Here is a 288,358-nt window from a genome sequence, read left to right on the forward strand (position 1 = left end):
GTCTGTGTGTGTGTGTGTGTATCATATATATGTGTGTGTATGTATAATTTAATATGTAGACATATATACAGACATAAATTTATTTATTTTTCTACCCTGGCATATTGTGGTTATTTAATTTATATTATCCTTGGTGTACCTGTTTGGCTGCAGCAAGTAAGAATTTTGGTGCATCTGCACATTTTCGAATGACAATGCACTGTCATTTTCTTTCAATCATGAAAAACCACAAGAAAGTTTTAAACCAGTCGTTATTAAACAATTGGCAGGAGGTACCATAGACCAGAGTGGGAAACAGCTTCCCCCCCACCGAGGCATCAGGCTCCTGAACTCCCAGGACAGAGGAGGATGGCGGGTCATACACTTTCAGCGTAGAGGGCTTAACATTTTAATGTGCTAACTGCATATCTGTGTAAATATGCTCCGTGGTCCTGGAGAAACGCCATCTCGTCTTTACCGTGTGAGCCTGGTATGAACTGTCAAAAAAAAGTTGACTTGAGCGAAATATTAAAGTCTGCAGATGGAGTGAGAACACCCACAAGTGGCGGAAGAAGTCAGCCGGCCTCGCAGCGTCCACAGGAGTATTCCCGACGCTTGAGATTTTCTTTCTCCAAAATTGTGCATCTTTACCCGCGGTGAAACCAGCCGAGTTCCGCATTTCTGTGCGTGGTCGAGGTGTGGACGACAATCACTGCGTCCGCACACTTAGGTGATTCATTGATTGGTCAAGTGATCTGTCAATCAGAACCCGGCGACCAGCAGCAACCAATAAGGGAGCCGGTTAAGGTGGATTCCTCAGCAACAGCAGAATGTTTTTCGAAAATGTTTGGTTTTCTCCACAACGGGATATTTTCATTATACTGCTTCGAAAATATTGACTTCTTTCTGAAAAGACGGCGCACCGTTGTGGCAGGTCCCCGGTTGTGGTTGGGCACGTGACGGACGCCAACCAATGAGGAGTGAGAGGCTGCGGGCTCGCGCCGGTTCCCGCCAAATGCAAGCGGGCAGACGGGGGAGGGCCAGTGAGCGGCTGCAGGCGAGCGCGGGGCAGGGCGAAGCGAAGCAGTGTGGCACGGCCGCTCCACTCGCCACCCGCAGCCGGCGCTCGGCCGGCGGGAAGCAGCAGAAGCGGCGCCCGGGGAATGCTGCAAGCCCCGAGGCCAGGACACCAGCAACAGGCGACCGCTCGCCCGGCGGCGGGACAGCTCTGAGGTGGGGGGAGTGAGCAGGTGAATGGCCCCCGTGTCAGGCTCGCAGGCGGTGACAAGGCCCCAGCAAGGCGGCTGGGACATTTTTTAGGGGGGGGAGGTGACCAGGCAGCCAGCCGTATAGACCGTGACAGGCTCGGGGTTTCCAGTGACTCCATCCCTGCTCTGGTCAAGGGGGAGGTTAAAGAATAGGGATAAATGCAAGGTGATCAATGGCAATATTAAAAACAAATTAAATGTAATTATAAGGCGCTGGCAGGAAGTTCACATTGGCCCCCATCACTTTCCCTCAGCTGCTGAGCCGAAGAAAGGCGGGAGACCCAGAGAATCGGATTAAGTGGCGCCTCATCCGGAATCCATCAGAATAATTTGCTCAAATGTATCGGTAAAAAGAAAAGTGTTTGAGTGGCTACTTTGTTTCTAGCTGAGGTTGTGAGAATTGCGTCCACTTTTAAACCGGTATCGCAGACGTCCGTGGGATTTTGTAAACAAACTTTTATTCCTTGTCTGCTGGGGTTTTCGTGATTTCCCCAGTTGGACGGAATTCTTTGTTTCTTTGATTATGTGCTTCAGTAGATCCAGTGTCGAAAGAGTTTTCTCTAAAATGATGTGGAAATCTTGATCCATTGAAATGAAGCTTCAAGTTTTGCAAGTAATCGAGGTGATTCATGAAATTTGATTGTCAAAATCAAAATAGAACTTGATCTCAAATGGGCAGCATTTCATTGCAGCCAACTTAACCCTTAGTGAATATTTGTTAAGTATGATCACATGTTGCTAATTGTTTTACTTTGAATTATAAGAGATGTCACACTTTAATGTGGGTTATCAGTGAATTTATATTAAATTTCTCTTGTGCATTATTTGAAGTTGATACATGATAGCTGCTGCAAATGGCATGGAAATGGTGTGTGTAATTACTTAATTACAGAATAGCATTGAATTTTTTGGTTGTCAATTTTGTGGGGTTGCTTGTATTTGGCTGCATGGAGATTGAGAGCTTTTTTTTCCCCCTCACCCCTATCTTTCAAATTTGCTCAGTGTTTTTTAAGCATTTGAGATTTTGGATATGTTTTTTTTTTAAAGGGGCTAAATTTATGACTTGGATCTTCTGGATTCCAACACTGAAAACCATGCAAGTAAACTCAGCAAGTTGAACAATGTACTCTATGTAGCAAAGATAAAAGATACATAACCAATTTTGTGACCTTGAGCCTTTCAAGGTAGAGAAAAAATTCTGCAGGCATCTGAACAAAATGGGGGAGGGGAGGAAAGGAGCACAGTCCCACAAGCAGGAGGGATAAAGGAGGGAGGGCACACCAGCAGGCAGGGGTGATGGAGGAAAGAAGACAAAGGGGGTGGGGGAGAAATGGCGAGCAGAAACCAAAGTCTATGTTAATGCCTTCTGGTTGGTGAGTGCCCAGATCGAAAATCCAGTGTTGTTCCTCTAATTTACAGGTAGTTTGGGATAGTACATGAGGAGAGTGGGGCACAGAATTGAAAGGATTGGCCACTGGAACATCCCTGTCACTATGGAGAAAGTGAAGGTGCTCAGCGAAGTGATCGCCCAGTTTTCGATGTAGAGAAGGCCACAAAGGGAGCACCGGATGCAGTAGATCAAGGATACACAAATGAAGTATTGCTTCACTTGATCATACTGTTTGGGGCCCCAAATGGTGGTGAGAGGAGGTGTGGACACAAGGCTGCCACTTCTTGTGGCCATGGAGGAAGATACTGTAGGGGGAGCACTTGGGGAGGCACGAGTGGACAAAGGAGTCACAGAAGAAGCTTTCCCTACAGAAGGCTGAGAGGGGAAGATGTAGTGGGATCATGTTGTAGCTTGGGAAAATTATGGAGAATAATGTGTTAGATAAGGAGGTTAGTGGTGTGGCAAGTAAGGACAAGGGCAATCCTGTGTTTGTCTGGGGGCAGAGATGGTGAGAGCAGATGAGTGAGAAATGGAGGAAGTGTGGGTAAGGCCTGAGTTTATGATGGTGGAGGGGAAGCCACATTTGTGGAAGAAGGCAAACATTTCTGATTATCTGGACTAGAAGACTTCATCTTGGGAACAGATGTAGCTGAAATGGAGGAATTGCAAGAAGGGAATAATCCTTCACTGAAGATGACAGTGTGTAGTCGTGAGAGTTGGTAGATTTGTAAAAATGTCTATGGAAAGCTTGTCTCCTGAGATGGGGACAGAAATCAAGGAAGGGGAAAGTGTTGGAGATGGACCAGGTGAATTTGAGATCAGGGTGAAAATTGGCACTCTCCAACTGGATGGTATTCATATCAAATTCTCAGGTTTCTGCTAGCCTGTTCTCTGTCCCTTCCATTTCTGCTGGTCTTCTTTCCCTTGGTCTCCACTCTCTTCCATCTCTATTCATAAGGATATGGCCTCCTTTCTTTATCCACCTATTGCCTCCTACCTTCCCCCATCCCACTGCCCTGCCATTTTGTTTGGGCACCTGCTGATAGTTTCCCATACCTGATGAAGGTCTCAAGCTTGAAATGTTATGAATTTTTATTTTTGCTCTGTAAACTTTTATTTTTGACCTGCTGAGTTTCTCCAGCGTTGTTTTTACTTCAATCATGATGTCTACAGACTATCATGCTTTACTTGAAATAGAGTATTATTTTCCAAACAAAATCATAAAATAATATACCAGGTGAATGTTAACATGATGGCTTGTGTTCACTGTTTTGTTCTCATTTCCCATCCTTTCATATCATTGAAAAATTACTGTTTCATATACCTGAAACTAGGGGGTAAGGTGAGACCAGGGTAGTCTAAAAGGTAATAACAGGGCTGGGACTTGAAGGAGAGTAACCTGATTAATCTAAAGTTGTGTCAGTGGCAGGAAGCAAAAATTAACAGTTGACTTTTTTGGAGCAGGATGGAGTTTTTTAAAATTTTAGACCTAAAAGTAGGAGGCATATTAAGTTTGCAGATAATACAAAATGTGTGTTACCAGTGAGAAAGAAAGCTCTCATTTCAAAGAAATACAAATGTTCTAGGTGGGTAGAAAGGTGGCAAATGGAACTTGGTCAAAATGTGAAGAAATGGTTTTGAATATTCGGTGCAAGGAAAATGTACATCAAGTCAAGAATAAAGAACAGTTGAGAAAGAGGTGGGGGACTTTAAGTAATGCCCACAATTATATTTTTAAAGAGCAACACACGCCAGGTATGTGTGTGATGTTTTATTAGCAAAGCCATAAAATTTGAGGGTTTTGTTATAAATGTATCTTGAATTTCTCATGTCATGGGGCCATTCAGCCCTTTGGGTCTAGATCAACACCCAGGGAAACAATGCCATTTGTATTTTTCTCATTGTGCTTAATTTTCCTAAAAGACCTGCAAGTTCTGCTGTCAAACATGTTCAGCAGCATCCTTTGTGACATTAAACTAGATGCCTAGTTTTACACTAGCAGGTTAACCTGACAACCTTTGTGAAGTCAGGGGGAGCTGGAGAAAAGTAGAAAAGTCACAGAAATGTAGAAACTGCACAAATTATATCGGCAGCCAGAATCAAACCCAGGTCCCTGAAGATGTCAGGCAAACGCAATGTGTCAAAAGACTATTGGGCTGCAGCTTAAGTACAATATACAAAAAGTGATTGTCATGAAAAAAGCAATTGCTAGGATTAAAGAATTGTAGCTATGAAGAAAATCTTGATTTAGAATTTTTTCCAGAATGTAGATGATTAAATAGGTAAATAAAATTGAAAGGCGAAGTAAATAAGAAGGCAGTGCTTCCCTTGACAAGGGATCAAAAATCAGTAGATATTAAACAGAATCATTGAAAATAGGTTTGAGTAAAAAATTCTTTCACAGAGGGTTGGAGGGGTTTGAAAGTCGCAGCCAGAAAATATTTTTAAATGGTACAGGGACATGTACTTGCAAGTTGTACTTGAAAGGATTAGATTTGTTGGCCCTTTTTCAGCTATTGCCTATTTGATTTTGTGATATTTTGTATTTTAATATTTGTAAAGGAAAAAGATTCTTGTTACTTTTTAAAAAGTTTTGTGAAGAATAGTGTCACTCTGACCTTGGAGGATTTTGATACTTGCTATGAAGTAATTTTGCTTCTGTTGAAAGTAAGTTTGCAGACAGTGGTTGAAGTAAAAACACAAAGCTGGAGAAATTCTGTACTTTATATCATGAAGATACATAACAGTCATTCTGGGCTTGAGCCCTTCATCAAGGTATGGAAAAATGTTGGCAGGGGTCCAAGTAAAAATGTAAGGGGAGGAGCATGGTCCCAAAGGCAGGAGGTAATGGGTGGAGAAGGGAAGGAGGGCGTAGCAGCAAGTGGGGAGGAGGTATGGCAAGGTGAATGGAGAGGGAAGGGGGTGGAGAGAGCTCTCCTCCTCCCCTTCCCTCTATAGTCAGAGCGATCCTTCCTCCCCACTTGCTGCTGGGCCCTCCCTCCTTATTTCCTCCTGCCTTTGAGACCATGCTCCTCTCCCACCTCAGCTCTGCTGGCATTTTTCCATTCCTTGATGAAGGGCTCAAGCCCAAAACATTGGTTCTGGGTTCTTCAACTTTGCTATATAAAATACACTTTTTGACTGCTGAGTTTCTCCAGCTTTGGGCTTTTTCCACTGCTTACTGTTGAAATTGGTTTCTTATCTTTGCATTTCATATGCAGCCGCTCTTAGTACTTTTTCTTCAGTGGTCAGTGGAGAAAGACTTAAACTCATTAGGGTGCAATGCTGTCTTTTGTGTATTGGAGCAGGACATCTGGGCCATTGTTTAAGGAAAAGTAATTCACAGATCAGAAAATGTTTTTTATTTTGATTCCCTTTAAAATGCCTATGGGTAGGTATGAGTTTGAAATAGAATTCTAAGTACAGAGGTAATGTAGGATATTTAAATAATTTAAAAAAAATCAAAATATCTGGTCATGGTCCTTTCAAAGGTTTTATTTTCAGTAACTTTTTTCTTTCTTTGGCAGTAATGGAGGAGTGCAAGTTGAAAGCAGCTACTCCAGCAAAGAAATTAGTCCAAGGTAATTTGATTATATGTTGCACCATTGTATTTTTAAAGTTGATTTAATAATTTATGAAGTGGTCTTTTTGTGCTTCGAAGCAAAGTTGCAGCCCATTCAGGGACTGTGATGTCACCTTTGAACAATATTCTTTCATCCAATAGTACACTTGGATAGTTTTCTGAAATCTCTTTTTACTGGCGATGCATTGTTTGAAAGTCTGTTTTGTAACTATTTTGCTCTAGCACTGCTTCCCCTCATGTTATTGCTGTTTTCAACCATGTGCTGAGTGAAAACTTTGGACACCTTCAGTTATCTTTTTTGAATATTTTTTAATTTTGTGAACAAACAAATATCAAGAATTAACCATCACAAATACATAAAATGAATGAAAAGAAATCATTGATAACAGGTTGTCTCTGTAGAATGCATGAATTAAATGCCTTGGGGGTAAAATTAATGTTTATGAATCAGAGCTTGAAATGTTTAGGAAAGAAATTGCAGCTGCTGTAATCTTGAGCAAAGGGTGAGGAGCTGGAGGGATTCAATGGGTCAGACAGCAGCCATGGAGTGAAATGGACAGATGTTGTTTTAGGACATAGAATAGTAGAGGAAACATGATGCCCAAATTAAACTAAAACTCTGTAGCTTGCATATAATCTCACTCTGTTCTCTGTATATTTGTCTAGAAGTCTCTTAGATCACTGGTTCTCAGCCTTTTTCTTTCCACTCACATAACATTTTAAGCAACCCTATGCCATCACTGCTCTTTGATTACTAAGGGATTGCTTAAGGTGGTATATGAGTGGGAAGGGACAGTGAGACTCACTGCTCTAGACCCAATTACTGAAATATTTTGCTTGAGAAAAATTGTCATGGACCCATTTCCTTTGGAGTTATGAAACCATGCACATAACGAGTCAATTGGGTACAATTAAAAGTGCTTTTCAAACTTTTTCTTTCCACCCATATACTGATAATGTTTGTAAATTTATTAATTTAATGCATGCAGCACAAGTAAATAAAATGCCAAAACGGTAGCTGTTGCGTTAGTCGCAGAGAAAGCCTTCGATAGGGTAGAGAGGAACTATTTGTTTAAGAAGATCACTTTAAATTAAGCAGGTCAACAAGACAGGGATGCTCATTATCCCCTTCACCGTTCGCTTTGGTTATTGACCCACTAGCGGAGTTGATAAGGAAGGAAACTATGATAAAAGGAATAAAAATAAAAGAGAATATAAAATCAGCCTATTTGCAGATTATGTCATAGTCTATTTAACAGAACCAGATAAGTCAATTTTAAAAAAAACTACATATGAAACTGAAAGAATATGGAGAGATATCAGGGTACAAGATCAACACCAATAAAAGTGAAGTGATGACAATGAACAAAATTGATTATTCAGAATTTTAAAAAGATACCCTTTTCAAATGGCAATCACAGGCGATACGTTACCTTGGTATCAAAATAGATCACAACCTAAAACATTTATACAAATTAAACTATGAACCATTAATTAAAAAAAATACAAGAAGGTTTAGAGAATTGGAAAGAACTACCGTTAACTTTAATAGGAAGAGTAAACTGTATTAAGATGAATGTGTTCCCACGAGTGCAATATCTATTCCAAATGTTACCAATCCCCCTGACAGAGAAATATTTTGTAAAACTGAAGAAAATAGTAAGGAAATTTTTGTGGAAAGGTAAGAAATCAAGAATAGTGCTAGAAAAATTAACATGGAGTTACAAACTAAGAGGGTGACAGCTACCAAAATTCAAAAATTACTACAAGGGTGCACAATTAAGGTACTTATCAGAGAGGAGAAAAACCAGACTGGACTAAGAAAGAATTAGACAAATTGGGAGAAAATGTCCCAGAACACATACTTTATAAATGGGATGAAAAATTGGTACAATATGATAATTCACCAGTACTACATCACATACTTAAATTATGGAAAGGAATGCACCTGGAAGAGAAAAAGATAAATTATCAAATACCAAAAATGATATTAACACAAAACCCATTAATCCCTTTTACAATAGACAATTTATTTTTCAAGGAATGGGATAGAAAAGGAATCAAGAAAATAGAAGATTGCTTTTTGGGAAATAATTTATTAACATTTGAGCAATTAAAAGATAAATATGGAATAACACAAAGTATAATGTTTACATATTACCAATTGAAAACTTATCTAGGAACATAGGAAGTAGGAACAGGAGTAGGCCAAAAATGGCCCATCGAGCCTGCTCCGCCATTCAATACGATCATGGCTGATCTAATTTATGACCTAACTCCCTATATCCTCTAATTCCTCTATCATGTAAAAATTTATCTAACCGAATTTTAAATATGTTTAATGAGGTAGCCTCAAACTCATTAGAGAATTCCAAACATTCATTACTCTCTGGGAAAAACTATTTTTCCTCATCTCTGTCCTAAATCTACTCCCCCGAATCTTGAGACTGTGTCCTCTCATTTTTAATTTCCCCGGCCAGCTCAAAAACCCTTCCTACATCTATCCTATCCATACCCTTCATAATCCTATATGTTTCTATAAGATCTCTCATTCTTCTGAACTCGAGCGAATACAATCCTAGATGATTTAATCTTTCTTCATAAGTCAACCCCTTCATCCCAGGGATCAACCTAGTAAACCTCCTCTGGACCGTCTCCAAAGCCAGTATATCCTTCCTCAAATATGGAGACCAGAACTGGACACAGAACTCCAGGTGCGGTCTCACCAGTACCTTATACAGTTGCAACATTACCTCCCTACTCCTGAATTCAATTCCTCCAGCGATCAAGGCCAACATTCTATTTGCCTTCTTCATAACCTGCTGCACCTGCAACCTAACTTTTTGCGATTCATGCACAAGCACTCCCAAGTCCCTCTGCACAACAGCATGCTATAGTTTTTCACCCTTTCAAATAATATATCTAAAAGATATATTGGGAAATAGCTTGAGATTACCAGAAAGTAGAAACTATGAATATTTAATCACAGACACAATGATAATTAAAACATTTATTAAAACAAATGCATCAAATTGCAATATAAAGAAGATGAAATAAATTATAAACCAAAACAAAGTTGGGAAAAAAGATTTAAACACAGATAAAGAACAAAATGTGGGAGAAGTTATGTAGAGGAACAATGAGGAACATGATAAATAGTAGATGATGATGTATGATTCACTATAACTGGCTACACAGATTATACATTACTCCTCAGAACCCAACAGCTTCAGATAGATGTTTTCGTTGCAAACAAGATTGGATCAACGTTACATGCAATTTGGACATGCTCAAAAGTGAAAACTTTCTGGCAAGATCTAAACCTAATATTAAACAAAATCACAAAAAATAATATACCAGAAGATCAAAAAAAATTTCTGTTAAATAATATAAAAGACAAAAAATTAGGACTAAAATTAGACAAACCTCAAATAAGATTTATTACGATAGTGCTAGCAGTAGCCAAAAAATGTACTGTGACAACCTGGAAATTGGAAACAAACCTTAAAATACAACAGTGGTTTACAGAAATGAACAAGTGTATTCCATTAGAAAAAAATACATACAATCTGAAAGACAAGTGTACATTATTTGAACAAATTTGGGAACCATACATAAAATATGTTGGAGAATGTTGACCACAAACCTCCATCTCGTAAAATAACATAATTACGAGCACCATAAGATTTAAATATGTGAAAGTAGACGATATAACTTTTTTCTTTTTTTGGTTATTTCTTTGTTTTAAGTGTTTTATCATTGATTTTTGATGAGGGGTGGGGAAGGGGAGAGGAAATGGGGGAAAAGAAAAAAAATGTCACTATGTATATATTGTTGATCATTTGTGGATGTTGTTACTGATATGACTCAGTGCAAAAATAAAAAAAATTAATTGGCTTCTGGTGGACATTTTTCCAGTTAAACTAATGAATCAATTTCAATTGAGTTTGAAAACTGACTGGGATGCTTAATATTCTGGTAAGAATTGGAAGCTAGAACTGTTATTTATAGCATTCAGAATTGTTTCTTTTTTCTTTAAATTGTAATGTTAATAATTTTGTTACAGCACGATTACCTTTCAAGCGTCTTAATCCAGTACCAAAGCCAGAAAATGAAGAGACTGATGATGTAAAGCGGATAAAAATATCTGTCAATTCACCTGCGCAACTAACTTCAAACAAGCTAATTGCCTCTGTTGAAGATGTTGAGAATGACTGCAAAATAAATTTGGATGAACAAACTGAAATTTCGGCTTCTTTGGATGAGGCTCTGGTTCCCACCCAACTTGTTAATGGGAAAGGACCTCTTGATGGTTTCTTGAATTTAATTCCGAAGAGCAAGGCCATTCCTAAGACCTGCAGCAGTGAACCCCATTCCATAATTGACTTAACGTGTGATTCCAGCAATGAAGTCTCGGACAATGCAGATATCTCGAGTATAAAACTAATGGCTTCTAAATATCGGAGTAAGAAAACAAAAGTTGATTGTGAAAAAGCATGCAACTGTTTGATACCTAGTTTAACAAAAAGAGTAAATTCTTCTGAATCTATGAATACTGAAAATTCAGCATCTGGTAGTAAGCCGAAGGCCAAGGAAGAGCAAAGAATTGAACGTGATGGCCCTATTTCTATCGGTTTACTTGGAAGCAGAGTTCCAGTGGTGGTATTAAAAGATATAATGGCTGATAAGTCATGCTGGACTGGAGACCTGGCAAAAGGAATAGTCAAAGTTGCAGGAACATTGTCATTTACTAACAACAACAACAACTCATCCATCGACTCCTTATCAAGTTCATTTTCATCTGTTGAAAGCTCACCAGACGCACAAACTCCAAAGGACAAGAGGAGTCCAGTACCTCTAGCAATAACTTCAGACAGCAAGGTTGATTTAAAAAAAAAAAAAAAAAATTCTGCGCATTTTGAAATTTTATGTAGGGAAGCAGAAAGAAAGCCTTTTTTTGACGCTGCATTCCCATTCATTGAGAATAATTTTAAGTGAATGTTGCCTAGAATTGTGTAACCTCTATTAAAATGGTCATCGTATCTAGAAAAATAATTCTGGGGAGAAAGGAGATCTTCCATTGACCAGTGAGTTGACCAAGATTTCCAGATGTCTTCTTTTTTGAGCACCTTTTATTTTTGCAGCATGTTTGCGGATGGCGTAATCTCCTGGGCATGGCACCTGATTTGAGAGACTCTGCATCTCTCCAAGCCCAAGTATCAGATTCTGCCATGACAGCTGGTATGACTGCCCCATTTTGAAATTAATATAAAAAAATTTTGGGGGAAAATTTTCCTCTTTTTAAAAGAAATGCTACTAAAATCATGAATTTCATAAACCAGTTGCATACGCTTAACAATTCAATGCATTCAAGTTACAGGACGTGCGTTAAATAAAATGAAAAGTGGACCATGGTTTCAGAATAATTTCAATGGGCCTGCTGAATTTAGCAGGCAGGTTTCCTACTTCAAGAACTGGGAAATCTGAAGAGGTCTATTCTGCTCATTAGGAGTCTACTGATAGAATATAAGTAACTCAGGATCAATACTTGGCAGAGTTGAGTATTGGCTTTGAGCCCAAATTCGTCCAGCATGCTCGATTTACATCCTAAACAATCTTGCTGTTTATTTAAACTCTGTATTGTGAAAGCTCTAAATTGCCTAGTTGAAAGACATGATGTTCCTCAAGCTTGGGTTCCTTGTAACATTGTATAAAGCTAAAGGTATATATCTGTGTAGTGAGGAATTGATGAAAGGCAACTGGAAGCTCAGAATCACTCTTGTGAACCAAATGGTGTTCTTCAAAGCAGTGATCCAGTTATTCATTTCTTCAATATAGCCAAGAAGACATCATGTGCAATAGTTAATACGTTGTTTTATATCCTTGTTCAATGGAAGGGATGTTAAAGAATATGCTGCATCTCTGTGTCTTGAGAAAATGTGTTGGAACAATTCCTGTGCATTGCTGATAGAAGAAAAGGTGTTGGTGGCGTAACATTGAAGTGGAATAAAATGCAGAGCATGATTTGTTCAGCATGAGGAGATGCTGCACTTCTCCCACTCACCCAGAGCAGGGAGAAGGTGACAGTTGAAGTGCATGAAAACTGAGTTCTAACTAAGAGTTCTTTGGAGTGAGAAATAATACCTAAGAAAAAATAAATCTTGAAAAGAGTAGTGTGAATGTTGCATTCTAAATGGCTATGAAGGGGCCATCAATTGTGAGAAAACTCTGGCGAGATAGCTTTTGTTGAAATATAGCAACGAGTTTGCAATACAAATGACGTTCTGAAATCTTGGATTGACAAGAACAATATTCCTGCTGTGCAGTGTTTAGTTTTGCTGTTCAGTTTATTAATGAATTCTCATTTTTGACTTTGGCATTGTTTTTAACTAAGCACAGTTTATTCCTGCTGCTAAATTATTCCAATCTGTTGCCTGCTTTTTATCTTCTGGTTTCTAAATTAAGTAGCCTTTCAGTAGAATGCAGTTGGTAGTGTTAAGACAAACCGTGGTATCCTTTTCTCAAAGCCAATGTTCTGTGGCATTTAAAAAAAAAAAGAAATTGAAAACCTGGCACAATTTCAGACACCTTTGGAAATATTTTTTAAAACTCAAACCATTTAAGTTGTTGGCTTCATCAATGTTTGAAATTTATAACAAAATTTAAAAAAAATCAACCATATTTGTACAAAAACATTTAACATCTCCAGTAAAGTATGCTTGAGTCAGCTTTAAATGTGACATTCATGCAACCAGTCTTCATAGGAGCTCAGTGAGAGCGTTGTCTCAGCGTTGTCTCAGCGTTGTCTCAGCTTTGTCTCAGCTTTGTCTCAGCTTCAGAAGAAAAGATGTTATTTTGATCTTTTCTCCCAACACCTCCAACCCCATTGCAAGCATTTGCACTGAAAATAGGATGTTCAATTATAAAATTACTTAGTTTTTTATAAATGAAATCCTGGTGTCCCTCAATTTTCTACCTTTTTAAGTATATCCTGTACTTAACTATTCTGTTGGACTAATTGAGTGAACAAATAAATGAGTGATTCTATAGTTGATGGCACTGTGAATTGGACAAAGGAAATTGTTTCATTTATCCTGTTTACCTGGTTGTGCCACTTCAGTGGGGATGGCATTGAAAAATTTTTTAAAGAGTGGGTTCTTAGCTGAACTGAAACAAAAGCCACTAATTATAGTATTTCCTATTTGGTGTCTCCAAATCTCCCACAGAAAGCATGAGTTTCTGTATCAAAAGAACCTTGAGAATTAGGCTGCAGTCAGAGACAATGAACTTTAATATTTTCCAGTGCCATATTGATAGTTTGTTTTTGGTCTGACAGGCAGATCTAAGCTATACCTTTTATATAAAAAAAAAATCACAATTCAAACCATAAGAATATAAGGGTTTGAAAGATATTGTCTGATGGCATAGTCTTACAGTGTGTAAACAGGCCTTTCAGCCCAACCTACTCATACCAACCACAAATGACCTACCTGCCTGTGTTTGGCCCATATCCCTCTAAACCTATCCTTGTATCCATCTAAATGTTTTTTAATGATTGCAATGAGCCCTGCCTCAACCTCCTCATCTTTTAGCTTGTTCCATACACCCACTCCATCAAAGACAATATCAACAAGGTTCAGAATATTAAAGTATTTATCAGTCAATTGAAAAATGCTCTTTAGCTTCAATAAGACACTTGCAAAAGTTAAAATCTGAAAAGTAAAACATGTCCTCCACATACCATTTTATTTAGAACTCTTAATATTTATGTTGTCAAATATTTTAAAATGTCTTGTTTTGGAAGGAGCAGTCAGTGTGATCTCGATTCTTGGGATCTTGACTAACATTAAAATTACTGCACGTAATTTGCACATACTGAATTTTTTAATTTAAAGAAAAAATAAAATTATGTTGCATCTGACAAACTATAACAGGGTGGCAGGGCATGTAAGAGCCAAAATGTGCGTACTTCCCTTGATAATTGGTGTTCCAGGGTCCATAGGCTGGCCGCGGCCATCTTGATTCCTGTGTGTATGTGAGATTTTGGCAAGTGTGTGGTGGGTTTGTGTCTTGGGGTTTGGTTTGGCACATGTGCTAGAGTTAGGGGCACAAATTCAATATCATTTGGCACTTATCTCGCACATGCGCCCACCAAACCCCAGTCTGTGAACTCCCCCTGCGTGCGCACAGGAGCCAAGGGGGCCACACCCAGCCTTTGGACCTCGAGACACTGACTAACCAGGCAAGAATGGAATGATTTGCCATGGTTGATCAACAAATTCAGAAAGCTTTAGGTTGTTATCATCAAAGCTATGATGAAAAAAGATTTGATTTTTAAAAGTGTGATTTAAGACTTTGGTACTCTGTGTGCGCAAGCAATATTTTGACTTGTGTCCATTTCCAGATACGACTGATCCTTTGGTCCCAATTACCGTCGAAAGTTGGGGAGTACCTGTGCTTCATTATACTCTTCAAAGCCATGAGGATGTGGTTGGCAAAATAAGGATGATCAATCTTGCTTATCAATTTGAATGTAACATCTAACAATTTAATAATTAGGTTGCATTCTGACCTGGGCACCCAGTCATCATCTAGTTTAAAAATACCAATCTAAAACCAAGGCAATCGTTTAGGAAATGCAACATTTAGCACAAGTATAATAAATACATTCTGCAAATACAGTGTAAAAGTTTTTTTTAAAAATCCCTGGATATGTATCTTTAGCAGCTTTTCATGTCACTAAACATACAGGTGCAGCCTAATGAATCGGGTGAATCAAATTCTTAATCCATTTAATTGTATACTTGCTATCAAAGGTTCTAATAAGATGGCATGGAGATTTCTTGGTTTGAAGACTTGTTTCTGGGTCCTGTTATTATGTGGTTTCTATAATCAGCATTTCAACTAAAAGCTGAAGTTTCATGACATTGCTTTGGTCACTGGTTCTGCATAGAGCACCAGAGTGAAATCACACATTCTACCGTGATCTGATGCTGTTGGTGCACAGATAACTGGGTACCTGTTTATGGCCATGAACTGCACAGCTCAGTTCTTATTTAAATTGTTTAAAGGTCCTCTTCAACTTGAACGTCATGTAATGAATTTAACTAGGGTGGCCAAATCCATCACGTGAACCTTTGTCTAAAATCAAGATACTGCAAATCTCTGGAAATCTGTAAGAAACTTTCTTTAAATTCTCTGGAGGGAGAGTTTACAGCTATTTATATTTCTCTGGAGGGAGAGTTTACAGATGTTTACATTTCTCTGGAGGGAGAGTTTACAGATGTTTACTTTTCTCTGGAGGGAGAGTTTACAGATGTTTACTTTTCTCTGGAGGGAGAGTTTACAGATGTTTACTTTTCTCTGGAGGGACAGTTTACAGATGTTTACTTTTCTCTGGAGGGAGTTTACAGATGTTTACATTTCTCTGGAGGGAGAGTTTACAGATGTTTACTTTTCTCTGGAGGGACAGTTTACAGATGTTTACTTTTCTCTGGAGGGAGTTTACAGATGTTTACTTTTCTCTGGAGGGACAGTTTACAGATGTTTACTTTTCTCTGGAGGGAGAGTTTACAGATGTTTACTTTTCTCTGGAGGGAGTTTACAGATGTTTACTTTTCTCTGGAGGGAGAGTTTACAGATGTTTACTTTTCTCTGGAGGGACAGTTTACAGATGTTTACTTTTCTCTGGAGGGACAGTTTACAGATGTTTACTTTTCTCTGGAGGGAGTTTACAGATGTTTACTTTTCTCTGGAGGGAGAGTTTACAGATGTTACTTTTCTCTGGAGGGAGAGTTTACAGATGTTTACTTTTCTCTGGAGGGACAGTTTACAGATGTTTACTTTTCTCTGGAGGGAGAGTTTGCAGATGTTTGCATTTGTCTGGAGGGAGAGTTTGCAGATGTTTGCATTTGTCTGGAGGGAGAGTTTGCAGATGTTTGCATTTGTCTGGAGGGAGAGTTTGCAGATGTTTGCATTTGTCTGGAGGGAGAGTTTGCAGATGTTTACAAGTTTAATAATGAAGACCTGAACGCCTTCTGAGTTGGATTGATTTCATAATCTGTTTTAATCCCATAATTTTGCTATTGAGCATGTTATTTAAAATGATGAAATGCATGCTGCAAGAAGCTGACCAGTTGTATCAGGGCTCCCATTTAATAACATACGCTGCCATTTTACTTCTGCTTGAACAAGGACTATTGTGATTTGCAGATCCCTTGGACTCCTAAGGTGGAAAGCAAGACTTCCCGACTGCAACAGGTATTTGTTCATTAAGTTAATGGTCTTGCTGCTTATTTTCCGCTATCTTCTTTTCCCAGCACTCAGAATTGTATCCGTGGTCCCAGTTTCTACATTGTATCTGGTCTTGGGGTAGTTAGCACTGACACATTCAGATAATAGTTTCTACAGATGGTGGGCAGATTTGCTGGGGCCTTTGTCTAACTATAGAAGAACTCTGTCGTTTCCATTTTGAAAGTTTGCAGAATTTAAAAAAAATTTACTTGAAGGCTAAATGCAGTCCTTTGGGAAATGCTTGTTTTCATTGTCATAATACACGGGACTTTTTTGCCTGGATGTGTGTTAACCTTCAACGAAAGAAAAGCTGAGTTAAAATTTTTACTTTTGTCACTTTGGACTTGTCTATATGGGGTGGGGGGGAATTGCCAAAGTTTTGGCTGATTCCTTCATCTTTTTCTCCAATCAGCCAAGTTCCATCATCAGGTTTTTTTGTTTTTTTTTAATTCTCCAGATTTCAGCATCTGCATCCTCTTGTGTCCAGCGTCGAGGTGCAACTTTGTTGAGTTTTGGCCATGTAATGGGTTTCTTGCACTCTTCGTTCAGCCATTTTTTTAAACAGTGTTTGTCTCTCAATGACTGTACTAAATTTCAATTGCAGAGGAGAAATGGAAGTGTGGGGATTTAATATAATTAGCAAGATGTTTCTCTGTTATTTGTGCCACTTCTCTTAAATTGAGTTCGGCTCCCTTGTCTCATGATTCTGCTTTACCTTGTTGTTAGGACTTCCTATCTTGTGCACAATCTTTCTTTGCATGACTTCAGATCTTCAGTCTCTCAGAACAGCTCGAGTATTTCTGTGGTGCCCCGTGTACATCGAGGAGTGCAAGTGTTTGGGGGATATCATCATGTGTTCAGGATCACAAAAACTAGTTCAAATTGATGTTTCTGGCATTCCAGTACCACCTTTAAAACAGTTCTTCGTCATATGCTGATACTTTCTGGGTTTTTATCATAGCAGCGCGAAGAGAAACAACGAAAGCTCCAACTATTAAAGGAAGAGAGGGAACGTGTAAGAGAAGAGGCTAAACTTGCCAAAGAGCGTGCAAAAGAAGAAGCCAAGAAAAAGAAGGATGAGGAAAAAGAACAAAAGGACAAGGAAAGGAAAGAGAAAAAAGAAAAAGAAGAAAAGGAGAAAGCAGAGAGGTTAAGATTGAAGGAGGAAAAACGGAAAGAAAAACAAGATGCTTTAGAGTGTGTAGCTTTCTTCCCATCCTTGTGTAGTTATATTCTGGGGGTTTCTTTGTTTTGATACATGGGGGAGATTTCTGGCTCGGGAGTGAAAGATTAACTCCAAAAGCCTTACTATTGTGATCTCTAATGAGAACTTGAGTTGTCTTAAATGTTTTTCAGCTGTTGATGCACGAGTAAAGCTCATTTTTTGGGAACGTACAATTATCTGAAATGTGACTCTTCAATTGGGAAGCTCTATGCAATTTAGTTCAATTAATTTTGATATGATGAAAAATGTTTAAATTCTTAATTGAACAGTATAGTTGCTGGGACAAACTCAAGGACTGCAATGATATTGGATCGTGTATGCAAGTCCAAATATGAGAGAAATGTTTTATTAATTTTGCAACAATATTGTTGGGATATCCATTGAATATTTTTAAAAATGTTGATTATTTTGGGTGCAAAGAAATGCAATGAATATTTAAATGGATTATGTAATTTTACATCAGATGTAGATGCAGAAAGGAATGAAAGTTGGGGAGCAAAACACGGTGATACTGACTTCATTTTTCTGGAACTTCCGCTCTCTGCTAAAGTTAAGAGGTGGTGGCTTTTGATTCATGGTGAAACATGAACCACAATCTACTAACTTCAGAATGTATACAGTCTGATACCAGCCCTGTTGTTTTGCATACCATTCCCTTTTCTGAAGTATATCGAACATTATTTACCATTTTAAATTTGTCAATGTTTTTTTTTTAAAAAAGTAATATTTTACAGGGCCAAATTGGAAGAGAAGAAAAAGAAGGGAGAGGAAAAACGGTTGAAAGAGGAAGAAAAGGTACAGGCAAATTTGTTTTGAATTTTTTAACCTTTCTGACAATCCTACATTTTATCTTCAGGTAAACTTTGGCATTCTCCCACTTTATTTATATTTTCAAACAACTATCCACTCCATTCAACCTCCTCCCTCACGCAGCACGTGATTACAGTTACAGTCAACATGTTACAGGAAGAGTGATGAAGGGAATTCAATAAACAAAAGTGCTACTATTGCAGCTTCTGCAGTCGTTCCTATTTAATCAAATGCTGCTTTTGAGAATTTGCAAAGACTTAGAAAATGACTAGGTTAAAAGTTATTTTTGTGTGTGATATGCCATAAACAAGGACCAGACTTGTATCATTCTATAGGCTCTTATTAACAGAAGAAGCCACCTCTACTGACCAGTGGGATGTGTTGCACCATCTGTTATGCCAAATGTACAATCCTAACCAATAGCAAGCAGTCAGTATAATACATTACATCACTACAGTGTGGGAGGTAATGCACAAAATGTGAAGCCAAGTAGGGTTAATAGGAAGAACCTATTTTCCTTGGAAGTAGATTTGAGGTACATGGTAGAAAGATGGGAAGAGGGGGTGTGTTGGGTTTACTCCACTCAGGGTTGGAACTTGGTGAAGGAGGTGCAAAAGGCAGGCTTCAGAATTAAGCAGGATTTTAATTCTAATGCCTCAAATCAGAGGCACTTGATATGTTAATCTCCTCCCTCAAAGATGGGTCTGGGCAATTAACATTGCAGTGCCCTACCCAGAGGCACTTTTAAGCAGGGAAAATACCCATCTGTAAAGGAGGAGGTTCTTCGTCCTTGCACCTAAAGATGTACCTTTCTGAATGCTCCATGGCTGGCTCCGAGGCACTAATTCCAACCCTTTTCAGGGAAGGATAATTGGCAGAGTGCTGTGCTCCACCACCTAATCTGAATGCACAGCCATTGCAAGTGGCTGGATAGGGGGTATCTGATGATGCCTTCAGCCCATGAGCGATCTTCCCTACTTGCCCCTCTCCCTCCAAGACTCCCTAAAGGCAGGAGAGGTGGGCGGGAGCTGTCAGGACAGTGGGAGGTGTCAGGGGGCAGCCGGTGTGACAGCCTCGCTAGGCTGCTCTTTCATTCTGGGCTACTCACTGTGGCTCAAAATGTAGCAAAGCAATGGCCGTCTTCCCTACCCATAATCCACCACGCAGCTGGAACTGTTCTGGGAACCAAAGTGGTTCGAGTTGCATGAGGCATTAAGGGTAGGGAAGACAGCCATTGCTCTATTGTGTATTTATGACAGTGGCTCTACGTTCCACCTCCATTTGCCCCGGAGTGCACTACGAGGCGCCTTTTGATAGGCTGGAGCAACCTTTTAGGGCTGCTGTCTGAAAGGTAAGTTTTATGTTTTCAATCAACTTTAGTAGCAGGCCTCTGGGCAGATGCCTGACATGAAATGGCCTAAAATGTCCTGTTTCTAGGAATACCGTGGCATTCAATGCAAAGAGATATTCTCAAAATTTCCCAAGCCTGCTATAAATTGTACCCTTTCATGGCTACTATTTGATTCTCATTTTCATAATAAATTGTGTCCATTCTTTCAATGCTCACTATAATTGACGCTTGCTCTAAATTGCCAGTGTTCCTTTCAACATGTAAAAACATTCTCATTTAGCACTCAAGTGCATATACTGTGGGGAGGGGGTTGGGGGGGGAGGAAATTACCTGGTATGTTAAAATATGCATATAATGTGTGGTTATGTTTATTTTAAAAAATGATATTAGTTTAATGTAATGTTTTTAGGCTAGTGTGGATATAAAGGTAACCGTACCTGAAGTATGATAATTCTGCTTGGAAGCTGCTCGATATGATCTGCCTTCTATTTCTCTATACATGCTTGTGTGCTGTAAAAATGTATTGACCTATGAATATGCACTAAAGTGTTTTAATTATTTGAAATTGGTGCCATTTATTAACTGTAAAAATCAATAATTTGAAAGCTTTTACTATTTAATGGTAATTTGAGGTTATATATGTTAAATATGATTCCAGCGCTTAAAGGCAGAAAAAGTAAAGGAAATTTCGGAAATAACTAGATTCTTTAAAAAACCAAAGGTTCCTCAAGCCCCTAAGGTAAGGATAATGTTTCAAACTTGAACTTTTTTGTCTGAAACATTCTTGCATAAAGGCACTTCTACTGGCTTATTAATATTGTATATTGATGTTGCAGTTGCATGTTTAAAAAGAGAATTTTCTATACCTGTAAATAAACTTTTATTTTCACTTGTTCCATTTTACCATAATTGTATAAGCATGTACTTGTTAATTAATGTTATCCTAGTAAATAAACAAGGACTGCCTAAAGAAATCTCTTGGTGCCTGCCACATTGACCACTGCCAGTGGGCTGATATCGCCTCAAACCGTCCATTTTGGCGCTTCACAGTTCGGCGGGCAGCAACCTCCTTTGAAGAAGACCGCAGAGCCCACCTCACTGACAAAAGACAAAGGAGGAAAAACCCAACACCCAACCCCAACCAACCAATTTTCAGCTGCAACCGTGTCTGCCTGTCCTTGTGACGTGTCTGCCTGTCCTTGTGACGTGTCTGCCTGTCCTTGTGACGTGTCTGCCTGTCCTTGTGACGTGTCTGCCTGTCCTTGTGACGTGTCTGCCTGTCCTTGTGACGTGTCTGCCTGTCCTTGTGACGTGTCTGCCTGTCCTTGTGACGTGTCTGCCTGTCCTTGTGACGTGTCTGCCTGTCCTTGTGACGTGTCTGCCTGTCCTTGTGACGTGGCTGCCTGTCCTTGTGACGTGGCTGCCCGTCCTTGTGACGTGGCTGCCCGTCCTTGTGACGTGGCTGCCTGTCCTTGTGACGTGGCTGCCTGTCCTTGTGACGTGGCTGCCTGTCCTTGTGACGTGGCTGCCTGTCCTTGTGACGTGGCTGCCTGTCCTTGTGACGTGGCTGCCTGTCCTTGTGACGTGGCTGCCTGTCCTTGTGACGTGGCTGCCTGTCCTTGTGACGTGGCTGCCTGTCCTTGTGACGTGGCTGCCTGTCCTTGTGACGTGGCTGCCTGTCCTTGTGACGTGGCTGCCTGTCCTTGTGACGTGGCTGCCTGTCCTTGTGACGTGGCTGCCTGTCCTTGTGACGTGGCTGCCTGTCCTTGTGACGTGGCTGCCTGTCCTTGTGACGTGGCTGCCTGTCCTTGTGACGTGGCTGCCTGTCCTTGTGACGTGGCTGCCTGTCCTTGTGACGTGGCTGCCTGTCCTTGTGACGTGGCTGCCTGTCCTTGTGACGTGGCTGCCTGTCCTTGTGACGTGGCTGCCTGTCCTTGTGACGTGGCTGCCTGTCCTTGTGACGTGGCTGCCTGTCCTTGTGACGTGGCTGCCTGTCCTTGTGACGTGGCTGCCTGTCCTTGTGACGTGGCTGCCTGTCCTTGTGACGTGGCTGCCTGTCCTTGTGACGTGGCTGCCTGTCCTTGTGACGTGGCTGCCTGTCCTTGTGACGTGGCTGCCTGTCCTTGTGACGTGGCTGCCTGTCCTTGTGACGTGGCTGCCTGTCCTTGTGACGTGGCTGCCTGTCCTTGTGACGTGGCTGCCTGTCCTTGTGACGTGGCTGCCTGTCCTTGTGACGTGGCTGCCTGTCCTTGTGACGTGGCTGCCTGTCCTTGTGACGTGGCTGCCTGTCCTTGTGACGTGGCTGCCTGTCCTTGTGACGTGGCTGCCTGTCCTTGTGACGTGGCTGCCTGTCCTTGTGACGTGGCTGCCTGTCCTTGTGACGTGGCTGCCTGTCCTTGTGACGTGGCTGCCTGTCCTTGTGACGTGGCTGCCTGTCCTTGTGACGTGGCTGCCTGTCCTTGTGACGTGGCTGCCTGTCCTTGTGACGTGGCTGCCTGTCCTTGTGACGTGGCTGCCTGTCCTTGTGACGTGGCTGCCTGTCCTTGTGACGTGGCTGCCTGTCCTTGTGACGTGGACATTTACCCCTCCATAAATCTTTGTCTGCGTAGCCAAGCCAAAGAGAGAGAGAGTAAATAATCTGTACCACTTTAAATTTGTCAGAGGACATGCATGACAACACACAACTGAAATTCTTTTTCAATGGGCCAGGCAGAATTTCTAATAGTAACTCCGCCAAGAAAGAACTGTAAACAAACTGCAAATACAAATGAATGTTGTTCAGAAATCTGAGGCAAGTCCTGTGGCACTGGCACTTCCTTCCTTATTGGCAGCAATGAGAACAAGGCTGGTGTAGATCCTTGATAATTGTTGCTGCTCTCTGACAAGAATAATTCAGAGATATTTGGTGCTTTGTGTGTTCAAGGGGGTTATGTGTTTTATCATGCACAAGTTCATTGGTTTATCTTTGCAAACAGGTTTACTGCCTTTATCTTCCTGAGGGAGAATCTTGCTTTCTATAAACTCTTGAATCACGGAACAAAAGGATAGCAGATTTTAAATAAACAAAACCTTGAAGCAAAATTTTCCTCTTGAGCATCCTTTTCATTATCTGGCTTTATTTTTCCAGATTGTGTTTTTAAATTTTTACCTCTAATCCAGAAATGAATGGAAAGGTTTGTTACAAGTTCAGTGAACTCCATATACCAGCAGCAATAGAAATACACAAAAATGGTTTCTTAAACAAAATTAGTTTAATTCTGAATATAGAACAATATCAAGACTTAACTTATTAACCCTGTTATTTACCCAGTCTCTTCCCCCAACCTAATCTAAGAACAAGTGTGTGTTAATGTGTTTTCAAGAAAGTCCATTTTCTGGCCAATCTTCCACATTTCCCTCCAGTTTCCAGCAATCTTCAATCCTGTGCACAGAATTAAACAGTCTTTACATTCAAGCATTACTTAGAATTACCAGGCAGGAAAGTTGTGGAGGGTTACAGAGAGATGGTTGTTGCGTGTTGGACAACCCAAGCAGAAGTGTCTTCTAGAAGAAACTTGCTTTATTTCCAGGTTCTTCTCCGAGTCCTTCTCTGCCACACTGGGAAAACTAGCCGTCCCTCCTGATTTCCACAGAGAGTATACTCAGGCTACCATATTAAAACTCCACTCAATCTTGAAAAAGGAGCCTTTTCTCAGACTGCCTTCTACTAACTCCTCTCCTGATGTTTCAGGTGCTGTTATTTTTTGGTTTCAGTTTGCAAATGTTGCAGTTTCCAAGCTTTACAAAAAAACACACGGCCCCCAACTCTGCAAATGTTTCAGTTTCTGTGATGTTCTGTCTAAAATGCATGCAACCTAACAGCTAACCCAATTCTAATCCCTTTTCTAAGCATATATTTAATTAACACATTGTATCACAGGTTAAATTGCCAGAATGCAGCACAAAGGGAAAAAAGTTATTTTGGTAAAGACCTTTCATCAATAATAAAGAACCTGTGCCATTGTTGGAGGAAAAAAAATGCCTTGGATTATGAGTGCATAGGAAAGTTGGTAGAAAATGAACATCTGAAATAATAGTACATCTTGAAGAGAAAAAGGACAATGATACTGTCAAAAGATAAATGTTTGTCTGCCAAGAGATAATGATGAAAACATGAATGGACTTTCTAAAAAGAGTTGAAACAATGAAGTTAAAAGATTAACTTAGAAGATTGCAGCATAGGCCCTTCAGCTATACCCTCCCTACCCTCTATTTTTCAATCCACATGCCTTTCTAGGAGTCTCTTAAATGCCCCTAATGTTTCAGTTTACACCACCATCCCTGGCAAGGCATTCTAGGCATCAACAACTTGGTGTTCATACTTCATTCTTAATTAGCACTTGCTTGACTCCTCACATTCCAGTATCCCTTCACCTTAAGTTAACCCATAATACTTCATTTTTAATTAGCACTTGCTTGACTTCTCACATTCCAGTATCCCTTACAGTGTGAATTTGGGCCCCAAGGAACCCCTGTTCATTTACACTCTTAAATAACTGATCATTAACCCTGTACTCAGCCTTTTGGTTTGTCCTTCCAAAATGCATCACCTCACACTTAACCAGATTGAACTCCATCTGCCACTTCTCTGCCCAACTCTGCATCCTGTATATCCTTTTGTAACCTTTGACAACCTTCAGCTCCATCCACAAACTCCAACCTTGGTATCATCTGCACACTTGCTGATAATGTTTTCACCAGATGAGTTGAATGGCCGTGCTGTATTAATTGCATGCATATTGGCTAAAACTGTCCTTAAATATTTGAAACTGGATAGTTTTGGAACCTATATCTATCGTCGCTTTCATTTGCTTGCACTTTGAGGCAATTTCACTGCCTTTCCCAGATATGATTACTTCAGCCTTGTTGAATATTACTACTGAGAAATTTTTTGATGGGGTTCTGTTCATCTACAAGAAAAATTGTCATTAATTTGTGCTTCAGGGGATTGATCACATTTTGTTCTCTTTTGGGTGTTGCTGAATGAATGATCTCAAGACTATTGCCTTCTGTGGCAGTAGATCTTCTCTTTGATCTCCGAATTTCACTTTTTGTTTTTTTTTGGGATATTCCCATTATTCTCTTGTCAATGTTCTTGGGTGACTGCTGTTCTTTGTTTTCTCTCTGCAGTGATTGGTTTGGTTACCACCACCTCCAATCTCGGGAGATTACCACTTCTGTTGAGTTTTAACCTTGATGCATTTGGCTGCTTTGATCTTGATTTCACTAAATTTTCTCTACCTATATGTTAGCAGCTGCAGGTACATGATCCTTTATCCGAACATCTAAAATCTGGAAAGCTCCAAAATCCGGTGGTTGGGGGTGGCAGCTGAGGGACTGGCGATTGCGGGCGGCGGCTGGGCGACTGTCCACCAAGGGTTCCAGATAAGGGATTGTGTACCTACAACAAATTTGAGAATTTCTCACCTTCAGAGTTAGAAATTTGTTGGTAACTGCACTTGACTCTTTCCTTTGTATTTTTTGTGAACTTGTACCCTCATGCTTGCAGCATTTAATCCTTTGGGTGGACTTTAATGGAGCATTCTTCCTAATCTGTGCCAGGCTCTGGGTCAGAATACAATTTCTTGGAACATCATTCCTAACCCAAGTTTTTCTTTTGTACTTTTTCTTTTCACTGAGAGTTTGTGTGTTTTGAAAACGGGCATATTTAACAGTAGAATGAATGGTGCAGAAAACTTGAATACACCGAGGATATTCCCAGTGTGTATAAATCCATTCTACACCTGTAATCAAATATCCATCTGTTCCACAGACTCTAGCTGGTTCCTGTGGGAAATTTGCTCCTTTTGAAATCAAAGAACACATGGTGCTTGCTCCAACAAGTAGAATATATTTGGATCAAGAAGTTCTTGAACAATTGGATGAGTTACTAGAACATCAGAATTTCAGTTCTAATTACTTCAAAGAATTGCACAATCAAAAGCCCAGAACATCTGGCCCTACAAGTCCAAGAATAAGTCTGACTGAAAGCAGTTCGTGCAGGTAAAAGTAAATTGCCTTGTTTTTAAGAATGGGCTTTTCTCAAGTTTATTGTCATCTGATTGTACAAGTACAACCTGATGAGGCGGCATTCTCCAGTCCTTGGTACCAATCAACACATACAGAAAAATATATAGGCAGGACTAATATTTCATCTATATAAATATTGTTTTGTACATGTGAGAGTCTTGGGTGGTTAGGAATGAATTGATAAGAATATGGTGAAGACAATTGGGATGATATTAACTTGTCTGTGTCCTTCCCAGAGCTAACTCCTGCTTGGTTGCTAAAATCATTGTTTCTAGAATTCATCCCCTAAATATAAAATTTTCTGAATTAAGCACATCTTTTTGTCTAATTATTTTTAGCATTTGGAACCTAGATGACCTTACCACATTTGTTAAATTTAAATGCAACTCTTCCTTCCCTCCATCTTAACATCTTTTTCCACTCCTTTACCTTGTAAACAAAGATGTAATAAATACATTTAATGAATATAAACATGGCGTTATTTTTAATAATTTAATCATTTTATGGTGAAGATGATGCACTTTTGAATCCAATTTGTTACTTTGACTAATTCCTAACCCATCTTTTTTTTTAACGTCTTCACCAAATTTGTCCCTGACCATGGAGAGAAGATTGATGACTGGAAGCTAAAAGCCAGTTGCTGTAAAGGAGGCAAATGACTTTCCAGATGTCTTGGTTCTTTTTTTTTTTACGTGCGTCATTTTGAAGTAAAAAGTTCAAGGATTCTTTATATTGTTCTCGTGAACTAAACGTGATTTCAGCACATTTTGTGAAATGAGTTTGTGCTTCAGAAAATTTGCATATTGGTAATGTTTCAAGTTACAAATAGGTGGGGTATTGGTTGAAGTTAATGTTGAAGTTGCAGAATTTATGGACAAGGTTCGGGTTACAATAAATAATTGTATCTTAGCAAGTTTGTATGCAAATAATGTATGTTCACTTCCAAATTGGTGATAATTTTACATTTTCTTTTGAAGCAGTGATGTGATTATGATTGACACTAACTTGAGTAGTGATGGGAGGAAATTTTGCAGGATGAAGCTGCTACAGTTTCGTGAAAATCATCGCCCTGCTTATTGGGGGACCTGGCAGAAGAAAAGTGCAAGGATAAGTCCCCGGAATCCCTTTGTAAAGGATGAGGTAAGGAAGGTTGTGCAGGAAAAAGTAATGCTGAATTGTAAATGTTTTCTCCTGAAATGCCACCCACTGTTGAAAGTAGACTTTATTTACATTTTTAATTCTACTGAGCATACAGTAAGTTATAATAAGCAAGGACAATCTGTTTTGACCTCCTGGCCAATGAGTGATTACCTGACAGTGGCTCATTATTGATGGCAAGCTGTTGTAGATGGTGAGCAAAGTGGGGGGGAGGGAGCTTTTTTTATAAAAGTTATTGAAGTAAAACATTAGACTATATTGAATTAACTAGACTATTCCTATATATCCAATTATATGGCTGTCTCTGAATTCAATTCTGGAAATGCACCCTTAATTTGCATATCATTAATCAAAATATTTGTGGTTTGGAATAAGAGTTGCTCTGAGAATTTATGTGGCTAAAAAATGAATGCAAAAGAAATGTTTTGTCAATTTTCATTGTTGAGTCACTTGGTAATGGAGGCAATAAAAATCTTTCATGTGATTTTTTTTTTTGCCCAACCCCCATTAAATAATGGAGGGACTTTTATTGCTGGTAAATGGCTTATTAACGAGCAACATCTGATAGGATAGATCTCCCCGATAATGGGGGATGTAAGGAGACGTGGGTTCGTATTGCAGAAACTCTCTATAAGGACTATTTTCTTGCAGTGCAGGTCCTCCATAAACCAGGGTCCTCCATATTTTTAAGCTTGCAGTGTAACATCTGATGCTCCTGTTAATCATGGTACCTGGAATCCAAAAATTGCAATTGCTCAATGGTAAATGCATCATTGGACTGCTGATTCCCTGTTGCATAGGATCAAGCAATTAGGCTGGCTTCTTGAGATACTTATTGGGCACAGCCAAAAGTAATTTGGAGATCTGAGTTGTTTGTGACATGCAGTTCTTAACATTTTTTTCTTTTGGAAAGACAAATTGTTTTCTGAAGTTAGGATCCTTTGGAGACCCATCACTTCTGTTTTATAGAATACCCTGACAGGCTCTCACCTTAGCAAAATAATGACATTTCTAGAATTTGCATTAAGTAAAATAAAAATTGTATTGTTTAATGCTTTGCATCAAAAGTGGTTACAAACTGTCGTCTTGGATATTATGTGCAGAATTACTGTGACTGATTATTTGCCAGTATTTCTAAAATTGAAGTATTTGAAGCTTTCTTTTTTTTTTAAAAAAAAAGTGTAAATTTGAATTTATTCCTACAGCCGTTATTGGATTACGACGTGGACAGCGATGATGAATGGGAGGAAGAAGAACCTGGAGAGTCTCTTTCTCACAGTGAAGGAGTCAGTACATTTGATGATAGCTTGGTTAATTCATATTTAATAATCTGGGTGATATTATGATGTCAAGGAACTTATTTTTAATAACAGAAAATGGGTAAAAATTGAAATGGAACATTTTGTTTTATCACAAAAATCTGGCACACTTTTATTTTAAACTAGCAGGATACCAGGCGTTGCCCAGGAAATAAAACACTCAGTTGTTGACTACATGCCTGCCCCTTGCCTGAGCACTGAGACAGGCACATCACTGCTGTTCTCTTTACTGCTGCCTGCTCCTTGGATGTATGGAACCAGTGAGGCGAGACTGATGTTCTTTTGCTGTCTCTTGCTTTGTCCTTTCTCTAACTCTATGGGCTTATGAAAGTTTCTGCCAATGTTGCTTTGCTTTTTTGGGCTTGTGTGGAACTGGGTTTGTGCACTTGTTTTGATTCTGAATGTACGTTGATGCATAGGACTGTAACTAATTGAGGTGTCCCTAGTGCAAATTCAATTTTATTCTTTTTGAACTTCATGCAACCTTAAAAGATCAACGTGGTCATGATATTCAGCATTAAATGTTACTTCGACTGAACCTTGGACATTTCTAGAGTGCTCCATATTGATTTGCATGGAGAACACAAAAACAGACATGCACAAAATATATTGGATGCTGCATTTTCAATTTTGGGTAGATGAAAATAGAAGCATTTGAGGCCATAGGACCCATGGTTGAAATAGGCTATTCAGCCCATTGAATCTGCCCCGCCATTCAATTATGAGCTGATGCATTTTCCCATTCCCCAGCCTTCTCCCTTTCATGCCATGGCTAATCAAGAGCCTAACATTTTCTGCCTTTAAATGGGGTGGGGGCTTCAGCATGGTTCAGGATCATAATTTGTCTTGAACAAATCATAAAATTTGGTGTTTTTCCAGACGAATCATAGTTTAAAATTCATGTAACATCTTACAACACTTCTATAATTAAAAATAGTAATGCAATGTCTTTGGTTCACTGATTATCCAGCCATCTTTCTGCCACTGAGTGCTCATTTCTAGTCGGTAGCACAGTGAAGAGGGCCTGGGCTGGGTGGTGGAGGCTTTTTGAGGCTAGAGGCTCAAGATAAAGACACCATCTCATGTAGATGTCCTCGATGGAGTGAAGTTTGGTACCTGTGATGTCACAGGCAGAGTTAACAACCCTCTGGAGTTCTTGTCCTGAGAGTTGCCCCCTCCATACCAGGCAGTGATGCAACCAGCCAGAATGCTCTCCGTGGTACACCTGTGGAAGTTTTTAAGTGACATACTGCTGAATAGCTGCTGGCAAGCGGTTTTTGTGAATGCATCAACATGGACAGCTCCTCTGAGATGTTGACACCCAGGAATTTGAAGTTCTTAATCCTCTCCACTACTGAGCCCTTGATGAGGACTGGTCCACAATCATCTTGATTTTGCTAATGTTGAGCGCAAGATGGTGGTTGTTACACCATTTAAAAAGCTGATTTTTCTCCCTCCTGTGCAATTCCTCATTGCCGTTTGTGATTCTGCCAACAACTGTGATGTCATTGGCAAACTTGTAGATAGCATTGGAATTGTGCCCGGCCACAGTCTTGGCTGTATAATGAGTAGAGCAGTGGACAAAGCATGGTAATGTAATGTGTTGTGTTACACCAGGGGTTTCCTTTTCATGTTGCTCCATTGATGTCTCTTGTGATTGTGGGGTTCTGGAATAAGCATCCTCCAATGCAAATTTTGCACATGACTGTTTTCCATCGTCTAGGACGACGACGATGAGGGAGATGACGAAGATGACGACGATGGATTTTTTGTCCCCCATGGCTACCTGTCTGAAGGAGAAGGTGTGACTGATGAGGTATGGCTTCATGTCAGCAACATCTGAGCCTCTGGTAATGATGTGTTTCTTCACTACCTAAAAGCTCATGAATAAAAGACCTGTAATGTAGCAGTTGATAAAGTAGGTTTAATTTCTGCTTTGGGCTAAGCTTGATCTAATTTGGAACAGAATCTAGATTGGCAGACAAAGGAAGTTGGAACTTGAATAGTCTATGTAAAACAAAATTATAGAAAATTGGCTTAGCTTGGATGTGATGCAGATGTGGTCAACAATTTGTACGCTGCTTGTTTGAACTAGAAGTGGGTTGTTGATGCAAACCAACCTTTGTTTCCCTTCTCTCAAAAAATTTGATACACTGTAATCTTCTTCTCTGGCATGCCTTACCCTTGGATTGGGGCAAATAAAATGTGCAGATATAGTTAGATAAGGTGATGAATTACTACCTTCAACGAACAATGTTATTTTGAGTTTAATACTTTGCTTTTTCCAGGAAGGTGAAAATCCTGAAAAACAGAAAATCCGTCAGCGGATGAGGGCAAAAGAATGGGATGAATTGATGAAAGGGAAGAAATTTCAAGTGCTACAGCCCACTTTGCTCGGATGCTTTTGGGAAGGCAGCTGTGATGTGTTGCATGACCCTACCATGAAGATACTTCAACAGTTTTCAATTCACATGTTTGAAAACCAGGTAGAAGATGAGCAACTGCAGGAAATACAAAATGGGAAACTAAAGGAAGAACAAAGTAAGGAAATCCTTAATCTATGCAGAATGCTGAAAATTGTTGTCCTTCCTTCAATTGAATTCTTAGCGATTGTTAAACTTAATTTCTAAGCACTAAAGAATTGAACTTTAATGGCCTGCTACTCTGGCACTTAGAGGTTAACCATATTCTTTGTAGATTGTTTGCAAAAAAAATAAATAAATGGAAAGAATGTTTAAATTCCAGGAACATTTTAGCATGTCCAAATATAAAACAAATGTAGATGATGAGGCTTTCCAATAAAATCACTTGCACTATTTCTCCAAAAATGCGGTATCAAAAACTATAATGATACCATTGTACTGTTAGTTCAGTTGAAAGGAGGAACAAGAGAATCTGGTTTTGCAACTAAGAGGCATTTGAAGTGATAGTTAGGGACTTCTCTGCAAGGTAGCATTTCAAAATGTAGTCCCTTTTTTTGCATTAAAGTATTAGCTTCTCTTTTTACATTTAGCTGAGGTGGAGCCTCAATCCAAAACCTTTCAATATGGGAGAGATTGCTGCTTCCTTTGAGCAATGGTGATATTGTGATTTGCCTTCCAACTGAGCAGTGTTTGCTTTACCCAAGGTTTAATCTTGCGGAGAAAATGTCAAATGTTCATTCGAGCCACTGTGAGGCATTTGGCAATTTTGTTGGAAGTTGTGCATGTAATTAAAGAATGGAACCAAGCTGCAACCGTTTCACTAGTTTCCTCTGATATGCTGCTTTGTTTCATAACGATGTATTTTCTTCCATTTAGTATTAATGAGCCTGGTTCCACTGCTACATGGGAATGTGAATGGACAAAAAGCCATTATCAAGGAATTTCAGGAGTGGTACAAGCGTAAACCTTCAGCAGATGTGCTAGCACTTCCTCCTTCTGATTCAAGTCCACCAGGCTCTGATGCCTCCAGGTTTGAGACTTGGACAGTGGATGAGGACGTATCGATCCCATCCAAAGCAAAATTACAGCGACTCATTAGAGAAAATGGGGTGTATGAAAAAAGAATGGCCTTCAGACTGAAGTGCTGGTATGTACATGAAGAAGTGCTGAGAAAGTTCAGGATGGAGAACCTTCCTGTTCCAGGACAATGGAATCACCTGACACAAGTTCAGTCTGCAGTCAAGGAGGAGAGTACTATTACAACAGGAAGCGGACAGACTACTCCCAATTTAGTGAGGACCACGGCACAGTGCGTACCTGGTTCAGGAAAGCGGAAGCCAGCTGGAAGTATGTCTATAAAAAAGTTCATGCAGAAGTTTACAGACACTGAAGTAGATCAGGTGAGATACTGGCCTTCAAGTAAACTACATTTAAATTGCCATTGACTTTCTTCCTATTCTAAGTAACTTACTTCACTATTAGGAATAATGTACAAGTTTTATTCCCTGGGGTAAGCATACTGATGGTTAAAACAATGGATGTGGCTGTCAGTGACACACAAATAGCGATGGGGTATTGAATTCTGCCAACACAATCCAAGAGGTATTTGCAGAAGATTGTATCCGACTCTAAATCGGCAGCAGTGGCTGAAGGTAGAATTGACATACAAGTGTAAACCAGTCTTTTGTTTCCAAAATAATTCATTGACAGTATGGATAGTGATCACTCAGTGGAGCAGAATGAATGGTTATGTGGGTCAAGTGGAAGGAATTATAGTGCATGGAAAATGAGAAATCAACATGACCAGGAAAGAGCATGCCTTAATTGAGTTGTGGACAAAATATTAACATTTGGATTTGCAATTAAAGGTCTTGAGGAGTACAAGATAGTGTAACAGTATATAGATATGCTTTTGGGAGTTAAATTGGGAAAGGTTTGTTAGAGTATGTCACATGCAAACACTTGAAAACAGATCTTATTTAAAGTACTGGAGCTCTTCCCCATGTGAAACATATTTGCTCCACAGCTTTTGCAAGAGCTTTGAAGAGTGCTCAAGAGTGCTCAAGAGACTTCACTAATGGATTGTTGCTTACAAAAAGGCAACAGATGAAATATCTTGTTGAAGCCGCAGATTGTCTGGAAGAGAACTTGCTGTTCTAAAAGGGTCATATGGTTTTGCAAGTAAGAGTGCCAAACAGGCTTTCTGCCAGAGAGAGAGACACACACACATGCACACACATCGTTTCCACAGTGTTACAACCAGCAGAAGCAGCTGGGACTGGAACAGGACATGCTGGCAAGCTTGCGGAAAGTCCCATTTGGAAGAAGGCCTGGTCAAAGCCCTTGTGGTTTATGGCTGTCTATGTTTCACTTGGAATAAGAGAAACAAAAAGGGACTCTGTGACGACCTAAAAGAAAGAGATTATCATCTGGAGAATCCTGAAGGGAGAAATTTTGTCAACAAGACACTGAGGTGGCTGATGGAAGTATCAGTTGTGGATGTCCTGGAACAACAAATCTCCCTGAAAACTGACAAGAACCTTCCTGAGTGGTAACCATTTACCTTTCAAGCACCAAAGCCTGGTGAACTTTATAAATGTTAAATTCTGTGCACAGTATAAGAATTGCCTGCAGTCAGTGAACTTGGAGGAATGAGAAGTCAGATTGGACTGTGGACCAAAGAACTTCTCTGAACTTACAAACACATTACACACTTAGAATTAGAAGGGGGTTAAGGTAGTCAATAGTGGCAAGTTGAAGTTTGATTCTATTTTCATGTTTAAAGAAAATTAAAAACAGCTTGTGTTTAAGTAACCGTTTGTCTTGGTGAATATCTATTGCTACTGGGTTTTGGGGTCCTCTGGGCTCGTAACATTTTATGGGGGGCTTGTCCCTTCGGATTGAAAATTGGAGTTTTTGTGATTTATTAGTTAATTTTTTCAAGCTAATAAGCTTGTGTAGGGAAAACAGCAGCAATAGATGTTGATACATTTTTGTCACAACCATCACCTGCAGAGCAAGAGAAAAGAGGAACTGATAGTTATTTCTAAGGCATTAAAACTGACTGGTCAAGCATTGGATGTGACAAATACAGAGGATTATAGTGAAATATATTGGTGAGGGAAAATTTGTTGAGAAAGACTTAAATAATTTTCCGGAGGATAGATCTGTTGAGTTGCAATAGGAGTAGGAGAAACTGAGGGTGGAAGAGGAAAGAGAGAAACTGAGGGTGTGGGAGGCTGAGAAACACAGACAATGAGGCAGACCAATGGAGGGAGGACGATGAAAGACAAAGAAAATATGATGGAAAAGATTGAAAGGGACAGACAGTTTCAATTAGAGAAGTTAAAGATTGAGATGGAGGGAAGTAAGAGAATTGAGGGTGTAACTCCTGGGAAGAGGTAAATCTAGTTCCTCTTTTTGAAAAGGTTGCTTAGAGCTCAAGATGGCCAAAAGAAAAATGGTCTCTTATGCTCCAAAGTGTATTGAAAGGAACAAGTTCTCTTCCAGACAATCTGCAGCTCCAACAAGATCTTTTATCTGTTGCCTTTTGTAAGCAATAATCCATTAGTGAAGTCTCTTGAGCACTCTTCAAAGCTCTTGCAAAAGGACTGGGGCCCCGATATGCCTCACATGGGGCACAGCTCCAGTATTTTAAATAAGATCTGTTTTAAAGTGTTTGTATGTAACCTACTCTAAGAAACTTTTCCCAATTTATCTCCCAAAAATGTATCTATGTACTCTGTCACAATACCCTAATGAATGTGCCATATTTCCTCCTCAAATTGTAACTGATTTTCTCCAGGGGAATACAACTCTGCATTTCCATATTCCATCGTGTAGTATTTAGTTGGGAGTCGGACTTCCACTTGACCACTGTACATTTCCTGGCAACTACCAAGGCGACCTTCGCAAACTGAATTTGGTACTTGGACAGTTTAAAACAAACGTCCACAATGTTTCCCAAAAGGTACAATTCTGGATCCTGTGTAAAATCCACTTTTGTTATTTTTTCAGAATGTTCCCCAGGTCCTCCCAGAAGGATCTCAACATTGTACACAGCCAGATTGAATGGATAAGGTTACAATCTCCACACCATACCTAAAGCACATCTCTGAAATTTCTGATTTTAGATTTGTGCAATTTTTGTGGTGAAGTACAGTTGGTGCAAGAAATTGTATTGCACCAATCTACCTGGCATTAACAATTGCTGTTATGCTATCTTGACACAGGTCTGTTCGGCACTGCTCGTGGGTTATTGTGGCCAAGTTCGATTTCCAATTTTCCTTTGCCTTGTGTAAACCTGGGTTCGAGCCCTCACTTGGGAGTAAGAAATACATTATAGAGATAAACTTGTGTTCAAATTAGTCTTCATGTCGCTACACACTGGCAAGCCCATAGATGACCCATGTTATCGTTTAGATGGAAGAAAGTTTTGTTTGGCAAATCATACTAATTCCTCAGCTGTTTGAGTGACATGAGCTGTCTCCGTTTATAACAATCCTCTATAAACCTGATCCCCTTCCAGCACCAGATGTCCAGGATCTTATTATCCAGTCTCATGGGTATTAATTTGTTCAGGGGCGAGGGTGTTTTAGGAGATAACCCCCACCCCCCCCCCCCTTAAGCCTGATCTATTGATTTATATTTTGCCATGTCTGAATTGTATGTTTTAACATGGGATTATTTATTTCCCTTTATCAATTTATTAATATACCCATGTATATTAATCTCCTATCTTTTCTCCTACCATGTGCAGTCCAATTTGTCCCGGGGGGGTGGGGGGGGGAGAGAAATACCACCTCCCTCACAGAGAGAAGCAACAAACTTCAATTGGGCTGCCCAATAGTTTTTTCAAAAGTCTGGCAATTTCAGACCTCCCAGTTCATACCCTGTCTATTTTTCTATGGTGACCCTCGCCGCCTTACTGTTCCACAAAGAGTTCCTGACAAATCCGTTGAGCATCTTAAAGAAGCTTTGGGCAAGGACTGAAATGGATATTGTCGTTACTTTCATTTTAATACAGTTGACCCTGCCAAAGTTATGGGCAGGTTTCTCCATCTACCAAGGTCCTCCTCCATCTTCCAGAGCAAAGGGAGATGATTGTTTATATATCCTTATGCACTTTTATCTCCAAATAGTTGATGCCCTCTTGTGACCATTTTAAATTGGCTCCCTTGTTGATACTGTCTGTTGTCCCCATTTGTCAAGGGCATGATTTTGCTATTGCACAGATTTCGGTTGTATCCTAAGATCTTGCCATAATCCTCCAGTTTGGTCCTCAGACTGGCCAATGACACTCCCTGGTCTGACAAATATACTAGTACATCTTCAGCAAATAAATTGCACCTCCTGGCCCCACTCAGAAGCCCTTTTATTATCTGGATCCCACTGATTGGCCTCTGCCACCAGTTCAATGGCTAACATAAACAACGCTGGGTCAGCAGACAACCCTGCCCAACAGAAACATTTGCCCATTTTGTTGTAATTTTAGCTTGAGGCTTATAATATAGCATCTTGACCCAATTTATGAATGGTTGTCCCAATCCAAATCTCTCCAATACTTTAAATAAAGTGTCCCATTCCAGTCTGTCAAAGACCTCCGTGTCCAATGCTACAGCCACGCCCAGGTCCACCCTGACTACTAGATGCATGATAAGTAATCTGCATATGTTGTATGCTGTTTTTTAAAAATTTTTATTTAATTTTTTTTTTCTCAAATCTAGCTTGGCCTGGATTAATTAATCTCGGTAAATATTGAGCCAACATATTGGCCAATGCCTTTGCTATAATTTATAATCTGCATTCAATAATAAAATTGGCTTATAGGAGGGGGGATTCAATGGTTCCCTCTTTTTTGGGATCACTGCAAGGATTGCCGTTGAGAAAGATTCCAGGAGGGTATGCGTCTCTGCTGTTTGGTCCACAATTTCCATAATAAGGGGCTTTGAAAGATCTTTAAACTCTTTATAAAATTCAGTGGGGAGCTTGTTGATTTGTTGCTTCAATGAGCCCAGGGCTTCCTCGGTCTCCTCTTTAGAGAAGGGACTATTCAGCCCCTCTTGTTAGTCTTGATCCAAATTTGGTAGTTCTAATGTTGACAAGAATTAATCTATTTTGAATGGGTTGCCCTCTGATTCTGATTTATAAAACTCTTCAGAACTTTATAAACGATTCATTTATCTCCTTTAGTTTATATGGAATCTTGTCTTCACCCATTTGAATCGCATTAATTGTTCTCGACTTCTTCTGCCCTCACCTGCCAGGACAACTTCCCCCAGCTCATAATACTATTGTTTTAATCTTAGGATCATTTCTATTCTATATGTTTGCATTATATTGGAGGTCTTTATTCATTAAATTCTTATATTTATTCTTGGAGCCCAATCTTTGATAATCTTTTTCCAATAAGGTAATTTCCTGTTCCAAATTTGTTTCTTTCATATGCTCCTTTTTATATTTTATGATTTTCTAAACTCAGAGTTAATGTTGACATATCAATATTGATTACATTTATCAATTTTATACCAGATTTTCTGTAGAGTTCAAGATTTTTCTGTCCCCTTCTCTTCCCCACCACCCTTTCTTACACTCTCCACATTTAACACTTAATCAACCACAGTGACTCACAACATTCATGACGTTCACAAAAATGTGTATCATGGGTTGATAGATTTGTCATGTCATGGCAGCCAGTGCTCAGGCTGTTTTATATGCTTTTTAATACCCTTGGTGTATCCAGTTATCTGACCCCTTAAGCCTTCAATGTATCCCATAATAGAAAACTATTGGCAGTAGAGGGGCAGTTCGTCTTACAGAGCAACTCTATCTAAGTTCTAACAAAACTATAAAATTTTCCCAACAGCAACAAATTAAAGCATCATCTACATATTGTGGCCTGTTTTTCTGGCATTACAATAGACAGTAACTGAGCCAAGTACTTTGGCCCAAATGGAAGGTAGGATGGTGGAGACAATGCCAAAGATGAGTCAATTCTAGTGTAGGAATCTTGATATCACAAGTAAAATGAATAATTCCTCTCTTGGATGTTGCCTTCTCCAGACATCTATTAAATTCAATTCTTTAATTAAAGGACCAGGGTAGTTTTCGCTGCCCTGGTTCTCATTACTTCTCTTGCCAACTTGTTCAAGACTGGATCCACACAAAAGTTGAAATCCCCTCCGATCAAAACATATATTGCTTTAAAAAATATTTTTTGTATTAATGGTTTGTCATCAAAATTCAGGCCATATATATTCATGAATGTTCATAATTCTGAGTATATCTGACAATGAATCATTACAAATCTCCCAGCCGGGTCAATAACCATGTTCTGGACCACCACCGGAACATTCTTTCCTATGACGATGGCCACTCCCTCCCCCCCCCCCCCCCCCCTTTTTTAAACTTTGTGTTCTTTCGTTAGGATGGGTTTCCTGTTTAAAATACTATATCTGCTTGTATATCCACAAACTCTTTTCCTCTTTACTGTTCCATTTACATTGAAACTCGCAAATTTGATTCTTATCCATTAACCCAGAGCCCCTCCACCATTTTCTTCCCCTTCTTTCTTTCACCATAGTACTCATCCTCAGTCCATCTTATCCTTCATGGATCCCTGGTACAGATGACTGTACTTCAAATAAAAGCTAAACAAACTTTTTAAAAAAAAACTAAAACCAACAAATTTTTTTATATAAAAAAAAAGCCAAAAATACCTCCAAATAATTCCCTCCATTCTTCCTATTCCTTCTTGTCTCCCCTTCCCCTCCTGGTACCAGTATCCAAGATACTGGTGCCAACTTCCCCCATTATTTTGGAGTGTGCCTATTGCACCTATCTAACTCCTTTATTATTTCTTCCCTCCCTTCTTAGAGCTCCCCACATTAATTTTTTAAAATATGCATGTCAAAGTTAAATAAATAATAGAACATTTCCATCTATTTTCTTACCTTTTACTATATGCACACACACGCACACACACACACACACACACACACACACACACACACACACACACACACACACCCCCAATCATTCCATTAATTTCCCTTTTTTCCCCATTTATATTACTTGAGAGGATGGCAAGGCTTTTACATAACACATTGCCTCTCTAACGTCAATGAAAAAAAATTTTCTCCCCTCCTGTCCTTATTTTTAAAGTTGCTGAGTTAAGGAAGGTAAACTCTTAGCCATTTTTTTTACTTGATCAAATTATTTTCATTCTCCATATTCTGCCGCTGGACCCCCTCTTTCCTTCACTCCCATTGCTGTCGTCTGTAAAATTTGTTCTGTTCTAGTAGCGAAGGCATCTGATCAGGAATGAATGGGGTCACTGATCTGGACCCGGTTAAGGGGTATGAGACTGGTGGACCCTTTCAATATCCACTCAACCTACTATTTTATCTCTCCCTTGCACTCCTTTTCCGGCCGTTCCTCCCTTTCCGGCCGTTCCTCCCTTTCCGGCCGTTCCTCCCTTTCCGGCCGTTCCTCCCTTTCCGGCCGTTCCTCCCTTTCCGGCCGTTCCTCCCTTTCCGGCCGTTCCTCCCTTTCCGGCCGTTCCTCCCTTTCCGGCCGTTCCTCCCTTTCCGGCCGTTCCTCCCTTTCCGGCCGTTCCTCCCTTTCCGGCCGTTCCTCCCTTTCCGGCCGTTCCTCCCTTTCCGGCCGTTCCTCCCTTTCCGGCCGTTCCTCCTTTTCCGTGCCCTTTCAGTTAAATTGTCCAATCTTTTCTTAGTCACACCCTGAGTGACCCATCAATTTTTAAAAATCTGGCCAATGGCCTCCATAATATCCCTGGAAGAGGGCATTGAGCCTGCTGCCTCCTTTCTTTTTTCCTTTCCTCACATTCTTCCTCCTCCCCATCTTTATCTTCTCATCCTCCGATTATAGTACTTCCTCACCGTGTGCCCTCTCAGGCTCCAATGCCTCCCTGGCCGCACAGCTCCTGCTGCCCACTAGGCCTGTCGTCTCATGCTCCCGACGTCGCTCCAATTGCAGCCTCCTCCCAATCCCCAGAATAAACAGTCCTTCATCTTCCTGGTGGTCTATGGCACCTCTTCCACCATTGCTGTCACTCCCTCTGATCACGGCTCTCCCTGGGTCTCCTTGTGGTATAGCCCTGCTAAGGCAACCTTTGCTGATCCTTTCAGGTGAGCTCTCCTCCAGCTGAGCGACCCGAAGTCGGCCTCTCCGTCCTGGCCTTTTCCATTTCTTGGTTTTTCTGTTCTTTCTTAGTTTTTTGGCTTCTTGCCCAATCTAACTTTTTCTTGTTTCTTTTGACATCGTCTTCCTTTCTGGGTGATTTTTTTTTGTTGGAGGGGGGGATTTTTTTTGTCTTTTTTTATTATTTGGGGAGATTAATGTCCTTCTGCCGCCATCTTAAAACCTTCAGGCATTTTCCACACCTTGATGAAGGGCTCAAGCCCAAAATGTCAGTTATGTATTTTTACTTCAGCTATATAAAGGACACTAACCTGCTGAGTTTCTCCAGCATTGTGTTTTTACTTAGGAAATAAGTTCATTCATTTCTATCTAGCTAGTTCTGAAAGGGCAAAGACAACTGAGCTGAAGAAGTGGAATTCAGTTTTGAGTCTTGAGGGTTGCAATGTGCAAAGTTACATGGTTAAATGCTGTTCTTGGAGCATTTGTTGGGCTTCAGCCTTTTACACAGTTGCTTCAGATGTCAGAATGGGATGGCGAATTAAAGTAACGAGTGACTGGAATCACAAGGGAGTGGGAGGAGAGATGTGGCAAGAAGTGAAAAATAAAGAGGATGAAACCAGAGCATAAAGAAAATGCTCTGAAGGTGGAAAGTTGTCAATAGAACAGGTATGCAAAAGACGCTGAGAGAGTGGGAAAAGTCTGCAGAAACCCGAGTGAGAGAGTGTAATTGTGAGACTCTGGAGATTGGTTTCTACTCCATCTCCTGAAATAGTAATAGCAAACTAGGAGGGGAAAAGACAAATAGTGTGTGAAAATGACAGCAGTAAAATATATAATTAAAGGTATTTGTTCAGGAATACAGCAGCAGTATTAATGTGTTTAACTATAGAAGGAAAAAAAGGTAGAGGGTGAGTAGACTTGAATGAAGGGCTATTCCAGACACTTTCATAGTTTGGGCAAATTTCCAGAGTTATTCCTATTGAGTTGCAGAAAGTTGATGAAGTTAAAAAGAGCCATATGGAAATTAGTCACTCAAATGGGTGCTGGCAACATCAGAGTAGCTTGTGTCTATTGGTTCTATTTTCAGATGTACTGTTGGTTGTTGAAGCAAAGAAAAGCTTGGTTTTCAGAAGAAGAGTTTTTTTTTGTCCAGCATTTTCAATATTCTGAAAATTCCCATCTTAAGTGCCAAATTAAAAGTAACTCAAGGTGGAAAACCGTGTCTCTTAACAAGTGAGTCAGTCATGAGATGTATGATTAAATTACTTGGGTAACAGAATATTCCAGCTTTGCAAACAAATGGTCCCTGTGTGGATGGCTGATTCCTCCGCTTCTGTGACTTGAGTTTACCTCCTGATCTGTGGATTTTGCCTATTTAATCTGCAATTGTATCTTTCCCAAGTGCTCCAAATTCTTCCCACACCCTGAAGACGTGCAGGTTGATGGGTTAATTGGCTACTGTAAGTTATCCATCCCTCTTGCTTCCCCACCCAAAAAATATCTAGGTAAGATTTGGGAAATTCACACGATTATGTGGAAGAGGGTAGATTACAGAGAAACTGGAGAATGGGATGGATGGGAATGTGGATGTACTTGTTGGGTCAGATGGTCTTGTCATAAGAATAAATTACCAGAATATTTGAAGGCAGATTTCAATTCAATTCCTCAACACAGAATCTTACAGGTGCAACTGATGATCTGAAATTGGAATCTTCAAAATTTTTTCAGAGCAGAACAGACCTTACAGGTTGAAAAAAAAACTCGACGTGAAATTAGAACGATGATTGTCCAAACTCCCTCCCCTCTCTCTTTCCCCTATTGACTTTCCTCTCCAAATTTCCCTCTCAAACTGTAAGCCACTGTCTCCCAGCTACAAGCAATCAGAAGAATCCCTTGTCCCAGGCAGGAGCAGGGGACCTTGAGCTCAGTGGCATTCCCTCCCTTCCTCAGTACACCAAATGCCGACTCTGAACCCTTCCCAAGGCCTACTACTGCACACTAGGGACTCGTGTTGGGGTCGGGATCTCCGATGACTGGGGAGACAGGAGCCAGCCGACCCGCCAGTGAGTGTTCCTTTGGCCCGGGAAGCATCTCAGGGATCGGCCACGGCCTGCTTTTTTTTTGTTTGGTGAGAATGAAACATTATTTTAATGCTTAAAAGGCCTTTTCTTGTTTAAACATTAATACAAGTGATTTGCTGTTGCTACTGGGCTGCTTTTTTTTTAATGACCAGTTCCCCCGGGGTGGGGGGAGGATTTCTGCCATAAGCCCAGTCCCAACCATTACGGATAATCAGAGTTGCACTGTACTGTTACGGAGTCCAGAGGACCCCAAAACCAGTGGCTATAGAAATGCACCACAGCGCAGGGTTACTTAAACAAAAGTAGTTTTTAATTCTCATTCAACAAGAAAACAGGATTAAACTTTAACATTACTTAACCTACCTAACCTATTTAATCTCCCACCCCCGCCCCATACTAAGCGCAGGTGTGCATAATTATATTTAAGATTAGAAAAGTTATTTGGATCACAGTCCAATCTCCCTGGTTGCAAGCAATTCTTGTACTGTGTACAGAAGTTAGCATTAACAAAGTTCACCAGTCTTTGATGCTTAACACTCAGGAGGGTTCTTGCTGGTTTTCAGAGAGAGATTCCTTTTCCAGGACATCTGCAACTGATTCCTTTCCAATCAGCCTTGCTGACAAAACTTGCCCCCTTCAGGGTTATCCAGATGATCCTTTTTCTTTTGGGTCAGCGCGGACAGCTAGTCTTCTCCTTTGACCAGACGGCCTTCCAAATGTTTGCCAGCTTTGTCCTTCTGGAACTGATTTCTGTGTCTCTCCTCTCTGTTCCACTTCCTCCTTCTTTGAGAGCCAAACTGCTCAGAATTTGCATGCAAAAATCACCTGCTCTCCCAGGCCAGCTGGATTCTGCAACCTTGTTGCTCTTTCTGCAAAAGGCACTCTGTAAAAGTCCTGCAAAGATTCTGTGTTTTGAAATGTGTGTGCGCGTGCGCAAACTGCTCTAGCAATTCCTCCCAAACCACCTCTAAATATTCTCACACCTTCCCTCTTTAAAAGGAATTTTAACTCTTGAGTTAAAATTCAGTTATAACTAAGCTGTCTCAAAATTAGTAAAGAGATAACAATACACAATATGTAACATGTTATAATACAGTAATTCAAATTTGAAAGTTTTTATACACAATCAATTTTAACATCTTGACAATCGGCAATAACATTATGTACACCTCTGATCGGGTTAATTTGCAGATCATATTCTTGTAATATCAAACTCCAGTTTAACTATCTTCTGTTTTTATTCTTCATTTTATTCAAAAATACCAGAGGATTGTGGTCAGTGAATATAACAATTGGTTCATGAGAGGTACCGAGATATACGTCAAAATTCTGCAGAGCAAATAATGATAGCCAATAGTTCTTTTTCAATAGTGGAATAGTTCTTTTGATGAACATTGATTTTTTTTTGAAAAGTAGGCAATTGGATGGTCAATTTCATTGTTTTTGCAATAAAACTGCACCTGCTGCTCCCTCACTGGTATCCACTGCTACAGAAAATGGTCTGTCAAAATCAGGAGGTTTTAACACAGGGCAATGGCATAGCATCTTTAAATTTTCTAAAGCTGCCTGACAATCTTTAGTCCACACAAATCTTTCTTCAAAAGATTGGTTAAAGGAAGAGCAACCTGAGCAAAATGTCTGCCAAATTTCCATTAACATCCTGCCATTCCTCAAATCCTTCTCACTGCTTTCTTGCCATTGGGTATAGGAAACTCAGAAATTGCATTCACCTTAGCTTGAATAGGTGCAACTTTGCCATGGCCAACTACATAACCCAAATATTGTTACCGTGGCATTTTCAAATTGACTCATTGCTAAATTAACAGTTAAGTTTGCTTTAGATAATCTTGCAAACAATTTGTCAAATTCTCTTAGATGTTCTTCCCATGTGTCACTTTTTGTGACCAAGTCATCAATTTAAGCATCTGTATGAGTTAACCCTTGGGTTACTGAATTAATTATCCTCTGGAATGTTGCTGGGGCATTTTTCATGCCAAAAGGTAACACATTATACTCGTATAAACCGGATGGAGTTACAAAAGCTGAAATATCCTTTCTCTTGAAGGCACACACCAGTAACCCTTCAGCAAATCCAACTTTGTAAGAAATTTAGCTTTGCCAATTTTATCAATACAGTCCTCTATTCTTGGAATAGAATAAGCATCTGTTTTGTTACTGAATTAACCTTCCTATAATCCATACAGAATCTAACAGTTCCATATGGTTTTGGTATCAGAATACAAGGAGAACTCTGATCTGAGTTCGAAGGGCTAACTTTTCTTCCAAATGTTCCCAAATTGTTGAGTTAGACAGGTGCACAGGAACCATGGTTTCTTTAAGGTTACCCTCACAAGATTCTGTTTCCATAATCTTTATCCACCACTTCCTCCATTCTGTCAACAGCCAACACCTCTGATACAGATTGTTCTCCACTAATCTTATTCTCATAATAAGGTTTTAACATATTTATGTGACAAACCTGAGTTTTATTCCTTCTGTCTGGAGTGTTAACAACATAGTTAACATCATTCAGTTTTGATTTAATTGTGTACAGTCCAGAAAATTTAGCTTTCAAAGAATTGTCATGTGTTGGAAACAAAATCAAAACTTCCTGTCTTAAAATTTCTCACCTGAGCTTTTGTGTCAAATAAATGCTTCATTTTACCCTGAGCCATTTCCAAATTCTCTTCCAAATTTTTGCCAGTTTGTCCCTCTGGAACTGATTTCTGTGACTCCTCTCTCTCTGTTTCACACCTTCCCTCTCTAAGAACAAAGTTGTTCTGCCTCTGCCTGCAGAAATCACATGCTCTCCCAGGGAAGCTGTATTCTGCAACTTTATTGCTCTTTCTTCAAAAAGCATTCTGCAGAAGTCCTGTGTTTTGAAATGTGTGTGTGTGTGTGTGTGTGTGTGCAAGCTGCTCTAGCAGTTCCTCCCTAGCCACCTCAAAATACTCTGTCACACAGTACTATGTCAGAAGTAAGAACAAATTGAATAGATACATGGATGGGAGTGGTCTGGAGGGTTATGGACTGGGTGCAAGTCATTGGGACTAGAAGAATAATGCTTTGGCACAGACTAGAAGGGCCATATGGCATGTTTTCTGTGTCACAGCATTCTATGGTTCTAAGTATGCTCCAGGAAAGAAAGACGTTACAATATGAAAATTCTAAGTAGAGAACAAAATTAAAATTAGACTTATCAATTCATATTTGCTGATTTCTTGGAATAAAAAGTTAATGGCTTAAGTTAGTTTCCTCTTTCATCTGGTTAGAAGAGATTTTAAAGTTTGACTTTGACCTTCTAATAGCCTATCTCTAAAACTTGCTCTTGAATACTGAACGCCATGTTCAGGAATAATAGACTCATTTTGTGATGTACTTTGGATTTCCAGATTGAAGCTATGGATACTGGTTTCCAAGCAGATACAGAAGAGGACAATGATGCAGATTGTGTAATTGTTGATGTGCATGTGAACAAGCCTATTCCAGACAATAAAGGTGCACGTTCTGATTACTTAAGATTCATGAATCGTGGTACGGATCACATGACACATTGAGCTGCTTTGAGCAGATGTGCATTGTTTTCATTTGTGTATTTCATGCCATATGCCCAACTCTATGAACATCCCTCACTGAGAATTCACAGTATTTTCTCAATGTACTTGCTTTTGCAGCTCTTCTCAATATATTCTGTTTGGTTTCTTTTATTTTCTCATCTTTTTAAATTAATTGTCCAACCTTTTTTAATAAGACGGTGAGGTTTCAAATAATTGTTAAATATCTTTTAGAGCTATCTGTTTATGGATAGTTAGTGGGATGCATCTCCATTTGAAATGGTATATTAAGGCCATTTCTAAAAAATGGTAGGTGTAAAGATTTGCATTGGTGATGGGTGTGATTATTTCTTCCACATATCACAATACAATATTACAAAGTGTTCATAGAATAGTACAGCACAGGAAAAGATTCTTCATCCCATGACTGTCCTGAACATGATGCCAAATTAAATTAAATACTGTGCATATCTATTCCCTAGATATTTGTTTAGCTTGAACCATCTTAAACATTTATTTCCTATTTGCTTCTACCACCCTCTGACAGTTCTTTGTAGGAACCTGCCATTTCTCCAAGAATTTGGCATTTTCACACTAAGGAAAATTTTATTAACTCTTATAGGATCTCCCCTCAGCCTCCAGCACTCCAAAGAAAGGAAGCAAGTTTGCCCAACCTTTCACCATCGCTCATGCCCCCCCTTCCTGGTGGCATTATGATTAATTGCTTCGGTTCACTTTGTACAGCCTCCATGTGCTCCTGTAAAGGAGTGAGCAGAATCAGACAGACTACTCCATGTGAAGCCTAACTAAAGTTTTGTATAGCTGCAACATGAAACATTTGCTCCCCTATTGAAAACACATGAAAATCTACATCGCTGTTTGTTCCTAATGGCATCTTTCTCGTTTGTCACCAAATCTATAGAGTGTAACAAAGGGTCTGAGGATCTATGGTCTACCGTGGTCAAACATGAAGTGAAGTCTGTGGAATTAAGCTCTGAATTAGTAACTGGTGTCCTGCCTCTGAAGCTGAGCACAGAACTGGCTGTTGATGAAACAATGGACGTTGAACAAGAGAATGCTGCTATCGGTTCTCCCAACCATACCTGAATGGAAATATATATATAAATATATATATATATATACTAATAGCTTTATGTATTTAGGGTGCTTTTCTGTTTAGAAACTTTTTTAAAAATTTCTGTATCATTTCATAAACTTAAAATACTTGAAGTTCTGTAAAAAAAAATAAATAAAATGGCACTTTTGCAACAAAAATTTGTAATTTGGCAATTTAAGATATTGACTTAAGTATAGTTAAAATTATTGGCATTAATAAACCCAGTTGTGTACAATACCAAATCTTAATATTTCTGACACTTGAAGCCTTGCTTTTGATTCTGTTTTGAAGATTCAATGTAAATTTTTTAGTTTGACATTTATTGCAAAACAGCTCCCTTTATCACAGTTCCCTTGCAAATGATGGTTCAGTTCATGAGGAATCTTGTTTGTAATGCTGTTCATTTTTGGAACACCTTTGTATTTAACTTAATATTGTCATTCATGAATGTTTAATTCCTCTCTGTCCTCTTTGCAATATTTGAGCACGAGCTCTGTAAAATTACTTAATAAATTTACACATGGTTTAGTTGTAAGATAGTTACAGTGCAGCTTTCCTTCAGATCCATGACAGGGTTGTAATTGATTTATTTAAACCCTCTCCCTCTTTCTCCCCCCCCCCCCCCCCCCCAACACTTTACAGCAGGATCGAGTATGATGATTGTTGGGTGGGGGGGGAAAGCGTGGCTTATAGCTCAAGTGTTTCCTTGAATCAGTGATGTCAAATTTTAGGTATGGATTAGTGCAAGTCAAATTGGAACGGTAGATTCCGAAGGCATATACAGAATTTTTTTTTGTTAAGTTTATGGAGGTGACTAACAAATAAATCTGGGGTATCAAGATGTGGGTAATAAGTAATCTTTGAAAAGGATCCTTGGGAATTTAATGATAAATTTGTACAGTTCAATTAAAGTTGTAGATGAGTCTTAATAGATTGGCTAAGAAAGTGAAAAATCAGTTTTTAAAACTAATCAATAATGGGCAGGATGCTCATCCATGACCAACTGCAGTTAATTAGATTGGAGCTTAGTGACTTAGTGTGAGAAAAGAATATAAGATGGGATTTCACAAGATAAGGATAACTAAGGTTTCATAGATGAAAAATTAGTCTGGAAAATAAAGATTAAAGAATGAAATAGATTTTGTTGCAGAAAATAGTCTAAGTTGTATAGCACATCTTTAAAACTTGTTAGGGGAAATTACCCCATGACCAGATAATTGTCTGCATTTATAAGGTATCTGCACAGTATATGCTTTCTGATATTCCAGAATTCCCTCTTTTCTGGAAGAAATCCAGTCAATAGTTTTTCCTCACTAGTGATAATCTGGATTCACCTTTTGAACTGTGTGAGATAAACAGACCAGCTGTGCATCAACACAAGGGATCAAGACTATTATGGATCTTAAGTCAACCTTGCGAATTAAGGAAAATGACACCTCCCTGCTGGACAGACTTTTATACACAGTTTGATGAGAACAGGATATTGCTAAAGAAAGCTACGTATCCCCCGATGAATGGGCTCCCACATAGTCACAGCGAAGGTGAGGAGAACCTATGTTATGAGCCCAGAGGACCCCAAAACCCAGCAGCAATAGAAATTCACCAAGACAAATGGTTACTTAAACAAAAGTTGCTTTTAATTATCTTTAAACATGAAAACGGGATCAAACTTTACTATTCAACCTAACAACCCCCCCCCCCCCCCTTCTAATTCAAAGTACATTTGCAAGTTCAGAAGTTTTTTGATTCACAGTCCAAGTTCACTGGTATCAGGCAATTCTTATACTGTGCACAGAATTCAACATGTATGAATTTCCCCAGGCTTTGGTGTTTGAAAGATAAATAGTTATCACTCAGGAAGGTCCTTGTCGGTCTTCAGAGAGATTTGTTGCTCATTGACCACCCACAACTGATTCCTTCAGATCAGCCACTTTGTTGCTGAAGAAACTTGCCCCATCAGGGTTTTCCAGATGGTGGTCTCTTATTTAGGTCACCACAGAGATCCTTTTTGTTTCCCTTATTTCAAGTGAAACATGCAGCCAGCTATCTCCTCTTGTATGGACCACAAGGACTTTAACCAGGCTTAACTAAACTCACAACCCATCTTCAAAATGGAATTTTTCCACAAACTTGTGTTCCAGTCCCAGCTGCTGCTGTAGAACTGAATTTTCTCTCTCTCACTCACTCAGAGAAAACCACATGATCCTCTTAGAACAGCCAACTGCCCTCAGACAGTCTGGCACTGGACCTGATCGGAGTCTTTTCATGTGTTGCTTTCCAAAACTAATCCATTGCTCCACAGCATGTACAATTAACACCTACTTGTGAAGTCCTTATAGGCATTCTTCAAAGTTTTTGCAGACACCCAAAACCTGGACTGTCTGGCTTGATCAAGGCTCTGGCATTTTAAATGAGATTTATTTTGAAGTGTCTGTATGCGACCTACACTTAAAAAAACCTGCCTCAATTTATCTCCTTTAAAACGTATCTATACAATATAACAATCTGTCACACCTATAAAAGGTGAACCCCACACAAGGCAGCAGGACCAGACAATGTACCTGGTTGGGTACTGAAGGACTGCAGACCAATTGACAGAGATCATCACGGACAATAGTAAATGACTACCACCCTGTGGCACTGACCACCATCATGAAATGCTTCAACCGTCTGGTGACGGAACACATCAAAATACCTCCCATGGATTCTGGATCCATTTCAATTTGCCTACGGAAGAAACCATTCCATAGATAATGCTCGAGCCTTGTCACTTCATCTTTGCCCACCCGGAGAATGATGCCTCATTTCTTAGGCTGCTGTTCATCTTCATCTCAGTTTTTAATATAATAATTCCCCATAAGCTCGTGGAGAAGCTGTCCTTGCTGGGATTCTACACCCCTCTTTAACTGGATCCTGGATTTACTAACGGAAATACCACAGTATGTCTGGATTGGTAGCAGAAAATCGAGTAGTATCACACTGAGCACTGATGGCCCTCAGGGCTGTGTACTCAGCCCACTCCTGTTCACACTACTGACCCATGACTGCATCACCAGATCCAGTTCCAACAGAGCCATTAGGTTTGCAGATGACATAAAAGTCATCGTCCTCATCAGCAACAATGAGTTGCACAACAAAAGTGTAAAATCTCCTGAAAAGGTGCAAGAGTAACAACCTGAGTCTTAATGTGAACAAAACAAAGGAGAGGATCATGGACTTGAGGAGGACCTGGAACGACCATCCTCCATTACACATCAACAACACTAGAGAGAGTGAAAAGCACCAAGTTCCTTGTGTTCATTTAACGAGTGACCTATTGTGCACACCTCATCATCTAACTTGTCAGGAAGGTGCAACAGCACCTGCACTTTTTGAGAAGTCTGATGCGGGCAAGGCTACCGGCCACCATTATGTCAACCTTCTATAAGAGCTCTCTCAAGATCGTGTGTTATGGTTGCTGCAGAGAAATCCATAAGAGTGGCAGAGAGGATTACTGGAGTCTTCCTCTCTCTCCCTCCACCACCCTCCAAATTGATGTGATCTATCAAGATTGTTGTCTGAAGAGGGTGCACAAAATCATTGAGGACCCCTTCCACCCTGCACACAGCATCTTTCAGCTGCTCCCCTAGGGAAAGAGATAGAGTATCAGAACCAGCCCCACCACACTGAGGAACAGCTTCTTCCCATGGGCAGTAAGAATCCGGAACGACCAAAGGAACTGCTCACATTATTCTTCCGAGATTTTCATATGTACAAAACAATATTTATTTGTATTGATGAAATATTTATCCTGCTTATGTATTATTTGTCTGCATATGTTACAGCTGTATGTTTTCCATTGAGGACTGGAGAATGCTGTTTTGTCGAGTTGTACCTGTATAATCAGATGACAATAAATTTGACTCGACTTAAAGAAGGTCTGCAAAATTGAGAGGCATAGATCGGTGCAACATCATGGGCCTAAGGGCTGCAACGCTCTACGTTCAGATACAGCCCCAGTTGCTGTGATGCAGTTCTTCAATCTGTTGCTCTGTATGCTTCTGCTGGAATTTTATTCAGATTCAAAAAGGTAGAAGATACAACACCACTATATAAAAAGGGTAAAGAAAAGTAACTGGATCCGTTAGCCCAACATCTGTTGTTGAGAGTCATATGACAAAAGAAGCATTCTTTTCACTTACACCAAGTCATGATCACAGATACAAAAATGATAAAATGATGGATATAATAGTTTGAAAATCAGAAAAATGTGGAAAAGCAAGCAACAAGGGAATAGTTTGCAAAGTTGTAAAGTTGAAATGTAGCAGTTTTGCAAAATCCTTTTGATAAAGGAATATGAGGGAGAGAGGCAGCTATATAACATCAGCTTCTCCTTTACTTCTGCAGACTTTTTGAATATTTAAAATTTTTTCTCCATGCATGCAGTAATCTAAATTAATATTGTAATGCAAATTGCAAAAGAAAAATATCAAAAGTTACATCCATAATGGCATTCACCCTCCCCCCCCCCCAAATAATCATATAGCTATATAAATGTAGAAAAAGGATTTTCAAGATTGCAGAGATGTCCTCTAACATATAAATAAAATTTTGAGTTACAATGCAGAGGATAATCTTGCAGGTCTCAAGGGATAGAAAGGATATTTATTACAAATTTAAGCCTAAAATTTGGGTATACGGGTGCCAAATTTGCAAGAACAGTATTTATTTTTCCCCCAAAGGAATACAACTTGGAATTTCTGCATGCCCTCTTGGCAATACCCTGGTGTTAACGCTACTTTAACAAGTTTCAATTGATAAGTTTTAATTTAGGCCTTGTTCTTTCAATATTTCCGAATAAAAGTCCAGATTTTGTGGGAAAACAACTCCTGTAACTTCCAAAAAATTTTGTAAATCTATCCAAAATGATCAGTGAGATTGGACCATGAATCAAAGAACTTTTCTCAACTTACATACACAGAATTAGAAGGGGGTGAAGTTAATAGTAATAAGTTAAAGTTTGATCCGGTTTTCACATTTAAAGATAATTAAAAGCACTTTTGTTTAAGTAACCATTTGTCTTGGTGTTGGGTTTTGGGGTCCTCTGGGCTCGTAACACTATTAAATTCTGTTAATAAATTATGATAAAATATCTCAAAAGGGTAAGATTTTGAGGTTATCAGGTCATATTTCACAAACAAACATCTTATTTGACATACCAGAGCTAAGTCAGGGTAGACTTTTTGTCTACAGTTAGCTTTGCAGAGACAATGGAAGTGCTTGTGAGAGTTTCACAAGTAGACGTTAATGGACCGGCATGTTTGAATAGTCTCCAGACTCGAGAACTGAGAACTCTCGCTTTTAAACTGGGCCTAGATTTTTAAATGTCTGATTGAAGTTTGTTGTCCTAAGAAGGGCCACATGGTTTTGCAGAGAGAAAACATTGACTGTTTGTCAGAGTATTCTGCAACAATTTGTGGTGAAGGCTGCAAGTTGGCAGACCTGCTGCAAGATCCCCATTTCAGGATGGGTTTTGAGATCTGCCTATTCCAAATCCCTGTCGTCAACTGCAGAGCTTGTGACCGGAAATAGGGGAAAGAGACAAACTCCTTGTGGTCACCTTTGAAGAAGAGGTTATCCTTTGGAAAAACCCAAGCAGAGGAAAGCTTCTTCGGTAAGACACTTCAGTTGCTGATTCAAGTTGATCAGTTTGTGTCCAACCAACATCTAAAACTAACCACATCTTCCTAAGTGGTGACAACTTAATTTAAAGCACCAGAGCCTGGTGAATATATCGGTTCAATTCTGTGCACAGAATAAAAATTGCCTGATACCAGTGAACTTGGAGGAATGAAAATTGAATGATTGGACAGTGAAAACTAACTTTCCCGAACACATACACATTACAAAGAAATACACTTAGAATTAGAAGGGGGTTAATAATGAAAAGTATTGATCTTATTATGCATTAAGAAAATAAAAGCAGTTTTGTTTAAGTCGTCGTTGTCTTGGTGAATTTCTGTTACTGATGGTTTTTGTGTCTTTTGGGTTCGTAACAATCCAAATCCTTCAGCAAAACCAATGTAGCTTTAGCTACTTTTGTTCTCGTCGTTACTCGAGTAGTTCTATCTAACAATGGACCCCAACGAAAACTGAAGTCTCCTCTTATTAAAAATATTCTCATGTGCCTCTGCTCGATTAAGAAATATTTCTTGCATAAACTTCCAATCATCTGTATTTGGAGCATTCAAAATTTTAAAAAGTCCATCATTCAGGAAATATTTGGCAGTGTATCCCTCTCTGCTGAATCTATCATAATTACTTCTAAAGATTGAGGAACAATAAATAGTTAACCAAATTGCTGAGTGTTTTACTAAGAATGTGTTAAAACCAAAACAAAATGCACAGACTCAATATATGCCAGTTTTAATAGCTTCATTCTTAGCTGTACATTCATAAATGTACAATATTCTGATAAATTAAAACATCAAGCAACTGACTAGTTACAAAAAATGATTTTCTTAAAATACCCTTTGATTCTGCAAGTATAAATGTGACAGCAATTCAAGCGCAGAATATGTTAAAAGACGTGTAGTGATGTCGGAAACTCCAATGTTATCACAGCTGAATGCTGGTATTTGCGACAGAAGGTGTTCCATTTGTGTGTAGAGTAAAATATTGAGCAAATAACTAGTGCACATTGAAGTCCATTACATTCAGCTTTGCAACATTCCAGCAAATAAGAAAACGAGTCCATAGTGTTGGCTGCAATACAACTTTTGCACTTCCCTATCCAGGCCAAGGGAAGAAATGAAGTCAGTTCCATGAGGAAAGCTGTATTAAGAGAAACAGGAGGCTAATCTGCAGTATTTCATTATTGGTCAAATCCTGCCCACAACTAAGCTCTCACAATCAGTCCCCCAGTTCTCAGAAAAAAAGACAATCAAGCAGCTGTTGATTGCATCTCAGGAAGAATTAGCGCCAGTGAGGGAAGAGAGTAACAAGTACCAAGCTCAATGAACGATGCTGCATTTGAAAGCAAAAGTCAATTTCTTTTAAACTCATTCTTACCTCTTGATCATCTTGAATTTTTCTGGTCAGTTTTACCTTCCTGCCACAGCTTTGAAGTTTTAGAATTTCCTACCCAAAATCCTCTCTCTCTCTCCCCCTCCTTTAAAAAGTTCCATAGAGTCAATCACTTGATCCAAACTTTGAGTAACAGTCCCGGGATCTAGACATGCAGCATGGTAACGGGCCATTTCGGCCCACACGCCTGTGCCACCCAATTAACTTACACCCCTGGCACGTTTCAGACGGAAGGAAGCTGGAGCTCTCAGGGAAAACCCACGCAGACATGGGTAGAATGTACAAACTCCTTGTAGACAGCACAGGTTTCAAACCCCACTGTAACAGCGTTGCACAAATGGCGACACCAACCGTGCCATCTGATTGATCTGTGTCAATCATTCATAAATAATCTTGTGAAATGTTAATATGCTATGATACGACAATAAAAAAACATGAAAATGTTATAATTATTTAAGAATACAGATAAAAAAGATTTATTAGTGATCAAATCTAAATTAAGCCTAGTGTGAAATTACAATTATTTAAAATAGATATGCAGCATTAATGGGAGTCCTAGCTCAGTCCAAAAAGGTGCGGTTACCACACAGGTTCTGCCCTCTGTGCACGATATAAACACTAATGTGATCCAAACGCCATAAAATTACAAATATTTGCTTCACCTTACAGCATTAAAATCTAACAGCCTATTCTGCATTCAATGCACGTATGCAAGTTCCTCACACAGTAACAATTTCAAGAACAATTTGGTGCACAGCCAAAACAATTAAGATACTCCAGGCATAGCCAATGGACCAAAGCTGCCCAAGATAGACGGGTCATCAAGAGAACCAAACCCATTGCAAGTTGTTCACTATTTGGACAAAAAATGTTCAGCTTTGCAGATGGCATTCTGGGAATCTCACTTTCAGAATGTTATTCTCAAACTGGCTATGGTGGAGTATTTATCAAGAACTAACATTTGTAATTTGTATTTTAAACTTCAGATAAACAGAACCATTTTCAAATGTTTTACTTCACTTTCTGGTACAGGTACAGGATCCTTTATATGGACATCTAAAATCCAGAAAGCTCTAAAATCCGGCAAGTGGGGACCAGCGGTTGGGGGAAGGGGGAGACTGCCGGGCGGCTGAGGGACTGCGGTTGGGGGAGACTGCCAGGCAGCGGCGGCCGAGGGACCGGCGGCCGAGGGACCGCGGTTGGGGGAGGCGACTGGAAGGGGGTGGGGGTGGGTATCGCAGCACAATTCAGGTGGACTTTCCGAAATTCAGAACGATCCAAAATTCGGAACACACTGTCCCCCAAGGGTTCCGCATAAAGGATCATGTACCTGTACAACACAAACTATTATAAATAAAATTCTTAAATTTACATAGCATCTTCACATCCTCTTGTACTTCTATCATTTTATTGGCTTACTTTTGTAGTGTTACTGTTTTGAGGGAAAGACAGAAGCCAACTTCTCCATAACTGATTCAAATCTCTTCTTGGTAAAAATCACTCATGCCCAAATTGGGCTGGTGGGATTTTTGTGCCTTGGTTTTTGCATCAGTTGAAAACAGCCCTCCAAAATTACTACACTGATAAAATAACCAGCCAAAAAGTAGTTTGATATCTACAACTCAGCTTGGAGCCAGCCACCCTGTGAAAACACAACAGGCTAGTTAGCTGGTGAGCAAATTGGACCCAACCCAATGTCAAAGAAAAATATTTTTGATCAGTTCTAAGGAGGATCTTCCTTTGGCTCCACTCAATACATCTTGCGTTCCCTTCAGAATGCACACAATATACTGTTATTAAACTGCTCCAATTTTGACTGAAAGCTGAAGATCAAAACTCACGGCTGCTGACAGTACACCTCTTTCAATAATACTCCCGTCCTGATGTCCTCATTGTGAATGCCAATTTGATGAAGGCATAATAATTCCACAGAGTTTCTTAAAAGGTATGGTTTGTTAAGGGGACCGCCAGACAAGGAACAAGGCAGACTTTGATCTTCCTGAAAATATCAGAACACACAGACCTCGCCAAGAACCAACTACAGTGTTTTCAAAGGGCTTAGGCAATATTACAATCACTTAATTTCCAAGGAGGAGATCAATGTGTTGAGGCAATTTAAAAAAAGTTAACCTGGTATAAAAAAGCCAAACTTGGAGCACAATTTACTGAAATTCTGTTCAGTTAAAATGAATAATATTGATTTAATCAAAAATTGCACATCATTTCCTCCTTTGTCAACATGCAAGACCCTTGATATTTTTTGGATACACCTTCACTCACTTAGTGAAATTGTGCAGAATTTATCAAGTACAGCTTACCACTTCAATGTGTTGCTTTGAAAACTCAACGTTAGGTTCAGGATATTTTAGTACCTGCTCCAGGGGATGGTGCATTAATAGCAGTGTATCGAGTCACAACTGTCGCATCATATTTAAATTACTTTGAAAGAATTCTTGACTTCTTCCTTTCCCCCAAAGATGCAGTACTAATATGGTTTCATTAACAAAATAAATGTTCATACAATACTTAACCAACTTTAACAGGTCAAGGATTTTTTTTTTTTTTTTTTTAAAAACTTATACAAGTGCTTGGACATCAGACAGTAGTTCTTGTTTTATTATGCCAGTAAGTCTTTGACCTGCAGCCTGTAGATCTAACAGAACCTCTGCATCCCATGTCAAAGTCAGCAAGGCAGCAGGAACCTGAAAATAATGGAGCAAAGGATCAGTGCTTAGTTTAAAAAAAGTCACTGCATAATAAGAATTACAAGCGTCCTCTTCCCTCCTACAATAATATTCTCTTGCCTCTTCCGAGAACATTGATCCAGTGGTCTGCACTGACTTAACTATACAGGAGCTAGTGTTCATTCTTCACAATGCTCAGATGCATATTTAAGTCACTCTCTGGATCATATCTTTGGACTGTGACCAAGACCAACTCCTGCTAACATCATCCAAATGACTGTAACGGGAACATCCATGATCTTGGATCAATCTGGGAATATCTGCAAGATAATCCAGTGCTGCCTTAAGTCATCAGTAAAGCAACTGAATTCATTTCAAAATAGTTGGACAATCCTCTGGAGCTGGAGGTTAATTAATACTTAAATTGAAAGGCAAAGTACAAGAATTTTCATTCCATTTCTACCTCTCTTCAAATTTGGGTGAATCCCAATAAACTATTATAAATGATAAAAGAATATGTCACTGACAGAGATAGAAAATATTTTGGTAATTGAAAACATTTCACCCGGCATGTACATTGTACACTGAAAAACGACAACTCAATGCTTTGACTCATTGCCTCCGTGGTCAGAGTGGAACCATTTTTTTCCTTTTCATTCTACAGTATTGGGTGGCTGCTTTGTTTTTAAATTCAGAATTTGTGATCCAACACACAGCGATGAAAGCAGCACTGAGCAAAGACTGCAGAGTGAAGCACTCCATATGAAAAGCAAGCAAGGAAAAAGTAACAAGATATTAAAATCCCTATTTAGTGCAAAGATACATTTCGTGGTGAAAACTGCCAAGCAATTCCAATACAAGTAATGTTGAGATATTAATTGTTTTCTTTTACTTCACCAGTGAATTCTTTGCCACATTTATCCAGTGGAACCTGAGCCCACACAGCAACCATGTTGTGTGCTATTTTGTCCTCTAAAATTGGAAAATGCTAACAAGGTGAATTTTAGTCCTATTATTGGAAGCAGTCACATTCAAAACTATGCCCAAAAGCAGATGATCCTTCCCTGGCAAAGTCAGGGTAGAACCAATGGCTCAGAGTAGTGCCTGACCTATAGCTTTCCAGCAGATGTCACCAAACGTTAAGGAACAGGAAGACCCTTTCACCACTTCTAAAAAGAAGCAAAATAAAGAAATACAAATCAATGGGAAAATTCTAGAACTGCATACCAATCCAACTTCAATAAGCATTGCAGAGTCATCCTTCAGCTTTTGTCCCCCAGGAGCCAACAAGTCAAATGGGACACAGTCATTTTCAAGAACACTGTGAACAAATTCCCGAAGAGCTAAAACTTTCTCTCGTGCATAGAATGTCGCTGAAAGAAAGGAATGCACATAATAAATTTAAACTAATAGAGGAAAAGATTTAGATAGAGATGATAGAGATTTTAATTATTAGAAATTAAAGATTTTAGTCCTAGAACTATCCAAAACTGTTGCAAACAATTCCTTTTCCAAACTAAAATAGTGTCCACATCAACAGATTCTGAAACAAAATTAAATTCCACAACCAAAGGAAATTTGAAATCTCAACATGGAAATGGTTGCAATCTGTTTCAGGAAAGCTCTATAGACGTTTTACAATGGAAAGAATGTAGAAACAAAAAGGAAGCTCGTCAGGTGACAATTAAAATAATTGGAAATTTTCATTTGTAGTGTATCAATTGAAGGCTTCATTAAAAAATTATACAACACCAAATTTTGTAGTAAGAAAAATTACCAGAAGAGAAAAGATTGTGCAGAATGCCACCTAACATCTTTGGCCCTCCCTCACCCCCTTGGAGGAGTTATATATTAAAACTTTTAGAAAATATCTAACTGTATTTACCTAATATTTAATTTATAAATGTATGTTTTATAAATTAATTAACTGATTTAAGATAGAACATCACAAGGGTCTTGTGAATTGGAAAATTTAAGTAACTAGTGATAAGAACTATCCTGGGAATTATTACTGATTTAAAAAGAGATTACCTTGTACAATATATCCATCTGGGAACTTGACACGCAACAGCGTGTAGTTATATTTCCTTAACTCTCTTTGTTCATCTCTCTCCCTCATGGCTTTGGTTCTCAGCATGGCCGCCCTTTCTACAGCTTCCGATCTACATTACAATGAGGAATGAGGAATTGCAAATTTAATTCACTGTTTTGTTGATGCAGCAAGAGTAAAAATTAATCCCCACTATTTGGCAGGAATCAATTTATGTATTGTGCTTTATTATGACAATTTATGGTTATAAAAAATGATCAAGCTGAGGCAACATTTAACCATCTCCTCACCCTTCTTCTAGGCACTGATTTTCAATTTACAAAAGTGATACACAGCCTGCTTCCCTTTTGAATAATAATTGATAAATAATTGTCCCAAATATTACAGCGATACATTGAGAAATGTGAATTACAAATGACACATGAAGCATTATGTAAGTTATTGGCAAAAAGAATATAGCAATGACAAAGACGGAATGTTTGCCTATCACACATTCTCAAGTCTCCGTCCAGAAAAGCTAACTGACGTTGAAGGAAGTCACAATCCATAGTACAAATGGATGATTTTCCACTGCTCCTTGCGAAAGGAACATACACAAAAAAAATTTTTTTTTTTTAAAATTGACATTTCAAATTTTTTTAAAAAATCAAAATGATCAGAATTTCAGCTTATTCATTGCAGTCTGGTATCAGAATCAAAACATGATGGAACCTGACAACTCATTGGAGAATAGAGCTAAACTGTTCAGGCACGTATAAAAATTGCGAAGCTAACGCTGATTTGTTTTGGTACTCTGGAAAAAGATAGCCAAGTTTTAAAAAGATAACAGATCTTCATAATTAAAGCAGAGACTTAAAGCCAGTAACATCCATACATGAATCAAGTTCTACCTCATCAGCTGTTCCCGTTTAATTTCCTCAGCAGTCAGGTTATAGAAGTCGCTGGGTAATTCAAAGTTTGCTGCATGGGGTGAAGGTTGGAAAACTTTGATCCGTCGATCCAGCTGTGCTCTAACTGGTTCAGCATTTACAAGTTCATCCTTGTATTGTCGAAGGTCTTCATGTGCAGTAAGAAAGTCCTCATTTAACACATAAAAATCTTCTTCATTCTCTATTGGGTTAGAAAGAAGTTGATTATATGAGAACTTTAAAGGTGAATTATATACCACACTGACATTCTACGTTGTTACTTTCTTCTTCCTCGCTTAGTTGACCTCCAACATGAAGGAGAGTCAACTCAAATGAGACATTTTGGATCAACTCCAGTGCAAAATTGAGATACGCATACGAAGGTTTAGTCATATACAGATTTCTAACTTGTTGCATCCATAGAGGTAAAGCAACAACATGCAGAGGCAGATAAAGAGATTATAAAATATTTAGTTGCAACTGCAGTAGTCAACCACATTAAAATGTGCTATTCACTGGGCTCCTAATGATAAAAGGAAGTGTGGCAATGAAGGGTCTTTGATAAGTTTCATGCCACTTGATGATAGTCTTTTTTTTCTAAAAATGAAAAATTCTGGATAATTGCAAAAAATAATTTGAAAGAAATTTCAGCCCAATGATTTAAGTCCAGTTCAGACTTTACAAATTAGAACTCGCATGCACAGAATCACAGCATGCACAAGCAGGCAGTGGACTTGACGTCAAACTCACTCTTTCGGAGCGGTTGATTAACAGAAGTTATGCAACTCAAAACTACTGGTATCTGGGAAAATTAAGCGAGTGGGATCAATCAAAACCACATAATTAAAAAGTAAAAACAACGCTGGAGAAACTCAGCAGGACAAACAGTGTTCTTTATATCTTTCTTTCTTTCTTTGGCTTGGCTTCGCGGACGAAGATTTATGGAGGGGGTAAAAAGTCCACGTCAGCTGCAGGCTCGTTTGTGGCTGACAAGTCCGATGCGGGACAGGCAGACACGATTACAGCGGTTGCAAGGGAAAATTGGTTGGTTGGGGTTGGGTGTTGGGTTTTTCCTCCTTTGCCTTTTGTCAGTGAGGTGGGCTCTGCGGTCTTCTTCAAAGGAGGTTGCTGCCCGCCAAACTGTGAGGCGCCAAGATGCACGGTTTGAGGCGTTATCAGCCCACTGGCGGTGGTCAATGTGGCAGGCACCAAGAGATTTCTTTAGGCAGTCCTTGTACCTTTTCTTTGGTGCACCTCTGTCACGGTGGCCAGTGGAGAGCTCGCCATATAACACGATCTTGGGAAGGCGATGGTCCTCCATTCTGGAGACGTGACCCATCCAGCGCAGCTGGATCTTCAGCAGCGTGGACTCGATGCTGTCGACCTCTGCCATCTCGAGTACTTCGACGTTAGGGGTGTAAGCGCTCCAATGGATGTTGAGGATGGAGCGGAGACAACGCTGGTGGAAGCGTTCTAGGAGCCGTAGGTGGTGCCGGTAGAGGACCCATGATTCGGAGCCGAACAGGAGTGTGGGTATGACAACGGCTCTGTATACGCTTATCTTTGTGAGGTTTTTCAGTTGGTTGTTTTTCCAGACTCTTTTGTGTAGTCTTCCAAAGGCGCTATTTGCCTTGGCGAGTCTGTTGTCTATCTCATTGTCGATCCTTGCATCTGATGAAATGGTGCAGCCGAGATAGGTAAACTGGTTGACCGTTTTGAGTTTTGTGTGCCCGATGGAGATGTGGGGGGCTGGTAGTCATGGTGGGGAGCTGGTAGTCATGGTGAGGAGCTGGCTGATGGAGGACCTCAGTTTTCTTCAGGCTGACTTCCAGGCCAAACATTTTGGCAGTTTCCGCAAAGCAGGACGTCAAGCGCTGAAGAGCTGGCTCTGAATGGGCAACTAAAGCGGCATCATCTGCAAAGAGTAGTTCACGGACAAGTTTCTCTTGTGTCTTGGTGTGAGCTTGCAGGCGCCTCAGATTGAAGAGACTGCCATCCGTGCGGTACCGGATGTAAACAGCGTCTTCATTGTTGGGGTCTTTCATGGCTTGGTTCAGCATCATGCTGAAGAAGATTGGTGACCTCACCAAAGCCTTCGACACCGTGAGCAGGAAAGGGCTTTGGCAAATACTAGAGCGCATCGGATGTCCCCCAAAGTTCCTCAACATGATTATCCAACTGCACGAAAACCAACAAGGTCGGGTCAGATACAGCAATGAGCTCTCTGAACCCTTCTCCATTAACAATGGCGTGAAGCAAGGCTGTGTTCTCGCACCAACCCTCTTCTTTATATAGCAAAGATAAAAATGCATAACCGATGTTTCGGGCTTGAGTCCTTCAAGGTAAAAACACAGTAAGACCTGCTGAATTTCTCCAGCATTGTGTTTTTACTTCAACCACGGTGTCTGCAGACTTGAGTGTTTTACTTAACAGCACAAGGTTTTGAACGCATGTCACACAATGAGTCGGGGAACTTGGCAAGTCTAGGATGACGATGATGGCAGGCTTACAAAATGGTGGAAGAATACTATATTTAAAGACAGGCATAAAGAGAAGATGACACAAAGCTTGGCTCAAAGAATTTTGATGGGGGTGGGGGGTGGTAGAAACAAGCTTTAATTGTTGCTGCATTGGCACCAGGACTGCAGAAAGAACCACTATATTGAAAAGCACGTCACCAGAGCTTCAATGGGGATTGGACATGTTAAGTGATTGTCAAATTGTATTCCATTTGCCTTGGCCCAAAGAAAGTGTGAGGTTTTTTTAAATGACAAAAACAAAATGGTATTTACGATCAGAGGGACATAGATGCCTTTGTACGTGAAAGTTAACAACAGGTCAGGCAAACAAATCACAAATAGCCTTTATTCTAAGATAATGGGACACTGGCAAGACCACATCTGGAGTGTTGTAAAGGTCTCGTCTTCTTACCCAAGGAAGAATACACAACACGTAGGGAATTAGAATAATTCCTTGGATGACATGTGGGTAAGAGAGATTAAGCAACTGAGGCTATATTCTTGTGTTTCAAAGAATGAGAGGTAACTTCATTGAAAAGTACAAAATTCTTATAGGGCTTGAAAAGATAGATACAAGGTTGATGCTTCTGATAAAGGATCACTAAATTAGGGTTCAGGCGTTCAGAGTTAAGACTTTCTCACCCAGAGGGTAGTGAATCATTGGGATTCTTTACCAAGAGTGCTGTGGAGGTTCAGCTTCTGAATATATTCAAGGTTTAAGGCATTAGATTTTTTTTTTAAGATAGTTCAGGAATCAGTTGACATTGTGCCATAAACTGGTGCCGTGGGCGAGGGGGGGGGGTAAAAATCACTAAAAGTTTTCTCAGTGGGAGAGCAGGAGGTATTTCTTCTGTTGCTCCGAACACTCAGAGTCACTAAAAATCATGGTTACCTTGTCCAGATACATGCAATTTTTTTCTTTCAAATCCTATTGACTGTAAAAATTCATGCGTCCCTTCCAGTTCAGATATCTTTTCCTTGTTGGAGAAGGGAAAGAAAATTCAGAACAGATTACTTTAAATATTTGACAGTTCAAATGTTTAATTGAGGGAGAAAGCACATGTAACTAACTGATAAAAATCAACACACCCAAATCATTAATAATCCCAAAGATCCCCTTCAGGACACATATACCCAAGAGAGAGGCGTGACACACAATTCAAGCCGAAAAGATCAAAAAGGAGCGTTTGTGGGGCTTGGCATTTTAACAGACTAATCAAATCACAATTCATTAGCAGGAACAAATAAAAGCGGACCAGCCAATGTTGGAGTGGCCAGTGTGTGAGTGGCCCAATGTAAGAGTAATGAGTTAGACGCTTCGGTGAGCAGAGGCTGAGGACATGCTATGGCTGCAGGCAAGATTCTTTTGTAGTAATCCAGAGTAGGTAGTAGAGCTGGCAGTGGCATGCTCCGGTTGCGGCATGTGGGAAATCTAGGACAGCACAATGGTGACAACACCTGCAAGAGGTGAATCTAGCTCTCTAACACTGGAGACAGTGTTAGAGAGCTGGAGCTGGATGAAGCAGAGTCGGTGACAGACAGAAGCTAATGAGGAGACAGTCACAACCAAGAGGCAAGAGATAGATAACTGGGTGACTGTTAGGAGAGGGAAGGGGAATAGGTAGTTAGCGCAGGGCACCCCTTAGCTGTTATCCTCAACCTTAAGCTGCAGAGGGGATGGGGTGGTTCTGCTGGTTAAAACCGGAATTCAATCTATGGAGAAAGGAGACATTGGATCAGAAGATATAGAATCCCTGAGGTTAGAATCAAGAGACCCTTAGGAGCAGTGACCATTCAGCAGTTTGAGAGGGAGAAACTAAAATTAGAAGTGTCCATATACCAGTGGAATAAAGGGGACTACAGAGGTATGAGAAAGGAACTGGCAACAGTTAATTAGAAAGGCACAATTGCAGGGAGGTCAACAGGGAGGACAATGACTGGAGTTTTTGTGAGAAATATAGAAGGTGCAGGACAGATGTATTTCAAAGAGAAAGAATATTTTGCATGGAAATATGACACAATTATGGCTGACAAGAGAAGTCAAAACCAAAGTAAAAAGGGCATACAAGAAAGCAAAAACAGGGGGAAATAGAGGACTGGGAAGCTCTCAAAAGCATACAGAAGGCAACTAGGATCATTAGGAAGGAAAAGGTGAACTTTGAAAGAAGGTTAGCAAATAATATCAAAAATTATACAAGTTCCAAGAAAGATTAGAGTGACTGTGGACATGGCTCTCAATATATAAAGTCAGTATGGCACAGGAATTAACAAAGCCATTAAAATGCAGAGAAGACCAGAACACAAAGGAGCAGAAATAGCCTATCAGCCCATCCAGTTTGTCCTGCCATTTAATCATGACCTGGTCCATTTTCTTTCTCAGTCCTACTGCCTGGCCTTCTACCCCATGACCTTTGATGTCCTGGCTAATCAAGAACATCAATCTCTGCCTTAAATTCACCCAATGACCAGTCCTGCACCACAAATTCCATAGATTTACCACACTTTGGCTAAAGAAATTCCTTTGCATCTTTGATCTAAGCAGATACCCTCTTGGCCTAGACACTTCCACCAAGAGAGACAACTTTCCACCTCTACTTTGTCCACATTTTTCAATATTCAAAATGTGTCAATGAGATCCCCCCCCACCCCCCACCCATTCAACTAAATTCCTAACAAATACATCTTTGTGGAAAAAAAAGTCACTATGCCATAGGATCGATACTCCTGAAACGAAGATGCTACTAATCTTTGGAAAAGGGTATTGATTCAGATTTGATGGTAATTTAAATGTAAGCTTTATTTCTATGTGATTTTGTTAATCTATGTTGATTCCATTTGTTCTTTCACAAAAGCTAACAACCATTGATTTTTATATAACTTTACATTATTGTTGGTTGAGATGGTGCTTTAAATCATCTGACAGGATGAAAAAAAATAAAATGAATCAGAGCATTTACCTGAAAGACTTTGTTCTGCAACTTGATTTTTTTGTATTTTTCTTCACTGGGGTTATTGCATATATTATCTATGTATCTGCAATTTTTAAAAAAGGATGAAAATTGGTTAAAGTCTATACTTACTTCAAAGTAAAAATAAAATTGAAAAAGAGGTGAATTCTTGAGCAATACATAAGGGCCAGAAGTCCCGTTAATATTGAATGGTAAAGAGGAAACTGGAGCAGGCATGACCAAATGATAGGTCACTGCTAGATGAGGATTATATTGATCAGAAACTAACAAATTAGGAAAATTGAAAGGCTAAAGATCATCTAACAGAGATCATTAAAACATTAAATGGTTTGATAGGATAGAGCATGGAAAATTCTTCCACTTGCCAGCAATGCCATAAATGACACCCATGTATTGGATGGTTGAACTGGTGGGAATGTAGAGAGAATAGATTACAGAGGAAGTCCGGTAGCTCTGTGAGCAAAGACTCAATGGGTCAAAAGACCACCTTCTCAATCTGCCGTTGTATAGAATGATTCATATATAGGATGACCCTGGAATTTCCACCTAAAATGTTGATTTTGAGCGATACCCTTTGTAGAAGACGACCCAAATCCAACCAGATTTTGCTTTTGAAAACAAATCACAATATTTTAGTAATAAATTACCACTTAAAGGTTTTAATTTTATTTGGATATTTTAAAATTAACCACCGTCAGCTCCTGTTGGATGGACCCTGTGGAGGAGCGCTTAGACCACAAATAATTAATGTGCGAGATTGCATCCGAGCCTGCAGGTGGTGTGGCAACTTCATCGACAGGTAAGAATTTTAGACACTCTGTGTCGGACAACCCTGATTTTTTTTTTAAAAAGATGAAAATGTTAAGTTTTGGATCATCCTATACAAAGGCATATATGGTGAATGTATAGAGCCGTAGAGTGACACAACATGGAAATAGTACCTTTGGCCCAAGTCCATGTCAACTTTCAACCATCCATTTAGACTCATCCTATACAAATCCCTTTTTTTAAATTCCCCTGACTTTCCTATCAAGATCTATCTTTCATCTACACATTGCTTTAATTTAGTGACTGATTAAATTGGCCAACCCACGCCTTTGAGATCTGCGACAAAATTCTGGTTCCTACTTGTGCCATGAGAAAGCAGTCCTCCGCATTTAATGGTTTATTATACTCAAGATTCAGTCTTGTGCCACCTAAACAATTTGGTTAAATAATCTGGATAAGCTTCTGATAATAGTGTGAATACATATTTTTCAATCATCTCTTTATTTTACATTTTTCTCTTCTCTTATGTGTTGTGCATTTTATGCTCCTAGGAAGCTGCAGCAAGCAAGACATTTATTACATGGTACTTGTGTATGCAATATTGATTCAACATTTTCACTTCAAGTTTTACTCTCATCAATAATCTAGGATCCATAAAAGTAAATGTACATGATAAAGTTGCAATAATGGAGGTGTGCTCTTAGTCAGACCACGTGTGTACCATCTGCCTCTTATCTTCCCCTGGGATGAACTCTAGCTCCATTCCAGGTTGAGAACTGTGGGAGACACTGGAGAATCATTGGTAAGGTGTGCACTGACTAAGGATGGGGAGCTCCAGTGGTACATGTAGAGATCACTGCAGTTCAGTAAAGAGCCATGTCTGCGTTGTATCAAGAGGAGGTGAGTATTATCTTGCATTCCTTGACCATTAAGCTATTTCTCCACAGGTGGTTGCGAGTATTGGATTGTTACTGCATCTGATGAGGTTGTACAGTGCGATCCTGTGTCTGTGAGTGTCTGTGATCCCTGTTACAACTTCCTTACATGTGAAAAAAGATCACTGTTATCATCAGCCTGTGTTCAGACTCACTGCTCTTTGGGCCTGTCAAACTTGTTTTCCCCTCACACAAAAGGTTTTTAGATAAATTAGCTAAATGGTGAGAAACATTTTTCCTTTACTTACCTGCCGAGAGTTTCACAAGCTATCTTTATTTTTTCTTTATCCTTATTAAATGTATGGATCATCATTATGGAGGCTCGTATTGGATCCTCAGCAAATTTCTAGATTGAATAGATGTGTGATCCAATTAGAAAGAATGTAATACCACAATAAATTTCATTTCACATCCATAAATGCGCAGACACAAGCTCAACAAGTGTCATAACAATATCCAAAGGCTAGGATATTATAGTCAGTCCTAATTTTGCTGATATCAAGAATTTATATGAACATTCATGGATAACTAAACCACTTGCAGCAAAGATGCTATGCAGGAGTTAAATGTGGAAACCCCAACCTTTTTGTCATTCAGGAGTGCTGAGGCCAGTGGACGTGACCGTCCTGCTACCCCTGTGGCTGTTCTGACCTCGTCGATTTCCAGTGCTCCCAATAATTCAAAATTCTCCTCTTACTTTTAGTATTATTTATTTAAAATCTATATTTTTTCAATCATCTCTAGAAAACATGGATCCTGAATGCGACCGGGAGAAATCATGTTGTTACCACATATAACTAAAATTAGAAATCAAAGATAACAGTCTGGTGCACAGAATTAGAGAAAAGTGTAGGGAAAGATAAAAGTGGGCAAATGCCTAGCAAAGATTTTGAATTCAAAAGCTTGCAGGACAGAGCCAACAACTAACTTAAGAGCAACAAACAATCAGAATTTAACATGTTCCAAATATTGCTGGTGTAATCCCAGTTCATAGGCATGCGAATCAAGATCAATAAAGAGTGATTTGTTTAAAAAAAAAGCCAATGCAAACAGGTACGATGGGCTGAATGATTCCCTTCTGTGCTCTATCACTTTACAATTCTAGGAAAGCTTGGTTTTTTCATAAAAGTCTTTTCAGTATTCCTGCACATCTTCAACAGAAATAATTGGTTTTTTTTTAAGGGCAGCATGGTGGGTGTAAAAGTTAGTGCAACACCTTTACAGCTCCAGCAATCAGGACTAGGGTTCGAACCCTGTGCATCTGTACGTTCTCCCCGTGTCTGCCTGAAATTTCCCTGGGGGCTTCGGGTTCCTCCCACCGTTCGAACCGTACCAGAGGTTGTCGGTTAAAAGTGAGTGTAATTGGGCGGCAAAGGCTCATGGGCTGAAATGGCCTGTTTCCGTGGTGTATGTTTAAATTTTTTTAAATGTTCAGGATATGTCACAATAAGATTGCATGTATTGTACAAACAATGTGCACAATTTCTGAGGCATCCAGATGGATATTTATCTGATAGTTACGATTCAATCTTTTTACTGTGTCTGAACATCTTCCTCAGTAATAATTGAGGAATAGTAACTATATAGATGGACTGAATTCCATTTAAGACAGATTTTTAAATAAAGCAATAAACTAAATGAACATTTGTCTGTCCATCATTGACATATTTGTGATTTATTAAAACCAGCTTGAACTCTCCAACCTGGGTTCCTGGTGCAGTATTTGCACCACATCTTTTTTTTTTCTGTATATAATTTTTTTTATTTTTCACACCATAAATCACAATAGCCATGATATACACTTTTTCTTTTCCACACATTTACAGTGATTTTTTTCTCCCCCCCCCCCTCCCTCCTCCCAAGCCACCCCCCCACCCCCCCCCTCATCCATTTTAGGTATACAATCTAGGTTGCATTAATTCAGTCAGACAATGTTGTCATTCAACAAAAATACACCAGAAATTCTACTGAGTCCATTCTTTTCTTTTCTTCTCCTTCCATCAACTTAGGTAATTTTTGTTCCCAGTAGGTTTTCACTATTGTATTTAATGTAAGGCTCCCATACTTGTTCGAATATTTCAATATTATTTCTTAAACTATATGTTATTTTTTCTAATGGAATACATTTATTCATTTCTATATACCATTGTTGTATTTTCAAATTATCTTCCAATTTCCAGGTTGACATAATACATTTTTTTGCTACGGCTAGGGCTATCTTGACAAATCTTTTTTGTGCATCTTCCAAGTCAATTCCAAATTCTTTATTTTTTATGTTACTTAGGAGAAAGATCTCTGGATTCTTTGGTATATTGTTTTCTGTTATTTTATTTAATATCTGATTGAGATCATCCCAAAATTTTTCTACTCTCTCACATGTCCAGATTGCATGAATTGTTGTTCCCCTTTCTTTTTTACATCGAAAACATCTATCAGATACTGTTGGGTCCCATTTATTTAACTTTTGCGGTGTAATGTGTAGTCTGTGTAACCAATTATATTGTATCATACGCAGCCTCGTATTTATTGTATTTCTCATCGTTCCAGAACATAATTTCTCCCATGTTTCCTTTTTTATCTTTATATTTAAATCTTGTTCCCATTTTTGTTTAGTTTTACCATTTGTTTCCTCATTCTCCTTTTCTTGCAGTTTGATATACATATTTGTTATAAATCTTTTGATTAACATTGTATCTGTAATCACATATTCAAGGTTACTTCCCTCTGGTAAACTCAAATTGCTTCCTAATTTATCTTTTAGTAGGATCTCAGTTGGTAATATGCCAGCGCTGTATCTCCAGTTATATTGTACTTATCTCTCATTTGTTCAAAGGATAAGAATCTACTTCCTGAAAAACAATTTTCTATTCTTTTAATCCCTTTTTTTCCCCATTTTCTAAAGGAAAGGTTGTCTATTGTAAAAGGGAGTAGCTTATTTTGCGTCAATATTAGTTTTGGTATTTGATAATTTATTTTATTTCTTTCTACATGAATCTTCTTCCATATATTGAGGAGATGGTGTAATACTGCAGAAGTTCTATGTTGTACCAATTTTTCGTCCCATTTATATAATATGTGTTCAGGTATCTTTTCCCCTATTTTATCGAATTCTAGTCTCGTCCAGTCTGGTTTTTCCCTTGTTTGATAAAAATCTGATAGGTACCTTAATTGTGCGGCTCTACAATAAATTTTTTTTTTTTTTTTTTAAATTTTTTATTTTTCACACCATAAATCACAATAGCCATGATATACACTTTTTCTTTTCCACACATTTACAGTGACTTTTTCTCCCTCCCCCCTCCCTCCTCCCAGGCCACCCCCCCATCCCCCCCCCCTCTCATCCATTTTAGTTATACAATCTAGGTTGCATTAATTCAGTTAGACAATGTTGTCATTCAACAAAAATACACCAGAAATTCTACTGAGTCCATTCTTTTCTTCTCTTCTCCTTCCATCAACTTAGGTAATGTTTGTTCCCGGTAGGTTTTCGCTATTGTATTTAATGTAAGGCTCCCATACTTGTTCGAATATTTCAATATTATTTCTTAAACTATATGTTATTTTTTCTAATGGAATACATTTATTCATTTCTATATACCATTGTTGTATTTTCAAATTATCTTCCAATTTCCAGGTTGACATAATACATTTTTTTGCTACAGCTAGGGCTATCTTAACAAATCTTTTTTGTGCATCCTCCAAGTCAATTCCAAATTCTTTATTTTTTATGTTACTTAGGAGAAAGATCTCTGGATTCTTTGGTATATTGTTTTCTGTTATTTTATTTAATATCTGATTGAGATCATCCCAAAATTTTTCTACTCTCTCACATGTCCAGATTGCATGAATTGTTGTTCCCCTTTCTTTTTTACATCGAAAACATCTATCAGATACTGTTGGGTCCCATTTATTTAACTTTTGCGGTGTAATGTATAGTCTGTGTAACCAATTATATTGTATCATACGCAGCCTCGTATTTATTGTATTTCTCATCGTTCCAGAGCATAACTTCTCCCATGTTTCCTTTTTTATCTTTATATTTAAATCTTGTTCCCATTTTTGTTTAGTTTTACCATTTGTTTCCTCATTTTCATTTTCTTGCAGTTTAATATACATATTTTTTATAAATCTTTTGATTAACATTGTATCTGTAATCACATATTCAAGGTTACTTCCCTCTGGTAAACTCAAGTTGCTTCCTAATTTATCTTTCAAGTAGGATCTCAGTTGGTAATATGCCAGCGCTGTATCTCCCGTTATATTGTACTTATCTCTCATTTGTTCAAAGGATAAGAATCTACTTCCTGAAAAACAATTTTCTATTCTTTTAATCCCTTTTTTTTCCCATTTTCTAAAGGCAAGGTTGTCTATTGTAAAAGGGAGTAGCTTATTTTGCGTCAATATTAGTTTTGGTATTTGGTAATTTATTTTATTTCTTTCTACATGAATCTTCTTCCATATATTGAGGAGATGGTGTAATACTGGAGAAGTTCTATGTTGTACCAATTTTTCGTCCCATTTATATAATATGTGTTCAGGTATCTTTTCCCCTATTTTATCTAATTCTAGTCTCGTCCAGTCTGGTTTTTCCCTTGTTTGATAAAAATCTGATAGGTACCTTAATTGTGCGGCTCTATAATAATTTTTGAAGTTTGGCAATTGTAAGCCTCCTTGTTTATACCATTCTGTTAATTTGTCTAGTGCTATCCTCGGTTTCCCCCCTCTCCATAAAAATCTCCTTATTATTTTCTTTAACTCTTTGAAGAATTTTTCTGTCAGTTGTATTGGCAATGCCTGAAATAAGTATAGTATCCTTGGAAAAATGTTCATTTTAATACAGTTTATCCTTCCTATCAGTGTTAGTGGTAGCTCTTTCCAATGCTCTAAATCGTCCTGTAATTTTTTCATTAGTGGATTGTAATTGAGTTTATATAATTGGCCTAGATTTTTGTTTATTTGCACACCTAGGTATCTTATTGCCTGCGTTTGCCATCTGAATGGGGATTCCTCCTTAAATTTTGAGAAATCCGCGTTATTCATAGGCATTGCTTCACTTTTATTTACGTTTATCTTGTATCCCGACACTTCTCCATATTCCTTCAATTTCTTATATAGTTCTTTTATTGATAGTTCTGGTTCTGTTAAGTACACTATCACATCATCCGCAAACAGACTGATTTTATATTCCCTGTCTTTTATTTTTATTCCTTTTATATTATTATCTCTTCTTATCGATTCTGCTAGTGGTTCTATAGCTAGCGCAAACAATAATGGTGATAGTGGGCATCCCTGCCGCGTTGACCTGCTTAAGTTAAATTGCTTTGATACATGTCCATTTACTGTCACTTTCGCTAACGGTCCCTTATATAATGCTTTAATCCAATTAATATACTTCTCCGGTAAACTGAATTTTTGCAATACTTTGAACAAGTAATTCCATTCTACTCTGTCGAAGGCCTTCTCTGCGTCTAAAGCAACTGCTACTGCCGGTGCTTTATTTCCTTCTACTGCATGAATTAAGTTAATAAATTTACAAATATTGTCTGTTGTGCGTCTTTTTTTGATAAATCCAGTTTGGTCTAAATTTACCATTTTCGGTACCTGTTCTGCTAATCTGTTCGCTAATAGTTTAGCTATTATCTTATAATCTGTGTTTAGCAAAGATATTGGTCTATATGACGCTGGTGAGAGTGGATCTTTCCCTTGTTTTAGTATCACTGTAATTATTGCTGTTTTACATGAATCTGGTAAGTTTTGTGTCTCATCAATCTGGTTGATTACATCCAGGAGGGGCGGTATTATTAGGTCTTTAAATGTTTTGTAGAATTCTATTGGGAGTCCATCCTCTCCTGGTGTCTTATTATTTGGTAAATTTTTTATTATCTCTTGTATTTCTACTGTTCCAAATGGTTCTGTTAATTTATTTTGTTCCTCTATTTGTAGTTTTGGTAGTTCAATTTTAGTCAAAAATTCATCTATTTTCCCTTCTTTCCCTTCGTTTTCGGTTCGGTATAATTGTTCATAGAATTCTCTGAAGTTTTCCTTAATTTCTTTTGGATTATATGTAATTTGTTTGTCTTTTTTCCTTGTTGCCAATACCATTTTCTTAGTTTGCTCTGTCTTAAGCTGCCATGCTAGGATTTTGTGTGTTTTTTCCCCTAGTTCATAATATTTCTGTTTTGTCTTCATTATATTCTTCTCCACCTTATATGTTTGTAATGTTTCATATTTTATTTTTTTATCCGCCAATTCTCTTCTTTTGGTTGCATCTTCCTTTATTGCTAATTTTTTTTCTATGTTTATTATTTCCCTTTCCAACTGCTCTGTTTCCTGATTATAGTCCTTCTTCATCTTGGTTGCATAACTTATTATTTGCCCTCTAATGAATGCTTTCATTGCGTCCCATAGTATAAACTTATCTTCCACTGATTCCGTATTTACTTCAAAGTACATTTTTAATTGTTTTTCAATAAATTCTCTAAAATCCTGTCTTTTAAGTAGCATGGGGTTTAATCTCCATCTATACATTCTTGGAGGGATGTCTTCTAGCTCTATTGCCAATAACAGGGGTGAGTGGTCCGATAATAGTCTAGCTTTATATTCCGTTTTCCTAACTCTCCCTTGTATGTGGGCTGATAACAGGAATAGGTCTATCCTTGAGTATGTTTTATGTCTAGTCGAGTAGTATGAGTATTCCTTTTCTTTTGGGTTTTGTTTCCTCCATATGTCCACAAGTTTCATTTCTTGCATTGATTTAATTATAAATTTGGTTACTTTGTTCTTCCTGTTAATTTTTTTCCCCGTTTTATCCATATTTGGATCCAAATTCAGATTGAAATCCCCTCCTATTAGTATGTTCCCTTGCGTATTAGCTACCTTCAAAAAGATATCTTGCATAAACTTTTGATCTTCTTCGTTAGGTGAATATATATTAAGTAGATTCCAAAGCTCTGAATATATCTGACATTTTATCATAACATATCTCCCTGCTGGATCTATTATTTCCTCTTCTATTTTAAATGGCACATTTTTGTTAATTAATATAGCCACTCCTCTTGCTTTTGAATTATACGATGCTGCTGTTACATGTCCTACCCAATCTCTCTTTAATTTCTTGTGCTCCAATTCAGTTAAATGTGTTTCTTGGACAAATGCTATATCTATTTTTTCCTTTTTCAGTAAATTTAGTAGTTTCTTCCTTTTAATTTGGTTATGTATTCCATTAATATTTAGAGTCATATAGTTCAGCGTAGCCATTTTATATTTTGTTTATCTTCTCTTTCCGTTTTTCCATCATTACCTTTCCTCCTTTTCCATTTCTGTTTTCTTATTTTCAACTCTTTACCAGACAACATTCCTACAACATCCAACATTTTCCTTATTCTCCTATTTCTATCTTCTTTATCCCCAATCTCCCCTTCCCCTCCTGAGTTGCCCTTTATCCCTTGTCGGACAACCACATCTCCCCTCTCCATTTGGATTTGCGAATCCACTCGCAAGCGTCAACTGATTTTGCAGTGACCGCTCTTTTCCCCCCACCCAGCCCCCCCCAGAAAAGATTTCGTTTTTTATATGTCACAAAGGTCACTCTTTTAGTTCCCTCCTTATTCTCTCTATTCCATTACCTTCCCTTATTAATTCTTGTCTATACTTTCTATGTTTTCCTCTAATTACAGATACTTTCACATATGCCCATTGTCTCTATTCACTCTTATACCTCTTTACCCGCATACATATCAATCGTGGTCATTTTTACCCTCCTTACCCGTCTTTATCCCTCAGTCTATTTTTGTCTTTACCCACATACATATCAATCGTGATAATTTTTGCTCTCATTACCCGTCTTCATCCCTCAGTCTATTTTTGTAATTGTTCTGCAAATTTTCGTGCTTCTTCTGGATCCGAGAATAGTCTGTTTTGTTGTCCTGGAATAAATATTTTCAATACCGCAGGATGCTTCAGTGTAAATTTATATCCTTTCTTCCATAAAATCGCTTTTGCTGCATTGAACTCTTTTCTCTTCTTTAGGAGTTCAAAGCTTATATCTGGATAAATGAAGATTTTTTGCCCTTTATACTCCAGTGGTTTGTTGCCCTCTCTTACTTTTTCCATTGTCTTCTCCAGTACCTTTTCTCTTGTAGTATATCTTAGGAATTTTACTACAATAGATCTTGGTTTTTGTTGTGGTTGTGGTTTAGGGGCCAATGCTCTATGTGCCCTTTCTATTTCCATTTCTTGCTGTAGTTCTGGACATCCTAGGGCCTTAGGGATCCATTCTTTTATAAACTCCCTCATATTCTTGCCTTCTACATCTTCCTTAAGGCCCACTATCTTTATGTTATTTCTTCTGTTATAATTTTCCATTATATCTATTTTTTGGGCTAGTAATTCTTGTGTCTCTTTAGTTTTTTTATTAGATTCCTCCAATTTCTTTTTTAAGTCTTCTACCTCCATTTCTGCTGCTATTGCCCGTTCTTCCATCTTGTCCATTTTTTTCCCCATTTCTGTTAAGGTCATATCCATTTTATTTATTTTCTTTTCTGTGTTGTTTATTCTTCTTCTTAAATCATTGAATTCCTGTGTTTGCCATTCTTTAAATGACTCCATGTATCCTCTAACAAGAGCAAGTACCTCCTTTACCTTGCCTATCTTTTCTTCTTCTATTTCCCTGTACTCTTCCTCTTCCTCTTCTTCTTCCTCTAGGTTGACCATCTGTTGTTTCTTTGCTGCCCTTTCCTCCTCTTCTTTCTTGTTTCTATTGTCTTCTGTGGTCTCTTCTTGCTGCAGGTGTTCTGCAGCTGTCGTTGCCGGCTGTGGAGATCGACTCCCCAGCTGGTCCCCCCTCCCGTCGGTGTGTTTTTTTGTATGCGCATCGCGCATGCGCGAGGAGTCGCGCATGCGCGGTTGCGCACTTTTACTCGGCTCTGTGAGCCATTGTTGTAGTTCTCTTTCTACCGACCTGAGGTAGTGGGGTCTTCTCTCCACAGCGGGCCTCTTAGGACAGGTAAGGCCTTCACCTTTTTCCTCCGTTGTCTTCTCTTCCTCTCTTCTTTCCGTTGATTTTGATTTTTCTCCTTTTGTCTCCATCTTCTTTCCACCTTTATACTCACTTTTCTGTAACTTTTATTTCTGTGCCTTTGTATTTTCTCTTGTTTTTCCCGACTTTTCTGGAGAGGGCTGGAGTTCACCGTCCGGCCACTACTCCATCACGTGACTCCTCTACCGACTTTTCTGGAGAGGGCTGGAGTTCACCGTCCGGCCACTACTCCATCACGTGACTCCTCTACAATAATTTTTGAAGTTTGGCAATTGTAAGCCTCCTTGTTTATACCATTCTGTTAATTTATCTAGTGCTATCCTCGGTTTCCCCCCTCTCCATAAAAATCTCCTTATTATTTTCTTTAACTCTTTGAAGAATTTTTCTGTCAGTTGTATTGGCAATGCCTGAAATAAGTATAGTATCCTTGGAAAAATGTTCATTTTAATACAGTTTATCCTTCCTATCAGTGTTAGTGGTAGCTCTTTCCAATGCTCTAAATCGTCCTGTAATTTTTTCATCAGTGGATTGTAATTGAGTTTATATAATTGGCCTAGATTTTTGTTTATTTGCACACCTAGGTATCTTATTGCCTGCATTTGCCATCTGAATGGGGATTCCTCCTTAAATTTTGAGAAATTCGCGTTATTCATAGGCATTGCTTCACTTTTATTTACGTTTATCTTGTATCCCGACACTTCTCCATATTCCTTCAATTTCTTATATGGTTCTTTTATTGATAGTTCTGGTTCTGTTAAGTACACTATCACATCATCCGCAAATAGACTGATTTTATATTCCTTGTCTTTTATTTTTATTCCTTTTATATTATTATCTATTCTTATCGATTGTGCTAGTGGTTCTATAGCTAGCGCAAACAATAATGGTGATAGTGGGCATCCCTGCCGCGTTGACCTGCTTAAATTAAATTGCTTTGATACATGTCCATTTACTGTCATTTTCGCTAACGGTCCCTTATATAATGCTTTAATCCAATTAATATACTTCTCCGGTAAACTGAATTTTTGCAATACTTTGAACAAGTAATTCCATTCTACTCTGTCGAAGGCCTTCTCTGCGTCTAAAGCAACTGCTACTGCCGGTGCTTTATTTCCTTCTACTGCATGAATTAAGTTAATAAATTTACAAATATTGTCTGTTGTGCGTCTTTTTTTGATAAATCCAGTTTGGTCTAAATTTACCATTTTCGGTACCTGTTCTGCTAATCTGTTTGCTAATAGTTTAGCTATTATCTTATAATCTGTGTTTAGCAGCGATATTGGTCTATATGATGCTGGTGAGAGTGGATCTTTCCCTTGTTTTAGTATCACTGTAATTATTGCTGTTTTACATGAATCTGGTAAGTTTTGTGTCTCATCAATCTGGTTGATTACATCCAGGAGGGGCGGTATTATTAGATCTTTAAATGTTTTGTAGAATTCTATTGGGAGTCCATCCTCTCCTGGTGTCTTATTATTTGGTAAATTTTTTATTATGTCTTGTATTTCTACTGTTCCAAATGGTTCTGTTAATTTATTTTGTTCCTCTATTTGTAGTTTTGGTAGTTCAATTTTAGTCAAAAATTCATCTATTTTCCCTTCTTTCCCTTCGTTTTCAGTTCGGTATAATTGTTCATAGAATTCTCTGAAGTTTTCCTTAATTTCTTTTGGATTATATGTAATTTGTTTGTCTTTTTTCCTTGTTGCCAATACCATTTTCTTAGTTTGCTCTGTCTTAAGCTGCCATGCTAAGATTTTGTGTGTTTTTTCACCTAGTTCATAATATTTCTGTTTTGTCTTCATTATATTCTTCTCCACCTTATATGTTTGTAATGTTTCATATTTTATTTTTTTATCCGCCAATTCTCTTCTTTTGGTTGTATCTTCCTTTATTGCTAATTTTTTTTCTATGTTTATTATTTCCCTTTCCAACTGCTCTGTTTCCTGATTATAGTCCTTCTTCATCTTGGTTGCATAACTTATTATTTGTCCTCTAATGAATGCTTTCATTGCGTCCCATAGTATAAACTTATCTTCCACTGATTCCGTATTTACTTCAAAGTACATTTTTAATTGTTTTTCAATAAATTCTCTAAAATCCTGTCTTTTAAGTAGCATGGGGTTTAATCTCCATCTATACATTCTTGGAGGGATGTCCTCTAGCTCTATTGCCAATAACAGGGGTGAGTGGTCCGATAATAGTCTAGCTTTATATTCCGTTTTCCTAACTCTCCCTTGAATGTGGGCTGATAACAGGAATAGGTCTATCCTTGAGTATGTTTTATGTCTAGTCGAGTAGTATGAAAGACCCCAACAATGAAGACGCTGTTTACATCCGGTACCGCACGGATGGCAGTCTCTTCAATCTGAGGCGCCTGCAAGCTCACACCAAGACACAAGAGAAACTTGTCCGTGAACTACTCTTTGCAGACGATGCCGCTTTAGTTGCCCATTCAGAGCCAGCTCTTCAGCGCTTGACGTCCTGCTTTGCGGAAACTGCCAAAATGTTTGGCCTGGAAGTCAGCCTGAAGAAAACTGAGGTCCTCCATCAGCCAGCTCCCCACCATGATTACCAGCCCCCCCACATCTCCATCGGGCACACAAAACTCAAAACGGTCAACCAGTTTACCTATCTCGGCTGCACCATTTCATCAGATGCAAGGATCGACAATGAGATAGACAACAGACTCGCCAAGGCAAATAGCGCCTTTGGAAGACTACACAAAAGAGTCTGGAAAAACAACCAACTGAAAAACCTCACAAAGATAAGCGTATACAGAGCCGTTGTCATACCCACACTCCTGTTCGGCTCCGAATCATGGGTCCTCTACCGGCACCACCTAAGGCTCCTAGAACGCTTCCACCAGCGTTGTCTCCGCTCCATCCTCAACATCCATTGGAGCGCTTACACCCCTAACGTCAAAGTACTCGAGATGGCAGAGGTCGACAGCATCGAGTCCACGCTGCTGAAGATCCAGCTGCACTGGATGGGTCACGTCTCCAGAATGGAGGACCATCGCCTTCCCAAGATCGTGTTATATGGCGAGCTCTCCACTGGCCACCGTGACAGAGGTGCACCAAAGAAAAGGTACAAGGACTGCCTAAAGAAATCTCTTGGTGCCTGCTACATTGACCACCGCCAGTGGGCTGATATCGCCTCAAACCGTGCATCTTGGCGCCTCACAGTTTGGCGGGCAGCAACCTCCTTTGAAGAAGACCGCAGAGCCTACCTCACTGACAAAAGGCAAAGGAGGAAAAACCCAACACCCAACCCCAACCAACCAATTTTCCCCTGCAACCGCTGCAATCGTGTCTGCCTGTCCCGCATCGGACTTGTCAGCCACAAACGAGCCTGCAGCTGACGTGGACTTTTTACCCCCTCCATAAATCTTCGTCCGCGAAGCCAAGCCAAAGAGTATGAGTATTCCTTTTCCTTTGGGTTTTGTTTCCTCCATATGTCCACAAGTTTCATTTCTTGCATTGATTTAATTATAAATTTGGTTACTTTGTTCTTCCTGTTAATTTTTTTCCCCGTTTTATCCATATTTGGATCCAAATTCAGATTGAAATCCCCTCCTATTAGTATGTTCCCTTGCGTATTAGCTACCTTCAAAAAGATATCTTGCATAAACTTTTGATCTTCTTCGTTAGGTGAATATATATTAAGTAGATTCCAAAGCTCCGAATATATCTGACATTTTATCATAACATATCTCCCTGCTGGATCTATTATTTCCTCTTCTATTTTAAATGGCACATTTTTGCTAATTAATATAGCCACTCCTCTTGCTTTTGAATTATACGATGCTGCTGTTACATGTCCTACCCAATCTCTCTTTAATTTCTTGTGCTCCAATTCAGTTAAGTGTGTTTCTTGGACAAATGCTATATCTATTTTTTCCTTTTTCAGTAAATTTAGTAGTTTCTTCCTTTTAATTTGGTTATGTATTCCATTAATATTTAGAGTCATATAGTTCAGCGTAGCCACTTTATATTTTGTTTATCTTCTCTTTCCGTTTTTCCATCATTACCTTTCCTCCTTTTCCATTTCTGTTTTCTCATTTTTAACTCTTTACCAGACAACATTCCTACAACATCCAACATTTTCCTTATTCTCCTATTTCTATCTTCTTTATCCCCAATCTCCCCTTCCCCTCCTGAGTTGTCCTTTATCCCTTGTCGGACAACCACATCTCCCCTCTCCATTTGGATTTGCGAATCCACTCGCAAGCGTCAACTGATTTTGCAGTGACCGCTCTTTTCCCCCACCCAGCCCCCCCCAGAAAAGATTTCACTTTTTATATGTCACAAAGGTCACTCTTTTAATTCCCTCCTTATTCTCTCTATTCCATTACCTTCCCTTATTAATTCTTGTCTATACTATCTATGTTTTCCTCTAATTACAGATACTTTCACGTATGCCCATTGTCTCTATTCACTCTTATACCTCTTTACCCGCATACATATCAATCGTGGTCATTTTTACCCTCATTACCCGTCTTCATCCCTCAGTCTATTTTTGTCTTTACCCACATACATATCAATCGTGATCTTTTTTGCTGTCATTACCCGTCTTCATCCCTCAGTCTATTTTTGTAATTGTTCTGCAAATTTTCGTGCTTCTTCTGGATCCGAGAACAGTCTGTTTTGTTGTCCTGGAATAAATATTTTCAATACCGCAGGATGCTTCAGTGTAAATTTATATCCTTTCTTCCATAAAATCGCTTTTGCTGTATTGAACTCTTTTCTCTTCTTTAGGAGTTCAAAGCTTATATCTGGATAAATGAAGATTTTTTGCCCTTTATACTCCAGTGGTTTGTTGCCCTCTCTTACTTTTTCCATTGTCTTCTCCAGTACCTTTTCTCTTGTAGTATATCTTAGGAATTTTACTACAATAGATCTTGGTTTTTGTTGTGGTTGTGGTTTAGGGGCCAATGCTCTATGTGCCCTTTCTATTTCCATTTCTTGCTGTAGTTCTGGACATCCTAGGGCCTTAGGGATCCATTCTTTTATAAACTCCCTCATATTCTTGCCTTCTTCATCTTCCTTAAGGCCCACTATCTTTATGTTATTTCTTCTGTTATAATTTTCCATTATATCTATTTTTTGGGCTAGTAATTCTTGTGTCTCTTTAGTTTTTTTATTAGATTCCTCCAATTTCTTTTTTAAGTCTTCTACCTCCATTTCTGCTGCTATTGCCCGTTCTTCCATCTTGTCCATTTTTTTCCCCATTTCTGTTAAGGTCATATCCATTTTATTTATTTTCTTTTCTGTGTTGTTTATTCTTCTTATTAAATCATTGAATTCCTGTGTTTGCCATTCTTTAAATGACTCCATGTATCCTCTAACAAGAGCAAGTATATCCTTTACCTTGCCTTTCCCTTTATCTATTTCACTGTATTCTTCCTTTTCTTCTTTCTCTGGGTTGGCCATCTGTTGTTTCTTTGATGCCCTTTCCTCCTCTTCTTTCTTGTTTCCATTGTCTTCTGTGGTCTCTTCTTGCTGCAGGTGTTCTGCAGCTGTCGTTGCCGGCTGTGGAGATCGACTCCCCAGCTGGTCCCCCCTCCCGTCGGTGTGTTTTTTTTCATGCGCGGTTGCGCACTTTTACTCGGCTCTGTGAGCCATTGTTGTAGTTCTTTTTCTACCGACCTGAGGTAGTGGGGTCCTCTCTCCACAGCGGGCCTCTTCGGACAGGTAAGGCCTTCACCTTTTTCCTCCGTTGTCTTCTCTTCCTCTCTTCTTCCCGTTGATTTTGATTTTTCTCCTTTTGTCTCCATCTTCTTTCCACCTTTATACTCACTTTTCTTTAACTTGTATTTCTGTGCCTTTGTATTTTCTCTTGTTTTTCCCGACTTTTCTGGAGAGGGCTGGAGTTCTCCGTCCGGCCACTACTCCATCACGTGACTCCTGCACCACATCTTCATATTGAATCTGGGTGGTGTTATTTCACTATACCCCGAGGTGCATCATTCAATCACACGCAAGCATTTATGTAGAATCCCAGCAAGCTATTTTTCTACTTGGTCACCACAGTTGCCTCCAAGCTTATTCGTATACAGTGCAAGTATATTTTCTATTGTTGGGTGGGAGGGTGAATAGGGACAGGGAGTACTCTAGACAATAATCCAATAGGATGAAGAGAAACTCCAGATAATTTCACTCTTCAGAAACAAACAAGGTTATCCATAACAGGACATTAATGGGAATGCTCAATGAACACGGACCATGGATCAAACAAGGAAAGACTGGATCGTTACATGGATAGGAGGGGACTAGAGGGGTATGGACCGGGTGCTGGACAGTGGGACTAGGAGGGTGGGGATTTGCTACGGCATGGACTAGTAGGGCTGAACTGGCCTGTTCTGTGCTGTAAGTGGTTATATGGTTAAGGACCTAACCTATCTACACGTAATGCAACTACACAGGAGTTAGGAAGAGACATTAAACTAATTGCATGCCAACACAAGGGAGTTAGACATCTCACTGTCTTAAACATATAATTCAATGTAGACTACACTTGGAAATCTTGTAAACCAAAATTTAAAATGCAAGTCATTTCACCAGAGAACTGTGTAGAGCTCGTCAAAAGAACCAAAGACTTGTTGATCCAAACCAAGGCTTTTTATTAGCTCTTCACAGGTGGCCGACCAGTCCCTGGCTAGGAACACAACCCTTTAAGGCCCAGACAGTAGGCATGGCTAAGCTCTCAGCCAATCGCTGTAAGCACAGTCATTACATACTCTAGATACTGTAACTATATACACTGGTGATAGGTCTGTACTATCACAAACTGATACTGCTGTTGGGTCTCAAAAAGCCAAACACAACTCAAAAGATGGTTTAATTAATAATGCTACAAAATACAAATCCACATAGCTATATTTGAAACTTACCATTAGGATGGCCTCCTTAATGTGCACCTCTCTCATACTTTTGGATATTGAGGTATTTGTTAAAGGGCAGATAAAGTATACAGCATCAACAGAGAAACTGGTGCGATCTTCCTTCAGAGCCCTGATGGGACCCTAGGATCACAACGAAAAACATTATAAATGTACGATAGCATGTACAAAGTACGTACAATTTATTAAATGTATTTTAAAACCAACGGAGAGGATGGACGAGGATAAGCACTTCAAATTTGTTGACAGCATGGAGTCACCTTGCTATACATTACATAGAAGCACGCAATCATGAACTTACTACTAAAATTAATCAAATAAGGATTTTTAAAACAAGAGCAGGGAAAGTTCTGGAAAAACATGTTATTAGATTGAAGGGAAAGGATGCAAGATGAGAGAACCCTGATTGACCTGAGAAATTGAGGATGTGGTCAAGAAAAAGGAGGCATGTCTGTTAAAGACAATTGTAATCAAGCAAATTCCTTGAGCTGTTCAAAGGGTGTAGGAGCTCGCTAAAGAGGGAACTAAGATGGTCAAAGGGGGAGTATGAGATGGCTCTAGCAGATGAGGTTAAGCAGAATCTCAGGAGATTTCTGCATATAACAAAGTCAAAGAAGTAACTAGGAAAAGAAAAGGAACCCTTACAGTTCAACAAGGTCATCTATGCATGAGTATTTTTCATCAATATTTATCATGAATAGCAATGTCATGAAGAGGGTATATATTACAGATGAGGTGGCGCTGAATGTCTCAACACAAAATTAGATAAATCTCCAGGGACTCATCAAGTGTAACCTTGAATGCTATGGGAAGTTGAGGAAGAAAGTACAAGATCCCCGAAGACTCGAGGGTGGCTTATGTTGTATGTTCATTTAAAATGGCTGAATGAACAAGCCAGGAAACCACAGGTAGGTGAGTTTAACATCAGTGAGATGTAGGATATACCAGGAATTGGAAAGGTGGAGAAATGATTAGAGATAGTCAGTCAGCATGGCTTTGTATGTGGAAGAACAAGTCTCGTGAATTTGATTAGTGTTTTTAAATGATATCCAGGAAGATTGACGAGAAGACAGTAGACATTGTCTGCAATGACCTACCAGGACTTTCACAATGACCTGCATAGTAGACTGATCTGGAATGACAGATCACGTAGGATCCAGGATGAGCCGGCAATTGGCTTGATGGTAGGAGACAAGAGGAATTGGAGAGTTGCTACTCAGATTCTAGGGCTGTGAATAGTGGCTTGCTGTAGGGATCAGTGCTGGGTCCACTGTTGTTGGCCATCTAAATTAATGACTTGAATGACAATGTAATGAGCATTGATAGCAAATTTGCAGATGACACTGAATTTGGTGTTATTGTGAATAGCTGATTCACAACAGAGCTGGAAGAATTGGGAGACTGGGCCAAAGAACCACAGATGTAATGCAACTTCAGTCAAGTTCAAAGTGATGCACTTTGGTTAGTTATACCAGGACAGGATTTCCACAGTGAATGACAGGGCCCCAGAGCAGCCATTGTCAACCTTTTTTTGGCTATGGCCCCCTAAGGACTCCGTTTAAAGTTTATGGGCCCCCTTCTCTGTCAAGCAGTCAAGTTCAGTTGGTTTCTTCCATGCTTCTCTTCCACTGACCACATTAAATTTTTTTAAAGATTTTATGATTTCAGTCCGTGCTCTCTCTCCTCTCCCCACCCCCCCCCCCCCCCAACCCCACCTTTAAATGTGCTGTGACCTGTGTTGGGAATGGCTGCCCTAAAGGATGTTGTGGAACAGAGACTTGAGGGGGGGGGGGGGGGCGCGGTGCTGTTAAGGTACATAGTTCATGAAAGTCATGAGAAAGATAGACAGGATTGTGAAGAAGGTGGCACACTTGTCTTCATGGTCAGGGCATCGAGTACAGGAGCAGGAATATCATGTTATGACTGGACAATTTGTTAGTGAAATTACACTGCAGTATTATGCTGTTTTAGTCACCTGGCTATAGCAAAGATAGTATTAACCTGCAAAGGATGCAGAAAAGATTCACAAGGATGTTAGTGGAACCGGTAGATTTTAATTATGAGGAGAGGCAGGATCTACTGGGACTTTTCTCCATAGACTGTAGGAAACTAAGGAGGAAAGGTTATGGAGGTTTACAAGATCATGAGGGGCACAGATTGGACAAATAGTCATAGTCTTTTCCCCAGGAGAATTTAAATCAGAGAGCCTAGATTTAAGGAGAGAGGAGAACAAATTAAAAGTAACCTGAGGGGAATCAAATCATCACAGAGGGTAGTGGATGTATGGAATGAGCTGACACAGGAAGTGTTAGAAAAAGGGAAAACTGTAACATTCAAAAGGATATTTAAGCAGGCATTGGGTTAGGAAAGGATCAGAGGGACGTGGGCTGTTTGCATCAAACGGGGCCAGCTTAGTCAGCATGGATAATTTGGGCCAAAAGGCCTGTTTCCATGCTGTACATCTCTATGACCCTATTATGAATCAAGTAACAGAAGTAGCGATATAAAATAGGCATTTATTGCAGCTTGGTTTATAAGTCTTCAGAGATTCTGAACTGTATGACAACATTTTTTTTTATAGATTGAACTCTTTTTAGAGGCCAATGACTAGGTATGATGGCACAATGTCTAGGTTGAGACATTACAGATGCCAGTACATTCACGGTTAATAGGACTGTCTGACCCTGGCAAAAAATGACATCTTTTCTTGTTCAAATTATATTGCCAAGTAAGTCATCGAGGGAGTTTGAAATTTAAAGTTTAAAAAATGAAACAATAAAGCTAAATAAAGACATATTCTGTTAAGGTACAATCAAAGCTTACAAAGACACTCTGGAATATTTACCTGATTGTTTAAAGTTTGGACTTCAGGGATTACAACTTTGCTCATCAGTTCACCCTTCACTATATTTAAAATAATTGAAAAAGAAAATCCAGGTAACTTTCATAAATACAATAAAACAAACAAATTTAAATATGAATACATTAATAGCAGTAGAATTGTACAGTTCTGATGAAGCAACAGGCTGATCACATACTTCTCAGTTCAATGATCAGGGTGAAGTTCTCTCATATATAACATATAACAATTTACAGTACAGAAACAGGCCATATCGGCCTTTCTAGTCTGCACTGATCTATGTGAAAAATCCACTAGTTCCACCTACCCACACTCCCTGCCCATAACCCTCCAAACTTGTACTCATCTAACCTCTTAAATGACAGAATTGACCCTGCCACAACTACCTCTTCTGGAAAATCATTCCACTCAGCCACCACTCTGAGTGAAAAAGCATCCTAAAGTTTTTCCCCCTATCCCACAACTTATGACCCCTTGTTCCAATCTCCCCTACCCTCAGAGGAAAGAGCCTATTCACATCTACTCTATCTATTCCCTTCACAATTTTAAATACCTCTATCAAATCCCCTCTCAACCTACGCTCCAATGAATAAAGACCCAGTCAACTCAATCTTTCTCCGTATTAAAGATACTGCAATCCAGGCAACATTTTCATAAACCTTTGCACCCTCTCTACCTTATTTATATCCTTCCTATAATTTGGAGACCAGAACTGCACACAATACTCCAAACCTGGCCTCACTATTGCCTTAAACAGTCTCAACATCACCCCCCACCCCCCCAGCTCCTATATTCTATGCTATGATTTATAAAGGCCAACATACCAAAAACCTTCTTCACCACCCTATCTACATAGGAATCCACCTTGAAGGAATGCTGAACTGTTATTCCAAGATCCCCCTGTTCTCCTGCATTCTTTTCCCCTTGACTTGAATGCCAGCATTGTATTTGCCTTCTTCACCACTGACTCAACCTGCAGGATCTCACAGTACATTGTTTGGCAGCACAGTTAGCATAGCAACATTTCAATGCTGTTGACCTAGGTCTGAATCTGCTGCTGCCTGTAAAGAGTTTGCAAGTTCTCCTTGTGAACCAATGCCCAAACAAAATGGTGGTGCGGGGGGGGGGGGGGTGAGGGAGTGGAAGAGCAGAGGCAGGAGATAATAGGTAGATAAGGGACACAGAACAAATAGGAAGGAGAGGAGGGATGCTCTGTGAAAGGAGAAGGGGATGGAGAGCTAGAGGAAAGAAGTCAGAAGTCAGGAAAGAGGGAGAATGGGGAGTAGGGTAGCAGAAACTGGATGAGTCAATGTTAATTCCATCCGAATGGAGAGTGCCCGGATGGAATATGAGGTGTTGCTCCTCCAATTTACTGGTGGCCTTAAGTTTGACAGTACATGAAAGTTATCCAAGACCTGTTTAATTAAACACTGTCTAACTTTTTTATATAAAGGATCTGAATTACAGGTAAGATGTACGGAAGGTATATGGAACCTTGGTTTTCAAGAGATATTGAGACCTTGGTTAAGAAGAAGAAGAACGGGACCATTAGAGAGCGCACAAACTCAGTGAACCGGTGCGGACTCGAAAGGCCAACATGGCCTGTTTCCGCTCCGTAAATGGTTATGGTTATATGAGGCCATGGACAGACATGTCAGTGTGGGAGTAGGGTGCAGAATTGAAATGGTTGGTTGGCCTCTGGGAGATCCCTGTCATTAATGCAGAGAGAGAGAGAGAGAGAGATGAGCTCAGTGAAGTGATCTCCAAGTCTGCGTTCAGTCTCTTTGATGTAGAGGCCACAACGGGAGCACTAGATGCAGTAGCCGACTCCCGTAGATTCACAAATAAAATGTTGCTTCACTTGGAAGGACAGTTTGGGGTGTTGAGGGAGGTGGTGTGGGCACTTCTTGGTGTTTGGGGGGGGGGGGGTGCACAATAAAGGGAAGGGATGAGTGGACAAGTGTGTTACGGAGGGAGCAGACCCTACAGAAGGCAAAGAGGGGAGGAGAAGGGATGATGTGTCCAGTGGTGAATTATGTTGTAGGTGATGGAAATTATGGAGGATAAGGTATTGGATACAGAAGCTGGTGGGGGTGGTAGGAGAGGACAAGGGGAATCCAATTTTTGTTGCGTCTTGGTGGTGGGGGGGGGGGGAGGGTAGAGTGGACCATTTCTGAAATCTATACCATGGAATCTGACCCTGTAGTGGCACAGTTGACTTGTGGTGCAGTTACTGAGTCAAACAGTTGCTAGCAAGTTCAAATTTGGTGGCATTCAACTTCACTCTGGGCAAAGCAGCAATAACAGACTAAATTAGTTCCAATGTCATGTACTCATATTTTGCAAAACACAAGCAGTGATGAGGGATTTCATTTAGTCTGTAATTAACTAGAGTATCAGGAAAAAAAAAGAAACATTCTACAATACTTCCAGTGTTGGAGTGACCAACACCCAATGTTCTACTCTAATTATTCATGACCTAACCCATCATGGTTTCACATATGATTGCTAGGGGTCTTGCATGGAACTTATTTGGTAACATAGATATTTATTGCTGCTTCACTGTTTGTCTATCAAGCTGCTTTCACCTGTGACCACATTTATCAATTCCTTGCTTTGAAGTTCTTACCAATTTCACGATAAGAACCAGAATGTTAAACATTGGTCTCTTCAGGACTTATCGTCTCAGTTCAATTCCCTGTGCTCCAACACACTTCTCTTCCACCCCCGCAATTTAGACTTCAACACTATCTCTTTCCTGCATCCACGAACTGCAACAGGTGTACAGCCTCAAAGATTGGAACCAAGACCAAAAGAAAAACAATCATGGTTATTTTGGTTTTGAGTGTTATCATAGTTAAATTCCCCCTTGCTATCAGAAATCTCAAACTAAACCACTCTTCCAAAGGGTCACAGAGAAAATAAAACCCGGTATCATCCCAATTTAGTTTGGTATGAAGATAGAAATCATCTAGTGAAAAACAGGACAAAACAAAAACCAATATTTCAATGTTTACATCACCCTCGACTCATTACCTCATATTTCTCTCATTGCAGCAACCAATGAAGTTGTATCAGTTATCATTCTTCCCCAGTTAAGTTGTGAAAACGTTCACTAAAGCGCTACAAGTTTAAAACTCAATAACCTTACTCTGTGATGCTTCTGTTCAGTACTCACAACTCAAGGAAGAATGTGCTTCCCCAAATCCTTCTGGCAACCTGTTACTAACTTTGGTCAAGAGCCAATACATTTTTATCTGTCTTCTGTAAACACTTACCCTCATTCCTTAAGCTGCTCAGTCCAGTGGTGGATCGTCCCTTATGCTGTTTAACTTCCAGTCTAGACAAAGCTGCAGCTGCCGCCATCTGCGATTCTTCAGCTGGGGGTCTCCGAGGCTTCTCTGGAGCCTTTGGTTTGATTTCAGAGGATTTCCTAGATAACCACAGAAATAGATGCTCTCAGAATTTTGATTGCTGCTTTCGGACTGCAAATCTGATCTCATTAAAAAAATGCAATGTAATGAGGATTCTATCAGAATATAACAAGATACAGCAAAACAAAATGTACATTTGCCAAATGATACATGAGCTTGCTTTGAAAGGAACTGAATCAGCCATCATACCCTTTCAAGGTTCGTATCTCCTGTCTATGTTCTTCACTTGTTTCAAGAAAATCTTTCTATTATCTACCCAAATAATCCAGCAGCCCATGACCATTGATGAGGGATGCTGAAGCATCGATGTTCCTCAGTCGGTCATTCCACTGCTTTTTCTGGACTGCCAGTTTCCAAGATCACTGCATACTTTTTATGGATTTTATACATGCAAAGTTTCTTAGAGCTAATTTACCATTATAAAAAACCTCAAACCTTCACCATAACAAATAATTTTCCTTGACTCAGTTTGACAATCTTGTTTCTTCCAAACAGAGTATTAATTTCATCATACTATAAATCAGCTTTGTTGCAGACTTCTACACCAGCAAAGATTGTCCCATCCTTCACAAGAAAACACTGCATGCTGAACATCAAAATTGACTGGAGCTCTTAATTTGTAAGTTGCCTGCTAATTCAATTTAGTACCTTTAAAATTACAACAAAATTCTGTTTACAGCTCAATTTCTTTGCCTGTAAAAGTTCCCTGATCTCTCTTGATCAACAACTCTATAGCATTGTTCTATTCCTTGCTCCTTAACTATTCAACTTCATGGAGTTCATTAAACAATTCAGAAAAAAAAATTTGCAAAACAACTTAAAGCTGGATTCTTTCAAGAGGGAATGACAAGGATAACTGAATTTCACTGTGGATAACGTACTGGACTTTTGTGACATGGGTTCAAATCTAACATGTACTGCAGTACAAAAGTGCCCTCTATCCATCTGTTTTTGCAGCAGTCAAAAGTTATTTCATAAAAGTTGCAGACTTTCTAAAATGCCAAGTGGGAAATGATTCAACACTACTATGAGAGGTGCCTTTGGAGATTGAGATACAAAAAGCAACAATACGGGGAGACTTCAATCTGCTACAGACTGTTCTATAATTGACCTGGAATGCATACTTAAAAAACTAGATGTCTGATGGGGAAAGTACTCCATTTGACATACTGACATCCTTTACTCTAAAGAGCATAAAGTTTGAAAATAAAGCACACATAAATACCTCTCCATGATTACACTTTTTTTTTAAAAGTTACATACTCAATCCTGTCACATTTATGACATCTGAGCCCTGCTTTGGTGAAATCACTGCCTTGTTGACAGTTAGGCATTATTTTTCAGTGAACAAGATATTTCACCCTGAGACCCCATTCCCATTTGCTGAGACAATCAGACAGATCTCTCCATCACATTTCTATGAAGTATGCAATCAACTAGTGGCTTCTGCTTTTAGTATTGACACAGGATAAAAATTTAGTCAGCTAGTGAGGCAGGCCAATGGCCCAGTCAATATCAAGATGTATTATCACACCAAAATTTAGGAATTTAGAATAAAGGCTTAAACTGTTATTTGCCAAATGAGAATTCTTCAAATTTAGACAGGAGGAAAGAAAGAAATGCAGGAAAAATCATGATTGTTCTTGCTATCCTACTACAACTACTGGAAGTCAGCTAACTCAGGAGAGGTTGGAATTGAATTTGAAACATTTCTGAGGTTTTTCACTTAACATACAACAGACTTCTCAGTAGGTATCCAAAAGAACCTTGAAGAAAAGAGTTATTTATAAGAAACAGAAGCAAGGTAAATTTAGTGCAAAAAAAAGTGGATGCACCATGAATACACCATGGAATCCAATGACATATTTTTGTTCGGATGCCTGCCAGCATTTTCTTATACCTTGATAAAGGGCTCAAGCCCGAAATGTTAGTTATGTATTTTTACCTTTGCTGCATAAAGGACACTGTTTGACCTGCTGAGCTTCTCCAGCATTTTGTGTTTTTACCAAAATGTTTTATAATATTTACATAATCACCCTAAATAAAAACAAACAAAAATCTGACCAAAATAGGAGAGGAACCTGCATGGATAATTGATCTAATTGGCTACTCATCTTAAACCTTAATTTCTATTTTTTGTATGGGGTGTCTCGGGAGGGTTGGCACCTCTGGTTAGGGGGTGGGGGAAGGGTGGCTGCCGTGCTCTTTTCGGGCAGCTCGTCCACCTTTGGTCCCAACCTGATGCTCAGCTCTCACCTGTGGCTCCAAGTAGTTGTGGCACGCGCAGCGGCCACACTCTGATACACTCTCGGCAGACGGGCTAAACCAGTGAGGGTAGCCGACAGGTCTTCGACCTGAGGTGAGGTAGGGGCTCTGTCTATCCCAGCGTGTATGATGTCTGGCCCTGGCGGATTGAGACCGATTAATGGCCCAACGATCAAGGAGGCAGGCCCAGCAGGAATTGTGGAGCGCTAAGAGTATGACAAGACATTTAGATTAGTAAGGGATTACTTAAGGTGGTATGTGAGGGTGGCTGACTTCCAGGCCAAACATTTTGGCAGTTTCCGTCCTGTTTTGCGGAAACTGCCAAAATGTTTGGCCTGGAAGTCAGCCTGAAGAAAACTGAGGTTCTCCATCAGCCAGCTCCCCACCATGACTACCAGCCCCCCCACATCTCCATCGGGCACACAAAACTCAAAACGGTCAACCAGTTTACCTATCTCAGCTGCACCATTTCATCAGATGCAAGGATCGACAACGAGATAGACAACAGACTCTCCAAGGCAAATAGCGCCTTTGGAAGACTACACAAAAGAGTCTGGAAAAACAACCAACTGAAAAACCTCACAAAGATTAGCGTATACAGAGCTGTTGTCATACCCACACTCCTGTTCGGCTCCGAATCATGGGTCCTCTACCGGCATCACCTTTGGCTCCTAGAACGCTTCCACCAGCGTTGTCTCCGCTCCATCCTCAACATTCATTAGAGCGACTTCATCCCTAACATCGAAGTAATCGAGATGGCAGAGGCTGACAGCATCGAGTCCACGCTGCTGAAGATCCAGCTGCGCTGGGTGGGTCACATCTCCAGAATGGAGGACCATCGCCTTCCCAAGACCGTTCTATGGCAAGCTCTCCACTGGCCACCGTGACAGAGGTGCATCAAAGAAGAGGTACAAGGACTGCCTAAAGAAATCTCTTGGTGCCTGCCACATTGACCACCGCCAGTGGGCTGATATTGCCTCAAACCGTGCATCTTGGCGCCTCACAGTTCGGCGGGCAGCAACCTCCTTTGAAGAAGACCGCAGAGCCCACCTCACTGACAAAAGACAAAGGAGGAAAAACCCAACACCCAACCCCAACCAACCAATTTTCCCCTGCAACCGTGTCTGCCTGTCCCGCATCGGACTCGTCAGCCACAATCGAGCCTGCAGCTGACGTGGACTTTTACCCCCTCCATAAATCTTCGTCCGCGAAGCCAAGCCAAAGAAGAGGAGAAAATGTGAGGGTGGGGGAAAAAGACCCAATTGTTACTGAAATATTTTGCTTCAGAAAAATTCCCATTGGTCCATTTCCTTTCCACTAATAAAACTGAATTAGGTACAATTAAAACAATGGTTTTCAAACTTTTATTTTCCACTCACATACCACCTTAAGCAATCCCTTCCTAATGACAGAGCACCGATGGCATAGGGATTGCTTAAGGTGGTATCGAAGTGGAAAGAAAATGTTTGAAAACCACTGCTCTACAACATTGCTCGTGTATATCGCAACACGGAGGAAAACCAACACGATTCACTCTAACAAAGCATAACAAACCTTTGGTATTGACATAAAACATCCACCTTCCTCAGAACGTCAGGATTTAGGGTCCCGCAATTTGTTGATGTGCGCATGCTCATTATATTTTTTTAAACCAGGAACAAAATGTGAAGAGCTTTAATAACGAGAATGAAAATGGCAGCCTTCTGTTAGACACCAAGGGCCCAAAGAAAGGAAGAGGAGAAACTTTTCTTATCTCGGATTAAAGGAGGGAGGTAAATAAGCTCAAGGAGGTGGGGGGGGGGGGGGAGGCACAGTGATGGGAGATGGGCAGAATGACCAAAACCAAGCAATTTTAAACGTGAAAATCTATATTCCTCGGGAAGGCAACGTTCACTTCTTCCCACAACTGTCATGAGGGCAAGTGGAGCCGTCGGAACGAGCCAAACAGTGAGGCTCAGTTGACCACGGGAGAATGGGACGGTGCACCATCACCCCAGGCCTGCCCCCCCGCCCCCCTTAACTTCCTCCTCACCTCCCTTAACTTCCTCCTCACCTCGTCTCCTCAGTCAAGACGTGCCCCGGCCCCAGCGTTTTAAACTTGAAATCCCGCTTCATGTCCCCGAAGAACTTCTTCATCGCTGCGCCTGAGCCCGAAGGCGCGGTGGTTCCACCGTCAGAACGACGCCGGGTCAAAGGGCGCGCTCGGCCCGGAAGCGAGCGACACGCGAGGCGGTTGCCGCGGCAACAGGTGGCTCCCGCCTCCCAGCGGAGCGATGGGGCCCTGCGCCAAAGGCAAGAAAAATCACCGGTAAATTGTGCCCATGGACCGAAAAGCAACTGCTAGACTTTGCCTCAAAATGGCCAAACATTCAATTTAGACAGAACATATTGGGCCGAAATGTATCAATTGGATTAAATTGATACATTGCTCCTGTGGCCTCAATTTTTTTTTAACCCACTCTTTAAAATCCAAACCCTCTTAATCTTTGATTAAGAACTTGACAAGGTTGTCCTCTTGGGCCGTGATTATTTAATTTGGCATTTTAACAGGGAGGAGCTTCTGTTGTCTATCTCAGCCCCCGACTCCATCCATTCTGCCACTGCTCCACCAAATCTTCAGGAAAGCAATTGAACTCTTTTGGCTCTCTAGATACTGCCCTTCCTTTGCTCTCTAGATACTGCCCTTCCTTTGCTCTCTAGATACTGCCCTTCCTTTGCTCTCTAGATACTGCCCTTCCTTTTAAAATAGCTATAAATCAGTTTAATTACTCAGGTGTCACTATTCCTAAAAATTATAACAATTTATTTATGTAGCACATTTAAAACCACTCACGTTGACCAAAGTGCTGTACAAATCAAAAAGATCCCACATCTATTTAAAAGTACAGCATAAATCTGATACGAGAGGTTAGTAATTGGGTACATGAAGGGAACTCAAAACACTAGTGAATTTAAGTATATCTTCAATCTGGATATAAAAGAGACGATTTAAGGGGCTGATTTGATAGCAGGAGGAATGTTTTGGGGGCCCGATTGGAAAGAAGGAGGAATATCGTTTCACGGTTTTGGGGGCTGCGATAGCAAAGGCGCGATCTCCTCTGAGTTGACCCTTTGAGGGTGAAACAGCCAAGTGAGCTGACCCGAGGGGTCTTGAAGTGGAATAAAGAGTTAGGAGATCCATGGTATAAGAGGGGGCTAGCCCATTAAGGGCTTCATAGACAAAAAGGAGAACTTTAAAATCAATCCTGAGCCGTACTGGCAGCCAATGGAGGGAAGCCAGAATAGGAGTGATATGGTCCCTCTTCTTGGCCCCTATCTGGAGCCTGGCGCAGCATTCTGAACCAGGTGGAGATGGGATAATAAAGACTGACCAATCCAAGTATTTAGAGAGTTAGAATAGTCTAAATGGGAGAATATAAGGGAATGTATAACTTTCTCAAGATCTTTAAAAAAAATGGAATAATTTGATTTTGGCAATAGTGCGAAGCTGGAAATAGCTAGATTTTACTAGAGTGTAAATAACTTGTTTGTTGAACTTGAAGGTGGAATCAAATATTGCACCAAGGGATTTGATTTGGGGTTTAATTATCTCCAAGACTGTTGGAAATAATTTTGGTACAATTAGGGAGACCAAATAGGATAACCTAAAATTTGCCCTCATTTAGCTGTAAGAGGTTTTGAGCCATTCAACACTTTATGCCCTCACAGTTAGTGAGGCTGGCTATCTTTGATTGGTCGTTAGGTTTCAAGGGGAGATATAGCTGAGTATCATCGGCATAGCAGTGGAAAGAGGTGTTGTGTTTTTGAAAGATATGACCAAGGGGAAGCAAGCATAAAGAAAAGAGAATGGGGCCCAGAATAGACACTTGTGGAGACTATGGACCCCATAGTCTATTAAAATAGTGTGATCCACAGTACTGAATGCTGTGCTAAGGTCCAAGAGAATAAGAATGGCAGGTGACTCTGCCATTCAGTAGAAAGGAGCAGATCATTGTACACTTTTTGTAAGGCTGACTCTGTGCTATGGTGGGCCTTATAACCTGACTGAAATCTTTCAGATATGTTGTTTTGATGTAGGTAGAACAATTTTTTTGAGGACCTTTGATAGGGATGAAAGTTTTGAAACATCGTATAGGAAAAAAAGATTTGTTAGGGGAGCAAGGCAGGGATAGGTCAAAAGTAACAGCTCTATGGTCTTACACAGATATCAATTAATTAATAAATCAGACAAAAGAATTAGGTCGAGAGTATGGCCTAGCTTATGAGTGGATCCAGTTGAAAGCAGTTCTAAGTTAAAAAACTTATCAATTTAATGTGTTTAAAGAGAATGTTCTTACTTTAATGAACAATGTAAATAAGTCTTTAGTTCAGTGGTCTCATCTCTCGATGTCCCTAATTGGATGAATTAACGTTATTAAGATGAATATCTTACCCCAGTTTTTATATATTTTCCAAGCTGTTCCCATTTTTGTTCCCAAAACTTTTTTGATTCACTTGACTCAATTATTTCCTCATATATTTGGAAAAATAAGCGTCCTTGTCTTAGTAAAGTTTTCCTTCAAAACTTTAAAAAGAAACGTGGTTTGGCATTACTTAATTTTAGGTTTTACCATTGAGCAGCTAGTATTAGAGGTGTCATTTTTTTGATTCATTATAAGGATAGAATGGATGCTTAATTTAGAAATTAACTCTACAAAAAATATTCTTTTATTTCGATACTTAGTGCTATTACCTTTTTCTGTTTCCAAGTTAACTGATAATTTTGTTGTTAGGCATACTTTGAGAATTTGGTTTCAATTTAGAACATTTTTTGGATATCATAGATTTTTACTTGCTAGCCCTATATTACTTAATTCTTTTTTTGCATCTTCTGTGCAAGATTCTGCTTTTCGTGAATGGTTTAAGATGGGTATCCAATCTTTTCAAGATGTATTTATTGATAATAATTTAATTTAATTTGAACAACTATCCCTTAAATTTAATGATCCAAACATCATTTCTTTAGATACCTACAAATCAGGAGTTTTTTGAACTCTGTAGTGTTGAGACTTCCTTAAGACCTTGTTATAAATATGACAGGGGTGATCTATAATTTTAAACTGGCTCCAAAAAAGCTGATATCAGCTATATTTGATTTAAGTCTAGGGATAATTCCCTAGATAAGATTTAAAAAATTATGGGAGCAAGATCTTCAACTTTCATTTTTGGATACTACATGGGATTGTATCTTAAAATTTGTAAATTCATCTCCTTTGTGTCCCCGATATTCGCTTTTACAATTTAAGGTATTACATCAAGCTTATTTTTCTAAAGTTTATTTGGCTAAATTTTACTCCAGCATATCCTGGAAATGTGACAGAGTGAAGAAGGTACTTTGTTATATCTGTTTTGGTCTTGTTCTTCTCTTTCCATTTTTTTGGGAAGATATTTTTCGTACCTTTAGTTCTCAATGTGAATCTGATATCTAATCCTATAATTGCCCTTTTTTGATCAAATAAAACAACTGATTTGAATATGTCCCATCTAGTCTCTTTTCCCTTCCTTTTTGCTAGATGTTCAATACTGATGAGATGGAAAGATGCTGTCTCTCCTATTCATACTCAAAGGCTATCTAACTTTGGGGAAAAAAAATCAGATGTTCTTCCAATGCAGCGGGATTAAAATTTTCTGTTTATGGTCTCCTTTTGTTAATTATGTTCATAATTTATAAGATCACTTGGATCTTGTTTTGTGAGTTAGTGGTTCTTTTAATGATAGTGAAATTATATGTACTTACCTGTTAACTTCAGAAGGGAAGGGGGTAGAATTTGTAGTGTTGAATAATTTTTACTTTTTAAAATCTTTTACAGTTATCAATATGTTATAATTGTTTAAGTGTTTACTACCTTTTTTCTGTTTTAATGTTATGATACAATAGTTTTATTTTTCTTTTATAAGATTTTTTCTGTATTTTTTTTACATATTACCTTTAATTAATGGTTTCTATTTATGTACTATTTCTGTAAAAATCCTATAGCATATTGAAAAAGCCAGAGAAAATATCTAGGTTCTAGTCATTAGACCATCTCTTAGGAATGGGTGCTCTTGAATCTAAGTGTTAACCTTCCTTCACGGTGTATTTTTAAAAGACACTGGAATAGGGGTATTCTAACAATTCAAGTTAAGTTTTGGGATGGAATCCCTCAAAGTTTGAGCTCCAAACATCCTATCAGCTAAGCTTCTGATTGTGTAACAAGCATGTAACCAGATCATTCTATGAAACTACTGTAAATCCCAACAATCGCAATAATCTAGTGTGGCAAGAGAGATTGCCCACAGATCGGCATGATAGTCATCATACTTGAGTAGACCCTCAAGTCTCAGGTGACAAACGACATTGTTAAATTGAAAGACAGTTACACTGGCTAATGTATTTAAGATTCAAGATTCAATTTATTGTCATATAGTAAAGGCAGTGCAATATTAGACAAAATATGTTCTCGTCCTTAAGGCAGACCGATTCGCCATTGGCAGAAATTGCCTAAAGCAGTCAGAGAAAGAGAAGTGAGAGAGTCCCCCCCCCCCACCCACCCACCCACCCCAAGTATCACCAAATGTTGGTGGATTTGCCTCCAGTGAATTAATTCTTAAGGGAGCTTTTACAATCCGATTAGTGAAATTGGAGTTGGCATTGCTCAAAAATAAAGATTAGGTAAGTGTGTGTAAAAAATTTTTTTTAAAAATTGAATGTAATTGGCCAGCATGGGATTAAATGGCTGGAATTGGCTTCCACTGTGTTGTAAATAAAATAAAAAGTAAAAATATACTGGGGAATATTCCAATATTTTCTGTTTTACTTCTGATTTCTGGCATCTACAGTGTTTAACTTTTAGGTTAAGACTGGGATTCAGGATTTGTATAGTGGATTAACGAGAATGGGGTAAATTGAAGGCTTGGTTAATCATTGCGGAATCACCCAGAGAGGGCAGGAGATTCAGGTGAGATGAACCAGGAAAGCAATTGATATGGATACTGATTGACCTTGTTTTCCCAGAATTATAATTAAAAGTTGCAGATTTGAGTTCAGGAAAGTTAACGCAGTGATTGTGTGTGTGTAAAATTTTATTTGGATAACATTGGGTTATAGTATTAGTTGTTCTAAGTTTGTTGCATATTAATAATCAATACAAGCTCTGGGCTCAGAGGAAATCCCATAACTTTGAACATTGTATGAAATGATCGTATTGTAGCGGCCCGCACACAGAGACACAGACTGGCCCACAAAATGGCCGATGAACGTAATGACCACGCGGACCTGGTGGTGATAACGGCTATCATCCCAGCAGGAAGATGGGGAACTCTGGCGGGAACGCCAGCCAATCGCAGGCTGGTGCTCCGATGATGTGAGGTCCAGACATCAGTGTCTGGGGCCCATATAAGCGTGACAGCCAGAGCCATAACCAATCTCATTTTCCAAGGCTTTGTTGTGCGCGTCGTTCTTCTCCAAGCCTGTGTACCGCAAATGAAGAAGGGAAAAATATATAATGCAATACCATAAATTTCCTATTCCTGTAATCTGAATTTTTAAAAGTAACAATTTTCAATTGAAGTAAATTTGAGGTACAATGTTCCAGATAATTCAGAAAATATACCCAAAATATGAAGTGTGAAGCCTCAATCAACTGCTGAAGTATTTGTGTTAACTTTGCCCAAATGGTAACATATAAACTAAAAATCTTACCAATTTCATTATTACTAAGAGTACTTCAAATGGGCTGCATTGGCCAGCTGGCTTTAAAGGGTGAATTCTTAGACCTCTTCTGTTCATCATATGTATCAATGAAATTATTCATGGGAGAGGTTTGTCAATGCTTCTCAATTATGCCAAATAGTATGACAAAGGACACAGAGAAAATCAAAAACTACATGTGAATATCAATTGGCAATTAAAATGTATAATATTTTCTAACAGTATTTAAAATTAAAACAAGTTAAAAATGAACAGCCAAAAGTAAAAATAGTTCATGGATCATTACTTGAGGAAGGATGTACTGACTTTGGAGGCAATGCACAGGAGGTTCACCAAGTTGATTCCAGAAATGAAGGGGTTGGCCTATGAGGACAGATTGAGTTGTCTGGGATTGTACTCACTGGAATTTAGAAGAATGAGAGGGGATCGTATAGAAACATACAAAATGATGAAAGGCATAGATAAGATTGAGGTAGTTAAGTTATTTCCATTGGCAGGGGAGACCAGAATTAGGGGAAATATCCTCAAGGTTCAGGGTAGTGAATTTAGGATAAAGATGAGGAGGAATTGCTTTTCCCAGAGGGTGGTGAATCTGTGGAATTCACTTCCCATTGAAGCAGTGGAGGCGACCTCAGTAAATATATCTAAGGCAAGGTTGGATCGATTTCTACATAGTAGGGGATTAAGGGATATGGGTAAAAGACAAGTAGTTGGGGATGAACCTATCATCAGATCAGTCGTGATCTCACTGAATGGCGGAGCAGGCTCGATGTGCTGGATGGCCTACTCCTGCTCCTATTTCTTATGTCATGATGCAGGTTCTTGACCCAAAATGTCACCAATTCCTTTCTTCTCTCAGATGCTCCATAATATATTGTGTTCATTGCAGATTTTTGCTCCAGATTTTAACCAAATGTGTGTGCATATCAAAATTAATGCTTGCATTGTGAAACAGGATGATTTCCCATTTCAGCTTCTCCCCCCAAGTCCAAGGTAAAAAACCAACATTGCTAAATCTAAATATATTTACACTGGCTGATGTATCTAATTCTTGAGGGAGATCTGATTGGTGAAGTTGGAGTTGCCATTGCTTAAAAATAAAGTTTAGATTCGTGTGTAAAACATTATTGTACTTGTAGCTTATTTGGATATAATCGGGCATCATGGGTTTAAATAGCTGAAATCGGCTTCCACTGTGTGTAAATAAAATAAAATGTAAAAAAAATACTGGGGGAGAGATGCATTCTGCAAACCGTTCAAGTGACATATGATAGCAGCTGAGACCAAGTCACTAGAGGATCAAAGAAACCCTGGAAAATTTCTACAGAGGTGTGGTAGAAAGTGTGCTGACTGGCTGCATCACAGTCTGGTATGGGGACACCAATACCCCTGAGCGTAAAGCCCTGCAAAAGGAAGTAGACGCAGCCCAGGACATCACAGGCAAAACCCTCCCTGCCATTGAGAACATCTACTGTCAGAAAGCAGTAGCAATCATCAATGATCCACACCACCCAGCACATGCTCTGTTCTCGCTGCTGCCATCAGGAAAGAGGTAGAGGTGCCACAAGACTCACACCACCAGGTTCAGGAACAGCTGCTACCCCTCCACCCTCAGACTCCTCAATGACAAACTCAATCAGATACTCATTTAAGGAATCTTGTGCACTCTATTATATATAGATTTTATTTTTTGTTCTCTCTTTATTGCACAGTTCAGTTGGTTTATATTCATTATCTGGTTACAGTTCTTTGTTTACATGTTTATGCTGTGTATTTTTTTTCACTACCCATTAGTGCCAATTCTTGTGCGCCCACAGGAAAAAGAATTTCAGGGTTGTATGTTCTCTGATGAAACTATGAAATCTGATCTGAAGTTGGAAAACAAAGGAATATAAAATTAAAATTCAAATTGTGGAAAAGACAGAGGCAGGTTTGGTGTATGTTACTAAATAAAAGAAACAAATTTCAAGATGAATAAACCAGACATGGTAAATTAATCAGTATGACTCGGTATTTGGAATATTGGGCCTCAAAAGAGAATAATTGAAAGTGAAAATTATTAGATAGAGTATTTTCATCGATAATTGCTGAGAGACGCCAGCATTGACAATAGGGTTGCTGATGTCCAGCTTCAGAAAGGATGACAAGGCAGCAATAAAAAAGGATGATGATGCGGAGTTACTAAAAATACAGCTTGCAGTTAATGCTAAATTTGTAATCACCAGATTGAATGAGGATCCAGCTCTTATTATGAAAAAAAAATCTCAAAACGCTGATTCAGTGAGATATGGGATTATTTTCATTAAGCGGTGAAAGTTCTAGACGAGAGTTTCAGTTACAATGTGCAAAACTTATTAGAAAATATATTTTTTCACTGTTGTATATTAATTGGTGCAATTGAACTCACCTGTGATTACCTTCTCTCCACCAGGTAAGATCAGAAGTTGTCCCTGAACCTGTATAACAAATCTATCCCACAAAATAGAAATACTACCAGAATATCGCAAAAGATCACAAGATATAGGAGCAGAAGTCGGCCCATTGACCCATCATCTGATCCGCTATTCTAATCATGAGCTGATCCATTCTCCCACTCACCGGCTCTCTCTCTGTAACCTTTGATGTCCTGACAAATCAAATGCCTGTCAATTTCTGGCCTAAGTATACCCAACCACTTTGCTTCCACAGCCGCTTGTTTCAACAAGTTCCACAGACTCACAACCCTCTAAATGTTTCTGCATCTCTGTTTTAAATTGATGCCCTTTTAGCCTGAAGTTGTATCCCTTCTCCTTGACTCTCCCACCATGGGAAACATTCTTGCCATATCTACTCTGTCCAGGCCTTTCAGGTTTCAAAATGCCTCCAGGAGGTCCCCCCTCATCCTTATGAACTCCAAGAGCTGTCAAATGTTCCTCATATGCTAACATTTTAATTCCTGGTATTATTCTTGTAAATCTTCTCTGAACTCTCTCCAATGCCAGTACATCTTTTCTCAAATAAGGTGCCCAAAACTGTACACAGTACTCCAAGTGAGGTCTCACCAGTGCTTTACAGAGTCTCAACATTACATCCCTACTCTTACATGTTATTCCTCTAGAAATGAATGCCAACAATACATTTGCCTTCTTCACCACTGACTCAACCTGGAGTTTAACCTTTAGGGTATCCTGTGGTCAGTGCCACCCTGTTACAGCATCAGTGATCTGGGTTAGAATTGGGTTCTGTCTGTAAGGAGTTTGTACATTTTCCCCATGTCTTCATGGATTTCTTCCATCCTTCAAAATATAGAGGTTGATCAATTGGGTGTAATTGGGAGGCACGGGTTCGTATAAAATCACCCTCCCTCCACAAACTCTGTCCAAAATTCCCACTGTTTCCAGAAAGCAGCCAACATACTAAAAGATCCATCCCACCCCAGTTACACTTTCTTTTCCCTCCTTCCATTGGGTAAAAAATACGTGAGTTTGAAAACACGCACCACCAATCCAGGACTGCTGCCATCAGACAATTGGATTGACCTCTCATTAATAAAATTACGTTGCCTTTAACCAAACCTTTTCTCTGTAATATTTATACTCTGTATTTCTGTTTTATTTTACACTACATGTTAAACAAGATGGGCTGACTTGTCCGTATAGTTCGCAAGACCTTATCTCGGTACTCCGCCCTTAGGCCAATTCAATTCAATCTACATGGTCTTGCTGTTCAAGAATATTAGCTGTCATTGAATTCAAGGAAAATTGGCAAGTTTGAACCAAAATTAGTTTGAAAATAGATGACAAACAGGGTTGCTTAAAGCCAGAAATTGAAAGGGATCAGTGTTGATACCCATAGTGTTTATCCTGTACTTTAACAATTAGGATATGAATGTAAGAGATAATAATGAGTATATTAGAGACACATGTGTATTAGTACATTTGAAGATGTCATGAAATTGACTGTCTCTGATAGGGATGAAGTTCTTATTAAGTTACCAAAGATCATTGGTCAGCTACTGACTGGAATAACTTAACCCCATCGAGTCTGATATGATTTTTTGGAGATTAATAAAGGTAGAAAATAAACCATGACTGGAAGGGGCCCAGGGTGTGTTGAATAGAGGTATCCTTGGTAGCATAGTGGAATGCTGGCATCATGAGGCAGGGGTTGAAATATTAGACGGTAAAAAAGGCAATGTTTTCATGGATATCTTTAACACTTCTGACAGGGCTTGGTACCCACCTGATTCAAAAAGGCCTCAGTCTTAGGGAGGGTGGGATGGGAGGAGGGAGGGGGGGGGGGGGGGCGGGAGAAAATGGCACTGTATATATTTGAAAAGGAAAAAGTATGTATCATGGTTAATGTGGTTTATGGTGTGAAAAAATAAATAAATAAATAAATAGATAGATAAATAGATAAATAAAAGGCCTCAGTCTTACCGGTGTCCAAGAAGAGTGTGGTAACCTGCCTAAATCACTCACATCCACAATGATGAATGGCGACATGGATCCTGGATTTCCTCATCTCCATTCCTCAAACAGTCCAAATTGGCAAGAACATCTCCTCCACTATCTCCATCAGCACCGGAGCCCCACAGGACTGTTTACTTAGTTCCCTGCTCTACCTGCTTTACACCTATAACTGTGTGACTTGGAAGGACAACAGTGCCATCTACAAATTTGCTGATGATACCACAGCAGTGGGCTGTATAAAAATCAGCAATGAGTCAGTACACAGGAGGGACTGTGAAAACTTGACTGAATGTACTAATAATAACCTCACTCAATGTCACCAAAACCAAGGAGCTGATTGTAGACTTTAAGAAGTAAAATTCAGAGGTATACAATCCAGTGATCATTGGGAGAATCATAGGTGGAGAGAGGAGCAAAATTAAATTCCTGGAAGTCACTCTCTCAGAGCACCTTTTGTGCACCCACCTTACTAATGTCACCATGAACAAAGCACGTCAGCTCCTCAACATCATGAAGGAATTTGGGATGACATAAGAAACCTTGACAAACTTTGAAAGATGTGTAGTGCAAAGTGTGCTGACTGGCTGCGTGGTGGCCTGGTATTATGGGGGCACCAGAAAGCCCTGCAAAATATAGTGGACACAGCCCAGGACATTACAGGCAAAACTCTCCCCAACATTAAGAAAATCTATCTGGAACACTGGCGTCAGAGAGCAGCGGTAATTATCAAGGAACCATATCACCCAGCACACACTCTATTCTTGCTGCTGCCAGGAAAGAGGGAGAGGTGCCACAAGACTTGAACCACCAAGTTAAGGAACAATTGCTACCCCTCAGATTCAGAATTTATTGTCATGAACAAGTCACGAAATTCGGTGCTTTACGGCACCATCAGAGTGCAAACATTCATATAAACTATACAACAATAAATTTAAAAAAAATCAAAATTGTGCATGAAAAGTAAAACAGTGTCTTTGATTCATTGATTATTCAGGAATCTGACAAGAGCAAGGAAGAAGCTGTCCCGTGCTGCTGAGTGCTCAGCTTTAGGCTCCTGTATCTTTTTCTTGATGATAGCAGAGTGAAGAGGGCATGGCCTGGGTGGTGATGGTCTTTGAGAATAGAGGTGGCTTTATTAAGACACTGTGATGTCCTTGATGGAGTAAAGGCTGGTGCCTGTAATGTCATAGTCTGAGTTAACAACCCTCTGGAGATTTTTTCTTGACATGAGAGTTGGCACCTCCCTACCAGGCAGTAATGCAGCCAGCCAGAATGCTCTCCACGGTATACCTGTAGAGGTTTTCGAGAACCTTCAGTGACATACCGAATTTCCTCAAAAAAGAAGCACCTCCCAGAATATAGCCAGTGGTGAGCCTCCTTCGTGATTGCATCGACATGAAGGCTCCTGGACAGATCCTCAGAGATGTTAATGCCCAGGGATTTGAAATTCTTGACCCTCTCCACTACAGAACCCTCAATGAAGACTGGGTCGTGTTCCCCTGACTTCCCCCTGAAGTCCACGATCATCTCCTTGGTTTTGCTAATGTTGACCGCAAGATTGTTGGCAAGACTCAATGAGCTGATCTATCTCCCTTCTGTATGCTTCCTCTTTTTTTAAAAATTTTTTTTATTTTTCACACCATAAACCACATTGACCATGATACATACTTTTTCCTTTTCAAATATATACAGTGCCATTTTCTCCTCCCCCCCTCCCTCCTCCCATCCCACCCTCCCTACCCCCCCCCCGTCCATTTAAAGTACAAAATCTAGGATACATTAAACCAGTCAAACAATGTTGTCATTCAATAAAAATAAACAAGAAATTCCACTGAGTCAATTCTTTTCATTTCCTTCTCCTTTCGTTAATTTAGGTAGTGAATGTCCCCGGTAGGTTTTCTCTACTGTGTTTCATGTAAGGCTCCCATATTTGTTCAAATATTTCAATATTATTTCTTAAACTATATGTTATTTTTTCTAATGGGATACATTTATTCATTTCTATATACCATTGTTGTATTTTCAAATTATCTTCCAATTTCCAGGTTGACATAATACATTTTTTTGCTACGGCTAGAGCTATCTTAACAAATCTTTTTTGTGTACCATCCAAATCAATTCCAAATTCTTTGTTTTTTATGTTACTTAGGAGGAAGATCTCTGGATTTTTTGGTATATTGTTTTCTGTAATTTTATTTAATATTTGATTTAGATCTTCCCAAAATTTTTTTACTTTCTCACATGTCCAGATTGCATGAATTGTTGTTCCCATTTCTTTTTTACATGGAAAACATCTATCAGATAGTATTGGGTCCCATTTATTTAACTTTTGAGGTGTAATGTATAGCCTGTGTATCCAGTTATATTGTATCATACGTAACCTCGTATTTATTGTATTTCTCATCGTTCCAGAACATAACTTCTCCCATGTTTCCTTTTTTATCTTTATATTTAAATCTTGTTCCCATTTTTGTTTAGTTTTACCATTTGTTTCCTCATTCTCCTTTTCTTGCAGTTTAATATACATATTTGTTATAAATCTTTTGATTATCATTGTATCTGTAATCACATATTCAAAGTTACTTCCCTCTGGTAAACTCAGACTGCTTCCTAATTTGTCCTTCAAGTAGTATCTTGAGTTATATTGTATTTATCTTTCATTTGTTCAAAGGATAATAATCTATTTCCTGAAAAACAATTTTCTATTCTTTTGATCCCTTTTTTCTCCCATTCTCTAAAGGAAAGGTTATCTATTGTAAAAGGGAGTAACTTATTTTGCGTCAATATTAGTTTTGGTAATTGATCATTTGTTTTATTCCTTTCTACATGAATCTTTTTCCAAATATTGAATAGATGATGTAATACTGGAGAACTTCTATGTTGTACCAATTTTTCATCCCATTTATATAATATGTGTTCAGGTATCTTTTCCCCTATTTTATCTAATTCTAATCTAGTCCAATCTGGCTTTTCCTTTGTTTGATAAAAATCTGATAGGTATCTTAATTGTGCGGCTCTATAATAATTTTTAAAGTTTGGCAGTTGTAAGCCTCCTTGTTTATACCATTCTGTTAATTTATCTAGTGCTATCCTCGGTTTCCCCCCTTTCCATAAAAATTTCCTTATTATTTTCTTTAACTCCTTGAAGAATTTCTCTGTCAAGTGTATTGGCAATGCCTGAAATAGGTATAATATCCTTGGGAAAATGTTCATTTTAATACAGTTTATCCTTCCTATTAGTGTTAATGATAAATCTTTCCAATGCTCTAAATCGTCCTGTAATTTTTTCATTATTGGATAATAATTGAGTTTATATAGTTGGCCGAGATTTTTATTTATTTGTATACCTAGGTATCTTATTGCTTGCATTTGCCATCTGAATGGTGATTCCTTCTTAAATTTTGAGAAATCCGCATTATTCATTGGCATTGCTTCACTTTTATTTATGTTAATCTTATAACCTGACACTTCTCCATATTCCTTCAATTTCTTATATAATTCTTTTATTGATAGTTCTGGTTCTGTTAAGTATACTATAACATCATCTGCAAATAAACTGATTTTATATTCCTTGTCTTTTATTTTTATCCTTTTTATATTATTTTCTGTTCTTATCAATTCTGCTAGTGGTTCTATAGCTAACGCGAACAATAAGGGTGATAGTGGGCATCCCTGCCGTGTTGACCTGCTTAAGTTAAATTGCTGTCATTTTACTGTCATTTTTGCCAATGGCCCCTTATATAATGCTTTAATCCAATTAATATACTTCTCTGGTAAACTGAATTTTTGCAATACTTTGAATAAATAATTCCATTCTACTCTGTCAAAGGCTTTCTCTGCGTCTAAAGCAACTGCTACTGTTGGCGCTTTACTCCCTTCTACTGCATGAATTAAGTTAATAAATTTACAAATATTGTCTGTTGTGCGTCTTTTTTTAATAAATCCAGTTTGGTCTAGATTTACCATTTTCGGTACATACTCTGCTAATCTGTTTGCTAATAGTTTAGCTATTATCTTATAAACTGTGTTAAGTAAAGATATTGGTCTATACGACGCTGGTGCGAGTGGATCTTTCCCTTGCTTTAGTATTACTGTAATTATTGCTGTTTTACATGAATCTGATAAGCTTTGTGTTTTATCAATCTGGTTGATTACTTCCAGGAGGGGAGGAATTAATAAATCTTTAAATGTTTTATAGAATTATATTGGGAATCCATCCTCTCCTGGTGTTTTATTATTTGGTAATTTTTTTTATTATCTCTTGTATTTCTACTGTTTCAAATGGTTCTGTTAATTTATTTTGTTCCTCTATTTGTAATTTTGGTAGTTCAATTTTAGTTAAAAATTCATCTATTTTCCCTTCTTTCCCTTCGTTTTCAGTTCAGTATAATTGTTCATAGAATTCTCTAAAGTTTTCCTTAATTTCTTTTGGATTATATGTAATTTGTTTGTCTTTTTTCCTTGATGCCAATATCATTTTCTTAGCTTTTTCTGTCTTAAGCTGCCATGCTAGGATTTTGTGCGTTTTTTCACCCAGTTCATAATATCTCTGTTTTGTCTTCATTATATTCTTCTCCACCTTGTATATTTGTAGTGTTTCATATTTTATTTTTTTATCTGCCAATTCTCTTCTTTTAATTGTATCTTCCTTCATTGCTAATTCTTTTTCTATATTTACTATTTCCCTTTCCAACTGCTCTGTTTCCTGATTATAGTCCTTCTTCATCTTGGTTACATAACTTATTATTTGCCCTCTAATGAACGCTTTCATTGCATCCCATAGTATAAACTTATCTTTCACTGATTCCGTATTTATTTCAAAATACATTTTAATTTGTCTTTCAATGAATTCTCTAAAATCCTGCCTTTTGAGTAGCATGGAGTTTCATCTCCATCTATACATTCTTGGAGGGATGTCCTCTAACTTTATTGTCAATATTAAGGGTGAATGGTCTGATAGTATTCTAGCTTTATATTCTGTTTTTCTTACTCTATCTTGCATACGAGCTGATAACAAAAATAGGTCTATTCTTGAGTATGTTTTATGTCTAGCTGAGTAATATGAATATTCCTTTTAATTTGGATGTTGTTTCCTCCATATATCCAAAAGTTGCATTTCTTGCATCGATTTAATTATAAATTTGGTTACTTTGTTCTTTCTGTTAATTTTTTTCCCAGTTTTATCCATATTTGAATCCAAATTCAGGTTGAAATCCCCTCCTATTAATATGTTCCCTTGCGTATCTGCTATCTTCAAAAAAATATCTTGCATAAACTTTTGATCTTCTTCGTTAGGTGAATATACATTGAGTAGATTCCAAAACTCTGAATATATCTGACATTTTATCATTACATATCTCCCTGCTGGATCTATTATTTCCTCTTCTATTTTAATTGGCACATTTTTACTAATTAATATAGCTACTCCTCTTGCTTTTGAATTATACGACGCTGCTGTTACATGTCCTACCCAATCTCTCTTTAATTTCTTGTGCTCCAATTCAGTTAAATGTGTTTCTTGCACAAATGCTATATTAATTTTTCCTTTTTTCAGTAAATTTAGCAGTTTCTTCCTTTTAATTTGGTTAAGTATTCCATTGATATTTAAAGACATATAGTTCAGCGTTGGCATTTCATACTTTGTTTATCTTCCCTTTCTGTTTCTCCATCATCACCTTTCCTTCTTATCCATTTCTGCTTTCTTGTTTCTTGTTAAGACAACATTTCTAAAACATCAAACATTTTCCTTATTCTCCTATTTAAAACTTCTTTAACCCCATTCTCCCCTCCCCCTCCTGAGTTGCCCTTTATCCCTTGTCGGACAACCACATTTCCCCTCTCCATTTGGATTTGCGAATTTACTCGTAAACGTCAGCTGATTTAGTAGTGACCGTAACTCCTCCCCTCCCAGCCCCCCCCAGAAAAGATTTAAATTTTCATATGTAACAAATGTCACTCTTTTAATTCCCTCCTTATTCCCTCTATTCCCTTTCCCTCCCTTATTAATTCTTGTCTATACTCTATATATTTTCCTCTAAATACGGATACATTCATGTATACACACTATATATATATACACACACATACACCCCTTTACCCACATACATATAGTTCGTGGTCATTTTTACTCTTATTACATGTCTTCATCTCTCTGCTTGTTTTGTAGTTGTTCTGCAAATTTCCTTGCTTCCTCTGGATCCGAGAATAGTCTGTTTTGTGGCCCTGGAATAACTATTTTAAGTACCGCTGGGTACCTTAACATAAATTTATATCCTTTTTTCCATGAGATTGTTTTCGGTGTATTGAACTCCTTCCTCTTCTTCAGGAGTTCAAAACTTATGTCTGGATAGAAAAAATTTTTTTGACCTTTATATTCCAGTGGCTTTTTGTCCTCTCTTACTTTCTTCATTGCTTTCTCCAATATATTTTCTCTTGTTGTATATCTTCAGAATTTTACTAAAATGGATCTTGGTTTTTGCTGCGGTTGTGGTTTCAGGGCTAAAGTTCTATGTGCCCTCTCTATTTCCATTTCTTCCTGTAATTCTGGTCTTCCCAAGACCCTGGGGATCCAATCTTTTATAAATTCTCTCATATTCTTGCCTTCTTCATCTTCCTTAAGGCCCACTATCTTTATATTATTTCTTCTATTATAGTTTTCTATTATATCTATCTTCTGAGCTAACAGCTCCTGTGTCTCTTTAACTTTTTTATTAGATTCTTCTAATTTCTCTTTTAAGTCTTCTACTTCCATTTCTACAACTGTTTCTCGTTCTTCCATATTTTCCACTCTTTTTCCTAACTCTGATATGGCCATTTCCATTTTATTCATTTTTTCTTCTGCATTCTTAATTCTTCTTTTTATCTCATCAAATTCTTGTAATTGCCATTCTTTCACTGATTCCATATATTCTTTAAAAAAAGATACATCCATTGTCTTGCTTTTCTCTTCTTCTTCCACTTCTTTCTGTTCTTCTTCTTCTTCTTCCTCTGGGTTGACCATCTGTTGTTTCCTTGTTTTCTTTTTACCCTCTTCTTTCTTGTTGTCGTTATTGTCTGTGTTCTGCACCTGCTGCTGTGCTGCAGGTGTCTCTCTCAGCTGTGGAGATCGACTCCGCAGCTGTTCCCCTCTCCCGTCAGTGTGTTTTTTTTCATGCGCGGTTGTGCACTTTTACTCGGCTCTACGAGCCATTTTTGTAGTCCCGAGCCCGGGACTTCCACTGACCTGCGGGAGTGGGTTTCTCTCTCCGCGGCGGGCCTCTTCGGACATCCAAACCATCAGCAGCCAAGCTCATGCAGGGGATCAACAATAGGCTTGAGGGGCTGTATGGCCTACTTCTTCTTCCGACATTCTTTCTTCTTCTTTTCTTCCCGTTGTTTTTGACTTTTCTCTCTTCGCTGCCATTTTCTTCTCACCTTTATTTTTACTTTATTATAAATTTTAATCTTGTACCTTGGTGCTTTGTGTGTTTTTTTTAAACTTTTCGGGAGAGGGCTGGAATTCCCTGACCGGCCACTACTCCATCACGTGACTCCTCCCTGTATGCTTCCTCAATGCTGTTTGTGATTCTGCCGACAACTTATGGTGTGATCGTCATTTCGTTGGAATTGTGCCTGGCCATACGGTTATGGGTCAATGAGTCCACCATCAGACTCCTAAGCAGCAGATTCAATCAGACTCGCTTTGCACTTTATTTATTACTGAATAAAGAATCTTAGGTTGTATGTGATGTCATGTATGTATCCTGAGAATAAATTTTAACTTTGATTAGTCTACAAATGGAGTATAGTGAGTAGTTCCAGACATTGCATTATAGGAAGAATATGATTGTGATGGAAAAGGTGTGTGATGATAGATTCATCACCAATGTGTATAGGTTTATATGTACAGATGGTAGTGTAGGATGACTGTGATTGGCTGAGAATGTAGCCATGCCTACTGGTAGGTATTAAAGGATTGCTCCTAGCCAGACCAGGTCATTCTGGACTGGTTGACCTACTTGTGATATGCTCCAGTTTTTTAGTTAATAAAAGCCTTGGTTTGGATCAACAAGTCTTGGTTCTTTCGACGCGCACTACAAGGTGTGATTAAATGTCACCTAGGATGGAATTTTATTTGTAAAGAGAGTTGGCAGTGAGTGTGAGGAAAAAGTGAGGGGGAAAAAATAAGGTCACCTAGTGCTGGAGACATCAAATAAAACTAGAAAATACTTGAGGTAGGAAGCAGTTTAGTCGACCTCCACCTATATATTTGGCGGTCAAGAATGTAGTCTGGGTCTTGAATATCAAATAGCGAGAGCACAGCATTTGTAAAGAAAAAAAATGTCCTCCAAATGTTGTGCACATAATCCTAATTTGAACATTTCAATCGAAAAGGAAACAAAGGAATGATGAGATTGGTGTAAATGAGTTGGTAAATCAGGATGGAGTTTGATATTGTGTATGACCAAATGGAGATCACAGTAACAAAGGGTTTCATGAATTCAATTCTTGCACAGAAAAACTGGGAAGATCATAGACAAGAGAAAGTGCTAATGAAGAATTCGAGGTGCAGGAAGAATTATTAAAAACCTGCTTCTCTGGCATGTGCCAGACATGACAAGTTTATCAGATATGCTGGTTAATCAAGATTTGTTTCCATTGGTGATGTCCCATCTTTGTCCCTCGATGTTGCCCTGATAACCACCCATTTATTAGTTATTGGTCTGGCTGCTATCTTGGTGCTGGCCTGGGAACTGTTTTAACGCTGTCCTGGTCTAGCCACTCCATTTGAAATGCTGATATATAAAATGTTGGATAACTAAGCCTTTACCATCATTATCAAAACACTAATATTTAATATTTCTGCAATTCTCTTGTGAATATTTAGTTAACAATTGTCTTTGCTGAGAACAACACAACCTGGTGTTTTATTCTAGCCAATCAATTATTGGTCAAGAATGAGGACAGATGTTCTTCAATGGTCTTGGAAAAATGAAATAGTTCCAAATGTAGGAGGTAATAGTGGAGATGGGAGGATACAGCAGCAAGCAGGGGGAGGAGGGTTGGCTATGTGAAGGAAGTGGAGAGCTAAGGGAAAGAAGACAAGAAGGGGAGGGAATAAGGGGATTAGGCGAGAAAGTAGATCTCAAAGATTTAATTTATTATCATTTAATAAAAAAATCACATAAAATTTGCTTTGGTCTGCCATAAGGCAGGCAAATTTGCCATTGGCAGAAATTGCTTGAAGAAAAGCAAAGAGAGTCCCCTCAGAGTCACCAAGTGTCTGTGGATTTGCTTCCAGCATTCCCGCAGTCGTACACAGCCCCATCCAAACCATCAGCAGCCAAGCTCATTCAGGGGATCAACAATAGGCTTGAGGGGCTGTATGGCCTACTTCTGCTTGCATTTCTACCGTTTAGGTGTTTAAAGGGTCTTGATTAAAGCCCGCACGTAAAGTGAGCATAGGTTGAGTGGTCATAAAATAAAAAAAAACCCACAATGCTGGAGAAACTCACTCAGCATCCTTTATAATCAAAGCTAAAGATACATAAGTGATGTTTCGGCCTTGAGCCCTTCATCGAGGTGTGAGCGAAATGTTGGCAGGCGCCTGAAAATAAAGGTGGTCAGGTTTGCTGAGGCGAGACTCAGATGGCATTTTTTCCCTGCCCCAGTGTTTGCATGCGGGTGTTGGTCATAATTGTACATTTGCAGATGCAGAACTGGGCACCCCCTCCTGCAGCAGGCAAATAAAACTTATTTCAATTATTGGATTCCTGGACACCCACAAGATGACCAGACGACCTTCTTACTCCACCCCTTTTTGCAGAATGATCCCAGTGCTCACTTAAAGTGCGAAAAATGACGAGAAATTATCTTGGGTGATGCCAATATGGTTCATCACCCAAAGCCGCCCTCCCTTTCCACGCACCACACGAACCTGGCATGACACCACACAACTGGCACCCGCCTCGCCCAATCGCAGCGTGCGATTGAAGCACGTTGAACACCAGGATCCAATCGGAGTCGTTAAAAGGCGGGACTTCTGGCAGCAGGTTCGGGTTTACCCCTCCCCCAGGCGCTGGACAGCATTGGAAGGGCTGAGAATTGCTCTCCGGCGCGGATTGGGTCCAATATATATTTTGGTCGGTTCAGTTGCTCAAAGGAGGCGAGATTGATCAGAAGATGCCTCACAGTTTCAAAGCGGGGGACCTGGTCTTCGCTAAAATGAAGGGTTACCCTCACTGGCCGGCCCGGGTGAGTACCGCGCTGTCTGAGGCGCTTGGCGGGAGGACCGTCTGACAGCGGGAGGAAAATAAAGGCAAAATCAAAACTTTTAACCTCCAATCCCTGGGTGAGGTCAATGCAAGCGCTTCTTTTCCGCCTTGAATTCCTTGCTCGTGGTCAGTTCTTTTGTTGTGAAAGAAGGGGGAGGCCTGGAGCATTTTTATTTTCTTTGCAGGAACTTTCTTTCTCAAGCTGACATTGATGTTTACTCTTCAGATAAGATTCCTGGCTGAAAGTTTTTTCTTTGTGCTTTGGAGGAGCGTTCGGGGGGCGGGGGGGGGGAATAGTAATGTGTTGTGCACGGTGTGGATTTTTCTGGATGCACTGGTCTCCGTTGGGCGAGCTGTGCAGTGTGCTCTGGGAGTTGTAGTTCTTCGGGGCGGCCAGCATCCAGGCGATGGCTCAGCCGCAGGCCCGGTTGGACTCCATTTCCCGTCATGCTGTGCGACGAGGGGGGTTTGATGTACCTGAGCTTCCTTCAACCTCGACTGGGGTCTAATGATTTCCTGGGGGGTGGGGGTGGGAAGTGTTTTGGTTGCATTTCTTAAGGTATTTGTCTCTGGATTCTACAAAGATCATTTGTAAACGTCATGGGAGATCATTTAGTAACTTTAATGAACAACAGTCTCCAAGCACCCTTCTCAAGCTCTACTTCAGATGTTTTGGAATGACACTTCCTTGCAGTACTGGGGAAATTCACTTTGTTGTCCTTCGGATAAGATGTGAATGCATTGTTGCGTGGCATTCTTTAAAGAACATTTCTACAAACGATGCTTTGAAATCTGAAAGTGATATTTAACCTCTTGAATGATGCCTGCTATCACTGTAGAACCATTTCAGTATAGTAGGAATCTTAAATTAGGACATTGGGTAGAACTTGAAGCTTGAACCTCCAGCCCTTGCAGCCTCATTGCTCTTAAAAAGTTCACCTTTGTCAGAAAATGGCTTTAAAAATCCTGCTTTTCTCTTCTTTTGTCTCAGATGCACTTGTATTAAAGTTCAATTTCGTGCTGTCAAATAGAGGGAAATGGCATAACCCACTTGATCATTTAAGGCATTGACCACTTTACAAATAATCCCCGATTAACGTGTAATTATCTGTATTACATGCAATGCATATTATGCGTACTTACTTTGTAAGATCCTGACTAGAAGGCAGGATAGTAAAATATATTTCGGAGTGCATCTAGATTTACAGTCTTACGGCTGAGGATAAATCTACATTCTGTGACAATGAGATAATTCTGAAGTTTTTTTTTGTGATGTTTGTTTTAATCAATGATAGCCTGAAAGCCTGTTTAAATTTAAGCAAACAAATTCTGTACAGTAATAAATGTCAACTATGAAATTTTTGTTTTCAAAATTATACATGACTTCTAAATGATTCATGGAGCGACTGCCCAATTCCATTTGTTGAGGCATGGTGACATGATAGGAGTGAAAGAATTTGAAGATTAATGAATAAACTGCAAACTAAAACAGAAATCCATTCCAGCAAACTATAATATACAATCCAAAAGATTATTTTGGTGTCTTTCAAATACAGAAATTAAAATGGAATTGTTTGAGTTTGGAGTTCATTGGTCATTAACATTTATTCTGAAGGTACCACTCACTGTACCACCGGTGAGCAGAAATCCTGGGAAACTTGTATCAATGGGTTGTGCCCTCTCGAACGCTTTCCCACAATTTCTTGAAGTGTCTGTGCTATTCCATCATTGAAACAAAATATCTTAGACTGGACTTCCTTAAAATAAGTGGAAATGTTAAGTTTTTAACGGCTACGGAAAAACAGCAACTGAATTGCACAAGTTTTTCAGCATATAATTTTAGAATTCTCTTATTGTACTGTGAATTTAAAAAAAAAAATAGTGCTGAAGAGTTTTACATTTGTAAGAATCGGGTTTCCAATTTCTAGCTTCCAACTAAAATCCAAAAGTAAAGTTTTAATCATGGGTGTCCTCAATATATCCACTTGCGTTTCCATTTCAATCAAAATAGTTGGCACCTTGCAAACTTTTATTATTCCATCACCTGTGCTAATTCATTCTTGCTGCCTTAACCCTAAGCTCAAAAAATGCTTCCCTAAAAATGTCACCATTTCTGTTGAATGGCTCTGCCTTGAATGTTACATTTTAGCAAGATTACATCTTTGTGTTGATCACTGTCAAATTTTGTATGATGACCCTTCCATTAATTACTTTGATACGTTAAAAGCACCAAGTCAATGAATGTCATTGTTGATTAATATCTTGATCCAATTTGTTTTTACTTTGTTATTAGCCTATCTTTCTAGCTGTATCTACTCCAAAACTTGAGATGGTATATTTTAATCATCTCTCTTTAAACAGAAGGATTGGGTTCACACTGGTATTTATTACCATTGCAATAGGTTCTGGGCATTCCATGTGAAATAAATGCTTCGTGAGCAGGTTGGACTCCTGCTCTGTTCTGTCCTGTGTGTTCCATATATTGGAATAAAAGAGTGCTCAAAAATGTTTTGGACATAGACATTTTTTTTCCTTTATTTGTGCCTGTGCTCCACAGTTTTAAATTTGTATTCAAACAAATCATGTGATTAAAGTTTGCATTCTAGATTTTTTAAGATTATTTGTATCCATTTTGGTTTGACCATTTAGAAATTATAGCACTTTGTTCTTGTGCATAGCCCCCTCATTTCAGGGCACCATAATGTTTGGGACATTTGGCTTCTCAGGTGTTTGTGAGTACTCGGGTATGTGTAATTGCCTCATTGGTGCAGGTAGAAGAGAGCTTGGCTTGCTTTGAAGATTTTGATCACCTTTTGAGTCTTTTTGTTGCCATTTTTCAATATGAGGACCAGAGTTGATCCAAATAAGTCATTGTGAGGCTGAAAAACAAAAAAAAACAATAGGGGACATCACCCAAACCTTGGGATTACTAAAATCAACTGTTTGCAACATCATTAAGAAGATGGGTCATACTGGTGAGCTGAATAATCACAAAGGGACTGGTAAGATGAGGAAGATCTCCACTGCTGATGACGGAAGAATTCTTTATAATGAAGAAAAATACCCAAATGCCTGTTTGACAGACCGGCAGGTGTGGATGTGTCAGTCACTGCTGTCTGCAGAAGACTTCATGAACAGAAACACAGGGGCTTCACTGCAAGATGCAAACCACTAGTTAGCCACTGAAACAGTGTGGCCAGATTACAATTTGCCAAGGAGTATTTAAAAGAAAAAAACAAGGTCTTGTGGATAGATGAGACCAAGATTAACCTGTATCAGAGTGATGGCTGCAACAAAGAGTGGAGGCATAAAGGAACTGCCCAAGATTCAAAGCGTACCAATTCGTCTGTGAAACATGGTGATGGAGGTGTTATAGCCTGGACACACATGGCTGCCACAGATACTGGCGCAATTACTTTTATTGATGACATAACTGCTGATGGCAATAGCAAAATCAATTCTGAGGTGTTTCGTAATATCTTGTCTACTCAAGTTCGAGGAAATGCCTACAAACCTTTTGGACGGAACTTCATCCTACAGCAGGAGAATGATCCCAAACACACTGCTAGTAACAAGAGTTTTTCCAAAGCTTAAAAACTGTAAAATTCTTGAATGGCCAAGTCAGTCACCTGATCAAAATCCAATTGAGCATGCCTTCCATATGCTGAAGAGAAAATTTAAGGGGACAAGCCCCTGAAACAAGCAGGAGCTGACAAAGACTGCAGTAGAGGCCTGACTGGGCATCACCAGAGAAGATACTCAGCACTTGGTGATGTCTATGAATCATGGACTTCAAGCAGTCATTGCATGCAAGGAATATGCCACAAAGTTCTCGACACGATTAATACACATACCAATGCTATATCCCAAATATCATGGAGCCCTGAAATGAGGGGACTCTGTACAAAAAGCGTTGTAATTTCTACATGGTCAAACCAAAATGTATACAAATATCTTTGAATAAAATCTGGAATGCGCACTTTAATCACGTGAATTGTTTGTTTACAAATTTAGAACTGTGGAGCACAGGAGCAAATAAAGAAAAAGTGTCTTCGTTCCATACATTATGGACTGCACTCTAGACCTGGAAATAATATCTGAATATGTTTAAAGGTGGTTTCTCATTTAGTATTTTTATTTTTAGTGTATTACTCCAGACCGGCTATTGATATAGGTATACAAAAAGTTGTATTGTATGTCGCTAAACATTCCCTCAGAATTTTTGATTATTTGCTTCTAGTCACAGCACTTTAGGTTCAGTACTAGCTGCTAAAGACCGTATGGGACCCTCAGATTTTGTCACAGGTGAGGCAGAAGATATTTAATGGGACATGCTGCATTCCCTTTTCCATTTAAGATGGGCTTTCAATACATCAGTGAGATTCTCAATGCTAATCTGAATGTTGCTTGCTCATTTTGAGCTAGAGATTTACCAGAGCTGGTGGGCATGATGGCTTTGGGAACATGTTGATTTATTTTTTTGTAATGAATCTCATAAGAAAGTGCCTGTTTTGGGAGTCTAGTGACCACTCTATAAGTGAAGTAGATTGTTGATTGGCATTGATAGGGTGTAATTAAAGCTTTGATGGTTGGGGTAAAGACCCGAGAAGGAGCACTGACATTGGTTTGTATATCGTGTCAATGGATTGGAGGATTTTGTTCCAATAGTGTTAGTGTTTTTTTTTTTCGCAGCATTGTAAAAACCCATTGCTGGAGAAACTCAGCAGGTCAAACAGAGTAGCAAAGATAAAGATACATAGCCAAAGTTTAGGGCTTGAACCCTTCGTCAAGGTATGAAAAATGACAGGTGTCTAAACAAAATGCATCTTTGCTGCAAAACGTCCACTGTTTGACCTGCTGAGTTTCTCCAGCATTGTGTTTTTACTTTTACTACAGTGTCTGCAGACTTTTGTTTTCCTACTTTGTAGCATTATGCTTGTTGCATGAGCCTTTATCTCAAAACCATAGTAGAAAGGCTATGTGGTGGACCAAGAACTTAGAGCTGAGTTTGAAGACTTGATCATCAAACATTCTTCCTCTGATGGCTGTGTTCATGCCCCTGAAGATGATTATGAATTTCATCAATGGTATTTGCCTTTGACAGCCCTCCTTAAAAGCAGGGATATCCATGTGTTCTAGGGTTTTAAATGGATATTCGTTGCGGGAGAGGTTTGCATTGATTTTCAAAGAAAGATTGGCCGAGCAAAAAAATATTAACTGCTGGAGGAGCATCAGTGGGTTGAGCAACATTGGTCAGTGGGGAGGGGGGGGGGGGGGGGAAACGGGCAGGAGGTGATAATTAATGGAAAGTAATTTCCATACTTTCTTTAGTTGAAGAAGTTGCTGAGGCAAAGGTTTAGCTGGTTGTGTTCTTTTGATGGCTGAAAACCATCAAAAGTGAATATCCTAGAAGTTACAGTCATGATTGGTAGATTGTGGAGAGGATTATCAATTCTTTGATTTTAAAAAAAAAAGAAATATTGACCATCTCCACTCATTGCAATATTTGTGTGATTAATTTAGTTATATTGAGTGGTCTCAGCTTGATTAAAGCGTATATTAAGTGCCTAAAAATTTTCTGTTAAGAGATAGAACACTACAGCACATTACAGGCCTTTCAGCCCTAGATGTTGTGCTAACCTATATATTCCTTTTTTAAAAAACACCCTCCCTACATCATAACCCTCTCTTTTTCTTCCATGTAACTAAGAGTCTCTTAAATGCCCTTAATGTTTCAGCCTCCACCACGATCCCTGACAAGGCATTCCAGGCACCCACAACTCTGTGTATTTATTTAAAAAAAAAAAGTTCTGGCTATCCACCCTATCCATGCCTCTCAGAATCTTGTAGACCTCTTAAGTCTCCTCTCATCCTTCTATGCTCTAAAGAAAAAAAGTCCCAGCTCTGATAATCTTGCTTCATAAGAACTTGTTTTCCAATCCAGACAGCATCCTGGCAAATAACCTCTGGCCCCCCCCCCCATAGCCTTCACATCCTTTTTCATAAAATGAAAATTAATTTTCTAGTTTTAAAATCTAGGTCTCATCTATCCTGGCTTTCAAATCTTTTAGGTAGAACATTATGTAAGGCACAGCTAGTTATAAAAATAATTTTTTCCATTATTCATTTATTGTTTTGTCTCACAATCATTAATTCCAGTTTATCTGGGGCATGCCTGGCCTGTTTTGCCATCTTATTCAAATCTACCCTTTTTTTTCCCCCCTTGTCTTCTTTGGCTTGGCTTCGTGGACAAAGATTTATGGATGGGTATGTCCACGTCTGCTGCAGGCTCGTTGGTGACTGACAAGTCTGATATGGGACAGGCAGGCGCGGTTGCAAGGGAAAATTGGTTGGTTGGGGTTGTTTTTCCTCCTTTGTCTTTTGTCAGTGAGGTGGGCTCTGCGGTCTTCTTCAAAGGAGGTTGCTGCCCGCCGAACTGTGAGGCGCCAAGATGCATGGTTGGAGGCGATATCAGCCCACTGGCAGTGATCAATGTGGCAGGCACCAAGAGCTTTCTTTAAGCAGTCCTTGTACCTCTTCTTTGGTGCACCTCTGTCTCGGTGGTCAGTGGAGAGCTCACCATAGAACACAATCTTGGGAAGGCAATGGTCCTCCATTCTGGAGACGTGACTCACCCAGCGCAGTTGGGTCTTCAGCAGCATGGATTAGATGCTTGCGGACTCTGCCAGCTCGAGTAATTCGATGTTGGTGATGAAGTCATTCTAATGAATGTTGAGGATGGAGCGGAGACAGCGCTGATGGAAGTGTTCTAGGAGCCGTAGGTGATGCCGGTAGAGGACCCATGATTCGGAGCTGAATGGGAGCGTGGGTATGACAACGGCTCTGTACACGCTGATCTTTGTGTGTTTCTTCAGGTGGTTGTTTTTCCAGACTCTTTTGTGTAGTTTCCAAAGGCGCTATTTGGCTTGGCGAGTCTGTTGTCTATCTCTTTGTCGATCCTTGCATCTGATGAAATGGTGCAGCTGAGGTAGGTAAACTGGTTGACCGTTTTGAGTTCAGTGTGCCCAATGGAGATGTGGAGGGGCTGGTGGTCATGGTGGGGAGCTGTCTGATGGAGGACCTCAGTTTTCTTCAGGCTGACTTCCAGGCCAAACATTTTGGCAGTTTCCGCAAAACAGGATGTCATGCGCTGGAGAGTTGGCTCTGAATGGGCAACTTAAGTGGCATCGTCTGCAAAGAGTAGTTCACGGACAAGTTGCTCTTGTGTCTTGGTGTGAGCTTGTAGGTGCCTCAGATTGAAGAGACTGCCATCCGGGCAGTACCGGACACCGTCTTCATTGTTGAGGTCTTTATTGGCTATTCCCTTTTGGAATAGTCGATATACTTTTCCATAAATATTTTAAATATTATGGTTGCTGTCTTCTCCATGTTCCTAGTTGATATTTGCTCCACTCGGCCTTGGTCATTTCCCAGAACAAACTATAGCAGTGGGCCAAGGACTTGCCAATCAAGAAATTTTGTCTGGACACACTTCTTCAATCTCTATTATTGATATCTCAGTTTATATTTAAATATGGAGCTGATGATAATGCATTCTCTTTATTTTAGTAACAATATTTGATATTGGAGATGATTTGTTTTTGTAAAAGCACAACTTGTTGTTTGTGTTCTATTAATACTTTAGTGGCTATGCCACTAAATAAAATTTAGTTCCTAATTTAATTTGAAAGGCTAAGAAAATAAAGACAGTGGTGTGAGGATGTCTATAACACATTGATTAAAAGTTAAAATATTACAGCTTTTTGTGATCATATAACAGGAGTAGGAGTCTAAATTTTTTAGAAGAGTAGAGCAGAAAATGAGCTGTTACATTACATCCTAACAAATAGGAAAAAAATAAAGGGTAAATCTGTAGTTGATGAATTTCATAAATATAACAGCATTATTAGTGGAAGACGAAATTGTATTTTAAAAAAAAAAGTGAAAACTAAGTAAAAAGCAAGAAGAATAACAAATTCCTAAAATATGATTGAGAATGTTTTAAATCAAGAAATAAACAGCACCAAAGCATTTTATTGAGAGATACTGATAATCTAATTCAAATGGAATCTTTGGCTTGGCTTCGCAGAAGAAGATTTATGGAGGGGTAAATGTCCACGTCAGCTGCAAGCTCGTTTGTGGCTGACAAGTCTGATGCAGGACAGGCAGGTGCGGTTGCAAGGGAAAATTGGTTGGTTGGGGTTGGGTGTTGGGTTTTTCCTCCTTTGTCTTTTGTCAGTGAGGTGGGCTCTGCAGTCTTCTTCAAAGGAGGTTGCTGCCCGCCGAACTGTGAGGCGCCAAGATGCACGGTTGGAGGCGAGATCAGCCCACTGGTGGTGGTCACTGTGGCAGGCACCAAGAGATTTCTTTAGGCAGTCCTTGTACCTCCTCTTTGGTGCACCTCTGTCTCGGTGGCCAGTGGAGAGCTCACCATAGAACACGATCTTGGGAAGGTGATGGTCCTCCATTCTTGAGACGTGACCTACCCAGCGCACAGCCTAATGAAACATCAGAAACTTTGCCCACAGTTTTTCATTACTTCTTAATTGATGCCATTGATATGGAGGAAATTTTTCTACACCTATTCAGAAAAGAACAGAAGTAAGTAGTTTAACTGCATGCCAAATGTCACAGGTGAGGAAAACTAGAGTTCCTCATCCAAGACCAAAATTAATTCTCTTACAGAGGCTTGGACAGTCTACATGTGTTTATTAAGGGCAAATTTAACCGAGTATTTGTAATAACAAGGCAGATGTTGCAGGAGAAGTATAATCAAATTACTTCAAAAGCTCGCTTAATTACCACATTATCGACTCATTGGAAAGAAGCATGATATAATGGAAATATTTGTAACTTGGATTTATAATCGGCTAGAGGACAAGATATTTTTCTGACCGAAGAAAAATATCCGTAAGCTATGAACCGGAGAGTAGCAGACTTCAAGTACAGAGAACAAATGTAAAATTCCCACTGATTCTGCTCAGCTACTGAATTCCTTCAGCAGATTGTTTGTTGCTCCAGATTCCAGAATCTGTAGTTACCATTCAAAAGTACAGTCACGCACTCTTAATGTCCATTCAGGCAACGTTCATGCTCCCATAATTATTCAGTTACTGCAAGCAGGTCCGCAGCAATTTAGAAAAAGTGATCGCGAGCTATAGGAAATTGTTACTGTATACCCAAACTGATTTGACTGCCCCGCTCTCTCTCCACAGCCCTGTGTCAGTCCCAACCTGATCCCTGCTTGCAAATACAAAGTTTACAGATACACTACAGTGTCATATAGCTTTGCTAAGTATATAACACGTTGTATGCACAATGTCCACATTGCATATCATCCAATTTCATAGAACGTGTTTATAAGATTTGGATCACATTATCTGAAGGGATAGTGGAAGCAGATTTGCGTGAGATTTTTAAAAATTGGCACGTTGCTTAATTGGATTATTTGAAAGCTTGGCAGGATTCTACATTGGAAAAGTTTTTGACAATTGGCACAGACGTGATTGGCTGAACATCAAGAAATGTAATCTCCGTGCTTCTACGTTGGCCCAGACGTAAAGTTTTTCTGGTTATTATGAATAGCTTTCGTTTGACATGGTTTGCCCTCCCAATCTGGCTAAAACTATGGAGAAATTAGACAAAAGACTGTATAAGGAGTTTATAAACCTGTCTCACAGATTGGCACAAGTTATCAACATTTGGGTTGCTAATAAATATTGGGCTTTAGTTTTTCTAAACTATATCAAGTGATTGCAAGATGCTTATGTGCTTGCATGGCAGGAATTATTTTCGGTGTCTATAATTTGGCAAACCAAAACACTATTTGAGTGTTAAAAATACTGTATAATTTTTATCATTTATTGATTTTTGATGAGGATGGGGAAGGGGAGAGTGGAAATGAGGGAAAAGAAAAAATGTCACTATGTATATATTGTTTTTTTTTTAAATTTTTATTTTTCACACCATAAATCACATTAGCCATGATATACACTATTTCTTTTTCACACATATACAGTGACTTTTTCTCCCCCCCCCCACCCCCTCCTCCCAAGCCACCCCCCCACAACCCCCCCCCCCCATCCATTTTAGGTATACAATCTAGGTTGCATTAAGCCAGTCAGACAATGTTGTCATTCAACAAAAATACACCAGAAATTCTACTGAGTCCATTCTTTTCTTTCCTTCTCCTTCCATCAACTTAGGTAATGTTTGTCCCCGGTAGGTTTTCGCTATTGTATTTAATGTAAGGCTCCTATACTTGTTCGAATATTTCAATATTATTTCTTAACCTACATGTTATTTTTTCTAATGCAATACATTTATTCATTTAAATTTAGTAGTTTCTTCCTTTTAATTTGGTTATGTATTCCATTAATATTTAAAGTCATATAGTTCAGCGTAGCCCTTTTATATTTTGTTTATCTTCTCTTTCCGTTTTTCCATCATTACCTTTCCTCCTTTTCCATTTCTGTTTTCTTATTTTCAACTCTTTATAAGACAACATTCCTACAACATCCAACATTTTCCTTATTCTCCTATTTCTATCTTATTTATCCCCCATCTCCCCTTCCCCTCCTGAGATGTCCTTTATCCCTTGTCGGACAACCACATCTCCCCTCTCCATTTGGATTTGCGAATCCACTCGCAAGCGTCGACTGATTTTGCAGTGACCGCTATTTCCCCTCACCCCGCCCCCCCCAGAAAAGATTTCACTTTTCATATGTCACAAAGGTCACTCTTTTAATTCCCTCCTTATTCTCTCTATTCCATTACCTTCCCTTATTAATTCTTGTCTTCTTCTTTGGCTTGGCTTCGCGGACGAAGATTTATGGAGGGGGTAAAAAGTCCACGTCAGCTGCAGGCTCGTTTGTGGCTGACAAGTCCGATGCGGGACAGGCAGACACGATTGCAGCGGTTGCAAGGGAAAATTGGTTGGTTGGGGTTGGGTGTTGGGTTTTTCCTCCTTTGCCTTTTGTCAGTGAGGTGGGCTCTGCGGTCTTCTTCAAAGGAGGTTGCTGCCCGCCAAACTGTGAGGCGCCAAGATGCACGGTTTGAGGCGTTATCAGCCCACTGGCGGTGGTCAATGTGGCAGGCACCAAGAGATTTCTTTAGGCAGTCCTTGTACCTTTTCTTTGGTGCACCTCTGTCACGGTGGCCAGTGGAGAGCTCGCCATATAACACGATCTTGGGAAGGCGATGGTCCTCCATTCTGGAGACGTGACCCATCCAGCGCAGCTGGATCTTCAGCAGCGTGGACTCGATGCTGTCGACCTCTGCCATCTCGAGTACTTCGACGTTAGGGGTGTAAGCGCTCCAATGGATGTTGAGGATGGAGCGGAGACAACGCTGGTGGAAGCGTTCTAGGAGCCGTAGGTGGTGCCGGTAGAGGACCCATGATTCGGAGCCGAACAGGAGTGTGGGTATGACAACGGCTCTGTATACGCTTATCTTTGTGAGGTTTTTCAGTTGGTTGTTTTTCCAGACTCTTTTGTGTAGTCTTCCAAAGGCGCTATTTGCCTTGGCGAGTCTGTTGTCTATCTCATTGTCGATCCTTGCATCTGATGAAATGGTGCAGCCGAGATAGGTAAACTGGTTGACCGTTTTGAGTTTTGTGTGCCCGATGGAGATGTGGGGGGGCTGGTAGTCATGGTGGGGAGCTGGCTGATGGAGGACCTCAGTTTTCTTCAGGCTGACTTCCAGGCCAAACATTTTGGCAGTTTCCGCAAAGCAGGACGTCAAGCGCTGAAGAGCTGGCTCTGAATGGGCTATACTATCTATATTTTCCTCTAAGTACAGATACATTCACGTATGCACATTGTCTCTATTCACTCTTATACCTCTTTACCCGCATACATATCAATCGTGATCATTTTTACTCTCATTACCCGTCTTCATCCCTCAGTCTATTTTTGTCTTTACCCACATACATATCAATCGTGATCATTTTAACTCTCATTACCCGTCTTCCTCCCTCAGTCTATTTTTGTAATTGTTCTGCAAATTTTCGTGCTTCTTCTGGATCCGAGAATAATCTGTTTTGTTGTCCTGGAATAAATATTTTCAATACCGCTGGATGCTTTAGTATAAATTTATACCCTTTCTTCCATAAAATCGCCTTTGCTGTATTGAACTCTTTTCTCTTCTTTAGGAGTTCAAAACTTATATCTGGATAAATGAAGATTTTTTGCCCTTTATACTCCAGTGGTTTGTTGCCCTCTCTTACTTTTTCCATTGTCTTCTCCAGTACCTTTTCTCTTGTAGTATATCTTAGGAATTTTACTACAATAGATCTTGGTTTTTGTTGTGGTTGTGGTTTAGAGGCCAATACTCTATGTGCCCTTTCTATTTCCATTTCTTGCTGTAGTTCTGGACATCCTAGGGTCTTAGGGATCCACTCTTTTATGAACTCCCTCATATTCTTGCCTTCTTCATCTTCCTTAAGGCCCACTATCTTTATGTTATTTCTTCTGTTATAATTTCCCATTGTATCTATTTTTTGAGCTAGTAGTTCTTGTGTCTCTTTAGTTTTTTTATTAGATTCCTCCAATTTCTTTTTTAAGTCTTCTACCTCCATTTCTGCTGCTACTGCTCGCTCTTCCATCTTGTCCATTTTCTTTCCCATTTCTGTTAAAGTCATCTCTATTTTATTCATTTTCTCTTCTGTGTTGTTTATTCTTTTTCTTAAATCCTTAAATTCCTGTGTTTGCCATTCTTTAAATGACTCCATGTATCCTTTAATAAGAGAAAGTATATCCTTTATCTTGCCTTTCTTTTCTTCTATTTCACTGTATTCTTCCTCTTCTTCTTCCTCTGGGTTGGCCATCTGTTGTTTCTTTGGTGCCCTTTCCTTATCTTCTTTCTTGTTTCTATTGTCTTCTGTGGTCTCTTCTTGCTGCAGGTGTTCTGCAGCTGTCGTTGCCGGCTGTGGAGATCGACTCCCCAGCTGGTCCCCCCTCCCGTCAGTGTTTTTTTTAAATTCGCATCGCGCATGCGCGAGGAATCGCGCATGCGCGGTTGCGCACTTTTACTCGGCTCAGTGTGCCATTTTTGTAGTCCATTATTTACCGACCTGAGGGAGCGGGTTTCTCTCTCCGCAGCGGGCCTCTTCGGACAGGTAAGGCCTTCACCTTTTTCCTCCTTTGTCTTCTCTTCCTCTCTTCTTACCGTTGCTTTCGATTTTTCTTTTTTTGTCGCCATCTTCTTTCCACCTTTATACTCACTTTTCTGTAACTTTTATTTCTGTGCCTTTGTGTTTTCCTTTGTTTTTCCCGACTTTTCTGGAGAGGGCTGGAGTTCACCGTCCGGCCACTACTCCATCACGTGACTCCTCACTATGTATATATTGTTGATGATCATTTGTGGATGTTGTTATTGTTAGTGCAAAAAAATTAAAAAAAGAACTGTAAAAAAAAAAATAGGATATTGAACTAATCTGTTCTCTGTTGCACTTTGCTAAAGTATAGCATCCAGAGATGGCTGTGGAGGTCAGTATATAAAGTTAACGTTATCTATCGATTTTTCTTGGATTCAGCAAATGCCATTCAGTGTTTTGATGGACAGGATTAAAATTAATAATTTTGTTCAAATATAATACATTGAACAAGATTTAGGACGGGTCCACCCTTGCTCGATGTATCATGATGTCACCAGTAGAAGGTAGAACAGTTCTAACCCCAGGGATGGCTCCTTGCAAGTGTGATTGCTTGTCGTGTTCCAGTTAAGAGTGGTCAAGTGTGAATGGCAAAAATTCCTATCCCAGGGCACTGATTGGCCAATTTAGTGGGATGCAAGTGTAAAAGGGGCTTATGTCTTCTGATTTTGAGCCACTTTGTTTTTCCTGACAATGGGCAAACTTCAAAGGTGAATGCCAGCTTGCCTGCCTCTGCTCAACAACTTTTTTTTTTCTCTCCTGATGTCTCCATTTTGTTCACTGACTTAATTTGTGATCTCAAATCGTGTTGCTAAATTATTGCGGAAAGACTGGCATTGACGACCAGCTAGTTCCTTGGCACCTACCACCTTGCTTGCCTGCCTTGGATAATGATGCCACTTAATTACTAAGACTGTTTAACTTTTGAAATGGTAGTCTCTGTACAGGTAATGATCAGCTTTCTGTGATTTTTTTTTAGATAACCCAAACCATTCTGTAACAGTTCATGTGCTGAAGTAGTCCACAATGGTGGATTCAAAATGCTGCACCTGGTTACCAAAAATGATAATGCCTTGAGTACACACAACACCTGTTCTGTGGGGGAATGGGGGTTGCAATCCTAAAATAGCAGTCCATAAATAGCAGTCCTTAATGTAAAAGCCCCTATTCTGTGCATTCATGGACTAATCCAAGTTAAACACTTAAATTTCAAAAGTTCTGGAAGAGCAAATTTTATCCCATATCTCAAATCTTTCGGAAGTTATTTGTGAATTCTGTAAGAGTGAATTTCTGTTACTCAAATGAACATAACACAAGAGTCGCCAGCATATGCAAATGTTAAATTTAGCAATTTAGTTTTTCTAAAATGCTGAGTGAACTCAACAAGCAAATAGCATTTGTGAAGGCAAAATTTTTTTCTTCATAGATGCTACTTAACCTGCTGAATTCTAGCATTCTTATTTGGTGCTTCAGTCTCTTTAGCCTATAAATTATTTATTTGTTTGCTTTTAAGTTCTATCTTTCAATCTTTGCTTCTCTTTAACAAGTGGCATGCATGCAGATTTGCTTGCAGCTTAAAGTATCTTTTAAATTGTGCTGTTATTTTAATTATGTACTGCTTTGCAGAGTATTTAGTGGTTCCTGCAGCAGAATAGATGCTAGTTGCAGTTTGCTGTGAATAAACCTGAAACTAGTAATGAACTTTGACAAACTTTTGATTTGTTCGATTTCCTCTTGGTTTTGTTGTAGCTTCTAATCAACTGCTGAGGTAAAGTAATCCAGGTTAAATCATTTCCCAGTCAAAGGTACAAAATTTGAATAATTATGGAAGTTGGTTCTTCAATTTATAATTTTGAAGTTCTTGCATTCTTCTCTATTAATTGCTTTTTTTAAAATAAATATTGAAACATTTCTACTTTAAAGTTGTATAGCAATTGGGATCTTTACTGAAATGTATACACAAAATAAATGCATGTTGTTCACACTATGTTCCCAAAAGTATCTGTGCTAAACTGGGTCCTTTAAACTGGTGCATTTATCTACATACAAAGGAGTCAGTCATAAAATCCATCAAAATGTAGAGAATGTGAAGACTTCCGAGCACTGCCGGTCCTAATGTGAAGACTTCCGAGCACTGCCGGTCCTAATGTGAAGACTTCCGAGCACTGCCGGTCCTAATGTGAAGACTTCCGAGCACTGCCGGTCCTAATGTGAAGACTTCCGAGCACTGCCGGTCCTAATGTGAAGACTTCCGAGCACTGCCGGTCCTAATGTGAAGACTTCCGAGCACTGCCGGTCCTAATGTGAAGACTTCCGAGCACTGCCGGTCCTAATGTGAAGACTTCCGAGCACTGCCGGTCCTAATGTGAAGACTTCCGAGCACTGCCGGTCCTAATGTGAAGACTTCCGAGCACTGCCGGTCCTAATGTGAAGACTTCCGAGCACTGCCGGTCCTAATGTGAAGACTTCCGAGCACTGCCGGTCCTAATGTGAAGACTTCCGAGCACTGCCGGTCCTAATGTGAAGACTTCCGAGCACTGCCGGTCCTAATGTGAAGACTTCCGAGCACTGCCGGTCCTAATGTGAAGACTTCCGAGCACTGCCGGTCCTAATGTGAAGACTTCCGAGCACTGCCGGTCCTAATGTGAAGACTTCCGAGCACTGCCGGTCCTAATGTGAAGACTTCCGAGCACTGCCGGTCCTAATGTGAAGACTTCCGAGCACTGCCGGTCCTAATGTGAAGACTTCCGAGCACTGCCGGTCCTAATGTGAAGACTTCCGAGCACTGCCGGTCCTAATGTGAAGACTTCCGAGCACTGCCGGTCCTAATGTGAAGACTTCCGAGCACTGCCGGTCCTAATGTGAAGACTTCCGAGCACTGCCGGTCCTAATGTGAAGACTTCCGAGCACTGCCGGTCCTAATGTGAAGACTTCCGAGCACTGCCGGTCCTAATGTGAAGACTTCCGAGCACTGCCGGTCCTAATGTGAAGACTTCCGAGCACTGCCGGTCCTAATGTGAAGACTTCCGAGCACTGCCGGTCCTAATGTGAAGACTTCCGAGCACTGCCGGTCCTAATGTGAAGACTTCCGAGCACTGCCGGTCCTAATGTGAAGACTTCCGAGCACTGCCGGTCCTAATGTGAAGACTTCCGAGCACTGCCGGTCCTAATGTGAAGACTTCCGAGCACTGCCGGTCCTAATGTGAAGACTTCCGAGCACTGCCGGTCCTAATGTGAAGACTTCCGAGCACTGCCGGTCCTAATGTGAAGACTTCCGAGCACTGCCGGTCCTAATGTGAAGACTTCCGAGCACTGCCGGTCCTAATGTGAAGACTTCCGAGCACTGCCGGTCCTAATGTGAAGACTTCCGAGCACTGCCGGTCCTAATGTGAAGACTTCCGAGCACTGCCGGTCCTAATGTGAAGACTTCCGAGCACTGCCGGTCCTAATGTGAAGACTTCCGAGCACTGCCGGTCCTAATGTGAAGACTTCCGAGCACTGCCGGTCCTAATGTGAAGACTTCCGAGCACTGCCGGTCCTAATGTGAAGACTTCCGAGCACTGCCGGTCCTAATGTGAAGACTTCCGAGCACTGCCGGTCCTAATGTGAAGACTTCCGAGCACTGCCGGTCCTAATGTGAAGACTTCCGAGCACTGCCGGTCCTAATGTGAAGACTTCCGAGCACTGCCGGTCCTAATGTGAAGACTGGTGATCTTTTCAAAGTATCTGGTATTAAATAATGATGAGATGGAACACAGGAAGGAGATTGAAAATCAAATTGCATGGTGTCAAGATAACAATCTCTCCCTGAATGTCAATAAGATGAAGATGATGATTATTCATTTAAGTAGAAGGGGCAGTGACCACATCTCTGTCCATATCATTAGTGCTAAAGTGGAAAGAGTAGGTAGCTTCAAGTTTTTGGGAATAACTGCCTCTGATGACTTGACCTGGGTCAAGTGAAACCATGATTAAGAAAGCATATGAATGCCTCTACTTTCTTGTAAGATTCTGTAAATTCAGCATGTCCCCTTGTCGCTCAACCAGTGCAGCGTCTACACCATTGCAAGCATTATTTCTGAATTAATCACAAGCTGCTCTGCTCAGGATCCAAAGAAGCTTCAGAAGATGGTGAATTCTGCTCAAAACACCACACAAACCCCCCTTTCCTCCTTGTACTCCATTTACATCTCCTGGTGCCTTGGAAATGTGGCCAACCTACTGTAGGACCTATCACACCAATGCTTGCTGATCCCTCTTTCCATCGAGAAGAAGGCACTAATGTGTGAAAGGGCTATCATGTTGCCTTTTTTTGGTACTAATTGATTTTTTTCATCCAACTCTACTCTGTAAATTGTGCTCTTCTCCTTTTATACATGTGTTTGAATGTTGGCTCACCTGTTAAGTGTGTTTGTAGAAGTACCCTCTTGCCATGCAAGATATAATGTAACAAACCTAAACTACAAAAACTAGAATAGATTGCATTTTAAATACCTTACTATAAACATTACATTCAACTTGAACCCTCTCAACGTCGAATCGACGTAGAAGACAACCCTTGAAGCATCTTCCCTCTGCTGCTCCCCGACACCTTCCCACCACTGCCATAGCCCACCCAGATGTTTACATTTGCTCCTGCCTGGGAACTGGTGCCCCCTCCCCCACACAAGCTTGCACGTAGCTATGGTTCCTGCAACGTATAATTTCCAGTTTGGAAATCATTGCATTAGCTTTGAGGAAAGCAACAGAGAAACCTGGGAATTATAGATCATTTACCACATTTGTCAGGAAGTTACTTGAATCTAATTACGAAATGAGTAACTGAACACATTTCAAAAATTCCTTTGATCAGAGAGCAAGTGTGGATTTGTAAAACAGTGAAAGATTAAAAAAAATGAAAGTAGTGGTCAGGATGTTATATAGTCAGGATAAAATGAAGAATTTTGTAAGAATACAGTCTTCTCACTGTAGTATCTCTCTCTCTCTCTCTCTCTCTAATGTGTGTGTAGTTTCTTGAGATGGTGGAAGTATCAGTAAGTAAAGTTTCTTCTGTTATTTGAATCTTGCATCCAAGTTATTTGAGAAGCCTCCCAAGTAACACAGAGACATAACATGTTGGTATTGGTAGTGGTTTAAGAGAACAGGAATAAAGCCATACAACTGATTGCAAGTCACTGAAATACGAAGGGAAAGGAGAGGGAAAAAAAACATTTCTGAAAAGAATGGCTGGACCAACAGCAGTACACCTAGTGATGCACTGGGAGGCTGAAGACATTGTTGAATCATTTTAAAAAGTTTCAAATAGCATTGAAAAGCTATTTTAAAAATACAGCAGCAGAGGAGAATGTCAGTGATATACTTCTCTGGACAGGGGAGCAAGGTCTTGACTTATTTAATAGCTGGGAGCTTGCAGAGGTGGAGAAAAATGATCCAGAGCAGATATTTGCAAGGTTTACTTCTCACCTTGAACCCAGGTCTAATAAAATTAAACACTATGAATTTCAAGGCTTAATGCAAGAGACTGGTAAAAACTATTGATAACTTCCTCACTAGACTAAAAATTGTTGATGCAAAATGCAGATTTAAGGATATAGAGGAAAGATTAGTTGATTAGGGGAGTGCCCATCCTGAAGTGCAAAAGTCTCTTATAGGAAAGGATAGCCTGAAGCTGGCCAAAGCTATAGACACAGCCAGAGCTTTTGAAGCCATGAGGACACAAATGGAATCCCTATCTATGCAGACCCACCCACAACAAAGAGAAGGAACACCATCAGAAAGGTGGAAATCTCAAGACCTGCAGGAAGTGCAGTAGACAACGATGACCAAAACAAATGCCCCGCATACAGTTCTGAATGTAGAGCCTGTGTTAAGGCAAACCATTGGGTGAAGATGTGCAAGTCTGGTATGAAGAAAACAGTAAATCCAGTGAAGTACCACCTAAAAGGAAACAACAATGAGGGCTCCAACACCTAGATACTGGACATAGAATCCATACTCCTTCACAAGATGTCGGGTGAGAGGAAGGAAGGAAGTGAGTTGCATACAAGGATCCAAATACAGAGGATAATCCAGAAGAAACTTGCGATATTTAACCTAAAGGTGAAACTGGATACTGGATCACAAAGCAATGTCCTTCCACTCAGACTCTACTGCCAGATCTTCCTAGAGAACATAATAAGTGTCCAAAAGACGGTGCATTTGAAACAGCAAATATCACATTAACGACCTATGGTGGACCCATGATCAAGCAGCTCGGGAGAGCTAAGATCAATGGCTGCCATAAAGGAAAAAACATCCTCTGTATGTTCTACATGGTGGATGCAGATGGACCAGCAATTCTAGGTCTGGATAGCTGCCAAAAGTTGCAATTGATCTCTGTCAATTATGAGATCCAGATGAAGAAGATCTCCAAAAGGATCAACAGAGACACTCCATTGGAGAACTGACCTATTGTCACAAAGTGGGGCTGAGCTCATGAGCATGCTTTGATGATTCAGTTAGATGCTTTGGAGACTGAATATCACATTGCCATAGATCCAAACTGCAAATCAGTCTTCCATGCTCCAAGGAAAGTACCACTAGAGCTTGAGAAGAAGTTGGAGTAAGAACTAAAGGACCTGGAAAGAAGAAAGTCAGAGTCAAAATGGCTGAGCCGACTGGCTGAGTAAATTCCATAGTGGTCAAAGAAAACCAAATGGCTGTTTGAGGATATGTCTGGACCCTAAAGACTTGAATCAAGCAATAAAAAGGGGTCTCTACCCAACACTGATACTAGAAGACATCACAACAGAAGTAACAGGATCCAAAATCTTTAGCAAGCCAGATGCTAAGAATGAATACTGGAATGCTAAACCAAATGAGGAAACAACACTACCAACAATGTTCAATATTCCATTTGGTCATTGCAAGTTCCTGTGATTACTTTTCAGCCTCCAGGTGAGCCAGGACACCTTCCAACAGAAGATCGATGAGACCTACAGAGGGTGTAAAGGTGCTGTTGGCATTCCAGACGACATCCATGTTTTTGGCAAAGTTCCTGATCTTCATCTACACGAGGCCATGGAGAGAACAAGAGGAGCTGGAGCTAAATTTAATGCAGACAAATGCATTATAAACAGAAGGGTGTATTCTTACGCGGTTACAAAATAGTTCGCGTTATCCTGACTATATAACACAGGGATATGTCGAGGTAAGAGTATGGTAAGGACCCTTTAAGTGATTGTAGCAAGCGTTGATTTTTCATGGACTTAAAATGTACCAACTGATTCAAGGCTTGAGGGAGAATGCAAGTGAAAACAATGCTGGAGAAACTCAGCAGGTTTTGTATAGTGTTTTTTATATAGCAAAGATAAAAATACAAAACCGACATTTTGGCCTTTAGCCCATATAACCAACGTTTCTGACTTGAGCCCTTATAACTGACGTAGTCCAACTACTTTTACTGAAATCTCATCGATTTAATTCCTGATATTTAGAAAAGTGTTGAAATTGTATTCTATTTGAGCTTGCTGTATGTTTCTATCTTTTTGTGAAAAAATAAGTCCCATGTCGGTTACAGAAAATTGCAATATGCAGCATTTCTTGGAATGCAACCCTCTCCCAATAACCCCAGGATTGCCTCTAACTTGAGCTGATACAAGCCTATGTTCTTGATAAAGGATCGACATACATGAGCTTTTTGCATGTCTAATGATGCTTGCATTGTCTGGTAAAGAAGAGGCCTGCTCTTCTGGAGGTAGTGCTGCAGGGTAAAAGACTTTTTTTCAGTTTTACTACTTTACTGAAAGGGAACAGTATTTTGGTGAAGTCAACATTTACTGCCTATTCTCATTGTCCTTGAGAAAGTGATGAACCATCATCTTGAAATTCTGCAAGCCATACAGTGAAGGTAATAGCAGAGAGATGGTAAATAGAGAGCTGTAAGTTTTTACTCAGCAGTTTTTTTTTGTTCCCAGCAATATTCCAAATCCCAAATTGTGTTTTTTATGGAGGGGAGACACCATGAGGGAGATTTACACATTTTGGTGAAATGGACTTGTTTTCTTCCGATGATGTCAAGCTTTGAATATTGGTTAATCTGCATTCATGACAAGTGGAGAGCATAGTAATTTCATTTCAGACTTGAGCCATGTAAATGGTGGATAAACCTTTAATGGTTTGGTTGGGAGGGGAGTTGATATTTACCAAATACCCAAAATAAATTGCTTGGGTTTATGAAATTTAATACTTACTATTTTAGCCAAGATCATATGTAATATTCTTAAATATCTACTAAGTTAAGACAATGGATTGCAAAGCTTAAATATTATGCAATACAGTTTGGGCATATGGGTTTAAACAAGAAATTGCCTTTTCTTCTAGTGGGAGTCTTTTGTGTTGCCTGTAAAGATTCTAGTGAACCTTTCAGTAGGTTGAAAAGTAACATCTCTCTAACAAGCGGAGGTGATTATTTGGAGCTGATCATATTTATGCCACACTGTACTTGGGTGTTATTTGTCTGGACCTCTAGGTTCAAGAACCATTTCTTTCCAAAAGCTATCAGACTCTCGAACCTCCGCTTGTTGCAGTAATCGCAGATTCTTCCGACACAATAGGCTTGTCTGCACTATGGCTCAGTCACATTTTTTTCACTGATAGCTATGAATATTATTTTTCTTTAAATTCAGTTACTTATTTAGTATGTAATTGTTGATGGTTTCTCTTTTCATAAAATTCCTTGTCTTTGATCTCATCCCTATTGTGCACCAGATTTTGGGTTTACCTCCATTTCCAGTATTTTAGTTTGACCATATTTTGTGCCTAAGTAAAGAAATGGTGGTGAGTCTTTCAGCCTTCTATACTTTATACTGCCTGCTGAAGGGCTGAACCTTTAGTGTGATTTCTGTGATTATGGAACAAGCCTATATATATTTATGATAAAATCAGAATTGAAAGCACCATGACTTATCGAATGTTTGGAATGAGTTCATGTGTTGGTTGATTTAAATAATTACTGGTGAATTCAAATAGTAGGTTTCCTGATTATTAGTTGCAACGACCACTGAACAAATCATTGGGCTTGAGTATTTTGGCACACATCTGAAGAGATTTGTGGAAAAGTAATGTATGTTACATTTTGTATTTGTGACTAGACCATAGCCATGAAGTATATTAATTTCACATTCTTGTTTTAGATTGATGATGTGGCTGAGGGAGCAGTGAAACCACCATCAAATAAATACCCAATTTTCTTCTACGGTACTCATGAAACGTAAGTACTGTGCCTTTTTCTTTACAGCACAAGTGGTAATGTATGGTCAGTTATAATATTTTTGTTAGCACACCCTCATTTACTAGTTTGAGGTGAAAGTTTGAGGTGCTTCTTGTGCAGGAATGTGTATTCTTTGGTCAAATATTAACAGGTGTTCATGCAGACAGTCTTGGTGCAAATTCTAAAAAAGGTGATAATTAATGTTCACTGCTATCAAGTATTTCATAACATTAAATATATGCCAATATTTACAATGTGGTGTTGAACCTCTTTCATGGTTAGTAATGCCTCGCAGTTCGGCGGGCAGCAACCTCCTTTGAAGAAGACCGCAGAGCCCACCTCACTGACAAAAGGCAAAGGAGGAAAAACCCAACACCCAACCCCAACCAACCAATTTTCCCCTGCAACCGTGTCTGCCTGTCCCGCATCGGACTTGTCAGCCACAAACAAGCCTGCAGCTGACGTGGACATTTACCCCCTCCATAAATCTTCGTCCGTGAAGCCAAGCCAAAGAATGTAGTGCTGCACAATTATTTCTAATATTGCGTTAATTTTACTTTAAAACTAAACTAAGCAGAATCACATTGGTTATGATGTAGAATTATGCTTTTTGGCCAGTTGAGATGTTGTATACTGACTATATGGAAGAATAATTCAATCAGTCCTACTCTGCCAATTGCTTTCCAGATTTCTTTTCAGATAGCTATTGAGCTCCCTCTTGCATTCTAAATACCTACTGTAGTTGTATAGTAATTCTTCATGTAACTTTTACCTTTTTCTTTGTTCTCTACATTCTTGATCCTTCTGCAAATGGGTATGATTTCTCTGCCGTAAAATAGAACATAGACCTACTTGTGCAGGACAAAGACTGGCTTGCATTATCTATGCTGAACATAATGTTAAATTCAACTAAATTGCTTGCACATAATATTTATCCTTTTATTCCCTCCATATTCGTGAATCTATCTTGAGGGCTTTTAAACAAATCTTATCTGTTTCTATCCCTATCCCTGGAAACCTGTACCAGGCACCCCCATTCTATGTTTATTAAAACAAAATTGGTCTGTACATCATGCTTAAACTTTCCCTTCTATCTCTTAATCTTAAATACATGTCTTCTGGTATGTGACATTCTACCTTGGGGGAGTGGGAAAAAGATTCTGACTGTCTATCTATGCATTTAATAAGTTCTTTCAGGTGATTATGAAATCGCCACTCTAGAGAAAACAACCCAAATTTGTCAAACCTCTTTGAAAGCTTGTACCCTTTAATCCAGTCATCTTTTTGGTAAGTCACTTCTGTACCCTTTCCAAAGCCTTCAGGGGATGAGGTGACCAAAATTGATTGCAATTCTCCAAGTATGGCTTCACCAAAATTTTCTTTTGTATAGCTGCAGTGTGACTTCCTTGGTCTTATCAATGCCCTGATCGACAAGGCAAGCATGTATACTTTCTGTTTATTGTCATACACACAAAGTATACTGTAAATATGCACAAATATTATTGTTTGTTGCAGCCGAGCAGGTATTTTGCTTTTTTTTTTAAAAAAAAAAACCGAACTTCAGTAGTATACATTAAATTACTGCACAGAAAGAGATGACAAATATTCTTTACTACCCCATTTACTTGTGTGGTCACTTTCCTGGATATAGGAACCAAAACTTCCTATAAAATGTCCTGCCATTGACTGTATATTTTCAGAATGTAAGCTGTTGGGTCTCCTTGTAATCTTCTCTGTTGCAAATTGAAACACCTGAGCTTCTGTAGTCTATACATGCAACTCAAGTTCCTCATCCTTTGTTAAATCTCTTGCACCTGTTTCAAAGACCACATCATTTTTTATCACTGCTGTTGAATTCCTTTCAGTGCCTTCAATTTTTATGAGAAGCCCATTGAGTGCCACATAAAATGCTGTTTTAAAGTGCATATACATTACAAGGGGTCTTTCATGGCTTGGTTCAGCATCATGCTGAAGAAGATTGAAAAGAGGGTTGGTGCGAGAACACAGCCTTGCTTCACGCCATTGTTAATGGAGAAGGGTTCAGAGAGCTCATTGCTGTATCTGACCCGACCTTGTTGGTTTTCGTGCAGTTGGATAATCATGTTGAGGAACTTTGGGGGACATCCGATGCGCTCTAGTATTTGCCAAAGCCCTTTCCTGCTCACGGTGTCGAAGGCTTTGGTGAGGTCAACAAAGGTGATGTAGAGTCCTTTGTTTTGTTCTCTGCACTTTTCTTGGAGCTGTCTGAGGGCAAAGACCATGTCAGTAGTTCCTCTGTTTGCGCGAAAGCCGCACTGTGATTCTGGGAGAATATTCTCGGCGACACTAGGTATTATTCTATTTAGTAGAATCCTAGCGAAGATTTTGCCTGCAATGGAGAGCAACGTGATTCCCCTGTAGTTTGAGCAGTCTGATTTCTCGCCTTTGTTTTTGTACAGGGTGATGATGGTGGCATCACGAAGATCCTGAGGCAGTTTTCCTTGGTCCCAACAAAGCTTGAAAAACTCATGCAGTTTGGCATGCAGAGTTTTGCCGCCAGCCTTCCAGACCTCTGGGGGGATTCCATCCATACCTGCTGCTTTGCCACTTTTCAGTTGTTCGATTGCCTTATATGTCTCATCCAGGGTGAGAACCTCATCCAGCTCTAGCCTTAGGGGCTGTTGAGGGAGCTGGAGCAGGGCGGAATCTTGGACTGAGCGGTTGGCACTGAAAAGAGATTGGAAGTGTTCTGACCATCGGTTGAGGATGGAGATCTTGTCGCTGAGGAGGACTTTGCCGTCTGAGCTGCGCAGCGGGCTTTGGACTTGGGGTGAGGGGCCGTACACAGCCTTTAGAGCCTCGTAGAAACCCTTGAAGTCGCCAATGTCCGCGCTGAGCTGGGTTCGTTTGGCGAGGCTAGTCCACCACTCATTTTGGATCTCCCGGAGTTTGCGCTGAAGAGGGCTGCATGCGCGACGGAAGGCTTGTTTCTTCTCTGGACAGGACGGCTTTGTAAGGTGAGCCTGGTGGGCAGCTCGCTTCTTTGCCAGCAGCTCCTGGATTTCCTGGCTGTTTTCGTCAAACCAGTCCTTGTTTTTCCTGGAGGAGAAGCCCAGTACCTCTTCAGTGGATTGCAGTATGGTAGTCTTCAACTGATCCCAGAGGGTTTCAGGGGATGGGTCCGTGAGGCGGGTTGCATTGTCGAGCTTTGCTTTGAGTTTTGCCTGGAAGTTTCCTCTCGCTTCGTCTGACTGCAGGTTTCCAACATTGAACCTCTTTCTGGGGGCTTTATTGTTCCTGGGCTTTGGCTTGAAGTGAAGGTTGAGCTTGCAGCGAACCAGTCGGTGGTCAGTGTGGCATTCCGCGCTAGGCATGACCCTGGTGTGGAGCACATCTCGCTGTTTACATCCGGTACCGCACGGATGGCAGTCAATTCAATCTGAGGCGCCTGCAAGCTCACACCAAGACACAAGAGAAATTTGTCCGTGAACTACTCTTTGCAGACGATGCCGCTTTAGTTGCCCATTCAGAGCCAGCTCTTCAGCGCTTGACGTCCTGCTTTGCGGAAACTGCCAAAATGTTTGGCCTGGAAGTCAGCCTGAAGAAAACTGAGGTCCTCCATCAGCCAGCTCCCCACCATGACTACCAGCCCCCCCACATCTCCATTGGGCACACAAAACTCAAAACGGTCAACCAGTTTACCTATCTCGGCTGCACCATTTCATCAGATGCAAGGATCGACAATGAGATAGACAACAGACTCGCCAAGGCAAATAGCACCTTTGGAAGACTACACAAAAGAGTCTGGAAAAACAACCAACTGAAAAACCTCACAAAGATAAGCGTATACAGAGCCGTTGTCATACCCACACTCCTGTTCGGCTCCGAATCATGGGTCCTCTACCGGCACCACCTACGGCTCCTAGAACGCTTCCACCAGTGTTGTCTCCGCTCCATCCTCAACATCCATTGGAGCGCTTTCATCCCTAACGTCGAAGTACTCGAGATGGCAGAGGTCGACAGCATCGAGTCCACGCTGCTGAAGATCCAGCTGCGCTGGATGGGTCACGTCTCCAGAATGGAGGACCATCGCCTTCCCAAGATCGTGTCATATGGCGAGCTCTCCACTGGCCACCGTGACAGAGGTGCACCAAAGAAAAGGTACAAGGACTGCCTAAAGAAATCTCTTGGTGCCTGCCACATTGACCACCGCCAGTGGGCTGATAACGCCTCAAACCGTGCATCTTGGCGCCTCACAGTTTGGCGGGCAGCAACCTCCTTTGAAGAAGACCGCAGAGCCCACCTCACTGACAAAAGGCAAAGGAGGAAAAACCCAACCCCAACCAACCAATTTTCCCCTGCAACCGCTGCAACCGTGTCTGCCTGTCCCGCATCGGACTTGTCAGCCACAAACGAGCCTGCAGCTGACGTGGACTTTTTACCCCCTCCATAAATCTTCGTCTGCGAAGCCAAGCCAAAGACAGACATTGCAAGGATTGCAATTCCCTCATCACCCTTCTGTTAATTCTTCAGAAGGTTCCACCCAGTGGGAGGCTGACTTTTCCTTTAAAAACATGTATGTTTGTTCTTTGGCTGATTAATCAGCATTATCAAAGTGAACACTAATTCTGATTAATGTTTTCAGAACTTACTGGTTTATCTTTGTACCTTTATAAACAATAGAGAAATCTCCAATTTTCCAGTCTGCCTGCAACACCCTTGATTCTGTCAATATTTGGAATATTATGGCCTTGCATTTTCCCCTCACATTAGCAATCTAGGATGCTTCCATTGTTGACTAGGTGATTCGTTCACCTAATGTGCAGATAATTTTTATAATTCACCCAACCCCAAACCTTAATAACATTTGTATTTGTTGGTATTCTTGTAGTATCTTCTGTCACAATTTTCAGTCACCCTCAAGGTTCTGATTTTTAACTTGCCTTTTCTTCTCCCTCATGACTGATGAAATTGCAGGTATCTCATTGATTAGTTTGCCTGCCAAGCTTTGATTCCCTTGGCTCCCCCCGAAGCAGGATCTGATTCTATTTCATTTAAAATGGCTTTCTATTCCTCCTCAAAATAATTATTTTAATCTTTGAATATAGCATTTTTAAACATTTTGATATGATGATTGCTGTTTCAAAACTGGAAAGGTTACCTGTCGACATAAGGGAGTGTAAAATCTTCCTTCCTAATTTTTATTTTTGGTATGTAATATTGAAGCCTCAAGTTGTTTTAATAAATGTTTCTTTTGTCTTGATGGTACAGGGCCTTTTTGGGAGCAAAAGATATTTTCCTTTTTGAAAAATACAAAGACAAATATGGAAAACCAAACAAGAGGAAAGGATTTAATGAAGGATTGTGGGAAATACAAAATAACCCAAACGTTAGCTTTACTGCACTGCTGGTGAGTTAGGCATTTTGTCTTATTTGGGTTGAATTACCACACGTGTAACCAAATCCATGATAGTGATGAGATATCGCCCTAGTACATGTACAATTTGGCAAACTGGATCTTCACAAACAGTTTTAAGCCTTGGGAACCTTTTTGTGTAACTGAGTTTGTGGATTAAAATTACTTGAATGATTCAAATGTTCTAGTTTGCAATAAGAAATGGTGCATTAATGATGGAGGTAATTAAGTACAGGTTGAGTACTCCATATTGAAAATCAAAAAAAAAAAAAATTTTTTTAAGGGCTGACATGATGTCACCAGAGGGGGGAAAAAAAATTCAACACTTGACTTGCCCACATGGGGCACTGATATTCTGTGGGCAACAGTTTGCTTACAATAACTTTATATTTAAAAAAAAAACAAATAAAAACAAAACAAAATCTTCTGGCTGGGAAAATGCCAAGCGAAGCCAGGTCCAAGTCTTCAGCATCGGCTGCAGCTGGAGTCAGTGATTCCATTCTCATCCAATGCGGTGCCATCTAGGTTGAAGAAGTCCTCTTGGGCTCCCAGGCAGGACTGGGGACCGTAGTCCAGGACCAGCAGCGGGATGGTGTTGGGGTCCAGCGGCAGGGAGGTGGTCTTCTTTTGTAAGCAGTGATCAGATTTTTTTTGGTAAGTACTAAGCATTATTACATGTGAACTTTCCACTTGTGGCATCATGTCAGCGCTCAAAAAGCCTGCTGTTGATTGTTTTTGCTGATGCTACTGTACTGCTTAGTTCCATTGTTTCAACATCTGAGAAAATGCAAAAACTGAAAAATGTCTGGTCCCAAGCCTTTTGGATAAGGGATACTCAACCTGTAGTAATTTTGGAATTACTGTTTGTATATTTTAAAAAATGTACATTCCATTTTTAATTCGTGGAAGATAACTTTCTGTTCCTCCTGGAATACCAGTTGATCCAGAGGCTTGATAAGAACTTAATGAGATGAGCATGAATTTGGTCTCATTGTAAATGAGTTGAGAATTAATTTGACTTTTGCCATTTGACGTGGAATAGATGTCATCATTTTAGTTTGAGGAGAATGGATAAATTGCTTGGGTTTATGAAATTTAATACTTGCTATTTTAGCCAAGATCATATGTAATATTCTTAAATATCTACAAAGTTAAGACGATAGATTGCAAAGCTTAAATATTATGCAATACAGTTTGGGCATATGGGTTTAAACAAATAAATTTGCAGATGTTGGGGTCAAGTACAATACATAAAAGTGCTGGAGAAACTCAACAAGTTACACAACATCCATAGGAAGAAGGGAAATTAACTTTTCAGGTCTGAGCCGTTTGTCTTGTGTGTGGTTGAGCATGTGGGTATTGCCCTTCTAGGTGAAAGAGTGGACATATAGACCTTTTTTCAATTAAACTTTGGTCCTATTGAGTAAATGAGTACCCCATGCTTGTTGAAAATGATTATTAACCAAGCATTGAAGTGTTTTTGTTACAAAAAAGATAATGTGAAGTTTGCTGTCTGTCCCCTGCTAATGTGTTGATAGCATGGGGTAGATTTAAGAAAGGGAATAAAGTCAAACAATGGGAAACACTCAGCATTTTAGGCAGGCATCTGTTGAAAGATTCTCCTGCTCTAGACTTCTTTCTGCTTTCTGATTAACTCATTCCCTTTAGCACTTGCTCTGGTATCTTGCTGGTGTTTGAGAGTGGATTATTTATTCCGATAACATTTTCCTTCCTGGGAATACATACAAAGGATAATCATCCAAGTGAGATGCATAGCCCTGCTGAGAACCTGGTTCACGGTTCTGTGGACAGCTGATGATCACTTTAACCATTTCATTCTTGTGGGGTTTATGTGCTACGTTGTCTGGTGCAGAATGAGCCACAGCAGCCTTTTGAGAGTTGATGTTGGGCAGGAAGAAATGGTGCACCATGGCTAATACAGATGATTGTGAGTCATTTCTTAGAGCTACTATCTACCAGTCCACCTGTTGACTTCTGGATTCTGTAGTCTTGCCTCCAGTTGCTGGTGATGGAAGCTGCTGTCGTCCTCCCATTGGCTACTTGGCTCAGTCCAGCCTGGAGACTTCTCCATGCAAACAAACTCAATGGCCAACAACCACTGTTGAGCTAGTCCTCAGCAATGGAATTTAATCATTGTGCTGGCCAAAGAACACTCTTGACCAGGGGCCTTCAAAGTGGGGGGTCGATTGAACTTTTGCGGTGGAAAGCAGGGTGGATCAACAGAAGATGGTGCCTATGGCAGTAGTAGACAACCTCTCGCAAGACTGGGCTGTGGTGGCCGCCATCTTGTATTTGGCTTTGGCCTTTGAATAAATTAAGAGCAAACAGGAGGACTGACAGTGTAGAAGAAAGATGTATGTGTTATTTGTATCTTTGGTAGCCCCTCCCCAGTTTAGCGTCGGGATTCCACGCCTGGGGGTCGATGGTCTAAAATGTTTGGGGACTCCTGCTCTGGAGCCTTGTATCTCAATGCTGAGTAGTTGCATGCTGCACTTCTATCTGGATCTATAATATCCTTCACCATACGTACAGTGGTTCACTCTACATAAAACCACAGAGTTCTAAGATGGTGTCAATTCCAGGTGCTTAGTATTACAGTGGGCCTATGTACCTCCTGAATATTCAAAGCCTAGGATCAAGAGAACTCTAATGAATTGGCTTATCTCTGGTCCTCGTGTTGGAAAAATTGCAACTGCAGACTCCAAAGGTGATCATAAGCTTAGAAGCTAGCTTAGCTCTCGTGTACCTGCTCTAATGAAGTAATTTACGTACCCAAGTACTTGCAAACACCTGTGAAGCCAAATGTCGCAAACATTATGGTGCCCTGAAATGAGGGAAACTATGTATAAAAAGTACCCTTCCTGTCTTTATTGCATTCACCCACATTTTTGTATATTCTCTGGTGTGCATTTCCCAATTCTAACCATGCTCTCGTTTCCATTTCGAGTCTCTGACTACTGGCTGCACCACTAGCCCTGTTCCCTTGGCACTTTGTTCAACATAGATATCTACTTTCCCAGATACAATCTGTATTTATGGTCAAAGGAACAGTCATCGACAAGGCCTTCGCATGATGAACGCCAACCCAGAGAAATATAATTTCATAGAGCTACGAGAAATATCATAGATGCTGGAATCTGAAGCAAAAAGTTGCTGTAGCAACTCTGCCAGTTGAGCACTGTCTGTGGAAGCAAAAGGAAGGTTGATGTTTCCTGTTGAAATCTTGCAACAATTTCATAATGGCACATGTGACAGAGTATATGGATAAGTTTTTGGGAGATAAATTAGGAAAGGTTTGGAGTAGGTCATATACAAACACTTTAAAACAGATCTTATTTGAAATACTGGAGCTCTGCTAATGCTAGACATATCGGCTCCACAGCTTTCGCAAGAGCTTTGGAGAGTGCTTAAGAGACTTCACTAATAGATTGTTGCTTACAAAAGGCAACAGATGAAAGATCTTGTTGGAGCCGCAGATTGTCTGGAGATGCTCTAAGAGGGTCATGTGGTTTTGAAAGCAGAGAAAATCAAACTGGCTTTTTCTCAGAGAAAGTGAGAGAGAGAGATCGTTTCTACAGTGTTACACCCAGCTGGGACTGGAACAGGACAAGCTGGCAAGCTTGTGGAAAGCCCCATTTGGAAGACAGCCTGGTCAAAGCCCTTGTAGTTCATGGCTGTCTAATGTTTCACTTGGAATAAGAGAAACAAAAAGGTACTGTGTGGTGACCTGAAAGAATGAAGTTATCATCTAGAGAACCCTGAAGGGGGCAAGTTCGTCAACAAGACACTGAGGTGGCTGGGTGTCCATGATGCAACAAATCTCTCTGAAAACTGACAAGAAGCTTCCTGATTGGAAATCATTTACCTTTCAAGCACCAAAGCCTGGTGAAATTTAAAAAATTTAAATTCTGTGCATAGTACAAGAATTCACTCACTCACTCACAATTAGAAGGGGGTTAAGTAAGTCAATAGTGATAAGTTAAAGTTTGATTCTATTTTTGAGTTTAAAGATGATTAAAAGCAACTTTTGTTTAAGTAACCATTTGTCTTGGTGAATATCTATTGCTGCTGGGTTTATGGGTCCTCTGGGCTCGTAACACACAACCTTCTGAAATATTCCATGCATTAAAAATATAGACTCTGCAATTGCCAAGGAATAACCTGGTGTGTGACACATTTTGGAATAATAAAAGTGACCTTCCCAAGATAAACTCCTTTCTACCTTAAAACCAGGTTCTTAAAATATTACAGCATTACTCTTCGACCTATAATGTCGTGTCATCAATAACGTTTGGGACAAGACACTTTTTTTTTCCATTATTTGTCACTCTGTGCCACAGTTTTAAATTTTTAATCAAACAATTCATGTAAGTAAAGTGCACATTCCAGATTTTATTCAAGGTTATTTTGGTTTGACCATGTAGGAATGACAGCACTTTTTATACATAGTTTCCCCCCCCATTTCAGAGCACCATAATGTTTGGGACACTCGCCTTCACAGATGTTTGTGAGTACCTGGGAATGTAAATTACTTCATTGGAGCAGGTACATGAGAGCTAGAGTAGTTTCTAAATTTATGATCACTTTTGGAGTCTGCAGTTGCAATTTTTCAACATGCGGACCAGAGTTGTGCCAATGAAAGTCAAAGAAGACATTGTGAAGCTGAACAACAAGAATAAAACATTGGGAGACATTGCCCAAACCTTTAGAATTACCAAAATCAACTGTTTGGAACATCATTATGAAGAAAAAGCGAGCTCAGAAACTGGTGAGTTCAGTAATCTTAAAGGGACTGGTAGGCCAAGGAAGACCGCCACTGAATTCTCATCATGACGAAAAGTCCCCAAATGCCAGACCAACAGATCAGAAACACTCTTCAGGAAGTGGGTGTGGATGTGTCAATGACGTCTGTCTGCAGAAGATTTCATGAACAGAAATACAGAGGCTACACAGCAAGATGCTAACTGGTGGTTAGCCACAAAAAATGATGGCCAGATTACAGTTTCCCATAGGTATTTAAGAGCCTGCAGAATTCTGGGGAAAAAGTCTTGTGGACAGATGAGATCAAGCTTAACCTGTATCGAATTGATGGTAAGAGCAAAGCGTGGAGGTGTAAAGGAACTGTCCAAGATCCAAAGCATATCACCTCGTCTGTGGGCTTTTGTGGCCTGGCCATGCATGGCTGCCACAGGAACTGGAGCAATTATGTTCTTTGATTTATGTAAGTGCTGTTGGCAGTAGCAGAATGAATTCTGAGGTGAACACAGTAGAAACACTTTATTTGCTCAAGTTCAAACAAATGTGTACAAACTCATCGGCAGGAGCTTCATTCTACAGCAAGACTATGATTCCAAACACTCTGCTAAAGCAACAAAGGAGTTTTCCCAAAACTAAAAACTGGAATATTCTTGAATGGCCAAGTCATTCACCTTGTCTAAATCCAATTGAGCATGTTTCCAGATGTCGAAGAGAAAACTTGAGGGGACAAGCCCCCAAAACAAGCAGGAGTTGAAGATGGCTGTAGTAGAGGCCTGGCAGAGCATCACGAGAGAAGATGCTCAATACCTGGTGAAGTCTACGAACCACAGACTTCAAGCAGTCATTACTTGCAAGGGATATGTAGCGAAGAACTAAACATGACTACTTCAATATACATAACATTTGTATGTCCCAAATATTGTGGTGCCTTGAAATGGTTACTGTATAAAAAGTGTTTGTAATGTCTACGATAAAACCAAAATGCATACAAATAACTTTGAATAAAATCTGGAATTTGCACTTTAATCACAAGTGAATTATTTGATTACAAATGTAAAACTGTGGAACACGGGCAAATAAAGGCGAAAATAAGTGTCTTTGTCCCAAACATTATGGAAGGAACTGTACCTAAACCTATTCCACATCAATCGAACCTTTCCATACCTCTTACCCATAACACTTCATTTTTCTTGTATCCATGTACTTATCTTTGGCTTGGCTTCGCGGACGAAGATTTATGGAGGGGGTAAAAAGTCCACGTCAGCTGCAGGCTCGTTTGTGGCTGACCAGTCCGATGCGGGACAGGCAGACACGATTGCAGCGGTTGCAAGGGAAAATTGGTTGGTTGGGGTTGGGTGTTGGGTTTTTCCTCCTTTGCCTTTTGTCAGTGAGGTGGGCTCTGCGGTCTTCTTCAAAGGAGGCTGCTGCCCGCCAAACTGTGAGGCGCCAAGATGCACGGTTTGAGGCGTTATCAGCCCACTGGTGGTGGTCAATGTGGCAGGCACCAAGAGATTTCTTTAGGCAGTCCTTGTACCTTTTCTTTGGTGCACCTCTGTCACGGTGGCCAGTGGAGAGCTCGCCATATAATACGATCTTGGGAAGGCGATGGTCCTCCATTAAATGCACCTATTGTACCAGCCTCCACTGCTATCCTGGCAATGCATTCCAGGCACCCACCACTATCTGCATTTACAAACAAACTTGCCTTGATGTCTCTCCTAAACTTTCCTCCCATCACCTTACTCAGAGATCTTGTGTTGGCTATTGTTGACCTGGGGATAAAAGTGCTGCTGTCCATTCTATGTATTCCTCTTGTCATGTGTACCTCAATCAAGTCACCCTTCTCCATTCCAAAGAGACAAGCCCTAGCTTGATCAAAAAGTACTCCATGTATCCTGGTAAATCTCCTTTACACCCTCTCTAAAGCTTCCACGTCTTTCCTGCAATGAGGCAACTAGTACATTTCTATTTGTTTCAAGACCAGGGTTGCCATCTGCTGGCAAATCTTTCCAAGTTGCTGGGGGTTGCACACTGAGACATCACTTCGCTCAGCACCGTCACAGTCTGGGAGATCACTTCACTCAGCACCTCCTTCATTTGCAACCACAGTGACCTCCTAGTGGCTGACTGCTTCAATTCTGGGTTCCTGTGCTCGCATGTCTGTCCATGGCCTTGTGTACTGTCCCACCCTGACCACCTTCAGATTGGAGGAACAACACCTTATTTTGTTTGGGCACCCTCCAGCCAGATGGCATGAACATTGACATCACTGCTTTCCATTAAACCTGCTTGCCTTTTCTTCCCCCTCCCTCCATTTCCTGCCTTTCCATTTCTTTTACTGACAAAAAAGCCCTGTCTTTCCATCCCCCCTCCCCCTCAGTGCTGCTGTCCCCTCCCTCCCCTCTCTACACATCATCTCCTGCCCTGCCACCCCCCCCCCACTCTTTTATTCTGACACTCACCAGCATTTTCTCATAGTTTGATGAAGGGCTCAAGCCCGAAACGTCAGTTATGTATATCTACCTTTGCTACATAAAGGACACTGTTTGACCTGCTAAATCTCTCCAGCATTGTGTGTTATTTACTTTTGTTCCAAGTTACTGAGTGGGAAATTTCTATATGTGAGACAACTGTAGTGATGGAACAGGCAGTGCTGCATCCTGAGCAGTGATTATGCAGCAAGTTCTTGATTTTGGATAGTTAATTTTATTTTCATTTTGATTATTTTAAGAAACTCCTTGTAGGGTAAAATTCTCATTAAATCTTTTTGTATCTTTAAAGCAATTTTCCGTTTTTCTAGCTTGCTGAATTAGTTACCTTACTACAGAGTTTGTGATTTTTTTTTGCCAATAATAAAGTGTCATGTTGCTAAAATTAATAGTTATCACAGAACTTCCTTCTTTGTATTTATCTCTTAATTTTATTTTGGGAGATCTCTTTCTTGTGTTTATACTGCAAAGAATAATAGCCTCACAATTGATAGAACTCTCATTTCCAAATCAGGAATTTGTAGGATCAAGTATTATTGAAGAGGCCCATGTACAAAGATTTTGGATAGTTCCTTATCACAAGGCTGAGAAACCACTGGATGATTTGGCTGCCTACATAGATTCCATTTACAAACTTCAGATAAACGTACAAGATCCCAGGTCACTAATTTTGAAGAAATTCAATGGCGATATCCAGCTATCTCGCCAAAATGTTTGCTCCTCATTCATCTTCTCAAACACATTATTTGGTCCTTACCACATTACAAGTTGTAGTTTCCAAACTCCTCCTACCAAGTTATAGCAGTGAATGCATTTAAAAACAACAAAATGCTCATCAAGTCACCTTGAAGAGGTGAATTGTGTGCTTTGGGATGAGCCAAGGCCGTTTAAGATGCCATAGCAATAAATGAATGAACATTAAATGGGGGGGAAAAAAAAGACTAAAAAGCTGAATTTTGAAGAGATCTCTCTACAATGTCATGGCAGCGTTTGAGGATCTCTGATAAAACTGATGTTAATGGACATCAAGGAGAAAACACTCTAGTGGTTAAACAAATGCCTCCAAGGAGGGAAGATGGTTGTTAATGTAGGACAGTTATCACAGTCCCGTGACATTGTCCTGCAAATGGTCTTGGCTCAACCATCTTCTTGCTTCATTGGTGACTTTCCTTCAATCATCCAGTCAGAAGTGGGAGTAATGGTGATAACTGAAATTGATAATTCCATTTCAAGTTCTTTTATATTTTAAAAAAAAGTCCAGCTGTGTTCTGCAACCTGTATAATATTCAGGTAAAAGCTAATAAGTGACATTGTCTGTGCTACAAATGATTGTCACTGACAAGAAGACATTTAACCACCTATCCTTGGCATCAATGTCATTTAGTATCTTTGAGGGTCATCATTGACTCGAAGCTCCACAGAATCTATCAAGTAAATACTTCATGTACAAGATCAGGTCAGAATCTGGCTATTCTCTGGTAGGTGGCTACCTTCCCAACTCTTCATTGCCTTTTCACCATTAGTAAGACACAAGTTGGTATGAAGGACAAATCTCCACTTGCCTATTTGAGTTACTTTCCATAATTTTGATATTATCTGAAGAAAGCAGCATGTTTGATTGGTAACCACCCTAATTATTTATTCTTTCTATCCATGGCCGACTGTGGCTGCAGTGTGGGCATTGCAAATATTTGTTAACCCTACTGCAACCACAGCCTCCTGCAACCACAGCCTCCTGCAACCACAGCCTCCTGCAACCACAGCCTCCTGCAACCACAGCCTCCTGCAACCACAGCCTCCTGCAACCACAGCCTCCTGCAACCACAGCCTCCTGCAACCACAGCCTCCTGCAACCACAGCCTCCTGCAACCACAGCCTCCTGCAACCACAGCCTCCTGCAACCACAGCCTCCTGCAACCACAGCCTCCTGCAACCACAGCCTCCTGCAACCACAGCCTCCTGCAACCACAGCCTCCTGCAACCAAGCCTGAGAAGAACAAAGATAGAAATCAAAAGGAGGCAGCCAGCAAAATGGGACATCATCAACAGGATCATTATTGTTTGTCTTCCCTCACAGTTGTTCTGGAAGAAATAAATAAAAGTCAACAATTTTTTTTCCTGAAGTTCTTTAAAGCCTAGAATATAGCTTCCTCTCTGGATTTGTGTTTTGCTGCATTAAAATAATTTTAAAAAGTTATTTGCGTATAAGAACATAAAACAAGAAATGGAAGCAGGAGCGGCCCATTCGGCCCATTGAGTCTGCTCTGTCTTTCATTGTGATCATGGCTAATCTGATAGGTTCATCTCCATCTACTTGCCTTTTCCCCATAATCCCTTGATCCCCTTATTACATAGAAATCGATCCAGCCTTGTCTTAAATATATTTACTAAGGTCGCCTCCACTGCTTCAATGAGCAGCGAATTCCACTGATTTAACACCCTCTGGAAAAAGCGGTTCGTTTTCTCCTTGAATCTTGGAGGCTATGTCCCCTAGTTCAAGATTCCCCTTTCATAATTTTGTACATTTCTATAAGATCCCCTCTCATTCTTCCAAATTCCAGCGAGAATAGTCCAAAACTATTCAGTCTCTCCTCACAGACTAACTGCTACATCTCTGGATCAACCTGGTGAACCTCCTCTGCACTGTCTCCAAAGAAAGGAGACCAGAAAAACACCCCTGCATACCAACTATTGGTTAATTAATCCTCTATTCACACTAATACATCACCCCCAATTCCATGCATTCTTCTCCTTTTTGTGTCTTTTATGCAGCATCTTATTGAATGCCTTCTGATCTTATTTTCAATCAAAGGTGGCCAAACTATGGCCCCTGGGCCTATTGCAAAGATTGGTTTTTTGGTCCAGGCTGAATTTGGTCCAGGCTGAATTTGGTCCAGGCTGAATTGCTTTTTTGGTCCAGGCTGAATTTTTAAAATAAAATGGGAACATAGTTTCTAACAATAAATTGAACTGTATGTACATTGCACTTTGTTTTAACACCAAATGTCGCTGCCATTTTGAGCAACTATGAGTCCAACCTCTTCAGTTTAAAAAAAACATTTACCTCAATTTATTAGTCATCGTGGAACCAAAAAGATATAAAATAGCAAGGGAATGCTGAAAATTAGACATGATGGGAAAATGAAAACTTATTCATAGAAGTTGAGGGGAAGTGTGTTTGTTTGATTTACAAGGACTTTTAACTTTAATAACCTATCTACTGATTTACACATTGCATCATAATCATTAAGGTGGACACAAAAGACCATGAACTATATTCTCCGAGAGTTGTGGAGGAATGTTAGAGACTGCATTGTCCCTTGATCGTTTCTCCTGTTCTTGCACCCAGCTTTTTTTAAAAATCTTGCACTGCTTTTTGAATGAGTTTTTAAAAGAGATTTATTGTATTCATTTAAATTTAAAAGTATAGATACAGAAATGCCTAAGGCAGTGTGAGCACATCAATAAATAATGTCAGCTGTTGAATTGTTCAGTACTGTTTATAATTATTTTTATAAAAATACATTTTCTATGGCACAGAGGTTTCCTGGTCTTGCAGTGTATCTGGTTGAAATCAGCAGGCCTTCGTATTGTTTCCATGATTCCTTATATTTTTCTGTAGGTGGCCCACAGCCAAAAATGTTTGGCCACCCATGTGCTCGATGTTGGGTTTGTGTCAGTTTTTCTTGAGAATGAATAAATAACTGACTTTTCCTTTATGCCAGACTTCATTGGTGGATTTGACCTTTTTCTCTTTCAGCCGTCAAGCTCGTCTGACAGTGAAGTCCCAGAAAATGAAGTCATCCCAGGAAGTGGTGCAGAGGATAAACAAGTGAGTGAAGAGGAATCTGACAAGGACAGCATTGAACAAAGTGGCGTCAAAAGGAAGCCCCTCATTCCAAAGGTAACCCCTTAGCAACTCACTGATGTGCATCAGTCTATTGTTTTAAAATAAATATTTATCCTTGGTAAAGCAGCTAATTTAATGCCATAATCTACCCACCATTTCTTTATTCCCTCTTCTACTGAAGATGGTAATTCATGCTGTTCATATAAATGCAAGTATTGGTTTTCCACACTAGTGGGATTTGTATTCAACTCAAACGCTCACAACTTAATTATATAACCTGGATTCCGTATCACTTTATTATACATTTCTTGAATCCCTTTAAGATCTGCAAACTTGCTTTTCCACTCTGCCTAGTCTGTCCTTGTCCTTCAAAGAAGCCTACCCATATCCTCTTGAAGCCTTCTTTATCCTCCTTGCAGCTCACCTGGCTGCCTAATTGAACTGGAATGTATTACATCTGATTTCCCCTCCTCCATATCATTGTGAATCCTTGAGGTCCCATCAGTCGCATCTTCCCAGTGTAAAATGTATCCATTTTTTTCCTCTTCTGTTTACTGTCTGCAACCAGTACTCTGCTTATTGCTAATCTCTCTTCTTTGGCTTGGCTTCGCGGACGAAGATTTATGGAGGGGGTAAAAGTCCACGTCAGCTGCAGGCTCGTTTGTGGCTGACAAGTCCGATGCGGGACAGGCAGACACGATTGCAGCGGTTGCAAGGGAAAATTGGTTGGTTGGGGTTGGGTGTTGGGTTTTTCCTCCTTTGCCTTTTGTCAGTGAGGTGGGCTCTGCGGTCTTCTTCAAAGGAGGTTGCTGCCCGCCGAACTGTGAGGCGCCAAGATGCACGGTTTGAGGCGATATCAGCCCATTGCCTCTAATACTGTGCTTTCTAATTTTGGGGATAGGAACATTTTGTAATGTGCTTCCTGGAAAGTCTTCACAAAATCTTATGAAAAGCTGTCTGCCATTTCTGTACAGTAAGGATACTTAAAATAGATTTTTAATAGTTTTAATAATTTTGTAATCATTTGGAGTTTGTGAAAACACTTGTAGATTCTATGTTTTGTCCCACCGAATCACATTCTCCATCTGAATCACATTCTCTGTGTGCTGTCTTGTGTTCAGGCAGTTAATAAAATTATCTATTAGACAATTATGAAGATTTACAGCAAAAATAGGATTGCAAGCAGGCACCTGCCACATTTTGCCATACCTTGATGAAGGGTTCAAGGCCGAAACATTGGTTATGTATTTTTATCTTTGTTATATAAACTACACTGTTTGACCTGCTGAATTTCTCCTGCATTGTGTTTTTACTTTACTGTTATTTTTTACACATAAGCTACATGCAGTAGGTTTCAATTCATTTTTACCCGACTTCTAAGTGACAGAAATTTGTTCAAGCATGCCATTTGCTAGAAATTAGTCTTGTGGGACTTTGCCTTGTGCATAAATCATTATTGTGAATGCCAATTTATATGAAGTGATTTGTCTTGCTCTCTTTTAATTGCATGCCAGGTCAATGGTACCCATTCTAAGACCGAGAGGCAATCTGAGGCTTGGTTTTCTCAGTGTTTGTAGTTGGCTTCTGGGGAAAATGGTATGAAGAGCTTTCATCTGCACCATGACAACTATATTTGCAGGCCAACTAAAATTGGATCCTAGAGCAAAATTACATAATTTGCTTCTTTTATATTCTTAGTGTGCTGTGCTGAAGAGTTGGCGTCAGAAGAGATCTAATGAGGGCAGTAAGTTTATCACGGGTTGGGGGAGGCACAAACTGCCGTTTGGGAGTTTACTCAGCGGTGGGGGGGGGAGAAACGGGTGCTATACCTGCCAAGGACCTCCTCCACCACATCGTCACACTTCTTCCTCCCGTTGGCGTTTCAGACAAACGCATGTGCTGATGGCACATGGAGACGAAACCACGTGATACATTCTGGTGACACCCCTTCTGAAGGCGTCACCCCAGTGCGGTCTGCAACCCCATAGCGACGCTAGTGCTGCGGGTAGATGGGAGGGGACAGAAACTCATTTAGAGGGGGTCTCATGGCCCACGAATGGCCAATAATGATGTTTGTAGCTGCATTAGTTACCTCACACCAATAGAATACCAATAGAATTGACTGAAATTTCTTGCAGAAATAATCCTTTGGCATAATTCTAGAAGTGTCATGAATCCAGATATCTTTGTTTTTGCATCAACGAGCATCATATTTGCTACTTGGAGTTGCTTGTTCAATGTACTTAGTTCCTCAAAAATGTCCGTCAAGTAACTCACACAAGTTTTGCCATCTGTTGTTAGCAAGAGCTTCATTTCAGGTTTGTCCTTCAAAAACTTGCTGAGGAGATCAAACAATTCCATAAACATTTTGATGCAGTTTCCCTTTGACAATCACCTTACTTCAGTGTGAAGCAATCATCTCACATGTTCTGCATTTTTATCGAATCAAAACTGCTTAAACAGACATTCACATTTGGCATTAACTTTGATGGCATTGATGCACTTGATCACAGAATGCAGTATCTCGTGTAGATCAGGGGAAACTTTCTTGGCAACTAAGTTTTCTCGGAGGATAACTCAGTGCACAACCAACATGTTTGGATTTTCATCCTTCATTAATTTTAAACATCTGGTTTTTTAAAAACCCATCATAGCAGGTGCGCCATCTGCAGCACAAAATACAATGTTTCCTTTGGTATTTCACTTTCATCCAAATAACCCAAACTTCAAGAACTCCACTGAATATTGGCAAACCTTTTGCTTGCTTGGTCTGCTCATTTTGAATATACAACAGCTCAAGCTCCCTGAAACAGATTACTATAACAGCGCCAACTCCCTGAAACAAATTAATCAACATTTTATTATTTTTAGAATTGAAAAATGTAATAAAAGTAAAGATCGAATCAAAGGAAGAATCCTGACCCTTTAAAAAAAAATATGGAAAAAACACTAGTGCGGTTTCTGACATTTTTTTCTCAGAGAGTGCATCAAAAGTGCGCTAGCCTCGTGCTTTATCTTCTGGGGGTCTCTTTTTTTTCCCCTCAATTTTTGGCATCCCCCTCAGTCTGGTGCAGGGGCAGAACCCCCCACCCCACCATCAGTACGTTAGTGCACAAAGATACGGATACAAGTCTCACTCACTACTGAACTGACAGAGTGAAGAGGTATGGACGGAGACATGATTGTTGAGATAATTTGGAATCCTCGTCATTAATGAGATGATTTGGAATGGATGATAATAAGACCGTTCAGAAAAAAATATAATTATAATGTTAACCAAGGATAACAACAGTTAAAATAAGAGAAACAACGGAGAAACATTGGAAGAGCAAAAGCACATTTTATGGAAATAAAAAGAACAAAGTAATTTTACTTGGAAATTACCACAATTGTGTTGTACTGACTATGTTGCCAAGTCGCATCTTTCACACCAACATAACGAGTTTATTTTTTCAAACCAATTTTTAAATTATTTCCCAAAATATCCTTACACCCCATTAAAATATTCTTAAGCCCCACACCCCACCAAGATATTCTCACTCCCCATCTTGAGAATCTATGGTGTAGCGCCTAAATTTGTAAATGCTGCAGAATTGGAGAAGTGAGTGACTTCTTAGGATTGTGGGGATTTATGAGGTTTTAGAGATGTGAGGAATCAATATTGGCCAGTAAAACTGGGAGAGATGGGCAAATCCTTCTCACTTGGGATCTTGTAATTAAAATTTGAATGAGCTCAATTTTATGGAGGTTGGAAAATGGGTGATTAGTCAGGTGAGTATTTGAATAAGTGAATAAGTTTGCAGAGACTGATGGTAGTAAAAACATAGAAATGCTGGAGAAACAGCAGGTCTTGCAGCATCCATAGGAGGTAAAGATATATAACCGATGTTTTAGGCCTGAACCCTTTTTTAAGATATGCCTATTTGAACTAACCAGATATTATGTAGCAAAGGAACAAAAAGAATTTCAATAACTGAGGGGCTGAGTCAGAGGTGGAAGTGACAGTATTTCAGAGGAGAAATTTATTAGCCTTGTGAGAAAGCAGAGATGTGATCATTAGCTTATTTTGAGTTCATAAAGAGTAGCAGGATTATAAACTGTCTGGTTAAGCCTTAGTAAGCATAGAAAAGGATGGATTTTTCGGCAGTAACTCCAGTTTCATTGGCTGTCTGGGAAGCAGTGTGACAGAGTGAATCAGAGGTGACGAGTGATGGGCTAGAGATTGAGGTTATTGATGCGCATGTGGAACGTGGTATTGCATTTTAAGATATTAACTAGAAAAACAATTGAGAGGTGCATTGGATAAAAAAATGAGATGAGTCCTTTATGCTTTCATGTTTGATCTGATTTTGGATGAAGACTTAAAAAAAAGGATGTACTGAAAATCTTGAGGGTGAGGGCTTCTAAATCGGACAAATTCTTTGCATTAAACTTAATTATTGGAATTAAATTTTGTTACAAACGGATGGTGCCATGAACACTTGAAAAATTTATCAATGCAACACTGACCTTTTTATAATCTATTAATTTGCACGGTATATTAAAGTTCAATGAACTGCGCACAAAAGGAAAAATGTATCATTGTTAATCTATTTTTAAATTTAGACATGCAGCACAGTAATACCCTCAAATAACCCAATTAACCTCCAACCCAGCATGCTTTGAAAGGTGGGAGGAAATCCACACAGACACGGGGAGCACATACATACTCCTTACGGACAGCACCAAAATCAAACCTGGATTCCTGGAGTTGTAACGGCGTTGTGCTAACTGCTACATTAACCATGCCGAAATTGTTATAATGACAGTAATGGTATATACTCGTGTAATTGTCAAATTTTTTTTGGACCACTTTTTTAGGCCAAAAAGTCCGGGGGGAGGTGGGGGGGATTGACTTTTACTTAGGTCAAACTTTTAACCTCAATAAGGACTTGTGTCATGGAGCTCGGATGGTCAGGACCAGCTGGTAAGTACACGTTTGGGGTGTTGGGAGCTAAGATGGGCAGGTAGGGGGGGGATGAGGATCCCTGGTCACGACTTTGGATGGGTGAGTGGCCGGGGCTTTGGCATTTCAGATAAGTGGGCAGCCAGGGTGAGGATCAGCAGCCTGGAGCTCGGATGGGAAAGCGGCCAGGTTGTTGGCAGCTCTAGCGGATGGGCAGCCGGGGAAAAGGTCCGCTGTCGGGGTGTCAGGAGCTTGGATGGCAGGGCAGTCAGGGACAAATTTACATGGTTGATACAAAAAAAACCCAAATTTTGGCCCAAAAAAGGGGGGGCAAGGGAGGGTGCTGACTACTACACAAGTATTTACGGTACTTCTATAGTAGTTTCCAGTCTTCTGTTATTCCAAATTGCTTTTTTAAAGATGTTACATCCCAATGATCTATAAACATTTTGATCATGGGGGAGGGGAAACAAAATTATTTTGGTTACATTCTAATTTATAGCGACCGGCTCCAAAGCGTGCTCGTAAATCAAGTGATGATGTAGAGGATAGTGGCTCCAACTCGCTTGAGGAAAATTCCGAAGCAAGTTCTTCAGAATCTGAGAAAAACAGTGACCAAGTAAGTATAAACATAGTAAATGATGATTCATGAAAGAAAAATAATTATTGTATTTTTCTATTTGTGTTTTTATATAATTGGCAATTTTCCTGCTTGTCTCCTGCTCAGCTGTAAGCCTTTATGTTCAAATAGGTTTTTCAGAGATGACTCCTTTGAATGTATCTGGTGTGTGGCTAAACCATACAAGACAGAACCACAGTTTGGGGTTGCCATCGAACTCTCAGTAGATAGTACATGATTTTCTTTGGCTGAACTTGACACTTCTGAGTGGGGTACTTTGATTTTTAGATTACGATCCTTGGAAAATTGTCAAAAGTTTATTTATAAATGTATAAAGAGTCATTGTGATCTCTATTGCTGTTAGCCCAGCAGCCAAAAAAGAATTTTTAGGTAGCCAGCATTATATTTTCTCTTTTGCATGTTGATCATTAGGAATTCACACTAGAAAAGAAAATAATTTCCAGAACACCTCGACGAGGTCCTGCAGCTGGAAGGAAGAAAAAGGTAAATAGCACTTTCATTTTGCTATGTTACTGCCTATGGGGTGGAAATGAGGCATTAGCTGAATGTCGGAGAATGTTCAATAAAGTAATGACTCAAAGGCTTTTTTTCTCTTCCTTGTGTTTGGTTTTGTTAATTGCAAGGTGAAAGCAGATGGACATGGCTTCCATCATGATAAATTGCACACTTAGTGTGGAGTATATTTATTTGCCCTTTACCAGGAAAGTTTTCTAAATCAATCCATAGAAAAACTGACTAGAGAGGGGGCAGCATTGGATCTCCTCTTAGGGAACAAGATAAGTCAGGTGGCAGGTTTGTGTTTGGGAACACTTTGGGTCTAGTGATCATAATACTATTAATTTTAGGTAAATTATGGAGAAGGATAGGATTGGGCCTAAGACAAAATTTGAAATGTGAAAGAATTTAAGGATGTAGATTTGGATAATTTATTTTCAGGGAAGGATGTAACAGATAACTGGAGGAGATTCAAAGGGGAAATTTTGAGAATAGAAAGTTGGTATCTCCCTGTGAGGATTAAAGGAAAGGTTAGAAAACATAGTCAGTAGACACAACAAGTGGTCCCTGAGCTGTGCAGATACAAACATTGGAATGCTGTGAAGCTAATACTTTTCTATAGTGGACTAATTTTTTTGAATTTATTAAACTTCTTGGAGAAGTTAGCCACTGGATAATCAACATCATCACGACCATTCCTTTGGAATCGCAACTACTGCTGCAGCTTCGCCACTAGCATCTAGTGCTAAAGAAAATGGCTTCTCAAAGTCAGGTGGCCTAACCACAGACTAGTGGCTTTCAGTTTACGAAATCCTGACACAGTTCTCAAACAAACTGTTCAGCCTTCTTCAGAAGGTTAGTTAAAGGACGATATCCCCAAATTGTTTACAGAACTTTCTGTAATGCCCAACCATTCCCAAAACCTCCTAGTAGCTTTCTTATCTCAACTTTCACCTGAACAGGTGCCAACTTGCCATGACTAGCAAAATAACCAGGATAAGTCACAGTAGCATGGCCAAATTCACTTTTAGCTAAATTGACAGTAAGGTTTACATTTGAAAGTTTGTCAAATAATTTGTCTAACTCAGAGATGTGGGTTTCCCACATGTCATTCCCTATAATCAAAATCTTCAGTATAAGTATCTAAACCATGAATTACAGAATTAATCATTCTTTGAAATGACCCTGGAGCATTCTTCCATGTTCTAAAAGTGGCAGTCCCACACACATGAAAATGAACTGCAAAATGAGAACACATCACGTAGCCAAACAAGTTAAGAAAATGCATGCTTTTAATTCTTTTTGTGTCAAACTTGTAGGTCTGACTTGAATAATTGTTGCCTTTTTATTTGAAATCCAACTGTTTTTTTAAAGTATGGAAGCATCTGGAAGAAAAAAAAACACATTAACTCCAGCAAGAATGTGATTCATTCTCCACTCTATCCATAAGGCTCATTGATTGTGTAACACTGGTGTCAATATCAACTTGATCTGATTTCAAATTCCACATTCCAATCAAGAGCCAAAACTACATCTGTCAATCTGTAAACCTATCCCATCCGTTAGCCTGGCATCCAATGCTTTGTTTGACTTGTTATCCTGATCTTGTGTATGTAAACATCATTTTTCATAATGTTGTGCTTGCTTCATGAACTATTTAAAATCTTTCTAAATGTGTTTCTGAATGTTGCCCATTGCCATGAAACCTATTCAAAATCTTCATTTGGAAATTTATCCATATTCTTACTTCTGCCATTCTCTGCAATCACCTTCACACCTACGTTCTCACTCCTTCCCTTTATGCTTGTGGTCTGTGTATGTTCTGGCTTTTGCTTCATTGGTAGCAGAGGCTTTACTATCCTAGTCTTCATGAAGGTAGCAATTTAATTCTTCATATTTCATTCCTTTGCATTTATAACAATATACTCAAATAATTCAGAATGTGCCTTTTGGCTACTTATTAAATGTCAGTAGGTGTTACAGTTTAAAAAAAATATTTATAGGCCAAGTGTCCATAATATTTCTAACTTCCCATAGTATGATTCAGAGGAAGAGCAGGAGAATAATGAGGTTGAAGAGGAAGAGAAGACACACGTCAAAGTGAAGGAAGATGATGGTGACGAAGACTATAAGAGAGAATCTGACTCTGAAGACTCCATAAAGAAACCTGTCAGAGCCAGAAAACCAGGTACCATGATGAAGGCTAATATGTTCTACTTTCAAGGCCATCATGATGTCATAAAACTGACTAGGTGGGCGAGTTATCAGTGGTGTAGTTGTTGCATAACGGTGAAACAATTGGCTGGACATTGCTGGGAAATGCCAGCAGTTTTGTTCTGAATCACCCAACCTTGCCTTGGAAATTTAGCATTGCTGTATGAATGCAGGATTTCTGAATTTGCTGAACACATTGCTGACTGCCAGGACATTATCAAGGTAGTGTTCAAAGTTGGAAATCACCACCCCCCACCCCCAAGGAATCCAGCAGAGCACACATTTCTGAAGTTCTACAGCAGTTATGCTGGAAAATCTTCTTGCTGAACGTGACTCAGATAGGACCTGCTATGGAACAGTGAGCCCATTCTTTCAAGTGAACAGAAATGGCTGCAAGGGAAGAGGCAAATACAAGGTAACTTGTATAGGTTTTAAAATATTGGGCTTGCTGTACAGGTTAGCCTCTTGTCACAGTGGGTACGGTATATTTGTAGTAAATGCGCCATCTTGAGATTTTAGAAGTGCAATGCATCACAGATTTCTGTGGTATTGCTTTATTTATTTTTCTGTGAGAGCTAGTTTTATATTAAATTTTTAGGTAATTTAAATTTTTTTTTACATTTAGACATACAGCACGGTAACAGGCTATTTTGGTCCACAGGCCCATTAAGTTTAGACCCCATTAACCTACACCCCTAGTACGTTTTTGAAGGGAGGGAGGAAACTGGAGCCCCTGGGGAAAACCTGCGCAGACACGGGGAGACCCCAGTCTGGTTCCAATTGCTGGCACTGTAAAGGCTTTGCACTAACTGCTATGCCAACCATAATGATTTGTGTATTCTGTAAGAATAAATTTCCATTACCAAATAGCCATAATGTCCGCAGTGTTTTTTTTTTGTTTTTAATTAAGTTTTAAAAGTAATTATTTAATTGATTTCCAATAGCTTTTGAACGTTTCTTCATGTCCCTCACATTCAGAAATATTCAAAGTCCTTGACAGCAAAAAAAAGCTGTTGGCTTTTTAATCACCCATTTTATAGGTGTTATTTATTCATGCCCACATTGTGACAGATTAATTTGCTGCCATGTGTAGTCTTGCATTTGGATTGGATTGGCAATTTTTGAGCAAGTTATTATTGGGATCATCAAACGCTAAATCTCCAATTGGTATGTGTATCAGCTGTGCATGTCTTTTGTTGCTTGATGGCAGCATTTTCAGGCGCATTAAATTAATTGCTTTTGAGCTTTAGACGTCATTTCCTAAGTTCCTATGATACAGAAATTAACCAAAACAAAAATTTCATCGATTTATGTACTGCTTTAATTATGTTTTAAAATATCTGCATCTTTTTAAAGATTCTAATGTAGTTAGTATATGAGGTGAAATTCTGTGGTTTCACCAAGAAGAATGGTTCATCGTTCTTTGAAAGTGGATTCTCATGTAGATAGAGTGGTGAAGAAGGCTTTTGGTATGCTGGCCTTTATAAACCAAAGCATAGAGCTGGGAGATGAGACTGTTCAAGGCATTGGTGAGACCAAGTTTGTAATATTGTGGGCATTTCTTGTCTCCAAACTATAGGAAGGTTATCAATAAGGTAGAGAGGGTGCAGAGAAGATTTACTAAAATGTTGCCTGGATTGCAGTTCTAGAATACTGAGAAAGATTGAATAGACTGGGTCTTTATTCATCGGAGCATAGAAGGTTGAGGGGGGGATTTGAAAGAGGTATACAAAATTATGAGGGGAGTAGATATGAATAGGCTCTTTTTTTAAATTAAAATTTTTTTTTCACATTATGAACCATATTAACCAAAATACACACAAACATTTCCCTCTTGAATATACACAGTCATTTTCCCCCCTCCCTTCCCACCCCCCCTCCCTACCCACTAAACGTTCAACATATACATTACAATAAACCCATTAAACAATGTCATCACACAATGAAAATAAATAAATAAGAAAATTGTATCATCTACTTTTACACACTGGGTCAGTTCATTTCGTCTTCTTCTCATTCTATCATTTTAGGTGGTGGAGGTCCGTGGTAGGCCCTCTCTGTTGTATTCCATGTACGGTTCCCAAATTTGTTCAAATACTGTGACTTTATTTTTTAAATTCTTTGTTTTTTTTCCAATGGAATACATTTATTCATTTCTATGTACCATTGCTGTACTCTCGGGCTCTCTTCTGATTTCAAGGTTGACATTATACATTTTTTTGCTACAGCTAAGACTATCATAATAAATCTTTTTTGTGCTTCATTCAATTTGAGGCCTAATTCTTTACTTCTTATATTACTTAGAAGAAAGACCTCTGGACTTTTTGATATGTTGCTTTTTGTGATTTTATTTAATATCTGGTTTAGATCTTCCCAAAACTTTTCCACTTTCTCACATGCCCAAATTGCATGTACTGTTGTTCCCGTTTCCTTCTTACAGCGAAAACATCTGTCTGATATTGTTGGGTCCCATTTATTTAACTTTTGGGGTGTGGTGTATAGCCTGTGTAACCAATTATATTGTATCATGTGTAACCTCATGTTTATTGTATTTCTCATAGTTCCGGAGCATAGCTTTTCCCATTTTTCATTTTTTATCTTTATGTTTAGATCTTGTTCCCACTTTTGTTTGGGTTTACAGTTTATTTCATCATTCTCTTTCTCTTGCAGCTTAATGTACATGTTTGTTATAAATCTTATAATTTTCATTGTGTCTGTAATCACATATTCAAAGCTGCTTCCTTCTGGTAACCTCAGCCTGCTTCCCAATTTGTCCTTTAAGTAGGTTTTCAGTTGGTGGTATGCAAACATTGTACCGTGAGTTATACCATATTTGTACTTCATTTGTTCAAAAAATAATAAATTATTTCCCCCCAAAAAAATTTCTATTCTTTTGATCCCTTTTCTCTCCCATTCTCTAAAGGAAACGTTATCTATTGTGAAAGGGATTAGTTGATTTTGCGTCAATAATAATTTGGGTAGTTGGTCATTTGTTTTTTTTTCCTTTCTACGTGAATCTTCTTCCAAATGTTGAGCAGATGGTGCAGTACTGGTGAACTTCTATGTTGCACCAGTTTTTCATTCCACTTATAAAGTATATGTTCTGGTACCTTCTCCCCTATTTTATCTAGCTCTAACCTGGTCCAATCTGGTTTTTCCCTCGTTTGATAAAAATCTGATAGATATCTTAATTGTGCTGTTCTATAATAATTCTTAAAGTTTGGTAGCTGTAAGCCCCTTTGTACCATTCTGTTAATTTATCTAGCGCTATCCTTGGTTTCCCCCTTTCCATAAGAATTACCTTATTATTTTCTTTAGCTCATTGAAGAATTTCTCTGTTAAGGGAATTGGTAACTATTGAAATAGGTATTGTATCTTTGGGAAGATATTCATTTTAATGCAATTTACCTTTCCTATCAGTGTTAGTGGTAAATCTTTCCAATGTTCTAAGTCATCTTGTAATTTCTTCATTAATGGCTGATAATTTAATTTGTATAGATGGCCTAGATTATTATCTTGTCTAATACCTAGGTATCGGATTGCTTTTGTTTGCTATTGAAATGGTGATTCTTTCTTAAACTTTGTGAAATCCGCATTATTCATTGGCGTTGCTTCACTTTTATTTGCGTTGATCTTGTAACCCGACACTTCTCCATATTCCTTCAATTTCTTATGTAATTCTTTTATTGATAATTCTGGTTCTGTTAAGTATACTATGATGTCATCTGCAAATTGACTGATTTTATATTCCTTCTCTTTTATTTTTATCTCTTTTTATTTTCTGTTCTTATCAGTTCTGCCAAAGGTTCTATAGCTAAAGCGAAAAGAATAGGCTCTTCTTGAGGGTAGGAGAGATTGGAACGAGGGGTGTTAAGTTAAAGGTTAGGGGGCAAAACTTTCGAAGTAACATGAGAGGGAGCTTCCTCACTCAGTGGTGGCTGAGTGGAATGACATTCCAGAAGAGGTGGTTGCAGCAGGGCCAATTTTGTCATTTAAGAGGAGGCTGGATGAGTACATGGATGTGAGGGGGTTGGAGGGTTATGGGCACGGAGTTCACTTAAATCGGTGCGGACTTGAAGGGCCGATATGGCCTGTTCCTGTACTGCAATTGTTATATGGTTATATATACTCATCCAAATAATCCACTTTAGACATGTCTGTTTCATTCTGTTCAGCAGCTCAAAAGAAGACTACTAAACCACGAGGAAGAAAGCCAAAAATTGAGAGGTTACCTTCTATATCCAGCAGCCTCAGGTTAGTAAAATGAATAAGATCATTTCATATTCCATGTAGGTTAGTGTGAGTTTGTAGAAATAACATTTATTAGTTTGTATGACTTTGTGTGAAATGAGACGAAATGACAGAGACTGAATAAGATGATCATGTTAATGACTCAAAAAAAAGCCCCACACTATCCGGTGTAATGCAGTTCACTGAAAACACAAAACTAAGCGGGAGTGTGATGCCTGAGGAAGAAGCAGAATCTACAAAGAGGAATAACCAGTTGAAGTGAAAGGACAAAAAAGAGCCACAATAGAATGTGTATGATAGAATTAAATTTTGATCATGTTCAAAATATTTCTGTATGGACTAGACATTCACAACAGATTAGACGAACTAATAGCACAAAAAAAGACAATGAATTCGATGCAATGCATCATTGATGCAGGTGCATGGCAACCAAATGTAGTTGTTAAATATTTCAAGAAAAAAATGTAATAATTAGAAAGGAAAGAGAAATTGAAAAATCCCCATTGAGTCTATGGCTTAGAAGAGAAATGGGAAATGATTGTAGAAATAGAATTCGTAAGAGATGACCAAGGTCAGAAAAAACTTGTGGGAATTCTTTTATGCAATAACAACCATGTTGGACAGAATAGTAGTAAAGAATTAAGAACCTTTAGCAAAAGTCAGGTAATTGCCATGAAGATTTTAATGTTCATATAAAATTAGCAAATTAAGTTGTAAAAAAGGAGATTGAAGGATGAGATGCGAGAATATATCCAGGATAGGTTCTTGGACCAAAATTTTATGGATTCATTCTGGGAACAGTTCTTGTGTAGAGTAGCAGGACTAATTAGCAACATCATCGTAATGGATCTTCTAGTTCAAAGTAAACATTAGTATCATGGAAATTTCTGTTCAAAAGGATTACATTCAGTTGTAACCTGTAATTTTGGATTTAAAGTCAATTACCTCTGGAGTCAAATAGCCAAAAGTAGATTGGGAAACGACATTTAAAGATTTGCTTGTAGATAATATTTTTTTTATTTTTATTTTTTTAAATTTTTTATTTTTCACACCATAAATCACGTTAGCCATGCTATACACTTTTTCTTTTTCACACATATTGCTTGTAGATAATTAATGGAAATTGAATGTATACAGTCATGTGCCGCGTAACGTCCGACTACATATACGTCCGTGATCCCGTAAGATTATAGTAGAGTTCAGAAATCCAGATCAGAGAATGAGACGTATCCGGACGTAGCTAACTCAACAGCTTCCCGCGTGCAATGCGTGCATCTCGTGTCTTGGCACATTTTTTATAGTCAGAATTTATTGTCACGAAATTTGGTGTTGCAGCAGCTTCATAATGCAAATGTTCATATTATGAACCATCTTACACAATAATATGAAAAATAAAAATAGGAGTGCACGAAAAATAAGGCAGTTTCTTTTGTTCGTTGTGCTCCGTCCCCCTAATGTTAGAACCTGGCTACACTCTGGTCTCTTGTATACAAAGCGACTGCACTGCAAGTTCTGTACATATATAACCTATTATACATGTGTCTTGATAATCATAGTAAATGCCCATTACTGACTTGTGTATGTACTGTACTTTCTATCGTTATTTTAACGTGAACTTACTCTACTTACAAATAAAAAATTTTTTTTTTAACCGTATAACAGTGTACACTTCGACTCTTAGGCAGCAGTCTCCAATCTCTCGTGTATCGCGCATCTCTTGAGTGTTGTCGTGTTATCTCTGTTTAAATTTTCTTTTGAAAATGTTACAGGCCAATACAGATGCACCACAGTATCCCTTATAGCTTTGCTAAGTATGGTGTTCGCACAATGTCCAAATCGCATGATGGGCGTTGAGGGATGCATGACTGTATTACATTGAGGAATAAAAGCTCCACAGGAAAAGTAATCCATTTATATCTTTGGTAACGGACGGAATTAGATTGCAAGAAGAGATGTATAATATTGACAGGCAGTCTTTCAAATGAAACCAACAGAGAATGACCACACAAAAGATAAGAGAGTGAGAGGAAACTAACAAAATATAAAAACAAAGGACTTCTCGAACATGTTTGAAATGTAGCAAAACTAACTCGTTCTGTGCTGGTTCTTTAGATAACTCCTATAAACTGGTGTGTGTAGCTTATTCATTGTTTAATTTCAGCAGTGGCAGTGATGCTGAGGACAAGATCAGTGACTGGAAAAAACGAGATGAAGAACGAAAGAGGGAGATAGAAGAAAGGAGAAAAAAGCAACAGGAGGAAGAGCTAAGGAAATTGAGAGAAAAGGAAAGGGAGGAGGAAGAAGAGGAGAAGAGGAAACGAAAAGAAGAAAAGGAAAGAGAGGATGAGCAAGATAAATTAATTGATGAAATAGATGAAGTAAAGAAAGAATCGTCGAAAAAGGTCAAGAAAGTTAGGGCCAAGTCAAAATACTCCTCCGAATCGGATTCTGCAGTGGAAAAGGAGGTGATTTTTTTTTTTAGTATTGATTCAGTTTTGCTTTGAAATTTTTAAAAATCTTGTTCAAGTCTTCACGTCCACATGCATTCTTATTTTGGTTACAACTTTGAATATTTTTAATGGTCTTTGCATGCTACTTTTACTACCGGGGCAATCGCGGGAGAAGCCATAATAAAACAACAGATTTGGGGGGTAATGCAAACAATGTTTATTAAACTTTATGGAACTTCTGTCTCTTTCCTATTGCTATAGAATCTTTGTTGTTCCTGAAGCTTTTTGTGACCCGGTACAGATTGTATTTGTAGAGACCAAAGTGATTAGCGATAAAATCAGGCATCGAGATTAAATTGCAAGGTCAGCATTTACTACCCTTCCATAATTGCTCTTGATTTACTGGTGGGTGCTGCTTGTCTGCTTTTGTTTCTCATCAATGGTTACCCACGAAATGTTTGATGATAGGATGCTTGATACTTCCATTGAATTTGAAGGTAGATGCTGAGACTCACATTGGAGGTAGTCAATACCTGTGGCACAAATGTAACTTGCCACTTATCAGTCTGTCCTGAATGTTGTTGCATGCAAGTCTGGATAGCTTCATTTTCTAAAGAAGTGTGACTAGAATTGAGTGTTGTGCAATTATCTGTAAATGTCCCATCTTGTGATGGAAGGAAGGTCATTAATAAAGTAGCTGAAGATGGTTGGGCTGAGGACACTGCCTGAAGAAGCTCCTCTGGGGAGGTTCAAGAGTGGGGGTGATTGACTTTCATTGACAATGGCCATCTTCATATGTGCAAGTAATGACTCCAGACATTCAAGTGTGTCTCCTTTGTTGCGCATTGACATTCAGTTTTACCAGGGCATCTTGATGCCACTTGGTCAAATGCTGGCTTGATGTCAAGTACTTTCATTCTCACTTTATACCTGGAATTCGGCTTTTTGAATTGCGTTTGTAACAAGACTGGATAAGGACTAGAGAAGAGTGATCCTGGCTCAACCCAAAGCAGGCAACAGTGAGTTGGTTTTGAATGAGTAAATGCTGCTTGACAGACAATGATCAATCTGCGAGTAGATTGACTGGGGTGGTAATTTGCCCAATTGGCTTTGTCCTGCTTTTGTAAGCAGAATAATTTCAAAGCTGGGCAATTTTCCTCATTGTTGGGTAAATGCCATTGTTTTATCTGTGCTGGAATAGTTTGGCTAGCTGTGGAGCTAGCAGTTCTTCTGTACTGCAATTGGGATGTTGTCTGTTCTAGCAGCCTCTGCAAGATGCAGAGTACTCTGACAGCTGAAGATGTTGATTGGGTGCTGTTTGGTTTGTGCATTCTTGTAGAGGAAGTTTTCAATTCCTCTATCTGACTCTCCATGGAGTCTGACTTCAGTGTCGCATCAGTTCAGTAACTGATTTTGGATTTGAATCGGAAACCATTTCATATTGATTCTAAAGTCAAAATATAAATGCATTCTGTCGTATTTCACAAAAGTCATCTGTGTTGATTACGGAGCATACCAAAGAAAGGAGGTAGATGGTTTTATGGGTCAAAAGCTTATTTTGTATTCAGTCATCTTGGTAAACAGAGCATTTCTTTATATTCAAAAAGAGCCAAGTTCATGGAAAATTAGGAGGAATTCTAAAAAATGGTTAGGAGTTTGGTTTTTGCTGTACGACTTGCATTTGATGTGTTTTCATTGAGTATAATTAAAAAGCTGAATGAGCACATAACACTATCATTTGCAGGTGAAAAAAAAGCCAAAGAAACCACATCCTGAATCCACAAATAAACAGAAAAAAGAAAAAGATAAAAAAGAAAGAAAGCGTAAGCTGGAAGACCGACACAAAGAAAGGCAAGTTATGTTTCATACCCAACAAATCAGTTTTCAGAGATGGGTTGTTTGTCATTTATAGTAATGATTAGTAAGCTTGCTAATAACACCAAAACTGATAGAATAGTGGAAATGGCAAGGGTTATCTGAAACTACAATGGGATCCTGATGAACTAGGGAAGTGGGCCAAGGAGTGGCAGATGGAATTAAACTTGGACAAATGTGAGGTGGTTGCATTTTGAGAAGTTAAACCAGGACAGAGTTTCGTCTGAACCCATCATTTACACAGTAAATGTCAAGGCCCTGGAGGGTGGTGTAGACAGAGAGAAGGGGGAGGGGAGGGGGTGTTATAAGTGCAAGTTTTAATTAGACATACAGCACAGTAACGGGACATTTCAGTCTGTGCCATCTAATTTACACTCCATTAACCTACACCCCTGGTACGTTTTGAACAGTTGGAGGAAACTGGAGCCCCGGGAAAAAACCCACGCAGACACAGAGAGAACGTACAAACTTCTTTCAGACAGTGCAGGACTTGAACCCCGGTTCAACATCAACTGTTATGCCAACCGTGCCGCCCCATAGAGTTCCCTGAAAGTGGTGACACAGGTAGACAAGGTCATAAAGAAGGCATTTGGCACATTTCCTTTCATTATCCAGGGCAATGAATCTAAGAGTTGGATTATCATATTAGAATTGTACAAGCTGTTAATGAGACCCTACCTGGAATATCGAGACCAGTCTGGTTGCCCAGCTATAGGAAGGATGTAATTAAGCTGCAAAAGGTGCCTAAAGGATTCACAAAGATGTTATTAGCACTGGAAAGGTTGAATTTATAGAGAGGCTAGAAAGCCTAGGGCTTTTCTTTGAAGTGTTAGAGGCTTGGAGGTGACCTTTTTATAGAGGTTTGTAAAATCATGAATGGCATAGAAAAAGGTGAATAGTCACGGTCTTTTCCCCAAGATTATAGATTCTAAAACTAGATTAAATGTGAGAGGGGAAAAGATAGAAAGGGGACCTGAGAGGCATCTTTTTTTCCCACATGCCCACCACTTTCTTTGCCAGAGGAAATGAGAGGGAGGAACAATTGCAGTGTTAAAAAGACATTTGGTCAGGCTCCCAGATAGGAAAGGTTTGGAGGGAAATGGGCCAAACATGGACATATGAGACTTGGGCTGACAGGCCTATTTTCATCTGATGACGCTTAAGGTGGGTGTCAATGTCACGGAACCAATGCCAGTAAGCAATTGTGAATGGATTCCCATTGGGGTTCTGCCCAGGGACATTATCACAATTTAATTCTAAATCGACGTCTGGACTCGGAATATTGTGTGCAATTCTGATCGGCTCATTTCAGGAAGAATGTGGAAGCTTTGGAAAGGTTACAGAAGAGATTTACCAGGATGTTGCCTGCATTAGAGGGTATGAGCTGCAAGGAGAAGTTAAACAAATGGGTTGTTTTCTCTGGAGGCTGAGGGCTGACCACACCGAAGCTTGTAAAATTGAGAGGCATCAATAAGGTATGGAGTCAGAATCTTTTAACAGAGGGAAATTGTGACATACTAGAAGAAATGCATTTAGGCTGAATGGGTTTGGGTAAGGGGGGGGTGGCAGTTTGTTTCAAGGAGATGTGTGGGTGAAGTTTTTTTTCTTCCCCCATACACAGAGTGGTAGGTACCTGAAACAGGCAGCAGGGAGTAATGCTAGAAGCAGATACAATAGCAGCATGTAAGAGGCTTCTAGATAGATACATGACTATCTAATAAAAACAGAGGGATGTGTATCATGTGCAACAGAAGTTTTGGGTTAACTTGGGCATCTTATTTGGTTAAAACCTCGAAAGGGATGTTCCTGCGCTGTACTCCTCTGTTACAGTGATTGGCCATTATTCCAATTTTGCTTGCTGGATGCAAATTGACTGTCACAATTCATGTTATAAATAATGTACATCTTTATAAACATGGATCCCTAATAATTAGTTCTACAATGTTTGGCTGTGGCCCAAGGTATTTGTATAAATGTTATTAACATTTTTCTTTTTATATATATAAAAAAAAATGTTCGTCTGAACCCATCAAACGCTACTGGTTTGAAAAACTATTTTCTCATCATTAAATAATTTCTGTGCAGGATAACCAAAACAGAAAAGGAAAAGAAGAAAGAAGAAAAGTTGCAAGTTAAAAAAATAGAAAAGAAAAAAGGTACTTTCTGTAGGAGATTGTTCTTGCTGAATATGATATAATCTTGGAGGATAAGATTTCTTTTATAGCCGCCTATCTTCTCCAGAAAAAATTATGAATGCAAGATTGTGCAGTTACAAAAGATAGCTTTTGCAGAAAATTACCAAGTTGATTTAATTTTCTGTATACATGTCGACAAATCTGAAATCTGACTTCTCTCCATGTTGCTCCATCTTGTGGTTTTTGAGGCTTGGTCCAGAAGACTCAACACATTTCTGTTGCCATTTCCTTTATTTAAATAGAGATGACGGCAGAACAGAAGCTTCAGAAAATACACACGGACATCAAGCATGCTCTGAAGGTTGACAGTCCTGTGAGTATAGTCAAAGTTTTACCTTGAAAAGGCAATGTTTCTGTTGGATCATGTGAATGTGAAAGCAAAGGAAATTTCTAAAGTTTTTGAAAAAGATTAAAAGTGGCAGGCAACCTGTACTTCAATGTGACCATCAATTTGGACAAAACAGTTCTTTCTTCCATTGTCAATTGTTTTGTTTTTTTTTAAATTTTTTATTTTTCACACCATAAACCACATTGACCAAGATACATACATTTTCCTTTTCAAATATATACAGTGTCGTTTTCTCCCTCCTCCCATCCCACCCTCCCTACCTCCCCCCCCCCCCCATTCATTTAATCAATTGTTTTGTTAATGTTGTGTGACTTTTTTTTCCAGCTGAGATCATTCTGATTATATACATCTATTTGCTAATATCAGTCTGGGTTAACAAAATAAATCCTACTTTTAAGATGACATTTTCAAACTCAGCATGGTCGAATGTTTTGTTGAGCCGAGATTCAAGTGATCTCAAGAACATATTTAAAAAAAATGTTAAGAAACATTTGGGGTAATTTGCTGACTGTACAATAGTCAGGCTGAGTGGAAATGATGTATGGCGATCAATTCCAGTTAACATAACATATAACATAACAATTTCAGCTCGGAAACAGGCCATTAGGCCCTTCTAGTCCACACCGAACCAAACACTCCTCTCTAGTCCCACCTACCTGCACAATGACCATAACCCTCCACCTTCTTCTCATCCATATACCTGTCCAGCTTTTTCTTAAATAATAAAATTGACTCTGCCGCCACTATTTCTCCCGGAAGCTCATTCCACACCGCTACCACTCTCTGAGTAAAGAAGTTCCCCCTCATGTTACCTCTAAACCTCTGCCCCTTAACTCTTAACTCATGTCCTCTTGTTTCAATCTCTCCTACTCTTAATGGAAATAGTCTATCCACATCCACTCTGTCTATCCCTTTCATAATCTTAAATACCTCTATCAAATCCCCTCTCAACCTTCTACACTCCAAAGAATAAAGACCTAATCTGCCCAATCTCTCCCTGTACTCTAGATGCTTAAACCCAGGTAACATTCTGGTAAATCTTCTCTGCACTCTCTCCACTCTGTTTATATCCTTCCTATAATTAGGCGACCAGAACTGCACACAGAACTCCAAATTAGGCCGCACCAACACCTTATACAATCTCAACATCACTTCCCAACTCCTATATTCCATGCAATGATTGATAAAGGCCAACATACTAAAAGCCTTCTTCACCACCCTATTCACATGAGTTTCTACCTTCAGGGAACGATGTACCGTTACTCCTAAATCCTTCTGCTCTTCTGTATTCATCAATGCTCTCCCATTTACTACGTATGTCCTGTTCTGATTCTTCTTACCAAAATGAAGCACCTCACACTTATCAGCATTAAATTCCATCTGCCATTTTTCAGCCCACTTTTCTAAGCAGCCCAAATCCCTCTGCAATCCTTGAAAACCTTCTTCATTATCCACTATTCCACCTATCTTAGTATCGTCTGCATATTTACTAATCCAATTCACCACCCCATCATCTAGATCATTAATGTATTATAACAAGCAACAATGGGCCCAATACAGATCCCTGAGGCACACCACTGGTCACTGGCCTCCAACCTGACAGACAATTTTCCACTACCACTCTCTGGCCTCTCCTTTTCAGCCAATGTTCAATCCATTTGACTATCTCAAAATTTATACCTAAAGACTGCACCTTCCTAACTAACCTTCCATGTGGTACCTTATCGAAGGCCTTACTGAAGTCCATATAGACAACATCAACTTGATCAACTTGCTGACAATGAGTTAGAGTTTGTGCACATAATTTATATATCATTAACCTTCATTAGCTGCATTTTATGAAGGAATCACAATAAATTCTCAATGCTGAATTCAAATGGATGGAGGGCAAGCTTACAACATGTAGTGGTTGTGAAAATAAATTAGAAATCATCCACAAATAATTTTACTCCCATCAAGCGTCGATCTAGAATATCAAATATCACATCATATTAAAACCATTAAATTCAATATATCACAAGGAAACGTGATTTTGTACATGCACATCCAGCAAGAGTAGTCCAAGCAATGAGAATGCAGGCAGGATGAGTGTTCGTAGAAGACCAGAAATAAGTCAATATCGCTTCCAGAAAAATACATTTCCACACAAAAATGACATTCTGAGGTGTAGTATCACAAACTAACGATGCTACGAGAAAACAAAAAATGGGAGAAGCTTTGCTGCCCAAGTGAAACACGATATAAATGCTAAGTTCCTAGATTGTCACTGGGTGGCATCAGTGTTCTTTTTACATAATTCATCATAAGCTATTGTTAGCTTGGTTGAGAAACAGTCAATATGATCGGTTTAGTATTCCTCTATGCTGTTGTGTTAGGAACCAAATGATAAAAAAGTAAGCCTTTGAAGCTGGCAACGCCGAGCAGCTGGCATGTGGAACAAAACTGAACAAAAAAAAATGTGGGGGTTTATAGGAAAGGAACTGGAACCAAAGCTAAAATCAGAGTTGTTATCAAATGCCTTAACACTTTTATTTTTTGGTGTGTTGTAGGATGTAAAGAAGTGTGTGGAAGCACTTGAAGAACTCCAGACATTGCAAGTCACAGCACAGCTCTTGCAGAAACACAGTGATCTGGTTGCAACACTAAAAAAAGTATGTTTGTTGTGCAGTTTTAATTGTTTTTATAACTGTTATCTTAATTTGTCCTGATCGCTTTTGCGGTGAATTAAGGTTTGGTGCAATATATGTACTTTGGTGCTCATTTTCAAGATGTACCTTGTCTAGGTTTTACCTTGTCAAATTTTATCCCATGGCTATCAGCTTCTTGATACTAAAAACTACTGAGCGATCACAAAAAGTCCTGTCTGCACCAACTTTAACTGAATATTTATTCATCTATGATTTTATCATTTTCTGAAAAGGGATGATTTAATTATACTATAGTAATGTGGGGTTTTTTTTACACCAAGTACCTGTTTGGGTGCAGCAGTAAGAATTTCTGTGCATATGCACATAATATATTTATGTATGACAATAATTCATTATAGAGCATTTTAAATGTTTAATGTCACTCAGAGGTAGGAGTTGGACAGAACATTGACTTGTAACTGCTGCTGGGTTTACTGACACAGAGTCTAATTCCAGCAAGTGTAAGCGACTTCAGAGAGGTATCCCATATATTGATGATCTGATGGAAAAGTGATTAAACCTTTTTTTTTTGTCTTCTACTTTCCTTGCTCTAGCTTTTTAGTGGCCCCTGCATCTTAGATTTCTCTTATAGGCGGGTCCCATTTCCCATGCTTATAAGAACATCTCATTAGAATTGTTTTTGAGGTAAGTTTTGGGTGATATTCTCAAGATGGCAAACAAAATAATTTATTTTAATTAGTTTAACTAATAGAATTAAATTTCCTTGAATGTCCTCTCTTGTATATTCAAAGTGGTGGATTATTTTTTGGGAAAATAACCGAGTAATTAACAAAAATTACATGCTGTCATTATTCAAGCCGCCTTCCCACCCTTGGTCCTGATTAACATTCAGAAACTAAAAACCAAACGGTTTGAAGGCATTGGTCCATGTCTCTGCCCGTGCCAAGAAATTTGTTGTCTTGATGGCTTCTTCCCAACAGTAATGTGCATAAAATTATAGATATTGATCAAAAATCTAGCTACTATTGTTAAAGAGGGCAAAATCTATCCTACAATATTAGTAATATAACTCAAAAGTTGGGAGTGAACTTGGCATTTGTCTTTGTACCTGATATTTTGTGTTCAAGCAAAATTTAAAAATTGTACATATTCTGAGTTGCATTGTAGATTCTAACACTTGAACTCGGTTGACAGTCTGTCTTTTCCATTTCTTGAGCTTAAGCATGAATTTTTACTGGTGCTTAATTTTGTTTTCTTCTTTGGAAGGAAGGAGGGGAAGTAGGAAATGTTTCCTTCCGGTTGAATAGTTACGCGATTATTTTTTTTGGATTGCCTTGTGAGGATTTGAAAATAATTTTCTCAGAATCCTGATCTACACTAGTCTGAGAATGTACTGGTTGCCCCTCATATGTGAAGTCCTTCATATGAAGTGGCACGCCTTGAGAGTTACAATGGGAAGTCCCGATTTATTTCTACACATTAAGGATTATAATAGCACTATTGTTTCCTATGAACCACTTAAAATTATCCTGACCAGTCGATGAAAATTTCAGCAATCTGGTGAATGATAAAGGTTTCAACTCAAAATATATTTTCTCATTTGAATAGACATAAAGTTAGGTAAAAATGCATTTAGCATAATAAAATCCTTAGTTGCTTTAGAAATAAGTATAAAGAAACCAGATGACAAGCCAGAAAGGAGACATTGGAGTGACTGGTATCTTGGCTAGCTTGAATGTTTGAAGATTTCAATGATCCGGAGAGATTTGGGGATAGAAAATTGAACACGCTTCCAACCATGAGGTGATTCCCAGAAGAAATGAGTGTTTATGCAGAGTTCCAGGATGGAAGAGATTGGCGATTGAGGGTAATACAAAGCTGGAGATTTAAAGATGCAAGGAAGGAATTTAAATGTGATGCTTTTGAGAATTGGAATCAGAAAGCACCAATTTGGAGCTAATTACAAGTAATTGTGGAGGGCAACAAAACAGCAAGATGACAGAGTTCAAAGATGGCAGAAGGGGTTTGGTGTTGATTCAAGCAGTGTTGTGCACTGAATTAGATCAAAGTTGTGAGTGTAAAGGTTAATACAGTCTCATAAGATACTTGATCTTAACTGCTTTGTTTAAAAGAACAGATTTACATCTAACATGAGATAAATTGACTTTTTGCCTATGTTTGAAAGTATTTGCATAGTAAGACTAATTAAAACAAGTAACAATTTATTAAAGTTAACTTGGGGGCAAGATTCTATTTGTTTCTGATCGTTTAGTAATTTTTGCATGCAATATTTTATGAACATTACTGAATAAAGACTATCGTTAATGATGCTTTTCTTGTAATCTTCCTTCTTTGAATTTACTTTGGCTATTGGAAGAATCATAGCCTGAAGCCAAGATATCACCCCAAAAGTGTTGAGGAACTGCAGCATACCTCACTGACATTTTTTAGTTTGCAAAGACCATCCTAATTATTTTCCAGATACGTCGCTATAAAGCTAGTCAGGAAGTCATGATGAAAGCTGGTGAGATCTACAACCATTTAAAGTCCATGTTTATGGGAGGAGATGATTCTGGCAACAGTACATTGAAGAAGAATCCTTCTGACCCAGAGCAGCAAAAAGATAAAACCAAAGAGGAGGAGAAAGAATCTGAAAATAACACAATAAAGAAGCAAGACTCTGGTAAGTATAGGGTCATGAATATAGTCTGTTGTTAAGTGCTATAAGATCTGATGCACCTCAATCTCCTTTGTGTGTGTTGGGGGTTATTTCTGTTGTATCTGTGAGATGCTTTATAGGTACCATTAATTTGAGGGTACTTGCCAAGTTCAGCCATGGTTCTCCCATTCCTTAAACTTGTCAGTGTAATTTTGTTCTCAGAAAACCTTGATTTTAGAATGATTTTTAGTTCACCTTTCCTATATTGTTCGTGTAAAATTAGTGTGATTAAGAGGTCCCCATGCTTGAGAGTTTGCAGATCTCTGGCAATGAGTCCTGTGTCATTTGTATTTGAGGTTTGAGGGCAAGAATCGAACAAGTTTTCATTGACTGGGCAACTATGCTGGAAAATGCGGGGGTAATTTGGCAGCGGGATCCAAGTCGACTTCATTGCCCTGGGTTTCTGTATATTCTGTATCTACTGATCTGAAAATGCAAAAGCCCAAAGGGAAAGTACAATATTTCTGTAATAATAGTTTATCCTTCAGCTAGATGAATTTTAAAAAAAAGTTTGCTTTTGATCAATTTTTCCAACAAATTATCAACAGATTTATCGAAGACAGTAAATGGAGAAACGGTGCCTCTGAAGGATGAGGTTCTCTCGGAGAATCAAGCGCAAGATCGATCACAGGCCGAGGAAGGGAAAAACACTGAAGAAACATTGATCAGCCAAAAACATAGGTAATGATGCCATGAGCAGAAGCAGATGATTGGATTTGTAACTTCAATGCGGTATTGCCTGGACTTTTGTCAGATGTCTGTCAAGTCAAATAAGCATCATTGTTTAGTGACCAAAACAAAGTCTTATTGCTTTATTTGCTGACATTGGATCATCACCTCCCATAAATTGATGTACAGATCATTCATTTATTACCTGAAATGCTGTGCAAATTGTTGCATCTTCTATTGAAGCAATCTCTTGTTTCACTGTGATTTTTTTGTGGGGGGGCGGGGGGAGGATTGGAATTGGCTATGAAATAAATTAAATATATTAATTGTCAATCTGTATTATCTTTACCCTTCCCAGAATTCCTGTATGACTAAATCCGTAATAATTGGGAGTATGGTCTTGATGCATTTGGGCTGTTAATGTTCTATCTCAGAAATTCCAGTCAAACTTGCAAAGAAAGTAAAATAGTTTTTGAGTATCTCCAATGGTTAAAGACACTTAAAAACACAGAGAATTTAATATTTTAAAGAAACATTAAAAGCCCATTAAGACACTAAAAAATAATTAATGGCATGAGAATAAAATAAGCACTTTTCTTGTTAGTTTAACAACTATTATTGGCAAGATGTTAGAATAATCAAAGTGGAAATAGCTAATTATTTAGGAATGCTAAATGCACTTGCTTTTATTGAACGTAAATCCTGTTTTAACGAACTTGCACAAATTCGTGTCCGTAACCCGGAGTGCGTGGATATGATGTAATTAGATTCCCAAAAGAAAGTGAAGAGGTGCCACAGGAGGCTAGTGTGTGAGTTCAATGTCTGTGGTAAAGGATTGGAAAGTGGCTGTCAGCAAAAATAGAGTTGAAAAAATGGATCCATCCATTCACTGGAAGGTGATAACTGGCGGAGTACTGCAGGGATTGTGTCTTGACCCCACCATGAAGGAAACGTGTAAGGATTCCAAATTTACCGATGATCTGAAAATAGATGGAAGAGCACTTGGTGATTAAGATGCGGTGATTCTGCAATGGGGAGGGAGATGGATTCAGTGAGTGTGCAAAAGATGGGCACGTGGAGTTCAGTGTGTGAGGACGGGCACTTGGGTAAGAAAAAAAAAATCAAAAAAGATTTATCTAAATGGATAGAGAGTGCAAGTGAGTGAAGAAGGATTGAGGAGTCCTCGTGCATGAATCCCAGAAAGTTTGCAGATAGACCCATCAGATAGTTAAGAGGAAAAACAGCAATTCTTTCCTCCATTTAAAGGGATTGAAATTTTAAAATGGGGAGGTTTTGTTGGAATTATTACAAGATGTTGATTGGGCCTGCTCCTTGAATGGGTGAAAATTTGAAATGAAGTGCGAAGAGGGTCAGTGACAGTAACTATTTCTTTCAGTAGATCCATGGTCCCCAAACGTTTTTGGGCTGACATGGGCTGTCTCGCGCACACACTCTCTCACTCACACCCCCTTTTTTTGATATTAAGTCTACTAGTGTATCACTGAGCAGCCAGCAGAGGGAGTAGTGTGTGTTTCCCTGCCTTATGTTGTTCATTGGACGTGGGTTCTTGTTTGTCAGTGTTTCAACTGATGATTTCTGAGTGAGATGTTTTGAGTGCATTCATCATGGCCAGTCTCTTCGGGAATTACGGCTTTGATGACAACTTCTGCTGCAAGAAAACAGTTTTTTGTTCAGGGAAAAGACGACTCCGTAAAGGGATAACACTGCACTATTTGGAGCAACTCTGAAGATTGACTTCCCCTTTTTCCCTCACTGCCCCCATGGATCTTTCCAAAGCCTCCAGGGGGTGACACCCACTGCCCACTTTAGGAATGATTGCTCTAGACCTAACTCTTTTCAGCTGCTTGATCAGAAACCTTCATAAGGTCAGAAGTAGGGAATTAGATTTTGTTGTTGTTTTTCCCACATTTGGTATGGAATAGAAATGATGTTGCTTTATTATTTCCTCCTTTAGTGTTCCTGATGTATTGAAAGTTCTTCAATCCGATGGCCAGCACACCACTGGTACAGAGCCAGTCTCAATGGAGATGGATTCAGCTATCAAGAGTTGAGACTTTGAATCTGAATCAACTTTGGGACATGTTTCAAGATCTGGGTTACTTTCAAATAAGAACATTTGTCACTTGAATTGTCCTAGAACCTAGTAAAGACCGTTTGGTTATGTTGTCTGCCACGCACTAAGCTGAAAAGGTTACTTGTTATGCAGATCTGATTTTGATTTTGTTGAAAAGTGAAAACAAATATTGGAAGGCACAGTTGCGATCTCTTTCAGGGGAAGTGAGTATGATGGAAATGCAAGAATGGTTGCTGCAGTTCCTCAGCTCTTTTGGGGTGATATCTTGGCTTCAGGCTATGATTCTTCCAATAGCCAAGGTAAATTCAAAGAAGGAAGATTACAGGAAAAGCATCATTAACGATAGTTTTTATTCAGTAATGTTCATAAAATATTGCATGCAAAAATTACTAAACGATCAGAAACAAATAGAATCTTGCCCCCAAGTTAACTTTAATAAATTGTTACTTGTTTTAATTAGTCTTACTCTCAAGGGAAAATGCAAATACTTTCAAACATAGGCAAAAAGTCAATTTATCTCATGTTAGATGTAAATCTGTTCTTTTAAAACAAAGCAGTTAAGATTTCTTCTTCTATGTCTAAGTCTTTGCTGGTTTCTTGCTATAATCCTACTCGCCAATTGACTGACCAACTTTCCAGGTGAAATTATAAGTTCTTTGTCCTTAAAGGACACCCTCACCCTAGATTAAATGTCCAATTTTGTTAACTAGAAACATCAGGCAGCTGCACAGGACTCACACATCTCCTACAGTGAAATTCAGTGGTCTGATGTACACAGTGGTCTGTGTTACTTGGGAGGCTTCTTGAATAACTTGTAGATTCAAATAACAAAAGAGACTATTTACTGATGCCTTTCTCACACACACACACACACATACCCACCCACACACGTTGGGGCTCTATAGTGAGAAGGATGCAGGGTTACAAAAAAAGTTCACATTATCATGGCCATTTAAACAGTCATGAAGATAAATCAAATAGGCCAAATTCTGGCTTCAGAGGTCAGGGAAATGAGATTCATGGTCTAGTTTTCAAAACCTCACTCTGTTCTTTTACAATCATTGTTGTGACAGAGTATATAGATGTTTTTGGGAAAGGTTTGTTTGAGTAGGTTACATACAAACACTTTAAAACTGATCTTATTTGAAATACTGTAGCTCTGCCCCATGCTCAACATATCAGCTTTGGTAAGAGTTTTGTAGAGTGCCTAAGAGACAGCACTAACGGATTGTTGTTTACAAGAGGCAAAATATCTGGTTGGAGCCACAGATTGTCTGGAGTTGTTCCAAGAGAGTCATGTGGTTTTGCAAGCAGTGAGAGTCAAACAGAGAGAGAGAGGGAGAGACACACACACACACATACACACACACACCCCAAGATCACTTCTGCAGTGTTATAGCCAATAACAAAAGCTGGAACAGGACAAGCTTGTGGAAGGCTCCATTTGGAAGACAGCCTGATCAAAGCCCTTGTGGTTCATGCAAGAGAGGACTGGCTGTTAATGTTTCACTTGGAATAAGGGAAACAAAAAGGAACTCTGTGATGACCTGAAAGAAAGTTATCATCTGAAGGGACAAGTTTCGTCAGTAAGACACTGAGGTGGCTGATGGAAATATCATTTGTGGATGTCCCAGAACAACAAATCTCCATGAAAACAGTCAATAACCTTCCTGAGCGGTAACCATTTACTTTTCAACCTCCAAAGCCTGGCAAACTTTAAAAATGTTAAATTCTGTGCCTCCAACCAGAGAATTGGGAGGAATGAGAAGTGAGATTGGACTGTGAACCAAAGAACTTTTCTGAACTTACATTACACACACATGCACTTAGAATTAGAAGGGGTTTAAGTTAGGTTAGTCAAGTTAAAGTGAGATTCTGTTTTCATGTTTAAAGATAATTAAAAGCAACTTTTATTTAAGTAAGTATTTGTCTTGATGAATATCTATTGCTGCTGGGGTTATGGGCCCTCTGGGCTCTTAGACCCTCTTGGCTATTTAAACCCCTCTCACAGCTGGTTAAATCGAATAGTGCAAGGAGCAGGCCCTTTCGCCTGTAACATCAAATTGAACTAATCCCATCTATCTGCACAGGATCCACATCCCTTTATTTCCAGCACGCTCATGTGCCTCTAAATGATGTTCAAATGGCATTGTTCCATCTGCTTCAATCAGTGCTGGCTGTACATTCCAGGCACCATTCATGCACATTAGTTATCTCGCACAATTCAAACTTCGCCTTTCACTTCAACCTGATGCACTCTAGTATTGGAGATTTCCACCTTGGATAGGACCAACTATCATTTCTCGGCTTCTCCATTTTATAGTCCTCTATCAGGTTTCCTGTCAAGCTGAGAGGCAAATCAATCAAGTTTTTTTTTAAAAAAACAACCTCTTTAGAACTAATACTAATTAATCCATTAAAATCTTGATCAACCACTTCTTCAGCACCCTCGCCAAAACTTCACATCCTTCCTGTAATGTGGTGAGCAAAAAAAGCTATGCTTCAGGGGATTTCAAACCTCTCTACTGAGCCACATTCTCAATCTACACTGCCACCAAGATGGACAATCACAGACCCCATTCTGCTTTTTGAAATTACAGTATTACATTTATTGCAATTTCTTCCCATTTCACCAGTTTACCACCACCTTCCTCAAACAAATGCCCTCTAGGGTCATCTTCAAGTTCTCCAGTTTATCCAGTCAGTGCAATATAAGCCTCTCGAAAATATCACTGAACACTTTTCCAAAAGTAAAATCAATTTCTGATTATTGGTTATGCTGCTGGAGCCTCTTTCAAACTCCACTAACGTGGTTCTTTAAAGTCCATATATTAGTAACCAAATGCCCTTGATCTTTTAAAGCTTATACAAGCTTGCCTTTAATTCCACATTGCTACTTGAAGTAGGGATGAATGAAAGCTAAAGTTTTATTTCCAGTGCCCCAGATGATCCAAATTAAAGTTGCATAGCTTAGTGAAGACCAAGAACAATTTTCCTGCTCATCTTCTCCAGAGAGAACATTACACCAACCCTAGTCAGTAGAACCATAGAGCACTACAGCACAGAAAATAGGCCATTCAGCCCTTCTAGTCTTTTCCAAAATATTTTTCTCCTGCACCCAGTCCATAACCATCCAGACCTCTCCCATCTACGTATCCATTTTTAGAACTCAAGAGCGAGTCTGCATTTACCAAGTCAGATGTCAGCTCGTTCGACACTCCTAACATTCCGCTAAACCTTTCTCCTTAAGCCATGCCCTTTCGTTTTTATCTCTCCTAATCTACTCGCATTTACTCTGTCTATACCCCTCAAATTTGTAAACCTCTATCAGATCTCCATTCTTCTACAATCCAAGGAACAAAATCTTCACCGGTTTAATCTTTACCTGTAACTCGATACCCAGCACCATCCTAGTAAATCTTTTCTGCACTCTTTCAATCTTACTTATAACCTTCCTCCAGTTCGGCAACCAGAACTGCACACAATACTCCAAGTTTGGCCTCAATGTCTTATTCAACCTCAGCATAACATCCCAACTCATACTCAATACTTTGATTTATTAAGGCCAAGATGCCAAAAGCTTTCTTTACAACCTTATCTACCAGCAACACCACGTTCAGGGAACTAAGATCTGTATTCCCATATTCCTCCGCACTGCTCAGTGCTCTACCATTTACTGTGCATGTCCTCACACGTGTCTGTTTTAAATCTTATCTGCCATTTTCTGGCCCATTTTTTCAAGTTGGCCCAGATCCATCTGCAAGCTTTCAAAGCCTTCCTTACTGTCTTGGCTAAATAGGACTCTATAAAGTTAACGTAGTAGTTAGTGTAACGTTGCTGTCTGCTAGGAGTTTGTAAGTTCTCTCAGTGTCTGCGTGTTTCCTCCCTGTTGCACATTCAAATTTAAAGTGTTAATTGAGTTTAAATTGACGAGCATGTGAAGAATAGTTCACATTTGGCAGGTTAGCCGTTAGGAATAAGCTTTCTTATTCAGGTTGTTACAAATGCCAGTTTGGGCTGGCTTCAGGGAGCTGAGATTTAAAGGAACTAGTTGCTTCTAAGTTGATTGCTAATACGACAGAACATCAAAAAAAATCGAAAAATGTTCCTTGAAGGCATACAGTGAAGTTCGTTGTTCCACCATTGGATCTGTTGCTGAAAGAGTTTTCACCCCTTGTTCTCTCAGTTTTCACAGTAGGGAAGTTTTCTTTGGCATTAGTATACACAGCTGTTACTGGGCTGCAGGCAGAGCTCACAAATGGTAGATTTTCCATTCTGAAAGAAATCATACAATTGCTTACACTTTGAGCAACTAGTCCAGGGTCAGCCAACCCATGGCCTGCAGTGTTCTCCCACTTTTTCAGTTCATTTTATTGGGTGGGGCTGTCCCTTCAAGAGAACAGTTAACAACCTGCCTGCAGGATTTGAAGCGACTGTGAAACTAGCAGCAAGCTTTGAAGATATCACGTTCCTAAATGGATACATTTGAAGAGAAGCAAGGCAGTGTCTCTAAAACCCAGGTGCAGAGACCATGTGACCAACAGATTAAGCCGGAATTACAGTTTGTTCAAGATACCATTTTAAGGAATAAGTGAACAGCTCTTTGATCTCCTTTGAGGGAATGGGAAACCCACTTAGCCTCGTGCTTATAGACAATTGTCAGATTTCCTCCTTTTGCTTAGAGACCACTTCATCTGATCCACGAAAAGGGTTTTAAAGTTGCGGAAGAAATACTGCACTCTACTCAACTGACCCCCAAACAGGGTGAAAATTGCAGAAGGCACTCATCTAAAGAGGACATTTCTCTGAAGTACCTCAGCCAGGGTGTCATGACTAATCAACGTTCTGTCACCCCTGGTCTCTTTCACCCACTTAAGGAACTGCTAACCCAATCTTTAAGCCTGCGTGCCACATCGATTTCATCACTGAATTTCTGAAACTTTGAACTGCCTTCCAAGAATTGAGCCTTGATCTTTAGTGGCTTGGGGTGTTTACACACACACACACACACACACACACAAATATATTCACGCATAGTTAGAGTTTAAGTTAGCTAATTGTATATAAATTTAGTTAAGAGAAGTTAAATTAGAGTAGGTGCTACATAATTGTTGATTAAAACTTAAAAAATATAATCTTAAATTTAACACCATCTAGGCTAACTTTTAATTGCTGTTGTCACTTTCTGGTCTGGTCCACGACCAAAATTTATCAGCCTGTGCGCAGCTGCGCCCCCCCCCCCCCACCCACAAGATGTTATTATGTGTTCCCATTTCATTTTATTTGTGTGGGACTGTCACTTTAAGAGAACACATGTACAAACCTTGCAGGCTTTGGAGTGTCTGTGAATCAGAGTGGACAGGCTGAAGACATCACATTCCTAAATTGGATACATTAGACAAGAAGCGAGGTGGTGTCCCTAAAACCCAGGTGACCAACAGATTTTCTTTCAATAGGCCTTAAACAAAATTAGCAGTTCATGAAGTGGGTGAAAGAAACCCGGGAAGGGGGGGGGGGGCTGTGTGTGACAGAAGGTTGATTAACTCACAAAACCCTTGAGATGCTTCTTTGAAATGTCCTTTTTAGGCACTCCTCTGGCATAGGGGACATGCAGCAAGCGATGCTCACAAAGCTTCCAGCCAAGCTGAAGTAACTCCCACTCTGGTCACCATTCCTAGTGCAGGATTTCTTCTGCAAGTAGAGCCAGGCAAAAGGTGACCTTCACTCATTTTGTTCACAAAGTGGTCATCAAGAAAAATCAGTTCTATAAACCCTAAAAAGCCAGGGGAAAACATGGGAATACACCAGCGAGAAGGATTCTCTCTGAAAGCCAACTCATCAAAAGATGTGCGAGTTTGTAAGAAACCTGATGCTGCATAAAAACTTCTGGGACATAATTTAAAAAGATCCTGGTGTCTTTCCTCCCCCCCAACTTTATTTAAAAGATAACAAAAACATAGCATACAATATAAAAAGTCAAAAGAACATTTTTCATTAATACCCATTCCCCACACCCCTACAGCCAGCTCCTTTAAGGAAAGCAAAAAAAAATTGATTATATAAAAAAATTAATGTTAACAACATTTCAAAGTATATCTAAATGAATATATTTCAAATACGGAGACTACTTACTAACAAAAGAAGAATTATGTAAAGTACAAGTAATTTTTTCCATAACAATACATTTTCAATTCATTATTCCAACGTGCTATATTAATCTCAGTATCATCTTTCCAAGTACTAGCAACACTTTTACGTGCTACTGATAACACCAAACATACAAAAGCATTCCCATTAATGAATATAAATTTCCCAACAAGGAAATCGTTGGATTGAATGGTAGTATAAAATTATATAATTTCTCCAAAACTACTTTAATTCCTTGCCAAAATGATTGAACTTTTAACACAATTCCATACAGGATGTAGAAAAGTTCCAATACATGAACCACATCAAGACAAGAATCCTAATTACTAAACCCATTTTTTTTAAAAATAAACTTTTCCAGGGTCAAATATAATTGATGTAAAAAATTATAATTAACCATTCCATAATTGCACATTAGTCAATTTAATTACATTGTCTTGACACATATTCATCCAATCTTCTTCAGGAAAAATAAATACTAAATCACTCTCCCATTTAAGTTTAGATTTCTCCCAATCTGGTTTATCCATACTATCTTGTAACAAATTGTACATAACTGAAATATAACCCTTTTTCGGTATAGAGGAAATCAAAGATTCAAATCTTGGCAAAGTAGGTAAAATCATCTCTACCATAAATTATCTTTTATCAAAGCCCTAAGTTGATGATATACAAACAAATCATTTACATGTCTATCAAATCTTTCTCTCAGTTGGTTAAAAGAAATTGCCCCTCTACAAAACGATCTTGTATTGTCTTTATACCTTTTAAATCCCAAATCTTTAAATGAATGTTAAACATTTAAAAAGGAATAAGCTGATTGTTATACATGGAATTAAAATAGATAATTTATCTTTTGACCCGAACACCCGATTTTTTTTTTTGAACCAAATCTTTAATAAATGTTTCAATATCAGCATATCATATTGCTGTAACAAATTTGAATTCCAACAAAATATAAATTCATCTATTTCAACCCTAGGAATACACGCCATCTCCACTTTAGCCCAGCTAGGAGGCTGATCTAAGTCCGTCAATCTACTAATCAACTTCAACTGGGCCGCTTCGTAATAATTTTGAAAATGTGGTAGTTGTAATCCACCCAATGTATACTTCCTTGTAAATCTATGCAACGCCATTCGAGCTAATCTACCTTTCCATAAAAACTCACGCACTGCTTTATTCAAATCTTGAAAAAAAACACCCTTAGAAAGTAAACAAGGTAGTGACTGGAATAAATAAAAAATATTCATTTTATTACAATTAACCCGACCAATCAAAGTTAATGGAAGATCTTTCCACTTAATCAAATATGCTTTAATCTGTCTCAATATAGATACATAATTTACTTGATATAATGATTGATAATTTGTATCCATAAACACACCTAAATATTTAATTTTACTTGTCCACCTTAATTTTGTAATAGTTTTAAATTCACAATAATCTCCCACTCCAACTGGTAAAAGTTCACTTTTATCCCAATTAACTTAATTCTCCAAATTTCAACAAACACTCTTGCAGTTGTTTCAATGACCATTCCAGTTCCGTCAAGTATACCAACATGTCGTCTGCAAATGTTAATTTTATATTCTTCATTCTTAACCCTCATCCTTCTAATTTCTTCATTTTGTCTAATAGCCTGAGCTAATGGTTCAATAACCAATGCAAATAAGGCTGGTGACAATGGGCAGCCCTGTTGATTTGAATGAGTCAATTTAAATGGTAAAGAAATCTGTCCATTTGTCACCGCCCTAGCAATCGGGTTCGAATATAAAGCCTTAACCCAACCAATAAAAAAAGGCTGAATTTAAATTTCTCTAACACTTTAAATAAAAAAATCCCAGTCAACCCTATCAAAAGCTTTTTCTGTATCTAATGCAACCACCATAGGATGGTTAGGTTGCTTTCGATATGCATTGACCAAAGTAATTAAATCAAAATATATTGTCTAATGCATTTCTATTCTTAATAAAACCTGTTTGATCAATATGTACTAATTTAGGCAAATATTTACCAAGTCTATTACCTAATACTTTCACTATAATTTTATAATCCACGTTTAATAAAGAAATAGGTCTATACGAGGACACTTTTAATGGATCTCTCATTTTTTGGGAATGACAGTTATTAAAGCACTAAAACATGATTCTGGTAACTTCTGATCTTCAGTAACTTGATTCAACACTTCTCCAAATTAATTAGAAAAATCATCATAAAAAAGTTTATAAAATTCCACAGGAAATCCATCATCCCCTGGGGACTTTCTTGGATAGCTTCCTTAATTTCAAAATCCATAAATGGAGATTCCAATTCCTTAACATCATTTCTATCTAATACTGTTAACTAATTTAGACAAGAAAGAATCAATAGAACCATTATCCTGTTTCCCCTTAGAAGTATATAATTTTTGATAAAATGAATAAAACTGGTCATTAATTTCCTGAGGCTTAAGTTATTATTGAATTCTTCTTAATGGTCCGAGACACCTGTTCAGCTTTCAATTGCAGTACCTTATAGAAATACCAAGCAAGTACCTTATGAGCTCTTTCCCCCAACTCATAATAACATTGTTTAGATTGATTAAGTGCTCAAACTGATAAGTTTGTAAAGTATTATAATGCAATTTCAACCTCTCTAATGCAATTTTTAAAAATCTTTTGTTACATCTTTCTGAAAATCCTCTCACTCAGCAATCTTATTTTCTAACTCTAAATTTCTGCCATACATTGTTAACTTTTGTAGAATAACTAATGATCTGCCCTCTAAAATAAGCTTTTAAAGCATCCCATATTACAAAATGACTATCCACAGAATAACATTTTCAGTCAAAAATAAAGAAATCTGCTCTTTAACAAAAGTAACAAACTCTGGTTTATTCAATAACATTGCATTAAACCTCCATCTAAACGTTGAACGTACTACCTCCAAACTTTCACAAGAAAAAAAAAAATAGTGAAGGATCTGATACAACTACTTTTATATTTAGCTCGTAATACTCTACCTTGTAAATGTGCTTATACCAAAAATAAATCAATTCTAGAAAATGAATGGTGTCTTGAAGAATAAAAAGAAAACTCTTTCTCTGTAGGGTTGACTTTTCTCCAAATATCCACCAAATTTAAATCTTTTATTAATGCATTAATTTGTGTTGCCATCTTTGATTTCCTCATACTTTTTGGATTTCTATCCAATAAAGGGTCAAGAACACAGTTAAAATCACCACCAACTAAAACATTTTCATTAGCTTGAGTTAACAATAAAAGCAGCTTTGAAATAAACCGCTCATCATCTATATTAGGGGCATAAAGATTCAACAAAGTCCATGATTCAGCAAAAATTTTACAATTCACTTTTAATACTCTGCCAGCATACTCCTCTGAAGATTCCAATTCAAAGGGTAAATTTTTAGGAATCAAAATCGCTACTCCTCTTGCCTTAGAATTAAAAGAAGAAAAAACATGACCAACCCAATCCCTTTTCAATTCCAAATGTTCCTTCTCAGTCAAATGTGTTTCTTGTAAAAAAAAGCAATATCGATTTTCTTTAAAAAAAAGCCAATATTCTCTTTTAATTGGATTATTTAACCCCTGCACATTAAAAGTTGCAAAATTCAATTGAGACATCTTAATTAACTACTAATATATTTACACACTATAAAATAATGCTCCCCTGTACAATTCTTCCAAAGAAAATCCCCCTCCAAAAAAATAAAATAAACAAAAAAAAATCACCCAAAGGTAGTAATACCCTAAAAAACTGGGTGTGGTAAACCCACAAGTGGCAGATGACTATCAAATTTTTCAGTGCCATCTATTTCCCCCCCCCCCCCCCCACACACACAGCCAGATACATATTAATAATTCAATCAAATATAGTCCATATATTCAGTCCAATGATTCCAAGCCCAACAATTGCTCTGGATCTTCAACGTCAAGAAGACTTTGTGTCATCTCTTCTTTCTTTTCATTCCAGTTTCCGTTTACTCTCCTCTTAGGAGATAATGGAGGAGAAGATCCATTTCTTTGCAATTCCAGCAAAGAATTGGCAAAAACCAAAGCATCATGATCATTCTCAAAAACGATTAAAAATTTCCATAGAAAACCTTCAAAATTGCAGGATAACGAAAAGCAAACTTGTAACCTTTTTGCCACAAAACGTCTTTAGGCGTATTAAATTCTCGTCATCTTCTAATAACCTCTTGACTCAAATCAGCATTAAAAAAAGCCACCCTATTATGTTGAAACATTAATGGAGATCGATTCGGTCTTGCGTTCTACACAGCCATACATAAAATCATTTCACTATCTTGATATTTTAAAAAATGAATCATGACTGCTCTCGGGGCTTGTCCTGGAAGTGGTCTTCTTCTCAGAACTCTATGAGCCCTATACAATTCCAAGCCTTTAGGGAAAAGCTATTTACCCAGCACCTCTGGGATCCAATGCTTAATTTTTTTAAAAATTGGGTCAGCACCTTCCATATCTTCTGGGAGGCCAACTATTTTCACATTATTCCTCCAACTTGATTTTCCAACAAATCAATCTTCTTCATTAAATATCTTTTCTGAATCTCCCAATCTACAAAAGAACCTTCCACTTTTTCTCTATTACGTTCTACCAGAGTTTGACACTCAGAGAAAGCGGTTTCAATTTTCTTAAAATTATCTTGCACAGTATCAACTCATCTTATACATTTATTAATATCACTTTTAACTGCAGTTATTTCCTGTTTCACAGTTGACATTTCATCACACAAAGTATTCATTTTTATTTTCATCTCCATAAATCCTCAAGTCATTTGAGTTGTTATTTGTTTTGACATATTATGCATTTGCTGTATTTGACCAGCAATCCCTTCCAAAACAGTGAACACTGAATCCAGTCCAGATTCCACTTCCACTTTTTGAGATTCACCTTCTTTAACTGCAAGCTCCACCTACTGGACAACGTCCTCTTCTTCCTCAGTCCTCGTAGGTCCTTTGACTGAACGTTTGTGGGTCCGGACACCTGACGCTGGAACCCTGACCCCTTCGGGACGCTGACATTCGGGCTCCCCCGCAGCACCGATTTTCTACAACAGTTCTCGGGCCCGTGATGCCAAACGCAGACCAGGCAAGGCTGTTGGACACGCAGAGGTGTCTTCTGATGCTACCCTGCGTGCCACCGGGCCGCCCAGCGAGCTCGCGGGTCCCCTCATCAGCCGTGCCACCTGCGCACATAACTTCACGTGGACACGAGTCAGCAATGACCGTATTCACTGATGTGCCGGTGCCATCTTGTGGATGCAGAATCGGCACCGGAGTCAAACTCGAATGGGCTGGAGTTCTCTGAGGCTTAGAGACTCCCAGCAACGACTGTGGATTCAGCTACGCAGGTAGGTCTCAATTCTTCCGCACTTTTATATGGTAGTTTTTTCTGAAGCTGAGGTTTAAACTTTTTAATATTAGATGCCATCATAAAGCACTGTTATTTAAATAACTGTAAATCTTATTTTTAATCACTTTTATACTATTGAAAAACCAGATATTTAATGATCCAGCTGGGGAGAGGTGGAACACATGTCTTCCTTCTACATCATCTTACTATGCCCCACAATATCCTGGTGTCTGACAAGAGATTTAAAATGGACATTTGCAGAAGCAAGCCCTTGTAATGGCCTGGGCTTTGAAACCGCACACATTTTACACTTGCACATCGTGTAAAATTAATTTAGCGTCAAGTTTAGAGTAATTGAGGGATATGTGAGGATTAATTTAATTAAAAGGTTATAGTTTTTTTTCAATTTTCCATTGCCTGGTGACTTTTCCATTGCAATGTTGGAGCTTTTTAAAAGGGCTTGCTAGTTGGTAACAATACCAAAGTTAAGAAACCTTTGGGATGTTATTTTACAAGCATATTCCTCCTCAAGGGATTAAGGCATTAAAAGGAGTCAAACCTTGTAATTCATAAAAAGTTACAAGTCATTTGACTTTCATTTTCTTCCACTCCAACCAATTGACCTGATGTTCCAGATTTCCTGGAGCCTCTGTGGTATCGAGGATATGCTCAGTTGCTGCCATTGCTTCGAGGAGCCGCAAAACCCTGGGTTACAGACAAAAGATCGTTTTTTTTCAGTTAACCAGATATTACCACATAGGACAGGAAATTTAACTAGAGAAAATGCAAACATTTCAACATTGAAAGCAAGATATTTAGACAACATCCAGAAATCTACTGCCAACAACATTCTCAAGGTGCATTTAAACATTGACCTACCAAAAGATGAACGTATCTTCATTAAAATTCAAAATAGCTGCTATATTTTCCACAGAGACACCTTTTCATTTATGCACCTGATGGTCACCAATTAGCAAGATAATTAGTATTGAACTAGCCAATAGGAATGAAGCACCAAGACAACACGTGCTAATTGGAGTAAGAATTAGAGGCAGTTTAGTTGCAATTAAAAAAAAATGAATGTTCTACTGGATAAATTTCAACTGATTCTTAGTATTTTAAGTGTGAAATATTAAGGGGTAAGGGACTTTTTAAAATTCCTTTCATGAAAACAAGGATATTACTTGGTGTGAGAGTGGTTGGCCCAGCCCCAGAAAGACTTTGGTCATTTGACCTTTTCTGAGTTATTCTTGACCCCTGTTAGAAAGCAAGATTAGGAGAGAAAATGGACAGAGGGCAAAATTCAGATATTAGATTTGTTGTCACATACACGACATCACGTATAACCCTGAGATTCTTTTTCCTGCGGTTATGAGAATTACCACTTATTAGTAGTGCAAAAAAACTGTACACGGAGTGTACATGTAAACAAATAAGGAACTTCAAACAGATAACAAATGTAAACAAACTGACTGTGCAACACAGAGAGAATAAGAAATATTAATAAAGTGAACAAGTAAGAGTCCTTAAATGAGCCTTTGATTGACTTTATTGTTGAGGCGTCTGATGGTGGAGGGATAGCAGCTGTTCTTGAATCTGGTGGTGGAAGCCTTGTAGCACTTACAAGTCTTTCCTGATGGCAGCAGCAAGAACAGAGCGTGTGTTGGGTGGTGCGGATCCTTGATGGTTGCTGCTGCCCTCAGACAGCAGCGTTTCCTGTAGATTTTCTTGATGGTAGGGAGGGTTCAACTGTGATGTCCTAGGCTGCGTCCACTACCTTTTGCAGGGCCTTCCGCTCAGGTGGAACGCCGTACTGCAAGGGTGACCTCGCTGGACTGGGCAGGCTGGACTGCCTTCTGTACCTGCAGCTCCTCCCCATAACATCCCAAATAAAAGCTGAGAGCCCTAGTCTCCTCCCTCCATACCTGCCTTTGACGCGAGCCAGCAGCACGTAGAAGCACGCTGGGGTTTCTAGTAAATAAAACCTTTGACTACGTGCTTCGTGTCTGCGGGTGGTCATTGACCTTGCATGCCAAAAGGGTATTGTTGTCCCCTGTTAAATTTGATGTGACAAATGCAAAAGGAAAAGCATACCGCCGTCAGGTTTATCGGCAAAGTGAGAAATACAGTTAAGGGACATCTCTTCAGCAGAGTTTGAAGTAATTGATGATTTAATCGTTTAGATATAAATGCAGAAGATGGAGCTGTGGCAGGTCTTTAATCACTAAATTAAAAGAAGTGGATTGAACTAGCCAATAGGAATGAAGCACCAAGACAACAGATGCTAATTGGAGTAAGAATTAGAGGCAGTTTAGTTGCAATATTTAAAAAAATGAGTGTTCTACTGGATAAATTTCAACTGATTCTTAAGTATTTTAAGTGTGAAATATTAAGGGGTAAGGGACTTTTTAAAATTCCTTTCATGAAAACAAGGATATTACTTGGTGTCATCTCAATCGGATGGAAAACTGGGGTCAAGTGGCTTCAAGGCAAGAGGCAAAGAAGTGGAGAATATTGTAGGGGAGGGGGTTTGACCTTGGAAAAGCTTTGGGATAAAGACAAGCATCTTATACCACTGAAGGATTAGGGATCAAGGCACATCAGAACAATAGAGGTAGTGTTGATCTTTGCGTTTAAGAAGTTAAAAGATTTGGATGCTCAACAAGAGGTTGAATAGGAGCCAAAGAATGCACAATACAGTCCAGATTGTGAGGAGTACAGGTGGAATTAACAGTAAGAGCCTTGACGTCTTAAAAAAACAACATTGTCTCAGTGTTTAAATTAGTGAGAATTCTGGGAGTTCTGAAGTTAAGCTCTATGGCCTATCCGTAAATGCCCTTGAACTGAGGAGGCAGTTATGAGTCAACCACATTAGTGCACCTGCAGTCATTCGGCTATTATATGGGACGAAGTATGGTGAGTTTCATTCTCTAAAGGTTTTTTTTGTCATTAAACAATAACGTCTGCAGATGCTGGGGTCTAGTGCAACACATAAATGTGCTGGAGAAACTCAACAGGTGTTCGAGCTCACTATATGTTTCCATCCTCTTTTGTGAAGAAATAAATCACATGTAGAATAATACGAGACTCTTGAAAATTGCAATATGCACCATTTTGTTTGGCGTGCAACCCTCTCCCAATAACCCCAGGGATGCCTCTGTCTTGAGCTGATATAAGCCTGTGTTCTTGATAATGGATCTACATACTGTGATAGTACAGATCTATCACCAATGTACATAGTGTATATAGTTACTGTATCTAGACTGTGCTTACAGCGATTGGCTGAGAGCTAAGCCACGCCTACTGTCTGGGCCTTAAAGGGTTGTGTCCCAAGCCAGGTCGGATCATTCCGGACTGGTCGGCCACCTGTGAAGAGCTCCGGTCTTTTGCTAATAAAAGCCTTGGTTTGGATCAACAAGTCTTTGGTTCTTTCGACGAGCTCTACAATTTTATTAGCAAAAAGAATTTTTTTTGAAAGGGATGGAGCGTTTAACTCGGCCAGAAAAACTTGATATCGACCCATAGTCAGCTACAGCCTTCAAAGCCTTTAACTTCTGGCTGCTGAACTTTGAAAACTTCCTGAGATTCATTCAGGTAGAGGAGGATAACCAGCGTCAAACAGCATTGCTGTCTATGGTGTCCTTGAGAGTCTACGAGAACATCCAGGATGAGACCACTTACACCGCAGCTATAAAGGTACTGAAAGGACTGTATGATCAACCGGTGAACAGAGTTCATGCCCGGCTCGTGCTTGCGTCGAGGAAGCAACAGCCCAGTGAGTCCAGCAGGGCATATTTACAAGTATTAAAGGCATTGGGCAAGGACTGTAACTGTGTGGACAAAACTGCTGCCGAGATCACAAATGATCTCGTCCGGGATGCCTATGTGGCTGGGCTCAGATCGAATGAAGTGAGGCTGCGCTTGCTCGAACAAGGGGTAGAAAAACTAGAGGACGTGGCCCAGATTGCAATCACAATGGAGGATGCAGCCTTAAAGTCCACCGAGCTCTCTAGGGACTGGACCCCTCGTTCTGATGTGAGTAGAGTGCCCTTCTACCCTACCCCTGACGGCCTGTCGGCTGCTGCTACCCTGCCCCCTGCGAACCCAAAATGTTATTTCTGTGGGAGGGACAAGCACAGCAGGTCCCAGTGCCCAGCAAGAAAAGCCAGGTGCCAGAAGTGCCTTAAAAAGGGCCACTTTGCTGCAGTCTGTAGGTCTAAAATGGCCGCCAGCAAACACAGTGCCTCGTGTGAAGCCCAATCGCCGCTATCCCATTCAAACTCTTCTTCCCCAGAGCTCTCGTCCAATGAGAGCGAGGGCTCCCCGGCACGGCAACGCCTGACGTCACGGAGATGCCGAACCCGGAAGGGGCAACCCACCCTCGCAACCATGGTGATGGCCCGCCTCTCGCCCCCGTGCGGAACACTCGACGCTACCGCCACTGCTACCGCCGCCACAGCCACCCCCGGGGCCGATGCTACAGCCGCCGCTGCTGCCGCCGCCACGGACACCCCCGGGGCCGACGCTACCGCCGCCACAGCCACCCCCGCGGCCAACCAGGTGCTCACCCTAGCGTCCATCGCTGACGACCGCCAGGGCCCGACCGCCGCGACCAATGACCTACCCACCGCCAATCGCGAGCAACTACAAACCCCACTACTTACCATTCACCCGCCAACGCCGCCACAACAGCACTTCCGGGAGGCCCTCCAACCTGCTCCTCGAGCGTTGACTACGTCATCACGTTGCGTGACGTCATCCCGTTGCGTGACGTCATCGCGCAAAACTCCCCTGTCAACTGCTTCAATAACATTAAACCAGCAATGCTCTCATCCCCTCACCAGAGCAATGGAACTGATTAAAGTGTATGGACACTACACCAATTGCTTATTTGACTCTGGATCAACTGACAGTTTTATCCAGCCAGATCTGGCCCTCCGTTGGGGACTTGACATTATCCCCACTACCCAGAGGATCTCATTAGCGACGAGGTCGCACTCGACTGGGATAAAGGGGTATTGCATCGCCACGCTGGAAGTACAGGGCGTGACGGTCACCCACTTTAAATTATTCGTCCTTCCCCAATTGTGTGCCCCAGTGTTGCTGGGATTAGACTTCCAGTGTCAGTTCCAAACGGTGTCCCTACACTTTGGGGGACCCCACGCCCCCCTCTCGGTCTGCCATCGCCCCACTCCCGAAGCACCCGAGCAACCCGCCCCCATGCCCCGGGGCCAATCCTGCGGCCTTTCCACACTCCGGATTGCCCCGCCAGCACTCTTCGCAAACCTCACCCCTGGCTGGAAGCCTGTGGCCACCAAAAGTCGGCAATATAGTTATGAAAACAGGCAATTCATTAGGAGTGAGGTGCGTAGATTGCTGGATGAGGGCATCATCGAACCCAGTTCAAGCCCCTGGAGAGCCCAGGTGGTGGTTGTCAAGAATGGGGAAAAACTACGGATGGTGGTCGACTATAGCCAGACCATTAACCGCTTCACACTCCTGGATGCGTACCCCCTGCCACGCATCACGGATGTGGTGAACCAGATAGCCCAGTACCGCATTTTCTCCACTATTGACCTACATTCGGCCTACCACCACCTCCCGATCCGCTGCGAGGACCGACCATTCATGGCCTTTGAAGCGAATGGGCGGCTATATCAATTTCTCAGGGTACCATTCGGGGTCACGAATGGTGTCGCGGTCTTCCAGTGGGAAATGGACAGGATGGTGGACCAGAATGGGCTAACCGCTACCTTCCCGTATCTGGACAATATCACCATCTGCGGCCACGACGTGCAGGACCACGACGCCAACCTAGACAAATTTCTTCAAACTGCCCGTCAGCTAAACCTGACTCTGGGTATGTGGGGGGGGTAAGTCCATTAAGGGATGCATGCGGTCAGGATCTGGCATGACTATCCCGTTCTCCACCACACAACCTAGAATAGCGAGTCGTGTGGTCCGGAAGACACACTTGTCCAAATTGTAAGTCAGGTTTAGCTGACTTACGTTGCCTGGGCCTTTTCTCATATTACGCCCAATGGGTTCCAAACTACGCCGACAAGGCACGTCCTCTTATCAAGACCACCTCTTTTCCCCTCTCGACCGAAGCCACAGCGGCTTTCGATCGAATCAAATCTGACATCGCTGCTGCGATGCTGCACGCGATCGATGAGTCTGTCCCGTTTCAAGTCGAGAGCGATGCATCCGACTTCGCCCTGGCAGCCACCTTGAACCAGGCCGGTCGGCCTGTAGCCTTCTTCTCCAGAACCCTCCAGGGTCCGGAGAGTAGACACTCCTCGATCGAGAAGGAGGCCCAGGCCATAGTTGAAGCGGTGCGTCGTTGGAGACATTACCTCGCTGGGAGGCGCTTTACACTGTTGACTGATCAATGCGCAGTCTCCTTCATGTTCAGCAACACCCAGCGTGGTAAGATAAAAAACGACAAAATCGCCAGATGGAGAATCGAACTCTCCACCTTTAACTATGACATCCTGTACCGGCCTGGTAAGCTCAACGACCCGCCTGACGCGCTCTCCAGGGGGACGTGCGCCAGCATACAGATGGACAGACTACGGAAACTCCATGAGGCGCTCTGTCATCCAGGGGTCACTAGGTTTGCTCACTTTGTCAAGGCGCGCAACTTACCCTACACAGTCGAGGAGATCCGCTCCATGACCCGAGCCTGTTCGGTGTGCGCCGAATGCAAGCCCCACTTCTTCCGTCCGGATAACTCCCACGTTATCAAAGCCACCCGCCCCTCGAGCGTCTTAGCGTAGACTTTAAGGGACCCCTACCGTCGACCAACCGTAATACCTACATCCTTACGGCCATCGACGAGTACTCCCGCTTCCCATTCGCTGTGCCCTGCCCAGACACCACTGCCACCTCAGTGATACAGGCCCTTCACAGTATTTTCACCATCTTCGGGTACCCCAATTCCATCCACAGTGATAGGGGGTCCTCATTCATGAGTGCAGAGCTGCAACAGTACCTTCTGGAGTGTGGTATTGCTTCAAGCAGGACCACGAGCTATAACCCACGCGGTAATGGCCAGGTCGAGAGGGAGAATGCCACCATATGGAGAGCGGTTACACTGGCTCTCCGGTAAAAAGGTCTCCCCACCTCTCACTGGCAGGAGGTTCTCACTAGTGCCTTACACTCCATCCGCTCCCTCCTATGTACTGCAACAAATGCCACCCCCCACGAAAGGATGTTCCTTTTCCCTAGGAAATCCGAATCGGGAACCACTGTACCGGCATGGCTCACCGTCCCTGGCCCCGTCCTTTTGCGACGCCACGTCCGGCACTCAAAGAACGACCCCTTGGTCGACCGAGTGACTCTACTCCACGCGAACCCACATTACGCATACGTGGAGTTCCCAGACGGGCGGGAGGACACTGTTTCGGTGCGGGACCTAGCTCAGGACGCGGTAGACCCAGCAAACCCCCCAACTCCTTATGCTCCAGGCCCCGTGCCGCAACAGAAGGACCAACAGCATCCCAATGACCCGGGCCACCCTGCCGACAAAACGACTGGGGAATTGAGCGACGGAGCAGTCGCACCCGACGAGCCCGCTGGCGACACCACTCCAGCGACCCCAATCCTGGCACCACGGCGGTCACGCCGGATGGTCAGACCCCCTGACCGCTACAGTCCTTGACCTACCCCTTCCTTTTCATTCTCTCCCTCGTTTTTGTTTTTTTTCCCAGGGTCAATTCTCCAAGAAGGGGTGAATGTGATAGTACAGATCTATCACCAATGTACATAGTGTATATAGTTACTGTATCTAGACTGTGCTTACAGCGATTGGCTGAGAGCTAAGCCACACCTATTGTTTGGGCCTTATAGGGTTGTGTCCCTAGCCAGGTCGGATCATTCCGGACTGGTCGGCCACCTGTGAAGAGCTCCGGTCTTTTGCTAATAAAAGCCTTGGTTTGGATCAACAAGTCTTTGGTTCTTTCGACGAGCTCTACACATACATGGGCTTCTTGCCCGTCTGGTCAATCTGGTGAATTGAATTGAATTTTATTATCACCTGTACCGAGATACAGGGAAAAGCTTTGATTTGCACGCTATCCAGGCAAGTCGACCCACATTTTGATGCCAAGGTCGCGCAATAATAGCGCAGAAGATAGTGTTATAGGACGTTAAGAAGTATAAGGTACAGTATCACTAGGTCAAAGTGCAGGATATAGAGAAAAGTATGGTCAAGCAGTGGTTCATTCAAGATGATGCAGCCTTTTACTTTGTATTTCAAATTTTTATTTTGTGACTTGTTTACAACTAGAGAGCATAGGTTTAAAGTAGGGGGAAGAGACTTCGAGGGGGCCTAAGGAAGAATTTTTAAATCCAGAAGTGTCTCGAATTGGAATACACTTGCGGAGCGGGTGGTGCGGGCAGACACACGTGATACTTATGAGGTATTTAGAAGAACACTTGAATTGTCAAGGCATGGCCGAGTGCGGTACGAGGTCCTACTGGTCATGATGGGTCTGTTTCTGTGATGTCTGACTCCACGATGCGCTGCACAGATCTACAGGAGAGCTCGCAGGAAAAGCAGCAAAAGTCATTAATACAGCACTTCTCTGTATTGAACTACAATCTGCAGACTCTTCTTCAACGTCATCAAAATCATTTGCCTGCACATGGAAGCTGACCCCCTGTTGAGGTGAGTCACGTCAAAAGGAAGCATTGCTTCCAAATTAGCCTTGACGCCCCTCTACAAGTGTTTAGGTTCCCATAGGAAGAAGAGAACTCCTTTCTGTTTACCAGTGAGGAGCTGACTAGAACAGCACTTTGCTTTGGTAACATTTGCTGCTTTCAGAACAATTAGATATTGTCCTGAGAATGGCTTTGCAAAATACTCTACAATTTGCATCTGTGAAAATGCCTATCTACTTTTGCTTGACTTCAATGAAAATCGACTTAAAATGTTGTTTGTTTACTTGTTATTCATTAACAGTGGATACTTTCATTGCAGTGCAGGATAAAAATGGGACAGGGGATATTTAGATAAAATCTGTTTGAAATTCTGTGTCCGTTGCAAATTCAATACCCTGCTACTTAGTGCTGCACTTGTTCCTGATAATTGTTTGATGCTGTCAAAGGACATGGTGCCAAAGAAGCAATAATGAATGCAACTTGAAAAGCTTTTCTGTTCACAAAAATCTTTGCACCAGTTGGTTATGAGGTCTTTAACATGGTCTTGCTTGGTTTGATCAGAATGCACAAATTACACAGAGCTCAGCGAAACCTTCAGTTCATCACTCCCTCTATTGGCAAGTTCCATACATGCATTGTGTGATATTCCAATGTGAGTGGCTAAAGGGTCCACATTATATGTGGGTGAAAATGAGCAGATCTATCTTTGCAGTTCTCAAGGTGAAGAATGGAGAAAGAAATGTGCATCCATCCTGGCAGAAAGCAGAAAATAGCTTTGTCTGAAATCTCACCAAAGAGAATTAAATACAGGGCCCTCCACAATGTTTGGGACAAAGACACTTTTTTCCCCCCCTTTTATTTGCCCCTGTGCTCCACAGTTTTAAATTTGTAATCAAACAATTCATGTGTGATTAAAGTGAACATCTCAGATTTAAATCATGGTTATTTATGTACATTTTGGTTTGACCATGTAGAAATTACAGCACTCTTTATGCAAAGTCTCCTCATTTCAGGGCACCATAATGTTTGGAACATAGCAATGTTATGTATATTCAGGTAGTCATGTTTATTTAGTTCTTTGCTGCTTATCCCTTGCATGCGATGACTGCTTGAAGGTCTGTGATTCATAGACATCACCAGGTACTGTGTATCTTCTTTGGTGATGCTCTGCCAGGCCTCTACTGCAGCCATCTTCAGGCTCCTGCTTGTTTTGGGGGCTCTGTCCCCTCAAGTTTTCTCTTCAGCATATGGAAGACGTGCTCAATTGTATTTAGATCGGGTGATTGACTTGGCCATTCAAGAATTTTCCAGTTTTTAGCTTTGAAAAACTCATTTGTTGCTTTAGCAGTGTGGTTGGAATCATTGTCTTGCTGTAGGATGACGTGGTGACCAATGAGTTTGGGGACATTTGCTCAAACTTGAGCAGACAAGATGTTTTAACCACCTCAGAATTTATTTTGCTATTGCATTCAGCCGTGACATCAATGAAGATACTGTAAGCCCCAGTACCTGTGGCAGCCATACGTGCCCAGGCTGTAACATCCCCACCATCATGTTTCACAGATAAGGTGGCATGCTTTGGAACTTGGGTAGTTCCTTGATGCCTCCACACTTTGCTCTCACCATCACTCTGATACAGATTAATCTTGGTCTCACTGTGGTGCGTGGTTAGCCAGAATCAGACACACACAAGGTAAAGACTGTATAACAGACTTTAATCCACAAAGACTTCCACAGAGCCAGGCTGGCTGTAGCTGCAGCAACTCTGAGTGAGGCCCCGGGAGGCCGGTGCAGGCTTATATCCTGGAGGGTGATTGACACCCGACCTGGTGGGGCTTGATCCATTTCGGCTGACTGATTGGCAGCCAACCAGGTGTTGTCCTGTCCCCTTACACTCCTGCAGGTATAGAGGTTGCCTCCTGCAGTAGGCCGGTGGTGCACCACTACACTCACCCGTCCACAAGACCTATGCCCAAAATTCTGCAGGCTCTTTTAAAAACTCTTGGCAAACTGTAATCTGGCCATCCTGTTTCTGTGGCTGACCAGTGGGTTGCATCTTGTATTTCTGTTCATGAAGTCTTCTGCGCACAGTCGTCATTGACACATCCACACCTGTCTTCTGAAGCGTGATTCTGATCTGTTGGACAGGCATTAAGGGATTTCTCTTCATTATGATGAGAATTCTTCGGCAGTAGAGGTCTTCCTCGGCCTACCAGCCCCTTTGTGATCCACGTAAGTGAATTGATGAGGATTTGTTTCACATTACATCAGAAAGATTGCACCTCCAATTGTGGGAAATCCTTCACCTCTGAAGGTTCTGGCTCACCACCTGCTTCATTTTCTGGACTATTGGAAACTATCACACGCTGACCTCTTTGTGTCAGCCTGTGCTCTTCCCCTTCCCGTTGCTCCCTCCTCTCCTCACCTTCATATTCAGACATCTACCTTTTTTTGCTCATAACTTGAGGAAAGGATCAGTTTCAAAACTTTGGTTGCCCTTAACTTTTTTTTTAGCCATTTCAGCCCATGTGTCTGTGACGCCCAATTACACCCAATTAACCTACAACATCCGGTAAGTTTTGAACAGTGGGAGGAAACTGGAGCCCCCGGGGAAAACGTACGAACGCCTTTCAGACAGCGTAGGACTCAAACTCCGATCCCAATCATTGCACTAACTGCTACACCAGCAGGTTTGTATATGGCACTGATTCACAGGTAAGATTGTTTTCTGAGTGAATCCTGACTGTATTAGAATGCATGACAAAATATTCATGCTGTATCTGTTGAAATATTTTTTTCCCCTTATTTGTATCTTCATTTTTTCCCCAGCTCTCATTGTGTCACTGCAATGGAACATTAATATAATCATTTCCCGTAGTGAGCATGTTTCTTAACATGAAATAGACGTAGCTCAAGTAGTAGCATGCTAGCTCAGCATTTACAATGATCCAGGCTCAATCCTGACCTCCAAAATGGTGCGTACATGTCCTCCCTGTGACTGCATGGGTCTCCATTCAGATTTCCTCCCACATCCCATAGACGTGAATGCTGATGGGTTAGTTCACCACTGTGGATGACCTCTTGAATGTCGGTGAATGGCACCATCTGGGGAAAGGTAGGGGGAATAATATAGAGAACACTCTGAGATTAGTATTGATTGGTTTAGACTTGGTTAGCTGAAAGGCTTGCATAACACATCCTTGATATTTCAGATTAAAATATGCTTGTCCCTCCTGAAGTGGTTTCCTTTTCATTCTCGGTAACTCTTAACGGAAGTGGCAGATCAACAACAGGGCAGCACGTTTAGAATCCCATGCTGCCTGTAAGGAATTTGTATGTTCTCCCCAAGTTTGAATGGGTTTCCTCTGGGTGCTCTGGTTTCCTCCCACTGTGCGAAATGTACCAGGGGTTCTAGGTCGATTGAGTGTAATTGGGCAGCATGGGCTTGTGGGCCGAAAGGGCCTGTTACCATCCTGTATGTCTAAATTATATTAAAAAATTAAGACGAATCAATACCAGCAACTTGTACAAGGCCCTTCAAGGGATATAGGCCCAGGAACCACTCTGTATAACTCTGAAAGATCGGTGATGTACAATTTTTTTTGTGGCAAATTTTATTTATCAATCAAAATAAGTCATACAACCCTAACCCACCCACCCCTCCCCACCCCCATCTGAACTACCCCAAAATAAAGAAGAAAGAGAACAGAAGAGGAGATCAACTTACACAACAACCTTCAACTGTCACCATGGTTTGGTGCAACCCCATCAACTGTGGGAAAAAAACTATTACAAATTCAATCCCATAAATCTCATATACGGGCTCCAAACTTTAACAAAGAAAGAATAATTATTACATAAATTATACGTTATCTTTTCCAATGGAATACAAGACCTTATTTCCAATGCCACCGTTGAATACTCCAATCAGTCCCTTTTTTTCCAAGTAATTGCCAAACATTTTCTAGCCACAGCTGATGCCAATCTCAAAAAGGCAATTTGAGATTTATCCAATTTTAATTCCAAACTCAATTTCTTCATATAACCTGATAGAAATACCATAGGATTAAGCAAAATTTTAAGATTAAATAGAACTTCTGAAAGTTCCTTAATTCTATTCCAGAAAGGTTTCACATAACCAAACAAAGTGTAGGACAGAGCTAACTTGTTTATGGCATCTAAAACATAAATCAGAGGAAATAAACATATTTCCTTAACTTCTCAGGAGTTAAATATAACTGGTGAATAAAGTTATAATGAACCAATCTATACCTTACATTTACATTTTTAGTCATACTTTCCTCACAAGTAGTCATCCAATCATCTTGAGAAAAAGATATGGATAATTCTTTTTCCCATTTTAATTTAGATTTATAAATAACCGGCTTAAGCATTTTTTTCTGTAATAAAGCATATATCTCAGATATAAATCCTTTCTTGCCACCTTCAGTAAGCAAACTTTCAAATTTAGACTGCCTAGGTACGCCCAAAATTATACAACAATAAGGCTCTAATTTGTTAATAAGTAAACAAAGTACTCGAAGAAATTTCATATTTTCTTTCATTCTTTGGAACGAATCCTTCACCAATCTAATTCCTTTCTGTCCCCACACTTCCAAAAGTTGATTATTTAATGTAAAAGAAAAGAGCTTATTTTGAATTAAAGCAGTTTTAGCAAATATCTTACCTTCCGTATCTATAATTCCATTCTTCTTAGTCCCTAACTCCATTAAATGTTTCAACACCGGTAAATTATAACTCTGTAAGAGCTGAGAATTCCATTTATAAATAAAATGGTCCAACTTCTTCTCATCAATCTGAGATAATTTAATCTTAGACCAAACCAAATGTTTATCCACTTCAAACATCCTATTAATAAATTTCAAATCTGCCATTTCATAATAATTCTGAAAATGAAGAAGTTGCAGTCATCCTCAAGCATATTTCCAAGTCAATTTCTGCAACAACACCCTTGCTATTTTACCTTCCCACAAAAATTTCCTCACCAAAGCATTCAAATCTTTAAAAAGGTTTTGGGGAATCTTGCCAGGAATAGATTTAAAAAGATACTGAATTCGAGGAAAAATACTCATTTTAATACAATTAACACATCCTATTAATGTTATGGGTAAATCTTTCCACCAATTCAATTCATATTTAATTTTAGACAACAAAGGTAAATAATTCAATTTATATAAATGATTATAATTACTATCTATTATAATTCCTAAATACTTAATTCGATCAGACCACTTAAATTTGCAATGTGCCTATAAGACGAATAATTCACTCTTATCCAAATTAATCTTGTATCCCGATAATTCACCATATTATATAGCCATATAACAATTACAGTATGGAAACAGGCCATTACGGGCCCCTCTAGTCCGCACCAATTTAAGTGAACTCCACTAGTCCCACCTACCTGCTCCCTCTCCATAACCCACCAGTCCCCTCACATCCATGCACTCATCTAACCCTCTCTTAAATGACAAAATTGACCCTGCTGCAACCACCTCTTCCGGAAGGTCATTCCACTCAGCCACCACTCTCTGAGTGAAGAAGCTTCCTCTTATGTTACTTCTAAAGTTCTGCCCCCTAACCCTTATGACCTCTCATTCCAATCTCACCTACCCTCAAGGGGAAGACCCTACTCATATCTACTCTATCTATCCCCCTCATAATTTTATATACCTCTATCAAATCCCCCCTCAACCTTCTACGCTCCAAAGAATAAAGACCCAGTCTATTCAATCTTTCTTTGTATTCTAGATACTGCAATCCAGGCAATATTTTAGTAAATCTTCTCTGCACCCTCTCTACCTTATTGATATCCTTCCTATAATTTGTGAACCAGAACTGCACACAATATTCCAAACTTGGCCTCACCAATGCCTTGAACAGTCTCAACATCACCTCCCAGCTCCTATATTCTTTGTTTTGGTTTATAAAGGCCAGCATACCAAAACCCTTCTTCACCACTCTATCTGCCCTCCCCTTCACTGCATATGTCCTGCTATGATTATTCTTCCCAAAATGAAACACTTGACACTTATCTACATTAAACTCCATCTGCCACCTTTCAGCCCACTCTTCTAAGCCATCCAAATCCTTCTGCAATCCCTGAAAACCATCCTCACTATCTACAACTCCCCCTATTTTTGTATCATCCACATATTTACTCACCCAATTTACTACTCCATCATCCAAATCATTAAGGGACCCAACACTGATCCTTGAGGCACACAGCTCATCACTTGCCTCCATCCTGATAGACAGTTATCCACCTCTCTGTTGCCTATCTACTAGCCAACGTTGAACCCATCTGAGTACCTCAACATTAATCCCTAGTGCCTGAACCTTCCTCACCAATCTTCCATCTGGAACCTTATTGAAAGCCTTACTGAAATCCAGATAGACTACATCTACTGCTCTACCCTCATCAACCTTTCTGGTCACTTCATCAAAAAAATTCAACAAGATTCATCAAGAATGACCCTCTCTCAAACCCATGTTGAGTGTCCCTGATCAATCCTTGCCTCTCAAGGTACTTATACATATTATCCCTAAGAATACTTTCCATTAGTCAAACTTACTGGCCGATAATTGCTGGGCCTACACTTGGAGCCCTTTTTAAACAGAGGAACCATGTTTGCAACACGCCAATCCTCTGGCACCATGCCTACCTCCAGTGACTGTTGAAAAATCACTGTCAGAGCCTCCGCTATTTCCTCCCTGACTTCCCTCAAGGTCCTGGGGAGAATCCTGTCGGGACCCGGAGACATATACACATTCATATACCTCAGAAGTTCCAGCACCCCCTCTTTCCTTATCCCTATGTTTTTCATAATTACCCCTTTTGCCTCACTTATCCTACACAATTCCATATCCCTCTCCCTAGTGAATACCGACGAGAAGAACTCATTCAATATCTCCCCCATCTCATTTGGCTGCTCACACATTTGTCTGCTCCGATTCTCCAGTGGACCAATTCTATCCTTCACTTTCCTCTTGCTATTCACATATTTCAGATTTACTTTCACCCTGTTCACTATAGCTACCTCATACCTTCTTTTCGCTAACCTAATTCCTAAGCTTCTTTCTACAATCCATGTAATTTCCCAGCATCTCATCCATACCTTGCTTCCTTTATTTAATGTAGGCCTCCCTTTTATCCCAAACCAATTTCCTAATCTGCCTTGAAAACCATGGCTCTCTTGAACATTTTGCCCTTTTGTTCCTAACAGGAACATAAAGATTCTGTACCCTTAACATCTCACCTTTAAATGCCCTCCAATTCTCCTCTATCTCCTTCCCAAAAAACAAACCAGCCCAAATCACTCCCTGCCAATCCCTTCTCATTTCATCAAATCTGGCTTTCCCCTACTCAAAAACCTTCATCGTCGGACTAGACCTATCCCTTTCCATAATTATGTTGAAACTAATGGTACCAAGATCACTGAATCCCAAGTGCTCCCCAACACACACCTCAGTCATCTGCCCTATTTCATTCCCTGACAGTAGATCCAACACTGCCCATGCTCTAGTGGGCACCTTAACATATTGCCACAAAAAAAACTATCCTGCACACATTTAACAAAGTCTAAACCATCCAACCTTTTCACTGAATGTGTCTCCCAATCTATGTTAGGAAAATTAAAATCCCCCACTAACACAACCCTGTGCTTATTGCACATCTCAGATATTTCCTTGCAGATATGCTCCTCTATTTCTCGCTCCATCTTGCACACAGACTCCCCAAAGATTGCATAGGTTGTGTTCAATATATCAAAACATCACCCCCAAATAAATTTATTTTATATTCATCTGCTTTCACCCTAACATCTTTAATATTACTATCTTGTCTAGTTAACTGTGCTAAAGGTTCAATGACCAATGCTAGTGACAAAGGACAGCCCTGTTGCAATGGAGGATTTAGACCAGCTTATGCAAGAAGGGATGCAGTTGCATCAGAAAACATAATCTAATACCACAAAGTAGCCGACGACTTTGGAAGGATTGACAATCGAACCAGCCCCTACCCCCCGAACAGAACAAACAAAAATAAAATATAATCAATTCAGGTACGATAAGTTTCTTCCAATTCGCGATGAACTTGATCATCATCAATTCTGATATCAATTAACTGTTAAGTTTCCATCTCTCGCTTCCCATTCTTCCCTTTCGGAACCAGAACAAGCTGTTGAGGAAACATTTCCTGATCTTGCCCCTGCTTATTAACAGGTAAAGAATTAGCAAAAGTAAGAGCTTCAGCATCATCCCCATAAAAAAAAACTTCTAACACTGCTGGATAACGAAAAGCAATCTTATAACCCTTCTTCCACAAAACAGCTTAAGCTGAATTAAATTCTTTACAATGTTTAATTACACCTTGGCTCAAATCAGCATAAAAAATACTCTATTATTCTTAACAAGTAAAGGGCCCTGGTAACTTCGAGCATTCTGTACCACAAATCTTAAAATCCTGGCAACGCAGATATTGAAACTCACAAGTGGTTTTCTTCTTATTGCTCGATGAGCTCTATCCAATTCCAATCCATTCGGAAAGTAAGCTGTTCCCAAAACTTCAGGAATCCACCTCTGAAAGAACTGAACTGGATCTGGACCTTCAAGATCTTCCGGAAGACCAACAATTTTAACATTATTCCTCCATCTCTGATTTTCCAAAACATCAATCTTCTTCAACAAATTACTTTTCTGGATCTCCCAACCAGTAAATGAATCCTCCATCTGTCCCATCTTTTCTTTACACAAGCCCTCATCATCTTTACAGTCAATAAATGCATCTTCAATCTTCTTAAATTTATCTTGAACCTTATCCACTGCTTTCAAACACTTAGTGACATCCATTTTAAAAGAAGACATTTCACCCTTCATTTCAGCCAATTTCTCCTTTACCACTGACAACCCTTGGCTCACTTGCATAGCCAAATTCTCCACTTGCTTAGATAAATCAGACAAAGCAGAATCTGAGTGAGAAGTGTCAGACTTAAGCTTAAAAGTCTGCCTCATCACAGGCCTACCTTTAAATATGACTGTTTCTTCTTCCTCAAGTTGCTCCTCTTTTTCTTCCATTCCAGTGACATCCTTCTTCTCCTCCTTCGAAACGGGGGTCGCCGACTACGGGTGCGGACCCCTCCCCCCGCCAGCCCAGAGTCAATGGATTGAGGGATGTCGGGTCCCCCCGCAGCCTGGGCCGTTTCAAACGCAACGCGCATTGCGCCCAGTTTCGCGTATGCGCAATTGATCATTTTGATCTGGAGGAGATCACTGTCGGTCACCGGCACCATCTTGCGCAGAGGTACGTGAGGTCGGCACTGGCAGTGGAGTACACCCTACCAGTAGATGGACGCTGGGGTCGGGAGTTGCATTGAAATCGACTCTGGGGCTCTGTGTGCAACGTAGGCTGAGTTTCTTCAGTAATTGTTGACTGTTTAATGGCCGTTTTCTTAGCAGTTTAGGCTTCCTCATGAGTGTTTGTAAGGTACTTCAGCAATATAGTCAATAGTTAAAAAATTAAAAAAAACTTTTAAACTGGTTTTGAATAGTTTGCCAGGGGGAGGTCTCTTCCCCTTACACCATCATGCCACGCCCCCCCTCCCCAGTGATGTACGGCTGAAAGATATTTTCACTCAGAAAAATTTAATGCTAATTATTGGGCTAAGGAAATTCAGTCTCAAAATTCAACAGCTATTCACAAGCTTTTCTTCTGGTGCACGGATCTCCCAATTAAAAGCATGGCATCAAAAATCCATCTCAATTCTAAGCTGTAAGAAGTGGCTGTAAAGAATCAGCCTTTGCCCCCATTTCTCTGAACCAATACCATTTAAGAGACCATTGCAGAGGTTACCTTCTTTGTCCTCATTGACACCTTGATCCAACAATCACCTCACATACAGGTCCCTTGTCTGGTATTCACATGGTGATCCAAACTACAGTCACTCTCAGCTTCCTGGCCTCCACAACACTACTGTTGATCCCTGTCACATCTCACTATTTGCTTCTCATTTTTGCACTTTGAGGACACATAAACTTTGTTTTCAGGAAGACGATGACTTCCTTTCAGGAAGAGAAAGTGAAGAAGAGCAACTGCTTGGATTGCAGGCTACTTCAATGTGCAGGTTTTCAGAAACTGTACATACAGTATTACGACTGATCCTGCTCAGAGCACTTGCCTGACAGTCTTCATTGCCCCTTGTACAAAGAATATGCTTTCTGCAAGTATTGCTTTTTTTTTAATAAACAGCCTTTTTAATCTCCTCTTCCTAATCCTAGAACATTCTTCCTTATTAATTTTCTGTCATCCTCTAGTTGGCAGCAGAAACACTCCCCAGTAGCTGGAAGAGTGCAGCTTTATGTGATATCTCCCATCACATGTTGGCTGCCAAGGTGGCAGCTGCTATCTGGCGTGGAATGCAATCTTACCTCCATTAAAATGCAGCGGAGCAATTTCTAGGTTGCTGTTTAGCTTTCTGAAGATCTGCGTGAACATAAGGTCTTTAATTAAAAACCCCAGCTATTTCAACACACTCAAGTATAATTTTACAGATTTTTAATTCTGTCTTGGAGAAAACAGTTATTAATATTTCAAAAATATGATTTACGGAGCTCTGCATTTTTAAGTAATATAGGCTTTGTAGATGAGTCAGTTTATTTTTATACACCATCTGTATAATCACAATTAAATAAAAACGGTGCTGAAAATACTCAGCAGGTTGGAGCATCTGTGGAAAGCAGTGGCTTTAATACTTTACATCGTTTACTCAAGGACATTGACTCTTGACAAGTCCTTTATGTTTCTGTTCAGTTTTCATTCGTTTTATGTGGCAATTGAGCCAAATGACATGTGATACTAAGTTCATACATACAAAGGAGTCTGAAAGGTACAGGCTCATTCAATATGTGTCGATGGCACCAGAACCATGCGACTACTTCAATCTCAAAAGGATTGACTTCTTTTTAGTATCAGCACATTTACAAGGGAAAACACAACAAGCGGAGTATAAAAGTAGGGTGATTTCAGATCACTCTTTGTTATATTTTACATATGCAACTTCTGAGAAAATTCAAATGGCTTATCGTTGGAGGTTTAATACAATGTTGTTAAAAATATGGAATTTATTGATTTTTTGAAAAAACATTATTTTTTTTGAAAGATAATTATAATTCTGTTCAAAGTAAATTTGTATTATGGGATGCTATGAAAGCCTATTTGAGAGGACAAATAATTAGTTATATTTCTAAAATAAAAAAGAATCGATTAAATCAGAGTATTGAATTAGAGAAACAGATTGATGAGTTAGAAAAGGAATTTCAGAAAGATGCTACAGAAGATCAGAAAATAGAATTATCTAGGTTGAAATTGGAATATAATACTTTGCAATCTTATCAATTTGAATGTGTGATTAATAGGACTAAACAACGGTATTACGAATGGGGAGAGAAAGCACATAAGGTATTGGCGTGGCAATTAAGGAAAGAACAGATTTCGAGGACTATTAATGCTGTTAGATGGAATTCTCTTATTACTTATAAACCTCGTGAGATTAATTTTATTCATTTTATAAAGTTATATACATCTAAAGGAAAACAAGAAACTGGATCGATTGATCTTTTTTTTTATCACAGTTGAATTTACCGATATTAGAGGATGCAGATATACAGGAGTTAGAAGAACCATTTACTGATTCAGAAATTAAAATGGCTATGCTGGAAATGCCGAACGGTAAATCGCCTGGTGATGATAGATTTTCAGTTGAATTTTATAAATTTTTTTATGATTATGTTTGGGGATGTATTACATCAAGTTGGAGAACATTATTAATTACCTGAGTCTTGTTCTTGTGCTTTAATTACAGTAATTCCTCAAAAAGATAGAGGTCCTTTGAAAGTGTCTTCATTTAGACCAATTTCGTTGTTAAATGTAGATTATAAAATAATAGCTAATTAGTGAAGAGATTGGCTAAATTTTTACCCAAGTTCATTCATATTGACCAAACAGGTTTTATAAAGAATAGATATGCTTCAGATAACATTTTGCACGTGATTAGTTTGATTACTAGATTTCAACAATCTTCAGATCACCCGATGGTGATATCCTTAGATGCAGAAAAAGCATTTGATAGAGTTGAATGGAATTTTTTGTTTAAAGTTTTGTAGAAATTTAAGTTTGGTCCTTTTTTTATTGGTTGGATTAGGGCTCTATATAGTAAACTGATAGCTAGAGTATTGACGAATGGTTTGATTTTGGAATCCTTTAAGTTAACTCAATCAACTCATCAAGGTTGTCCTTTATCACCAGCTTTGTTTGCGTTAGTGATTGAACCTTTAGCACAGCTGATAAGACAAAATACACAGATACAAGGTATGAAAGTTTTAGATGAGGAGTATAAAATTAATTTATTTGCTGATGACATATTGGTGTATTTAACAAACCCAGCTCAGTCACTTTTGCACTTGAAGGAGTGTTTAATACAATATGGATGTCTTTCTCGATATAAAGTTAATTGGGAAAAAAGTGAAATATTACCGGCAAGTGAAGGAGATTATTCAATTTATAAGAATATTATTAATTTGAAGTGGACTGATCCAATTAAATATCTGGTATAATTTTGAATGTTAATTATCAATCTTTATATAAATTAAACTATACTCCGTTAATGAAAAAAATTATAACTGATTTGATTAAATTGAAAGATTTACCTATTAATTTAATGGGTAGGATAAATACATTTAAGATGAATATCTTTCCGCGTGTACAATATTTGTTTCAATCTATTCCGTATTTACTTGATAAAATTTTTTTTCAAGATTTAAATAAAATGGTTAGGGAGTATTTTTGGAAGGGTAAATTTTCAAGAGTAGCTTTGAATAAATTAACTTGGAAATATGAGTTAGGGGGACTACGTTTACCACATTTTCAAAATTATTATGAAGCAGCCCAACTTAAATTTATTAGTTCATTGATGGATTTGGTACGGCCTCCTAGTTGGGCTAACATTGAGATGGCAAATATTTCTGAATTTGAAATACATCAATTTTTGTTTAGATGGAATATAAATTTGTTACAACAATATAACGTGCCTATACTAAAACATTTAATGAAGTTATGGATAAAGAAAAATGACAGGCTCCAGGGGTAAATTATTGGCTTTGACTCCATTGTATAATAATCAACTTATTTCTTTTTCAATACATAATCAAAGTTTATTGCATTGGAGATTTAAAGGTGTGAAAAATTTGGGACATTATTTTAAAGAGGGTAAGTTTTTATCTTTTAATCAGAACTCTTTATTTCTTTATTACCAAATTCGATCTTTGGTAAAATGTATGTTTGGTAGAGATATGACTTTACCTAAAATGACTAAATTTGAGATTTTTCTTATGAGGGTACCAGAGAAGGGTTATATTTCATCTATGTATCAAATATTACAGGATGGTATGGATAAAAAAGGGTTGGGATAGGTCTAAAAGTAAATGGGAAGCTGATATTGGGTTTTCTGAAGATGATTGGTTAGATATCTGTTATGATAATGTATCTAGATTGATAATGCACATTATGCAATGATTAATTACAACTTTTTTACATCAATTATATTTGACACCTGAAAAATTTAAAAAAAATATGGTTTTAATGAATCAGATTTGTATTTTAGATGTGGTGATATGGTTGGAACTTTTTTTCATGCTGTTTGGTCATGTATACATATACAATCTTTTTGGAAGAAAATTCAATCTTTTTTTAAAATACCTGTATAAGATTAAATAATTTTAGATCCAACAGTATTTTTATTGGGTAGTTTGCAACCTCTGAAAGGTTTGGGATTAGATAAGTTTCAGTTTGCTTTTGTATATTTAGCTTTATCCATAGCGAAAAAATGTATTGCTAATACGTGGATACAAATATGATTGATATTAATAGATGGCATGATTGAAATATTGTTTTGCATAATTATAATTTTTTTATTAATAAGTGGTTATACTCAGAATATTTACATTTCAATTTATATTGATTAGATTTTAATATGTATATTTAACTTTTTCTTTAATATTCTTTCTTTTTTCTCTTTATGGCTCTCCTTCGGAGAGTTGGCTGAAGGGGGTGGTTCTTTTCTTTTATATATATATAAATTTCATGTTTATGTTTAATTGCTGCATGTCATATTATTTGTTTTTTGAACAAATAAATAGTTTAAAAAAAAACATATCGAGAGGTATTAAAAAATGTAACAATCTGTCACACTAACCTGTGTGAATAAACTCATGATTAAATGGCAGGGCAGACTTGATGAGCTGAATAGCCTATAATCTGCTCATATGTCTCAAGCCTAACCTGAAGTACCTGTGCAAAGATCATGGTGAAAATAAAGTACAGGAAATGGAGAAAGAAAAAAACCCCACAAAGCTGGAGAAACTCAGCAGGTCAGAGTCCTTTATATCTTTCTTTGGCTTGGCTTCGCGGACGAAGATTTATGGAGGGGGTAAAAGTCCACGTCAGCTGCAGGCTCGTTTGTGGCTGACAAGTCCGATGCGGGACAGGCAGACACGGTTGCAGCGGCTGCAGGGGAAAATTGGTTGGTTGGGGTTGGGTGTTGGGTTTTTCCTCCTTTGCCTTTTGTCAGTGAGGTGGGCTCTGCGGTCTTCTTCAAAGGAGGTTGCTGCCCGCCAAACTGTGAGGCGTCAAGATGCACGGTTTGAGGCGATATCAGCCCACTGGCGGTGGTAAACGTGGCAGGCACCAAGAGATTTCTTTAGGCAGTCCTTGTACCTCTTCTTTGGTGCACCTCTGTCACGGTGGCCAGTGGAGAGCTCGCCATATAACACGATCTTGGGAAGGCGATGATCCTCCATTCTGGAGACGTGACCCATCCAGCGCAGCTGGATCTTCAGCAGTGTGGACTCGATGCTGTAGACCTCTGCCATCTCGAGTACTTCGACGTTAGGGATGAAAGCGCTCCAATGGATGTTGAGGATGGAGCGGAGACAACGCTGGTGGAAGCGTTCTAGGAGCCGTAGGTGATGCCGGTAGAGGACCCATGATTCGGAGCTGAACAGGAGTGTGGGTATGACAACGGCTCTGTATACGCTTATCTTTGTGAGGTTTTTCAGTTGGTTGTTTTTCCAGACTCTTTTGTGTAGTCTTCCAATGGCACTATTTGCCTTGGCGAGTTTGTTGTCTATCTCATTGTCGATCCTTGCATCTGATGAAATGGTGCAGCCGAGATAGGTAAACTGGTTGGCAAAGGACAAAATATATAACCCATGTTTCGGGCTTGAGCCCTTCATCAAGGTGTAGAAAAAGATCAGCAGGCATCCAGACAAAGGAGTGCTGAGCCACGGTCACAAAGACAGAAGATAATAGTTGGAGAAGGCAGGAATGGGTAGGTGAATAGAGAAGGGGAGAGCTGGGGGGGAGGGGAAGAAAGAGAAGGGGAGCAGGTTAGCAGAGACCAGAAGAATCCATGTTTTTTTAAAATTTTTAAATTTTTTTATTTTTCACACCATAAATCACATTAGCCATGATACACACTTTTTCTTTTTCACACATATACAGTGACTTTTTCTCACCCCCCTCCCTCCTCCCAAGCCACCCCCCCACCCCCCCCCCCATCCATTTTAGGTATACAATCTAGGTTACATTAAACCAGTCAGACAATGTTGTCATTCAACAAAAATACACCAGAAATTCTACTGAGTCCATTCTTTTCTTTCCTTCTCCTTCCATCAACTTAGGTAATGATTGTCCCCGGTAGGTTTTCGCTATTGTATTTAATGTAAGGCTCCCATATTTGTTCGAATATTTCAATATTATTTCTTAAACTATATGTAATTTTTTCTAATGGAATACATTTATTCATTTCTAAATACCATTGTTGTATTTTCAAATTATCTTCCAATTTCCAGGTTGACATAATACATTTTTTTGCTACGGCTAGAGCTATCTTAACAAATCTTTTTTGTGCATCCTCCAAATCAAGTCCAAATTCTTTGTTTTTTATGTTACTTAGGAGAAAGATCTCTGGATTTTTTGGTATATTGTTTTCTGTTATTTTATTTAATATCTGATTGAGATCTTCCCAAAATTTTTCTACTTTCTCACATGTCCAGATTGCATGAATTGTTGTTCCCATTTCTTTTTTACATCGAAAACATCTATCAGATACTGTTGGGTCCCATTAATTTAACTTTTGAGGTGTAATGTATAGTCTGTGTAACCAGTTATATTGTATCATACGTAGCCTCGTATTTATTGTATTTCTCATCGTTCCAGAACATAATTTCTCCCATGTTTCCTTTTTTATCTTTATATTTAAATCTTGTTCCCATTTTTGTTTAGTTTTACCATTTGTTTCCTCATTCTCCTTTTCTTGCAGTTTAATATACATATTTGTTATAAATCTTTTGATTAACATTGTATCTGTAATCACATATTCAAGGTTACTTCCCTCTGGCAAACTCAAACTGCTTCCTAATTTATCCTTCAAGTAGGATCTCAATTGGTAATATGCCAGCGCTGTATCTCCAGTTATATCGTACTTATCTCTCATTTGTTCAAAGGATAAGAATCTACTTCCTGAAAAACAATTTTCTATTCTTTTAATCCCTTTTTTTTCCCATTCTCTAAAGGAAAGGTTATCTATTGTAAAAGAGAGTAACTTATTTTGCGTCAATATTAGTTTTGGTAATTGATAATTTGTTTTATTTCTTTCTACATGAATCTTCTTCCAAATATTGAGGAGATGATGTAATACTGGAGAAGTTCTATGTTGTACCAATTTTTCATCCCATTTATATAATATGTGTTCAGGTATCTTTTCCCCTATTTTATCTAATTCTAATCTCGTCCAGTCTGGTTTTTCCCTTGTTTGATAAAAATCTGATAGGTATCTTAATTGTGCGGCTCTATAATAATTTTTAAAGTTTGGCAATTGTAAGCCTCCTTGTTTATACCATTCTGTTAATTTATCTAGTGCTATCCTCGGTTTCCCCCCCTCCATAAAAATTTCCTTATTATTTTCTTTAACTCTTTGAAGAATTTTTCTGTCAGTTGTATTGGCAATGCCTAAAATAAGTATAATATCCTTGGAAAAATGTTCATTTTAATACAGTTTATCCTTCCTATCAGTGTTAGTGGTAAATCTTTCCAATGCTCTAAATCGTCCTGTAATTTTTTCATTATTGGATAATAATTGAGTTTATATAATTGGCCGAGATTTTTGTTTATTTGTACACCTAGGTATCTTATTGCCTGCATTTGCCATCTAAATGGAGATTCCTTCTTAAATTTTGAGAAATCCGCATTATTCATAGGCATTGCTTCACTTTTATTTACGTTTATCTTGTAACCCGACACTTCTCCATATTCATTCAATTTCTTATATAATTCTTTTATTGATAGTTCTGGTTCTGTTAAGTACACTATAACTAACATCATCCGCAAATAGACTGATTTTATATTCCTTGTCTTTTATTTTTATTCCTTTTATATTATTATCTATTCTTATCAATTCTGCTAGTGGTTCTATAGCTAACGCAAACAATAAAGGTGATAGTGGGCATCCCTGCCGCATTCACCTGCTTAAGTTAAATTGCTTTGATACATGTCCATTTACTGTCACTTTCGCTAACGGTCCCTTATATAATGCTTTAATCCAATTAATATACTTCTCCGGTAAACTGAATTTTTGCAATACTTTGAACAAATAATTCCATTCTACTCTGTCGAAGGCCTTCTCTGCGTCTAAAGCAACTGCTACTGCAGGTGCTTTATTTCCTTCTACTGCATGAATTAAGTTAATAAATTTACAAATATTGTCTGTTGTGCGTCTTTTTTTGATAAATCCAGTTTGGTCTAAATTTACCATTTTCGGTACCTGCTCTGCTAATCTGTTTGCTAATAGTTTAGCTATTATCTTATAATCTGTGTTTAGTAAAGATATTGGCCTATATGACGCTGGTGAGAGTGGATCTTTCCCTTGTTTTAGTATTACTGTAATTATTGCTGTTTTACATGAATCTGGTAAGCTTTGTGTTTCATCAATCTGGTTGATTACATCCAGGAGGGGCGGAATTAATAAGTCTTTAAATGTTTTGTAGAATTCTATTGGAAATCCATCCTCTCCTGGTGTCTTATTATTTGGTAATTTTTTAATTATCTCTTGTATTTCTACTGTTCCAAATGGTTCTGTTAATTTATTTTGTTCCTCTATTTGTAGTTTTGGTAGTTCAATTTTAGTCAAAAATTCATCTATTTTCCCTTCTTTCCCTTCGTTTTCAGTTCGGTATAATTGTTCATAGAATTCTCTAAAGTTTTCCTTAATTTCTTTTGGATTATATGTAATTTGTTTGTCTTTTTTCCTTGATGCCAATACCATTTTCTTAGCTTGTTCTGTCTTAAGCTGCCATGCTTGGATTTTGTGCGTTTTTTCACCCAGTTCATAATATTTCTGTTTTGTCTTCATTATATTCTTCTCTATGTTTGTAATGTTTCATATTTTATTTTTTTATCCGCCAATTCTCTTCTTTTAGTTGTATCTTCCTTCATTGCTAATTTTTTTTCTATATTTACTATTTCCCTTTCCAACTGCTGTTTCCTGATTATAGTCCTTCTTCATCTTGGTTACATAACTTATTATTTGCCCTCTAACGAATGCTTTCATTGCATCCCATAGTATAAACTTATCGTCCACTGATTCCGTATTTATTTCAAAATACATTTTTAATTGTTTTTCAATAAATTCTCTAAAATCCTGTCTTTTAAGTAGCATGGGGTTTAATCTCCATCTATACATTCTTGGAGGGATGTCCTCTAGCTTTACTGTCAATATTAAGGGTGAATGGTCCGATAGTATTCTAGCTTTATATTCTGTTTTTCTTACTCTATCTTGCATACTAGCTGATAACAAAAATAGGTCTATTCTTGAGTATATTTTATGTCTAGCCGAGTAATATGAATATTCCTTTTCTTTTGGGTTTTGTTTCCTCCATATATCCAAAAGTTGCATTCTTGCATTGATTTAATTATAAATTTGGTTACTTTGTTCTTTCTGTTAATTTTTTTCCCAGTTTTATCCATATTTGAATCCAAATTCAGGTTGAAATCCCCTCCTATTAGTATGTTCCCTTGCGTATTAGCTACCTTCATAAAGATATCTTGCATAAACTTTTGATCTTCTTCGTTAGGTGAATATACATTGAGTAGATTCCAAAACTCCGAATGTATCTGACATTTTATCATTACATCAGAAGAATCCATGTTGATGCCATCTGGTTCAAGTGCCCGGACAGCAAAATCAGGTGTTGTTCCTTCGATTTATGGATGGTCTTGGTAGGACAGAACATGAGGCCATGGAGGAATATGCGTGTTTGAGAGTGCGACACAGAACTTAACGTGGCAATTTAATTTAATCTTGCAGCATTGTCAAGAATTCTGGGACTTCTGCTGCAAAAGTTGGCCAACAAATAATGCAAAGGATTATGGGGTCGTAATTGCAGCTGAACTTCAGTTTTATTTTCAAAGAAGAGATTATAACTTCATTTCCCCAGAAACATGTGTAATGCTTTTATCATCAATGAGGGCAACATTTCACATCTGCGAGAGACATTCACTGTGATGGACTAGAAGCTAAGAAATAATTAAGACTTTGGGAGTTACCTTTGAGTGATCAAGGTCAATGACAAGACATTCCAATCTTGTGAACAAATGTGAAAGGGGTTTCCAATTTATCTTCAATTAATTAGAACACGTGAAAGCACACACACGCAGGCATCATTTTATTTACTCTACAGCTACTCTTTTCTGGTGCACTTTGAGAAGGGCACAGCACTAAAGAGTCACTGACCTTTCATAGTGCCCTCCCATTTCTCCTGCTGGTGTTACTGCGGTAGAAGTAATAAACTGTTTTAAAACTGGTTCTCTGCTGTACTCTCAGCTAGGTTTGCAGTGTGGGCAAGCATTTACAGCTATTGGGAGGTCTGTCACAGTGTGGATGGAGCAAAGGTAAGAAAAACCATTCATTTTCATGATGTGGATGACGTGGTATTCTAGTGAATGGAGTTGTGAATCAAGGAACTTCGCAGGTCAAGCGGCACGAGAGGGAAAATAAAAATTGGGTTGGAATCCTTCAAGGCTTTATCCACTAAAGCTGCATTTCTCAGCTCGTGGTCCACAGGCCTCTGGTCACGATTTTGTCTTTTCAGTGTATTTATTTATTTATTTATTTTTTAAACAGACTAAAATTTGAAGAAATAGTATTAATAAATTTAATGTTTTTTATGGTTTAAAGGAAAATAAAATTCTTTACAAAGTGTTCCCACTAATAACAATCCCAGTTGTCTGGCGGGGAGGAGTTCTCCAGCCCAGCTTCCACCCTTGTGGAGTGTAGGTTGGGAACTAATGGGATCCTAAAGGTGGTCTGAGTGATGGAAACCTTGTGTACACTCCACCAAAGAAGTCCACCGTGTACCTACTTCACACAGGTTAATGCCATCAGGAAATTGCACTGCATTGAAAAAGCATCTTTTCATTAAAACAAAACAGAAAATCCAGTTATAACCTTTATTGACAATTGACCAATACTATTAAGGCATTTAAATATCTGAACATTGGCATGCCGTCCAATTTGAACTTACAAACTGCTCAAATTCTGCTGTAAAGCTAAAGGCATCGGTCTGGATGACTGCAATTAAAACGGTAGACCCAAGTGGCATGCAAGTTATTTTGGACCTTTGAAACAATTTAAGAATCTATTCTGTTTTTCATTCCCTCACAAAGGATCTCATCCTTTACACAGCACTATTTCACCACAAGGAACAGTTTGGATTGAGGTGATTAAACCAGGTTTAACTCAGAGCAAACTCTCCACCCATGCACTGTGCATAGAACAAACCCAGCTCATGCTATTCGTCCAAGGCAGGGTTTTTAAAAAAAAAACTGGCTAGCATGCAACATCAAACTGCAGATGACCAAGATCAGTGCTCATTCCAACTTATCTAGCAGTGACTAAACTCAAGTATTGCACAAAGCATGATACACATTGGAAGAGGAATTTCCTGAATAGCATTAGGAAATTTAATAGCATTTTCATTGCAGCATCTGTGCAATGTAACAAGGGCTAGAAATATTGGGCAATGTCAAGAGAGCTTGTCCACCTCAATCCTATCCTTCAAGCCTTGTTTATGGTCAACTTTCCATGCACAGGACTTGCTCAGCATTCTAATTTACTACAGATTCCACAACGGCAACATTTTTGCTTTTGTGTTAGTGGAGCTAAAGTAGTTTAGGTTCACCTAGTCTGTGTTGGGGAAACTGAGAAATTAAAATTCATGTTAGTGATGAGATCTTGAAATTAGATGGTGGAAACAATTCTGTTTAGGGGACTGCAAAATCCTATCAATTTAGTCAAATAGCATGGTCAAAGCTTAAATAGCAAAAATTAACAAAAGTTAAATGCAGGGCAAACTATCTACCCAATAAGTAGGATTCCAAGGCAGGTTATATTACTCTTTAACTTCATCCATTGCTATCAGCTCCTCTTGTGGTGACTGAGGCTGTTCAGTCAGCTGTGGGGCAAAAGGACCAACCATCCAGTTGAGGGGAGTATTGTGAAGTACATAGTCCAGCACTCCATCCATGAACTCCCGAATCTTTGCCATTTGCTCCCGCCTTTGTGCCAGGAATTGCCCGGAGAGATCCCCCATGGAATTGGCAGATGAGAACGAGGTATGGATGGTTTCTGCTGTTCTGCGGATCTGTTGTACTTTATCTTGAATGTGTTGAGGGAGACCGTGAACGTTGGAAACCAAGGTTAGGCAGGTCGTCTGCAGCTGATGGGCAAGTCCACGTGTCATGGTTAGCACTCGAGATTCAAGTTGCTGCAATAAAAAAGGAATCTTCAACTAAAATCCCACCAAAGGACAGCTATTTTTTTTAAATAAAGAAATTAACCGCAATGCTGCATTGGAGATCTAGACATTAGATACATTACTCAATTGTACCTGAAATCCATACCACTCAAGTTGCAATTTATATGATCATACCAATATAAACAAGTTATAAAAGTTCAAGGAGAAATCAAAAATTTCCAACAGCAAGCAATTCCAAGTGTCCCATGAATTATTCCAAGTTAGTCTGGCTGAACAGCACCATTACACTCCCAATATGACTAGAGAGAAAGTCATAAATCATGTGCTTTAACACAACAAACTGCACGATTCCACAAGAATGGAAGAGCATTTCCAAAGTTTTGAAGGAAGGCAATTTTATTCTAACACACCTCATTTATCGCCAGGCCCACTTTAGCCTTGGATAATTTGTAGCTACAATAGTACAAGAAAGGTACAATAGAAGGTATAGGAATCTTCTATTTATACTCCCCAAGGTGACTAGTTCAGTCCTCCACATCAGTTAGACTGGGAGATAGCTTCGTCAAACTCCTTCACTGTCTGCTGCCATAGCAAGAACCCCTTAGTGCCCAGCCATTTTAATTCCACACCATCATGTGTATCCATGGTCTTCTACACTCCTAGAGGCTATCTGTAAATTGGAAGATCACCCAATATTCTGTCTGATCCTTCTTCAACCAGACAGCATTCACATCAACCTCGCCAATTTCTGTTAAAACCCTCCGACGAGTCTCTTTCCTCCAGCACCCCATCCCTTTTTCTCTCCTAGATTGCTACCCTCCCCCATTACCTCAGCTTTGTCTTCTACCCTACCACCTGTATCCACCTCGGACTCCTTACCCATTGGCCTGTGCTCCTTCCTCCCCACCCTTTTATTCAGGCACCTGCCTGCTCTTTGCTCATACCTTGACGGACACCTCAGGCCCAAAACATTGGTTATTCTTTAGATGCCACGTGACCCACTGAGTTTCTCGGTGTATGGCACCCGATCCCAGTCTTTGCAGGCTCTCCACTCCATGCTCTTACCTCTGGTTTCTGAGCCCTTTGTTCCTCCACTTGAGCTTCTGGCTGATTTTTCACCCAATCATCCCAGGCCTGATGCAGTTTTCCCTGAACATCATGGAGCTTCTGATTGGCTGAATCCACACCTTTCTTTGTCAACTCAATCTATAAAGAAACATTGTTTTTAAATGCCAAGTGAACTCTATTAAGATTCTCCCTCCCAAGAGACTGTGGCTTGGCTGATACAGACCTCTAAAACCCATGCCACCCAGTGATTTTATCCAGTCAGAATGAAAGCCAGCAGATGCATTTGCACTAACTGAAAGTGAGCTGGAATATTTATAAAGGCAAGTTGCAATATTCCCTTTTAAATTGAGTATCAAAGCAGCTAATGTCAATTGCTTTGATTTGGAAAATATTTTAAAGCCTCAAGGAAGAACTTTTAGTATTCCAGGTTCATGCGGTTGCAAGTAAAAAGTAAAGCTACAGGGAAGCAGACCAGTGAAAAGCATGACAAGGGGCCACCACAGAAATGATTTTTAAACCACTCTAGGACCATGCTCTTTGTGTTGATCAAAGAGCTTTCTCTTCCCCCCCCCCCAAAAAAAATTAAAAAAAAATCAATATTTGACTAATGAGGTTATACAATTTGAGGGGAATGTTTGAAAACCAGAACAGGCCAATCCAAGCCACCACCAATTTATAAGCAGTGGCTCCATCTCTGTGGACTGCAGTCCTCAAGTCCATCTTGCTCCCCTCTGATTAACACCTGCTATTCCCCTATTCTGGACAACGCACTTTTAAAGAGCTGGTCCAGTCACAGCGATACCCAAAAGTTCAAGCAGCCAGACTTCATTACTGAGTGCAACATGTTAAGTGTTGCTAGGGCAACAACTCAGCACTTTCCACAAAAGGTCTCTGGGAAGCCGTGTTTTGGTTGGAGGCAAGTGGAATGAAATTAAATGGTTGGGGGCCAACTCAAGGCAAAATATGCAAATGTAGCAATTAAAATTGGTGGTCGGAGGGGGTGGGGGGGGTTTCATGACACTTGAAAAACCCTTACCCAGAAACATTTCACACAAATTGAGGGAGGATCCTAGCAGGTCAAGCATCTGAAGAGGTCGACTCATTCAGATGAACAGTTTTAACGAGAAATATTGACCATCCTATTCCCTCCACAGATAGCTATCTGACCAGAGTTCCTTCAACATTTTTTTTCTTAAAAAGTTTCCAGTATCTGCAGGCTCAAGTGACCATTGTTATGCGATACTTATCAAAAACATTTTTTTCCTAGTAGAGAGCGCAATTGGGTCCCAACTTGCAAGGAGCGACAAACTACGAGTCACCATTTTGGAGCAAGCATCTTGTCACATCTTTAAACCCTTCAATGCCCTCCCATCCCAACCCCAGAAAACGTGTGCAGTAACAGTCTCTGACAAATGGTCAATCTCAAATATGCACCCAAATGCAGTACACAAGAGCAAAGCTACAGGAAAGCAGACCAGTGAATGCCCATGCGAAAAACACTGCACCCGATGGGACAAATGGGGTCCTGGATGCAACATCCCCCTCAACAAGGACTATTTAAGTAAATGCAACAACCCATTGGTTTAAAATATGATGGAATGCAAAATAGAGAGGTAACATTACTCACCAGATCCATGGTGTGGTGAAGCTGAGAGATGATTTCTTGGCTGTTTTGTCTGACCCTCTGCATCTTTGCAGTCGAGTGCTGGTATGCTCGATGACGAACTTTTGAAGACAGCGATCCCAAACGCACATAGTAACTTTGCTCTTGTACGGGCGTCACCTCAAACCCTTCTGTGGATGTGGCCAGTTTTGCTGAAATAAAATTAAGTTTATATGGAATGGAGGCTGTTGTTAACTTTACAGCCACCAAATTACATGTGAAGTTCTCATGGCAAGCAGTCTAGTGTTGGAATTTCTGGAGTTGGTTCATGCTATTTAGAACACTATTGATGAGGGTAGCACAGAAGATAATTGACAAAAGTTCCACACGGGAAACTGATCAACAGGTTACAGCCAATGGGATTCATGGCATGCTGGGAAAATGGTCCAAACCTGGCTTGGTAATGGGATGGTGAAGCTGTTTTGGTGATTGGAAGCCCATATCTAGTGGTGCACCACAAAGATCAGTGTGGGGACCTTTCAACTTGTTTTATCCATTTGGCTGAGAGTGCAGGAGGGATGTTTGAATCTCTGAGATTGACAAAAAAAGGCATCACTTGTAGGCCAGGGAGGGGGCACAAATTTAAATCATAAAGTGCGCTTCTTTTCTGCAAGCGGTAGAAGTACAGAAGAAACTATCTAAACTTGACTGCTTCACAGGAAAAAGGGCTCAGAAACTTTGAGCGGAGTCCCAAGGAGGCCATAGCTAGGAAAAAAGGTTGCGAATGGCTGGTTTACAGAATTGACGGGTACAGATAGGAGCATATATACTGGTACTCAATCTTGGGTCCATTTCAGTTTGCAAAAAAACAGAAATAATTCAGGTTACTATATCCAGGTAGAGGGTAGAACACTGAAAACCACAGATACCCTTAGAAGTCCAAGAACTTGAATTAAGAGAGATGCAAGGTAAAAGCAGAACTAGAGGATTCAACCCCACTGCCCCACATACAAAAGGCAAACAGGTCTCTTACCCAGTTCTTCTTCAGTCAAAGGAAGAAAATGATCAACCATCTGCTCAGATTTATTGAGTGCATGGTCCACACCTGTGGCCACCATCTGGCTGACTTTGGATGTCATGACTGTGTTTACTCCTTCAGCTACCACAGTTTTGGTCTTTTCAAAGCTATTGTGCACAGCTCCCTTGGCCATGTCCACAACACCAGTCACTGTATTGGAGACTGCATCTTTAGCTCCTGTCATTTTGGATGAAACAAGCTCCTTGGTATCTGCAACAACCTGCAAAGCAAGACCAATTCAGTATCCAACACCACCACCTGAATCTCTTCGAAAGAAGTCGTCAGAAATCAAATTTTGGTTTTCAATGGGCAGCTGGCTACTCCACAGAAAATTTCATTAATGCAGAAATATCCTATTATTAATCTTTAAGTTTTATTTCATATATTTTTAAATTAAAGTTTGTGTAGGATGGACAGGGACACAGATTAAAACATATTGGAGACGGTTTGTCTGAAGCTGGAGAGCCATAAAACTGGAGTTCATTGATCTATTGAAAGTTAGAATCGATGGATGTTTGTTCAGAAAGGCACCTGTATATACAAACAACCGTTTACTTGTTGGTCTGTGTAGACAAGCTGGAGACCATCTGCTCATTAACTCACGCTTTTGGAGAAATTGGAGATTGAAACCTAAAAATCAGTAGTGACGTCATGTGATTACAACACTTCAAGAAACCATCTTTAATATAATGAACCAGTTTCATCTGAAGTCAAAAATGCAGTAACATTCTGCTATTGCATTCTCCTTGTCAAGGGAGGAACATAGAATCAAAGAGGGCTTGGGAAAGATGGCTACTCTCTATGTTAAGAGAGAGAAGCATGATTGTGGGCATTTTATCTAAAAACCCTTGCCTGGGTTTGTAAAATCATTGTGAAAATCACAAGGTCTGTAACCTCTGCACAAGAGGGAAATTGTGGAAAAGTCATTTGCATGTAGAAACATTTCTGAGTGTAACTCTACAAAAATTCACAACTTTTGAGAAGTCTGCTGACTTGGCACCTAACCTACCCTATAATTACTTTTGAACAACAGTTTAAAGACACAAAAGATTTACAAGACTGAACTTTGAAATTGACTTTTCAGAATTGTGCCTGAACTGTAATGGCATGCACATACATTTGTTCATAGTTGGGGGTTAAGTCTAAAGTCTAGAGTTAAGTAAAATTTTATTATTAACAGCTATTAATAAAAATTGTTTGGAAGATATTGCCTTGGTGACTTTCTATTGCTGCAAATCTATGATGCAACATAAACTTGCAAGTAATAAATGGATTGACTTATGGACATTGTTTAAAAGTCAACCAACTGTGCCTTCATACATTTAGACAAGTACTTTTATTGAAAAAGTTGTCTGAATGGTAACTATTGATACAGCTACAGGAATTAAATAGACAAAAAAATCTTTAATGTTCTTTAACACCGACAGGCCACCTATAGTCAGCCTTTAAATCAAATTCTTACAAGGTTTAATTGCCCATTGTGACAGGTTGTCGGTCAATTATATCGCTTTCAAAGCTATAATGGGCACATCTTTCGCAAAACCCCCCCCACCCACTCCCCGCCTTTGCAAGGGCAGACCTTCCTTACCTGGGGTGTGGACTGCTGAAGGATTGGAAGCTTCTCTTCTAGTTTATCCAAACCCATACAGGCATATTCATTAGCTGTTGCAACTGTAAATAGACCCAGATTGGTCAGGCGTTACTTAACAAATGCAGTTAGCTCAATAACCCAGTTTTGTTTTCTTTGGCACATTCAGAGCTAGGCATTGTTGCCAATGAACTGTGCATGTTCTGATCTTACAAAATAAATTTAAATGTTAAATTTATAAAAAAATAACTTTTCAAATTTTAAATTTAGTCATCTTGGCTTGGCTTCGCGGACGAAGATTTATGGAGGGGGTAAAAGTCCACGTCAGCTGCAGGCTTGTTTGTGGCTGACAAGTCCGATGCGGGACAGAGTAATAGGGCCCTTTCAGTCCACGTGCCGACCAATGACACCTCATTTTAACCCCAGTACGTTTCTGAACAGTGGGAGGAAACCGGAGTCCCCGGGGAAAACCCATACAGATACAGGGAGAATGTACAAACTCTTTACAGACAGGGCGGGATTCAAACCCAGTCCCAATCGCTGGTGCTGCAACAGCGTTGCACTAACTGCGCCACCGGAGACACCCCAAGCAGTGGCCCAGAGTGTGCACGATTGTTTATGGTTGCAGAATATTTGGACCATGATAAAACTAATTGTATTGCAAGGAATACAGCATTCATTCAAGAACCTCTTCAGCAAGGGTTTGAGAGTACAAAGTGATAGCGTGTTTCTATTTGGGTCTTTAAACATGTTAAACTTTGAATTAGATAAAGATGTGTTTCTTACAGAGCTGCCTTTGACTTAAAAGTATTGCTGTCATTGCCACTAGTGGTCCACGGCCTGTTCGGCCAGAAGCCAGGTAGGCCTTAGACTGAAAAAGGCTGCGAACTACTAAAACAAAAGTCACTTTGGGTGCTTACAATTTTCTCACTGAGTGAGGCCATGGCAGCTACGAATTAAATTCCATTACTTGAGATGGGATGAAACCATGAACCAGACAAACATCGTCCCTAGTCTGAATGCAAACTATCCAATGGTTTTGTTGAACTCAAATCTTACTTTGAGATTCCAGTTTGTTCATGATGGGTTTGGCACCACTGGCAGCCACAGCAGAGATGGCCTTTACTCCCTGTTCAGCAACATCGCAGACAGTCTTCACATACGGATGGTTCCCCTTTGTGCTGTTGTATGCAGCCGACACCATATCGTAGGCAGAGCTCACAAGAGGCAGGTTAGTGACCCTGTTCACCACATTCTGAAAGACAAGGTCACGACGCTTATTCCATTGACAATTGCAAAGTTAAAGACAGTTGAACAAATATTTCAGTCACCCCACGGTCCTTCTTAATAGTAAATCAAAGAGGAGTCCATTCAGCCCTCAAGCTTGCACCACCATTCATAATGATGGATCTTCTACTTCACCATTCCCAAGTTAAAAATAAAAAAATGATTTCGAATATACATAGAACCAAGACTTTTGGTAGAACATTAAAGATTTAGTACCCTTCCTAAGCACAAGTGACCCCTGTTCTAAATAACCCAACCAGAGGGACCATCATTATTGCTTCACAAGGTTAATGTTTTAAGTGAGATCACCTCAATCGAAAATTGACAATATAGTCCCCCTTTTATTGGGAGTCTGACTCCTGCTTCCCGCCCCCCGCCGCACCAACACCAACTTCTTAGGAATTAACCTGAACTTTTGCTTTAATCCCTCTTGTACCCTTACTTGGATAGGAATAGAAACAAAACTTTGCAGACTCGGTGACTGAAGTTTAAAAAAAACAATGCTGGAGAAACTCAGGTTAAACTTTATGAAGCAAAAGATACATAACCAATGTTTTGGGCTTGTTCAAGGCATGAACAAAATGTGGGCAAGCACCTGAACAAAATGGAAGGGGTGGGGGACAGAAAAAGGAGTGCAGCCCCACAGCCAGGAGGCAATAGGTGGATAAGGGAGGGAGAGCTCACTAGCAAACCAGTCACCAAACAGGTCACCAGCAAATTTTCAAGCCTCCCCCCCCCCCCCCCCCACCATGAACAGTAAGACCCAGCACTAACCCTTGTCAGCCACACTCAGCACACCTCCATTTCTTCCTACCATTTTGTTAGCCAACCCGCAGTACAACAAATCAGCTTTCCAAACTAGAACCTGTAGTAGCAAGGTCTTCTGACAATCCAAGTACACCATTCACTGGCAAGCTTCCATTAGTTAAAACTTCAAAAAATATTTAACAAAACAATTTTCCTTCAATCAAAAAGCAGGACAACCTCAAATCCTATCATCAAATGGTTATCATAAGTATCTTTTCAAGTTAGGATGTTTTCTGCTTGTGTCAGGCCAACTGGTCTGCAGATGCCTGCCATCTTTAATTGAAAATGGGGTTACACACATGCCAAAATCCATCTCGATAACAAGATCTTTTTAAAAAAAAAATGCATATTAGGGTTAGTGTAGCAGTTAGCGCCATGCTATTACAGCACCAATCACCCAGGTTCAAACCTGGCACTGTCTGTAAGGACTTGGTATGTTCTCAGTGCTCCAGTTTCCTCCCACCCTTCAAAAAACTTATGGGGGTTGGAGGTTTATTGGTGTCTTTGTGGGACACAGACTGATGGACTGGAAGGGTCGTTACTGTGGTGTACATCTAAAAGCCAACCAAATCCCATTAAGCTCTCCAACACCAATTTCTACCCTCAGCACAGAAATCATAAGGGATAGATTGGGTTGGATGCAGAGTCTTTTGCCTCGAGGAGGGGAAATCACCAACACAATTTAGTCTAGGGCAATTTAAAAAAATGCAGTGCAGTGGAATGGGTTGCCAGAGGATGTGGATGAGCCAGGCACTATTGCAATGTTATAGAAAAACATTGGATAGGTGCATGGTCAGGATAGGTTTAGAAGAATATGGGCCAAATGCAGGTAGGAGTGACATTTAGGACAGGGTGGGCAAGGACTTATTTCCACATTGTATCACTATTCACTCCATACCTCTTGTCAAGATTGTCACATAATACTACAATTAGAATGTAACATACATGAAATTATCTAACTTTGTCTACTGTAGGGAAGTTGCCACTCTGTCAACTCCCCCTCACAGAACAAGATCAACCTTGTGACCCCTGGTTTACAAAGCCATGCTCTATCACGGAGCTATTGGAGCCTCTACCAAGTTCCTTTCAAGGCTGAGGGGGTAACACTGCAGGTTTAAAGCAAGCACATTTGCACTTCCACAATTCAAACGGACTTGCAGTAAAACACAATACTGGCACATTTTGGAGACACGGTGCTAGACTTCCATATTTTGTGTTCATTAGATCAGTACAATTTAATTTTAGATGCACAGTAATGATAAATTTCACAAGGGTCCTGTCAAATCCAGAAAGGAACATCATGAACAATTATTGGCAAGCTAGATGCCAAACCATCTGGATTTTCAAGTGGCAGATTATTGGAGCTTAACCGTACATTTTAGAACAAGGAATCATCCAATTAATTTTATGCTGAAGCTCTGCACAAAAACTACTAATAAGCCAATTTCTCTAGGTGCTGAGGCATCTCATTTCACTTTCAATTCCTAATCTTTCCCAAACCAAAAGCTCCCAGGCTTAAAACCACCAAGACAATGGGACATGAGCGGCAAGACAACAGCAAGATTGGTTTTCCAGTTTTCTGCAGAACTGCCAACTTCTGGGCACATGGTTAGCACTCTGCTGTTACAGCCACCTGGGTTTGAATCAGGTGGTGTCTGCAAGGGATGTGCAGGGTTTCCTCTCGCGCCTGTGTGGGTTTCCTCTGGGTGCTCCGGCTCCTTCCTCTCTCCAAAACATACAGGTTTGAAGGTTAATGGGGCAGTATGGGAGTGTTATCATGTTGCATTTCTAAAATTAAGAAATAAGATACTGAATGGATGCAAAAACAAACTACAGAATGCCATTCAAGGATCAACTGTGCAAAGCCAAATGAACTCAACTACAAGAGGGCATAGACTACCTACACAATTTCATACCAGATATTAATTTTAATCCATAAACCAGTTTAGAACATGGAACATTACAACACAGGCCCTTCAGCCCAAAATATTGTGCCTACCAACAAAAACAAACTAAACATTCCCTTCCTTACACCCATGACCCCTTTATTTGTGAATCAACATGTCATTTAAAATCAGTCTTCACCACCACCCCTGGCAAAGGACCCACTACTGTGCATATACAAAAAAGTACCCCTGACATCTACTCCAAACAGTCCTCCCCCCCACCTGTTTTGCTTCTCCAGCCCTGGGAAAAGGTTTGCTGTCCACCCCATTTACACTTCACACTAAAGAGAAAAGCCAAGACACACTTTCTATTGTTGCTGGGTTTTGAGGTCCTCTGGGTCCATAACACTATCCATTTTAAAAAAAAATTCAAATCTGCAACCACCTCCAGCCCAACTGGCATTCAAACCATCCTCATTAGAGTAGAGCTACAGCCTGTAGCAGGCCTCAGTGTCCCTGAACATGATCATTCTTTGCAACCCAAATTTAATATTTAAACAGCAACAAGATTTGAAAAGTTACTAAATAGCAACAAAAGATGGTCAATTTGTTAAGGAGCCAAATAGATAGATAATTTTCTTTTTTAAAAGTTACACTTTCACTCCCCCCACCCCAACCATGACATTGTAAACTTCCAGGGAGCTAGCAAAAGTAGGTGAAAAGTCACAAGGGGAGGGAGTCAGCTTCAGAGCAGAAGCGAAAGCCCGCTGACCACGAACCCGTCCCGAAACTCAGCAGCGCCCCGCGTTAAGGGGCCGGGACTGGGTGAAAGGCTGCTCGGCAGCGCAGGGGTGGGGAAGGGGGGGGGCGGCTCAGTTGTACCTGCTGTTCGCCGTCCGCGGCGAGCTCCTGGATCTCCTCCGCCTTGGCCAGGTCAGCGCTTGCAGTCCCTTCTGAAGCCATGGTGGGGTCTGTTGGAAAGAAATGGGGGGGGGGGGGGGAAGAGAGGAAAGAAAGAGGGTTAAACGAGGCTGTGTCACTCTCCCCACCCCTTGGGCTAGAACAGCTCGAACGGTGGGGAGAAGGAAGTGTCTTTACTCACGAATCCAAGTGGCAGAAAAGTTTCACCGAGTTTTTTTTTGGGGGAGGGGGAAGTTTCTAATGGCACAATGTAAAAGTTACTGAGAACACGAGGCGGATCGACAACCTCTTACTCACTCGTCTCAAAGCCGCTCCTTGTCCTTTGTATCCCGCGGAGGGGGCGCTGGATTTAAAACCCCCCCCCCCGGCCCCACCCCACTCTGATGACATTATCCGGGTGGGGCTCACGACAGGACTGGCAGCCATCCTGGCCAATTACCCTCTGAAGGCAGGACTGGCCAATGGGAATCCCCGCAGTCAGCAGCTCCCCTGGTGGAACGAGAAAAGGAAACGATACATTTTAATTGCCCCGTGACGAATGAATGACCAGCCAAGAATCTTGGCCTCGTGCACGTACATGAGTCACAATGTTGCAACCTCCAAGGACTTCTTACACCAGGCATGTGGATACATTGTTGAACGCTCGACAATGTAACGACCCAGTTGCCCCCACATTCTTAAATCAGGATTCTGGTGATGCTGGCCCTTTTAAGACGGGGGCGGGGCGGGTTGACATTACCAATCAAGGCGAGGGTCACATCCGCAGCTGGCAAGGGACGTGCTAGAGGGCACGTCCACTGAGGAGCATTGGTAAAGATTACACTAAAAGTACAAGTTCAACGATAGAGTTATATAAATACAGGCCTCCTAACAGCAAGTGATGGAGGAACAGATCATGTGGACGGTTTACGGAAAGGTCTTCCCTGCAACAGGGTGGTCATAATTTCCCCAATATTGACTGGGGTGCCCCAGGAGACTGATGGGAGAGCATTTTGGGAATAGTGATCACATTAAGTTTCAAGATGGTTGTGAATAAGGACAAGTCTGAACCTTGTGGGAATTGGGAGAGGGAAAATAATGGCATTATTTAGGACATCTGATTACTGCATTCAGGAGGGTTTCTGGAAGCAGCCCAACCATTACCAGGCCTCCTATTGGGAAACCAGCCTGGCCAGATGAGTCTAATTTAGATGGGAGAGCATTTTGGGAATTGTGATCACGCTAAGTTTCAAGATGGCTGTGAATAAGGACAAGCCTGAACCTTGTGGGAATTGGGAGAGGGAAAATAATGGCATTATTTGGGACATTTTATTTCAGAGGGTGCGGAAGTGGGCGAGGTTTGCATTGGTATTCACCGAGGAGAAGAACATGGAGTAATGTGTTGGGGAAAGTGCTGATGTGTTAGAACATGGAGATCAATAACGAGGTAGTACTGTCTCTTTCAAAAAAGCATTAAGACAGACAAGCCCCTTGGGCTTGATTGCATACATCTCAGTTATTGAAGGAGGCAAGTGAGGATATTGCTGGGGCATTAGTCAATTATAGTTTGTCATGCTGAACAGTACCTTCCTGCATTAGGCACATACCCTTCCAAGTCCCTCCATCCATATAGTTATCCATGTTTCTTAAAGGAAATTAATGGACCTGTCTCTACCACTTTCACCGTGAGCTCTCCATATGCCCATTTTGTGTGAAGAACTGTCCCCTCGTGTTTCCTTTAAATCCCATCTTCCTCACCTTGTCGTTATGCCCTCTCATCTTAAAACTGCTCCAAAGTAGGAGAATCTAAAACTACCTTTGGGGGAGTAGCAAAGTATCCAGATGGTGTTTTAAATGGGTACTTGGCTCAATTTTTAAGACAAATCGTTGGCCCTACACACTTCTCAATTAATCAAAATTACTCTGGTCTGTCATGTTAACCAGACTAGTTGAATGCCAAATTAAAGCAATCATTTCCAAGTAATAGTCAAATGAACAGTGCCAATAACCTCACTGAGTTTCCTCACTGCATTGTTTGTATGACACGTGCTTGAACAGGATTATGAAACTGGAGAATCATCAACAGATCAGAATCCAATAGTTTGTTGAAATACTTGTCTAACAACAGACCATTTGGTCCACCAAACCTATACCAGCATTGGGCAACACAATTGCATTGTTTCCTGTACCTCAGGTCCATTGATGTCATCCTTCTCATTCCCTTAATTGGCATCAACACAAAGGACAATTTACAGTGGCTGATTAACCCAACCAATACATCTTTAGTTGTATCTAGTCCAGATCATAGACAGGAACCCATCTGGTCACAGGGAGAATAGGTTAAATTTCACAGAAAATACACAAGATTAGAATCTCAAAAGTACAAAGTAGCCTGGAGATGGGGGGAATGGAGAAAAGGAACCAAAGAGAACAAACTTACTCAAATAGAGAATCATATCTGTTGTTTATTTCTTTTAATATTTATTGTCATGCAACAAGTTATCAAAGACTTGCCGATCTGATCTGTCTGATGAAGTTCAGTCACTGCAATGTAGATTCAACACAATCAGGATCATATCTCTTCATCTCGAAAACAAAATGACTAGAAATACCTAAGATGATGTGAGGGAATTCTAGGCATTAGAAATTAAGTTGTACAAGTGCAGGATACAACAGGTAACTCAGTTTTAAAGCATGGTGACAAAAGGTAGAATCTAATATTTTCCATTTTTTTTTGGGGATGGAGTGGGGGAAGGGAAGGCAAGGAGTTTAAACATGAAGTGGAAAGACAGCCTTTCCAACTCATTAGTCAATGCTATTTGATAACTCCGATTGCAAGGATTTCTCCATTTGTGTGGACAGGAAGGGAGAAGTGTTGTAGTGTAAGTAAAACATTTCAGATAAAAGTTGCAGATGGTTTAGAATAATCTCATGTCCTGTGAAATCTTGTCAAAAACTAGTTTGGGGTACCAAATCCATACTTCTGGTATACTGCATATTGATGGAAAAGAAACAATGTCAATATACAACTACAGTAAAAAACCTCTGGCATCAAGAATTCAAGCAACCAGCAAAAAAAAAGTATATTAGGCTTGTCTGGTGAGCAGAAATTAGCAGATCATGAGGCAATAGACAAGATTTTATTAGGCATTGCAAGAGCAAGTCTCAAGCAATCAGAAATGCATCTACCCAACCTCCAGATTGTATTTGTTTTTTAAAAAAATGCTTAATGATTGATATGGTCTAAGCATCTTACTTTGAGGCCCTGCCTTTTCCTCAGCTTACTTTGAGGCCCTGCCTTTTCCTCAGTTAATTCGGTACTTGTGCCAACCAGTGAAGTGGTTTCCAGTCCTTGCTGCAGCACACAGATAGTCTTTTCAGGAGGGTTCCCTTTAACAGTGTCCTGGTTTGTGTTTTCAGAAGAGAGAGATAGAGAAAATGAGTCCTACAAGCTCAGCCTGCAACAAGAACCAAGTTTCTTATTATTAAACAGTGTTTAACATTCTACAAATGTTACAATACAAGCAAAGAGTTTAGCCTCTGCACTTTTAAACTTTGTATAAGGCTCCATTAGCATGTAGGGGTAGTTTGAGGCTTTTTTTGGGGGGGGGGGGTTTGGGGTTGTTTATTAATTTAATTTACAAATTTAAGACTATGTAATTTTTAAAGTTTTTTTATTGTATTATTTTTAAAAATATTATAAATAAAGTTTTACAAAAAAATGATACCAATGTTGTCCAATTGATCTAAATCCCTGGTACAATTCAAACAGTGGGAGCTCCCAGAGAAAACCCACACAGACACAGTCCAGGATTCGAACCCTGGTCCCAATCACTGGCTCTGTCAAGGTACTGCACTATCCACTACACCAACCTTTCCACCCAAGGGTTGGCGACAAGGGAGAGCAGATTTCAGTAAAATCACAATTGAAGTTTTGCAAACTCAATGGCAATATATAGATTAGAGTTGAAATCAAGTTAATCAAGCAACAAGTTTGCAAAGCTGCAATTAGACAAAACAGTAGAGTTATGTATCCTTCAAGGCACCATTACCTAAATTTAGACAACTGATCCAAAGCATTGAAAACAATGCATGACTTCAAGCATTACCCAAAAAGTTACATAAGTTGTCTGCCAGGCCACGTTATTCAAGGAACAGTGAATATCAAAGCATTTACAACAACATGAAAATGACGACTGATCAAATTTGAAGGGCAAATGTTGGTCAAATGAGTACCATTACTCAGTTGAAAGGATTAATTCAAGGCCCTTTAATTTCAATAACTCATACAGAAAGAGCTAGATTGGAACACCAGCCTAGACTTGTACTAACTAGTCACTCCCTTTGGATCCCATTTCATAGTCTGGTTGTGTAAATGACAGGAAGAAAGCTACGGCAACACTTGACGTCTTAAATGACCATTTACAACAGTTGGCACAACATTGTTACAGCACCAGCAATTGGGACGGGTTCAAATCTCGTGCTGTCTGTAAGGAGTGCATGGGTTTTCCCTGGGGGCTCCAGTTTCCTCCCACCCTACAAATCATAATGGGTTTTTGGGTGTAATTGGGGCAGCCGTGGCTCGTGGGCCAGAAGGGCCTGTTATTGTGCTGCATGTCTAAACTAAAAAAAAATTAAAGACTTTCTGCCCTTAAACAACCACAATTTTGGCTCCCCTTCTAATAGGCCTCTTCCTCCCCATCCAAGGGGCAAGGTTAATTTCCCCCAGAGTTTAGAGACCATTCTCAAGAGTTGTGAGGCAGTGATCAGAGGGGACCCATGTCTAGAAACGGTTTAAGATACAACTTGCATCTTAAACTTTATCAACAATTATAAATGGCTTAAATACAATATTTCTTTCATCCAGTTAATTAATTTTTGGCTCCCATCTTGAGACTCTCTAGTGTTGGAAGCCAAGTCTGCCTGATGACATGATGACCTAAACATCCCATTCAACAGATTAAAAACCAGACATAATTATTAACCATTCAAGGCCAAAAAAACACAAAACTTCACCTCTTAACCCAAACAGAATTGAATACAGAAGAATGTGCACAATCTACAATATTACTACAAATCCCACAATTATTTCTAGCTTGTAGACACAGTCTTCATACAAGCAATCTACTCCTTCCCTCACACAATGCTATCAGTATCTTACCCAATGCACTTATATAGCAGAAAAAGTAGCATCTGTTTTGAATCTGGCCAATAGAAATTACTTCGATCTGCTATGACAGTTAGAGGGGGGATTTTAATCACACATCAATCACTCAAGGATAATTCCAGTCAGGTTCCAATTAAGGTTAAATGAATGCAAAGTGAAAGGAGGAAATTAAGATGAAACTCAGAAGTATTTTAAGCAAGTGAACCATAGGGAAAAAAAAATGGTTTCTTAAAACAAATTTAAGAATGAAAATATGCTGTGAATTTTTTTTTGGTGTTGATTTCCATATGATAAGCAATGGCCTCTTCTATTTACCTTTGAGAAGTGGGTGCTGACCTGTTTTTATGATCCATGAGAGTTTGTGTGGTGAAACTATTCCTTCAGTGCTACTAGGCACATAGCTTACAGGTTTTAATCCGGGAACATTGATTACTTTTCCACTCTGGGTAGTGTGTGAGCCATGAAGTTTTACAGCATGGAAATAGGTCACTGAGTCTAACTTGTCCGTGTGGACCAAGTTATCCACGCGTGCCCCATTTACCTGTGTTTGGCCCATATGCCTCTAGACTTTTCCGATCCATGTATCCATGCCAAACTACCACCAGCATGTAACCTGGTGTTCCAGAGGTCCCAGTGCACTTGATCACTGCTACATCAAGATAAGGAAGGCACCGTTCCTTCCTGAGACTGCATTTTGGCATGTTGGATCACCTGGCTGTCCTCCTTCTGCCTTCATACAGACCAAAGAGAGAGCCTTCAGAGATTAGGACAGCTGGAAGGTCACCGCAGGATGCTGAAGAACGGTACGGGACTTCCTCGAGTCAGCGGATTGGGCAGTATTACACCAGAGCTGTCAAAGACTTTATCAAAACAACTGTGGACGAGTGTGTCCCCCCCAAATTGTTCAGGGTTTTCCTCAAACAGAAGCCCTGGAACCTGCTGAGAGCCAGATCACTACAGAAGAAGCAGGCATGACCTCAGGAAAGCCATCTCCCGGGTGAAATGGAGATTCTGGATGAAAATAGAAACAATGATAGATACCTGTTACAAGATCAAACCAGCAACCACAAAGAAGGCATATCACACAGGGGTAAAGATGAACAATTACTTTATTAACAAAAATTCTCTTTCAAACTTTAATTTAAAATCCCCCCTTTTGTAACCATGCCCACTGGTTACTATGCAAATAAAAGTGTAAAACTAATAAATTCCCCAGGCTAAATATAACATATGTAATTAAAGTTTAAGTTATATGTCCAGCCAGCCCACAGATAAACTTAGACACAAAACAAACACAAAACACACAAGACTCACAAAACTTTGATCTCAACCGAAGCAAAGATCATAAACAAAATTCAGTTTGTTTGGTAAACTGAAGCCAAAAGATCTTTGAGAGAGAGAGAGAGAGAGAGAGAGAGAGAGAGAGAGAGAGAGAGAGAGAGAGAGAGAGCGCACAAAATTCGAAGTTGTCTTCTTGTGTTGCTTGCAGAGAGAGAGGAACAATGGCTTGGTCCAGATCCTTCTGGCTGCCTTTGGAATGTTCATGCCTTTTAAAATGCCCAACATTCTCAACTGTCTTCCAAACAATGACTCATGCTCTGGGCCTCCTTCCACTTCACAGCCACACCCAGTGGTGGTTTGTCTTCCAAGTCCAGAAATTTTTAGATCATTTAGATCAATGACGTGCACATGCCCAGTCCGTCTCCCACTCTCTCAGCAGTTCACCTTCACCTTAGCTCTTAAAGGCAAATTGTCACTTTCCAACACAAAACCTCACAACACATATACCAATACACAACACAGAACTCTGTAACAATACCCAAGAGCTGTGGCAGGACCTGACATAAAACCGAATCCAGTGCAGTAATGTGTTTCCTAATTTCCCCAATATGCGTAAAACTTCATAGTGTAATGGCATCCGAAATGAACAAGAGCTATTTGTAATGTATGCATGGGTTCTTATTCTAACTTGCATATAGTGCCAGGAATATAATAAATAATTGTATTCATTGAGGTCTGCTTAAATGCATGCATATTCCTATCACAGTTTTACATATTCACCCACATTATTTACGGATTTCATTTCTATACATTTTTTTTGAGTCTTTCTAAATCTACTTGAAGGAACAAACATTGGCACTATATAGTCACTTGTTAAGTTGAGGAAGTTATCACGTCTTGATCCACAGTCTTCTCTGACCATTCACTGAAAATTTTTAATTTAATTAAATTTAGACGTACATCACGGTAACAGGTCCTTCTGTCCCATGAGCCCATGCCGCCCAATTAACCAACAACCCTGAAGGGTGGGAGGAAACCGGAGCACCCAGAAGAAACCCAAGCAGATACAGGGAGAACGTACAAACTCCTTACAGATGGCGCTGGATTCAAATCCCATTCGCTGGTGCTGTAACAGCATTGTGCTAACTACACCCACCCTCTAGGCTAACTGTATTGGCCCTAATAACTCATTAATAGTCTCTTGTAAATCTTTTGCAGGAAATTCACTGGCTGACATTTTCACTTCTATCTCCAAGATGATCTTTTCCCAGTGCGTGATTCAAGCGGCAGATCTGTTAGGTGTGTTACTGTGGAAAGGTTTCTTTCCGTGGCTTGTCATTATTTTGTTTCTGTTTCAGCAGCTTCCTTTCCACACATCCTTTAAGATTTGCCTGAACCAAACAGATGTCTCACATACAATTGTTGGGGTACAACCCATGGTGGAAATATGGTTGTTTTCTGCGATTAGCAAAATGTTTGCAAATCAAAATCCCATTGTTAAGCAAGGGCATCCTGGACTGCTTGCCTCTGAAGTACACATTTTTTTTCTGGATACAGAAATGGTAACAGTCCCTTCCGGCCCTTAAGCCTGTGCCACCCAATTACACCCATGTGACCGATTAACCTGCCCACCCTGTCCATCTTTGGAATATGGGAGGAAACTCAGAGGAAATCCATGCAGTCATGGGGAGAACGGACAAACTCGCAACGGACAGCGGCAGATTCGAATGCAGATCACAGGTGCTGTAACAGGGTCACGCTACTGCTATGCCAACTGTGCCGCCCTGTTTGATAGTTGACATTTCTCAGCTGCACCTACATAGGATGATGAAACAAATATGTCCTTAATGACGTGATTCATGAAACCCTGAAGTAGAAATGAAGTAAAATGAGGACAATTATTTCTCTAAATTTAGATATACAACATGGTAACAGGCCATTTCAGTCCATGGGTCAGTGCTGCCCAATTTACACCCAATTAACCTACAACTCCCGGTACGTTTTGAACGGTGGGAGGAAACCAGAGCCCCCAGGGAAAGCCTATGCAGAGAGAACGTGCAAACTCCTTACAGACAGTGTCAGATTCGAACCTTGGTCCAGATTGCTGGTGCAGCAAAGGCGTTGCACTAACTGTGTCACCCTGTAATCCAGTAATGCATAGACAAAAGATCTTAACTCAATAGAATTCTGTTTGTTTCCCTTTGACATTATTATTCCCTTCCCCACCAATTCCCTTCTCATTATAAGTGCTTTGTAGGGCAGGTCGAAATAAGAAAAAGTGCAGATGGAAATCTGAAATAAAAACAATAAAAATGGTGGAGAGAGCTAAAACAAGATTCATGTCCGTGGTCTTGGCCCTGCAACAGTAATACTGTTTCTCTTTGTAGATTCGGCTGACTGAACTGCATTTTCTGTTTTTATGGCAGGGTAGTGATTGCAAATTTATACAGGTGTATCGGTTCTGTGGGTGTGCAGACTGGTTGCATCACTGTCTGCTAGGAAGGTGCCAATGGACTGGACAAGAACAGGCCACAGAGGGTTGTAAACCTGCTCACTCCATTAAGGACCCCTTTGAGAGGAGTTGCCTCACCGCCCAGGCCATGTCCTTTCCTCACTGCTACCATCAGGAAAGAGGTACAGAAGCCTGAAGACACACAGTTAACATTACAAAAACAACCGTTTCTCCCCTGCCTTCAGATTTCTGAACGGACGACGAACCTCTGGGCATTACCTCACTTTTCCCTTTTTTTTGTTGTTGCACCATTTATTTATTTTTAAAAAATCTTGTATTTACAGAATTGTAATTTATAGTCATTTTGCACCTTGTACTACACAATACTGCGGCTGCAAAACCACAAATTTCGTGACACATGACAATAAATTCTGATTCTCTGAGAATGTGGAAACCGATGGAAGCTATTGGGATACATCTGCAGCATTTTTTTTTGCTTGGGCGAGTTTGGCTGGGAGATGAAAGTCGCACACTGTAAAAGCATCAGTAAAGATGTACTAATGCTATTATCAGCCATACTCTTGGTGCCTTGTAGTGTTCAAGAGTCTCCTGTTATTTTTTTAAATCATGTAGTATATTTCTTTTGCCATCCATCACCCCTTTGTTACATGCATCTGGGCTTTTATTCTAGTATTGTGCCAGGAATCTAATGAACAACCAAGAGGCAGAAATAAATCCGGAAACATATTCCATTGTGCACGTGACATATATTTACATACACCAAACTTGTGGAACTAACTGCAGTGTCTTTTGATTTTCGGTATTCTTTGTGGCCACATTGCACAGACACCAGTGGACTATTTTTTCCCCCTTATTTTCCAGAGATCATCTGAACTCCTTTTCCTGATGTCAACGATTCCCAAATGGAGCACAGCTTTCGGTTGCTCCTCTTTTAAAGCATTCTGTTAACACTTGACATTGTCCTGACCTTGGCACAATGAAGGGATCTACACACAACCCATGTATGTGGTTATAGCCAAGGCTGAATTTCCTCTCTTCGGTGGGCCATCCTTTCTGTGATTTGCCATCATTCTGTGGACTTGCTCTAGATTAGCCATTCTCAATGGGGGCCAGATGCTCCCTTCCCCCTCACCAGAGGAGCCACAGCACATTTAAAGGGGGTGTACAGTCTGAAATCCTTAAACAGGGGGGTCCAGGAAGATTGGAAGAAACCAACTGAACTTTACAGTTTCACAGGGAAGAGGGCCCTAAGGGGGCCATACCGGAAAAAAATGTTGAGTATGTCTGCTCTGGAGTACTCTTAAAAGAATTTAACTCTGAACTACTCTGGGGTGGTCTAACAATACCTCATATAAGATCACCTTTATATAGGGTGCTTGGTCAAACTATAATGTTCATGGTCTTTTACCACGATTGGTAAAATAATGCCTCCAGAGGCATTTTCTTCGTACCAAATTCACTCTTCAGCACTGTAGACACATTTGAAGGGCTGCACATTTAGCACAGCCATTAGCGCAACGCTATTACAACGTGGGTGACCCGATCGAATCCGGCGCTGTCTCTAAAATGTTTGCACGCTCCCTGTGACCTGCATAGGTTTTCTCTGGGTGCTCTGGTGTCCTCCCACCTTCCAAAAACGTATGGGGTTTGCAGCTCAGTGGTATACTTTGGCCTGCTGAGCTCACGGGCCAGGAGGGCCTGCTGCCGTGCTGTAACCAAAATTAAAAGCTCACATTTTATTAAAAAAGACCCATGTTTCAAGGAGTTCCTAAACCAATACCATTAAATGATTGCACTTAATACAAGAAGTGCTACAAAAGGTATGATCAACAGTCAGATCTGATTAATCCACACAGAAGACCGACTCGTTGCAGTTCAACGTGTGTTTTAAATGCCACAAAGGATGCCAGTAATTTTGAGCCTTTGGCACATCAGTCGCATTTTATTACCGACACAATTTACTAATGAACTGACTACTGAAATGGTTAATATGCGATCATGGCAATGGCCCCTGCTTCATTTACTGAGTCCAGAGAAGGATTAATCAGAAAATTGTAAATGACAATCTTGACCTTCATGTACCTAAAAATAATTCAAGAAATAGAAACACTCATATCCAGGAGCACATTCATATTTGTCAATTGCTCCTCAATGTTCAGCGATCATTCCAGCCAATTTACTATTTGCAATAATGAATAATCGGAAACTAACTGCAACATACTGAGTCAATTTATGTTGCAATTAACAATGCAATCAAGAAAATAGATCTATTAATGTGCTCAATCAATTCAGATGGAAGATGAGCAGTTTATTTCTAATGAATGGCTGTCAACAAATGAGAGATGATGATAACTAAATGATTGTTTTATTGAGTGTTGCAATCTACCCCAAACAAATGATCAGATAGTCTGCTCAGTAATGCTGGTCAGGAGATCCTGGCCTCTCTTTTTCTTTTGCCCTACAATTATCCGATGCCACGATGATTATTGCCCTTGGGGTCTTTTGCAAGTGCCTAGTTAGGTACCTGGGAACTCAGAATAAAGTCTGTGGACAATGGAATTGCAAGCATTCTTTTAGGCAGAAACGAGCTGGAGAATAATATATATATACCTGACGAAGGACCCTGGCCCGAATTCATTGGCCTATCCAGAGTTGGCAGTAGAAGAGATCTAATTGTCGGGGGGGGGGGGGGGGGGGGGGCTTTAGGGTATTCACGAGGGGAGCACCAACTGTTGCTTGAGAACTCACTCGGCCGGGGTGGGTGGGGGAAGTGGGTGCCGTACCTGCCATGGATCTCCTCCATCCGCCGCGCTACCACACTTGCCCCTTCCTCCGGCGTTTCACGCGAATGTGCATGCTTGTAACTGTGCTAAAATCATTTAAAGTACATATGAATTGAAACCAGTGTCTAAGGGCGAGCAAGCAAACCTTCTCACATGATACACCAACAGATGTATGCTGAACATTAGGTCTCCCGCCACATGAACATCAATGTTTCTCAGAGGAAAAACAATGACCAAAGGTGTGAATGAAACAATTCCCTCTAATCATAAAATAATTTATAAGGCAGGGGAGGCTTGTAATTCTGGCACATGTGCAGTTGCCGACATTAAAGACCTGCACATTTAAACAAATTCAGATCATTAACATTTTGAAAACATGTGTTACAAATGGGTCTGAGGTTCATCGAATGTATTTAGATTTATTTAAGTTGGGAAATAGTGAAGGCGGGATTGAGGCCAAAACATCCAGATCATGAGCACCATTCCATTTGATCTAAAATGTGGTAACAAATGAAATAAAAGTTAACTTTCAAAACTCGGCCACGTAAAAGGTCATGATGTAATTCTCCTTGTTTCATCTTGTATGTGTGAATTCTTAAACAACACATGGATGAAGGAAAAGGTTCTTTACTTTAAAGTTGATGTAAACAGCACCATGAGGCATGCCATGAGGTTGCAAGCCTCCATTACAGATCTTACTGTCTGTCAGCCCCCTGCAGGCAGCCAAATCTAATCAAACAGTAACTATAATCAAGGCCTTGCTAGTGGCCATGCAAACATGATCACTACCATTACACTCCTCACATCAGTCCAGGGTAGAAGTAGGTGCTCCCCAGAAGCCTAGCCTGTCATAGATGGGCACCATGTTTGAGGTCTGAAGGGCTCCGGCCAGCTGAGGGAGGAAGAGGAAGAGCCATCATCACCATGGCAACCTGGCATGCATGCCTGTCCCTTGTCAATCACGAGCCAGGCCATGCCCCTGCCCTCCCACACCAGGTGATGTATTCATGGGTGAGGCCACGCCCCTTTGCTCACTCAGGGACCAAGTGAGCTGGAGTCATGTCAGTGTGGGAAGGAGTCAATGGGTTACGTGGAGGCGAAACTGCATGATTCATGTTAGTGACGCCCCTTTTGATGGTGCAACCCCCCTAGTGACGCTAGTGCTGTGGGTGGGGGGGTGTATAATAATTCATTTGGGGGGGCATGGCCCACGGATGCCCCCTCCATGATGCCGAGCCTGGGGCTAGCCTTTACTTCCTATGGATGCTGTGTGACCTGCTGAGTTTCTCCAGCATGTCTGTGTACAGCACTTGGCCCCAGCATCTGCAGACTTTCTTGTTTAACTCCACGGGAATTTCGGGCTAGGTTATATATTCATGTCCTTGTTGCCCTCCCTTAAATTCATGCCTTCGTCTTAAGAATAGTACAGCAAAGAATATCATTTGTGTTGACCTGTGTTCCATTGAACTATTGTTGGTATTTAACGTCATCCTTGTTAACCCAAATGATTAGATTTGATAGGTCCTCACATTTTATGTAAAAAATATCATATTTCCAGCGTTTATTAGCACAGGACCATCAATTGCTTTATTTTTTGGGAAACCTTTATTTTAGCCTTTAAATCAAATGTTACCAGGCTGTTGAACCATGATGCAGTCTTCTTTAAAGCTACACGCTGTCAGTAATTGAGTTGCCATTGGGGGTGGCCACATCTGAGCCGGTTGCCACTTTTGGCTCTGCACACATCCTTGCTGAGACGTGCTGCCATTTGCCGTTGACTCCATTTTGTGGCAGATCTTTGTCATCCTCACCATCCCGTGAGTCATCTCCTCCGTTAATCCTTCTCAAATTGAGGGGGGGGGGAGGTTGTTCTCCCCATTTTCTGCCCTGCATCAGTCCTCCTCTTCCCCAGAGTCTGTAACCACTTGTGGCCTCTGTCGATCATAGGTCCTGCCACTTTGGGCCCAGACAGCCTGGTGGCACGATTTTAAAATGAATGACCTTTGGCTCCTCTAACAGGCTATTTAATGCCTGAACAGGGCCAGTGGCAGTTGGACTGGGGGAAGGAGGGTGGTGTTTGGACCCAGCAGGGGGGAAAGGGGGAAGCTGAGACTTTGCTCCCCACTTTCCACAGGTGGGCACCAGGACTGCCATTACAGCAGCCCTAGGAGTACCACCATTTAAAAATAAATCCTAAACAAAGCAGGCTAAAATAAAATAAAAAAAAAAGGACAGGTTAGGGATCATTGTTAACTCTTCCACAAAGGACTTCTAAACAAATTGTTAACCCAACTTTCTTTATTGGAGGCCAGTTCCAATGCCAATCCAGCTGACTGAAAACTGTGTAGTTGATAACAGGATCTTTTCCTTCCACACAGGTTCAAAAGATGAGAAGTCCTATGGACTTCGGTAGAGTTGACTCACTGACACCTTTATCGGTGAATATGTCATTATGAACTCATGGATTTCAGTATCTTTGTCCCCACCTACAAATTTCATCAGGGTCCAGCGCTCTGGACAGATATTGGTGACACATCAGGGAAGCTGCTAGAAAGTAAATATCACTGAACTTTGCTTTCATAAATTGTGTAACTATACAACATCCACCAAGCATAACCTCCAACAGCAAGTTAGATGTTATCTGCAAAATCCTCTCCGTTTGCACAATGTCTTATGTCTTGCTGCTCCAGTATATTTTATAATCAGTCTTCCAATTTGGCATGGAATAGCGATGATGTTGTAAGGGCTGGAAATTCTGGACGATAATGTGTTGGATGCAGGGGCTGGGGGAAATCCTGTCTTTGTTACGTCTGGGGGCAGAGGGGGCCAAGGCAGATGAGCAGGAAGTGGAGGAGCTGACGTTGAGGGACGAGTTGATGGTGGTGGAGGGGGAAGTCACATTTGTGGAAGAAGGCACATTTCAGAAGACCTCATCCTGGGAACAGGTATGGCGGAGACACAGTCGGAGAAGGATCCACATTGTCCTCACCTACCACCACACTAGCCTCTGCATCCAACACATTATCCTCCAGAATTTCTGGCACTTACACCAGGATCTATCTACCAGACACACCTTCCCCTCTCCTTCTCTCTCTGTCTTCCATAGGGACTGTTCCCTCGTGCACTCATCCCTCCCCACCAATTGCACTCTCCAGAACCTTCCCCTGTGGCCGCAGGAGCCGCCATACTTGAGCCCACACCTCCTATTTCACAACATTCTGAGGCCACAAACAGGCCTTCCAAGTGGAGCAACACTTCACTTGTGTATCCTCAGGATTGATCTACTGCATCCAGAGCTCCCTTTATGGCCTTCTCTACATCGGAGATAGTGGGTGCAGAGTGGGAGATCACTTCACTGAGCACATTCGCTCTGTTCGCACCAGCGACAGGGACCTCCCAGTGGGAAACATTTTCAGTTCTGCATCTCACTCCTACCCTCACACATCCTCATATTCTATCCCACCAAGACCACCCATAAATTGGAGAAACATCACCTGATTTCCATTTGGGCATTCTCCAACCAGATGGCATTAATATAAACTTCTCCAGTTTCTGCTGAACTGCTCTCCTTCCCTTCCCCGTCTTCCTTCCCTCAGCTCTCCACCCCCTTCCTTCTATCCTCTTCCCTCTCTATTCACCAAGCCATCCCTCCTCCCCCTGCCTTCTGTACTCTCCCTCCCTTCTTCCTCCTCCTGCCTTTTTGACTATGCTCCTCCCCCCAAGCTTCCCCCTTATCTTTTTATTCTGACACCTGTCGATATTTTTTCCATACCTTGATGAAGGACTCAAGCCTGAAACATCGGTTATGTATTTTTATCTTTGCTACATAAACCACATTGTTTGACCTGCCGAGTTTCTCCAGTTTTTTGTTTTTAACTCAGAATGTATTGGAACTGTTGAGATTGACTTGACATTTCTGCTGTATTTATTTTTCCTGAAGACATTAAATGCTATTGCCTGAAGAACATGTGCATCAACATACTTTTAATCCGTATCAATGTAATGCACAGCATCTGCATATGTGAGCTGCTTTTATAGGCTGTATTCATCTATCCTGACTAATATGTCCAGGCCTAAGACAACATTTGCATAGTATCTGCACTGAGTTCATGGCCAGGCATGCCTGGACTGACCAAAACAGCTGCTTTGAGGGCAATATACTAGTAGACAAAATATGACAGGAAATCTCATAATAGGTTATATATAAAAAAGTAGTATATGATAGGTGATTTCGTGACCAGCAGCCCCAAAATCCATAAAATACACACAAGAGAGTTCAGGAAGCAAATTCTTCATTGTCCAGTGTAATTAACAACGTTTCCCATCCCTCTCAGTCATAATTTCATCCTGGGGTGCATTCCCTTGAGAACATACCTTAGAACTTCCAATCACTTCAGGGATTTCTTCCCTACCTCACACCCTTTATTTCCAAGTACGTTTTTTTAAATTTAATTTAGACATACAGCAGGCCCTTTTGGCCCATGAGCCCGTGTCGCCCAATTACACCCAATAGACCTTCAGCTCCTGTACTTACTTTTGAAGGATGGGAGGAAACCCACGCAGACACGTCGAGAACGTACAAACTCCTTACAGACAGCATGGGATTCAAATCCAGGTCCCGATCACTGGCGCTGCCCATTTTGGATAATTGCTGCAGGCACTCACTATTTCTTGACTGCCAAAGCAAAGATAATCATCAGCCACCCATCTCCCTTTACTCTGTGCTTCCCTGAGTGGTCGGGTTCTCATGTCTTTGTCTTTAACATGGTATAAACCAAAAAACCATGGATGAACAGTGCGGTTTGTCATTTGTTCAAAGACAGAGATTCAGCCTTCAGATCTGGTGGCTAGGAGACATATGGATTAGCCAGGATCAACTTACGGAGGGGAAACTCTCGGGCTAAACATATATATAAACAAAAGATCAAAGAGCATTTCATATCCTTGGACCCTCGGCACATGTGGCAGGGCATACAGATTATGATAGATTATAAATCATCTGGTATTGTGGCTCTTTCTAGTTGTGATTCCCTAAAATCCTCTGAGGAGCTTAACTATTTATACGTTTGCTTTGTCTGAGAGAATAGGGAGGTTGCTTTCAAGGTGAATCTTTTACCTGATGAACTACCTCTCTCAATCTCCATCATTGACGTGTGGCCCACCCCGAGTAAGGTGAATATACAGAAGGCAGCTGGTCCGGATGGAATACTTTCCCGTGTGCTTAGACCCTCTGCAGAACAGTTGGCCAGGATTTTATGGACATTTTCAATCTGTCCCTAGCCCAGGTAGTTGTTCCAACGAGCTTTAAGCCTGCTACCAGCATGCCTGTGCCAAAGTGCTCGACCACGACAATGACTACCGTCCCGTTGTACTCACCCTCATCAGCTCAAAGTGTTTGGAGAAGTTGGTCTTTTCTCATTTGAAATCCTGTCTGCCTGACACTTATGGATTCTCATCAATTTGCCTACAGTACTAACAGGTCCACCGAGGATGCCATTTCAACAGTGCTTCGCTCAGCTTTCATTCATTTGGACAGCTCTAACTCCTACATAAGAAAGCTTGGCTTTCAACACTGTTGTCCCCTCTAAGCTGATAACCAAACTTCGCCTGCATGGTATCAGCCCATCCCTTTGTAATTGGATTTTGGACTTCCTAACTAACAGAGCTCAATCTGTAAAGCTGGGCAATATTTTTTCTTCCGTTCTTATCTTGAATGCCAACGTGCCGCAGGGTTGTGTGTTGAGTCCCCTTTTGTATTCCCTCTTTACCTCTGACTGCATTCCTATGTATAGTACAAATTTAATAATTAATGACACCACAGATGACACCACAGTGGTAGACTTGGCTAAAGAGGTCTATAGGGGTGAGGCTCAGCACCTGGCTTTGTGGTGTGCTGATAAAGAAATTGACGCTCAACACTCAGAAGATCATTGCGGACTTCAGGCATGCCAGAAGCCACAACCATTTACATCAACGGAATGATGATCAAACTTTAATTCCTTGGTGTCCATATCTCTGAAGATCTCATCCTTGAACTCTTCAATTCTGTTTAAAAAGGCACAACCAAGGACTTTATTTTTTTAGGAACATGAGGAAGGTCCACCTCAGTCCCAGGATACTGTTGGATTCCTACAGATGCACAATGGAGAGCGTGCTGACACTGGGTGTTTCAGTGTGGTATGGGAAAGGCAAGGCACAACAGCGGGTAGTGAAAACTGCCCAAAGGATTATTGGAACTCATTTGCCTACCATTAACAACATCTGTAGGGTACGATGTCTAGACAGGGTGAGAAACATTATCAAATATGCAACACATCCAAATCCCACTCTTCTCCCATCGGGCAGATGCTACAAGAGCCTTCGATCGCACACCAGTCGGCTCAAGAAGGCTTTTTTGACTATGTTGCAACACAGAATCACGGCGCTGAGTGGTACTGCACTCACATTGTAAAATCAATACTTTTTAACAGTTCGTTGTGGTGTTGTTGGTGGTTTTAAATACATATGTTTTATATGTATAGTGCACTAGTTTTTTTATATAACCTCCAGTTGATGCTGATTGTATTTTATTGGCTGGCTTCCTGGTACAATGACAATAATAAAGTGAATCATCATCGTCATTTGAAAATAGAATCTACTCTGGGATAAATCTCACTTAACGACACTAATGACTCTATAGCATTTGCTATCAATATATTAATCCTCTTTTTCAATTCAATTGGAGGAACTGCAAAGGAGGTTCTGCCCTCTGGTGGTCAATTAAATTGTTGCCTCCTTGACGTTATGGGTTTTTTAATAATGATGTGAGAACATTTAGTGAAAACACAAGTCAAGTTATTGAACAATTGTAAGGTGAAGGGAAGCCAGGGACAGATACCTGAAATTGCCACCTGGAGTTCAATTATTTCTTCAATAATCTTAACTCAAAGAGAAACGAGAAAATGTTGGAAATACTCAGCAGGTCAGGCAGCATCCATTGATGTATGGATCCGTTAATGAATGGATCTGATGATGTATGGATTGTTGATGTATGGATCTGTTAATGAATGGATCTGATGATGTATGGATTGTTGATGTATGGATCCGTTAATGAATGGATCTGATGATGTATGGATTGTTGATGTATGGATCTGTTAATGAATGGATCTGATGATGTATGGATTGTTGATGTATGGATCCGTTAATGAATGGATCTGATGATGTATGGATTGTTGATGTATGGATCCGTTAATGAATGGATCTGATGATGTATGGATTGTTGATGTATGGATCTGTTAATGAATGGATCTGATGATGTATGGATTGTTGATGTATGGATCCGTTAATGAATGGATCTGATGATGTATGGATTGTTGATGTATGGATCCGTTAATGAATGGATCTGATGATGTATGGATTGTTGATGTATGGATCTGTTAATGAATGGATCTGATGATGTATGGATTGTTGATGTATGGATCCGTTAATGAATGGATCTGATGATGTATGGATTGTTGATGTATGGATCTGTTAATGAATGGATCTGATGATGTATGGATTGTTGATGTATGGATCCGTTAATGAATGGATCTGATGATGTATGGATTGTTGATGTATGGATCTGTTAATGAATGGATCTGATGATGTATGGATTGTTGATGTATGGATCTGTTAATGAATGGATCTGATGATGTATGGATTGTTGATGTATGGATCTGTTAATGAATGGATCTGATGATGTATGGATTGTTGATGTATGGATCTGTTAATGAATGGATCTGATGATGTATGGATTGTTGATGTATGGATCCGTTAATGTATGGATCTGATGATGAATGGATCATTGATATATGGATGGTTGATGTATAGATCTGTTGATGTATGATCGTTGATGTATGGATCGTTGATGCATGATCGTTGATGTATGGATCGTTGATGTATGGATCCATTGATGTATGGATCGTTGATGCATGATCGTTGATGTATGGATCGTTGATGTATAGATCTGTTGATGTATGGATCGTTGATGAATGATCGTTGATGTATGGATCATTGATGTATGGATCTGTTGATGTATGGATCGTTGATGCATGATCATTGATGTATGGATCGTTGATGTATGGATCTGTTGATGTATGGATCGTTGATGCATGATCGTTGATGTATGGATCGTTGATGTATGGATCTGTTGATGTATGGATCATTGATGCATGATCGTTCATGTATGGATCGTTGATGTATGGATCTGTTGATGTATGGACTTTCTCCATTAATTTTGTGTATTTATTAACATCTGTTGAAAGCTCTCTGTCTTTTCATCACAAAGTCAAAGAGCTCTCTCAGAGGATCTTGACTTGAATAATTAACTTTGTTTCTCTTTCTCTGGGTGCTGCTAACCCATCGAGTTTCTCAAGTACTTTGTGTTTTTAATTTCAGATTTGGAGTTTTTTTAGATTTTCATTTAACATTTGCCGATATCGCCGGACAACAATGATTCTGCTTCCTGAACACTTTTGGGTGCATTCTATGGAGTTTGGGCTGCTGATCAAGAAAATCACCTTAAAATGTTCCCATCATGTATAGATTTTTAGATATAACCTTTTGTTTAATGATTTCTTGTCATATTTTAAGTCTACTTCAAATGTACAAAATCATGGAGTGCAACATGTCATTGAAAATTCATTTTCTGCATTCGCACTTGGACGTCTTCCCTGCTGATCTTGGTGCAGTCAGTGACGAATGTGGTGAAAGGTTTCACCAGGACAGTGCGACCATGGAAAAGCAGTATCAGGGGAGCTGGAATCCCTCAATGTTGGCCGACTATTGTTGGACAGTAACACGAGAGGCATCAGATGCTGAGTACAAATGAAAATCAGCGGCAAAACATTTTTAGGTCAGTTGAACTAACTCAATGTGTCAGCATCATTATGTGCCTAAACATGCTAAATTCAATAAAAATTAATTTACTGTTTCTCCAACTTCCTACGTGATACAGCAAATCTGAAACCATCTTGAAATGGTCTATCATAATCACCAACTTATTTTCAGGAAGTAAACCTTTTTTTAAAAAAATTGTTGTCCAGTGTAATTGGCTGAGTCAGTACGAAGAGATTGGGAACAATCAGTGCCAAATGAGTTTGTGGAATCTTGCCCATCAGCTTATTGAACTCCAATTGGAAGTTAATCAAATCCACAAGACTTAGCATTAGAATCACCAAAGTGAGTTTCACCTAATAGCGCCCTAGTGGGCCTTCAGTGTTTGATAAAAACATTTTTGGGTGAAAATTATAGTTTTTGGTGAGTAGCCCTGTCTACTTGGCTATCAAAGGCATCTCAGTTAGTAAAAATTGGGCAAGTTCCAGCTGGTCCTTTCACTCTTCTAGGAGCTCATTTTCAGCTGCATTAGTACCTCTGCACCTAGTTATCACTCCTGAGCATAATTAAAAAAAATATCTATGCCCAGTCTGTAAGGAGTTCGTATGTTCTCCCCATGTCAGCGTGGGTTTCCTTTGGGTACTCCAGTTTCCTCCCAGCCTTCAACACCATAAGGGGCGTTTGTTGGTTAATGGATGAATTTGGATGAGGCAGTACAGGCTCGTGGGCCAGAAGGACCCTATTACCATGATGTGTGTCTAAATTTGATTTAATGAAATAAGACAAGGACTTGAAGAGTGAAATAGCCTGAATAGAACATTTTTGAAGAAATAATTTCACTGTATGATTTGCAATTATTCACGTTGCTTTTGCCCTGTGACTGACACATTTTTATGAAAAATAATCAGGCATTTATTTCCATTTTTGCTGATAATCCATTCTCTGTTGGGATTTTTTCCTGTTTATTAACATTTGGATAATGAAGCAGAAATCTGTTTGATCACAACTATTTGAGTAAATCAGAGCCCCCCCCCCCCCACCTCATCTGGCGTACAAGAGATAGTCTCCAGAGGTGGTGTGGCTTTGATCAGGCATGTTTTTTTTGGAATCTATGATGCTTGTCACAGATGTTAGATCCAAAACATATAATTATGTTGATCAGTTATTTTCCTACTGACTTCCACTTCCATCTCACCACTTCTGCTGCTCACAAAGAAATTCAGATAGAATAAAACTTAATCCAAGACAATCTTCAAGAGAATTCAATGCAATCCGCTCCCATCCAAAACCATTTAACTGTTTGACACAAAAAAAAGTTTGACATTTAGCCTGCGCTTCTCAGCAGGGAAAATAATGCTCTGCTGCCTTCATTCTGAACTGACATTTTCTCTGCTACTGCAATTTTTCTCAATAGCAGTAATACAAGAGATTGAATAAATTGGTTGGATTGTCAGGCTCCGAAGGTTTCGACTAATCCTCATATATCTTAAAGAACCATTGTCCCTTTGTTGGAAAACCCATTGAATGCCTGATTTACATCAATTTGCAGATGCAAGGTCGGTTGTTTCTCTGCATCAAGATGGGCTTCCCAATCCATGATTAATTTGCGTCTTACTTGTCCTTTCATGCTGGTTCTGAACTTCACCAAGCCATGTCAGGGCAACTTCTGAAGTGTACAAAATAGGATGCTCCCTTTCTTAATCCCTAGAGCAGTAATTCTCAACCTTTTTCTTTCCACTTAAGTATTCCCTATGCCATATATGCTCTAAGGGATTTCCTCAGGTGACGTGTGGGTGGAAAGAAAAAGGTTATAAACCACTGTTTTAAGCGTACCTAATTGACTCATTATGTGGACGGTTTCAGAGCTCCAAAGGAAATGGGCCAATGACAATTTTTCTCAAGCAAAATATTTCAGTAACAATTGGATCTAGAGCAGTGATTCTCAACCTCCCCTTCCCACTCACAGACCACCTTAAGCAATCCCTCACTCATCACAGAGCACCAATGGCAGAGGGTGCAGGTGCAAAGTAAAGTCAATCAGGTTTTGCTGCTCCTGATCACCAAGAGCTGCTCCCTTGGACCACTTGCCATTTGAGGATTGGGTCTACCACCCTTCACTACCACCAATGACTGTAGTGGACCACCAATGACTGTAGTGGACCACCAATGACTGTAGTGGACCACCAATGACTGTAGTGGACCACCAATGACTGTAGTGGACCACCAATGACTGTAGTGGACCACCAATGACTGTAATGGACTGCACCAGGTTCCTTGGAGTTCACTTAACTAGTGACATATTGAGGATACACACATCTCCTCACTTGTCAGGAAGGCTTCATAGTGACTGCACTTCCCGAAAAGACTGAGGCAGTCAAGGCTATTGGCCACCATCATGTTAGCCTTCTGCAGGAGCTCTATTGAGTGCATCCTGGCCGGCTGCATCACGGTGTGGCATGGTTACTGCAGAGAAATGGATCAGAGGTCAATCCACAGGACCACAAGAGTGGCAGAGAGGATCACTGGAGACTCCCCGTTTTCCTCCCCCTCCCTAATCAATGTGATCTACTGGGATTGATGCCTGAAAAGGGTGCACATGCAACATCTTTCAACTGCTCCCGTCAGGATAGAGATGCAGGAGTATCGGAGCCAGCACCAACAAGCTGAGGAACCGCTTCTTCCCACGGGAAGTGAGAATGCTGAACAGTGAACTGTTCACACTAACCATCCGAGACTCTCATATTTACAAAATCCATATTTATTTATATGAATTAATATACTTCATTGGCTGAAAGTGGTCTGTGGTTGGTGGAACATGCAGCACGAGGGCAACATTTGTTTTTACCCACCTGCTTTATTGCATTTCAATTTCACGGCCCTGTTGTGCATGTAATCTTGAATTTGTTCTCCACATGTGTGCCGTGTGGAAGGCCAGATGCAATGCCTCTCAAGGGCTACTCTGAGAAGGTTGGCATTTTACAATAGAGATTGTTTACCCAAGTTCCAGCCCACCTCAGAGGCATTAAATAATCCACAGCAGGTTTGTGGAGATGGTATCATCTGTTAAGTTTTTTTGTCATCTGATTGAACTGTACAACCTGATGAAACAGCGTTCTCTGGGTCTTGGTGCAAAACATTCAGACACACAAGCAGATTTAACACACATACAGACCAATAATACACAAGCAGGAAAAGTGTTTTATCCATAAAAATAAATATTGTTTTGCTTAAATGAGAGTCTCAGGTGGATAGTGTGAGCAGTTCCTTTGCTAACCAGTTCAGGCAGTGGTCCCTTCTAATAAGGATGTTGGTGAACGAGTTGCTTCCAATAGGCCCATAATTACGTTGCTTAGGTTTGACCAAAATTGTTGTCCTTGCCTGACACTACCTGTGGTGATATGACCACTAGCCTACTGCAGGGGGTGATCTTTGTACCTGCAGGAAGACCACCTTAGGGGCTGACTCCATCTGACTGGCCGTCAATCAGCCGACCCGAATATAGACCTGAGCCGGTCCCTCTCACGGGAACCGCCAAAGGCACGAATTGGTGTTCAGACTTTTACTGGAATAAAGCCTATTGTACAGTCTTTTGAGTTTTGAGCTTGCCTGCTGCTACCTGAGTGCACCACACTGCCCATTGATTTGCAGGAAACCTGTGGCGCAAAATTGATTGCCACCCTCATCCATGTAACAACAACAGCAACTGACAAAAAAAAAACCACAAGGAAAATAAACTTAAAATAAATAAGAATAAAATAATAGGTAACACAAACCTTTGGTGAAAATGAGCAAATATTCAGCCAGCGAAGATCCTTGGTTGTGCTTTGCTCAGAGCAGCTGTTTAAATAGAGGTTGTGTGAAACAGTAATGGCGTTGGCCAGAATGAAGAGCTGGTTGATGCCACTCGCAGTTGGGGAAACTCTCTTAATGTGTCTCCTTAGCCCTGCTTAGTAGGGATCACCCTTTCAGAGGCTTTATCAGTAAACCTGGGGAGGTGGGGGGGGGGGTAAATAATCTATAATTTATTGTTTGTCTTTCAGATGGCTCTCTGGAGGGGGAGGAACCTGCAGAAGCAGCAACAGTTAAATGCTTTAAAAAAGAAAGTGAATGAAAATAAATTAAGGTTTATATATTCAGGCAAGTGAAGTTTACAAGTACAGTGTAGTTTTTTTTTAAACTATTTATTTTTAATGCAGGTATATTAGTTAGGCATTGTAAGAGTGAGTCTTAAGCAAACAGAAAATACATTTACCTGACATGTACTAATCTCCATATGCCCTGGTTACCGGGGTTTTACTGTACTTCAAAAGAAATTTTGATTTTGATGGTCGGCCATTGACAAGAAGCTGTAACTCTATTCCTCTTTCCACTGGTGGCCATTGTTAATTCCCAGCCTTCTGTTTTTAATCGACTAAAATGTTTTGCGACATCCTTATCACTTGATAATCTGCACTAAAAATCACCTATATTCATTTTAGGCCCTGAGCTCCCATTACTGAGTTTTCAATAATGCAAAACAAACCTGACAGAGGATGGTTTTAATCTTGGTTTATTTCCAAGCATCTGAACTGCACTGTTGACAGGGAAAGAACTCTCTGTAACTAAGACTTTGATCACAAGAAGACCACTTGAGACATATTTGCATATTTTTATATACTCTTTCTCAATGAACTTAGCCGTCCAATGTCGTAATCATTGCTGCTGTATTGAACAGGAGTTTATGACCACAAAATAGGCAATTTGCAGGAACTTCACAATAAATATTTGGTGCCAATTTTCAGCTCAAATACCCAAACGTAACCCTGGGTTATCTCACAGAGAAGCTAATTGTAACTTCCACAGCATGAACTGCAAAGAAGTGCACACTATCTGATTTTGTCCTGTGGCAATAGAGTGTTTTGCACTCATGCACCCGGATCATAATTTCAGAAGGAAATGAATGGACTCCTGACAGAACAGGATTGCTTCTTTTCTAAATGACTCCTGATTACAGCCTTCGATATTCTGTCCCTGTAACTGCGTGTGTGTAAACATTATACAAGCTAGAAGCAGCAGTGATACAGCTAGTTGAGTTTCTGACTAACAGCTCTGGTGACTGAAGTTCAATCCTAACCTTGAGACACACAGAACACTGACATCTTCTACCATGATAAGTAGCTCATGAATGGAACTCCAACAATTGGAGTTCATCGTGATCCTTGATAGTCCAGCCTCTGGATGGTGAAAAATGAAAGTCTGCGGATGCCATGATTGCGGTGAAGACACACACGCACAGCAGGTCTCACAGTGACAATGGGAGGTAAAGATATATTATGAAATGTCAGAAATGCATCTTTACCTCCTGCGAGACCTGCTGAGTTCCAGCAGCGTTTCTGGGTGCTTTTGCTTTGTCTTACTCGGCCACAATAATGTGTACAAACTGTCCTCCACAGCAGTGGTTAGAACAGAGGAATTTGGCTGAGCCGTGAGGAGAATATTGGCAAAAGGGTCAATTCTAGAGCAGGCCCTTCGGCCCATTTTCAGCTTTTTTCTCTCCACCCAAGACCAAGGCTGCACCTACATAGGGTAAATGGAAGCAATTTATGGTTGGACCCCTCAGAGGTTCAAAAAAGCCAGAGAACATTGAAATATAAACAGCAAGTCTTTTGCTCTTGAAGCCACAGGAGATAATCAGTGCCTTTCAATTAGGCATTGGAGAACATTTTTATTCCTCCCCTATCCTGGGGAATATTTACCCTTTGTTTGAACAAAGAACAATTCAGCACAGTTCAGGCCCTCGATGTTGTGCCAACCCATATACTCCTTCCTTAAAAAAGAAAGCACTAAACCCTCTCTACCCTATAACCCTCCATCCAGGTGTCTGTTTAAGAGTCTCTTAAATGCTCCCAATGTCTCAGCCTCCACCACCATCCCCAGCAAGGCCACCCAGGCACCCACAACTCTGTGTTTAATAAAAAATACCCCTGATGTCTCCCCTAAATTTCCCTCCCTTAACTTTGTAAGTATATCCTCTGGTGTTTGCTGATCCTGCCCTGGGAAACAGGTGCTGGCTGTCCATCCTATCTATGGCTCTCATGATCTTGTAGACCTCTATCAAGCCTCCTCTCATCCTTCTACACTCCAAGTAAAAAGTCCCAGCTCTGCTAACTTTGCCTCAAAAGACTTCACAAATCCATGCTCACTATCCTTGAGTAGACTATACTTCTCCAAATGCTCAGATCCTATCCTTCAGAATCCTCTCCATTAGTTTACACACCACTGATGCAAGACTCACCTGTCTATAATTATCCCATTACCTTTTTAAAAAAAAACAGGGGAACCACATTTGCCATTCTCCAATCTTCCAGCACCTCTCCTGTGGCCAAAGAGGATTCAAAGATCATAGCTAGTCCCCCACCTATCTCTTCACTCACTTCCCATTGCAAGCTGGGGTATATCGTGTCTGGTCCTGGGGACTTATCAATCTTGATGTTTTTAAGAAGTTCCAACACTTCCACTTCCTTAATCTCCACATTGTCCAGCTCACAGGCCTGCTCAATTTCAACCTCACCATGATCAAGGTCCTTTTCTCTAATGAAGACTGACATATTACTGATTCATTTTGGACCTCACCAACCTCCTCTGCCTTGAGGCACATCCTGCCTCCCTTATCCTTTAGCGACCCCACTCTCATTCTCGAATCCTTCTGTTCTTCACATACGGATAGAACTCCCCCTTCAAGCTCTCCCAAGTTCTTGAAGCTCCTTCCTAGCTACCATATACTTCTCATGAACCCTTCAGGTTTCCTGCTTCCTATATCTAACAAATACTTCCTTCTTCCTCTTGCCTAGTTGCCTGTCTTGTTTCATCAGCCATGGTTCCCTTTTCCTACCATCCTTTCCTTGTCTCAGTGAGACAAACCTATCTTGAATGCTGCTGAAGTGGCCCCCAAACTTACTCCACATTACTTCTGTGCTTTCACCCTTAAACCTACATTTCCAATTTATTCTCACTAGTTCCTGCCTCATCACTTGATAATTAGCCCTTCCCCAGTTTTACTGTTATATCCTTTTCCATAACTATGCTGAAGCTAAGGGAGTTGTGGTTACTCTCACCAAAATGCTCCCGCACCGAGAGGCCTTCCACCTGACCAGGTTCATTACCCAGAACCAGATCCAGTGTGGCCTCTCCTCTCATCGGCTGGTCCACCTACTGTGTCAGGAATCCTTCGTGTACACACCTGACAAATCTATCCCTCTTGCAGTCAAAAGGTGCTAGTCAACATTAGGGAAGTTGAAATCATTCATAACTACAACCCTGTATTTCCCGCACCATTTCAAAATCTGACTGCCTATCTGCTCCTCGGTGTCCCAAGGGCTATTTGGGGACCTATAGACTACTCCCAGGTCAGTGATAGCTCCCTTCCTATTTCTGACCTCCTTCCACACTGACTCAGTGGACACTCCCTTTGCAGCGTCCTCCCTTTCTATAGCCGTGTTACTATTCCTGACCACCCCCACAACTTTTCTACCTCCCATCCTACTCTTTTTAAAACAGCTAAACCCTGGTACCTGCATCAGTCAATCCTGCTCTTCCTTCAGCCAAGTTTCAGTAATGGCCACAACATCATAGTTCCATGTCCTGATCCATTCTTTAAGTTCATCCCCTTTATTCCTAATACTCCTAATGCTAAAACAGACACATTTCAACCCCTCTAACTGGCTATGTTTGGTCCCCTACATGTCTTTTCTCTACAACTCAGAGCATATAGAATCATGGTTTTGTCCTTCTACCCTAATCTGCCCTCACATTCAGATTCCCAAACCTCGGCAAACTAATTTAAACCCTCCTCAACAGCTCTAGCAAACCTGCCTGCCAGGATATTAATTTCCCTCCAGTTCAAGTGCAGCTTATCTTTTTTTGTATAGGTCACTACCACTGCCTCCCTCAAGATCCACAGTTCATCCAGCTCCAGGATGTCAGGAGTTGGAGCTGGATGCACCTTGTTCCTGATGTCATCATCAGGAACAAGCATGTTGTCCCTGACTTCCCACATCCTAAGCATTGGACTGCCCTAACTACTACCTCCATAACCCACTCCTGTTAATTAAAGAAACTTACCAGCCTTACCTCTGTGCAAGCAAGCACTTCTCCCAAAAGCCTCACCTCTACTCCTTCCCTGGGCCTCTCTTTTAACTTCCCCTCCCTTTTAATTGTCCCTGCCAATTATCACAATCACTCCCACCAATCACTTAACCCTTAATTGCTCTTTAAAGCACTCACCTCCAACTGGCTCCTGACAAGCCCAGCTCACTTCGTCACCTCTCTCACGATCCTCCTTCCCAGTCAACGGTTCCCGAGAAAACTACTCCCAAGTCCCATTCAGCATTTGTTTTTAAAGTGCTTGCCTCCAGCTGGTTCCCGACAAGCCCAACTCGCTTGCTTGTTCTTGCATCTACCCAAGCCTTAAATAGGTACATGAGTCGTCTGATGTGTTGTGGGTTTTTGAATGGTGTGAGAGCCAAGTTTGGATTGGGTATCTCATGTTAATCTGCACCTCACCTCCTCAAGTCTGCTTCCAAATCCATAACTTCCCTTCTTCTGATGTATAGCTCATAGGTCTGAAATTGCTAGGCTTTTCTCTGCTCTCCCACCTGCAGTCAATGCTAAGGTTGAGTTAATTTTGTAGTTGACCCAGAAAATGAGTTAGCCGTCTCTTAACATAAAACATGAACTTTTGGAAACACTCAGCAGGTCAAGTGATGGGGGAAAAAAGTAAGGGTTCATGATTCAGGTTAACCTGTTTGATCCCATTGAGGCTGAGAGGTTCAGGTGAGCAGAACTCCAATGAGGTCCGAAACTTTAACCACCACGGCAACACATGGGTGGCAAGTAGGCTGATTGGACAGGAGGCTGCAAATGATCTGGCCAATTAGCCCGAGCTTGCTAAGACAATGATTTTCAGACATGAATATTTTGAATAAAATTTAAAAAAAGAGAAATACTTGAACATGCGAGAAACGTTCAGCTGGTCACTCAGCTTTAAGACATGTTAATGTTTCAGGTCAATGCCGGATCTGCTGATAGATCCTGCTCTTCTCTGCTGCCACCCAGGAGGCGGGAGATGCTGGAAACTGAAGCTAAACACAATCTGCTGGATGAGGGGTGGAATAGAGTCTCCATGCAGGACTGGAGCATCAGTAGGACATGTTATCGTCCTCCACCTGCCAATCTACTGCACCATGTCTCTACTCTGCCTGGTTCACCAGTTCCACATGGGTTCTCTTCCCACCCTGTCCTTTTACATTGCCTTCTCTTCTTGTTAAAAGGTTTTGGGTTGAAACATAGACCACTGATGCTGCTTGACCTGCTGGGCACCTCCAGCAGACTGAGTTTAGATGTTGATCATATGCTGCTACTGGTCTGTCACCCAGAGATGGCAGGTACATTTACCAATGCTTTGATGGGCTTCATGGTCCTCATCTGTGGACATAAACAAAATCTATCCTGCTGTGGCAAAGCAAATGTGTGAACTATAGGAAGTAACCTATATCAAATGTACTTCCTATTGGTAGTTAAGAAAGTGGGCGGCATGGTTAGCGTAGCGGTTAGTGCAATGGTGTTACAGCACCAGCGGTCGGGATCAGGGTTCGAATCCCACGCTGTCTGTAAGGAGTTTGTACATTCTCCTCATGTCTTCGTGGGTTTTCCCTGGTGCTCTGGTTTCCTCCCACCTTTCAAAATGTAGTGGAGGTGTAGGCCAATTTGGTGTAATTTGGCTCATGGGCCAAAATGGCCTGATACAGTGCTGTATGTATAAATTTAATGTAAATGTGAATCCTGAAATTTTATTGGTATATTTCCCTGAGATTGATTTAAGTCTATCAGTTGTTACAGTGCCTTCACCTTGTTCTTACTAATATACTGCACACGAGAAATCTAATAAATATTTGGACATCATCTAAAATCAAAAGCATCCTTGAATGTTGGTTTAATTGTGTGATTAACAGACATTAATTGGCATCCTTACTCTCCCAGGGGGTTTTTGTGCACAGTCTAACATTCTCGAGTAGAAACGTGGAAGTCAGAGGGCTGGAACAGGTTTTCAACGTGTCAAATTCAATAATTCTAATCCTTCATATTGTCCCAAATTTACCATATTAAAATTCAGCTCAACATACTCCCATTATGTCATTTCTCCGTGTGACAAGATTTGCTCCCATTGCGGTTCATCAATGATTAGATGCTCTTTAATTTTTCATAACACATCATCCTCAGATATTCCCTTAGATGGATTTCAAGCCAATGGTGACAAAGGACTCTACTTACTGAAAATCATGAACATTACTGATGTAATGATGCATGAAGGTAAAATAGAGTTACTTATACTACCCTGGCAATTCCACGTTACTGATTGTTTAATGCAAATACAGGAATTCTTGGAATATATAATTGCCTTCCATTTAAAATCTCTGCATGAATTTTTTATGGACTTTGTTTATGTGTTTTTTGAAAACATAAAATAACCACACTGCTATTTCTCCCCTTAATAGAAATGCACTTTGACAGGTTAAGGGTATTTTTGAAATATACACGTGGAAACCTTGTCGCTTATGGATATTCTGATATTTGGTCTATAGTTTCTCAGTGAACCCGTAGACCAACCTGTTCTCAGCTGGGCTTATTTTGGTGTAAACAAGAAGTCCAGGGCAAGGATCCAGTTAAGGGCTGTTGCTTGGGGGGGTCTAACTCAACATGAAAGCTTTCTTTGCATTTGTTGAAGTTCATTTTCTACTTGTATCAAAGTACAACATCTGAAATGTGGCAGCAAATGTGATATATGTGACGACAAAAGAATAACAATTTTAACCTAATTTAGTGGTTCCTACCTCATGGCATAAAGCGGAAACCTGATCTAACTGCACATTATCTTGCTTGTTTCACCAACATTTCAGTATTTCTGGGATCTTAACTTAAAGAAACCAGAACACCAAAAAAAAAACCAATCTCTTTGAGGGCTCTTAGCTCTGTCGCTACAAACAATGATATCCAGGTTATCATTATGTATCTCATGAAGTCATGATGTTTCTACCTGTGTTACTCCATTTTGTAAGAATTTGCGCTCCTGATCAGTTTCTTGCATCCTTGATGCCGAGGACTTTCTTTCTGGTGTATCGCTTGAAAACCAAGTTTTGGCATGCCCCTTAAAAAAATGTGGGAGTTTTCTCTCTCTCTCTTTCTCCTCCCACCCCTTTCTCTCTTTGCCCACCCCCTCTCTCCATCTCTCTCCTCTCTCTCTCTCTCCACCTCCATGACTGATAAAAGTATGGTTTATTACCTTAAGGACTGTGCCTTTAAAGGCAATGCCTATCTCTAAAAGCTGCTATGTTGGGAGATGTGGTAAATCAGATGAAGGGAAAACTGCATGTGCAAATTTATCATTTGTTTCTGAATGAAAACCACGCTATGGCCAACTTTGTAATTTGCTTTTGGTAGGGAGACGTGGTTGGTCATTAGTACTCATAACAGTCATTTTAAAACACCAAAAATATGAATAAGATTGAAGTGTTGTGCTTACCTTTGTCAGGAGGAGGAGAGTGACCTCTGCATTGAAGATAGAAGGATTGGCTTCTTCCCCTAGTCAACATATCAATTGAAGATAACTGAGTTGGAGCAGCAAATGGCAGAACTGACTTTGCAGGCCCAGGGTTTGGGCATGCAACGGAATTCCTTGCATCAGCCTGGTTGGAATCGTGCTGGTTGAGGACATGGTAGAGGTGACGGATGGCGTATTTGTTGGATGCGTCAGAGGCTTGGTGCTGCTGCCTGGTCCTGTCAGCCCTCCGGACCGTAACATAGCAGCACAGTTCCAATCAGTCATCTCCTTGCATGGCTCGGAGGCTGAGGGGGTGGGGGGCTGTTGCAGTCACATACTTACCTTCATCAGGAGGAGAGGGAGTATCAGGATAACCCAATGCAGTGAGCCAATGAGGTCAGAGGAGTTTAGCTGGGTGGTGTTGAAGAATGCAATGTTGTATCTAGTGAATAATAAATAAAGTCGACTTTATGGTGAGCTGAAAGAAACGAATGAGTGTATTCTTTATGTTTGTAAGCTGTGGTAAATCAGTGCCGTTACACAAGATTCAAGATTCCTTTATTGTCAAGTAATAAAACATGTGTGATATTACACAAAATTTGCTTTAGTCTGCCATTTGTCCACTCCTCCTGTATAAAGAATATCAACACCAACCATCTGGACAGATGTTATTGCCCTTTGAAAAGATGTAAAGAACAAGCAAGATGATTGTCAGTATGAAGAGGGGAAAGAAGTTAAAAGATAAATGAAATTAGGTTTTTTGTAATGAACGAGAATCTTCAGGGAGACTTAGTTGATATTTCAAAGATTTTGAAGGCAGCTGTCAGGGCTGATGCAGGCAAATGGTTCACATTGTGGCTCATACACCAGGGCCCACCTCCAACAGATGGGGCAGAGTGGAAGAAGGCAGAAGAAATTAGCAGAACAAGTTTCCAAGGAAGTCTTGAAATATACAGTATAAAAGATTCTGAATTTCAAATATATTTGCTTTTAGATTGAGAAAGGATTCATAAATATAGTGATGAATCAAATTTGTGAGAGGAGGATTATCTGAAGATAGGTTTATTCAGATTACTGGTCTAATAATGATGATATGATTCCAAATCGAAGATTCTTTTACCCTCATGTAATAAAACAGATGTAATATTACACTAAATTGTATTTAGACTGCCATAAGGCAGACAAAGATTCACCATTAGCACTTTACAGTCAGAGAAGGAAAAGCAAAAGTGAGTTCCTCCTCCTCCCAACCCCCCCCCCCCCCCCCACACAACAGATTCACCTCTGCAGTCACAGATACTCCAGATCAAATCAAACCATTGACAACCTGAGTTCCATATCCAAACCTCCAACATGATCAGGAAGTGTCCAGTGCCCTCAGCACCCTCTCACATTCCGGTTCCGATACCTGGTACCCCTTCAGCCAGTCTTGAGCCCAGTCCCCAGCGGTCCACAGGCTGGTGTGAGTCCTTTGACTGCAGTCACCATCAGCCTGCAGCCTGAATGGGTTCATCACCTCAAGTCACCATCAACCCGCTGCCAGTGTGTTCTTCAACCTCAGAGCCTCTCGCTTGTCTGCCGCTCTGGTCACCTTCCCATGGATTGACTCATCTGCTTCTCCTTCTCAAATGGGGAGGGGTTTTCTGGTGCCCTTTGCCAGTCCTCCACTTCCCCAGAGTCTGCACGCCTTCATGGCGGCTGTCAATCATAGGTGCTGCCATCTTGGGCCAAAAGGATTTTAAAATAAACCTCGGTCAGCTTTTAACAGTCATTTAAAGCCTGAACAGAGCTGTTGGCAGTTAGACAGTGCAGTAGAACCATGCAGAGGAGCGCTGTGTCTCCTCTCCTCGTTCTCTATACACCCCACCGCCAACAGCATCTACCGTTACAGCAGCTCTGGCAGACCTGACATACTCTTTTCAAATTCAATGTCCAAGCAATTGAATTTATACCTTTCCCTAATGGAGAGCAAAATTAGACAGGGTTTGAAATCAGGATCCAATTCTCAAAGGCTAGGTCGGCTTCAAATTGCACAGCAATTTTCGCATACATTTGACGATTGGCTATTTCTTGAATTAATTTTGCAACACCTGCAGTTCTGGAAAAGATATTTGTAATCCAGAATTGTGCTGCTTTAATGCTGGATAGCACTAGGACAAAATGTATTATAATTAGGGTAACACAAACCTAGTTAAAAAAAAAAGAGACTAAACAGAGTTAGGAAAACGTTCCGTGTAAAAGTTGATACCATGTAGAAGTCAACCCTTTCGGCCAAAATATCTGGAATTTTCCATATATCACGTGTAAAAGCTGACCCTAGTCCCTCCCAGCTGCCTGCAGGCCGGAATCTCCCGAGACCTCATTCGCAAACTCATTCCTCGGCCCTGCCTGCCCATCCGTACTCCTGATGCCTCCAATGTGGACTCACAGCTCAGCTCCGGCCACCCACCCATCGGATCTCCAGACACCTCCCATGACGTAATTATTTAACGTGGTCCCAGCCTCCCCCACCCCCCCCCCCCGCCCCCCCCACCACACCGTGGCAGGATGTGTGTTTTGATGTGCAGCCTCTATTATTACTTGAATTCATTGTGTTTTTGTTCTTTATTTGTTAAGGTATCATTTAGACTTCTGCTACTGATATGGCATTTTGGATCCTGGTGTGAAATTCAGCCGCTCAAAAGTAATATCCATGTAATATATTGAACCCCATAAATTTACTGTCTATGCCAGTAGATAGGATAACTTGTGTAGAGGACAATCCCCAGATTTTCCACCTAAAATGCAGATGTTTTGCTATACCCTTTGTGTAGGATGACCCCAAGCCTAGGACATACCGCTGCCCAGTGAAGTGATGCTGTCACAATATCTTAATACCAAATCACCATGTAAAGGTTTAAATTTTATTGGCATATTTTTAAATAAACCACCGTTGGCTCCTATAAAAAGCCATTTAAAGCCTCTACATACCCGATAGCAGTCGAACTGGGCAGATGGATGGGGATAAGATATGAAGAGGCAGAGGGAAAATGGCAGGGGTGTTGAGACTTCGATGTCAAGGTTCAGATTTTAGAACCATTGTATAAAATTACCTGATTTTGAGGCGACATTTTTAAGTTTTGAGGATTATCCTCTACACCAGGCCCACGAGTAGTTACACCCAATTAATTAAGCTACACCACGAGATGGCCTGTACCTGTTACTGTGCTTAATGTCTAAATGAAAAATTAAAAGGTTGGTCACCCCTGCCTTAGACAGTACTCACCACAAGGTCTTGGATTATATGAGGCATGGTTTACTTGAGAGAATGAAACGACTGAGTGAGGCCAAGTTCCATTAAATTCCTAAAATTGTACCTCAGGTAAATGAGGTCTGATCTGATCTACCTATTTATTCCCAACCAAGAAGGTTCTGCGTATTACTTCTATAAGTATAATCATGGTCAATTGTTCACTCAATGAGTCAAATTAATTTTGAGGTTAATTAAAATTAATGAATCATGGCGTTAGTTAAATGACCGTCTTTAAGAAAGTGCCTAATGAAATCCCTGGTCACTTAATTTAGAGCTATTTTTATAGTTTTTTTTATTCTACTTGTGGTGGCTCAGTTGTCAGAGTTGAACTGAGTGCTATTCCCTCATTGCGATTACTGGGATACTGGAGACAGCATCACCAGGCTAATTCTCTTCCCACAGGCAGTAAAAATGCTGAACGACCAAAGGAACTGCTCATTCTGATCATCTGAGACTCTCATGTATAAAGCATCATCCATTTATTTATTTATTTAATGGATAAATACTTGTTTGTCTATATATGTGTTATGTCTGGTTGTGTGTCTGCATGTTTTGCACTGAGGACTGGAGAACGCTGTTTCGTCGTGTTGTACTTGCGCTGGGTGGGTCACGTCTCCAGAATGGAGGACCATCGCCTTCCCAAGATCGTGTTATATGGCGAGCTCTCCACTGGCCACCGTGACAGAGGTGCACCAAAGAAAAGGTACAAGGACTGCCTAAAGAAATCTCTTGGTGCCTGCCACATTGACCACCGCCAGTGGGCTGATATCGCCTCAAACCGTGCATCTTGGCGCCTCACAGTTCGGCGGGCAGCAACCTCCTTTGAAGAAGACCGCAGAGCCCACCTCACTGACAAAAGGCAAAGGAGGAAAACCCCAACCAACCAATTTTCCCCTGCAACCGCTGCAACCGTGTCTGCCTGTCCCGCATCGGACTTGTCAGCCACAAACGAGCCTGCAGCTGACGTGGACATTTACCCCCTGCATAAATCTTCGTCCGCGAAGCCAAGCCAAAGAAGAAGACTTATACAATCAAGTGATAATAAACTTGACTTGACGACTTGATTAAGGCGGACAGTAAGTGATTGGGCCTCAGTAAAAATGAACCATGATTTCATGTCAGTGTGGGGAAATGCCCTGTCACCATGTCCTATTTTCCCTGGCCACTTCATCACCTCCTCTCTCCATCACAGCCCCCATAACCTTTCACCGTCCAACAGGGGAATGATTGAAGTGTGAAGGTTATTGCTTGGGAAGATGCCCCACTCCAAAGAGCTGTAGACCTTCTCAATCAAGGCCAGGATTGCAGGACTTGAGGGTGGTGGGGGAGTTACTGTGAATTTTATGAATTGTTGTTAATGAAAATCCTTTTGAAATTCACAATGACAAGTTTGTGAGTCGTGAACCTTTAATGTTGCCAGCCAATCTTGTTGTTAACAACCACGCAATTCATTGAGAATGGAAAATCAATATTTTATTAATTCACATTTAGTAATTGATGACTCTGCCAATACTGGGCGGTGAAATGCTAACACATTTTATCATTGCTAATGAAGCACAGGAGGCAAATGGATATTTGAAAACTGCTGTTAACTTGTGTGTGACCTGTTTAAAGTCTGGCCTCAATTAGCCCCAGAACTCAGATGGCTTCATTTCTTACAGAGTTCAGATTGGATAAACTATGCATTAACCCTTCTGCAAGAACATTTCTTGTGTGAAAGCATACTTATGAAGAAACCTGAGATATTACTGCTGATTTGAAGATGCGGTTGTGGCCCATCGCAGCCCCCTTGGGGGGCACTTCATAAAATGAAGGATGAACGCGGCGATCCAGCAGGCTGTACGAGGCCTGCAGCGCTGCCCTCCAATTGGCCACAACTAAAGGAACTTAACTGGCCTATCAAGGAAAGTGGATCGCAAATGCACCAATCAGCGCTAAGTGGGCTTTGGCCACACACCCTCATCTTGAGAATGAGCCCAATAAAGCTCAGTGTTAACTACTCTCAACTGGGGCTCGTGTCATTCTTTCTGGGAACAGCGTGTTCTTACTGAGCTAACCTGCATACAGCTATAACTTCTCCTGTGCTATAGGCTTTGCAGAGCCATAGCTTGTAGCAGCCAGCTACAATGCTATATAAATGGAAGATGTTGTTGGGTTATTTGGTTTACCTCTGCCAAGAGATTATATGGGTAAGGTTAAGACAGGATAATCATAATTGTGGGGAGCAAGTCGGTTTATTAATTAGAGGTCACCACATGGCACTACATTGAATTGATGTCCAAAGGATAAATCGATTCTTCCTTGCGGTTATTTTTGTATGTGGGTTAAGAGGACTACAATTAAACTGGACGTCTCCAGAAGCTGGATTATGAAATTTACCAATTAGAATCCATCCTCCAACTGCATTTATTGAGAATGACTGACACAAATAAGTCACAGTGTTCTCCAATTGGTCAAGGATAGCCCTTTGGACAACTGTCTTGAGGCACTAGTGCAAGGGACTGTTTATCGGTTCACTCTGAAGCATCTAACTGAGGGCACCGAGAAGTGTTCAGAACAAACGGCCAGATTTTTGACATGAGCGGCGCATGAGTCACAGCCATCGGTACAACATAGGAAGGTTCATCCTTTGGAATGAACATCTCGCATAAGCAAAGAATCCCCTGAGTCTGCAACCGGGATGTGATTTGATAGAAGTTGATTTCTTTCATACTTTTAATTTCCCAAGCCAATTTGAAGAATATAAATTGATGAACATTTCCAGCTTTAACCTAGAACTGGATCCCTTGAAAGCTTTTCAATCATCCTCTAGAGTATAAAGTTAGCTAATGCAATATGCAAAGCCCCAAATGCAAACATTCATAATGGAGATATTATTGCGGATTTGAATATGTATAATAGGAACTGCAAATTTTATGTTTATTTTTCTCCTATTCCTCTGGGGAAGGCCTGATTTCTTGATATTGTGAATCTTCTTTATCAGCAATTTCCATCGCGAATTGGAATTGTGACAAAATAATAAACTTTGTGTACATGGAAATATGAGTGACACACACTGTGCAGGCAACCAGGATGTAAATAAAGGGAATGTCAACCCTCAAGCAATACTAATTTTAATCCTGCCCTTTCATATTAAGCAATGAATATATGCCTTCTGCATGAGTTAGTCAAGTTTATTATCATCTGATTGCACAAGTCCCACCCGACGAAGCAGTGGTCTCTGGTCCTCGGTGCAAACACACAACTAGACATAACACTCATACAGACAAACAATACATATGCTGGACAAGTATTCATATACAGGGTGGTCCTCAAGTAATGACCCATGTGAGTTACGTCCACCCGCACATAAGACTTAAATTTAAAACAAATACTGTACATACGCTGAGATTCTTCATTAAAGGTTCATTTGTTGAATTTTTTTTGAAAAATTGCTTTAATACCTCATTAAAACATGAGAATCTGACTTACGACCAATCCGTGTTATGACCAATCCTTCAGTCCAAATTACGGTTGTAAATTGAGGATTGCCTGTATACAAATAAATAAATAGATACTGTTCTGTAAGTCTGAGAATCTCAGAGGGTCAGTGGGAGCAGTTCCTTTGGTCGTTCAGCATCCTCACTGCCCATGGGAAGAAGCTGCTCCTCAGCCTGGTGGGGCAGGCTCTGATACTCCTGTATCTCTTCCCTGATGGCAGTAGCAGCAAGATGCTGCGAATGAGGTGGAAGGGGTCCTCAACGATTTTGCATGCTCTCTTCAAATATTGATCCTGGTAGATCTCATCAATTGGGGGGGGGGGGGGGGGAAGGGGAGTGAGACTCTAGTGATCCTCTGCCACTCCTTATGGAACTGTGGATTGATTTCTGATCTGATGCTCTACAGCAGTGGTCTTCAAAGTTTTTCTTTACTCACATCCCACCTTAAGTAATCCTTACGTCATCGGTGATTAGTAAGGGATAACTTAAGGTGGTTTGTGAGTGGGAAGGGAAGGGTGAGAATCGCTGCTCTAGACCCAATTGTTACTGAAGTATTTTGCTTGAGAAAAATTGTCATTGGCCCATTTCCTTTGGAGTTATGAAACCTTGCACATAACGAGTCAATGAGGTACGATTAAAACAGTGGGTTTCAACCTTTTTCTTTCCACTCACATCCCACTTTAAGCAATCCCTAACTAATCACAGAGCACCTATGGCATAGGGATTACTTGAGGTGGAATGTGAGTTTAGGGGGCAGTTTGAAAGCCACTGGTTGAGAGCAATGGTTCTCAACCTTATTTTCCCACTCACATACCATCTTAAGTAATCTCTTACTAATCACAGAGCACTATAGAATGGAGATTACTTAAGGTGGTATGTGAGTGGAAAGAAAAAGGTTGAAGACCACTGCTCTACAGTAACTGTGCCACATTCCGATGCAGCTGTCCAGGACACCCTCAATAGATAGTTAATTGTGGGATGCCAGGTGTAAAGGGCAGCAAGACATTTAGTGAAAACACTGTTTCATTACAGGTAGGTTTGTTGGCGAATAAGTTGGAGTGCAGCACATTGTGGTCTCTGACAAAGAGTTGAGATGGACAGATTTCTGAGATTTGGGCTCTGGGCAAAATAGTAACTGTTTTTATTGGAAAATACTCAAATATTCAGATTCAAATTTTAAATTCCAAAAGACATGGGGCCCATTTATAGACTATTTTTTTCAATATGATTCCGTTCTGGATTTTTTTTAAATCATGAAAAGATGTTTCTGTAATAATTTTTAGAAATATTATAGCACAATATATCACTGTACCATTTAAGAATTTATAATGTATAATATAAATACCAATAAAAATATTTTTTAAAGTAAGAAATAAAATATGGTGCTTCAATAGGGGGGGAAGAGGAGGGGGAGGCCCTGTGAAAGGAGGCCAAACCCACATTAAATGGAGCGCAAAAGACCTCTGGCTTGGAGACTCTAATGCTCAAGAGACTTCTGGGGATCATTGCTCCTGCCTTGATCTGCTGAAGGAGCAGGGTAACTGGGGGAAAAAGATTTTCCAAATTAAGTGAGATCTATTGCTGGTCCTGGCAAAACAGCCATGCAATCATCCATCAATTACTTTGTTTGTCAAATTAGACATACAGCATGGTAACAGACCTCTTCGGCCCACGAGCCCGTACCACTCAATTACACCCAAATGACTAATAATCCCCAGTAGGTTTTGAATGATGGGGAGAATGTACAAACTCCTTACAGTCAGTGGATTTGAACTCCAGTCCTGATTGCTGGTGCTGTTGCAGCATTGCGCTAACTGCTATGCTCACTGTACCACCCCTTATACTCACCCCAAAGTGAACCTCCTGGCCTCTGAATTGCTTCAGCTGGTAGCAGTTGATACTTGTCATGACTGGCACCTTGCAGCTTACTACATTTCTCCTTTATAAGCAGTCCCTCAGGATTAAAGATGATTTACTTCAGTTCCTGGGGCTCTGAGGTGGCAGTGGACTCTGGTACCTGTGGGGCAGGAAGTGCTTGACAGGGCAGATTGGAGGGTTGGTGGTCTTGTAGTGTATATCCTTTTGCTATTGTCACTGGAATTCTGTATGATTCTAAGGAGAGGCTAAAACATTCTGAGTACCTCTTTGGATACTCCTCCATTTTCATTGGTCTTGGGTGAGGGATTCTCATGCATCAATAGGATCATACATCAAGGAATCTTTCAGAATATCTTTAAAATCTTTGAATATCTTTTGCCTCGACAGAGGTCAACACAGACTGCCTATTTTGGGATTCTGGTGTACTCGACAACTGGGTGCGACTGGGTCAGACTGACATGAGACCCTTGCATATCAATGCTGGAAATCTTGACCTGGGAGAGAATTCCACCATTGACTCACTGTTAGGTAAAAACATCATGAGCTGGGAATGTAGAGGGAGTCACCCAGTGCTGGGCCGTAACAAGATGCAGTTGTGACCTTGTACTCTCAAGATAAGAATGGGGATGACAAATTGATGTGCAGGAGGCTAGCAGAGAGGGACAGCAACAGTTTATTCATTGGACAATGTCATGGTATGATAATTTACTAAGTACGTATCCTAAGGTATATAAAAAACACCACTTGCTGATAACGGCAGAATGCGCCTTCTCCAACTAACACTGTTAGTTGCAAGTGTTACAATCCGGCAATAAAGAACAAAGAACCTTGATTTCGACTCAATCTGGTGTTTGACTCACTCATTCATGAACAAAGCAGACCTAACACTCACATATCCTGCCAATGGATTTAGAGGATTTTGCGCAGGCTGTGCTTGGGGTGTACCTCCAGCTCTTTGAGGTGCCTGTTATTGGCAGTCAATTAACCAGAGATGTACGAGGCAGGAAGGGGAAGGGGGAGATGGGTGAGAAGGATGAATGCCTCTCCCTGGATTTCTCTCATTTACACAACATTCCGGTGGGGACCTTTATCGTTCAATCTCTAAACATTACATCAGAGTTAGAAAGCAATCAGTCTACCATTTAGTTTAGCCTCGATGGAAATGATTATGTTGGCTGATCTGTGCAGAATTTTCAGAAGTCTTGTGTTTTCAGAGGTACAAACTTTCTGAAATTGAATTTAAAACCAAGACTATAGCTGTCTCTAAAAATTTAAGGTGAGAGCGTTTTCTCAACGTCGTTAATCAACATGCAAATCATGAACAACGCCCATACATGCAAATTGTGAAGCATGAAAGTCCACAGATGCTGAGATTGTAGTAAATACACACACAAGTGGTGGAGGAACTCAGCCAGTCTCAGAGGGTTCCATAGGAGGCCTTCTTTAATTAAGATGCCTACCTTATTTTTTCTTATACCTTGAAGAAGGACACAAGCATATTAACTGGTTAATTCATTATTTGGTTAATTGTAGGATTCTATTGTACTCAAATTATTTGCCATGATAATATTGCATCTGAAAATGACTCAGAGGGAGTCCTTTTGGCTCATTGCCCCTTTGTTTTTATTCTTGCACTACCTATTGGACAATGTACAGGTTAGCTGCAAAACCAAGTTTTTTTTTAGTTTCTTAGCACACTCAATTTAATCAATGAAACTATCCAATCTCTATGCTGGGTGCCAGGGGAGTAATCCCAGGTGTCATATTTTCCCCATCCACTTTTATTTTCCTACACTACAACTTATTCTCTTTCAAACACATTCAACAACTCCTGGTGCAGGTCCTTGACCCAAACACAGACAATTCCTTTCCTCTTCACAGATGCTGCCTGTAGTGTGGATTGTGGAGGATCCCGTGATCTCTCTGTCTGGAACCTGGTTTGGAAGTTGCATCACCTGCCTATCAAGTTGGATCCTGCCCTCCCATTAGAGCACACCTGACCATTGGCCTCTTTAATCACCTAGTGATTACCTGGGTCGGGCCGTTTAGCTTACTGTACTATAAAGTCCACCATGTGCAGTAGCTCTTTCTCTTTTGCTTTTCAGTCCTGAGATGAAACCTGCTCCACTCCAGGTCGCAAACTGTGGACAACGCTAGAGGAGTCATTGGTAAGGTGTGCACTACATGGGGATCAGGGCTATTAGCTAGCATTGGAGCAATCCTTGGTTGTTATAAGTCCGATATGATTGGTTATACTGTGTTGTGTGATTGAGGGTACTAGTGTGTGTTTTCTCTGTTGTGATCCCCTTACATGTGTTTTGATAAAGATCCTTCATCTGTTCAGCCTGTGACCAGACTCATTGCTCTTTGAACCCATCGAACTTTCCCCTTCCTACGCAACTGCCCAACCAGCTGAGCTCCTCCAGCATTAATTTGCCCAGATTCCAGCATTTGCATTCTCCTTGGTCTCTGCTCTCCATTCTCTGCACAGTCTCTTTTGCCTTTTGTCTTGGATTCTTTATCTTTAGCCTTGTGGCATCCCAGCAATTTCCCTTTGGAACAGAGAGAAAATGCAGTCCCCAGATGCCCACAAACAATGAGCAGGCTGCACCAGTGCTTAAGATCAAACCCAGAACCCATGAAGCAACTGCTAACTGTCATGCCCCATGTAATAGCCGTGCATAGCCATTACTTCTGCAAAAGTAATCCTTTGGTAGTGAAATGCATCAGGACATTATGGCAACTTGATAGAGTACTTTATAAATGGATGTTCCTTCTCTATTCAACCATGGACAGAATTGGGAATGAGCACATAATATGAGAAAAGTACAATGTCATAACAGAAGGCATTCTATTATATTTGGCCTGAGGCTTGCCATGGGAGCACCATAAAGACAGCAACATGCTGTATCCAGCCACAGCCTACCTGACATGGGAATACTTCATGAAGCTGTCATTCTCTTCATTAATGCCAACACACTTCACACTTAAGCCTTATGAAATAAATTTGCTGCAGAGTTAATGGACAATGTTGACTTTGGGTCAAGAGGTTGATTATATTGTGATGTACTAAATAAAATAAATTAAAAAAAAACATAAAATGGGTGATAATGGGTCAGCTATTGGCTTAGATAATCATATAACAGCAAAGACAGCAAAATGTACAATACGTAGCATTTAGCTTTTGCCTGAAGCCATCGTGATCCCTCATATCTCATATATCAACATGGCTCTTTTGCTTAACATTCATGAAAATTTAATGGGACCTTTTGTATGGTTAGTGTAGCTACAGGTCAAGGGCTGTTTACTAATCGTGAGTGATTCACCGCCTGGCTCCTCGAAGTCCTTTCCAAAATACGACCTCAACCGTCAAGGGCAGCAGGTGCAATTAACATCAGCAGGTTAATCATCCTGATTTGGGATAATATTGCAGTTCTCTACTGGAAAACACTGCCATGTGGCAAGGTAATCTGATCAATAACAGGTCACCCAACAACCTTGCCAGTCAACGAAAATGATGCCTCTCTTCCAGACAGAATGAACACCTCTACACACTGTTTGACAAGAAGAATAAGTGGACGCCAAAGGAAGTTCCATCTTCCCATGAAGAACAGGCCGAGGTGAGGAGAATCCTATCCAAGGTCAACTCATACAAGGTAGCAAGTCCAGATAACTGAAGGACTGTGCAGACCAACTGATGGAGGTCCTTACGGACATCTTCAACATCACTGCCGCAGTACATCATCTGCGAGGGTTTCAAGGCAGCCACCATCGTCCTGGTACTAAATAGGGTGACAGTAACAGGCCTCAATGACTACCACCCAGTGGCACTGACCTCCACTATTATGTAATGCTTCAAATGTCTTGACGATGGAACTTATTTAAATTTTTATTTTTCACACTGTGAACCATATCAATCAAAATACATTCAAACATTTTCCTCTTAAATATACTCAGTAACATTTTCTCCCCTTTTTTCCCCCTACCTTCCCTCCCCCCTTCCCACCCCCCCAAACCCATTAACGTTCAACATATACAATACAATAAAACCATTAAACAATGTAATCAAACAATGAAAATAAACAAGAAAATTGTGTCACCTACTTTTAAATACTGGATCAAATCATTTTGTCTGATGGAACTCATTAAAGCACATCTCCCAGAGACCTGGATCCATTTCAGTTCACCTTCAGATGGAACTGTTCCACTGCCGGTGCTATAGCCTTGTCCCTCCACTCTGTACTGACTCTCCTCTAAAACGATGCCTCATACACCAGGCTGCTGTTCATTGATTTCAGCTCGGTGTTTATTACATTCATATGCCAGAGGCTGGTGGAGAAGCTGTCCTCAGTGGGATTCAACACCTCTTTCTGGACTTCCTAATGGAAAGACTACAGTCTGTCAGGATTGGCAACAGTACATTGAGCACAGGCTCTGTGTGCTAAGCCTGCTCCTGTTCATACTACTAACCTGCCATTGTAATTCCAGATTCAGTTCCAACAGAGTTATCAAGTTTGCAGATGACACACCAATAGTTGGCCTTATTATGCTACTAACCCGCTATTGCAATTCCAGATTCGGTTCCAACAGAGTTATCAAGTTTGCAGATGACACACCAATAGTTGGCCTTATCAGCCACAACAATGAGTTGTACTACAGAGAAGAGATGGAAAATCTCGTGAAGAGGTGAGAGAGTAACAACCTGAGTCTCAAAGTGTACAAGACAAAAGAGGTTATCATGGACATCAGGAGGACTAGAGATGACCACCCTCTACTACACATTAATAGCTCTATAGAGGATGGAGGAGAGAGCACCAAGTTCCTCGGAGTCCACTTAAGAAGTAACCTATCGTAGGAAGGTGCAACAGCGACTGTGCTTCCTTAGAAGGCCGAGGTGGGCAAAACTATCAGTCACCATTCTATTAACTTTTTACAGGAGCTCTATTGAGAGCATTCTGGCCAGCAGTGTGGTATGGTTTCTGTTGAGCATTGGGCCATGAAAGCAGCAGAGGGGATCACTGGGGTCTCCTTCCACCACCCCCCCATCCCCCTTCACTTTCTCCACGCTATGATTTACCATATTAGGGTTAAAAGAGGGATTGTAAAATCAGTGAGGACCCCAGCCACTCTGTGTGTGGCATCTTCCAGTTACACCTGTCAGGGAAGAGATTCTTAGAGCCAGAACCACCAGGCTGAGGAACAGCTTCTTCCCACAGGCAGTGAGGCTGCTGAACGACTGATGAATGGCTAAAACAACTCGCGGAGACTCTGCTATTTATAAATAATATTTATTTTAAACATGTGTATGTACTATACTGGTCTCTATGTGTGCTATACCGTATGTGTGTTTGCACTGTGGACTGGAGAACGCTGTTTTATCATGTTGCACTGGTACCATCGATGATAAATAAACTGGAACTGGGGTCTTCAGCAAAAAGACTGCAGTGGTACAAAAAGGCAGATCCCCATCATCTTCTGAAGGGGTGAAAAGGTGTGACCAATAAATGCTGGCCTTGTCATTGGTCACCGAATGGTGTAAGCAGTATGCCTAGTAGCAAGGGATACTGGACAGGGGTCAGGAGTGGGAACCTTTAGACCAGTGGTTTTCAAACTCACATCCCACCTTCAGCAATCCCCATGCCACATGTGCTCTGTGATTAGTAAGGGATTGCTGAAGGTGGGATGGGAGTGGAAAGAAAAGGTTTGAAAACTGATGTTTTAATCAAACCTAATTGACTAGTTACGTGCACGGTTTCAGAACGCCAAAGGAAATGGGGCAATGACAATTTTTCTCAAGCAAAATATTTCAGTAACAATTGGGTCCAGAGCAGTGATTCTCAACCTTCCCTTCCCACTCACATACCACTTTAAGCAATCCCTTACTAATCACACAGCACTTATGGGATAGGGATTACTTAAGGTGGAATGTGAGTCTCTAGGGGACAGTTTGAAAACCACTGTTTTAGACAATGATCCCTTCTCAGATCATGGGAATATCATGAGTAGTTGCAGGTACCTTGTTTATCTGTATTGTTGGGGTTACTGAACAACTATAGACCCTGGATTATAATTGAGAGCTTATTGGCAGTATAGTATTTTGCATGATCTTACTCAATTAGAAGAGGGTTAAACATTTCTTTTTGCCATTAGAAGCCTAATAACCTGTATATGCCTGGGATTGTCTGATTTTGCAAGCTAAGTAGGCTCAGGCTTGGTCAATCCTTGGAGGGGCGACTGCCAAGGAACATCAGGTGCTATAGGTTCTGTGAGGGACGCTGGACAAAGTGGCAACTCTCTGTCTGCCTTACGGTAGACAAAAGTTAAAGAATTTCATGCATTCATTTTAAATGCAGTATTACATGACAATAATGGAATCTTTACCTTTTTACCTTGCTGTTTGATAACACAAATTAAGACAAAGTGTGATTCTTCTAAGTAAAATCTCCATTATCCGGAATTCAATGAACTGGAAATTCAACTAGCAAAAAAAAAAATCGAGTAAATAAATAAATTCAAATGAATAAGACAGGGTAGATGGACTCAGTGAGGGAGCACTGAGACTTTGATGGACACGTGCAGGTTTGTCCCGCTGAACTAGCAATGCCTCTCAATGTGCACACATCCTTTTCACTGTCGCCATTTGCGTGGAGGTGAATCGGGTTGTCAGCGCGAGAAGGGTGCATCGAGAGTCTGACCGGGACACTTGCGTGGAGGTGAGTCGGTGAAGACAGGAACAAATATTCAGTCAGCAGAACATCCTGGTCGTGCCCTGCCCACAGCTGCTGTCTGAATAAAATTTCAATAAAGCTGCATTGGAATGAAATGGATGGAGGGTCGGCCAATGCTGCTAGCCACTGTCAATGCCCAGAAAGGGTCTTTATCTTATTAGTGTAAAGTATATTAGTAAGACTTTATCTGTAAACTTGGGGGAGGGTGTTAATTATGATGGTGGCACAGTTAGTGCAACGCTATTATTCTGCTATGAATTTCGTAAGTTACCTGATTAAAGTGAACTTTACATAATTAAAAACTACAATATTGATTTTTTTTTCAAATTACTTTACATTTTGCATTGTCTTTTGTCTTTTAAACTGTTTATTCTTAATTCAGATATATTCATTAGCTATTGGAAGAGTGAAAATTCACATTTACGGCATCTACAATCCCTGTTGGATGCGGATTCTGGGGATTTTTACTGTATTCAGTAAATTCCCCAACATCTGGAATTCAAGCAACCGGCAAAAGAATCGCAGAAAACAATTAGGGAAAAAAATATGGAAATTTAAGATTAGCGCCCCTCATGGTTAGTTTGCCAATCATGCAACATGCAGCCTCAAGCAACTGCCAAATACAGCAATCTGGCATCTACTGATCCCCATAGATGTTGGATACTGGGAGTTTTATTGTGCATTGTTTCTCAGAAGTATGATTATTACCTAAATAATGGGGAATAAAACCACTAGAACAGCATGACTCAATTAAATAGGGAGACAAGCTACCTCGACTCTGCAGCAGAATCAATTTGGGGTACTTTACCTCTGTGTAAATGTGACAACTTTAGCGATCTCGATATCTGAGGTAATGATGGAAGTTCAAATCCCTATGTGGTGGATGGGGAATTGCAATTCAATGAATTAAATACATCTGTAATGATAAAATGACAAGAAACCTCCCCATTCCCAGCTATCTTAATCCAATATGGTTTTATCTGTAAAAGGACACTGAAATAGCTGAGCAAGCTACATAATGTTAGAATTTAATTCAGGCGAATTGGACCAGCACATTTGATGGGAAGCTAAATGTACACAGAAAGGGTACAAGGAGTGTTAAAGCATGCTCATTTACTGCTAATAACTCAATGGAGATAAGATAAGATTATCAGCTTTGATTCGAAGAGAAAGCCTCCCCAAATTCATCTGGAAATCCCTTCAATTTTAGTACTGAGGTTAAGGTTGGATAACTCAGATGCATCCAAGTTCTTGCAACAAAAGCTCTAGCCCTATCAGTTTTTAGATCAGCATTCTATCTGCCTTATAAATTTTTAATAACTAAGGTTTATTGAACAGTTTTAGTTTGGTTTTGGCATAATTTTCTTGTGTTTATTTTATAGTAACAAGGAAACATTTTCAGGTTTTATTTCATCATTGTTCATACTTGAGAGCCTCTCAAACGATAAAACCATTTTTATGATCATAAAATTCAATATACAGCTTCCAGCTGAATGAGTAATCTATGAATAATTTTATAATAAGCTACAGTTTCTGATTCATGCAAAACTAAACATTCAAATCTCACACCTTAAACCTAAGTGCAATCACCAGCCTTTTTTTACAGAGATCCTACAATACTGGCGTAAAGAAGCCCTGTCATTAAGCCGGCTTTGAACCAAACAATGCCTGCATAATGCTGCTCCATTGTGTCATTTTACAAAGCAAGCCGGCATTCTGGAAGCAAAAGAGGCATGACGTGAAATGGCGCTGGCGTCTAGTGTGATGTATAACGTAGACATCCTTGCCTGTCCTGGTCCTGGCTATAGCTCACCCTTTTTACACAGACATTGATTTGACGCTGTGACTACCTCCGCTGCTGGCTTAAAGGCGGGACTACAATGACCACCCCCCTCCCCCATTCCGTATTCTTACCTTTTATACCAAACGGCAGGGTGGAATAGAGGTGCAATATTCCTGACTTGAAGAAGCTGTGTAAAAGAGGCTACATTCATAATGCTCCTTTCTGCTAACAAATAATATTAAAACATAATGGCAATCAGTGAAAGATTGTTGTCCTGAGCTGGTGAATCGCTAACGAGAGACTTTGGACAATCGCCAGAAGAATGCACAGGGAGCCAAATATACGTGGCACAATGCTTTTACTGCGTTGAATAATTTGTCATGTTATTTTATGTAGATTGGGAAAAGTATTTGAAACGGAACTATCTGGAAAATGAACTGAAAAATGGATATCACAGATATCAGTACAGGTGACCCCAGTTAAAGAGCTGAAAAGCCTCTTCTAATTTTGATGAACCTGGTTCTGAAATAACACAGTCCTCTTAGGAGTCATTATCTTGGAAGATCTTTCCTGGACCCAACACACTAATGGCATTGTGAAGAAAGCACGTCAGCGCCTCTACTTCCTCAGGAGTTTGTGACGGTTTGGTATGACACCAGAAATCCAGACAAATTTCTCCAGGTGGAAAGCGTGCTGACCGGCTGCATCACAGTCTGTTATTGGAACACCAATATCTCTGAGTGAAAAGCCCTCCAAAAAGTAGTGAACACAGCCCAGGATATCACAGGCAAAGCTCTCCCCACTATTGAATACATCTACAGGGAATGTTGTTGTCAGAGGGCAACAGCAATCATCAAAGATCCACACCACTCAGCACAAGCTCTGTTCTCGCTGCTGCCATCAGGAATAGATGCCACATGACTCATACCACCAGGTTTAGGAACAGCTGCTACCCCACCAGGGTAAGCAACAGAACGAGTGTTAGAAGAGGGTATTAGGGTAAGCGGGGGGAGTGCAACCATCCAATATAAATTTACTTAACAGGGATGTAGAGGGGGTTTTGGGTGGATGCTGGTACCTACCTGCTGACAAACATTATAGTCCTCTGTCCCTCTGACGTTGCTTTTATTGCTGGGAGAGTCACTAGTGTGTCAAGCTAGATGCTAGTGATGCTTGACGTACGCTAGTGATGTGGTTGGGCGGGGTACCCCCTACCCTGCCACAATCAGACTCCTCAACCACAAACTCAATCAGAGACTCATTTAAGGTCTCTTACTTTGGACATTATTGATTTTCTCTTTGTTCTCTCTGTATTGTGCGCAGTTTTTTTTAGATTTGTTATATGTTTACAGTTCTTTTATTTGTTTACATGTTTATGCTGTGTACAGTTTATTTTTTGCACTACCAATTAGTGGTAATTCTGCAGGTAAAAGGAATCTCAGGATTGTATGTGATGTCATGTATGTACTCTGACAATAAATCTGAAATCTGAAACAGTAACTATACATTTGTAAGTCTGGAGTAAGAAAAATACTCACTATGTTACTCAGTGTTACAGGGCTGCAGTGTTGAGCCATATAACTGGATTAAAGAGAAAATTCTCTGCTAAGGGAAGCACTGGAAGGGAATGATAAGAACGGGAAGATGGAACTGATTACAAATAAATATTGCCTCCTGTTCTTAAATTTATTTTGTCCTGTGATGAAATGAGACTGTAATTGACCACTGTTTGCACTGTTGAGAAGAGAACAAGTTAAAGTATAAAACTGGCATGAAAATCTTCTAATCTTGTAACAACCCACTCTCTAATACACAAAGATCCTGGAGAAACTCAGCAGGTCCCATAGTGTCCATGACAGGGAAAGATACATAACCGGAGCCCTTCGTAACGGTATGAGCAAAAAGCAGGCAGGTGCCCAAATAATGAGGTGGGATGAGAAGGGGCAGGGGGAGGATCACAGGTCAGCCACTAAGAGACATGAATAGGAGGACAGGAGAGAATTGATTGCGAGAGGGAGGTAGCTCTGTGAATGCAGAGCTGGGGGAATGGAAACAAAGGGCTAAGGTATGACGAAGGGCTCAAACCTGAAACGCTGGCTACATAAAGTGTGCTATTTGACCTGCTGAGTTTCTCCAGCAAGGTGTTATTAAATCAGTGTTAATGCCATCTGGTTGGAAGGTCCCCAGATGGAATTTGAAGCGTCGTTCCTCCAATTTGCAGGTGGCCTTAGTTTGGCAGTGCATTCCACTGCTGGAGAAATAGTGTATTTTGGAAAAAAAAAATCCTTGAATGAAACATTCAAACAAAATCTTATCTGCATTTCCACTCGGTTAGATGGATGTTAGATTACATGGTTCATTTTGAAAAAGGGCATAAATTCTCCTTGCATATCCACCAGAAACACGTGAAGTAATCCAATTGTTCTCTTTTGAGACTCTCATGTGTGTACATTGTTAACAGAGGTTTCACCTGAGTTCATTATTCTTGTGGTGTTCTGCAACCTTTCTAAAAAGCAATTATAAAGATCCCACGTGTCCACATCTTTCAGTATCTTCCTTCCTTTTCTTTCACACTACACTGCAAAATGTGAATTTTGCTTCCTGAATACTTTTGCATGTATTTTATAGATTTTGGATGACCAAAAATCACCTTCAAATTTCCTATCATCTTTTAAAAATATCCTTAACTTGGTGGTTGCAAGTCCAGTTGAAGAATCTGGATGTGTTTTCAACACATCAGAATTCGTTTTCAAAACAGTATTCTCTCCTGCCTTAGACAAAAATCAGTGCACAGTGATTCCATAAGGTGGCTATGAGAATCACTCAGCAAACACAAGTTCTGGATAATTAATATTTTTATTTCCTTGAATCCCACTTTTAAATTCTGATAGTTTCAGGAAGTGTCTCTCACAGTTGGTAATACAGGATATCCATGGCTCCTCAAAGGGTGGATTTGAGGACATAATTTAGATCTGTTTACCTTTGTCGTTCAGTGCTTCCACATGATAGCTATGGTGTTTCGAACAGTCAATGACCATGGTCAGGATAATGTTAGGTCCAGCGTTCTTTTTCAGTGAAAGTGACAGGCTTGAAGTCAGGGTTGTATGTGTTCTTCAAAGTAAAAACACCCCATCTGCCCCTATTCTTGCTTCTGTTTCTATTGTTCTTGTACTAAAATGACAAAAAATCTAATTCTTGTCTTCAAAGACACACCCTATTCCATCTCTGTGCAGTGTTATGATTCCCTGTAAACTTCCGGCATCTCTACTCTGGTCTCTTAGTGCCTCGTGTCTCCCCTTGCTCCTTGTGCCGTGGCCTTCACCTGCTGAAACCCTGATCTGTGAAAACCTCCCTCCCCCTTACATTCACGTGCACTCTGGGGAACCTCCATGGACCCAGCCAGCTCGCAGTAGGGGTTGTACCTTTAGTTGGCAGCTCAGGAGTTTGCCTAATCAGATCAAAGCAGGCGCTCAGAGAATGAGAAAGAAGCAGTCTTACATTTCCACAGGATATCCCAAAATGCTTTCTGACTGATAGTTTTGGTTAAACAGGGTTGTTACTTTGCAAGAGAAACTGTAAGTTAGAATTGAAGCTTTTGTGTACGGAGAGCTGAAAAACTTGGTTCCAATTCTTCATATTCAGTGTGAAATATAGCTTTAAAACTACAATATATTCAACAAATAATCTCAGCACAAATAACTGTAATTGCTGAGATGAATAAATGTTTCACCTACTGTGCAATAGCATTAAAAAAGACCATCTGTTTAGTGAGGCCTGAAGGAAGTGGCTATTAAATTAACTTTATTCATCTGTTTTAACTGGGAGGATGAGGTGATGTAAGTCGTCAACATTCTCTCATTCGGCACTAATTTCACTTCATGATGGAGTAACAGCAGATGTGCTGATGTTGACAAAGCTGTTCTTGGCGAATGAAGAGCAAGGCATTTTACTGTACTAAGCACGTTACACAATTACTATCTTAGATCTGGGACATCTATGTTTTAAAGGCATGCTTCAAGCCCCAATCAAATATGCTCCTTATTCGCTGACTTACTACAAGGACTGATGAGAGGTCAGTGAAACACGGAAGTCTGCGGACGCTGTGATTGTAGTAAAAACACCCCGAAATGTGGAGGAACTCAGCCGGTCTTTCAGCGTCCATAAAAAGCAAAGGTTTATTGCTGACATTTTGGGCCTGATTTTCTGAGATTTCCTGCTTCTGGCTCATTCCTCGATGAAGGGCTCAGGCTTGAAATGTCATCAATGTATCTTTGCTTTCTCAGGACGCTAAAAGACCGGCTGAGTTCCTCCTGCATTTCAGTGTGTGTTTTTTACTGATGAGAGGTTTACTAGTACAGTTTTCCACAGTGAAACCTTCCCTCCTTCATAAAAGAACTGAATTACAGATCAAAACAAAAATTGCAGATGCCAGAGATTTGAAATATAAATAGAAAATGCTGGAAGCACTCAGCAGGTCAGGCAGCATCTGTGGAAAGGGAAACAATGTATGCTTCAGGTCAAGGGCCATTTGTCAGAGCTGAGAGGAAGAGAGAAACAAGCGAGAAGGTCAGAAAAGAGAACAAAGGGAAACCGAGGGAATGCGGTGCAAAGATTAATCTGCTGGAGGAACTCAACAGGTTGTGCAGTGTGAGTGGGAGAGAAAGAATTGTTGACATTTCAGGCTGGAACCTTTCATCGGGACTGAGAGTGCAGAGGGAAGGACAGGGTTGGAGGAGTTGGCCAGGGAATCCAGAGAGGAGGAGCAGCGCGGGAGCACTCACAGAAGTTGGTGTGGATTGAAGAGACATTGTAGTGGAGATTCTTTGTTCAGTCATCTCCTGCAATCACCTCTGGATACCTCGAAAACAGCAATTCATACATAAGGCTGCTTTTCCTTGACTACGGCTCAGCCTTCAACACCATTATTCCCTCAGTGCTGGCCAACAAGTTAGAATCTCTAGGTCTCTGTATCTCTCTCTGCAACTGGATCCTTGACTTTCTCATCACAGGACCACAGTCAGTATGAATTAGAAACAACATCTCCTCCTCATTGATTATCAATACAGGCGCACCCCAAGAATGCGTGCTCTACTCACTATACACCCAGGCACAATTCCAATAATTTTTCTGACGACATCACATTTGCTGACAGAATCACAAACGGCAATGAGGAAGCGTACAGGAGGGAGATAGATTAGCTCATTGATCAGCTCAACGTTATCAAAACCAAGGAGATGATAGTGGACTTCAGTAGGAAGTCAGGGGAACACGACTTAGTCTTCATCGAGGACTGGGAGAAGCTGAAGAACTTCAAATTCCTGGGTGTCGATATCTCCGAGGATCTGTCCTGGAGCCTCCATGTTGATGCAATCACGAAGAAGGCCCGCCAGTGGCTGTACTTCCTGAGGAGATTCGGCATGTCACCAAAGTCTCTCAAAAACCTTGACAGGTGTACCGTGGAGAGCGTTATGGCTGGTTGCATCCTGGCTGGTATGGAGGCGCCATCTCTCAGGACAAGAATGAACTCCAGAGGGCTGTTAACTCAGCCTGTGACATCACAGGCACCAGACTTCACTCCACAGACTTCAAAGGAACCTAACAATGAGCACTCAGCAGTATAAGGACAGCTTCTTCCCCGCTGCCATCAGATTCCTTAATAATCAATGAACCAAAGAGACTGCCTTACTTTTTGTGCTCCACTATTCTGATTTTTTAAATTAATAGTCATGTTGTAAGATGGTTATAATATAAATATTTGCTGCTGCAAAACACCAAATTTCATAACTTGTTTATGACAATGAAGTCTGATTCTGATTCTGAGGATGTGAAAGTGTCCTGAGCTATGGTTTTAGTTCGTCTGGAGTGCAAAAAGGACATTTTTTGCATTTGGTTTTTCTTCAACTTGCACAAGTTTGTTTTGAAAGGAGCAGGCCACTGCACCAGGAAATTGTGTTATTTGTTAATGGTCAGTTGTGTTGGTTGGTGATAATGACTCCTGCATGAATGATGACAGGAGTTGGATTATAATCCTTCCTGTGACAGCTATGGAGATAATGAAGGAAGAACTCCTTTCACCTCATTAATGTCGAGTTGCAGGCGGTACTGAGTAATAAATACCTAATGGGGGACAGGTTGGTGGGTTCGACCCAAACCATGATGATGAATCTTCAGAAACTGATGTTCAGGGCGGGACTAACTCTCCCTGTTTGGAACCGATCCGGCCAAGGATGGCCAGGAACATGCCAAGGACCTAAACTGGGAACACTCAACGTGCACTCCTGCTTCTAAATAGCACACACGAGCTTGTTTTTACAAGGATTGGTAGGTGAGGGCAGTGGCATCCAGGACATGTGACCTGGCTGCCACACCCTAGATATGTCTATTCATCCTTCAGCTAGATTCTTCTTGTTTGTGTAAGACCATTTCCCAGTTCCATGTGAAGCACAGGAAAGATGCTGCACAAGTATGAAAGAATTTGAGCAGGAGGAAACAGAGGAGATGGCCCACGGGATGGAGACCATAGTGGTGGACCAGCAAGGGGCTCTGAAGGACACACACAGACAATGGGCTGTTGGTGACGAGGCGACGACCTACGCTGGGGACTGCTGTCAAGGGACTCGCACCAGGCTGTGGACTACTGGAGACTGGCTTGAGACTGACTGAAGGGTTTCCAGGGATCAGAATCGAGATGCAAGAGGGTGCTG

The 288,358-nt window shown here is 40.2% G+C and overlaps 4 protein-coding genes and 1 long non-coding RNA gene across 18 annotated transcripts; 3 read left to right on the forward strand and 2 right to left on the reverse strand.

Moving 5' to 3' along the window:
• The first annotated feature begins 967 nt into the window (after nucleotides 1-967).
• Nucleotides 968-47,323, forward strand: chaf1a (chromatin assembly factor 1, subunit A (p150)). 9 transcript variants are annotated; one of them, XM_069928827.1, is made up of 15 exons: nucleotides 968-1,229; nucleotides 6,165-6,218; nucleotides 10,287-11,101; nucleotides 16,433-16,480; nucleotides 17,475-17,710; nucleotides 18,473-18,533; nucleotides 20,558-20,638; nucleotides 25,712-25,941; nucleotides 26,946-27,108; nucleotides 28,332-28,412; nucleotides 30,169-30,261; nucleotides 30,734-30,986; nucleotides 31,745-32,268; nucleotides 45,504-45,609; nucleotides 46,588-47,323. In XM_069928827.1, the coding sequence occupies exons 2-15, from the start codon at nucleotides 6,167-6,169 to the stop codon at nucleotides 46,770-46,772; spliced, it is 2,928 nt and encodes a 975-aa protein (XP_069784928.1). In that variant the 5' UTR covers nucleotides 968-1,229; nucleotides 6,165-6,166; the 3' UTR covers nucleotides 46,773-47,323. The 9 variants fall into 9 exon arrangements, with proteins under 9 accessions (XP_069784928.1, XP_069784934.1, XP_069784935.1 ...); XM_069928833.1 differs by having other exon boundaries at nucleotides 26,949-27,108; XM_069928834.1 differs by having other exon boundaries at nucleotides 26,982-27,108.
• A 5,848-nt stretch (nucleotides 47,324-53,171) lies between these two features.
• ubxn6 (UBX domain protein 6) lies at nucleotides 53,172-93,452 on the reverse strand. Of its 2 annotated transcripts, XM_069928850.1 has the most exons (11): nucleotides 93,231-93,449; nucleotides 88,757-88,911; nucleotides 85,464-85,522; nucleotides 82,610-82,741; nucleotides 66,929-67,026; nucleotides 64,966-65,041; nucleotides 62,901-62,985; nucleotides 59,472-59,691; nucleotides 58,563-58,693; nucleotides 57,759-57,904; nucleotides 53,172-56,549 (listed from the first exon to the last, which is right to left on the reverse strand). In XM_069928850.1, the coding sequence occupies exons 1-11, from the start codon at nucleotides 93,311-93,313 to the stop codon at nucleotides 56,424-56,426; spliced, it is 1,311 nt and encodes a 436-aa protein (XP_069784951.1). In that variant the 5' UTR covers nucleotides 93,314-93,449; the 3' UTR covers nucleotides 53,172-56,423. The 2 variants fall into 2 exon arrangements, with proteins under 2 accessions (XP_069784951.1, XP_069784952.1); XM_069928851.1 differs by lacking the exon at nucleotides 57,759-57,904 and having other exon boundaries at nucleotides 93,231-93,452.
• On the forward strand, nucleotides 93,189-180,536 carry hdgfl2 (HDGF like 2). 4 transcript variants are annotated; one of them, XM_069928846.1, is made up of 16 exons: nucleotides 93,189-93,485; nucleotides 135,937-136,013; nucleotides 141,264-141,402; nucleotides 152,437-152,580; nucleotides 157,974-158,090; nucleotides 158,523-158,594; nucleotides 160,644-160,794; nucleotides 164,999-165,074; nucleotides 167,233-167,536; nucleotides 169,266-169,372; nucleotides 171,482-171,552; nucleotides 171,834-171,904; nucleotides 174,490-174,591; nucleotides 177,070-177,271; nucleotides 177,856-177,988; nucleotides 179,952-180,536. In XM_069928846.1, the coding sequence occupies exons 1-16, from the start codon at nucleotides 93,291-93,293 to the stop codon at nucleotides 180,046-180,048; spliced, it is 2,058 nt and encodes a 685-aa protein (XP_069784947.1). In that variant the 5' UTR covers nucleotides 93,189-93,290; the 3' UTR covers nucleotides 180,049-180,536. The 4 variants fall into 4 exon arrangements, with proteins under 4 accessions (XP_069784947.1, XP_069784949.1, XP_069784946.1 ...); XM_069928845.1 differs by having other exon boundaries at nucleotides 93,190-93,485; nucleotides 164,996-165,074; XM_069928849.1 differs by lacking the exon at nucleotides 93,189-93,485 and adding an exon at nucleotides 113,378-113,590 and having other exon boundaries at nucleotides 164,996-165,074.
• Nucleotides 180,537-193,988: 13,452 nt separating this feature from the next.
• Nucleotides 193,989-221,043, forward strand: LOC138759041 (uncharacterized). Its single transcript, XR_011354601.1, has 2 exons — nucleotides 193,989-194,512; nucleotides 219,464-221,043. It is a non-coding gene; the product is annotated as an uncharacterized lncRNA (long non-coding RNA).
• On the reverse strand, nucleotides 220,825-232,786 carry LOC138759040 (perilipin-3-like). 2 transcript variants are annotated; one of them, XM_069928852.1, is made up of 8 exons: nucleotides 232,681-232,786; nucleotides 232,345-232,433; nucleotides 228,542-228,737; nucleotides 227,483-227,565; nucleotides 225,850-226,114; nucleotides 224,841-225,028; nucleotides 223,211-223,351; nucleotides 220,825-222,154 (listed from the first exon to the last, which is right to left on the reverse strand). In XM_069928852.1, exons 2-8 carry the CDS (start codon nucleotides 232,423-232,425, stop codon nucleotides 221,780-221,782), a joined length of 1,329 nt encoding a protein of 442 aa, XP_069784953.1. In that variant the 5' UTR covers nucleotides 232,426-232,433; nucleotides 232,681-232,786; the 3' UTR covers nucleotides 220,825-221,779. The 2 variants fall into 2 exon arrangements, with proteins under 2 accessions (XP_069784953.1, XP_069784954.1); XM_069928853.1 differs by lacking the exon at nucleotides 232,681-232,786 and adding an exon at nucleotides 232,565-232,674.
• Nucleotides 232,787-288,358: the final 55,572 nt, after the last annotated feature.

This window comes from Narcine bancroftii, chromosome 3 (assembly GCF_036971445.1).
Source record: "Narcine bancroftii isolate sNarBan1 chromosome 3, sNarBan1.hap1, whole genome shotgun sequence".
NCBI classification, from domain to species: domain Eukaryota; kingdom Metazoa; phylum Chordata; class Chondrichthyes; order Torpediniformes; family Narcinidae; genus Narcine; species Narcine bancroftii.

What these genes read in the sequence shown, in the direction of transcription:
- chaf1a (XM_069928827.1), top strand. Translation starts at nt 6,167, where the DNA reads ATGGAGGAGTGCAAGTTGAAAGCAGCTACTCCAGCAAAGAAATTAGTC. An exon ending in AGACTTCCCGACTGCAACAG is followed by an intron (nt 16,481 to 17,474) that starts GTATTTGTTCAT and finishes TTTTTATCATAG; the next exon opens with CAGCGCGAAGAGAAACAACG. An exon ending in GAAAAACAAGATGCTTTAGA is followed by an intron (nt 17,711 to 18,472) that starts GTGTGTAGCTTT and finishes AATATTTTACAG; the next exon opens with GGCCAAATTGGAAGAGAAGA.
- hdgfl2 (XM_069928845.1), top strand. Translation starts at nt 93,291, where the DNA reads ATGTCCCCGAAGAACTTCTTCATCGCTGCGCCTGAGCCCGAAGGCGCG. An exon ending in TTCTACGGTACTCATGAAAC is followed by an intron (nt 136,014 to 141,263) that starts GTAAGTACTGTG and finishes TTGATGGTACAG; the next exon opens with GGCCTTTTTGGGAGCAAAAG. An exon ending in ATTCTGCAGTGGAAAAGGAG is followed by an intron (nt 167,537 to 169,265) that starts GTGATTTTTTTT and finishes TATCATTTGCAG; the next exon opens with GTGAAAAAAAAGCCAAAGAA.
- ubxn6 (XM_069928850.1), bottom strand. Translation starts at nt 93,313, where the DNA reads ATGAAGAAGTTCTTCGGGGACATGAAGCGGGATTTCAAGTTTAAAACG. An exon ending in GAGCAGCTTAAGGAATGAGG is followed by an intron (nt 85,523 to 88,756) that starts GTAAGTGTTTAC and finishes TTTTAAATATAG; the next exon opens with TGAAGGGTGAACTGATGAGC. An exon ending in GCTTGTGAAACTCTCGGCAG is followed by an intron (nt 65,042 to 66,928) that starts GTAAGTAAAGGA and finishes TAAAAATTGCAG; the next exon opens with ATACATAGATAATATATGCA.
- LOC138759040 (XM_069928852.1), bottom strand. Translation starts at nt 232,425, where the DNA reads ATGGCTTCAGAAGGGACTGCAAGCGCTGACCTGGCCAAGGCGGAGGAG. An exon ending in GAACAAACTGGAATCTCAAA is followed by an intron (nt 227,566 to 228,541) that starts GTAAGATTTGAG and finishes GTCTATTTACAG; the next exon opens with TTGCAACAGCTAATGAATAT. An exon ending in TTCAGCAGTCCACACCCCAG is followed by an intron (nt 226,115 to 227,482) that starts GTAAGGAAGGTC and finishes CTTGCTTTGCAG; the next exon opens with GTTGTTGCAGATACCAAGGA.